This window comes from Dermacentor albipictus, chromosome 2, assembly GCF_038994185.2.
Source record: "Dermacentor albipictus isolate Rhodes 1998 colony chromosome 2, USDA_Dalb.pri_finalv2, whole genome shotgun sequence".
Classification (NCBI taxonomy): domain Eukaryota; kingdom Metazoa; phylum Arthropoda; class Arachnida; order Ixodida; family Ixodidae; genus Dermacentor; species Dermacentor albipictus.
The window spans coordinates 167,109,287-167,397,644 of NC_091822.1; the positions used below are offsets into that span (position 1 = coordinate 167,109,287).

Below are 288,358 nucleotides of genomic sequence, written 5' to 3' on the forward strand. Positions count from 1 at the left end.
AAGTAAAGAAGCGCCTATGGAAATAAAGCCGCTCTATTACGATTCCAGTCCAAGTAAAATAGGCTCACTTGCACTCCTGATGAATAGGACACCATTACAGATTCATTTCGTTCCGTTCTTGTAAACAAACGGAAATGACTCTAGAATCACGTCAATTCGAGAAAGACAACTACTCCGCAACTCCGCTCGCCACACTTTACCGCTTAACGAAGGTCGTAAGTTTACGGAGGTCGTAGGTTTAATACATTTGCGGAAGTCGAAGTCGCGCTGCGTCGACATCACTCGTAATGAAGTAATTGTCGAAGGGCATTCTTCCAGAAGGCATTAAGTCGAAATGACTTTTGTGATACTTCTCAGCGTCCCGGGATGATGAAGGCCGCAAAACAAATATTCCCGACATTAATGTTGAAGGCCAGTTGTCCCACGTGATTTTTTTACTCCTCTAATTTTCATTACTTCTTGTGCTCCCCACTTACATGTATACTCGACGCTAGGTTGAAGCTATAAAGAGCGTTATAGATAAGTGTTATAAATAAGCGTTATAAATAAGCGTTGCCATTTGTATGAGGCTATATATGTTGCCACGCGCTTGCCAAAGCCACTCTACACACATAGTACATCGCGTACTAAAGTTGATAGCACACGTTTTTTTTTTTTTTTAGCTATTCACATTATTTCCTAATGCCGCTAATTATGGAGAACAAACAGGTGGCCGGACCATAATAAAGCAGCCCCTTTATCAGCGTCCTACGATGCGTAACGTTAGATAAAGACTAACGTCTACCTTAAATTTACTGAGATTTTTTAACGGGACTTAAGCATGCCGATTCTTTGCATTTTCGATGCACTATACCAATAAATGCTAAGTCATGGGAACCTCCCTCTGCAGCGCGTATAGCACGCTCAACGCACCATTTAAAGTATGCGAGCGGTTGTGTGTGGCATTCCACACGATTCCGTGATTCCGAAGCTGACGAGACGATGATAAATATAGATATTACCTCAAATAGCTAGGCGCAAAAAATAAAGCCGACCTTATCCTAGGTGGACGACGTAGATAAACCTAAGTAAACACAAGAGTAACACATAAGGTAACGCAGGGAGGGCACCAATGGACTCCTCCTTACGATCACTACGTTTGGGCTCCACTCCTTGAAAGCTCTTTTGAGGGCCTAGGCTTTATTAAAGTGGTAATGATGGCTACGCGTGAAGCATATGTGTGAAACACAGCCACCACTAACACCTTAAAAATGCGTTTCCGGCAAAACAGTAGCAGGTTATACGGGCCCGAGGTTAAACTGAGGAGACGATTGGTCTCGAAGAACACACACAGCGCCAAAGGCGGCAACATTTCACACTGAGGGAACCGAAAGTATAGGATACAGCAGATAAGTTCCACGGACTTTGTGTTCCTGTGTTTCTGAGTTGACTTTCAGCTTTACTGTGGCGTCAAGTTATCTTTTTTTTTTTCGTATCTGTGACCTTTGTTATTTGTGAAAATAATGAGTAGCCGGCGCTAGTTAAAGGTGCCAACAGCTCCTAAGCATTCGATAATAATAATAATAATAATAATAATAATAATAATAATAATAATAATAATAATAATAATAATAATAATAATAATAATAATAATAATAATAATAATAATAATGATGATGATGATGATGATGATGATGATGATGATGATGATGATGATGATGATCCACAGTAATCGGAAAGGTGGGGGAAGATATATATGAAAGAGGATATTCTACTCTCACGAACCGAAATCAGCTGCGAAAACAAACCACGAAATTGGAGCTCGTGGCCACAACAGCCAGCAAAGCTTGTACCCGAAAGCGTTCTATAACAGTACAAATAAAACAACCTCTGTGATACGCCCATTTCGACAAATCAACAAAAATAATTCTCCTTTCGCGGCGTAAACTAGTTTTCCACAAGCAAAAGTGTGCTCTTTCTTCGCGCCAGTCGTTTCCTCTGTGGTCTGTATATACAACACACTTTCGCTGCTTGTCATCATTGAAACTGTGTGTGATAAAAAAGAATGCTTTATTTTGTGAGTGCCAAAACGAGAGTGCCATGTTTTGCATTTTAAGCATGCATTTATATAAGCATCCAAACGATTGTGTCATGTATGCCCTTTGTGAACAGGGTACTTGCCATATATGGTGTGCCATTTAACAGTGCCATGCTTCGTCTACGCTATGCATACGCGTAGTGCGCGGTAATGTTTTCGTGAAGGCGAATAAACAAGCTTACTATCTGTGTCCATGCGTGCCTTGCATCCACCGCGTTCTGATCTGGTGTTGTCGTCTCTACCAATGACACGACGAACGCACGGGGCTGCAGTGCGACGAACATCGTACGCTCAGTTTTGAACCCGGCATCTGCTCTTCCAGAGTAAGTCCAGCATCCTCAGCTGCAGTGTTTCGTGAAACGGACTTGCACGTACAAGCTACACGTATGTAAACAAACAGGCGCAGTATGCAAGCAAAGCAAGCACACGAATAAACGTTGAAACTATATACATATGTCAAATTGTGAGGATGTTACGGACGCCGCACTCCAAACTACTTTTGGCCACCAGTAATTCTAAATCTAAGTGCAAGCGAGTTTTTTCTTAGTTTATACGTATATACAATATTATACCTATATACAATTCGTTGACGCCGCTCTTCACATCCGCAGTTTGCCGCTTCAAATAACAATCTGAGCAGAGATGTGACCTTTAAAGACCAGACCACGTCTGTCAATTTTGTCTGCCGAGAAAATGCGCGCCAGTAATAGAGATTTCCTATATCATTTTTCTGCCCGGGGTGAATGGAACGGCAGCGCAGCGTGACGTCACGCTGCTGGTGACGTCGCGATGACGTCATCAAGCAGCGTGACGTCACAAAGTTGCGACGGTGCTGCCGTCATATTATGTGCGGGTAGAAAGAAAGAAAGAAACAAAGAAAGAAAGAAAGAAGGAAAGAAAGGACATGCTCTACTGGGCGTGAATATTCTAGGAAGGCAAGACGTGGCCAAGTTTTCAAAGGTCACGTGGCCAAGACAATTCAACGCGGAGAACACTGAATAACTGTCTCCGGTCGCCTGTTCTTTTCGCCTGCACTGCGCCCTCTTGTTCACAGACGTCCAGCCTTGTCCACGTAGTGTGTGGGTGGTAACGTTCAGACCCGACCCTGCAGTGTCCTTCACTCAAATACGCGCATGCCACTGTGACAGACCCGCTGGCGAATAGCGTTCCAGGACCATAAACAGCGACTCCGACCTAGCGTGAGCGAAATCGAGAAAACCAAGAAGACTGTAGCGTCATCAGTGCGTGATCGTAAGGCACAGCGCGAGCAGTTAGCGACACATTTCGATGGTGACAGTGTGTGAAGTGATTTTTAAAGAGAAATGGAAGGGATAAGTGCAGTGCCGTAACTGTCTCTCACAGGAGGACACCTCAACAGCACTGCACGGGGAAAGGGGTGTGGGGAGAAAAAGATGGAGATAGTGACCGGAAGTAAAAAGGAAAGAGACACCGGAATAGCAAAAAAGGAAAGACGACAATGTAGCTAAGCGTTTGCGGGGCCTACAGCCGCGCTCTGAGATGTGTTGCTTCACAGCTAGAATTCCATCAATGCCAAAAATGCACGCTTGGTGATGGAACTGACCTCAACGTTTCCAGGAGAGACTATTGGTTTCAAACCAACAGCTCAGACGTGTTTGACGACTGAGGACACGGGACAAAAGGGAGAGAAGACGATGACTTCGTCAATAGAGGAGAGACAAAGGCAAATAGAAAGTCAAAGACCATTCAAAATTTTATCGGTGTCTTCGGCATACTCAATACCTCAAGCTACTACGAGCACTCTGGCTTTGGTTAGGTGTCAATGGCTGCTGTATACGAGTGAAGTGTCAATTGCAGTCTAGTGACATCATCTCTGCCGCCCTCTGTTCATAATCATTCGGTCGAAGCTTTCAAAACGCGTGTCTCAGCTTAAACAGTGCTATGCTATAGCTGGAACGCGGCCATTTGGATAAAGAAACTTTTATGTGTTGGAAAGTTTGCTTACGGAAGTTATCGTCCATAGCTTTCACTAAGCGTTGATGTTTACAAAAAATCACCCACGATGCGCTCGTCAGTGTCCATTTTGCAGCGTTTGACAACTCATACCAGAGAGATGAAAAATAGTGAAAGCGTCTTTATTGGTCCCTTTGATCATTCGCAAATGTCCAGCTAAAGTCTCTAGCTGGAACAATTACACCCCGGTTGTCGTACAAGCTTGAAAAAATATAATAAAAACGAACAAATTAATAGGATATAACTTTGCAACAAAACTTCATAGGCACAAAAGAAAAGAAGAAATCAAACAAAGAAAACGCATGATACAAATAAAATACTTTCATAAGAAACGTTAATGTGCAGGTAACCGTATACACGTACGCCTTCATCAAACAAGCACTTCGTGGAATGTGCCGTGCGTGTAAAGTTCGCGCGATCATACGAGTGATTTTTCAACACGTGCAATACCCAACATAACCCCGCTTATGTCTATGTGGAGTGTATACCCTGTGGGGCAGTACAAGTGCACAAAGTGAAACGAAACTAAAGCTCTGCGAAACGATACAATGAACCACTCTGAACACAAAGGTCTTCTACGTGAATTATGCGACGTGTACTATATAGCCATCGAAACTTATTGTAACAAACATGACTGCACACTAGCAACCCATGGTATACCCGCAACAAGCGAGATGTGGAATGTTTCATCTAAGTTCAGGTAAAAGTACCTGTTGCTAGGCAAGTCGATTGAAATCCAGTGTGAGCATCGTATCGTAAATTGTACAAGCACAAAGTACGGAAGACGAGGCAGCGCCGTGTGCTACTTGGTGCAGAATGGTCTGCAAGATACGCCTTCAAAATAATCATTCGCCAAAGGATGATTGTCAAGCTCTTCACATCACCAGCCCACTTTTTCCCCCATAAGTTACACCATCAACGCATACGTTACACCCTGCTCAGTTCCAATTAGCGGTTACCTTTAACAGTAGGCCGTATACCTTTGTACTTTGTGCTTGTCTAGTCCTATACGATGCCTTCCCCAAAGTTCTTGCGAAAAATATATGCACGGCTAAGTTCCCGTAATTCCTTGAATAATGAACTAACACACAGCAGACTGCGCGTTGGCGGCCGATTTGGCACACGATGGAAAGCGAAAGGGAAACTAACACAAATCGAACGCGGCCAGCATAAGGACACGATCCGAGTTAAACGTGTCTTCTTGACCCTATAGTTTCCTAGAACAAGGCGCTCAAGTTGCGCGTTTGAATATTTCCCAACTTCTCCAATGCTTCGCATATACCTCGCAAGTAGATTCAGGCTAAAGTTACAAACTGTTTTTTTTTCTTCATAATGAACTTCTTTCGATAAAGCCTCAAGTGCGCTTGACCGTGATCCGACTATAAGTGGCGTTCGCCTGATTCACGGCAAATACAATTTTTTTAACGACCGCGGAATGACCTATAGATGGCGCAGATTTGTTGTGATCATGTCGCTCGTGATATAGCTGCGCTCTTTCGTTTCCGTTCTCTGTTTATGTAAAACGTCACAGCGAGACGAACGTTTTGCAGACCTGGTGACGCAATCGCAAACGTCGTGCTCGAGCCACATATTCTTGCACACTGATATGTTCTTGATTATTGGCATGATCAAGCTCTTTGTGCACGGCAGTGTTCAGGGGCGCTCTCCACGAAGCGCGGAACAAAAAACGACAAGCAGCAAAATGGCTCTCGGATTTGCGCTGCCAATGCAAGAAGCGGTCTCAACAATCCGCGCTATCGTTGCCTGTTCAATGCGTCGAGTCGCTACGTTACGAGTATTAACCGACATATACTTGAGACTAGAACAAATGTGATGGTTCTGGCAGGTGAAACACCGAAATGTCATTTTAGCAAACGATATGCGTATACGGCGGGGTATACAAGCGTGTCTGCGCAACATTGAGCTGATAGAGTACGTATTTAGTTTATGTCAGACTGCAGTGGTGTATAGGGGCAAGAAAAATGAACTAAGCACGCCAAGCGATTTTGGAGGAGCACTGCATGGGGGCGCCGGTAGCTTGGTATGTGAACAAGGAATCTTTCTCGCTGTACTGACCTACATAAGAACAACGTTACGGCCAACACGCAAACGGCGAAATTTTGTGGAAAAAAGACTCTGAGTTTTTAAAGATTGCGTTTGCATGGCGCAAGTGACTGCACTGCTTCCGCTCTCGTTATAACACGGTGGAGCCCACGAAGCGAAATTGATATAGACAATATACTGCAGAGCGCGACATCATGGAAAATGTGGCCCTCTAACCCACGAGCAACATCCATGGGCGCGTCGCTTGTGCGCATAGTAAGCGAGACTTAATTGACGAGTTCTCTACAAGGAACAAAGGTAATAATTGCTGGCAGTTCTCAAAATTTCTTGCTGTCAAGGGTTACTGGTCAAAAAGGCTGATAGCGAAGCAGAAAAGACTACGGAGGTCACTGACACGGAGTGCGCGATTTCACGTGCGATCCGTCGCCCGGCTGCTCGTATACAACTATATCTAACTAGCATTTAACTGGTTCTAACAGTCAGAGTAGCCGTCTTTACGGCTCGCCGCTCATCGTATCGGACGTCGTGCTGTAAATGTATACCACGGGTCTCACGCGGAACGCCAGCGTGCGCGTAAAAAGAAAAGAAGAAGAAGGAAAAAAAAGACACGACTCGATATTCGCCTCGTCGTATACGAAGAATCGTATCAACAGCTTTTCAACAACCGGAGCAGCCGTCTTTCCAGCGCGTCTCCGGCAGCTTTGCCTTCAGTCGAACACGAATATAACGAACCCGAACGGAGCGAGCTATTCTTCTTATTGAACGAACCAATTTTAATCGCCGATGCTCATGTCAGATAACTCCCTCGTAGAGAATAGGACGTTGGACATATCGAATTCGGAGCGTACGTTCGCTACCATAGTGCAACGTTTACTATTTTGGTTCTATACTAATGTTGGCCAGGTTACAGGGGCCGCCCTCAGCCGACGCCTCACGACGCACTTTTGCAATGAGCAGATCTACACAACTTCGCGTATCGTGGACGCCATTCTTAATGACGCTGAGTAACACTTTAGAGCGTAGACAAAAATATATTGTCCAATATATGCATAGTTTCGTTTTCAATGTGCTGGTTTCCTTTCTGGCTTCTTCACTGAATACAACAAATCGTCATATAACGAGCGCATCACAAACGTTAGTTTGTTAAAGGTGACTTTGGGTATATCAAATTACCTGATGTATTGATGTATCGAACTAGTTATCTTAAGCGCATAAGCCTTTTCGTTATGACCGAGTTCGACCACCCAACCACGTGCGCTTTTCCGTGCAGACATTTTTCGCTGCACGGACCCCTTCGTTTCCCATTCTTCGAACGTCCTCCGTCCGGTTATAATCAAGGACGCTCCGGGGCAAGATCACAGCCTCGAAGAGGAATCTTCGTCGTCGGTGTCGACGCACCCGCCGTTCAGGGTGTCGAAGCATCCGTCGCCTTTGCCTGCTGCAGCATCAGCATCGTCGACGGCGTCGTCGACGTCGTCCTCGGCGTCCTCCTCCACGGGCACGGCCAGGGTGCCGACCACGGCCACGTCGACGGCGCTCGTGTACCACAGGTCGGCGCTCCGCGTGTCGTACACCAGCGTGCTCTTGTAGACGGTGCGCGGCGGCGCCGGCGGAAAGCAGAAGACCGACTCGCCCTGGCGCACGGCCACCGTGCGCGGCAGCACGATCACGTGCTCGCGGTACGCCGTCGGCTCCATGGAGGGCGCGTCGAGCACCAGCGTGACGCCGTACTCGGCCTCCACGAGCCGGGGTCGGAGCTCGACGCTGGTGCGGTACTGCGGCGGATCGCGGCCGTCGAGCACCAGGCGCGCCTTGACGCTCCGCTCCAGGGACGGTCCGCAGCGGTCGATGGTGCGCACGTCGTCGCGGAAGTTCAGCGCCACCTGCGGGCGGCGGTGAAACGATGCACTTCGGGACCTCGTTTAGCCCCACAAAGCCCGGACGCCCCATTCGACGCCAAAGAGAATTAAAACAACTTGTTCACAGTTATTGGTGGTCATGGAGAGTATATTGGTACTAGAAAGAAAGCAGGGGTCCTACACTCTTAGAAAAATTTACACCCTTTGGGGCGTATCTTGTCCCACAACAATAATCGTCATCCGTGCTGCCCGCGTTTCCTTTCTTTAACGCTGCGAGCCCGGTACTTTCCAGTCACGAACGGCATGCGCCTTATCAGTGTGACGCAGCATTCTCGACAGGAAAGTAGCGAGCGCCGAGTTTTCAGGAAAGGAAACGCAAGCAAGGCAGATGACGATTATTGTTGTGGGACAAATATACACCCCAAAGGGTGCAACCGTTTTAAGAGTGTATAACGTGAAACTATTCCAACATGTTTTTATTGCAATCTCCTGACGTAAGATTTATATTGTCACTTACGACGCAAGCATCATATTGTAATCACCGACGCAAGCATCGGGCGGTAACCCGCAGTGTTGTTTGAAAAGCCCAAACAAACGCGCCCCTCCTTTAGAGGAAATCACTTTGTTGCTTTTAAAACAAGTAACAATGCCTACGTTGAGCAGTTCTATACAGTGAAGCCGTTCATGGCTAGGCCTATAGAATTGGCAGAGTGATGTCGTATATGCGTGCCGAAAGGGCTCGATAATTTTATACTGCCACGCAAGAGAGCTTTACCCGCCGTGTTGCTTGGTGGCCATATGGTACCTGTTGGGCAGCTAAGCACGAGGTCGCGGGATCGAATCCCGGCCGCGGCGGCCGCATTTCGATAGGGGCGAAACGCGAAAACAACCGTGTGCTTAAATTTAGGCGCACGTTAAAGAACCCAGGGTTGTCCGAATTCCCGGAGTCCCCCACTACGGCGTGCATGCATAATCAGGTCGTGGTTTTCGCACGTAAAACCCCATAATTTAATCAATTTTTGTTCCCTCAATATGCAATAAATATGCTCCCCGGCAGCTCCGAGTAGCCATGGTGCCAGAGCGATCGGCGGGTAGCCATCTTCTATTCCTTTCAGGACGGGGCAGTCTTCGGTTATACAGAAAAGAAATACAGTTTTATTGGGCATATTAATGCGACTTTAACGCGTACAGGTCACTTTGACGCGGTGAGTTTTCGCGGTTTTGTGACATCGTGTGGCTGACAGGCCAAGCGAACGCCGCCCGAAAGCGTTTGACCAGTTCGTTCGTTCCTGTTCGTAAGCGTCCAGGTTTCTGCCCCGTATAGGTGAGTACTGGTAAGACACAGCTATTATACACTTTTCTCTTGAGGGATAATGGCCACCTGCTGTTCATGATCTGAGAATGCCTGCCAAACGCAACCCAGCCCGTTCTTATTCTTCTGATTATTTCCGTCTCATGATCCGGATCCGCAGTGACTACCTGCCCTAAGTAGATGTGTTCCCTTACGACTTCCAGTGCCTCCCTGCCTATTGTAAATTGCTGTTCTCTTCCAAGACTGTTAAACATTACTTTAGTTTTCGTTTGACCAGTAGCAGAGGGCTAATGGCGAAAAAGGTGTCGAATCAGAAATAAGTATTTTTGTTTCATTCAGTCTAATCATACATAATCATTGTGCACATATCATATCGCTGTTTGCGTGACGTCGCATGAAAGACAGGATAAGGGGGGGTCCGAAAATTTTGTGGCCAATCGTGGATGGTTGACTGCAGAATTGGAACAGAAAAGTTTGGAATAGCTTTACGTTATAGCGCCCCTGGTACGTGGAACGATAGTTGAGTAAAAAAAAATTAATAATCGTTTTTTTTTCGTACGTGCTCTCCGCGGCGACAAATAAAGGTGAGCAAGCTGTTCTAATTTTCTTTGGTACGCAACGGTGTATGGGCTTTACGTAGTTAACGTTCTAAGACATAATGAAACTGGAAAGGTCGCACAGTGAGCGAAAGGATGGAAGACAAGATAATAATAATAATAATAATAATAATAATAATAATAATAATAATAATAATAATAATAATAATAATAATAATAATAATAATAATAATAATAATAATAATAATAATAATAATAATAATAATAATAATAACTGTCTGCGCATGCTGCGTGGAAGGCAGCATCAATCCGTCAGTAATGGGCGGAAACGCTTGTGCAACCTGGACAGATAACGGCTCGTACGCAACACAATTTTTTTTTTTTTAATGATACGCGATTAAGGCTGTGACTTCGGGATTATTACGCGTGCTACCACAACTGCTGATATGACGCACGCCTCGACCACAAGAAGCGCTTGTTAAATCATGTGCCTGAACGGAATTAACTTAGTTATAAATTCAAAAACTGAAAGTACATCTTTACAATCGCGCGCCAGCCGCTGTGTGCTCAGTCAGTGGCTGTGGCGTTTTGGCTGCTAAAAGTACGATGTCGCGGGTTCGAATTCAGACCATACCGCGGCTGCATTCCGATTAGGGCGGTGTGTCGTAACCCGTGCATTGGGTGCACACTAAGGGACCCCGGGTGGTCAAAATTAATCTGCTGTTCCCCATTACGGTGTGCCTCATACATGGCTTCGGCCCTTAAATACCACAAAATTTATTATTATTATTATTTTAACACCGAGACTATTAGAGACGCAAAGGAGCGCTCTGATATATCTGTCGTCGGCGACTTCTAAAATTTTGGTACACTCGTAAAATAGGTAAATATATGAGCTTGGCTCTTATAATAAGACATCGATTGTAGGATTCATGTATGCTATCCTTAGGGAGATGGAGTACTTGAAGCGCTTCGATGCGCCTCCTATAAGAGACAGAGCAGTCTTTTTTTTTTTTCGTAACCATGGCATGACAGCACATACGTGGTCTCCCATCCCTTCATCGTTTTTACTCCAAAATCTGCCAAATATTCTTCCGAGTATAAAAGAAACATTCGTACGTTCATGTTTTTCCTCTCAGCTGGCTTCACCGCACGCATTAAAGCTATGGGGACAAACAGCCTCGACCGGAAATGCTCGAGACTTGCTCGGAAATGTTCGAGGTTTTGTCGATAATGCTGGCGCAGTAAGCAGGTCATAACGAATGAAAGCGTCATATAAAGAAAAAAATACAGTCCTTGCTCGTTTCTCTCTCTTTCTCTTTAATCGTGGGTGGGTAGAGGTGTGTGTACAAACAACAATAATAATTCTGCGCAATGCTTACTATAGTGCGGGCAGGCGTACCTCGTCATTAATGTGCCGGACAACAAAAGAAATCGGCGCGAATTAAATTAAAGGTACACGACGCATCAAAAACAGTGTGCTTGTTTTTCCATCAGTCTGCTTCCTGCCTTTTTAAAACGTGCAAAGCAGGCGCGCGATTGCAAATATGTGCACGAACATTATGAAGCATCGCTTGAACAACAGCAGTTCGCAGCACAGCTATTCATGCACGCCCACACGAATTTTAAAATATTTCTAGAAGATAAGAAAGCAAAGAAAGAAACCACTGTCCCGTCTATCTCCAGATGTAGTAAAACACACGCTAGGCCAGGCTGCGTGTCCCTGTGTTCATGAACACTAAAACGGCAATATAGTGGCGCCTCCTGTTGTTGGTAAATGGACATACTGCCTCAACACGCAGATAACAGATTACGCGGCGTTTGGTTTTGTTCGTGTTGAAGTTTGTGCGGCCCTCAACATGAACGCCTACCCACTCGATCAGTTTTCCATAATGCAGTTTCGTGTAGTTCCGGATGCCGCTTTCGTATCGCTCAGACACGGGAAAGAGTAATTAATGGTTATGCTTCGATTGAAGTCCTTCATGCACCTGTCACATTTGCTGTAATTGATCGGGGCCTAATTAAACCAGTACCATACCAGACCTCACGGAAATGTTGAACAATTAATGTTGTCGTGAGTCCTTATATTAGACTCCTCGATCGTAACTGGAAAAACGCCTTAAACATAGGTTATAAGTTACTGAGGATGTACACCTCTTCAGTTTTTTACAAGAAACGCGTGTCATGTCGCTCAGTTGACAATGCAGTTCAGATGGCCCACGCACTTTTCGTTAATTCTGTTTCTTGCTGTTTCTTGCCGCTAGCTCAAATAATAGGAATTTTATTTATTTATTGTTTATTCTTGCGTGTCGCGAGCTCTAATTTATGTCCAAAGTCCCGGATTAAACGAAAAGAGATACAGAGAGAAAGATACGCACAAAGTTATATTTGAATTATAGCGCCATGCGCAGTAACATGTCCACACGGTAACAGCTCGCGCATGACGGTGCGGCGCCGGCAAAGAAAAATAACGTAAAAGCGTTGTCACGAGTGCATTCACGTCGCATTGATTAGTATGGTCAAAGTATTAATGTATTAGCGCAAACAATTAGCGGAAGCTCGACTAGTGCCAACACGCAACGCCCATTAGCAAAAACACGAGGCCTTTCGAAATGGGCGCGGCAGTCTCGGCTGAACGTGACCACCTGTTGAATCAGCTTTCTGGGAAAGGAAAACTGCTCAGCGATTCAGCGTAAAAGCGTCCATTCACTCTTACCACACTCATGTGAGTAGCCATGTCTTCGCCCATTCTTGTACAAGCAGAAAAAGTACCCGCAAGCGGTAGTGGCAAAGCTAGATAACCAGCGACAGGCAAGGACGGAAACAGCAGACGGAAATACGTCACGTGATGGTCATTTAAATACAGCGTTGTTAGGCGCCGCTTTGGCATGCTCACTCGCGACAAAACGGAACACCATGTGGCAGAGAGCAAATGGCTTTTCTTAAAAATGGTTGTAAGAAAAATAAAATGTAAAGTTCAGTCGTCGTTTCCAGTGCTCTGCCCTATGCTTTTCAGGAGAGTTTTTGCGTGTACATAATGGATTCACACAATCTATTTGATATCGAAACCAAAAAACTGTCAGATCGTTTACTGCACAAAACTAGCTAACAGCGCTTGACTGTTTACAAAACAAAACACATGGCTTTCTGAATGAGATTAACAATCAACGGAGGGACCATTTTTAGATGAGCGACGAAGACGCAAGTGCACGCGTGTGATGCCACGCGCGCTAAGCACGCACAGCGATGACGCGCACGAGCTTGGCGCGACGCGCTGTTTCAAAGCGGTTGTCACTGCAGAAAATACCGTGCTCACAATTCTCTCCGTTTCATTTTCGCATACGGTGTTTCGCCTTTCCGCCGCGGTGTTTAACATTCACTACATATCGTACGCCGTGGCGCTGTAAATAATCTCGCTTCTTGCAAGCCGACTGCTTCAGGGTTGACTCGCAGCGCTTTTGCGTGGCGTAAATGCGAACAACGGGAAAAATTGGAACTACGAGTTGTGCTGCGGTGCTTTTGAGATGGTTCTTGGAGGTTGGCTGATTCGCGTGTGCGTGTACGGTTCGGTTCCACTCCGCTATGCATGTGTTTCGCTCTTGGGTTTCAGACGCGTCGAAGCGTCTCCTCACAATCATCACAAACAACATACGGGCGCAATGGCGGTGAACTGGTGCAGCCTGCGCCTCGGCGGTTCGTTCCACCGGCGGAAGCGGCCGACCGGGCGGCACCAGCAGGTAGGACTACACGCTCAAGGAGCATGCCGCTAGCAGTATGGCAAGCTCACCAAGCGGCGGCGGTGGCGACGATCGGCCCCACTGGTCGGACTTCTGCGAGAAGCACGCCCGTGTGGCAGCCGCCGAGTTCGCCCACAACTACCAGCTTTTCGTGGCCGATCACCAAGAGCTGTCCCGGTCGGTGGACTTTCCCGCGTTCGGGCGCCGTTTCGCCGATGTGTTCCAGGAGCACTTCGAGGCCGAGGTGCGGAGACGCATCGATGAGGTTGGCGGCGGCGGCGCCAGACCGCTGAGCACGGCGAGCAACGGCGGCGGCTCGCAGGAGCCGCTGGGCGCCGTCGCCGCCGCCGTCGCGGCGCCGAGGACTGTGGCCAAGACGCCGAGCAGCGCGACGTCTTCGCAGGACAACCTGCGTTCGCTCGCCGCCGTCAACCACGAGGACTACAGTGACCTCTCCGAAGGGGAAGCGTCGCCCAAGGCACACCACCGTCTTTTCTTTCGCCGGCTTTCGTTCAAGGGCCTCAAGCGCGGCAAGGGCCTCTTCCACAAACAACACTCGGACGAGCTCGAGTTATCGTCGCACGCGCCGCCCCACCATCATCACGGAGAGCGACGCAGCAAGGGTGACAAACACCACCACCACCACGACAAGGCCAAGCTCAGCAAGATTCTCGTCGAGCACGTCAAGGAAGGACTCGTCAACTACGTGAGCGGCGAAAACATCGACGGCCGTCAGAAGTGGGAGAAGTGCCGGTTGGTGTTGGTCAAAACTATCGGTGGATACCTGCTCGAGTTCTACGCGCCGCCCAAGGTGAGCGGCCTGGAGCGCGTGTGTCATCGAGTCAGTGTTTCTTTGGGTTAACCAAGTGTGGCGAGGCAGGAAAACAAAAGTGCCGTAGAGACGTCGAGATCGCGCCAGACGGTGCCGTGATCGAGCTGTATCGGATGCTTGTCGCGTGAGTGAAACGAAAGTCCCGATGCGCACGTGTGACGTCGCACTGGTTGTTTACAGTTCTCGTTCTCTGTAATTTTATTTCTGGCATTTCGTTCTGTCTGGAGCAATGAGCTTAGACGACACAGTCTTAGATGAGTGCATCAGGGTCGCGTTGTCGGCGTTATCAGGACAGAGTTGTCTGCGTTTTGGGTGCTGGCCGGCGCGAGTGTTGACCGACCCGATGGTGCGATCGTTCCAACGTACGTCGCCGCCGCGCTGGTCCGGGCAGATAAACGAGAACAGCCTGCTGTGACGACTCCATCCAAGGTCGAAGCTGTCAGATCCGGGATGAAGTTGTGCGCCTGAAAGAATCTACGTAGTTGAGCGATTTTGCGCACTCAATTAAATATTTACTCTTCGTGGACGGCCCCCGACGCAGTTCAACTCGCGGGAAGCCGCTAGGAATGATAATGCGGAAAATTGTAAATGCGTTAGATCACGTGGTGAAGTTCCCATAACAGATTAATTTACTGTTCAAAAAAGAAAACGACAAACAGAAATTTAGGCGTGCACACATTTCTGTGTTGTGCCATCGTTCACTGATGAGTCACTGGTATGATATCCATCCCTTGTTATGCGGATGTCGCGCGGCGCACTTTCGATCGCTGTCGTGCCCAAACGTGATCGAATTTCTCAGTCGCGATTGGCTCCTTTTCGCCAGATGAGGGAGAGAGCCAGTCGCGGCGGAGAATTCGATCTGTATCGGACTCGATCGCGATCTAAAGTTGCTGTGTGACACCGGTATTGGTCATCCCAAAGAAGCAGTTGTGAAACTTCAGATAATTTTACGCACACACTCTACAGGTTACTCGCGCTCGTCCGTGTCTCTTCTTGTGTCGTCTGTTAGCCGCTTTAGTACTTCAGTAACATGCACCAACTAGCCCAACAAAAAGTTCTGCTGGAGGTTACTGAATGCTGAAAACTTAAAAAAATATATATTTTTCTTGCTTTGCCACTTCCTAGTCAAATCAAAAACATTACGTCACCTAGTTACTGGCAATGATTTGTGAAAGTATGTGGGATGTTTTGCCTTACCAATGTTGCAGTCCCTAAGGCCACGAAGTGGCGTGTTTTGCTACCTGATCCATGATGCCCGGGAAACTACTGCACTTGAGATGCCTGACCACGAGAACACTTTTGTGCTTAAGGTGCGTCGCAAAGTGATTACTTTTCACACTCTTGCATGTATGGTGTAATTCTAATCATTTAGCTTCCTGAGACCTCTTGTACATTGCTTGCTGGAAATAACTCGGACGCAACTGCGTAAAATATTTATCCCAAATATGAAGTCATACATTGTATGGAAATGGTTTAATCATGTACTTGCCCTCCACTTTTGAGAAAATTGATTCTAATTTGATCTAGACTGCAGTGTCATTGCAGGTGACAAAACAGTGCAGTAATGTGCATTTTGAACACCATGAGATCTCGCGAAAATCTGGGGTGTAACATCAACATACCAAACAACCACACAATATTACAACTTCGTCTTTGTATTTAGGCAAAAACAGCAGTTTTTAGTATAACAGGCATGATGAGACGTTTACTTTCTTTACGTACTTGGAGATTTCGCTTTCAACATCTAACCATGGTATTTACACACGAAAAAAAATTTATCTTACAGGTTCATAGCATACTAGCCAGTAATAAGTACTGGCTTGAAAAGCTATTATGTCACTGGCTTCTCCTTGGGTCTAAAGAGGTTATACTCCAGTAATTCTATGGCTAAAAAACAACAAATCTTTGTGTAGTAGACAAGCAAAACCCAACAGACCCATAAAACAGGCCTGTAACTTCTTAAGGTTATCGTATATGAGAAACATGTCCTCCCAGAATAGCTGCTGGCCTCCTAATATCAAACTTCTTCAGTGCTCTGGAAGACCTCAGGTAATCTTTGCAACTGTAAATCGCTGTCTCACAAGCACTTTTGAGCAAACTTGAGTAAATGCAGATCAAGCAGAGCATCATTAAAGTGCTTAGAAAGCTTAACGCACATCGAGTTCACTGGTGATCAGAAAAGTCTGTGTGACACAGATGTTCTATGTGACCATTTCTGACGAGCACAGAACATACATATGTCCTTCTGCACGATAACGGAAAAGACCTACAGCGCAAGAAGCAGGAAATTATTCCGTCTTTTTCTACTCTTTCCATATTATGAATGCTCACATTATTTTTACTATGAGGTGCAACATATTTGTGGTCAGTAACCAACAGGCCTGAGTTTCTCCTCTTTTTGATGAGTACAAGTTGTCCATTACAGTTAGGCCTCCTTTTGAATGTTTCAGACACGTAGTTCTTGCCACGATGACATACTGACACGATGATCACTGATGGCAGTTTCAGGACTACATATGGAAGTTTTGCAATTGAAATTTTGTGAACGCAATCTTTGAAAGCTGGCTTGCTGTCAATGTGAAATCCACTTGAAAGCATCAAAACTTTACACTGGGAAGGTAGCAAGAAAATTTAATGCTTCTGGGTCTAAGGTGCCGGTCACGAATGTAGCAGTGGGTAATATTCTTATAACCAGTTTCTGCAGTTTCAGGTATCCAGGTTCGAGATGTGAATTACGCACTGCTTGTAACTCGGGAAACAGCGCTAAACAATTGGACAAGAAAGTTCAGCGCTGTTCACAAGTTACCAGCAGTGTAACAACAAGCTCAATTTCCTGTCCTTTTGCACTGCTGTTATCAGACAGGAGTGAAAACATTTCAGGTCATATCAATATGCATGCCTCCATATAAGTAGTGAGCTTGTTAATAAAAAAATAATTAAAGAAGACTTGCACTATGTGTTCAACATTTCAGGCCGAACATCACATTGAATATGTTGTGGAAGCGCACGATGCGGAGAGTATGAAGTCATGGCTCTCCACAATTCGATACTCTATGCGGCATCTTGGTGACGCAGCTGACGAGAACACGTAAGTTTACTCTATGTCTTGCAAGACGGAGAGATGTAGACATGAAGTGATCAATAGACCCCCTACACTGCACATTTGCCCTGCTAATGGCAGTACTGGTTGTTCAAACGAAGACGAAGGGCTAGTTAATTATGCTAGTGCTTGTCTCTTGCTCGTTGTTTCATCACCAGATCCACATGTACATTTCCCATGTGATAATGCTAGCAAACTGTATTTCTGCAAACTGCACTCCTGCACACTGTTTACAAAAATGACTACGCCACCATTAGCTGGGCAACATGCCTTGCAGAAAAGCTAGCTTTACAAGTATAAAAACAGTCTACATATAGTGGTCAAACAAGGAATGTCTCTGGGCGCAGTGCTTTGACAAGGGGACTTGTCTATTAGACATCCTTTGTTAAACCACTCTCGATTATTCTATGCCTTGTTGTTTAAGGCACAGTGGCCTGGTGAAATCAAGCCAACTCGAGGGTAGCTGTCAGGAAACTAGCTGAAATTAGTGGCAACATGCTTGTCAAAAGAAAACGCAAAACAAGTTCAACATTTTATCCATACAATTCCTTTAAGAGGACATTATAAAATAATATTAAGTTTGCTTACGTTGGTTGACCACGCCTCTGCAGTACGAAATGAGTAAATCGTATGTCGAGCAAAGGTGTAGCAGTCCAGAACAGACAGAAAAACAAAGTCAGCTCTCCTGTGACATCATGTTTCTTTTAAGATCAACCATTTGGGTCTGGTTACTTGTTTATTGACAGCACTTCAATTAAAGAATAAGAGTGCATTTGGAAAAGAAAAATAAGTGGCCACTTCAGGAAACTGTGCATAAAAGTGGCCAAAATAAGCTGAAATATCCTAAAAACAGTTGCCATACTGATGCTGTCCGTGCCAGTAGGTACAGGTAAAGATCACATTGCTGTGAACATACTACATCTCTCTGACCATTATTGCATGCCACTAATTTTGCAGGAGACCCAGGTTGACAACGTCGCCGTCTGAGTCATTGGCAAGGCTTCGAGAGCAGCACACAAATACCAAAAGTAAGCAGCACTGCACAGATTGACTTTCTTGCATTGCTGACGAAACCCTGCAGAAATCACTTAAGTTTTTGTTTGTTTGATGGTATAACCTGACATTCAAAGGCTAGTTTTGCATGACTTCCTGCATTTCCAACTGTTCCTGCTGATGATGCTACTCTTAATTTCCTGTCACTTACTCATTTACGGAAAACCTATTCTCACCAACAGTAGCACATGTGTTTTCAATTTATCTTCACTCACTTCTTGGCTTTAGTGTTAGCTGCTTTGCTTTTTAGCTTTTAGGTCATCTTAACTGTTTCCCTTCTTACTGGAATAAAAGCTCTTGCTATTAACAACCATTTTTTAATTTTATGTAAAGTGCTCACGTTATCCTAGAAAGCTGACTTTAAACATCAGTTTCACTCTTCCAAGTTATCTGATCGGGCCCAGGGGTCACACTTTATGAAAAGGAAATGAAAATAAGTACAGCAACCAGAAAACAAGGATCACATGGTGTGTTGTACCTGTATATGATGAGGCAGTCAGTTTCACCATCACTTTTTCACATGTAAGTAACCTGCCCTCTCACTGCGTTTCATTTTGATCCAGGCAAGCTTGTTGCTGGGAAAGCAGGAAGAGGAAGATTGGCAAGTGACAGGTGACAGATGTGAAAGTTTAGCCGAGTTGGTTGCTGTGATCCGCTCTTGAGCACCAAGTCAACCCTCTTAGAACACATAACACCATCTACCTGTCACGTGCAAAGCCACTAGCTGTGAGGAAAAGCCATGAGCTGAACTTATCTTTTACAATTGCACTAGTACATTTAAGTTCAATTTTTTCACCTAGGGCTATTCAACACAAATATTTGCCTGGTGCTACCTGGTGTTTACCTCTGAAGGAATACTTGAATCCCATTGAATGCTCCCTCTAATTGCGTTTATGACATGATTTTGTGTGCGTGTGCTTTTTTTTGTTTTGCTTTCTCACTATTGCGATAGTTCCATTTTGGGCAGCAGTACCTAAAAAAAAAAAAAATTCTATAGAACCGATGTTGGGTTTATACCTTTGTAAGTGTCCCTCAGCATATCACATTATGTATTAACGCAGAAAACAGACACACACACATTGCATGTTTACATATGTACATGTTTATTGTCTTTCACAACAGTTTTCATTCAATCTTCATGTCTTTCTTCCTTCTGTAATTCCCTTCTGGAACATCTTCAATCTAGCCCTGTTGATATTGCATGCAGATCCAATGCACATGTTGGAATCGATGTCAAGCAAAACTTTGTTTATTGGTGATGGCTATTTGATGTTGTATAAAGGCTAGTTTAATTTGGTTTGCCACATACTGAATGCCTAAATCAAAAAAAGTGAAGTAAATCAAAGAATCCATTAAATATTATTCACCATTCCATTAACAGATCGGTGTGTTTTAGAGGTGCTTCTCAGCTGGCATTAGTCCAGGTTATTTTTTGCTACACAGAACAGAGGTGGGCATACTTGGTCAGCATATAAAAGTTATAGTATAAGCCCGTTCGCTAGTAAGTACTTTCATTCGGTGCTTAGTAGCCTAACGACACCCAGTGTCCCAAGTTGGAAGAATGAGAGAAGAGTCAAATAAAGCTGTCACTTTAAACAAAGGAGTGATGCAGAATGTGCAGAAAACAGGACACGTGTCTGCCCCATGCAAGCCTCCGAGAAGTGACAGATGATTAACAAAATGTACCCCACTAGTGACCAACAAGTGCTACTCAACTTGTGGGCAGTCCTTTCCCCTGACTTCTTCATTCAATCAGCAAGTCAAGTGCACGCTGGTCATTGCCGTTACTGATGCTTCTGTAGAAAGTCACCAGAGGTGCAGACGTGAAGCGTTTCCGTATTTTGAGAGCTTCAAACCCACCTTTACTGGTCTTCCTTGCAGAGGCTCCTGCCGAGGCAACCGCTGTCGTCGCTCCAAGCGATCTTCCAGTTGTCCGTGCGGTTGGAAGTGGCAGCGACGGTGGTGCAGCAGCGTTGCCACCATCTGTCACCCCAGTTGTCGCGGTAACTGGAGGAACTGGCAGTGGTGGCGGGGAGGCTGCGGCGGCATCACCCCCTGCCGTCGATGGTGGAGCATCCTCATCCGGTGGAGAAGGTGGCGACCTGTACCAATCGCTGCGCGAGTACCCGTGGTTCCACGGGACACTCTCGAGGAGCGACGCGGCCCAGCTGGTTTTGCGCGAAGGTCCCTTGGGCCATGGCGTGTTCCTTGTGCGGCAGAGCGAGACGCGTAAGGGAGAGTGTGTGCTCACCTTCAACTTCCAGGGCAGGGCCAAGGTGAGCGGTACTTTCAGTGGTAACTTTAGCAGCAATGGCTAATATTGCACACCATTATAAGATTTCTCACTGTTCAACACATTATAGGAAGCATAACCATGACTACTACTATGTTCCTGTGTCATTTAAATGGAAAGAAGCTATAGTGCCACATTGCAGTGACAGTAATGAACGAAACACTGCCAAGAGTCTGAGTTAGTAATACAAGTCTTTATTGTGGAAACTTGGGCCCAAAAAGATGAGCAACACTCGAAACTACAATGGCGGCGAGCACAGTCATTAGTCGCCGAATCTAATCTCATGGGTCAGGTTCATTTGTTGTTTATACATGTATCACCATAAATTCAAGAGTAATTACTTGTGCTGGCGATATTGTATGGCTCTATTTGCATAAAGCATGTACTCCGAGTGTGGTTAGACAGGCCTTGCTCGCTATAGAATTGGTGACAACATGCAAGAAATTTCAAGTACAGTACAGCAGGCGCACTTTGCGCCGAGCTATAACTTGAGAGTAATAAACAGTGAACTTATCCTTGGCTTTGTCTGCTGGTCCACTGCATCTCGATTGTACCAGCTTGTACTGTCACTGTCAGTACTTGTTTTTAATTACTTGCTTAATGTCAAATTACTGTGGCCTGTTGGGCATTGCCTGCACCAGAAACGAAACATGTTTTAAGCACCAACTGGGAGTACTGGTTCAACTAGTCAAAATTTTGCCGCGAGATGTAGGTTGAGAGCATACGACCATTAAGCTGTGACGTATATCACCACTGAGCAGCAGTGACAACCGAACGTTCACAACAGAATTGTTTATCGAGCTTCATTTTCTGCCCTGGATAGACTCTTTCGAACGGTGCGAAGCTAGATTTTCCACAATCCACTTAATGGCAGGAACACTGACAGCGCACACTTTCACACTTCTGCATTCATTTCATTGTTTTGCTTTTGTGGTGCATAGTTTGGCAGAATCTCGTCCGTGTACATGCAGACGTGAACCATATGTCCAACGCTGTAAATGTGGGTTGCTGCCTGAATGTTACATCAGCACGCTAAGGGCAGCTTACCATAGTTGCACGAACCCCACCGTTTCTTTCTGTAACTTACAGGATAAAGGGGCGCTACATGATTTCATCTGTATCAATAGATTACCCTTATGCTAGAACACCGAGAGTGCCATACTTACCGCAGGAAGAGGCTTTGTGAGCCAAAAAAGATAAGTGGCACAGCCGCCACAAAGTTCCCATACCAGCCAGCTATGATGTCATGGATTTTGACAGCATCTGCTTGGGTTTAGCTGATTGTTTGTCCGTAAAAATGGACTACACTGTGCCTAAAAAAGCCAAACATTGAACCACGCGAGTTTCGGGAACGTTTACTGAGCCAATGCTGCCCAAATGCGAAAAAAATACAGTAGAGTCCTGTTAAATGGAACTCACTCCAACAGAACTGCCGCTTAAATGAAACAGCCTTATGTTTGGTTTGTTTTGTATTAAGGGCAACGAAAAAAAAAAGTTCATTAGACTGAACATTCTCTCCAACTCCGGTTAAACATGACTAAATATAGGACCAGAAATGAAATTGAGCACCCAGTCTTGGCGGAATCGCAGCAGGCATCGCTGTTTCTCCTTTCCTGTTCGCGTTTTCTTACGAACTCTCTATGTTATTGCCTTTGCAGGCTTATGTTGGTGGTATGGTTAGTGTGGCTCTACCTTGGTCATGAGTTGCGATGGTTTCTTTGCGTTTTCAGTGTCGGTAAACCAGGAGTCGGCTTGTCATTTACAATGGCAACACAGAAATGCCCACACAATGCACTCACACTTCAGGTGAAGATCGAAGTTATCTATGACTTTGAGAGTGATTGCTCCACTAAATCAGCTATTTTCTTTGACTAAATTACTCTGTTTTTTTTCTGTAATTATAGTCTGCTATAAGCTCCAATCGAAGACTGCATGCAAGTTGAACTTTGTAAGCAAACCTGCTACACCTATCCTCTGCTGTTGGCAATAATGTATTCATCCTTTTCAAAAAAGCATATTGTGTACCCTTGAGTTCAGTCTCTTGGATAATGGAACTCTTGATAAATTGAACTTATTTTCATGGTCCCTTGAGGTTCCACTTAACGAGAGTCCACCGTACTTTGAAATCGATGTTGTCACAGCGGCTTAGGCCGGGGTTTCGGCGTGAAATTCATATTCAACCCATTATTACATAGTTACTGAAAGTGGACTTTCCAAAGACGGCTTCATTAGTATAAATTGATTTAGTGTTTCTCTTTAGTGTCCCTTTTAGGATTGTGGCCTTTTCAATGTGTGTGTGTATAACGAAGGTTTGGAAGAGAGCCGACAATCTCAAGATGACGCTAAACCTTGGGCATACGAGACTGCAAGTGTACTTTGCCAAACTCCTACATTTATTGTGGCACAGAACAGCAGCACTAGCAGGGAGAGTTTTTACCGAGTCCGTTAGGTGCGTTAGATCACCAGCTAGTCCGTTACCGAGTCCATTAGATCACCAGCAAGGACCAGCTTAGGGCTGTGAACACAATTGATGTACACCTTACAGGCACCCCTCTTTTTCGAGTATTTGTTAATGCCACTGCCACACGTGGCATCAGGTGGCACAATGTAACTTGGCAGTAGCTATATTGCATTACTGGTCAGGAGACCATTGCAATTGAAATGCCCTTTCCACAGCACCTGCGCATGACGCTCAACCCGGAGGAGCAGTGTCGGGTGCAGCACTTGTGGTTCGAGACCATCTTCGACATGCTGGAGTACTTCCGGATGCACCCGATCCCGCTCGAGTCCGGTGGATCGTCGGATGTGACGCTGACGGACTTTGTGCTCGCTCCCGGAGCAACTGGCAGTAGCGAGGGGGAGCTACTCACCTATGGCGGCTCGGTGCGCCTTCACTCGTCCTCGCTGGACAACTTGCAAGCCGCCCACTTACCGCACGGTCGTGCCGTCGAAAACACCTATTCCTTCGTCTGAGAAGGCAAATGGTGTGCTGCTGTTGTGCTTCCGAAAGACGCAGCAACCCGTTCTTAGACATGCTTTTACCTGGAACTGTATTTTGTTTCCGGCCATTCTGAAGTGCATCGGGACACATGAATAGGACCTGGCTGTTTTTTTTTTTTATTTTTATTCTGTACAAACCTTTATTCTGAACACATTGTGTGCTGCGTGGTTGCTGCTCGTGAAGTCAAGACATCTTACCAACCACAGCAAGTTGAGCTTGTTTACAGCGCGTCGGGACACTTGTGAAGTGGATGCACTTTTGACTTTTGCTGTTTGTGCGGTGGAGTGTTATGGAAGTGCTCGGCAGTACTCTGGCGACAGCGCAAGCATCTTTTCGACTGCTGTCGAAATTTGGGTGCTTTTAGTTGTGGACAGTTTGCGACTGTAAGTTTGCCGCTACTCAGTTTGACACTGTGTGTTCTGCTACTGAAGCAAATACTCCCTCTTTGTGTTGAAGATGTGAATACTGCTGGACTTCTCCGAGTCTGTACATGTCAATGTTCCGATTCCATCACTACACACAGATTTATGGTAAATGATTGCGGAGTATTGTATGTTTATGCTGCCACAAATTTGACTTCGGGACAGCTTACTGGAATAGTTGATGCAGCAAGCCTGACAGAGTGTCATAGGAACACACGAACTGTTGTGATGCTTGAGTAGATTTCACACTTAAGAAAAAGTATTTGCAAGTTCTCATTGTTTTCATCAACTTGCAGTATTTGCAAGTTCATTTTCCGTGCAACTGCTGTTAATTCAGAAGATGGCATCAGGTAGTGGCCATCTGCTGTTCACAGGCTTCCAGAATAAGCCTGTTGCAAAGTTAGAAAACACGAATCCATCGTTAAGCTATGGCCACAGACACTGGACATCAGTGCAGACTCGTAGAGGTGGTGTTTAGCGAGACAGCAGCCATTTGAATACGAACAAAGTTTCCGTGACACACTGGTGTTTTGCCAAGAGCGCTTTATCGTGGAGGCAGAACGAATGGTTGTACAAAGCTACAACACATCCTGTGTTACTACCTGAGCAGCCTTTATACAAGGGACACCTTATGAAAGGTAATACTTGACCTATACTATTCGAACAACGACTAAAGAATTACGAGACGGAACATCACTCGGCCGATGTGTGCGGGCAGTAATGTTGAAGAAAGCAGGGGATGCTATTAAAGGTGCGAAGCATTGGGTGGTCCCTTTTATATCGGTCTACATAATGGATGTTTCTCGACGTAACTGAAAGCCAGAGCTTACTGAAGTGTGCATGATTACTGTTTTGATAAGGGGCATTGTTGTACACCGAATGATTCACTCTGCAGTTTGTACTTCCAGACCAGACAGAAGTGTGTTGTTTTGAGACAGCTGCATGCTGGCTGATGCGGATTTTTTTTTTTAACAGAGTGAGGTGTTATGATGTATGCTGTTGAAAAGATCCTGTGTCCTCCAATATGCGTAGTTTACCGAGAAGCAGATGCGGGATTAATGTATTTCTAACAAGAAATACACTGTTCTTGTATGAATGCTTCCTATCAGATTAAGGATTAACCTGACCACTCGGTCACAACCATACTGTGATTAAAGCTTCCTCTGAATAGCGTTTGCCATAGAGGCTTTCGTGCTCATGCTTGAAAAAAACAAGATAAGCTTGTAAAGCCTGCATAACAGCTACTGGCTAGGATGGAGTGCGTTATTTACGTGTCCAGTTATCGAACTCGTTCGTCAAGCTTTATGACATGCTTACTGTTTGCATGTTGCTGTGGTCTTGTCAGCTTTGTGATGGTCCTTCCTCATATTGCTGAAGGGAGGCAGTTACTAGACACAAGTTGAGCAATGTTATTACTGAAACTGGAAAAATGTTTTCCATATTACTGTTCAGCCTTGTCAAGAAGCGATTGCAGTGTGTGATAAATTAAAAAATGTACATTTTATGGAAAGATATCAGGTACTGTGCATGTAACTACTGACCACAAAAGTTTGTGAAAATGGGAGTTGTACAAAAACTAACTGAAAAGCGAACTACATAAATTGTTTAAAGGGCCATTGAACTACACCTTCAGAAATCCAAGGCTCTGCTGCCAAGCTGCAATAAAATTTTTGCTTTTCACAGCTCCTATATTGGAAAACTTTTGTGATTAGTTGTAATGTCGTTAACACATTCACGTTTCATGTCGCAAATTAGAAGCAGAGAATAAATGTGTGACCCCAAGGGGATAAAAGACATGATAGCCTGCAGCTGTGCAGGATGAGAGAGGGTACAGAGGAGGACACTCCTTGCTTGCTCAACATGTATGCATTGTTTATAAGTGTTCTTAACAGTCTACCAAGCATTGATGCGCCTGGATGTTCCTGAATGCTAGTTCTTTCAGTCGCATTAAAATTGCTAAAAGTCATCATCTGTCTTCATTTTTAATGAGTGTATGTCACCATGTGCTGTACAAGACAAAGTTCAAATGACAGTGATCAAACGAGGGAAGCTTTGGCCTGGTGCAATAGTTACGGGACACAGGACTGGTTTTCATCAAGGCAATAATTCTTTTAAAGCAGGGAAAGCAGCTGATGAAGACAACCACAATGTTCGCTCGGGGCTGACGCTTCATTTGCTTGCTGTTCATCACATGTACTATACTCGAGGAATGAAACACGATGGTGAAACTTTAATGTTAGGACACCCCTATGTGCGCTAACTTACTAGAGTGTGCCAAGCTGTGTCGTCAAGAACCAAATCACATTACTAGAGATGATGCGGTGTCTAATCTAAGTGTGCGAACCAAAATTACGTCGATGTCACACAAACTGGAAATGGCGGAGGCAATAGTATGCGCAGTTAGTCCTTAATTGACACATTTCATGCGAGTATAGTACTACTGTATCTACTCAGACAAGGCCCGCACCCCCACTTTGAAGTGAAATAATTTGGGGGGACAAAAGTTACACTAAGCATCTCGCATGCCAGTTTTCTGCAAGTCACTACAAGATAGCGCAAAGTTACTGTCCTGGCAATGATGGGATCATTGTCGCCACCAGATCGCATGGCAAAGATCCAGTGTGCTTCAATTGTGTCAGCTGTAGTGTGGTGCGTCGTTTAGCCGATTCGAATCGTGCTTTCAGGCGCTTTCTGCTGGTGATGACAGGAAAGCACCATGCAGCACGTACTGCAACCTTCAAAGTTCAGGCAATTGCACTGTCATCAAGGCTTCAAGGTGATGGGAACCTCGAACAGTATGGTCAAAATGGAGGAAGGTCAGCTGTGGGAGGGTGCCAGTGAGTGAAGCTCATTAAACGGTGAGGGGGCAGAAGCAAAGTGGTTGACCGGATACAAGTGTTCATAGCCGGCCACCACTGCTTGAGTTCTGCGTAGCCGCTTGGCCACGACAATGAGCACAGACATGTTCATAAGATACAGCACTCCAATGAAGACAAGGGATAGATAGGACAAATAAAAAAGCTTTACTGCCACCATTGCAACATAACAGGAGGCACATGAATCTAACGTGGACTCAAAAAGGGGAGGCATCTACATACAAAAATACTCGGTGCACTAGACTCTGTACAATGTGCAACAGCCTGTACCGTTCCAAGCAGGCAGTCCAGGTCACAAAAATAATACTCTGCAGAAATGGCTTTACAAGGCATTTGCACACATGCAAATTATCAGCCAGAGAAAATGACTCGATATGTGTGTCTCATTGTCAAGCGTACATAACGTATGGGCGGTCACGTGAAACGTGGTGGCACTTTATGTGCAGGACTGTTCCCCTCCCTACCCACATTCTGATATGTTCTACAATATACACACCCGCAATGTAATTGAGTATGGTGCGTATCGGCCTACTCTGGTACTATCTGTCAAGATGTACCATCTGTTCTAAGAAAGAAAGACCCCTTTGTGACGCCAATGGGAGGGCTTCGGTGAATCTATTTCTTCTGTCACTGGGTTTATGTGATAGCAGTAGAGTGGCCTCCATTGGACTTTTGAAGTGAGTGCCAGCAACAAAAATACCATCATAACGATGACTTGTGGCTATCATGGTGACAGTCATGCTGGGCTACGCATTTTGGGAACAGATAGTACATCTAGCCTTTCATTATATGAATGACTGTTTTAGATTTCTACAGCCAGGGTAGCCAGACTTGAATGCAAGGCTAACAATTCGGTTTTTTTAAACCATCGCAAAAGTCCTGCAAGGTATGGGAGTTGTACCACTTGATCTGGTGTCCTACGCCCATTGCTGCCATGTGTGACGTACACATTCAAATACTGTATTTACTCAAATATAACCCCTCCCCTCCTCCATTTTTTTTCATGTCTTCATGATCAAGTGGGAAAAAGGGCGCTTAAATTCAAGGTATGTGAAACAGTGGCATGTATTCTTTTCTGACCCTTTTACCCCAAGTCTTGTTGGCATTGGAAAGAAGGGGTACTGTAATTCGTGGGGTGGTTAAACTCGAGAAAATGCAGTACTTCACTATCTTGTGATGGCTGGTGAAGTGTCTTATGTTTATGTTCACAGAAGCAGGCAAGCTCTAACTGCCATTGTGACTAGGCATACGTCAAATATATCCATGTTTTGGAGACTTCAGATGAGCAATTAACACCTAATGAAGCGAAGGTAAAGTTCCTAATTTGAAAACGTTAGGCAAATGTTTCAAAGCCCATGCTGTTTTATGAGCGGTTCAATGCCATGCTGCACAATTAAGAGCTGCACAGTCACAACCACCTGCACACAGTGCGCATATTTAAAAAAGAGCCGCAGAATAACTGCATCGTAATTCCAACCACATTTTATCTAAGCAACCCAAAAGCATTAGCTTGAACCCAACTGCAATTTTTTTCCTGTTCAAATACATGTGAAACACACAACCTCCTTTTACGAAAGCCACCGAACTGACCCGAGTTAAATTTGTTTCATTAAAGAGTGCAAGGTAGATTCTACCGACTGTTGGATGCGGAATTTTGATTTAAAGCCTGAATTTTTATTAGCAACATTGCCAAAAAATTAGTCAAGTTCTGAAAAATGTAACCACGCAATTTGCCAACCACACCACTCCACAACAAGAACAACACAAATCTGTAAGCTCTATTTACAGAAGTTTCCAAATCTGACAAATATGTATTGTGCACTGCATAAACAAGCTTTTCAAAGGTCCTAGTATCAAATTTATAGACTGTTAAATCAAAATTTTAGAACATTTTGAAAATTGTTTTACATAAAGCAGAAATTTCAATGCACATATTTCGTAGTTTCATGCCTATTGCGCATTGCTTTCGCCAAGATGCTGTTTTCCAGTGAACGGTGACTAGTGTGATTGCAAGGTTGTCATTTTCTTTGCATGCTCGTCGAGACATGATGTGACAGCACATGTAGTCTAAAAAAGTGGCCGTGGAACATTTGGGTGTGCTAAAAAAATGCTCTATGTGATCCTGTTGTGCGTGATAAAAAAGGTTTCACCACACCATGAACACTGAAGGCCTCAATTCAAATGCAACACACACAAAAAACTTTTTATAATTTTAGCTCTAGGTACAACTTCATTAAATCAATGTTCTACACCGAATCATAGGGGAAAGAAAGGCTGCAGTTACTTCATTGCTGTAAGCCATGCTGCCAGTCTTACATATAAATATGCAGTATTACTGTCTTTGTAACACGCCATATTGCTCTTGCCATTCAAACATCTGATGATTGTACCATGAATCCGAGCAGGCATTCACTGAAAGCTAGCGCGACAGTTATGATAACTCGAACAGGAAGGTGCAGTTTAGGTTCATCTAGAGTAGATAACGTGGGTTGTGGCATAAATACTTCTGCTATATACCAAGACCCTTGCTTACATATGCAGCAGAAGGAAACAGCAATGTGGTGAAACATCGAGTGCAAATTGTGTTTTTGTGGCACCTAAGATCTACAAAAGGTCAATGAGGTTGTACTCTAAATTGCAAAAGCGAAGCAGAGTGAATGGAATGTAGAGAGAGAGAAGCACTAAAGAAAATTGGTGCACAATTACTAGTTGTTCTTTGCGGTTGTGGCCAAAATACAAGCATCACTGGAGAGTCACTGAAGCAATAGCTTAATGTCTAGCACCTTAAAGAAGAGCAACAGTTTACGTGATGCCAAGAAGAAATGAATCAAGCATTAGAGAGAATGCCAGAAGAACAGCTGTTACAAGACAAATATACAAAACAAAACAAAAATGGGCATTACATAAGCTTAGCGCATAGCAGCAAGTCTCCAGAAACATGTCAGAAACTCTACTGTCCATGCGGACACCATCACCATAAAACACTTAAAATAGGTTCTTGTACAAGACTGTTTTCCCCAGTAATTTAAATGACTAAGTTACAAGGAGTGTAGACAGTAAATAAATAAACAAACTGCGTGTGTTCTAGGAAGGTAAATAACAGCTGGCTACTTCTGGACCCGCAAACCACGACAAGCGTACCATGTAACATGCACATAAATACGTCCTGCGGCTGGTTGCAACAGTAACAAAAGCTCGGAAACATCAATAAGCGAGAGTTGTGATATGACATGATAAATTTGCACTGTTGAAATGTACGACAAGAAGAGAAAGAGTGAAAAGCAAAACAATGTAAACATTCTGAAAACAAGAACTGAAAACAGAATAAAATATAAGAATAACAAAGGTGCCATGGTAAACAAAGTATTACAAAACCAGTGGGTGAAAGCAAAGCATGAAACAACAGAGATCTTTGCTACAGACCGTCGAACAAATCTGCACAAACAGCAAACAGAACATAAAAAAGTGTCATAACAGCACACATACACTTAATAACTTAAAAGCCCCACTCCCCACATCGATAATGAATCCTTTAAAACATTGCATCTGCAAGCCAAGAGCTAGACACAACAAGACTCGTGTATCGACTGCATATTACAAAAAAGAAAAAGAAAAAAGAAGCAATGCATGATGGCAAGTTGATTCTTAATATCAAAACAGAGTGAAGAACTCTTACTGCTTAAAAAAATGGGGGCCGGCTTGCTAATGAGTCAGTCAGCACGGATCATTCACTGGTCACGAGTGCTGCTTTGATAATGCTTGTTCACTCATTTGAAAACAAACTGTAGTCAACAACTAAGATAAACACACATTTTGCACAGAAAATGTGCAAACTAATGTGCCCTCCACTTCTGTGAAAGAGACCAAAACGGCAGCATATAGGAGAACACTCAACAGTGCAATCTATCCTCCCAAACTGTGCGCAGAAAGGTTGAGGCTTGACAGGCCTTGGCATCTGCCAAGAAAGCTGCCTATACCTACTGCAATTTGTGATGTGAGAACAGCAATGCCAGCAAAGTTTGCTAGTCAGACAGGCATTGAAAAGAAATGATGCTGCCTTGCAACACGTCCCAAACCCCAAATCACTCCTTTAGTACTCCGTATCTAATTACAGACGTTCATATCATCGTATCTGATCTACCGTATAGACTCGCGCAAGGGCCGCACTTTTTTTTTCTCACAATTTCAGGCCCTTATACGGGACTGAACCTTACGGTCAAAATGGTGCCGGCGCAGCTTTCACTTGTGCACACCCTGGATCCCTGGATGTAGCATTGCATCAGAGGTACTAGGTACCATCTAGTAGCAGCACACGAAATATGACTGCTTCTCAGTTGATAGTTTTTCCAAAATTTTGGGCTGCCAAGTTGTAGGTGTGGCCCTCGCACAAATCTATACAATACAAAAGATAAGGTACTCATGCAAACCTGTTTCACATTGTGTGAATATCTCGCTAATCCATGGCTAACTGGTTTGTAATTCACGAGTGTATGTGATTTCGCACTGTTAAGCTTATGCTATAGCTCAAATTTTGCTGCTATTCAACATACGCTGCAACTTATGCCATAACTCTACTTATGCTGCAACTTCAATTGCGCGTATACTAATAAACATTCATGGTGCATACAGAAGTGAGTAAAGCTTTGCGTTGCTTTGAAACAGACAAGCCGTCACTTATGTTGAAGTTTACTGCGCACAGTATAGAAATTAGCATGGAAATTAGCACCACATAACAGCAACAGATATCCAAGCTTAGGAATGAAGAGGTTTGTCTCGGTTTAGCATAATCTGCTCACCTAATTTTACTACCCCTGCCCCCCTCCCCTAATGTACAAGGCATCACGTATGGTTAAAGAACATCACTACATGAGGCTACAGGAAACACTACTGTGCCATAGATTATAAGCTATCAGAACAAAAATAAAAATAAAGAGAAATAAGAAGGCAAAAAAGAACAGTAAACAAGCTATGTTATGAAGTGTTTTAAATTTCATTATGTTGTATTGAGTTTGTGCTACCCAACGCAAGATAGTCTAAAAATAATTTCCTCCTCAGGCACGAAAAATGGCACTTGCGAACAGTCACTTGAGAGAGTTTGCACAGTACCATATGAACAGTAAAACATGCGTCAAATTTTCCTTGGGAAAGGCGCACCATGTGAAACAGGCTTTACATCAAGCACATGCTGAAAAAGTAATTCAGAGCTAAACTAACAGACATACTTCACGCTCGAGAATGCAGCTACTTAGTTTATTAAAAAAACGAAACTAACCTCATTCTTGAAGAGCACACTCCTTTAGGATGAAGTGGTGACAATAGATTTCTCATTCTTGATAAAAGTGATCAGTATTCAATAGATAATCAATGAGCCACTTTCTCGTTCTCCCCCAATACAGCGCAGACAGTCTCTGCCTAGGTATATCTAGCTTATAACTGCTAAGTGTCTAGGCATAACAAGCACTCCTGCAGACCCAACAATGAAGTGACCACACAGCAAGACCCAGCCGCCAAAGTAATCTTGTTACTTTCTCACAAAAGACTGTACACTAATGAATGTGCAAAGCAGTGCATCAGGCCAGTTGCTCAGAGGCTGACTTTTAATCAACGAGTGAACCATGCTGAACTGAATTGTTAAAGGGAAACCGAAGGGGAATATAAACCCAAGCTGAGATAAGTAGACTACATTTCTTTAAATACCAAATATAGGTCAGTTTTACACCATGCATAATTTGTGGCTTGATAAGCCAGAAATGACGCAGACATGAAATATTGGTGGAAACAGTGCCTTGGCGTTTCTGAACCAAGAGCTTGCGATGTCATAGATCTTGGCAGCTCGTCAACACGATTCTGGTTAATTTTGCTTTGGACGAGCTGAGCTTGTCAAGCACATTCTCAGCTTTTCTTATACTACACAGACGTCTGCAGAGCCAACATTTAAGATTTGTGGTTATTTCTCTCTCTCTCTTTTTTTTTTGTCTGTGGGTTTTACTACATAGATATCAGCACCAATTCAGTGCTTTGAAGATCGTGTTTATTCAGACTTTGTGTTCTACAACTTAGATGGCAGCCATTTCATCAGCGCTGAAGGGGCACGTTTATTGCAGTCTCTGTTTTCCACTAACAGCACCACTTTGTCAGCACTCAAAGGCCGCTTGTTTGGAATCGCACACTTTTTGTGCCTTTTGGCAAATTTGGAGCGATGGTGTCTGCCACTGACAGCTCATACGCAAGTGTGAAAGAAAGCCCCTGTATAACTGTGACAGTTAAAGTTGAGAGTGAAAGCGATGTACTAGGGTGTTCTTCGAATGAGGAGGACGGTGACAGTCTCCTGGTCACTTCTTCTATCGAAAGTGATAATACAGAAAGCGAAGACAACACTGACTAGGCTCGACAGTGGTGCAGTGTTTTCAAGCTTAATAAACGAAGTATTTGGGTGAAAAAGCTTTAAAAGCGTTTTTGATGGAGTGAAGTTTGAAAATAAGCCACACACAAAAAAAAAATCACTTTCGGTAAAATTGATTCACAATGACTCACTTTAGAAACTTTCTGAAAACATTCCCACATAAAAGTGGCCCAAATTTATCAAGATTAGAGATTAGCATTGCGAAGAGTGGTGACGCAAATTGGGCCTGACATTAAACAAATAAGTAAAAAACTTGGCCTTTGTTTTCCTGATTAATAAATCTACCCTTTTCCACCACAGAACAACAAATAGAATTTTGAAAACATAGCCTACCAGCCTAAGCTAATTTAACTGTCACCCTTCAGCGTCCCTTTAAGCACAAGTCACAAACAAGGTTGTCAATTTGACTCAAAAATAACTCGCCCAATGTCCCCATGCTTGGTGCACCGTAATTTGACGCACGCTGTACTCATCATAGACACCGGCCCTTCTACATGCAATATATTTATAGCTGCCATGTGCCGACTGCAGGTCTTGTATTCTGAAACAATCACTTTTGGTGGCACTTCCATATTATGCTAACTCTGCTGCAATACCCTAACTGCAGTAAAAGGCATCTGCTGATGAAGGATACTGTGTCAGCCAGTTTTCGGTACAACCCGACAGCTTTTCATGTGAGTGGGCTACCTAGTGAGTGATAACCAAGATGATGTGAGAGAATGCTAACACAAGACACGCGCGAAAACTTGCAACTGTGCTTCTGGTTAAAAAATTCACTCAGGCATTCAGGAAGTAGGTGAACACCTCACATTTTTGCATTTCTTTCAACCAGTACCAGAGGGTGCAGGTTCTCTGGAAGTTCTTAGGCATTTAAAGGAGTGCCAATAAACACGCTTTGTTATTGTTCATTGCTGTGTGCTGGTGTGTCCCACGTTCACTTGTCTGGTGCCACGGTTGATGTAGGTGTTGGTCCACTTTAAGTGAGCCAGGAACGGCCAGAATGGGCCCACATTCTTTAGCCAATCTAAGCATCCTTCAAGTGGAAGTTCTCAGGTAAATGATGGTTCCAGAAAACAGCACCAATTCGCAGCAACACAAGTAACACTAATAGAACATGATGAGAAACGCTGCTGCCAACAACAGTGCTGCAGAAGAATGAAATGAATTTGAACTTCAGGTGAAACACAAACGCAGTCCCTCTGCAGACTCTGTAATACCAATTACCAAAAACTCGGTAATCAATATAGGTATTTTTGTTGGTCATAGTAGTGCAACTGTCTGTGTGCATCAGTTAGATTAATGTGACTGAACTACCATCCACACTGACAAGGAAAAGAAGTTTGCCCGAACATCGTTACACATTTAGGATGTGTTCCATCCTCATCACGTGGACATTCCCATTTCATCAAACAGAGGGCTTTCTATGACTGAAATCTGTGTTCAATTGGACAACCCTACAAAAATGTCAGAAAGATAGGCTGCTGTCAACCTACTGTAGATGAAGTAAAGAAAAAAAGAATAGAACAGATTTTCAGCTATATTACTGTCATCTACATCCACATACAAGCAAGCAGTCTTCAACACTAACTAGCGTGGTTGTATTAACATTTATCTCCTGTATTGCTGCCCTCTTACAAGGGTGCTATAGCGAAAGGCTGTGGAAGAGTTGGTCCCTTCACAGTGGTTCACAGTACTTCAGCTATTGCAGAAGTCGCTTCAGCATGGTTCATAATTTTTTGACAACACTACCACATCTGCCAAAGCCAACTTTGTCCAGAGAGAAAGGTGAGGCTAAGTGAGTGCAACAATGTTGCAACATTGATCCACCACAACACGTTAAGCAGCTTGAAATTATCCAGTGTTCCAGAAAGGCAGTTATAGCGCACAGCTAACAAGCGTCTAGTTGTGAACATTGACATGAAAGTTACCATATCTGCGTGCATATAACATAGACCAAAAGCTTGAGAAATTGAAGAAGAAAGTACAGGTCCAAGGTAATACTCAAATGTTGCCTTCACGAGCTATTTCACGTCAATGCTGCGAGCACTGCCGTGAACTTACATTTGAAGGCAAAATTTGCACAAATATGCTCTGCATTGCTGTGAAGCCAAACCGTGCCTTCAACAGAGGGCACAAGTGATGGCTTTTCCTGGTGCCAGCAATGGTATTGAATTGCTCTTATAACAGTTAGAATGATGTTCAAGTCATTACTTGAACGGAATTTTTTAAACCTTTCCTGAGAGCTCTAATGGGCTGTGTAGCTTATATGAGGAGGTGGGTTACATGTGTGAAAGTAGGGTATGTAAGAAACATTGTGCCACAATGCTCCCACCATCATAGGTACCATGGTCCGCTGTTTAAGCCATCAGGTAGCAATGTGGACAATGAGCATATGTATCCTCACGGATATTTCCGACGGACTACAGATTACAACTTGCACCAAGCAGCGGCCTCATGCCTGAAGTCAAGGTTAAGAATGTCAGGCAGACACAGTGGTACAGTTTACAATTTATCCTACTTGGGAACTTCAGCCAAAAAACGATACTGTTTATATGACTTTATAAGACTTTTATGACTAGACTAGCGAGCTGCTGGATTGTCGGTGAGGAGGCCCACCTAGCAATGTTTGTGCCTCGATTATGGTGTTCAACTGATGTCAGTAATCAGTATCAAGCTATGAATTGTTGAATATCTCACGAATGTCATGCATGAAAGTTCACAAATGATCTTAGCGTATGCTAAAGTTTACTACTGACAAGTTCTGAGTCAAAGCCAGGCACAGTTGAAAAAGCTCCTTGGGATTATATTGCCGGAGGCTTCTTAGCGAGAAACTACCCCAGGCAGACTTTGTATGGTGATGTCCTTTACCATAGTTACGGGCTCTTGGTGGCTTCAACACAGAATTTCAGCATACCACTTCCACTCTACTTTAGCACTACTGCTTCGGCTATCTGCCGAAATTGTATATACCTAGCTAAACTACAATAGGTCAAGAGACTTGGGCTTGCTCGAGCATCTTTGCATGTGCAACGTAGCTAAGCCACCTGGTGCACTAAGCACCAGGTGTGGCTAAGCTAGCATGTGCAAAACTGGGAGATCACTAAAACAGTAGTGATGGCACAGAAGCGGTATGCTAAACCTCTCTCATTAGAGTGCACTGCTGTGTGCCACTACAGTACGATCTCCTCACATTGCCTCCAATCGTCATAAAGGCTATAGCCAAACATCCTCTACAGTGTTACATCACCACAAAGTGTCAGCATTTGTTTCTACTATGCAAAAAATTTCTGTATGCTGCCATCCATCACATACAGCTGGGAGACAACCGAGTCTGCATTCTCCGTAGATAATTCTTAGGGATATCCCTATCAGCGCACCCTGATTGACTTAGCCAGTTGACGTGGATGTGACCAAAGGTATGCCATACCTCCAATCTGCATTATTCTCACATTGCGTAGTTTCCAAGTGCATTGACAAGATTCCCAGCACTTCAGTGAGGCATCACGCTGGGTGTTACACCACGTAAAAGTGAAAGCATCCCCGAAAGTGACTGATCGAGGCTGGATACCCCCCCCCAAAAAGACGCCTTGAGTAGAATAGTGCTTTTCACCAGTGAAGGTTAGAACATGACTTAACACTGAAGCAACACCCTTCACGCAATTCCGCTTGTCATGAGGAGCCTAAGACTGCCTTTGGCAACATTGCCATACACTTTTTTTTTTTTAAGCAGGATTATGTTTCTCAGAAGAAGCCTAGCTCTCTCTCTCTCTCTCTAGACAGAGTTGCTGTTGGCTTCTATGTACCAACAGGTAGCTGCTGAGCTAACGGCTGTCCCATACCCCTCTGCTAGGTTTTCACTTTGGAGAGCTGCGCAAGCCGCCGCTTGGCAATCTGTCGCTGGTGCTCCTTCATCATGTCGTGGCTGGTGACATCTAGCTGAACAAACTGAAATTCAAGAAGGACAAAAAAAAAAAAAAACAGTTGCGAGACTGCACATTGTGGGCAAATAAAATGCGAACGAGTTAGGACTAGTGAGAATGCATTCTTATATTTTTTTCATTTATGCTACTGCCCACTTTGTGAGATGGTGGCATGATTTTGGCTTGTCCATGTGGTCTGGACCTACAGCTGCATTCTGAAGCTGCTGCTGAATTCAAGTAAAGCTTCAGGCTTTATTGGCCAATTCAAACTTTCTGGCCTCTCGGAGCAAAGCGACACTTTCAAAAACGCCTAATTGTGGGCCGCTCACAAGGCATCAGTGTTCAATACACTATGCTGTTGTTAGATATTCAAGCTGCCGCATGTGTTGATATGTGCAAATACAAGATGTTACTACAAACCCAATTGCTCTTCTGGAGCTCTGATATACCAGAAGTGCCCTCCAAAAGCAATCTTCCTTCTCTCTTCTGCAAAGCATACATTATCTTTGCAACGAAAACATCACATGGCAGTGTACATGTGCCAATAATGACTGCACTGAGTGGCCAATTGCAGCAGTAATGGCATGTGGTAGCACATGGGAGGCAGTGATGAAAGGTTAAAGGAATGGATGGAGAAAAGAATTATTAAGAAATTGTGCTCATAAATAATGAGTGTATGAGTGGCCTAGAGAGGAGCGAATATGATTACCTTGGTAAGAGCCACAATGACAGCTAAGGAGTTGATAGAGGAGATAAATGAGAGGGAAAAAGAGGAAATTAAGCCTGTGTAAAACCGGCTGGCTAACCTGTACTGGGGTAAGTTTATGGAGACTTAAAGGTGATAGAAGGAGACCAGCAATTAAGTAAAGAAAGAAGGAGAAATATGAAAAGGAGAAAAAGTGCACACAACACTATGCAGCATGTGAACACTAAAAGTGTATCACAAAGTCCATATGTCCTCAGGAAGTGGAGCTAAGGGGTGGAGATGAAGCGTGTAAGTTTCTGCGCTTGCCATGTGAAACCCTCTGATGAAAGAGTTGTTCAAAGACACAAAATAAGGCAATAGAGATTATACCTGTGTGACGAGATAGTCCTCCTGAACAAGTGGCCCGGGCAGAGATCGCAGGGCCTCCAACGTCTCAAACATGGCTGGGTAGCGCTTGCCAACGTCTCCTCCTCCAAGCACACCTCGCAGAAGCACCAGAGCAACCTTGAAAAGCACCTTCACGCCTAAGAGAGCCCAGCCAGGAAGGAATACAGTGGCCAATCAACACCTACTGCAAGGCCAACCACAACAAAACTTAGCACCGAGAAAAGCCTAGTTTTAAGATATCTTCATATCTCCGGCGAATGGCCAAAAGATTCAATGCATTTACCGTCTCTCTCCACAACGAAATGTCACTGAGCTGCGATCACATATCAACTTATTTTGTAGGAATGTTATCCCACATATTACCTACTCACGCAAGTGCAGCAGACTCCAAAAGGTGCGTGGGCGCCATCATTTTTGTTCACAAAAACAACCAAACGCCGGAAGTTACCGCATGTGCCTGAAACATGTAATGGCCGCCATATTGTTTGCTGATCGCCCGTTTCAAATGGCACAGCCGCGTGTCTCTACCAACATGTGATGACCATTTTTGCATACCTACCTCAGCGCATAATCTGCGGCTCAGTGAGAAAAGTGCGGCAAGAACAAAGAAATCCACATCCCACCAACGTGTACTTTGTTTACGGTGCTTGAGATGGTGGCCACAGCGTGGGCTGCCACGCATCCGGCAGCAATTTCGTGATCGTCCGGGAAGTCCAAGAATATGCATCCCTTGCTGCAAGAACGCTGGTTTCAGCATCGCTCTACAGGCATCGCCTGCAGATTTGGTGTCGCCGAACGTATGTTTACACAAACGGGCTGTATTGATTGATTGCGGATGTGCCGGGTGTGGAAGTGCGTAGCGCACTTCCACACCGACACACTAGCGACACCGACATAACTAGCGAGTCCAGTGCCTAGTTACGAGATATCTCGAGAAATTGATCAGATGTCCAAAAGTGATCAAGGTATAATAGAGTATTCAATTTTCCCTAGGACTTGTGAGGAGTGGAACCATCTTCCTGCTGTCACTGCAGATATTACAGACCATCAACTTTCTAAGAATGTTTCAACTAACCGTAACAGTTTCTTATCTCATGTTATTTCATTGTTTCTTCTTGCTTGCTTGTGCTTACCTGTATCATTTTCTTGTGAGTTTACATTGTTTTATAGTTTGATGATTTGTATTGATAATTTGATTTGAGATTAGAATATTGTAGTTGTATTATATTGGTACATTATAAAACTTCATGTATTGGGGTACTTTTTCACAGAAATGTTTTTACCACTCCCCTCTGTAATGCTTCGGCCCTGAGGGTACAATAAATAAATAAATAAGTACCACCCTATGACACTGCTGCTATCGCTGACCTATGCAGTGATGGCAGCTTGGAGAACACTTTGTGCTGTCTGCAATACGGTTCTATAGCCTTGGGCTAGGGTTGCCAAAGTAGGCTGATAGAATTTTGACAGTAAAGTTCTTTTGTTGTGACACATTCCCTATCTGTGCTGCCTCATTTTGCAACAATGAGACTCTCGCAAAAGTGAAATTTTCGCTTACCCTAATGGTTTCGTTATTGCAGGGTTCTGCCCAAAATGTAAAGCAGTGGCAATGATAGTTGGCACAATATGACGCACAGTAAGGTTTTGTCTGTTTTGTACAGTATCAATTACAGAACAAATTGACAGTCACACGTGAACAATTTTCAGCGAACCATAGCTCTGTATGTCCAATGAAGTTGCTTCCATGATGTTATATTTTAGGGGGCTCTGTGAGGCTCGTGGGGCTCTGAAGGAAAGCCCACGAAATATGAAAAACGACGTGCTTGCTCATGTGGTATGCAGTGCTCTCAATTCTGTCTACAAAGAAAGAGGCCCGCATGTAAGTTAAAGAAGTCAACAAGAGCTTTGATCCATTTTGGCGCAGCCCTAGCGCGTATCATTTTAGATCTCGGCAAATTTCTATCTTTGTAATGATGGTGCTTAAGTACTGCTTGGATGCCAGGGCCAATCCCACATTTTTACAAGGAACATGCGGCTGCCATTCTTTGGGAACAATATTCAGAATACTGCATACCAGCAAGGTGCTGTGCAATACAAACATGAACAAGAAGAGCACAAGGACGGGTGCAGTGCTCTTCTCGTCCATGTTTGTATTGCATAGCACCTTGCTTAATGATGTGCGACCGGCTTGTCCAACAACATGCACGGCATACCAGATGTGAAAGTGTGCAGGAACATCATACTTCTCATATTTCTCTGGCTTTCTTCATACCAAGGAAAAAAAGAGCTACATTAAAAATAACATCATGAAAATAACCTCATTGCGTGTTTCTGAGCACGCTCTACAATTTTACAATCAAATACAAGACCTAAAACAAATGTTTAAGAAATTTGCACGATTGAACTTGGCTAACTAGCTAACTAACTGCAGTCCAAAAAGCTCGAGAAACTCGGGTCAACTAGAAGAGCACGCAGTTGGTTTCGTTTGTCTGAGATGTACCACTTATTTTTAAAGCTTAGTTCAAGTTGCATGAAACATCTGGTACACATCATAAAACTTCAGCTGGACGGCACTTTCAAGCTTGATAAAGGATTTGTAAGTTACTTTTAGGTGCAGGGGAACACGATGCACTTGGAAATATTGCCATGTTTAGGGTAAATCAACATGAGGCTTTCACTGTGGTCAAATAGCCCAGTGCTGGGCAACTTCGCAGCGGCTGCTCACCTTCGCAGAGAAAAACGTCCCACACGCGGAGCACCGTAGCCCAAGGCAAGGTGCGGCTGTAGGCGCACATGAACCATTCTGTCATGTACATGATGGGGTCCACACGCTGCTTTTTCTGCACGGAAGAAGGAAAGCAGGCTTTAAAGGTATGGTTAGGGGTTGCTGAAGAGTAGACAAGGATGACAGAGAAGATAACTGTAGAGCGAGCATGTGCCCTATTGCTTCTTTCATTTGTCCTGCTCAGTGGCATAGCCCAAAATCTTTTCCAGAGGCAGGGGTTAAGGGCATTCACTTGACTGGGGAAAGGGTGGGTGCTGGGAAGGCCGCATACTCGCACAGAAATTTCAGGGGTGGGGGCAAGTGCCCGGTGTGCCACCCCCTGGCTACGCCACTGCTGTCTCTTTACACAGCATCTTGCAAGATTGATTCACACTAACTCAACCAACTTTCAATTATGCCAAGTTAAAAGGTAGTGCTGCGCTTCAAAGCACTTCAAAGCTCTACAGAGAAGAACTGCACTTCTCTATCTCTCCACACTCAGTGGCTCTTCATTAGTGCTGCAGAAGCTCTGCTACAGCTGAACCTTGACATGATAAACATAGATATATGAAATTCGGTTGGCCATACATTATTTCAGAGTCTTCTGGTACTGTAATGAAATGAAAACTAAAAAAAAAGATCGAAGACTATATGTGTGTTTTGGCCAGTATGGCAATATGGCCAATATGGTGTTTGACTGCTTGGCTTGACTGGGTGGGCAAAGCACTAATTCCGTGTATAGGGACGGGTCACGTACACTACAACAATGTGCTGACACTGCGTGATCATGCCAATAGCACGGTTGCATATTAATATGTAAGGTGCGCTTGTAATCTAGTGTTGTCCACATGCCATGAATTGGCACAGCAAGCTGCCGAAAGTTCACGAAAATCTACAAGAAACCTTTCACCTGTTGTTCAGAGGCGTCACACCTGTGTCTCTTGGGGATAGCAGATATACAACGTACACATTGTCATTATAACAAGGTTTCATTATATGATACCACAAGGGTCAGATGAAATAAACAGCACACCTTTCACATAAGCAGTGCTTGGATGGTCAACTACAATGAAATTTCACTATGGCTAAATTATTTATAAGTGGGTAGCACAGTAGAACCTTGTTGATACGTACCCGTTGCGTACGTTTCCCCGGCGCCAACGTTCGCAAATGAGAACACAAGGAATGACCCTAGAGTTATGCTCAATTTTTACCAGTTCATACATTTATACGTTCATACGTGCAGTTCCATACGTTCCCGGAAAAACAAGATTTTTCGGCACCAACATTTAATACAACGCCAAACTGTGATTGTATGATACATTTTCCGGCCACTAGAGCCCGTGTAAACAAGAAAATGCGCGAGGCGCACGCGATCGGGAACAGTATATAGCTGCCCGCCGCGGGAGCTTCGCCACAATACTCGGCCGCTCGTCTCACATGAAAAATGCTGGCGCGCGCTCAGTTTCTTATTCCAGTACCAGCAAATCTGTTTTACAGCGCGTGGTGTGTAGTGCCATTGACAGCGTACTGCACGCTTTCAGTAAACGATAATCTAAACACGCCGCTGTTGCCCGCGGCAGGCGGTGCGATGTGGGCACACCGTTTCGCTTCGGCGGCATCCAGCGTCACCCACCAGCTCGATCTCGGTTCGGTTTCCCGTCGCCCTCTTAAAACACAACACAATAGAAAAACAACGAAATGCTTCTCGGGCCGCCGAACCACCACCAACTCGACGTACATCGGCGTCTCGTGCGGCAACAATCCGTGCGATGCTTCGCATTAAGTAGATGTCAACAATAGTTGAGTGTCAAATTTTTTTAGTTACTTTGGGTCGTATGTTTTCCCGGATAGTACGTTTTTTTTTCGTGTTTCTTTTTTTTTTCAAATACGTGTGAACGAGGTTCTACTGTATGTAACTATTGAAGCAATCCTGGCAAAGCTGCAGTTCTGGTAATTGCCTAGTGTTCTTATAAGGAGCTTTTAAATAGCACCTGAGTAGACCAGGTGTGCACCTGGTGGCGAGCACATGTGACGCAAGTCCTAGCACATCACCTTTGAGATTTTTCAGCACGCCGTGGCCAGCCACCTTATCTTGAAGTGACTTTTCCCCTGACATTTTTGCAGTCGAGATTTCGAGATATCCGGAGTATGGCACAAAATCATTTCGAGATAGGAGGTGAAAAATACAAGGAGTTGACACCGAGCTAGGAAAAAAATTTCGGCTTAGCCGACATTTCGAGACATCAGAGCTCGAGTTAACGAGGGTTTACTGCACTACACCTCTAGGTGGCCACTTCAATACTCACTAAATGACGATGTGTGGAGGGCGAAACCTTTTTGAGTAGTGCAAACAATATTTCTCCATCCAGCTGGACGGCATCCTGCAATGATCAAAGAAAAATGACGTGGTAACTTCATAGTTGTATTAAACGAGAAGCATTACAGTTTCAGCCCACACAACACCAGCAAGACAAAGCACTGCTCAATGTCATTGCCAATAACTTCACAACAGCGTATCAGCTTTCAAGTGACAAAAGTTTAATAAAGAAGCCGCTGAGAAATAAAGTAATCTTTCAAGTCAAGATGCAGGAGAAGAGCAGCAAACAGCCAAATTTCCTGCCATGGATATTGCAACAATGCCTAACTAAGCGGCACATCACAATGTGAGCGAGAAATGAGACAGAAAAAGATAATCTGGGTAGCTAATATTCTAACTGGAATTAAGAGATAAAAGTAGAATTAGAAAGGTCATGTAATGTGTAGGACAGGTGACCAGTGATTAATCAGAGTAGTAGAATGGGCGCCAAGGTATGAGAACCACTGTTGGGTTCTCAAAAAATCAGATGGGGTGACGAGCTTAGGAAATATAAACTCTTAACTCCCAAATTCTTTCGAAAAGATATCTGCAAATCTACCAATTGTTCTGTTTGTTCCAGGACATACTGTGGCACCATTTACCACCAGCGTACGAGTGACGTGTAAAGCTAGATCCTGTGCGAAGTGCTTGCTATGCGTCGGCACAGTGCACTATGTTTCGCATTGTACCAGCAAGCAATTTTGGCCATTTGTAGCTATTATTTTTAAGTGAGAGTGATTGGTTTGGGGGTTTGACTGTTTGGTTTGCCATATGAGAAAATCCGGCATATTTTTGCACCATTTCATCAAACTTTGCTGCATGTGCTGCCTTGCATAACAACTAGTTTACGGATAGCTACGGATAGTTTATGGATAAGTGTGATAGCTTCTACGGAGCCTGAGTGATCGCTAAACGTTGTGAATAACTTTTAAAGCAAGCATTTACACCTAAGCACAAAATCAGCAGACTTGGCCTCCAACAGCGAAGCATTTAGATGCGAGAAAGGAGCCACCCAACTATTAGGTGCAGCCAAGCAGTGCTTAAAGTCAGGAGGGCTCGCCGCCTCCCCCCTCCCCTCGGCAGGTCAACTGTAGCACTGCGGCACCCATTTGACAAACAATGGAGGTGACTTTTTTACCAGTAGTACCTTATGCAGGCAATTCCAACTCCATTTTTTCTATTAATTATTTAATTGCGATTCATCAGTTGATGTCATACGATCGAAAACAAGAAAGCAGGTATTGCCGTACTGCTGCATGCATTTCACCGAGGCACTGCACATGGCGGTCCCCAACCTTGTTCGATTAAGATTCTTGACACAGCATACTGTTTAATGAGCCACCTGAACGTGAAGCTACCTGCTCGTAAATTAGTCAAGATTGAGGTTGGTTTCTTTAGGCTACCAGTGAATTTTCAGCCATTTAGCTGTGCTCTATGAATGCTATTTTATACCAAAGTGCAGGAATCTTTGTCCACTTATGTAGGTAAGTAGGTGCGAAGCCATAAAATATGTTGTTGTAGTATGTGAGGTTGTCAATGAAGCAAGGCAAATAATGTCCTGTGTTGCAGCTAGACTTGTTTGCTTTGAGTTCAGATACCTTTAACGCTTTACATCACGATTTATTCCTGAAAGACATGTTTTAAAAATGCCAATTATATCCAAGTGCTTGATCTTTAGTACTTGAAGAACTTTACTACTTTTTGAATTTAAAATAAAATGATCCGAAAGACAGTGGTATAAGCGGTCCCCAAATCATTATTTTTGCTTGTCGTGTGAATTATGTAGGATGCTCCAGATAACACTAGCTAAGCTGCTGAATGTTGGCAACCGAACACCGTAGGCCGTATAGTCAGACCTTGCACCGTGTTTTTAATTTTTGGCCGGTATCACTGTCGGATCATTGAATTCAATGCTTCACTGCTGTGCGTGTGCGTTTGTGTGTGTGTGTGTACACACAACACAACACAATTAAACATAAAATAGTTCAAGAAACGTTGGTCAGGTCTATGTAGAGCACCAAGTTTTGCAAGCCTGAGAGATGACTGTCTTATTAATTTCTCGCTGACACATAGCAGACAGCGGCGTGTAAACGTGTGCTGTCCATTTTTCACAGCACTGATAGACACAGAGGATGGACCTAAATGTATATTCTGTTTTTAGTACAGACAACATCAAGAAAAGAAATTAAATTTTGGTAAAATATTATTGAATTGTGCCACAGAAAACGACTAATTTTATGCAGTGCTGGCACCACAATGCCGCAACCATTGCTTATGAGATTTGTCGTTAGGGAAAAAAAACAAGGAGGCTATACCAATGGTCTTTCTTTTTTTTTTTTGCAATGGAAAACATCTACAACATCTATAGCCTGTGCATGACAAACGGAATTCTTACATATGATGCCATAACTACAGATCTATTGCATAATGAAATGTAGGGCAGGTCTAATTAGTGCAGCACAGCTTTTTCATCCAAGATGCAGTGGCACTAACCAAAATAAATGCCCGTTTTGGGATGCGCAGATCATAGGAGCTCCGATGCAAGCCCCTTGATATGAGCACTAAAATATAGTGTTCCAAGCATTCCAAAGCAACTTTTTCATTGGCAATACAGGAGGCAGTGACTGTTGATTGCAAAGGACAACGTTTCCGGATAAAAAATGATATACGAACTCTTAAACCGCATAATAGGCTGCTCAGTGCAAGCCGGGCGAGCACTGCCGAGACTGCTGAGATAGAGCAGCGTGAAGTGACCAAACTTTTGATGCAAAAACAATGGCAGCACCTGTTTACAGTAATGGCGCTCACACCTAATATCCATATTTTAAAGATACATTACATGTGTTATTTATCTCTTATATTCAACCAATATTAATGGAAGACGTTTAATGAAGGACACCTTCACTCAGCGCACATGTAAGGATCAAGCATAATTATCTGAACATATGATAATGAAAGGAACTGAAAAAATGCACGACATGAACATAACTGAAAAGTATGGCTTGTCTTTGGCAACGTCGGTACAAACAGCCGGGGCGAGTACAGGACGAAGTTAGCTGAGACCACTGAGAGAGGCCTCTATTCTGCTGTAATTATGATTGTCAAGGTCTAGACACTCGGCATAAAGTTCTCCGATACAGTTCCAACTACTATAGACTGCTAACTGGGTAACCATGGTGAAACTATGACACGCAGTAGGCTTGCTCACCAGTCCAGGGCTGTAGTACCCTCGCAGGTACTTGTCACAGATGGCCACAAGACACCAGAAGGCGTGCTCCGCCGGCATGTGCATGAGCAGGACGGCTGCGATAGGTGCTTGGCCCTGGCAGTAGCCTACTGCAGGGTTCAGCACCGAGTAGGCCTTCAGTATTCGGAAGAGGTCTTCCTGCCTGCCGAAAACAGGTGTAGTAGGAAGACAGAATGTAACCAAACCTTTGACGAAACAATAAACTTATCACCGGGCAAACGCAGTACTTTGAGCAACCTACCCATGGCCATGGTCCTTCACAAACATTTCGTGCTGCGGAAATTGTCGATGCAGGTCTTTACGGATGTCATCCACCCATCGTGGGTCACCTGGGTGTTTGTCCAGCTCCTAGAGAAGCAGACACAAACAGAATAGTATAACATACTTTAGCTTTATTTTTTGCGGCTCCCCATCAGCAGAAACACAGCAGGTAGTACAGTAATTCATAATGGACACCCAAATGAATCTCTGTAATAAGTTTCAGTTTCTGCAAAAGAATGCAGCAACACAGAACAAACAAGTGAGACAACTAATCAGCATATTCACAATAGCAATACCTGTCTAATACCAGCAACCCTAATTGTAAGTGAAGTAGAAAAAAAAACATTTTTTTTTAACCTAAGCATAACTAACAGCCTAATCTTGCAAGTGAAAATCAAGTCAAAGTCTTGCTGTGAAGAAAGCAGCAAATCCAGATCTGCCATGTTGAGCCTTAACTGTAAGTAGTAGTGCTTTGTATTTTACCAGCATCAACAATCTCAACCGTGTTGTCGCACCCGCCTAGGTAAATTATTCCTTTTTGCCAGAGGCCATAGGTAACCTATTCATTGAAAAGAGGCGTTATAATCTTTGCAAAGAGTTCTTTAAAGAGTACCAAGTTCCTATCAGTATAATATCCAAAGCCTCACTCTTTGTGCACAATCTTGCACAAGAAAAGGTGCTCCTGAAGTGAAATGAGAGATTAAAAAAGTGCCCACGCCACTCGGCACAGGTAGTGTGTGCAGCACCAAGCTTTCTACACTGCACACTATGCAGATCCACACTTTCTCTGTGCCTGAACATTGCCCAACTGCACCTGGAGTGTTGGACATTGCTCAACCAACTGGAGTGTTGCTTGAAGCATATGGGTGAAAGCTTGGACGGATGCTATGTATGCCTCCTCCAAATTGTTGCGGCAACAAATGTGCAATCCTGTGTATCTAGCATATTAGCGGAAGGGTAAAGTGCACTAGTGGTGACAGCGACCCTATTGCAAAGGCTGCTGGCCAAGCACACCGTGCATTACAGGTAATGCAGGACGTGCAAGGTCAGTGCAAGGCATAACATGTTCTATGTTAACATTTGCAGCTGACATTAGCTAACAAAAACTTAGCCGTAATGACCACACGAATTCAGTGTACCATAGAGTGTCAAACTTTTCCCGTCGTAATGTTGCAATGTAGCATTCGCATGTTGGTACACCAGGCTATTAAAGTGCCTTTACATGATTCCATATGGTTAAGCTCCTAAAATACTATATGTATTTCCTGTAATCGTTCCTAAATGGGTAAATTACACAGACAGAAACGAACGAAGCCTCAGGATATGAAAGACATTAGCGGCCAATCAACAGTTCTGGGGCAGAGTCCATGGCTACTCTGCTGACACAGTTGAAAAGAGAAGCGCACAGTAACACGTTCTTCCTGCAAGCATAGACACAACGTGGACATATTGCACTTTGCAGCAATTAGTCATTTCCAACCTATTTACCGTAAACTTCCCAGGATAGCTCTCCATCAGGAACCGGCCTCCACATAGGTTCTGCCAGGCAACGGAGCGCATTGATGATGGGATGCCTTTGCGACATCTATCTCTCACCTGAAATTCACAGTCACACATGTAAACATGACAAGACTTTATTTAGTTCTTCAATGCAAAAGCACAAAGCCAAGCAAACAAAGGTGTTCACAGACATAGGTATTATCTACGTTAACAAGAAAGCTTGTGCATTGACCCTTTGAGGGTAGAACTTTTCCCGCAAAACTGTGTCCCTGTGGTCATCATTTCTTTTTATTGCTGTTTCCAGTGATAGAAAATTACTGAAACCTCGTGATCCAACAAAAATTTATTGCAAGCGATATTTTGTCTGAAAAACGCTGTACTCACACAACAGTGCACACACAGATATGCTATACACTAAGAGATTGAGAAAAATATCTAGCAAAATTTATGGGTACCAATTTATTGTCCCAAAGACAAGTTTCATCCTAAGAAGAAACGCGTCAGAAGCAATTCATAAGAATAACTGCTTGAGCAGTCGCCGTGAGAAGATGCACCGCACGCGGCCGTATCAAAATCCTGACTTCGTGTGCCCCTGTGCAAAGGAACACAGGAACCCCAACTGAATGTTAAACCACAATTGCAAGAAAAAAAAAAAGCTGATTAGTATCTCTGGCAGCGCTGAACTACTGAAAAAGCAATAGTGGCGGCTGCACAATACGATAGCCTCTCCTCCACACACGCTTTCCTGGTAGCAGACAATGCGCATGACCAAGTGATCCAAGCACTCAGAAGTAAACAAGTCGAATTGTGCCCACCGGTGAGCAGAAACACAACTTCAAATGACTTTGGGAGTGTTCATAGAGATGGCAGCACCTTTCAACAACCAGCGGTGCCACATATGTGTGAAATATCAAACACAAGACCGGCACTGCATATGTACATCAAAAACCATGTGGGACAGATCAGTGCTGCCGCACGTGTACAGCAAGAACCCTCAAAGGGTTAAAATTAATACGAACTTGTCTGTTTTGGTTCAGTGCTCATTTATGGTGTAATGGTGCCATAGAAAAAAAGCGAAAGATGGAAAGTTACGACACAGCGAACACTAACATCAGCAGCTGCGTTAACTGTGTCTAGCTTTCTGCACCTCACGGCAGAAACCAAACCGTACTAACTGGCCGAGTGTTCCGTACTATTGGTTTGGTACAGTCTTCAGCTAACAAAGGAGGCAAATTATAAAATGTGTGTGTATCATCACTACAAATGTAAAATTCATGCATAAAAAATATGATCTGGACTTGTCTGTCTTCATTTAATTCGGTTTCACTAGTACCATGAAACAGGGTTCATGTACACTGTTACATGAATGGCTGTTCTCAAAAGTGTCCGTGTATTCTAAAAGGTGTACCTATTGAAGAGAAGACATGAAGACATGCATGCATGCACGCACACGTGTGCACACACACACACACATGTTAAATCCAATCTAACAGGAGTACCATTGGCACGATGGACAAGTCACCCAACATCCTCTCATTTTCAGAAGCTCATCAATAAGCGTTTCAGTGTCGTTTAAGGAGCATTTACTTTCAGTAGTAATTACACTTGAATGAACAGCCAAGGTCACCATGGTAGCTCACAAACATCTGAACATGAGCAAGTGGCAAGTGCCTCACCTTCTTAAAATGCTTGGTCATGTAACGTTCCCAATTCTCCAGCATGTCTCTCCACTTTAGCTCGCGCTTCCACTGGACTTCGACGGGTACACGACGTGACCTGCACATATGGGCAACATCATGTGAGGGGCTCAGGAGAAACACCAAGCAAGCCAACTTCCCCTCCCACGGAAACCATGGTCCAGCAAAATAATTCAGTAAAAATACTGTTGTACATACAAAACGTAAATTTGTAAATTGCATCTCTTCATTTTCCCAGCCTTTTGTCACTGTATTATGTGCAACAAAACCCCAAACGAACATGGTACATGGCACTTCAGCGATTATTTATGGATTTCTAAGCTGACCCTAAAATGAACAAGGGTTATTTTTAGTTTCATTCAAACACATGAAGGCTCTGTCAATGCTAGTTTCCCTGTTACATTGTTCTCAAATAGCAGTTTGTGAGAGTCAATCTTGCACGTCTCTATGACAGTAGCCTCCGAATTACTGCAAGTGCGTTGAATGCTTCTGGTAGATTCTGCCTGCGTACAGGCTTTCAGCATTGATGTTTAGGGTTGTAAATCACAACCTAATGTATGTACAGAACACCACGCTAGTGCAAAGCTTTCGCTGCTTGGTGAATCAAGGTAGTGATGATAAATGATAAGGTGATAATCAGTGAAATGAAATTCGTTTTATTTGGTAATACCTTACAGGCCTCGAGAAAGGTCATGGGAAACGGAAGCAAATCGGTGAAATTCAAGATGAAATGAAAAGTGCAACACAAAACAAGCAAAGAAAATGTAATGACGCATTTGACGACAATGGCAAAGTCAGAGACAAATCAACACTTTTGCAGTACAAAATGAAGTGGTGATACATAGTGCACAAACATTGCATGATTGGAACTTCAATGAAAGCTGTGTGTGTGTGTGTGTGTGTGTGTGCGCGCGTGTGTGTGCGTGCGTGCGTGTGTGTGTGTGTCGCAATTTCTGATAACATGACAGTTTCATGACAGTGAACATTTTAAGAAATTAGGAGGGAATACACTTCATTGAGACAATTTAGTTGCTTGCTACGTATGAACACCCGACAGAGCGTTGCAATGCATGCACCGAATTAGGGAAAATCGGTGAATGGCATGTCGGTTAGAGGGTCAAACCAGCACCCAGCACCGTGAGAAAAAAAAATAATAAACAGCTACGCAAGGGGAAAACCAGCTAGGAGGCAACCCTATGTAGCTCACACACAAAAAAGAAAAAAAAACAACTAAACAAACAAGAAGAGGAAATAGAAGATGTCTGAGGTCTCGTGTCACTCACAAACAAACAAAAAATGTGCGACAAACAAGATGCCAGGTCAGCTTTCTTTTAGAAAAGCGAGAAGGACACAAAGAGCCTGGTTGCATAGGGACGCACAAGCACACAGATAGTGAGAGAAGAAAGCACTCACAGATTGGGCTGAGTGTACTGCGATCCACCCAGGAAGCCGTACTTGTCAGGGACAGCCTCGGAGGGGGCCTCGGAGCTGAGTGAGCCGTTGCGCGGCCGGCAGCCCACCAGGCTCGTGGCTGTGCTGTCCATGGTGATGTCGCTGCCTGCATCCTCATCCTCCTCTCCTCCCCAGCCACCCCATCGGGTTCCCTCCTCCTCGCCCAAGGGCCCACTGCTGGCCATGAAGTGTCACCACCAATCAGCTCAGCCCTGTACACCTGCTGCCCCTGGGGTGATGTGCCATCTGCAAGGAGCCAGTAGAGTTCCCGCTGGTGTCATACAACAACTTCGTGCTTGCAATTTTGTATTCTGATAAATCATGCCACTCCCTTCCCCCCTAGTAAAATGCCGAAACAGCTCCCAAAAGGCATAGAGGCTTCAACTAAAAATCGTCACCGAAGTCGGTCAAACCCTTCCTTGGAATAGTTCAGCAATATTAAAGCAGCACGAACATCACCTAATGTGCAAAGTAATTTACATAAACAAATAGTGCCCAAAGGGGTTCTGTGTAAAAGTGTCGGCTGAAATACAAGTATTGAAAACACTCTATTGAAAACGCTCTACATGTTCTCGAAAAACATTTACCGCAAGCACCATGCCTTAATTTCTTGACTCTCTCAGTGGCGTTTGTCTCATATTTCCTTAGTGCACCATGATTGGCATTCGGGTGAGTTGGCGAGCAGTGGAAAGAACTGTTGCAGACAAGAAAGGCTTGTGTCACCTCTTCTTGTCCATGTCTGTTTCTTACGGTGCTACATGACGATTGTAATCCAATTCACACTACAAATACTTACAACAAAAATTTGACTGTACAGAAAGCACTTATTATAAAGCAAGGTGCCAAAAATGTCCCTGCAATAAACACTTGTGGTGTTTTCTTTCTTCGTCACTGAAATATCTTTATCTCCTTTCAGCAGATAGGCTTTCTATGTGATTGTAGTTTTCACTGGCAATTGTCCGCAAATGTGAATAGTGAAACGAGCCACCTATGATGTTGGACGTGTTAGTCTAGCGACATGGTGTTGCTTGCTTATCCGAGAAAGTGTGCAATAAAAGCTTTGGAGCTTCTTCGCAGCCCTAAAATATACTCATTATTTTTGACACTGATAAAAACAGCTTTGGTGAAATCCGAATACATTTGAGAAGACAGAATGATTCATTTGACATGGTCTCCAAAGACTGAGCTGTATTTATTTCTAGCTGCCAGTACCAACGTTAACAGCAACGTTTCAACACAATCAAGCAACAGTACATTTTCTCACTTTTTTTTGTAAGCTCACACTACTTAACCACAGAATTCTCTCCTCAACAACCCAGCTTCAAGACATCTTTAATATCACCACATGGCCAAACTGTTTCAAACATTCCCCTTTTACCCTGGCAGCGATGTACACAACCGTGGCAATTTGGCAGGAGTAATCATTCTGAAAATGCTTTCCCACACAGACTTCAGCCTCCCCTTTATAGCCAGCTGGTTCTTTTTTTTTTGGTGCTTCTTTAACAGAACTGTCTTGGCTACACAAGGCATTGCTGATCATACAACTGTCACATACACTTGTTCGTTAGACTTAATCAACTGGTATATATTGCAGTTGCAGAGAATCCCCTGAAGTACCCTTCAAAGTCTACCATCCTTCCTGAATCCTGGCTACCCAGTTTCCTAGCTTTTTAATTTTGCAGGTGCTTCAGCTTTTCTTTTTTCTTGCAAGCTGTCAGTATTTTCACACTGTTAGCATTTAGCTCAACTTTTGTCATGTTTTGGTGCCTATGGTTGCTCTTTTCTCTCCAAAATGATCCTTATCCCGATTCACAGACATGTGGTCTTTGCATGCATGTGTGAGACAGAGGGAAGGAAGGAGTGCAAAAAAAGTGCTGCCTGTTAAGTGCCTCTCTCTCCATGTTACTTTTACCCACTGCTGAACCAGCTTAGGCCTCAGTACTACTGTGTGATGAAGCCTTGGTATGTGCAATATCAATATGCAATATGAATATCATAATGAATTCATATTGCCTTCAAATATGCCACTCATTATGTTGCAAACCATATGGTATCTTAGCTAATGCAGGCATTGCAACCTATTTTCTTTATATGTTACCCTTAGCACTTCAACACTGCATCCGCTATTTTCATTTGGTATTGCGCCTAAAAAAAGTTATCTGCATAAAGGTAATTTCATAGGGTTTCCCTCAAAACACCACTGTGCAAAATAAGAAACGCTTTAGAGAAGAACCACCATATTGAAAATCACAATGCCTTTGTTTTTGCCAAGTCCAATAGGAAACCTTCATACATGCTTCTCTGTATGTTTCCTTTATCAGCAGTGTATCCTTATCTGGAGAGCTCTTTCCCATAAGGTTTTCTCCAACATAGCAAACCACTTTTGGAAGGCAGTGGGAATTAATAAAAATGGAAAATCAACTTGAAAATACAACATAGATGTGCTAGCTAATGCCACAAGGTGAAAAGGTATGCCAAGAAAATTTAATTTGTATAGAAATAGCAACGTGGCCAAGAGGTGACGAGCACGCTACATGCCATTGTTACAATGTTTGCTATCCTCTAGCCTTCACGTGGCAATTGTGATGTCAGCCTCACTGATAACCTTGACTCGCATGCTTTCGTTGCTCTCTTGTACGGCAATCAGGATGAGCAGTAGCTGTGAGTTAACTTTATTGTCTATTTTGTTCATTTCTTCTTGCCTCTCACACCCAAAAGCACAGTGTACACATGTGTGTACCTTTTCAAATTCTTTTCCTGCCACACAGAATATGTCAACAGCTGTACTAACGAAGCACTGCATAGAAATTTAACTGTCACGCTGCCTGTAACAATAATTTGCCAGCTGAGCTCCCAGGATTTCGCCAACCTTGACCACTGCAGAGGTGGGCACTACAGCCAACACTTCTGAAAAGTGATAAAGCTAATCTCTGAGGGCCAAGTTGCGTCATGCAAGCTTTCAGACCATAGAAAAAGATGCGCAGTTAACATATTCTCACAAAGCTGAAATCGCACATGTCGAAGTGAAGATACGCATAAATAGCCGACAACAAAACTTAACTGAGGGCACAGTTAAAGAATGGGCAGAAATAACAGAAAGTAAACAGAATTGTTTACATAACGGTCAAGTGTATTATCAGTGTGGCATCACTAATTGACTCAGTTTGACGCCATACTGCAGGACAGCAGTTCATAACACTTGAGTCAAACACATGATCTGATCAGAGTGGCGTCATGGCACCACCTCGAGCAGCTCTGTCGGCCCACCAACAGTAATTGATATAAAAAGCAATATAATGAAGGCACTGTCCCATAATCAGATTTGATCAGTCATGATGCAATTAGACTGATATCAAGACAGAAGTTTGATGCACGTCTTTTAGAAGCTAATAAACTAAGCACATACTAAAACAGCATGCAAACTATAATGCATAGTCACAACTGCATGCAATGCAGCAATGGCGATGACCCAGTAGCCCAAGAAAACATTGAGAAGTACAGCAACAAGTGAACAGAGCTGCACTGCAGATAAGAAAGTAAGTGAGCAAACCAATCAAACGCTAGCAGCCTGGTGCTCTGACCTAAACTGTGACAAACCTTGACCTATCGATGCTAGCTGAAAGTACACTGTTTTCTCACCAACCCTACAACTACACTGTGTAGCTGATTCTTGATAATGTATTCGTAGCCTTGGCAGCTTCAGTGTTCTGTGTCTGTTTTATGTCCATTAAGCAGTTACATTATGTATACAGTCATTACAGTTTCATGGTGCCCTTTGTATGCTAAATGACTATCAGCATCCATCTGTTTTGTGCAGCACATTCATAAGAATGAGGTAATTATTTACTGCATTCAAGAAGAAAAAAAAAGAAACAGCGTTGCTAAGGGTATGCAGCAAGCCCAGCCCTTGACACTAGTTGCATGCAAGCCACAGAACGAATAAGGAAAACAATTATTGCACAGTACAAGCAGAACAAGAAAGTATGGGCAGCTTTCTGCAGCAATAACTACACTAAATGCTTCATAGACTATCTGCACAAACATGCTGTACTTCCATTTCCTACCTTACAAAAAGCAGCATGACAATAATTCTGAGCAGTTTCTTGGATATATTAAACAACCTGAAGCTATTTCATGTGTATGTCAGACAAGTATGCATCTGGTCACCAAAAAGAGCAGGAACCTTAAAAAAGAAGAGTGGGGGAGGCGCGAACTTGCATGTGCTGGTTGACCAGGCTGACATTTATAAATTTTAAAAAAAAGAAAAACATCGGGGAGTCTAGGTGGCTATTTCAGAAAAATGTGTGTATGGTATTCAGACTGGAGAGGCAGTCCAGGCATGTGCTTATAATAGCTACAACTATTATAGTGTCATGGGCCGTACACTTCCCGTACACCTCTAACTGAGCACAGCTGCTAAAGGAATTTGTGAGAGTTGCCCTGCTACTTTCGTTATATGCAGTTGCATACAAAAATCAATAAATAAAATAAACACACACAAAAAAAGACACTCAAAATAACAATAGCATATATGTACGCCCTGTCTAGTGAACAGAAATATCACCTAACGACAGTCACCTGTTGAATGCTCCAATATCGCAGTACCGTATTTCGTATTTCAAAACGATTACGTAACACTCTCGGTAGGAGTTCTATGACTCCCCAAGTACACCTCGAATACGACGCACCTGGTGATGGCTTACGTTTCTACCTGTGGCGCTTTATCAACCGCGATGACCGTTATCCGTTCTTCCGAGCAATCATTGTGCAAAATGGCAATTCCTTTCGCGTGGCGGGCAGGTTTCGCATAACTGATGCAACGGCGAAGCGGATTTTTGCCGTGGACTAACTAGAGCGGAACGTTATGAGGGAAAGTGTACCGTCCGCCCGTGCAGAACAAATGATATCGTGCGCGAGATTGCCATAAGGTGCTGCAAGAACCAGACTGACGTCATTATTTACCGCTTCCTCTAAACGCACGTTAGACAGGATCAACACATGCCACCGCGCGTTTACGCGAGGAGGATCGACAGCGCCGCGCTCCTTATTTTGCTTTTGACATCGAAAACTGTCGACAGGCCGACACAGGTGCTTGAAGCGGCGCCGTGACGCCTCCCCGATCAGATCGGATGTCCAGCCCAGGTGTCACGAACTGCCGTCCTGTCGGGCGGCGTCGGATTGAGTCAACTAGCGACATAGTTGTGAAGCAAACAACACTCGAACTGCTTGACCAACTTCGGCAAAAGGAAGTCGGCATGTTTAACATTTCGAGCGCGCTGTCGAGCAGATGTTTATACGACCGACGATTTATTCAAGCATCCGCGCACTGCTGATGTCACTGAACTTGATCAGAGCAATCTTAATCAGAAGTCAATGATGGCCCCAAAAAACGTGTCCGGAAGCTAGGTTCACAGTTACTTCCCTACTACACCCTGTACTGCGAACTAACGGTGTTTGTTGTTGAGGGACGGCACTCGGGAGCGGAACACAGATTTTAAGAAGATACTTACATAGTTGGGTAGCCGCTTCTTCTACAAAAGCATATGCCGAGACCTGAAGTCACTAATTTAGCAAAACTAACTTCCGTGAACTACTCCGGACGGACAAATAAGCACGGATGATCCACTTAAGCAGAAAACAAAAAACGACAACAAACCGAAACAGGGCGATGCACTGGCGATTGAGATGTGCACAATTACAAGAGCCTGCAGTGAATCATGGCACAAGAAAGAAATCGCCATAAAAGTGCTTTAATATACTTCACAATTATTTTTTTAACTTTTAAACATCGGCTATTATGTACTGTGTTTTTTTTTGTACTTAGACACTCGTGAATTTAAACGAACAGGTAAACTGGCGCCAAGTTCAAAACTTCACCTTTGGTACCATACCCATGCCATACCTTTGGCATTGGTGAGGCGTAAAAAGCAAAGCTGTTGAGTAGTCATCTGGTGAGCGTAAAGAAACAAGTGTGATTACTTTACCGTTAGATGCGCGCTGACCCTGCCTTGTTCGGGAACTTCTGACTTAGCTGCACGAACTTGGCGAGCTGGCAGTTTCGAGAATTTGAGCTATGTATTATTGCCAGTCAGCGCTTCAGGTTGCGCGTTGCGAAACAGGACCTCCTAGCCATTGCGTAGCCAGAATATTTATTTAGAAAGGGGGTGGGAGGGGGGGGGTGCCCTCTTTGATCAGGGACGGAGTTTGGCGAGGAAGTGGGGATGGGGCCGTCGGGTGCACGACCGGCTTTATGTAATAAAGCCGGTCGTGGTCGGGTGCTTGGCGGGTCACGTGCCTGGTATGTATACACCCCGACTATAGTGAACTAGAACCCCGACTACGCGACTGCTCAGGGCTTAAAAGTCACTCTTCAGAACATTTCTCTACTTACACGCATCAGTCAAGCGTTGAATCACAGGATAGAGCAGTGAAGCAGGTCAAGACAGAGAACAGGAGGAGGCAGGAAAAAATACCAAGATTTGACTGACGTTTCGGCGAGGGCTGGGAACCTCGTTCAAAACGGGAGCATTACGCAATGAAACTGCCTTACGTAAAGGGCAATCAGTGAGAATTTTTCTGAAGACTAAACATGAAGTCAAGAGTGATAGCATCAAAAAAATTCACCGGCGATTACAATAATCCCTAATGCGAAATTTGAGCGCAGCTATATGCGTGCTTTCCTTTCGCGATACATTGGCTCACGCGGACAATCTGTCTCGCGCGGCACGTTGCAAACGGAGCAAAGCGCGACACAATAAAGTGCCTCACTAAACTGGAGATCGCGAGAGACAACGCATGGGTGACGCGATTCATAGCCGCCGCATGACAGACAGACAGACCTCCCAAAGGACGCACGCCACTCTGGCGCCATCTCGTAGCCATCGTCGCCACACTGCGCTTTTCTTTTCACGCTTTCACCATACCTTCCTCCTTCGCTGTGTTCGTTCGCTTTAGAGCTGCGCCCTAAGAGAAGGGAACGCATACGCGCTGTCATGACTGTGGAATGGCATTCCTTGCGATATTGGCTTTGGGTCGTGCACTTTTCGTTCACTTTAATGGAGCTGAAAATGCCAACTTCAAGCAGTATAGTGAAGCCAACTTTCTCTAGAATTGCATGGGTGCATGCAAGTTGCGTGGGTGTTCTGCAAATAATTGTTCCGAGTGCATGCCGGGCATTTTTTAATGCAGCGATTCATACAAGCACTTATGGCATTTTAAAAACGTTTTTTTTTTTAATATATAACGTGGCAGGTAAGGGGTTAAAGATATGCAAACAAACAAGTCCAGCTGCAAGCAGCAACACGGAACACTATAAGTTGCCTTGCTCCATTGACAACCTCAGGCACTACCAGGCACGTACCCAGGGGGGGGGGGGGGGAGGGGCCGGGGGCGCCCGGGCCCCCCTCGAGATCAAGTGGCATACCCCCCCTCCCCCCCCCCCCACCCACGCCACCACTCCTCACACATTCCTAAAGCGCCGCCAGATCAATGTTGAGACTTCGCAGCTGTTCATTGGTCAGCATTATGCTGCCTTTTTCACTCCTTTTAGATGGCGATAGTTATCGGCATCTCTTGTAATGTGAAGGACAGTTTTCTCGTAGATTCCGCACCCGCGCGATTAACTCGAGATGCGTTCAGTTGTCACCTATTAAACCGTCACGCGCATAGCTGTTGCTTTTGTTAGTTCAACCTTCTTTTATTTAGGCTGATCCTGGGACCAGGAGAGGGATGCGGCTGTTACTCAGCTGGTCTGTACTCTCATGGAACGAGTTGCGGCCGGAGAAAACGCCAATTGCGTTTAACTTATCCCTTTGCTTCATTGTTTCCTTGAGTTACGGCTCGCCCCGACGCTGGCAGATGCCCTGAACCATATACACGTGATATCGGTGAGATAAGGTGGGAAATAAAATAATGTGAAAGAGCGTCCATCATGAAACCCTGCAATAACCCTTAAACCCATAAGCAAGATGACTGTCGCCCGTTACCTCGTCTGTTTTTCCCTAACTGTATAGCACCTTTTGTGCAAAATTGGCAACTGGAAACAAAAATTGCAAGGAGTTGAGAAATTAAGCGATCTACTAAGGGAGAGAGTCAAGGCAACAACCAAACTGCAAGCAAAAGCGAATAATAAAAAAGTTAACCGTTGTTTATGAGAATATTTATGGATCAACATCTCTTTATTTAAAAAGGAAGTAGAGAAAAGGCCGCCGGAAGTGGAGAACAATTACTTGTTTTGAATGACGCTTCTACAGTTATTGGTCAAACCGCCTCACGTAGCCACTTCTCTGCTGTGCTTATGTGGGTGTTTTTCTAACCTTTCGCAGTGAACACAGTACGTCTAGAATCACAGAGTCCTGCGCTCTACGCGGTTGTATGGGACTGGCGGCCGCATAGCGTTACGCAATTCGCGGAACTGTCAAAACTGATCAACAAGGCGAAAATAACTGATATTCGAAACTATAACATGAGAAAGACTGAAGAAGCCGTAAAAAATGAACGCAGCCTGAAATCAGTCAAAAAAAAAAAAAACCTGGAATAGGACAAACCATGATGTATGCACTAAAAGATAAGAAGGATAATATCATCAGCAATCTCGATGATATAGTAAAAGCAGCGGAAAAATTCTGAGCTGACCTGTATACAGTACCTAGAGGAGTCACGATAGTTCACTAAGAAACAGTAATGAACAGGATACAGAAACTCTCCTATAACTAGCAATAAGGTCAGAAGGGCCCTGCAAGACATGAAACGATGAAGAGCGGCAGGATAAGGTGGAATAACAGTCAATTTAATCAAAGATGGAGGAGACATAATGCTTGGAAAACTGGCGGCTCTTTATACGAAGTGTCTATCGACTGCAAGAGTCCCAGAAAACTGGAAGAATGCAGACATTATACTAATCCACAAAAATGGGAGACGTTAAAGAATTGAACAATTATGGGACCATTGCCTTGCTCCCAGTACTATATAAAATATTTACCAAAATAATCTCCAATAGAATAAAGTTAACACTGGATTTAGCCAACCAAGGAAACAGGCTGGCTTCAGGAAGAGATACTTTACAATGGATCACATCCATGTCATCAACCAGGTTATCGCGAAATCTGCAGAGTACAATAAGCCTCTCTATGTGGCTTATATAGATTACGAAAAGGCATTTGATTCAGTAGAGATACCAGCAGTCGTAGAGGCACTACGTAATCAAGGAGTACAGAACGCTTACGTAAAAAGCTTGGAAAATATTGCTACATGCGTGAGGTATCTGTTTGTTTGAACGAGGCGCGTAGGTGCCATCACTCCAGTAAAGAGGAGGAAGAACGAACTAGGCTCGCGCTGTGAATCTAACCAGTTAGCGCTGCAACCGTTGTTGTAAATATAATCGGTAAACAGTTTCTTGTCTTACTGACTCGTCTTTCGCGTTCGAATATCTACGAGGTTCTACAGCTACCTTAATTCTACACAAGAAAAGCAGGGAGATACCTATAGAGAAAGGGTTCAGACAGGGACACACAATTTATCCAAAGCAATTTCCTGCGTGCTTAGAAGAATTCAAGCTATTAAACTGGGAAGGCTTAGGAGTAAAGATCGACGGCAAATATCTGAGCAACCTTCGGTTTGCCAATGACATTGTTCTATTCAACAACAATGCAGACGAGTTACAACAAATGATTGGAGACCTTAACAGAGAGAGTGTAAGAGTGGGGTTGAATATTATTATGCAGAAGATGAAGATAATGATAAATAGCCGGGCAAAGGAACAAGAGATCAGGATGGCCAGTTGGCCACTAGAGACTTTGAAGGAGTACGTTTACCTAGGTCAATTAATCAGAGGAACCCTGATCATGAGAAGGAAATTCACAGAAGAATAAAAATAGGTTGGATCGCATACGGCATACATTTCCAGCTCCTGACTGGAAGCTTACCATTATTATTGAAAAGTAAGGTGTGCAATCAGTGCATTTTGCCAGTGCAATATGTCCAGTGCCAATGCATTTGCCAGTGCATTTCCCAGTGCATTTTGCCAGTGCATATGGGGCGAGAGCAAGTTAAGGACCACGCAAAGAGCGATCGAACGAAGATTGCTAGGCATAACGTTAAGAGAGAAAGAGAGTGGTTTGGATCAGAGATCGAACGGCTATAGACTATATTCTAATTGACATCAAGAGGAAAAAATGTAGCTGGGCAAGTCATGTAATGCGCCGGTTAGATAACCGTTGGATCATTAGGGTTACAGAATGGGTACCAAGAGAAGGGAAACGCAATGGAGGACGACAAAACACTAGGTGAAGCGATGGAATTAGGAAATTCGCGGGTGCTAGTTGGAATCGGTTGGCGCAGGACAGGGGTAATTGGAGATCGCAGGGAGAGGCCTTCGTCCTGCAGTGGACATAAAACAGGCTGATGACGACGATGATGATGGAGGTGGTGGGCCGCCCCCCCCCCCCCCCCCCTGAAAAAAAAATCCTGGGTACGTGCCTGGGCACTACAACAATATATTTTATGATTTTGCACCTACTTACCTACAAAAGTGGATAAAATGCCTGCAACTTTGGTATAACACAGTACTTGTAACATAATTTAAAGCTTTGGGGGAAGCATGGGCGGCTGCCCCTTGCCTCTCCCTAAGGCCGCCCCTGTCCAACAACTAGCTACCCAACTTCCTACGCACAGTGTCTGTGAACCTAGAGAAACGAATGAGCAAACACCGACAAGCCTGTTCCAGACTTCAACTAAAAAAAAGTTTATTCGAAATGAGTTTTTTTTTTCCGCGTGGAAGAAAGAGGGATGGGGAGACTATGAGAACAGCCAAAGAGTCGCGTGGGGAGGGCAAAAAGTTATCGAGCGGCAACATCAAAGCACACAAACGACAAAAGTGTAGAGATGGAGGGCAGCGGCACAGGCAGCTCGCCCCACCACTATCCCGCCTCAATCATGAACATGGCAGGGGCTGGGGCGGGCGAGCAGCCAGCTCTTCGGCGGTTTGCGGGAGCGCGGCAGCCAAACCAAAGCATGTCACCAATACCACACTGGGCAGCAACTTCAAACAGTGCACGCACGACGTCGATGCCCCTGACAACTGGCGGCAAATTCACATTTGAGCCTACCACCAGCAGACTTTGCGGCAACCGACTGTGCGCGTGCAACTGTCTAGAAGACGGGCGCATGCCCAGCAAAGCAAGCAGGGCTATCCCCCTCAACCTCCACCAGTATCGCGGTCTGGGAAACCGGGGGCGAGCAGAGACCGCATGATATCTGTCAAAACCTTCGCGCAGCCCCACTCATAACGTAATGACAGTCTGAAAACCTACATCTCTGTGTAAACAAGCATTTGTTAGGGGTGTCACAGCTGCTAACGAGGTAGCAGTAGCAGCAGCAGTAATGTAAATGCTCAAAAAAAGAAGAAAGAACAGCTAGGGCTGCAAAATGGTGAACTTGGACATGTGCTCGGAACTGCAAGCTTTGGATACATAGGGCTATTATGTCAGCCAGATAAATCATTTGGTACAGATAGGTGCCTGCAGATGTTGCAACATGACAATCTACATCAACATCTTCCATTGCAAGGGAAAGCTAGCTAGCTACTCAAACTACTGCTCTTGTGGCGTCTACATGATGTGATTGCCCTAGCCGCTGTCAGTTGCAAGTGGTGTGCAAGCTAAAATTTTCACTGCGGAAGAAAAAAGAAACACGAGACAAAGAAATAGCCAATAATTTTTTTTAAATGGCATAAGGTACTTCCACGCAGTAGCAGAGGCAGCAATTCGGCGTGGTGAATAACATATTTATAGAAAGACAGTTCTGGCCTGACAAGTCTGAGCCTCATTTAAGGTTTTAAGGATCAGGTGATGACTGTGTACCATAGACGTGCAGGTACCCTAACTATCGACGACTGTGAGCGAAAAATCATTCCTCGCCCCATCGAGTTCCCAGACCATGACACTGCAGGGGGTAAAACAGGTGGCATAATGCAGGCAAAAACAAAAGGAGGCACTGGTAGATTAGAGAAGTGCAATGGGAACACGATTCCAGGCAGAAGGGCAACAAAATGAAATTCCTGTTCTCGCTTTAACACACTCTGGCATTCTTTTTTTTCTTCTAAAAATGCTCCTCCACTGCTGTGTAAAGAAAGAACGCAAAAATAAAGGGGGAGGGTCGAGACATAACGAGATTCGATCACACACCGACAAGTACCAACGCACCGGGGTCACAGGTTTTTTTGCACGCACCGTTACATTGAAAAAACTGCTTCTCTTGTCGCACATGGTCACGCACAACAAACTCGGCCATCACAACAACAACAAAAAAAAAACATGGAGCGTTCTCAAAAAAGATATGCAAGTTGGCAGAGAAAGATAGAATGCAATGTCACAGAGAAAGCCGCGCTCAATAAGTTGAGAAGAGAGGCAACCACATTACACAGAGCCTTGAGAGACGGGATTCACACGGTACACAAGTAGCAAGCAAGTAGAAGAACTGGGGCACGGCTAGGCCGCTTGCACGCATCACATAAAAAACCCATCGCCCTCTTTTGAGAATGAGTGACCACGGGAGGAAAAAAAAGAGAGAGAACGCCTCTTTTTTTCATTTTAATCTGCAAAAAACCAAAAAGCGGAAAACGTTCATTCTTCCTTTAGTGTGAACTTCGTTTTCCAGCTTCAATTGGTTGGCTTTTTTTTTTTTTTCATCACAGTCTTCTTCTTGCTTGGTGGCGGGCCATCCGAAAACACCTGCCTGTTTTTTTTTTTTGTTTCTGACAGTAGCATTGCATATTTCCCACACATACAGACACACACACGTACAGACACACACACATACACACACCGTTGGGCCATAGGCGGCAGATGCTGCATTGCTCGATGAAGAGCCGTGTGCCGCAACATGCGCACACTTTCCACTCGTTACATTCAAAGTGTCTTATTTTTCATGCATCCTTCTTGCCACCTATCGTCTGCTACACCAACGTACACTTGGCGCATGACAAAGGTTGCAATATGTTACCTATGCCCCTAACCGACATGCCTAAGGGCACTCTAGTAAAAATACAAGCATCTTTACAAACAACCATATTCTCTCTCTTTTTTTTAACCGGTGGGATTCATTCCACAAGCAAGACGAGCGTTTCAGAAACTCTAAGGGAAAAAGAAGAGCGAGAGAGTAAATTAGGGGCTAAATTTAGGTAAAGAATAATGAGAGAGTTTCTGAAATGGCAGACGCAGGCAAGGCGCGACTTCGTTAAGTTGGTTGAGCATTCCTTGGGGGGGTTTGCACGAGGCGTAGGGAGAAACAAGAATGTAAACACGCACACCACATTGCACTGCAAAATGAAGGCACACATGGTGGGTGTTTTCATGTGCTCATGTCTCCATCTGTTCAGCATTTCAGTCCAAAGAAAAAGTACATAGGCAGCTTGCTAAAGGACTTCAGCATAGCTGAAAAATGGTGTCGGCATCGCTGTGCATGTTTTAGACACTTGGCTTGGGGGCCTGTCGTATGTTGGGCTGACATTGCATGCCAACTTTGCAGCCGCTGCGTCTGCCATTTCTAAAGCTCCCCATCTAACCAGCAGCAGGTGAAAGAATTCACAGGACTACAGCCACTTCTCTGTGGCATTTTTAAACACTAAACCTGCTGAGAGAAAAAAAGAGTGTCTTTAGATAAAGCATAGTTTTGATACAAAATTTAGGGAGTTAAGGGCTAGCTCTAGGCGAGGCCGACCTTATCAGTATTAGCTTGCTGATTTACTTTCTTGGCACATTGGTCGATGTCACGCCGGCTTCTGAGCAAGCTGGTGTTGCTAAAAAAAAAAAAAAAGCTGCAGTGCGAGTTACCACTAAAATAGAAAGAAAGGAATAAAGCAAATGAGAAATTGTTGTCCAAGGCAACGAGCTACTACGGATGCACAGTAAACATTTTTTTTAGCACGTTTGTCACACATTCTATCCACTCTCAGCACAACATGCTCAGACAAGACAAAAATGCATCGGTGTTCACGTTGTCTGCAGACTCGTCCAGTCGGCCACCACAAGTAAATACGAAAACGTAAGAGATCAAAAATGGGCTAGTGACTGCCCAAAGGGGGAAAAAAGAAAGGGTGGTGGTAAAAAAGCAAAAAAAAAGAGAACATACAGGAGACTAAGAAGAGGGCGATCCGCGAGGATCGGTCGGAGAATCAACGCATCGTCGCAAGACTAGATTGCAGTCTCTCCTCCTTCGAGACGCACCTTTCTACCACTTTATACCCTGCATAGTTTCATCCAAAAAGATGCCGGGGAAAAAGAAAAAAACAAACTGCTTATGACCACTTGCAATAATTGACTGAGCAGTGTACAAAAAAAAGGGGGGGGGGGTTCCTCTCTATAGAAAAGAGGAGGAGCTAGGAAGGAAGCAGCAGTTTTGCTGGAATGAATCGCGAGCAGCCCCCATTCGTTCTACAGAACACAATCACTGGCGACCAGCTAGGCACGACACCTCGCTGCTTTTAGGGAATACTATCTTGTACATCACTGACTGAAACGAGAGAAAAAAAAAAAAAAAAGCTCAGCAGGGCTGCTGCGGCTATCACAGAATCTGGCTCGATAGGAACTGCCGAACCAAGAAGAAACAGAGGGCCAACTCTTGTTGCTTTGCTCTTTCTTTTTAACACTTCGAACTTAGGTTAAAAAAAATGTGTCTAATATTACTGCATATCATAAGATGAAAAACAAAAACGAGAAAGCATGTGCCAAAACAAAACATCGAGTTAAAGATACACAAAAAGTCCCCACTATGCAGTAAGGGAGACAGGATCAAAAAGGTGGGCGACAAACTGAGACAATTTTGATTACCAAGTTAAGAGCTCATGTATGATAAAGTATACTGCCAAATAAAAGTTCAGCCATAATTCTATCAAATGCCTCTGGAGAGCCAAACGACTTGAGTATCTATTCATTTCTAAAGGTGATGGTGTCGCATTAAAAAAAAAAATCTCAATGCACCTATTACCACCAGCAACAAGGACTGCATTTCATTATCTGGAAACAGCACAGAACCTGTTTTAGACTAAGCCAGCAGGCGCAACGGTGCCAATCACAGGGATTCTTTTCCCCTCCTCGACATGCAAAGCTTCCTCGAGAAAAACCACAAGGTGAAGAATGAACTGAAATCCAAACTCGGTGGCGACTGTGCACATTATTACTCTGCAGACCACAACGATGACAACTTCTACGAGAACTACTACTGACAGTACACTTTTTCATTTTTTGTTTCATTTTCCTTCTTTGAGAAGACCACCGGGCCGGACAGACGGGCAACATGCGCTGCTAACGCAGCAGTCCCCTACACACACATTTCTTGACGGACGACACACCTTCATAAAGAGAGAAGACAATCACGGTGAGAAGAATTTTAAAGAAAAAAGCGAGAGTGGGAAGGGAAACCAAAGGAGGAAGCCTAGTCTTACTAGGACATCCACCCAACAACCATGTCAACATAAAAAAAAAGGCAGCTGTAATTAGGGGAAAAAAGAAACCACATGTATATATATGAAAGACAGTGAACAAACACTCTTGACACAATGCTTCGTCGTAGCGCGAACTCGCAGTTCACATACATAATCTTGTAGCCCCCTCTTCTTCTTTTTCGTCTTCTCCTTCCACCTCCATGTTTCCCCCGCCCCATATCCGTTTTGCACAATCGCCGGACCGCCGTGTCCCACGTACGTATACAAAGAATCCAGTGCCCTTCTCCCGTGGGGAAGGAGGGCAGCACGTCACCGGCACGAGAGTTCCAGCTCGCGATGACCCCAAATGGTGGCCAACAAGTCCCACATGCCACTATTGCGGCACTCACTTAACACCACTGTCCACTCTTGTTGCTTCTGTCAACGTCGTCTGCAAGGCGATATCTTCCGTCGTACGGAGCAGCAGTGCAGCCCGCAGGAACCGCGTCTGACAAAAACATTGCTGTGTGTGTTGCCCTCTTCACTGGCAAGTGCACACCTATGCACACACCACTGCTTTGATGCATGCATATGATCACGGGCCGCCCGGCACACACATGGGCGGGTATTGCATTTCACCGACTTGCGAGCCCTATCCTGCAATGCGGACACATAAGCTCATTTTTTTTTAATCTTGTGCCTCTCCTTTTCCTCACAGGTTCTTGACTTTGGAAAAGGGTGAAAGGGAGGGAAAACGTGTAAAACAATATGCTGGTTTGTAACTAAAACAGTAAATAATGTCGGCGACAGTGTCGTGCCGCCACCTACCTACTACCTCCCTCGTGACACCTCGACGGCAAAGCATGCCTGGTAAAACCACTGACGTATGGCCCGCCCATCCAACAAAAGCACCCAGCCCATGACGGGCAAAGTTTAATCATTATAGTATCCCTCTTGACAAATGCTGCACAAACACCGGAATGACCCCACAAGCAAAATAATCACAACATCACCTTTCGCTGCTTCACTGGGTCACACAAGAAAAAAACAACTGGAAAAAATGTGCTGCAACAAGTGCAGCGTTTCCAACACTACACGTACACCAACGAGCGATCAAAATGAAAACGAAGATTATAAAAAATGCACCACGGCAAAATTTTCAAAAAGGAAAACGGAAAGGACTGAATGACATCAGAGAACAAGAATGCAGTAAGGACAAACGGCACGAGACACTGAGGAGAGAATTTTCAATGAGTCTGCGATCGTGCGTGTCACCACAAAAATGGCGCTGGGTAATTTGGTGGGCATGCAGAGCCCATGCAGCAAGCATAGAAAACATTCGCACGTCATGTTCAATCGAAGTCGCTGGTGGTAAGTGTTTGAAATGTTGGGTGCCGCCTGTCGGGGAGGACCCATGTATTGATGACAAGTGGGGAGGATGGCTCTGCGAGGCACCAGCCGAACACAGGATGCGCAGACCCATTGAAAGTTCGTCTCTTTACAACTAAAACACGCATTTCAAGAAAAAATAAAGTCCACCTATACCTTGAAAGTTGCTTCCATGCATGCACTAGGCAAGCAACGTGCACATTCCACTCTCCGGGAGCTGACACAGCTATGAGCAGCTGCGAGGCGCAACTGGATCATCCGACAGGCAGCGCAATAGACGACTTCGCTTGAAATTAACCGAGAGGACTCACATCAGTATAAGCTCGTGCGTGTTTTCTACACTTTGCATCCTCAGCTCATGGTGTTCTGTGAGCATTGTTTACATTCTAAAAAATTTTCTCCATCACGGCCCAGCTGGAGAGTTCCACGTGCAAACGTGCTTCCGTAGTGCGGACATGAAGGGGGGATTGCAGAAAGAAAAAAACAACTTTCAGAACAGTGCCAACACTGTTCCCTCAACTTTGTACTGCTTCTCTCACGTAACCTTGGCCCACAATTAGGAATCGTGGAAGAAAACGAGGGGGGAGGGGGAATATGTACGATACACCGGTAACATCGGAAGGAAGGAAGGGAGGTTTTGAAAAGATGACAGCTTTGCTGTGCTAAGCCACCGCGCGCCCGGCGGAGAAGCACAACTAAACCATTTCATCATTATCATCAAAACGCGTCGCCTCCTCCCTTCCGCACCGCGCGACATCACAGGAGGACACACTACACAAATCACAAGTGACGTGACGGGTGTTCACAAATGTGCCGTAATGCTCTCCGAGAAAAGCCCATGCAAGTCAAAGTCAGCTGCTGTTCCATGCTTTTTGGCAGACCTGCCATGAATAACATATATGCGGCATACGGTGCTGAAACTATGGCCCTTTACACATTTGAATGCCTCACCAGTTTCGTTCGGAGGAATTAACTCCTGGATAAATTGCTACAGACTGTTTTCGGCACACAGCGCTGTTACACTTTCTGCTGCATAAATTGTGTCTGGGGAGATGGAGCACCTGATGCGGTGCCGCCAGGCACGAACTGGGCATACTAAAGAAAGGCAACCTTGTACAGCTTATGCCAACACAGATACAGTCTGATGTCAAGTAAATGCATTATATGATAAGTTTCAACTATAACCCATGGCCTTTTTCAAAGCTTTCCTATTTTTAAGATGACATTTAGGGCTGGTAAATTATTTAACTCTTGAACAACCAAGCCTGAGCTGTAGACATTCTAGCATTTTGTACCAATATCGCCAAGGACGAGTTGTACTTGTCCAGGTCACAAGCTTCTTTGGCTTTGCTTGTCGGAGATGAATCATCAAGTCAGTTTGCGTCGGGCATTTGATTCTCGGCACTTGAACATATTCCTTGATGCTTTTGATTCCTTTCATTATATTCTCAGATATTTAGGCTCGAACTTTATATGTGAACCTTACATTACGCTCGAACCATACATGCCGAACCTTACAGTCGCTTAAACAGACTTCTTAATATCTTGAGACAATATAAATGAATGTGCATGTATAATACGTTTATCGAATTCAGACATGATGCACAATAATTTGCTAGAAGGGAACACAGCAAACTCTGTAAACATTTTAATGAAAGAACTTAGGAGTTTAGAGGGGTAAATTTCAGTCATATAGAAATGTCTGTTAAAGAGCTTAATCAATGTTCCCACTAAGTCCACGTTAAAACTGACTTCAGCTTTGTATGACTGAGGCAGTTTGCGCCTTTTAACAAAACAATTACACTTCTATAAATGCAGCAGTAGTATTTGGGAGCATTGTGGTGTCATGCCAACAAGTACATATTGCAGTAAATGCAAACCTAAATGGGCAATGTTTGCCTTAGTTCTAAAGATAGTAAATTTTGCCAACGAGCTAGCATATTTCATAAATCTTTAAAATTTTCTGATACACAAGTTAATGCACAGCGTGTTAGATTTTTGGGGTATCCTTCGTAATGTAAAAAGAAGTGTTTTCGATTAAGGAGAATTATTAATGCACATGCCCCCGTAGGCCTTTCCAGAAATTTGGCTTGAAATACTTTAACAATGAAAAGCAATAAAATCTCACCCCTATTCAAAACCCTACAGATGCGAGTATCAATATAGCTAACAAGTTAATAATTGTGCTATCGTCTAGACAACTGGCCATACTAAACTTTCTTGTGGCTGGATATTCTTCAATTATTGGATACAATATGAGTGGAAACCTCTCCGACAGAGCCCAATTCTGAGGCACATTTATTTTTTGGGAAGTGCAAGTAGCATTGCAAGCTGAGCTCTTAAGAAGCTTTTCAAATGAACAGTTCTTTATGTGCAAATACAGCAGCACTACTGAGACAGCCAATGCAGGCATCAAGGCTAACTTTTAAAACGCAGAAGCAAAAGGACAGAACTTTCTGATATTAAAGTTATATTTCTCTGACTTTTACCTCAAAAGCTTGTGAAAATACTTCGAAGGATGCTGGGTGCTACTGAATGATGTGAAAGCGAATAAAAGTGGAATGCATTTTGTTTGGTTTGCTTCAACATGCCGCGCTGGCTTTCCTTGCACCAATACTTAGATATTGTTTAAGCTAGCTATTTTAAGAAAGATGTTTAAGTTTAGCTAGCTTCAATGCTACATTTCTGCAATACTAAATAGTCAGGTCTCACAGCAAGCAAAGCCTTAGTAAGCACCGTAAATAAACACGGATGGTGACATCACCTTTGAAATACTCGTATAAACTTCTTTCACCCTCGTGGATTCCACAGGCATCTACTCCTGGCTAATTAAATGCTTGTACATAAAGAGGATTACACTGAATACGAAAGTAAGCAATGATTCAACCCGGAATCTTTTGGCAAGTTTTTCCAGCATGTAACCTGCCCGTACGCGTGAAAAGAACTTGAAATGCACGACGCTGCACTGACATTGTTGGCATTACTGTTCAGGCGCCAAATTTAGGATGAGAAATCTTGCCACCGTTCTCCCCCGATTTCGTGTTTCACCATTTAGTGTTCGTTTAACGCAGCAACAGTGCTGGTGCCAGGTGCAAACTTTTACCTCCTGCCTGGTTTCATTAATGCTTCCTCCCCACTAAACAGTGGTCGATCTCCAACAAATCTCAGTACTCTTGCAAGCCAATTTCAATTTTCTATGACAAGCTTGAACCGTGCAAGTCATTCAACTTAAGTCCTCGGCATTCGGGACCACTCTCAGTCCAAAGAAGTGCCGCTGGATCAGTACGGGGGAAGGTAGCACATGATGACAGAATTACGCATTTCCCATATTGCACGGACAGCTGTGGTTACTTGGAACAAGTTTTCGCGTGATGACGGTCAGTAAGCAGGCATGAAGAGAAGCAAATCGAAACCTAATCAGGAAAATAGAATGAAACTGTGAAAGTAAATGCGTACACAAGGCCAAGGAAACTCAAGATGAGTGTCAAATGGAAAAGTAATTGAGAAGACAGAATACAAAGGAGCCTGTAGGAGACAATGCTACAGGGGGTGAGCAATGATGGACATGTTCGCGACCAACGTAGATCAAGAAATGCACTATTCACAGCCAATGACTGCCTCTAGATGATCTTGACCTCACTAAAGAAAAACTGTACGTTAAGACTTGCACTTACTGTGTTCATTAAAACTTTCACATACTATTTCACTTGTTCTGTTTTCATGCCTAGGCTAGATACTCTACCAAAAAAAGAAAAGAAAAGTGCTTGACTGATAAACAAAAAGTGGAAATAGAAGCTTCCAGCAACATTTCTAGCCCCCCCACCGATAACCTAGATGTAGATTGGGCCAAATTTCAATGGCACAGATAAGCCATGCAAGAGATGTGAGACATGAGTATACTAAAGAATAAACAACCATTAGAATGACTAAATCTCCAAGAATTGTCTCCTACAAAGAACAGGGTAGGGATTTTAAAAGCAAACAAAAGAAGTGAAGCACACTGTGACATAGATGAGAAGACTGACAATGGGCCACATAAAACAATGAGATGTAATCTATATGTAAATATATATAATATATATGTATATATCTTACGATACTATTTTTTTTTCTTTTGATCTTCGCCACTTCTTCTCATTTTTTTTTTTCCCAATAAGCACACCGACAGTGACATGTACGGGACATTGAATTCAGCTACGACGGGAGACATGGTCAAAACACGGCAGTAATTTTTTCATCACGCCATGCGAGATTTAAAAAAAATGATGGGTAAAAAAAAAAGCTAATAATAAAAAAATAAAGATAGGGGAAGCAGCGCCGGTGCCACGAAGTGACAACCGTAATGAACGAAACCTGTATGTACATAAGACAAGGAAACAGAAAACGCCACCCCTGTAAAACAGCAGCCAACAAAGAAAGTCAGAGCTGAGCTATAAAGGCGGGGGAAAAAAGTCTGTGCCATGACTTGTGAGATCCAAAAGTATGTATGCAGGACACAACGAGAAATGTGAGAGAGCACCATGTCGAGAGCATCTGGAGACCAGAAAAACTCCTGGGGGCTAAAAAAGACCAAAACAAACAAAATAAGAGGAACAAGGTGGCGCATCATGAGTGTCTGAGAAGAAAACCAAAATGAGAAAACAGCATGTGAGACTCTGAGAACCAAGGTTTAAGTGAACGAAGTGGCAAAGTGAAAAGTGGGGGGCAAAGTTAACAAAAGGCCAAAGTGACTTGACGGATAGTGATGCAGTAAGAGGGAATTCTTACTTGCAAGAATCAAGTGATAAAGGTGACGAAGCAGGTGCAGATAAAGAACGGAAAAAGCGCTGCAGCTCGGAAGTTATTGCGACAGCGCCAGAGCAGACGGCAAAGTGACATGACGACAGTGGCACAGAGTGAACACGTGCTCGAGAACCGAGGCCGACGAATCGAGGTCAAGCCAGTTGTGTGTGGCAAACAGCACCTTCGGCAGTGTTGCAAAGATGCAACGCACTTCCTGATACTAAAATGCTGCAGTTTTATGGTACACAGTAATAACCGTTTCATTTTCCAACTATGGGACAACCTCTGCATATATACACAGCCTTTGCAGCGTCTGCTTGTTTAGTTGCGTGAATAAACTGATTCTACTCTAGAGAGACTGGAATGTGCACTGTTTGTGCACTACGTTTTGTGCCAATGTATGCTGCACCAGTTATAACTCCAAGATGGCTGCGTAGATCAGCAAAGAGCATATTGTGCCATCTATAGATCAGCTCCAGGAAGTCGGCTACTTAAGTTGCTTGGCAAATGAGGCTTTAACAGTTCTCTCCCCTTCGTATGCTCAGAACATAGCAATGGCTCCTCCATGTGCATGTTCTAGTATTTAGAACACACATAGCACATTCTGCGGCATATGTATCCAAGTGACCCAACGCCTAAGAACTTTCCACGTGTGTCCGTCACTGGAACACGCCTACAGGTCATCCACTATCATGTTCTACAAACTAAAAACAAGTAGTGGCTTCATGTGTAACAACCCGGAGGGAACGCATTAGAAACGGGGGGCTCTCCTAGAAGCCGCTTACTGCTAAAGGTTGTGCTGCTCCGCCACACACAAGTTCTGACTGCAACAGATGGTGGGTTATGATAGTAAAATGAAAGACGGGGAGGCTAACAAGGTTGAGTGTACCCTGGCACCTTTTGAAAAATATAGGCAACATGAGTGTAGAAGGGTGGACAATGTTGTGACAGTGAAGAGAAGAGAAAACGATCACAGACACCTTTTTTTTTGTTTGTTTGTTCTGCCCACATACACACAACACCTCGCGGCTCGCGACTCGGTTGTGCTGGACAGAGAGACAAGACGGAGCACCCCTTTTAATGTCACGGTAGGTCGGCGCTTGCACGGCGAAAAAGAGAACGGAGCCTAATTAATTTGGCAAGTGTTTTACAAAATCAACACTAGTAATGAATGATTCAGTGATTGAAAGCCAGGTATCCAACACCCCCAGCCAAAAATTGATTGCCCCGCTGTGTGGTTCTAGAAGTGTTTCGCCCCTAAGCTCCTGTGCAAAAAAGCTCTCTGCCTGTAGTATGAGACCCATAAAAAATTGAGGCAGGCCGGGCATGCTCTCCTCTTTGTTTATCACCAGAGGATATCCTTGAAAGTAATTGAGACCCTCGCACCATATAGTGAGCGTGTTGACGGTTGAGACTCAGGTTAGGTAGGAAAAACGGGACAGGAGCACTAAGTGTGAGCTTGTAGACATCGTAGCAGACAGACTGCTGTGCCCACATGCACATAAGAGAGAAGAACGCAGTGGAGAACCCGAGGGCAAGTCAAACAACTGAGAAAAGAAACAGAGGAATCAAAGAAAGGCAGGTACAAAGAAGTGAGAGGAGGGCACACTGCAGCAGTATGTACAGTTGTGGTGGCGGGCAGGGTGCCAAGCTATGGCTTGCAGCACGAGGGCCAAAGAAGAGAGAAACCCTGGTCCGAAGAAGAGTGCGGGCAGGAGTTGGGGGAGGTGTGGCGATTGTTGTTGAGCAGGGCTGGCCGCGCACGCCCCCCGGGGCGTGAATGGGGTGGGGGGGCGCAGAGGGCGAACGCGGCGCAGGCTTCTTGTGTGTCCTCGTCACGACCCGGCTCCTCACTCGAGCAGCTGCGAGAAGTCCGGGTTGGCCGGCGAGTGGAACGAGTCGCCCCCGCTAGGATTCCCGGTGGAGCCCAGGTGCTGCGGCGCCTTGTCGTCAGGCGACGCGGCGCCGCTGTGCGGCTGGTGCTGCGGTGAGCCGGCGCCGAGAAGGGCAAGCCGCGATGCCAGCGGAGGGTGGTGCAACGACGACGGGTAAGGAGGCGCCTGGAACCCGCCGTCGTAGTGGCGCGGGTGCACCAGCCAGCGTGGCGAGTGCGGCGGCGGAGGCGCCGGCGTCGGCGGCGCCGAGTAGAAAGGCCGCGGCGGGTCAGGCCCGCCGGCTCCACTGGGAGGACCGGGCGATGCGTCTTCGGAAGGCCCGCGGCGCAGGTCGGGGCTGAGCGGTGTCGGGGGACCGCTGCCCCGCGCGGGCGACTTGTCTCCGCCAGGGTGCGGCTTGGGCGACGACGTGCCCTGTTGCTGCTGGGCAGACGTGGAGGCGAGTGAGGCAAAGGCTGCGGCGGCGGCGGCCAAGTGAGGCCGGTGAAGGAGACCCCCGGTGACAGCCTGGGTGGCGCGCGAGCCCCGCGAGCCGTAGCGGCGGGGCGGCAGCTGTCCCGTGTGACGCTGCATGTGCGTCTTGAGGTTCCCCTTCTGGGAGAACGTTTTGCCGCAGAGAGTACACGGAAAACGGTCCTCCTTGTTGTGCGTGCGCATGTGCGTCTGCATGTTGCCCTTCTGCGAGAAGCACTTGCCGCAGACGCCGCACGCGAAGGGCTTCTCCTTCGTGTGCACGCTCCGCACGTGGGTTTTCAGGTTTCCTTTCTGGGTAAAGCGTTTCCCGCACGCCTCGCAGCCAAAGTCCTTCTCGCCCGTATGGATCTTCATGTGCGTGTCCACGTTGCCCTTCTGCGTAAAGCTCTTGCCGCACACCTGGCAGGAGTAGGGCTTCTCGCCCGTGTGGATCATCATGTGCGTCTTCAGGTTGCCCTTCTGGGTGAAGTACTTGTGGCACACCGGGCACAGGAACTGCTTGGTGGGCGGTGGGCGCGGCCGGGGCGCACCCCCGTGGCCCCCCGCAGCGCCCCCGTGGTGCGCACCCCCGTGGTGGTGGTGGTGGTGCCCGTGGCCGTTGGTGCGCTCCAGCAGCGATGCCGGCGTCAGCGCCGCCTGTTGCTGCTGCTGCTGCTGCTGCTGTTGCTGCTGCGGCTGCTGCTGCTGTCCTGGCGGCGGCTGCTGCGCCGAGGCCGAAGAGCCCAGCAACGGTCCCCCGCCCTTGCGCTCGCCCGGGCCGCCCAGGGCCGAGGCGGCCCCGAGGGGAGGCGGCCCGCCCCCCACTCCCGGCGGCCCCACCGGTCCGCCCCCGTGCGACGGCCGCGGCTGCTGCTGGTCGCGCAGCGTGTTGCAGATGGTCAGGTACTTGTGGCACAGGTCGCACGGGTACGGCTTGTCCTTGGCGTCCGGGTGCGGGCACTTGTGGTGGTGTTCGGCGGCGGCGCCCAGCGAGGACATCTTCTCCAGGTAGGAGGACGCGGCGGCCAGCTGCGAGATGCCCGTGCCGAAGTGGAGCGGGTTCTTCTTCAGGAACAGGTTGGTCAGGCTCGCCTGGTAGCCCGGCGGCCAGCTCTTCTGGCTGAGCGCCGCCGGCGGCCCGACCCACGAGTAGGCGCCGTTCTGCATCGGGGCCCCCGGACCACCGCCACCACCACCGCCGCTGCTCGTCGGCGGGGCCCCGTAGCAGTCGCCGCCGCCGCCGACGCCGCCGACGCCCGACGGCGGCTGGCCCCCGCCGCCGCTGCTGCCCAGCGGCATGCGCCGCTCCAGGGGAAGCTCCAGGGTTCAGCCGGGACGGCGCCTGCGCGGGACGAGAGGTCGAGACGTCGGCGCCAATCAATCAATCAATCAATCAATCAATCAATCAATCAATCAATCAATCAATCAATCAATCAATCAATCAATCAATCAATGCTGTTAAAAGCAATGTTCAGCTCGATTGCAACGTGGCATCGTCTCGCCGTTAGTAACAGCCTAATGACTCAGGCTGGTCGCTTATCCATGATGTCAGGGATGGGACAAGCAGCAGCTGCAGAGGAGGCGGGCTGGAGCGCCTAAAAGGTAGGAGGACAGGACCACCAAAGAACGATGACTGTATGATGCACGCACCGAAGATACAGGGCACCGGATGCCAAGTTTTGAAAACAAGGCTCGAAGAAAACTTCGCAAAGAGCAGAGGCGATCCCTCAGGTCGTCGAAGGTTATCACGCTACGGATCTTTCGGAGCCGGCTTTAAAACGGCGCAGAGATATCGTCGCAACCGCGACACCGAGGTCGACATATCGACATTGATGTAGGGTTCGAAACCCCGTACTCATAAGACAGCATTCTCGTATTTTCACATCTCTTTTCGGCTACCGATAAACACCAGTTTGATTACTTCCGCCCCCCCCTCCCCGCCACGTGTATTTTCCGGGGCCACGCGGGTGCGCCTCGCCCGGAGCACCTGTAAATGTCGCTTCTCTGCATTGTCGAGGACAATGCGGCGAAGTTTTTTATGCGCTGAAATATCGACATCCATTTTTATGTGCGACCAAGCGCATCGAAACACGCATAGCGCTAGGTGTACCGGTTAGGCATTATTATGACCAAGCCCAGCACATATAACATGAAATGTGCGTTTTATTTAGGTTGAGTAGGATGGGAAGGAGACCAGTCGGGCTAACGCCAAACGTGAGCACAGCGTCGAAGCTCGCCGACGACGACGACGAGGAAAGCGAGGACGCCACCATAGAGCAAGAAATTACGCCGCCGCCGGCGTAACCGTATGACAAAAGATAATAATAATAATAATAATAATAATAATAATAATAATAATAATAATAATAATAATAATAATAATAATAATAATAATAATAACTTAGCGACTTCTTCGCGCGCAAGCTAGAGGAAAGACGTCACAGCGAAAGCTTCGTATTATAACTAGTTCGTGACGGGGCAAATTAATTATGCCCGAGAAGCGACCGAGCGTCCCCATACAAGTGGTGGCTTGTCGATTTTTGTGGAGGCGGCCGCGAAATCACGATCTGCCACTTTTTCCACTGTCGCTAACTATCACGCGCACCTGACCCAAGCTAGACGCGAAGGCTCCGCGCCGCTGCCGCAAACTGAGCGGTCACAACAAAATTAAAGTTCCGTTCCGAAAAGTCGACGCAACCCGTCGGATTTGGCATGGTGCGCGTCGAGTTCATTCGTGACGTGCAGTTACAGTGCTGCACTGCGCAAACAGTGATGAACCGCATGTATGCTGTCGCACATCGCTGCGGACTGAGGCGCGCGCGCGCGCGCGCGCGCGCACACACACACACACACACACACACACACACACACACACACACACACACACACACACACACACACACACACACACACACACACACACACACACACACCGCGATCTATCTTATTGGAAACGGATGTTTCTTGAATGCCGCACTTTCGCCCGAAAGGCGAGACATCGATTGCGGCAGCAAATTATTAGACAGCTATGCAAAGTAAGGATATAGTAGGTTTACCGGCCGTGTAAACTTGTAACCATCCGTTGAATAACTGAATTAGCAAACACGGTGTCACGCGCGCACAGGTAAACATGAACACACCTCACTCGATGACCGCGGACACTCGCTGTCAGAACGCTGGCGTGAGGAAACGCGGCAGCAGCAGCGAGCGAATTCACTTTCTCGCTGCCCCTCGCTTCAACGCGAACTACGCGGTGAGAACATAACGCACGTGCTCGAGCTCCACTAGCCTTCAGCGTGCCTACAGGCTTACAGTACCCACCGCAGATGGCTATCAAGATAGGGTCCGCGCTCAGTCGCGCCAGCCGCCGCCCGGCATCGCAGCGAGGTACTTTACGTCTGACGATTTGACAGCTGTGACAGATATTAACGAAACCTGCTGACTGGATGAAATTATGGGGCGCAAATGCGGGTGACAGAACAAAGATTCTATGCTGAGCGTAAGGTCAGAACTTCAGGTTACCGTATTTCACTCCGTGTGCTGAATTCGATTTTTTCTTAATTGTAACGAGTGAAACTTGTTATGTGTCATGTTGTACAGTTTTTTTTTCAGTAACTACTGGTAGACAGTTCAACTCGGTTACGCCAATCCTCGGACGTGCGTGTGCAGGGTTGAAAGTACTCGATGGAACACATTGTTAAGCCTCCCCAGTAATGCGCAAGCTCCAGTCTCAACATTAAATTGGCACTTGTTCTTCCCTTTCTCAGCAACAGTACATCAAATGCGTTTACTGCGTAAATATATTGCAAATTCGAACTAGATGACCGCAGAAGATAAGGCAAGGATGAAAGTGTAAAGAGTCGCGCAGTTTCTCCAAGAAAGGCAAATCACTGACTGCGACAGCGAAGTGTTAAGCTATACACGAAGTAAGCCTCGTATATAGTTTTATCGACCGCGCCGTCAACTGCAGTAAACATAAAACACTCGATGACCGCGAACACTGGTTATATAGCAACGCTGGCGTGATGAAAGGCGCCGGCAGCGAGCAAGAATAAGGCTTCGATGTACGGCTGCCTCTCGCTTCACCGGGTTTCCGAAACTTCACTCTAAATAAGTTTACACACAACAATAATCGTCATCTGTCTTGCCTGCATTTCCTTTCTTTACCGCTGCGAGCCTGGTACTTCCAAGTAGCAAACGGCATGCGCGTTATTAGCATGACAGAACATTCTCGACAGGAAAGTATCGAGCGCAGCATTTTCAAGAAAGGAAACGCAAGCAAGACAGATGACGGTTATTGTTGTGTGGCAGATATACACCCCAAAAGGGTGTTTTTAGAGTGTTGGTATTACGTGACCTCCAACACTATATAGGTGCACGGGAGGACAGCGCACTTATGAAGCCACCAGCGAAAGATCTCCGCTCGCCCTAAACCATGTAGTTTCTCACTGTACCACCTAGAGGAAAATCTGGCGCTGCCCCACTGTTATATGCATGGAAATGCCGATATATATGGTGATCGACTTCGAATTGGTATCGTCCTCGGAGAGCCAGGATACCTTGAAGACGCACCTGGCTAGCACCATTCCGTCTGTAACATTAGTCATTTCCTACTAAAACAGTGCGTAAAGAGCTGTTCTAGCTTCATAATTGCAAAAGAACAAACATGCTTTAATGAATTATGAGGACTTGTGATTGGATGTATGAAACGTAAAAGAGTATCAGCAGGTTGCTAACGCTCAAGGACAGACGACAAATATCGTGCTCGCTTTGGAACAGTTTGTCGTCGGTTCTTGCTTTTCTTTGCTCGATTATGCATTGTAGGTGAGTAAACGTCATCGAAAGATGTGATATGGGTGAATGAAAACATTTCATTAATCACTTATTTTAAGAGCGCATTACCTGTGTAGTCACATCCACGTTTTAGACGAAGCCTCGTACGACACCAGACGACACAAGCCTCGTATACAACAACAGCCAACACAAGCCTCGCACACCGATATACCGCCCTTCCCGTGACGTTACAGCGCTCGTTAGAAAACTCCCATAGACGGTGGCGCCAGATTTCCCTCTAGGTAATAGATTGAGAAACTCTATGCCCTAAACCTTAGGACCCACCGCACATCACCGCTACCACCGTTACCGCCACCCACGGCCGGGCTAGAGGAGGAGACGCCCGCTCTCCTCTCCAAGCACGCGTTTGATCACGTGGCTTCCAAGACTGGGAGCGCGGGGAGACAGCGCGCTTCAAGTTATATTCTACGGTTTTGCGAGCCCAAGGCCCCGATCTGATTGAGGCACGCCGTAGTTGGGGGGAAGACCGGATTAATTTCGACCACTTGGAGTGGTGCACCCAATGCCCGGTAGGTGCAGGTGCAAATATATATGTATATATATATGCATTTAGCCGTACCGTCGCAGTGCAGCTGCCGTGACCGGGATTTGATCCCGCGACCTCGTGCTTCGCAGCGCGACGCCATAGCCAGCACGCCATCACGGCGGGTGCGCATCAAGTAACCATTGTTTCTTGGCGCACGCCGGGAAAGAGAGAGGAAGACAGACACACACATAGAGAGAAAGCGAGAGAGAGAGTGTGAGAGAGAGCAGTGCTCACCGGCGAATGGCCGGCGGCTGAAGAGGGCTGCTGTACGAGAAGCGCGCGTCAGCCGCCCGGCTTCCCCCTTTCCCCATGGCTCCCCATCGGCGGTGGACAGCGGCCGCCGCCGGAGAAGACGATGCTCTTCCGCTTCCGCCGCTGCTGCTGCTTCCGGTTCCTCAGGCTGCAACGGCAACAAGAACACATGGCCCGATCAACGTTCGCGCTCAGACAAACGAAGCGGTTCTGAAAACACAGGGACACCCTCACGGGTCTATACAACAGCGGCAATACATTAGAAAAAAAAAAAAAAAACCGCCCAAGCACTTCGTATAGATTGTTAACCAGCGAAGCTGAAACGTACGGCCCCGGTGTTTATCACTGGGTTAATCCCGACGGTGCATTAAAGTCTTTCTCAATTATTGGTTATGTCTTTGTTTTATAATGAGGTTAAATTGCTTCGAAATTAACTCTGTCCGTCACGTAAGACAACGAATGGCTCATACCCCCGTAAACACGGCCTCCCCATTGCGACGACAGAAGAGAAGCGAAATTCTGTTCTGGAATGACGAGCGGCAACGGAGCCAGCTGTGGAAGAAGACGACGACGCTCGAGCCTTTGATCATGATGACAGTTTTCTGTGCGTGGAAAGATAGATTTCCGTTTCGCCTAGCCATATAACGCTTCGCTTTAAGAAGAAGAAAAAAAGGAAAGTTCTGCGGAAGTCTATAATGTGGCGGACAAGCTTGCTGCTGCTTTGTATCTTTATAGTACACTGAGGCCGATGACAATTTTCCCGTTCGCGAGGGACACAAAACAATTTTTAATTGTCGGAATACAAGCTCCAAACTTTATTATCCTTTCTATGGCGAAAAAAAAAACAAAGAAAACTGCCGATTACTAACGGAGACAATGAAGACCAAACTCATCCCCCCCCCCCTGCCCCTATTCCCCGCGGGCTCTCAGGTCAATATAAGAGAGCCGCAGTATGCAGCTGCTCACACACGTACACAAACCTACGAGCGCACAGCAAATATATAGTGGCTTCTTCTGCAAACACGGCGGTGCGGCGGGCCATCGAAACCGCACTCAAACATCGCCGGCCCAATCACGTTCGCGCTGACCCCACCAGACGCGCCGACCGCAGTCTCTGCATGACTGTGTGTGTGTGTGTGTGTGTGTGTGTGTGTGTGTGTGTGTGTGTGTGTGTGTGTGTGTGTGTGTGTGTGTGTGTGTGTGTGTGTGTGTGTGTGTGTGTGTGTGTGTGTGTGTGTGTGTGTGTGTGTGTGTGTGTGTGTGTGTGTGTGTGTGTGTGTGTGTGTGTGTGTGTGTGTGTGTGTGTGTGTGTGTGTGTGTGTGTGTGTGTGTGTGTGTGTGTGTGTGTGTGTGTGTGTGTGTGTGTGTGTGTGTGTGTGTGTGTGTGTGTGTGTGTGTGTGTGTGTGTGTGTGTGTGTGTGTGTGTGTGTGTGTGTGTGTGTGTGTGTGTGTGTGTGTGTGTGTGTGTGTGTGTGTGTGTGTGTGTGTGTGTGTGTGTGTGTGTGTGTGTGTGTGTGTGTGTGTGTGTGTGTGTGTGTGTGTGTGTGTGTGTGTGTGTGTGTGTGTGTGCGCGCGTGTGTGTGCGTGTGTGTGCGTGCGTGCGTGCGTGTGTACACACACACACAAACACTGCGACCGGACTGCAAATCAGTCACGATGCGACTTCGCTGTTTGCAGATTATTCGCAGCACTTGCTCATTCACTGTTCCGTCGTTTCGGTCGAACTTGCAGATCACGCTCTCTCCGTTCACAGTGAATACGGCAACGCGCATTCGACGGCACCAAATGAAAGACGCCGGGCCAAGTAACCCATACTAAAGGCCACACTTACATCTTTCACTATTGACAAGAAGGAGAAGAAGATCAGCAGTTGACCTCACACCGCAGAAGATTTTTGCTCCTTTAGCACGGCTCAAAAGATATATTGCTGGGCGAGCTGGCGATAGACGTCTTGATGGGCGCCAAGTTTTTTAAGCAGTGATCAGAAAAGAAGACAGGTTGATTGATTATTGATTGGTTAGGTTTAACGTCCCAAAGCGACAATTATATAGATATGCTGTGCAGCGTGCGAGTTGAGTAAGTTTACAGATCCTGTCGCCGTGTGCATGTCTGTCCTGCCCTCAATTTTTGCTGACATGCGTCCTTTTAGAGTTGCAGCCGCGTGACAGATAGAAGTATGCGAAGAGAGCTAAAGGACGGGTTCACGTTCGTTCTGGACTTTAGTGTATAGCAAACATCTGACATTTAGATGCTATCGTCGCGGCCGAAGAATTTCGCAGTGAATAGCCATTTATCTCAAGCATGCAACGAACTGAAAGACGTGGCGGTAGAAACTCTTTAACTATTCCTGTTTCGATGTTTCTTGTAGAGCGTACAATGCTTTACAAGAAATATCCGACGCAGAGAAAAAAAAACAACAACGCCGAAACCAATCTCAGAAATCCGAGCGCGAGTAACATTATAACGGCATACAATTTGTCGACTTGGTACAGCAAATAAACACTCTTCTTCCCTGATATTTTCTCAAATGTCCACGCGTCGCATCACGATAAGGTTAGGCTTCTGTGCGGCGGCATCATTGAACGCGTTGCTCATCAAGAACGTGTTGCCTATGGCAACACGTTCCCTTGCCTTGGGTGGCGCAGATCTCTTGCACAATATCTCTTGCCTTCCGTCGCACAAGAAATGGTCTTCCAATAATTTCTGGCCACGGTTCATATCCATCAGGATCATATCCGTCAGTCCGAAGAACAAGAGGCTACCTTCAACGCCTAGAGTTCTTGGCGATTCATGACGAAAGGAGAAAGGCCTTCGACATGTTGCAATAACCGCACCGATATTTTCTTGTTTTATTCCAAGCTCGAAACACAAACTTCTCACTTCAATGATAAAACTCTGACCATAAAAGGTTCAAGGAGGGGAAAACAACCCTCGCCTGTTTCATCATTATTATTATTATTATTATTATTATTATTATTATTATTATTAGTAGTAGTAGTAGTAGTAGTAGTAGTAGTAGTAGTATATCCATCCGAAGATGCCACAGTTCGCGCTTCAAGATAGCCGCCCCGCCTACACAGAGCAGTGGCGCCTCCATACACGATATCTCGTTAAATGCACGAGGCCGACAATAGGTGCCTCTATAGTGGACTGGCGCAAGCTTTGCACTTCTGCTATGCGGCGAGCGCGCGTTCCTGAAATTGTTCCGCCCACTCACCTGCCACGCACACCTTATACTCGCGTCTCGCGTTCATAGCGCCGGAAGGGAACTCATCTCTCTCTCTCGCAAGTCACGAGTAGAGAATTAAAAATTAAATTATGGGGTTTTACGTGCCAAAACCACGTTCTGATTATGAGGCACGCCGTAGTGGAGGACTCCGGAAATTTCGACCACCTGGGGTTCTTTAACGGGCACCTAAATCTAAGTACACGGGTGTTTTCGCATTTCGCCCCCATCGAAATGCGGCCGCCGTGGCCGGACGAATAGAGAATTCAGCCGCTCCAACGTCACTCCATTTGGAATCCGCTCCAACGCCACTACATTCTGAATCCGCTCCGGCGCCACTCCGTTCGGAATCGGCCAAGTCCGGACGGTTTGAACTCCACGCTTACACACATACCGCAAGTATACCGCTTCCACACGCTCAAAGGTGACGTAACGAAGGTATACAAGAAGCGTCACGTCAGCAATCCATCCCGGTTGCATGACGTGGGAAGCGCAGGCCGCGGCTTGACGCATTCATCTCCGAACGCGCGCGACAGACGTCGCACCGCGACCGCAGTTTCGATCATTTACTTGCGGAGTGTGTTTGTGCGTGTGTGTGTGTGTGGGGGGGGGGCGCTTTCGGCGCGCGCTGATTGGGCTGCGCCAACATGACGGGCCATCCGGTCAGCTCAAGCGAGGCGTTGCGATGAGCGTCACGTACGTCAGGCAAAACAGGAAAACGAAAATGGTAGGCGACCCTAACTTTTGACTTCGGCGTCTCTTAGTGGCACTCGCACCTCGGCGTTGGTTTTCTTTGGGACGACTTTAGACGAACGCAACGCACGAACCCGAACTCGGATGCACCTGTTTTTTCCATTATTTAGCAGGTTAAATATCGTGCCACCTTCCTGTAGGTCATTAGCGACGTCATAACTTTCGGGTTTCCAGAAACTTCGCCAAACTCGTGCTCACGTGGCGGGTCTCTAGAGTGTACGATTCTGCGCTTTGGTGTGCATGCGGCAATCGGCGATTTCTAATTAATTCTACTTACTCCAGACGCTTCGGTAACTCAACTTGTAACCAAACTTATGCTCTGATATCATATCTACAATGAAATCCGCCAATTTTGTACTGCACTATATTTTTTTCCTATTTATTTTGAATTTCCTCCACGGTTGTCTCGGGAGGTGAGCCGGAAGTGCTGCTCAAGAAACAAGAGTGTCACTCTATGCTCGTGCCACTAAAAAAATAGAAGAGAGAGAGAGAGAGAAGCGTGACGCCAAAAGTGGCCGATCGAGAGAGAAAATACGGCCACATAGTCATACGCTCCGGCGCGTTTTCTTTTAGTGATAATCTCTTCTCTCTTTTTTTTCCGGAGCTCTGCGAGAAATTATATTGCGATGCTTAGCAGTGCGCGCGCCCTATGCGCTCTCTCCCTCAACAAACAAGTGGGGGGGGGGGGGGGCGCAAGGGAGCCTGCTGTTCAAACAGAGGCGCCGTGTGTAGCTTAAAAAAAAAAGAAAGAACGAAAGTTACACTACATGCGCACCGTGTTGGCCGAGTGCGGTTGAGAGCCAATACGCGTTACTGCTCGTTCTTCGATGAGGAAAGAGCGGGTCCCGAATGAAGAAAGGAAAAGAGGAGCACCCAACCAGCATATACATAGCGCGTGTTCGAGCCATCATTTATAGTTACTGTGACCCTTAATCCACGTCAGTGCATTCTCTTCAGCGTAGATCACTTTGCGCACAAGAGCTTCGGCGCTGACTTCAGACTGATCGGAACTAACACGAAAGTAACGAACTATATCGGAGCTTTTAGCCTCAATCTCTGGTCACGCGTTCAACGGCGTATACCGGTTAGAAACTCTCGATGACCACGCACTGTCGATCACTGACCACGCACACTCGGGTTAAGCCTCGCTAAAACGATTCACAAGAAGAAGAAGAGGAGGAGGAGGAAGAAGAAGAAGAAGAAGAAGAAGAAGAAGAAGTGGCACTTCAAAAAGAATAGGTCAACGTTTCAGCACGCAATTCTTGGCCAATCCCCCAGTGTGGGTATGAGCCATAACATAAGGCCATCATCATCATCATCATCATCATCATCATCATCATCATCACGGCTCCGCACCTATCTTAGCACTAGTATTGATTCTTGGCAGAAGTAGGGACCAAACTGCAAGGGAGTTGTTGGAAGCGTTTTACATTACAAAGAAAGGGTCTGGTTGTGTCAGCGATACATCTATCGTATTATATTCCGCAGAAATGTGCTTCATCCAAAGCATGTTATCATGACCACGTTGTTCTGTCACACCTTGGCTCCCTGCGCATGAGCGGAAGTTGTATTTTCTTCTATACGTTTGTTCAGGCTTCATCTCGATTTTCACGGCAACCCAAACAAAGAAAAAAAAGAAAGCGAAGAAAAAAAGGGAAGCAGCTTGTTTGCATCGAAATGAACTTTCGCGAAACGCGGCTGACACCAAAGAAAGAAAGAAAGAAAGAAAGAGAGAAAGAAAGACAGCGTCTGGCTCCTCCACATGACAATATCGGCGAGTGATTGACTGCTCGAGCTCCGTACAACAGACAGGGCATCGTGCGTTTCGCAATCGACCTTGTTATATAAACGAGCTCGTGCCAAAGGTGAAGCGCATTCCACCGCGGTCGGTCGAACGCGGCAGCCGACCTTTTTTCCCCTCTTCGCAGCACCGAACACGGCGCAGGCACACACGTGCGAGACGCGCCAGAGACAGCAGCTGCGCGGACAAGTTGCGTGCAGCACGCGAGCGCAATTGACTCCACATCGCGTTTCACATGCTTTTTTTTTTCTTTTTTTTGGGGGGGGGGTTACGTGCCAAAACCACTTTCTGATTATGAGGCACGCCGCAGTGGAGGACTCCGGAAATTTCGACCACCTGGGGTTCTTTAACGTGCACCTAAATCTAAGTACACGGGTGTTTTCGCACTTCGCCCCCATCGAAATGCGGCCGCCGTGGCCGGGATTCGATCCCGCGACCCTGTGCTCAGCAGCCTGACACCATAGCCACTGAGCAACCACGGCGGGTGTTTCACATGCTTAGCTGCATGTAGAAAAACGCTGCGGAAGCTATGTATGCACTTCTAAATTAATACTGACACGCATATTTTGGAAGTTGTAGAAACTCTAGTGCATGCTTTTCGAATGCAAAAAAAAAAGGATGACTTATAGCGAAGTGTAAAGTTGGAATCGTAGAGTTTTCGTACAATATTACTTATAGAGAACGAGAAGCAAGGGGCTTAACCGAGGGGCCCGATTTTCGTTACTCATACCATGAGAAGCCAACGAACAAGGACACCAAGGAAAACATAGGGGAAATCACTTGTACTTACTAATTGAATTAAAGAAATGATAAATTAATGGGAATGAAAGTCGATGAAAAAAAGAAAGAAGAACAACTTGCCGAAGGTGGGGAACGATCCCACGTCTTCGAATTACGCGTGCGATGCTCTGTAAAAGTTTATTTTTTTCATCCACTTTCATTGCCATCAATTTGTCATTTCTTTAATTCAATTCGTAAGAATAAGTAATTTCTCCTATGTTTTCCTTGGTGCCGTTGTTTGTTGGCTTCTCAGGATATGATTACCTATAGAAGTATAATATGCAATTACATGCGAGTTTCCAATTGGGCGCTGTGCCATTTGGCGAAAAAGGAAAAAAAAAAAAAGAACGCGGATACGGACACACAGATAAAGCTTCCTGAAAATAAAATCTTAGCAAAACGTTTTACTTCCACCCCGCATTACATATTTCAATAAAGTTTAGTCACCGGCTGTGCATGACCAAGCGATGAAAAGCAAAGGACAGATCGCAAACGGTCGCAAATCGAGCGCTGACCTTGTCGTCTCTTATTACAAACTTAATAGCCCGCTGACAATTAACGTTTCATATAATTGTACATCAAAGCAAAAGTAGTTATTGTAGAATAAATAGATATATTGAGTAATACTGTCAAAAGAAGGAGCACCTCCTTACGGGGTGTTTTAGTAGAAAATAAGAACTGCGACGTATGTTTCCGGGGCACTTCCAAGGTGTCTGAGAAGGATGGCAATCCGAAGCTATTCCCCCTCGTAGGATTCCCATGCACACAACAGCGTCACAGCGCCAGTTTTCCCTCCCGTGGTAATACAGCAGGAAACTGTACATTTTGGTTGATACTAAACTCGGTGTTGAAGTGCGACACCTGCCCGATGAAGAGAGCGAAGGGACATCGCCAACCCAATTAAGGAGAACACGCGTTAGCGAGTAATTAACTGAAAAGCTTATTAGGAAAATTTCGCCAATTAGTCAAACATGCGCGTCCCTTCATGTGCCCGTGTGAAAATGTTTCCGCGCACTATATCGAAGATGTCGCGCCAGCAGGGTAATAAGTCAATGCTTGCCAATCCTCGTCAAACATGCATATTGATTTCCAGTGCATGTCCGCCTCATCGAGCAATCGGCCAGCTCAACAAGTATGCCACAAGCGATTTTATAAAATAAACCACCTGTATTTGGAATAACGAAAACTTGAACTACAGTGTAAGGGAATGCGAACGAGTGCGACGGGTTTGCCTCCTTGAGTAACAGTGTAAAGAGTATACATAGCGTTGACGGCGAACTTCTGTAGTAATAACTCTTTTTTTTTTTTTACGAACATATTACAGGAAAAATAGCAGGCACACCGGAGCCTACATACTGCCAAGTTTATACGGAGCCGAGAGAGAGAGAGAGAGAGAGAGAGAGAGAGAGAGAGAGAGAGAGAGAGAGAGAGAGAAATGCTAGGCTTGCGGGAACCGCGACGGGTTGCCAAATCGCTAACCAGTGCGTTTCGCGAAGCCGTTCTTGGCTGCGGCGGTAAACCGCTTTCAAAAGCAAGCTGGACACGGCAGTGCGGAAAGCAGCAGTGCTGTACACAGAAACTTAAAAGAGAGAGAGAGAGAAAGAACAAAAAGAAGAAAAGAAAGGAGAAGGCATCGTTTACATGGATGTGTCATCGAAAGTTCGCCGCTCCGCGTGACGTTAAAAAAAGAGCCCGAACCTTACTGTTTTTCGTTCGCCCAACAGCTGACTGCGCCGCAAACCAGAACAACGCGCGGCACTGTGAAGGGACCGTACTTTACTATTATTATTTTTTTCCTTGAATGCTTTGTTCCTGATTAATCGGGAAGGCGACCTATTATTACACACACACACGCACCAAAAATATGAGCCTCGACTTCCATCACTTTCACCAGCTGTGCGCGGTTTATAGTCCGTACCTGCATATTATACGATCTCGCACGACACGTCAATACTGCGCTACAGTAGTTCGTGGTCGGGCCTGTCGTCAGCAGCATGCCTCCGTGAGGTTTGAGCTTTACGATAAGTTCGACCATCGCCGCAACGTTTTATATACTTACTATTTTGTTAATGCGATCAGCAATCTTTGGGAACTTCACCTAGCTTGCAGTCTGTCGGTACGTCAGTTTGTGTCTACAACCTCTTTCGCGTCCCTGGGTCACTGGGCTCGCCATAGCCTACAACGGGTAAACAGCACTGCGCCGCCGTGCTGAGGGAGCTTGGTTCGAAACCAACCATCGGAACAACTTAGGTCACCGGGTATGTGTACCACCCAGAATGTGCTGGCTCTTCAGTCAACCCCCTTCATGCCAACTTCAGGGCACTGGGTATGTCGCTATGTGCCAACGCGGGCACACACGGCTCTTCAATTAATCTCACCGGCGCCTACTTAATTGTTCCACGGGGGTACGTGTAACTGGCTATGCGCCGCTCTTTAACGAGCTTCTTTACCGCCAGTTTGGATCGCTGAGTATGCGCGACTGGATATATGCCGCTCTCCGATGATAAGAAAAAAAGTTTTGCGCTTCCGCATATGCTATGGGAGTGTCCAGCACAGCACACACAGACTAACACCACGACTCTCTCGTCGAGGTTGCATGAGGCTCTGCGGAGCTCCGCCCTCGACGACCAAACCTGGGCGACCCAGCACGCCCGAGAGGCGGCGGCGAGGCAAGCCCTCGACGTCCCTTCGTGGGAGGCTTAGGCCCGGCCATCATAAAGTGCTGGTTCTACAATAAAAGTTTATTCCTCCTACTCCTTCTCCGCTGCTGGGTGAAATCAAACATGCGTCATATACATTCAGACAATCGCGTCTTAATTTTAATTAACGCACGCGCCATGCACGGACTTCGCGGCGGCACCGCCAGATGGCGCAGCGCGTCCGGAGAGGAAATGCGAGAGGAGCCCGTCTGCAGCACACGCCTCGTACATGACGCGTTTCCGCGGTGACAATACGGTGTGCCGATACACTGCGTCATCAATGCTAATCGCGTTAACGTGGTCAGCCACCTTGAGAAGGTTTCTGTGACGTTTTTTTTTCATTTTTTTTCAGGACGCAAACCGTAAAACCGGGAAACATTTGTGACACCCTCTTTGTACAAACCAGCTGCCGTCGTAAATTTGATAAAGTAGAAAGACACCCGGAATTTGACGCAGTCGTGATACAATACAGCGATAACGTTCTAAAGGGGTTATGACACGATTACTAAATTATCGGCCTTCTTTACACTTGTTTGAAAAGTCGGAATAATAAGAGAATAAACAGAGGCAAATGAGATAACAAAAAAAAAAGATTACGCGGAACCCACGCACTGCATGAGCGAGTCGGTGGACGCAAATTGCCCGATGTAGATTCTTCTGTTAAATATGTTGAGGTAATGTGATGTTGCGTTAACGCAGACACGTGTTTTAGGTTACGTAGATCCAATATTCAAAATGAAGTGAAACAAAGGGAGCTACGCGCCGACGGTGCCTGCGAACAAGCGTTTCAGCATGCTGTACAACTCTCTAGTACCCGCCGTGGTTGCTCAGTGGCTATGGTGTTGGGCTGCTGAGCACGAGGTCGCGGGATCGAATCCCGGCCACGGCGGCCGCATTTCGATGGGGGCGAAATGCGAAAACACCCGTGTGCTTAGATTTAGGTGCACGTTAAAGAACCCCAGGTGGTCAAAATTTCCGGAGTCCTCCACTACGGCGTGCCTCATAATCAGAAAGTGGTTTTGGCACGTAAAACCCCAAATATTATTATTATTAACTCTCTAGTAGCCCGCAGGCGCCAACTTTCAAACGCCCGTTTAGTTACCAGCTTCCACCACTCTTTTCTCGTGGCAGCTATAGCGCTTTGAGACGACTGAAGCCGGCACTCGCTTAGAACCGCGCGGCCGCGTCTGAGAACACTTCTACAAATCACGGGGACAAATAGAGGGGCTTTAGTCGACAGATGCGTGTAGCGGCACCTGGTGGAAACAAAAACGATCACACAGCGCGATAGATTCGAATTGCTCATGATCATTTCACACCTTTTACACTCTTCTCTCCTCGCGACAGGTCGATAGCCCTTTGAGACGACTGAAACGCTCACTGACGCTAGCAAAGCCATAGCTAACAAGTTTAACGCAAGTGTGGAATCATACAGTGCGTAGCTTACGCCGATATTGACAGTGTGTAGGAGCTGCGTAATTTTTCTTTACGTTATGCGTTGGTGCTAAGTTGTCACGAGCCCGACAGCATCGCTTGTGTTGGAGCCGGAGAAGATACTGAATTAACCCGACTTCTTTAGTCCTTTGAACGAACTGAATGATTGCCACTAGCTAACATTCCGTGATGAACTGCGTTTTACAATCGAAGCGTCGTTCAAAAATGTCTTGTAGAGATGCGCGGAGCCATAAGAACGTCCGCAAGCGCTTCCTCTCCAAAACTCCTCCGTGCACTGTTCATTGTGCCTGCCACGCCTCAGCGGCGTGAAACGAGACTCACGTATATACAGACCGCGCTAAAACCGTTGCGAGGTCACAAATTGCGTCCTGCGTTCAGGATCGGCCCACCAAGCGACCACATTTGATTGCACAGTCTTCGGGATCGGCCTAGTTACGACAACACCACATGGGAATGCCAACTTATATAACAGCAGTCCCCTAATCATAAATCCAAGTGCGGCGAAATGGGAGGCACTGATTGCCAGCGACCGCACCGAGGACCAAATCGGTCTTGTACAGCGAGAGCCGGTCACATCCCTGTGTTGCGGTTGAAAGCCATAGAGCGATTGTGTCGCCGAAAGCTGCGTCGAGTGTCGAATTGATTCGGTTTTCGGCAGCACGATCATGTAATGTCCATGCTTAAACATCAGTGGTGTCCGGCGCCTCACTGTATGTGTCGCGCGTTCATAATTAGTCGCCACAAAAAAGGCAACGCAAGTAAATTACTGCTCGACAGCTCTCCAATATTGAGAGCGAGACAGAAATGTTCTGTCAATATACTCATTTATAGAAAGCTACGGGTCACGTTAGTTCGCTCCGCCGTTCGTAGGTGTTACGTCACGCATTCGTGTGACGTCACGTACGCCATACTGTAAGTGCCTTGTTCACCGCTTTCACTGTGCAGCTGGAGATAAGGAACGAAAATAACGCATGGCTCTTTATCGTACTGGCACTACAAGAATATGGCGGCCTCGATATGACGTCAGAGCATAAGCAGTATACGTGCCCTCGGCTTTCTCGCGTGGCACCCCAAAAGGTTCGGGAGCCTCAAGCTTTCCGGTATCCCCGAAGTGCCGGCACAGCACTCGTTAGGAACCAGCGGTCGCATTTTGTAAGAACTCGTATTGTTTCTCCTATGCTTGTCCATGTCTTATCTATCCCGCCTACGTCCGATCCCGGCGATAGCGCAAGGTGGCAGCTTTGTGCGAGCCACTGACGAACGACAAAGGTAACGAAAAAAAAAAACCACATATCGGTGAAAAATACGGCCTCAGGCCAACACTCTGTTCTTCCTCGGCATTCAATCAAGTAACTATATTCAAACACATAGAATACGAATACAAAAGTATGTGAACCGACGGTTGAGGAAGGCTAGCTGTCGTTTCACTAAAACAAATAAAGTACACGGGGGTTATGTGCGAAATAACAACATATTGGCACGATTGATTTTTCGATCTTGCTTTTAAAAATGCGACAAGACAAAACAAAAGAGGCTTATTCAGTTACAGATACTGGTACTGCATTCGAAGTCCAGCTGGAGAGTTATCAGTACAACAAACATATTTAGTTCGATCAGCCGGAAACAAAGCGAGAGAAAGAGGACGCCGTTTCCAATTTTACGGAAAAAATGGCAACGGTAGCAAGAAGAAAAATCCCGCCTACTCTCTCGTTCCTTCCTACCAAGCCTTCTGGCCCGCGCAACTATCGTGAGTCACCGCGTTCGCAGCGCAATCAGGCCAGGGCGGCCCAGGAGTCACGTTAGGAGGCGCAGGCGCCGCGACAAGCAAGCAGGCAACGCGGCCATTATACCGCGCCTATCTACCACTCGCAATGCAAAGCGAGAGAGCGTCAGCGCGCGCGTGGGAGGGGGGGAAGGCGTAGGCTTCTTTGTTTAACGGCACCCACGCTGCCGCTAGCGCAACGCGGTTACGCGGCGAAAGCAAAGCAAGCAAGCAAGCAAGCAAACAAGCAGGCGGCCAGGCCTACTGCTTCCGTCGCAGCGTGCTCGACGCAACGGTGATGGCGGCGAGCGCCTGGGGCGGACATTCATCAGGGGCGCGCGAATGAAAAATACGCTCGAGGGCGAGGAGGAAAGAATGGAAAAGAAATGTCCGGGGGATATGAAGGAGGCGCTCCTCCACGCGAGGGACGGTGGGGTTGGGCGCGTCTGCAGGGGAAAGGGGGCAGGGGAAGCACGCGGAGAGGGACACGCAGCGCACAACGCGCCGGAGCCCTTGCCGCGCTCCCACCGTTCCTCCCCCCAAGAAATCAATATTGCCCAACGAACCGGTTTCTCGCCCGCAACCCAAAAGAAAACTGCGCCCACCCACCCCGCGTAGCCCACTCCAGCATCCGCCTGCCGGCTCCCGGAGTTTGCCCAGCAGCAGCAGCAGCGTGGTTATACCGTCTATTTCGACGAACAATGGGTCGGCAAATGTCGCCGAGAACGATGCACAAAAACAGGCACGTCTTCGACGGCCCGGAATCGAGAGGCAAATTGGCCGCGAGGTTTATAGAGACGGGGATGGGTAATACTGCAATTCTCGTATACAAAACGAACCATCTCCCTGCGAGAAAATGGGGAAGACACGGCATAGAAAAGTATATAAAGCGCAGGCAGGTTAGTATTTGGTCAATTTAGAAAATTATTGCGGTCTTTTACTGGAGACGATGCAGTGTTTTACTGATACGGTATAGGCCAGGCGGAGGCGTATGGAAGTTTAATTCACGCGAACGGATGCTGCTAAAATAATACGACCTAATGGCGAGTTGGTGCCCGAACGCCAGGACGCCGTGGCCATCTACCTGCCCTTCGTTACTGCGGCTTTTCTGGCTTCCACCGGGCCTTTGACGATAAGGGTGGCCTCTTCGCTATATTGCAGAAGCGTGAGATCTCCAACGCACCTTAATTTAGGAGTGCAACAAAGCGGGCGATACGGAGCACTCATACTGCAGAGCTTCAGTATTTCAAAAAGCAGACTCAATTTGGCAATGCAATAGGGGGCCTACTCTTCCTCATGCTTGTGGGCAACAACTAGAGCTAGTGTTCCCCGAAGGACACGCAGATAGTGGCGCAAGGAGCTCTCGCATCTTCTGCCCGCACTTCCGCGAGGAACATCATCGGGAGCAGATTGCGGAGCTGTAACCTGGCCCGTAGCAGCACCACCGCCTATGCGACGGCGCGGTTGAGGTCTCCTCCACGTTATAGAAGCACTTTTTGATCTGCATTCTTTTTCCAACTAAATCCTTGCCAGGTGTGCCAAAGACGCTCTTCCAACGAAATATTCCTCAAGTCCATTGGCCTGTGAACTTAAGGAGTCACTCTTTCTGTCGTCGACCATGGAAGGAATGTTAAAAAACATACACGTGACACATGCTTAAAGAATATAACATTTGTTTATTTACAGATGGACCACTCACTGCAAACACTAAGCTGCCATAACAAGTAAAATTTTTTGACCAGGTATCTCGGAGAAACATATGACACATAAGAGGCTTCTTACGATAGTCCTTAAGAAAATGGAGCACAAACACTTTGCATAACTTGTTATTGCAAGTTAAACACGTTTGCACGGCTGTGAATTTGAAATAAGTGAAAATAAGCAGACTCGCAGTAACTTTGCGACGCGGCTAAAAAAGAGGTCGCGATAAGAAAGCAAAACCACCCGCTAGAATAGGCAGGTACAGTCTGCTTACGCAGGGCTGAGCTCTATGCCTGAATGCTGTCACACGTGATACGGCAACAGGCTGCAAATGTATTGTATTCAAGATCCTATCACGCAGAAAAAAAAATATGACTTCGGCGATCACGGGCCCATCGACAAGCGTTAGTCTGCAAGCTCCCCCCCTCACATTTTTTTTTTTTCGTCTCGCTGTACTGCCCACAAATTGACGGAACGGGGGAGTTCGATGTTTGTGCCCCACAAATAGACAAAAGAAAATAAGACTTGCTACCTACGTTTCCACACGACGGTCTGTAGACATTAGACAAAACGACAAGCTTATAAAATGCATAACAGCCTGTGAGAAGTCGACAGACTACGTCAAGCCGATTGTCAAAAAGAGCGCACGACGCGAGAAATTTCGGTTTGGAGCGCTACGAGTTTAGCGCGAAGGTGCAGAAAGGCTACACCGCTTCATTTCCTTCGCACCGAAGAACAACACTGAGACTTGAAGCTGGTTTTCTTTTTTAGATCTCTTAACACCAGTCGAACTTCCGCGGTCTCCGTCAGTGCTGGTCCAGCACCAGGACTGAATGGGTGACTACTCAATCTTCCCGGTCCCTTCAAAAATTAAACGAGTCTACAGGCTCTCACGACGACGGTTCCCTTGGGCAGACCCGCCTCTCGGTTCGCCCGTCAGTAAATAACGCTTCAGCGGTTTAAAAAAAAAAAAAAAAAGAACATGCGACTTCCGCTCCCTCACAGCCCCCGAGATCCGGAATCACAATTTCCTTCTCCTCCACCATCAAAGATCCCCACATGCACAACCTTAGTGCTAAGGCTGCCACCAGTTGTTAAGGGGACGGGGTTTCGGCAAACTTCAACAGCGCCTGCTTGGAGTTCAAACCAGGCTGACCATCGGTGAAGGTTCGGCAATGCAAGACGAGGTGACGTAAAAACAATAACAAAAGTTTAATACATCAATTACGGGTGAGCACTGCGCTCCAAGGCATATTATCAGTGGCGTAGCAACAGGGGGGGCCGGGGGGGGGGGTCATATACGTCTGAAGACTCCCAAAAATTGTCGATATCCTCGCCTTCCTCGACTACACCCGGGGGGGGGGGGAGGGGGAGGTGACAGAAGAGCTAAGGGCCCCGGGTGCCGGACGACCTAGCTACGCCACTGCATATTATATATATATATATATGTATATATACATACACACATATATATATACATACACATATATATATATATATATATATATATATATATATATATTTATTTATTCATTACGGACGCAGGGACACGCAGGCATCTCTGTCCCTGCACGCAGGGACAGAGAAGACGTGTCCCCATGTGGCGGCTCGCTGGTTTTCTTATGCCCTCCACCATCCGGGCAACCTCATTCTTTCTTGCTCTCTGGTAAGACACATCGGGTCAGCCCACGCAGAGCAATACAGAGACAAACCACTCCCTGGCGATAGAGGGGGTGAACGTAGGTCACGACGCATCAACCCACACAGAGGAATAGAGAGAGAAACCACTCCCTGGCGTAGAGGATGGTGAACGTAGGACAGAGGGAGAGCAGGATTTGCACTGGTGCATAATCCCCTCGCACATGTACACCCGACGGACGAGTCTTATCCCGTTGACGAGCGTGGCTATTAGGGGTACGTCGTGTCCCAAGGCGTTTGGAATCCGTTCCGTTCATTGCTGCACAAAGTGAACCGTAACACCCACTAGAAAAAAAACCATGCACAATACTCAATTCCATTTCAATAGAAGGTCAACCAACGGAAAGTGAATTGAAACGCAACCGAATTTCCGTTGAAACGTCTAAAAGGGGCAAAACCTGCGCTATACATTTCGACAATTTCGCTCTGCATAGGTTTCATATAGTAAGTGGAACATTTCTGCAAATACGTTCCACTTATAATGGTGGTGGCTATGTGGTATCTAGATTAAGAATGTAGTAGCATTCACGGAATGCGCGGTCACTTTCTCTAGCAAAGACGTCGAGTAAGCGACCACAACGTACCACGCAGGCCGCCCAGGGTTTGCCGTGGTATCGTCTCGTACAGCAGCGCAAACACGACCGAAATACTTCCTAAATTAATTTCAAAATTCATGACGTCACACCGACGATAAGGTTTCGATCTGCGCGAGATTAAAATAAAGGAAGATTGGCTTTCATTATTATTTCTTTTTCTAGTAATACAGTCAAACCATCCCCGCTAAGTGAGTGGAAAAGAGTTCCGAATTAGTTACCAGTCCAAATTGACCAAATGTTGCCTTTGACTATGGCGGATTTGCCAGCAATGCTGGGCACAAAACACGATCGGCATAGAAAGATAGAGAGAAAGATAAGTGAAAGGCAGAGAGGTTAGACTGAACCTGGGTGGCTGCCCTGCACCAGGGGAAGAGTGTTTGAAAGATCAAGGATACAAAGCTTCACTCAAATAACTACCGAAGGGCGCGCATGGGCATGCTCAAAAAAAGAGGAGCTGGAGAAAAAGGATAATATCCCTCATAGGAATTATGCATGTCGTTCAGCAGAACTTCAACAGAAAGCATACGGAACGCGACTGAAATTTAATCAGAACACAATAACACTTATATAACAGTTTTGTTGTTGTTGTTGTTGCTAGGGGTAACAACAGGAGGAGAGCGGCAAACGACGACGATGGAGAATTTGGACGACGACGACAAAAAGTGCTCCCTTTCGCGCCCACCTTCACGCCTTCACTCCGGTCCGAAAAGAATCACCCTGTAGCCAACGCAAGGCACGCGGCCTGTCTGCAGGTCTGTCAAGACTGTCTGCTGTGTCAACGTTCCTCGACGACGAAGAGATGAGGAGCCTAAAAAAAAAAAAAAAAAAAAAACACGGGACGCTGGTTGTAAGCGAGACCGAGGCGGTATATATGCACACGCCGCCGCAATCTCACTATACTCTCGACATTCCCTCACCGCCCGATTCTCGCCTCAATTCTTTCTTCCCGGATTTTTTTCCCCTTTCCACTACACTAGACGCCCATTCTGCATCCTGCATCCCATGCCCCGCGTGCTACCCCCCCCCCCCTCCCTTTTCGGCGGGGCAAGCCAACCCCGCGCGCGCACACGCACAATCTCTCAAGAGATCTGCGCTCGGGGTTGAAACCCTGCCGCCTGCACCGTGTATCGCTCTCGCTTACGCTCAGGCACGCTCGCAGGAGAGAAGAAGGGGGTGAGTGGGTGGGCCGGTGAGTGTGCGCGCTTGTGCTGTTGCCACTTTCGCACGCGCGCGCGCACCCTCGTCATCATCCTCCTCTTCCTCCGCCCCCTTAGCGCTGGTTTGGAAACGAGAATGACTCAGCCTCGAATGAGGAGAAAACGAAACGAAAGAAAGAGTCAGCAGGCAGGGGAGACCTCTCTCTCTCTTTTTTTATGTGTGTGCGTGTGCGCGCGCTGCTTTGGGTGGCGCGGGACGACGCAAGCCCGTACCACTCACGCGCCCCGGCCTGGCACCGGGATCCGCGCGTCCAGAAAGCGCATCGCATCGCCCGATTCGTCAGCGGACGCGCGTGTGCATGGGGTTGAGTGAGCGCGTGCGTGGGGATTGAAATTAAGAAAGGAAAAGAGGAAGAGACGAGAGAAAGAAAGGAGCTAGGGGCTTCTGCGGGATAGCTGGAAAGGGATTGAGCGTATAGTATATGCGAAGCGTCATCGCGGTCGTCTTTGTTCGTGGCGGGCACACAAAGGACGAAAATAAGGGAGACCCCCCGCGCGTCCGGTGCGGCGGCGCAATGTAGGCCCGCCCCCCCCCCCCTCCGTGGTTCTCGAGGGGCTGCACGACGACGACAACGACGACGACGACCGTGGGTCGGTGGGTGCGAGGCTCCAGCCCCTATACACCGCAGTTTGAAGTGCCGCGGTATTTGTGGGATGGGTGGCACTGCCGATGGTGGTCGCCACACACCCGCTTCCGCATACCGCCATCGCGGCGGCGTTCAAGCGGCGAATACCGTCAGTTGAACGCGCGACATTTAAGAATGTCCTAGAACACCTCTTTTATTACTTACTCGTCTGGTCTTGGGTCTCTGTATTGCAGTATACGACACGTCCATCGTTCAAGAGCAATACGAATTACAGCCCAACTTCACGCAGAGTACTTTTATAAACCCAACACCTACCGCTTCGTTATGGCGAAATTTTGCCGAAGGATTGCGAACGCAACGTCAAAGAATTATTTTCTTTTCGTATTCTAGAACTAAAAAGAAAAAAAAGAAAGAAAACTGCGTACAGTGTTGTTAAGTGTGGTTGAGGCCCTGCTGTTTGCCATCTCAGTAACCTATACGTTCGCATGTTACCAGCGCATGGTAAACAACTGATACTGCTTCCTCCTTTACATACGTAGTTTCGTGATAGGGAGGGTCAACTTATCTACTCGTTTTACCCGCCATTTATTCAGAAAAAAAAATGCCTACACGCTCCTTCCTTAATTACGATTCACAGGGCTTAACATTCCAATGCAACTACGCAATCACTACGCAAGGCACGGGATAATAATTTTGACCGCCCCGGGCTCTTCGTGCAAACAACCGAAATCTCGGCGCACGAGAAATCCTTCCGCCCCGCGCCCGTCGGAATGCCGCCGTCGCGGCCTTGGATCGAACATCGCCACCTTGGATCGAACATCGCCACCTCGTTCGTGGCTCGGGAAGCTGAAGTCCGTATACAGCCAGCGAGGGCCATGCACCGCCAGAGAAAGGGTTTGCTCTCTTCCTTCGTTATTCCCGCAACTTCGCTACGAAGAGGTCCGGCCGTAACACGACCCACTCCGCCGCAGCCTTTGAAGGCATCGCGTCGAACAGAAGAACAGCGAGCGCGCGAGCCAGACTCGCAGTGTCGCGAGAGTTTCCTTTCAGGCGCCCGGCCAGCTATACGCACCGCTCGGTCATTGCCAGTTCCGTGCAGCGCAGCTAAGGCCGTGGGGGGCGGGCTCGCGCAATCCAATCGGCGGCCACGAGAGCAAGCTGCGTACGTACCACTGCGCGTCTCGCAGGACGGGTCGGCCATTGCTCGCTACCAAATCCTTCCGCGAAAGCTTTTTTTTTTTTGCATTTTCATCCCTCAGGCGTTACGCGAAGGGCGATCAGAGGCGGGCAACGGGGGCCAACAGCCCATACCCATTCTCCCTTGTTTCTCTTCTCTGATTGGCTTACGCGGCGCCCAGCTTTTGGGTGCACTGCACGGTATTGTCTAACGACGCGCGACGCGGCACAGGAGTCGAGCCTGCGGCGCCCGCCCGCGTCCGGCACTCGCTCGCACGCTTGCGTCCTGCGAAAAAGAAAACAAACAAACAAAAAGAAAGAAAAAAAGAGGGGGGGGGGGGGAGTGCGCTCGAGAGTCCTGACTGGCGAGCTTCCACGGCGCGAAACACTGCTCACCACGGTCGACGGTGAAATATTTCGTTCTACGCCGGCAGTTCAGTGGAAGCTAGGCGAGCAATGAGAGACTCGGGCGGCCGAGAGAGTCGATCATCGCGAATCCCGAAAAGTTAATCGAGGCCGGCAAACACAGGCCCACGCGTGTAAGCGACAGTACGCACTTCTCCCCAGGTTCGCTTGCGCGCTTAATTAAGAGGTCGGCAACGACGCAACGACCACGTCAACGACAACGGCGTATATACAACCCGCGTCGAACTTATTTATTGGGTTAGGACAAACATTAAGAGAAAGAAACACCAACAACGACGACACAATAATCCCGGTTTGTTTTCCCTTTCTTGGAAGGAGAATTAGAACGGGTTCTCGACACTGCACTTTCTTTCGTTGCGTGTGCGAACTGCGATTTTTTAACTAAATTAATAATACGGCAAATGTCGCCATGACAAAGCGAAAAGAACACCCGGGAACCGGCGTATACGCTGGCGCTGCGGCATCGGCTGGATCTTATTCCAACGGAATAAAGAAAAAAAAATAGAAAAAAAGACCCCCCCCCCCTCTTCCAACGAACAGCTCTACACCGCAGTCGCTTCGGCGACAACGCAATACAAAAGCCTGATCAGAACTTCCTGTTGTAAGTGTGCGGGCAATACGCGCATAAGTGAAAACAAAGACGAATCAATTAGAGAGAGAGAGAGAGGTTACCCGCAGGCGCGCCAGCAAGCAGTCCGGCATTGTGCGTGGGTCACGCGCTGAAGAAGGCAAAAAAATAAAGAAATGTCCGAACAATTAATTAGGCCTAGAGGGAGAGAGGACGACTGCAACTGCCATCGCCGCGCACGCGTATTCTTATTCGGGAGGGAGGGGGCAACGCGCGCGCTCGCTCGCTCGGTGAGCAACGGCCAGCTACGCGACTTCACCGCCCGGACGCCGTTTCCATCGCAAAAAGGCTCGGCAGGTGTTCACACAAAGCACTCGCGCACACGAAACACGAGCGCGGCCGACAATTGTTGGAGCAGGGCGAGAGAGAGAACGCGGGCGCAAACGTGCAGCTTCCGAGGAGCGGTGGCGGAAAAAAGAAAAGAGAGAGAGACCGGGGGGGGGGGTAGAGGGGGAGAAGAGAAAAAAAGAAACGTAAGAAAGAGAACTCCCTGGCTTCCCAGTGTCCGAAATACTGCGCCGTTTTCTGAAGGGGATTACGTAGTTGTCCTTCAAGGGCATTTCGTCCAGTTTCTTTTTTTTGTTATTGTTGTTACCGAGGCGTGCGCAGACGCACTCTCTCTGGTCCCCACACTTACAACACTATACACACAAGAAGGTTTGCCTGGTAAACCTGCTTGCATGGCACGTGGCGGCTTCCCGGATGATGCTCACATTCTGTGGGATTGTCCGGGGAGCCGTCCCGCTATTCAGGCTAGCCTTGCCAAACTCTCGCCCACCGGCAGACAAATAGAACAAAGCGGGCGAACCGGGACCGGGGTTCTTGAACAAAGTTTACTCTCTCTCTCCAGTTTTTGTGACTGATGGACGTTCAACGTCCCAAAGCGATAAACCGTTACTTTTGACCACCTATAAGGTTATTTCACGTACGCACAAGACTATACTTATACACAAGCTTACACATTTCCTTCTTTTCTTTTTGCTGCTTCCGGCCTCTTGGGAATGCGGCTGGCGCTACAAATAAGTGCGGCACTACTATTAAACGGGTATTCAGCTTTCGAGGGGCTGGTTGCAGGTTTCGCCATGCTGTTTGTAAATCACTACGAGGTTTCCTTAGCGGAAGAAACGAAAGAAAAAGAAAGAAAAAAAAATACATGTGCCGTAAGACGTATATGTTCACATCTATAAATGTCTTCCGGCAGCTATGCTAATGCATCATCGCGTGCACCGCTCGACGACGTCAGCCTCGTTCGCAGGAAGTCGACGAGAGCAAGCCGAATCCCAACAGAGGCAGACAGGGCGTCACATCTCGGAGCCCACTGCGACGAAAACATAAACGAAAGCGAGGCCTCGTTAAGGCTCAAATTCGCCAAGCGGGTCGAACGAGAAAACCCGCCCGCGGCGGAGCCGAACTTCGCCGCTTCCCGTGTTCGCCGAATTTACGCGGTATACGTTGCAACGGGCGTCTTTCCTTGTTTGAAACGACGCATCCATATCGAAAAGAAACCCGTACGTCCCATACTAAACAATTCCATATGAACATATGGGACATGTTCCGTATAGTTATGTGAACGTATGGGTGTGCCTTACATAAAAACCGGTGCGTTCCCATACAACATATGCAACGTATGATATATTCGGGAGCATACGGGTTTTTCGTCTGGGACGCCTATACGACGTTCACATAACCACGCGGGCAGTGTTTCATTTTATACATGGAGCATGCGGGCTTTTCTCTTATATATATATATATCTTCTTCTTTCTTTCTTTCTTTCTTTCTTTCTTTTTTTTTTGTTCAGTGGGATTGAACCCTCGAGTGACGCCCTCCTTTCCTCTGTCCTTCGTCGTCGCGCTAGGTTTTGCGTCCGTTGGCGTGAAAATAAAGGCACGGCCAGCTCTGCTTCAGCACCCCCCCCCCCCCCAACCCATCGAAGCCAGGAAGAGGCGCCTCTCTCGGGAGGGCGTCGCAAGATGACCAAGGCTCGGCCGCGCTCCGCGCGCACTGTGGAAACAAATGAGCCGAGGCCGGGGAGGACTCGGAGCAACGAGGCGGTAAAGGAAGGGCTCCGCTACACAATCGCGTAGCGAGACGGCGCGAAAAAAAACAAAGAGCGAGAGAGAGAGAGAGAGAGAGCGGACGGCGGTGAGGGGACGACGACAACGCCGGGCGACACTTTGGGCGCGCTCAAGGGAGGCCGCGCCTCCATTCTTCTTCCAGTGCCGGCTCGCTGCCCTGATGCGCCTCGTTGGCTACTGCTCTCGAGGGGTTTTTTTTCTTCTTTTTTAAAGTCGTTGCATGCGTCGTGAATCGCGTTAAACCGGAACGCACCGTAGCGCGAGGCCGTAGTGTGCGACGGGGAGGACCGTTCGCCACCCAGAGTCCAAAAAAGATCGACAGCCCCTGCATCATCGCGACGCTCACGGCGCCAATAACCCACCAGCCCCCCTGACACCAACATTGCGCCCGGTGTACAATATGGGAACATTAGTGTTTAGACCGCCCAGTACGGTTGAGAAAGAACTTAGAGCTGGGCTTAGGTTGTTCCTGACTTTACGAGTGCGGTCAGTCGAATTGGAAACACGGGCAAAGAAGCACGATGGGGAATTCCAGCCTGCCGCATGCGTACTCGTGCAGCACAAGCACATCAGGCGTGCGAACACTCCTTGCCAAAAGAGCACGGGCTACGGTTGCCAGCTGGCTATATACAGGCTGGTTGAGATATTTTCTGTGGAATGCCACTATAGTTACAGCGCCCTGAAGCTCGTCATGCTTCACTCGTCCTGCAGACACTCGTCATGCAGATGTCCGGAGCGCCACGGTTCTTATCCGAACATATACATGGTTAAGGCGCCGAGTATGTAGCCCGTATACTTTTCACAAATACTTTACGAGGATACCAAGACGCGTCCAACACCTTTGGCGAGGTCGGACGCTGCCAGAGAACTTCGCCGACTTGCGCGCAAGAAGTCCCAAGATCTCTGGATTTCAAGTGGCTTCAATTGCAGATTACGTAAACTGGACCCCACGCTACGGCTACAACCGCCATCTAGCCTTTCCCGCGGCGAAGCAACCTTGTTGTGTCGCTTGTGGCTGGGAGTGGCGTTTACGAACGCATATTCCTACCGCATGGGAATGGCCGAGAGCCCGATGTGCGACTCCTGTGGGTGCGACGAGACCATCGAGCACCTATTGTGTACCTGCCCTCGCTACGATGTCCAACGCCTCTCTCTGCGGGCAACTTTACACAGACTGGACTCGAGACCTTTCACCGAGTCAAAGATACTCGGACCGTGGCCACAACCTTCGCTGGCTCGAAAAGCGATTCGTGCACTAGTGCAGTACTTGAAGTGCACGGGCTTAACAGACCGTCTATAGTGTCCTTGTGTTTGGTGTCCCTCCCACACGAACTCAGTGTTTACTCTCTCCCTTTCTTCCGCTTTCTATTCCCCTTTCCCCTCCCCCAGTGTAGGGTAGCAAACCGGATGCTGTTCTGGTTGACCTCCCTGCCTTTCCTACCCTTGTTTTCTCTCTTCTTTACCCGAGTCCGTCTTCTCGTTTACTCTCAAAAAAAGAAAGAAAGAAAGAAAGAAAGAGAGAAAGAAAGAAAGAAAGAAACAAACAAACAAAGAAAAGAGGAGAGAAAGAAAGACGAACAATCACTGTTGTAAATGGCCTTTTAAACAGATCTTGTTCGCATGTCTAGGTCTCGACGGGCAACACCTGACCGATGAGCTAGCTTATCCAGCATGCTTTTAAAAGGAACAAGAGCCTTATAGAACATTGGGCTACAGCAGCTACACCCGCCGCGCTAGCTTAGTGGCTGCTGAGCAGTTGCGCTGCTCAGCTCCAGGGTTCGATTCCGGCGGCGGCGGCTGCATTTGGACATTTATAATAATAATAATAATAATAATAATAATAATAATAATAATAATAATAATAATAATAATAATAATAATAATAATAATAATAATAACGCTCGTGTATTTAGATTTAGGTGTACGTTAAAAACGAAAACAACAAAAATCTCAGGTGGTCAAAAGCCCCACCTACGGCGTGCCTCTTAATCAGATCGTGGTTCTTGACACGTAAAAAAAAAAAACAGTATTTAATTTTGACAGAGGCGCTACGAGAGCCCGCCGCATGGTGAAAGAGGCCCGCATTATACCGTAAACAAAAATTATGGGGTTTTACGCACCAAAGCTACTTTCTGATTATGAGGCACGCCGTAGTAGAAGACTACGGAAATTTCGACCACCTGGGGTTCTTTAACGTGCCCCTAAATCTAAGTTCACGGGTGTTTTCGCATTCAAGGCAGAAAGCTGGGCTAGTTGGTGTGTCATCATTATTCAAAAGACTATAGCGCAAAATAGCAGGGACAAAGACAGAGAAGGCGACAGGACGAGAGCTAATTAGCGCTCGCCCTGTCGCCTTCTCTGTCTTTGTCCCTGCTATTTTGCGCGTCTTTTGAATGAAGTGTTTTCGCATTTCGCCCCCATCGAAATGCGGCCGCCGTGGCCGGGAACATTGTAACGTTGAGATCACACGTCGTCTTTCAACGTTCACCCGACAGAGCGTTTCCCGCCCGGCACTGCCACCGGAAGGCGTACCCGACACGATTTCAGCTTACGCGACCTGAAATGTGGGGCAGAAAAAAGCTCCGCGCAGCGTGAAGGTTGTCGCGCGACGCGATACCCTATATATGTAACCTTGAATGGTTATAACGCCGTTTGCTAAACCGATAGCGACTCAATGCTCGAGAGAAACGCTGGGAATCCCCCGGCCAACCTTAAAGACAAGAAACTAACTCGCCATGCCGCTCCAAAGCGCGGTCAACACCCCCCCCCCCCCGGCGTAAACAACTCGCACGTATACAGTCTATCAGGATAGTAAGAAAGGAAGCTAAAGAAGTAGTAGTAAAAGTGGAAAGGAAAAAAAAAGTAAATTTATTGCAAGGTTGCCTCCTGGAACAACGTTCCTAGGAGTGATGGACAATGACGAATGCCTTGTCCGAGTAAATGAGCCCGAAAATTGCCCCCCCCCCCCACCCCCACCCTCGGCTACAGAAATAAAGGTAGGAGGGGCGTCGCCTCGCCTCGATGCGTCATTATCAGCGGACAGTCCGAACAAGCGCGCACGTTCGCAAAAGAAAGAAAGAACATATGAAGAAACAAAAGAGCGGCAATAAACCAGGAAACGAGCCGACCGAAAAACAACAGCAAAAAGAAAACGGGTCAACTCTTTCGTGTACGTATATCTGGCGGCGAGTCGCCTTCCTACTCCACCGCCCATCGAGCCATCTCCATCATCATCAGGAGCACCGTCTCGATAGCCCGTCCCTGCTCTCGCAAGCTCTCGCTAGCCACCATATACTCTCGCGGAGCCGATGTGGCCGTTTCAAGCTAGGCTCGTCATGCATCACCCCCCCCCCCCGCCCCCTAAGACACCGCGCCCCGTTTGACCGGTTGGGCTCCAGGCCGGGGTGGTCCCGCTCCAACGTTCGAGAACACCCGTGCGAGAAAGGGGGGAGATGGGGGGGGGGGGCAATAAAGCCGCGGTTCAAGAAAGCAACCCACGGAACAGAACAGAAAGAAAGGCGCCTAAAAAAATTAGTAGTGCACAAGTTGCGCAATGTTCCCTTTTTGATTGTATTTTCCCGCTATTCTTCGTTACTGCCTTCGCGAGCATGAGCCGACGACGACGTCCCGTTTACCAGCTTACGTTATAGCGTCCAAACCGTTCGATCTTTAATTACCCAGGGCTGGTTCCGGTAGCATTCCCTCCATGCCATATACGTGTAACGAAACTGAATAACCGCGTATCCACGGCATCGGTACATTGAGATCAGGCTCCGAATCGATTTACACCACCTGGAGTTCTTTAACGCGTACCTAAATCTCAAGCGCACAAGCTTTTTTTTTTCTACATTCCGACCGATCAAAAAAGAATATATTCACAGATTATGGCAGCTAGGGTCGGCAAAAATAAACCAGAACTCGCTCAGACTAGCTCGCAAAACATGTATTTAAACGAGGACTCATTCCGACTCAGATTCCCCGACTTCAGACTCCACCCACCCACCCACTCACTCACTCACTCACTCACTCACTCACTCACTCACTCACTCACTCACTCACTCACTCACTCACCCACTCACCCACTCACCCACCCACCCACTCACTCACTCACTCACTCACCCACTCACCCACCCACCCACTCACTCACTCACTCACTCACCCACCCACTCACTCACTCACTCACTCACTCACTCACTCACCCACTCACCCACTCACCCACTCACTCACTCACTCACTCACTCAGGTTCACAGAATCACCGGCTCAGCCCCGTTTACGGATGCACGGTGTCGGAATCGGTAGGGATCGTGTGGACTTATTAGGCACACATAAACTCTCATCGACTCGCACATAATCTAAATCACAAGCGATTCTGACTCATCACTCAGACTCACACCCAAGCTCCGATTTACCGAGACTCACCCCGACTTAGAGCCGTACCCATAAGTTTGGCTAATCTTGACTTATAGGCTCACGGTCACGAATGGCTGCGAGTCTGAGCGAGCCCCAGTGAGTCGACCCGTGAGCGAGTTGGCCAACGTATGGCTGACGGTGGCAGCCTTGGTGCGCTATATATACCTTTATGAAGACACAGTAATGGGTGACAAAAGGACTGGTCTATCTGGACGTTTTATAGACTACTTTTTCAAACCTTTCTTTTGACTTGAGTAGTATGTAGGCACCAAACGCACCCTTAATAGGACTCTGGCCAGTATATCCCAGTAACGGCTGTCTTTATGTATGTATGTATGTATGTATGTATGTATGTATGTATGTATGTATGTATGTATGTATGTATGTATGTATGTATGTATGTATGTATGTATGTATGTATGTATGTATGTATGTTATCCACTCCTGCTCAGAAGTTCACGGACCACAAGTAATTAGAAAAGAATCCGAGAACACACAAGCAAGTGTTATGAGTTGTGAAAGCGGAAGCATCAATGTCTAATTGAACGGCGATGAGCGGTCCTTCCGAGCTTTGCGCTGCGAAGTAATGCACCATATAGCGGTACGTGCTGCCCGAGCCAGCAAGCAGCAGCAGTATCAGCCTGCACTGCCAACGCCGCATGACGCCGACGTGGCGACGCCCTCTCCCTTCACGCAACACATGGCGCGCTATTGCGGCTGCAGCTGTTCCCTGTCGCATGCTCCGCCAACGGCTCTTAGACAGCACAAGGCCTGTGCACTTCGATCCATGACGTCATAATACCTTGCCCGACTGCCACGTAATCGAACGGGAATGCTCCCGAGTAAGCGGCAGCGATTTTGACGTCATCGCTTCCGTCACGCCGGGGCTTGACAGCGGAAATTGCGGTCTAAAGTAGGGCGACGTCGTAAACCAGAGAGTTTGTGCCTGCTATCGCGGAGGAGTTGGCCCTGCTCCGTCAAGGAGCACTCGTTCCGAGAGTGACGTGGCGTCGAGGCGACACCCTCTCCCCTCACCCTTCTCCGTAGAGGTGCGCTCGTGACGTGGCGTCGCAGCCAATGGCAATGCGAGCTTAGGTGCCGTTTCGCTCAGACGCCGGCTTCTTCGCTAAATTGGCCATTTGACGCTTACGAAAAAAAAAAAAGTTTCGTCATTCCTTAATGCACGGACGACTGTTTACGCGGTGAAGTTTTGGCCGCAGTCATCACTTCTAGCTTGCGTGACTAACCCCCGTATTCAGAAATGCAACTTAAGTCGAAGCCCATGCTTGACTTCACCCGCCGTGGTTGCTCAGTGGCTATGGTGTTGGACTGCTGAGCACGAGGTAGCGGGATCGAATCCCGGCCACAGCGGCCGCATTTCGATGGGGGCGAAATGCGAAAACAGCCGTGTACTTAGATTTAAGTGCACGTTAACGAACCCCAGGTGGTCAAAATTTCCGGAGTCCTCCACTACGGCGTGCCTCATAATCGGAAAGTGGTTTTGGCACGTAAAACCCCATAATTTTAATGCTTGACTTCATTTAGATGACGCCTGGCGTTAACGTGCCCAAAGACGCTCACTGCGTTTCCTTGGGCGGATTCACGATAGCCGTCACTTTGATCAAGTCAAGCATGGGCTTCAACTTAAGTTGCATGTCTGAATACGGGGGTAAGCTTCGGGGAAATTAATCTTTTTCCCGAAGCCGTGACCCGTACAATTTTTTATCACGTCGGTATACGTAACACGTGCGTGCGTGCGTCAACCGACTTCGACTACTACATGGAAATAAGCTGGAGAATATCTTTACTTATAAGGACGACACGCAGTCCAACGACGAGTATTTGCCCTTCACAGTCCAAAGACCGGGCAATTTATAGGCTTTCTACGAGTCGTAAGAATGCATCTTACTTAAAGACATCAGGCGCAGAGTTACAGCGCGGCCAAATGCAGGAAAACGAAAACAGAGAGAAAAGGCAAGGGGGGGGGGGGAGGGGGAGAAAGGAAATAAAGAGGCTAGAGCGAATTTAAAACAACTACAAAAGTGACATCGCCTAGCCCGGGACGCAAGGAATAAACCGCGATCTTGGCTGGCGAGGCCGCGACGTCGCCTTTGCTCGCAAAAAATGAGGGTGCAATGCGAGGCGCCGGCCACCGGCAGCAGAAGCAGCAGCAGTTGGGGACCGGGGGGGGGGGGGAGGGGGGGACGCGGTGGCGGCTCGACACGTCCCGCAGGCCACGTGGCCGGCCAGTAACTAAGAAAAGAGGGTGTGGGGTGGGGAGGGGGGGTAGCAGTACAGCCCAGCAGTGCTCGCCTTAATTATCCGCTCTCAACTAGAAAAACCAGATTACACACACACACACACGAGAGGCTGGTTTGGGCAACGCAGCCTGGCCTGGCCTGGCTGGATGCCTTTCTCGCCGCCGCTTGCAGTGCATCGCAAGAAGCAGTGCATCAAGGAGAGAGAGAGAGACCTCCCCTCGAACTGCAGTATATCGCGGCTATGCCGCGCGGAGGAACAAACTGTGCACAACCAAAGGGGGATGCAGAGCACGCGTTCCACAAATGCACGAGCTCGCACGCACGCGCGCGCGCGCGCCCACTTTGGAGGTCAAGGCGTGCAGTGCAGCACCTTCGGAGTGGAAGGGGAGGTGGAAAAAAAGAAAATAAAGAAAGCACGCGAATATAATAATATGCGGCGCAGCGCGTGCTGCGGCTATACAGTTATCAGGTGCGCGGCGCCCGCGAAGCGTCCAACGGGAGAGATTTCATCGAACGAGATGACCGTCGGGGTGGTATAGTTTAGCCACGCTCAACGTGAAGCCTACAGCTGGAGAGAGAGAGAGAGAGAGAGAGAGAGAGAGAGCGATTGTCTTCGGCGATCGCGCGTGATACCGAAACGGGCTCCCGAGAGAAATATGGGCGCGCGCGCGCGCTGAGAGATAACGGGAAAGCGATGGGCGTATACGATATATATCCTCCACCGCATGCACACACCTAGTTATTCAGATGCACATGCAGTAGAGAGAGAGAGCGAGAGAGAAAAAAAAAAGCAAAAGAATGTCCTCGCGGCAACTCGCGACGAAGTGCGAGCCACGCTCCCACTGCTAGTGCGGAGAGGGTCACGTGTCTGGTACACCCGAGCGGGATCGAACGAGGGACCATTTCGGCAACGGCCCTCCTGTGATCATCGCAATGAGAGCACCACGCCGGTGCTCCTCCGTGTCATTCCCCTCTCCTCCTTTCAACACACACACACACACACACACACACACACACACACACACACACACACACACACACACACACACACACACACACACACACACACACACACACACACACACGTGCCTCAACATTAGTACCACCGTTTTGGGATGGTCACAAATAGGACGAGAGTTCGGAGAGTTAGCAGACCGAAAAATATCTGGCCTGGCTGAGGCGCACGGTATACCGGGGGTTCGATGCATGCATGGTCGGAGGCGCGCATACCAGAGCATAGGTAGAGCCTGTCGGTTTTATAGGTGGACGTCAGAGATAGCACACGTATCCCTCGACTCCCGAGGCAACGCGCGAAAACTAACAAAAAGACGAGCTGATCTGAGGTCGTTAAGCGCCCTGCAAAGTTCATGACAGAGGTGGTCTACTAAGTGCGCAGGACGTGGAGTGTTTTACGGTGGTGTACGGCGTAGCTATCGATAACGACGCACGCCTGCCCCTGAAGAACACGAGGTTCCTGTGCGTTTCACACATGCGCGCGCGCGCGCGCGCACACACACACACACACACACACACACACACACACACACACACACACACACACACACACACACACACACACACACACACACACACACACACACACACACACACACAGAGAGAGAGAGAGAGAGAGAGAGAGAGAGAGAGAGAGAGGCTCGCCTCCTCAATTGCTACAGCGATAAACCTTCCAGAGCACTACTATTGCACCGTTTCCACTTTTCGCTATGCAAAGGAAGCTGATCTGGAGGTTTCTGAAACCGGTACAATTGCTTGAGCTCGAGAGCTGCTCCCAGACAAGCAATAAATGGACGAGTTGGTACGTAACCGAGGAATCTCGTGCCCTCTCGAGCAATGCTAAAGGGAACACACGAAGTGATCCCAAGAGGCCGCGTAGAGGCGGAGCACACATGCCCCGCATAAAAGTGTGCGATGAAACTAAATGTCAAGCGAGAAACCTATTTTTTTTTTATACCAGTTATAACACGCCGGACTGAATCCACGCAGGTCGAGTAATCCTTGCTTATTTCTAGAAACGAATCCAGTGCTTTTTGCACGTACTGCTGATGAGTGTACAGCGCATGTCCACCGTTAAAAGAGAACACACAAGTACATAGAGCACGTGCGAATTTTTTCCCCGCTCTCTGGGAAGTGTTCAGAGAGCCCCGGCTGAGCAAATGGGATGTGGTCGTGTGGCGCACTGGCACATTTCCAGATTCAGTGGCCTCCGAAATCGCGCCGGCACGCGCCGCTGCGATCTCGGAGGCCAAACTAGGCCGTTATGGAATGTATTATATCTCCCGCCGGCATTCGTAGCATGCACGGAGGGAGCTATAGCGAAGCGAGAGCCGCACATCGACAGCGTTTCCAATAATTGTGAACCGCACTGAACCTTTTGAAAATGAAAACTGTTCTTATTTTGATTGTATTCACTTGGATGCAGCGCGAACGTACGGTGAGCGCGATTTCCTGGATTATAGATTCGCCGTTCTCCAGCGGTAGAAGCTTTGTCGTCGCGAGCCCGTTGACAAGTGTTTCATCCTCCTCCTCTTCTTTCTCTGCCCGTTGCCTTAAAGGTGCCGTTATCGATTAACGCTGCGCCGAGGCGCAGCGTCAATAAACGCTCGCCTAAGCCACACTACGTTCACCGATTAACTAGCCGCTTCAAACCACGCAGCCGCAATCGGCGCATTAAACACGACTCTTCGGAAGAGGCTACATTCGCTCGATCACCCAGCTAACCCCTCACACAGCCGCCGCACACAAAGCGCTCCTCTTCGTCCACACACACACACACACACACACACACACACACACACACACACACACACACACACACACACACACACACACACACACACACACACACACACACACACACACACACACACACACACACACACACACACACACACACACACACACACACACACACACACACACACACACACACACACACACACACACACACACACACACACACACACACACACACACACACACACACACACACACACACACACACACACACACACACACACACACACACACACACACACACACACACACACACACACACACACACACACACACACACACACACACACACACACACACACACACACACACACAGAGAGAGAGAGAGAGAGAGAGAGAGAGTCAAACAGACCCGGTTCCGGCGCACTCGGCGTGCTCACAGGCCATTTAAATCAAGACTCCATTCCAAATGACACACTTTTTAAGTCCTCAAGTTCAGTGCACATCGAGTCAAGCTGTACACGCGTAGACGTTGCGCGCGTGCGTGCGTGCGTGCGAGTTCGGAGCGCGTCGCGGCCGCCAGACACGCGAAGCCGAGCCCGCCGCGAGCTGGCATTATAAATTTAGAGGACGCCGAGCGAATGAAATCAGCGCGGCCTTGTCGCGTCCGCCTGCCACACAGACACACACACGGCGGAGAGCGACACGCGGGTTGAAACTCCGATAGCGCGACGACGACGACGAGTGAGGGAAGTGAGAGAGAGAGAGAGAGAGAGAGGAGAGTGAGGTTAAATTTTCTTCCAGGAGGGGCGACGGGGAATAAAGCGGGACACAGCCGGGCAGACGGGCAGGCAGACGAGTAGAGGGCGAGGGCGACGTCACACGCATACACACACACATATATATACGAAGCTGCGACGAGACACTCGCAGCTGCAGCTTTTGTACTTGCACATGGCGCGACAGCCGCTGCCGTCATACGCGCGCACGCGTCTCTAGAACCCGCGTCTACCGCCTGCAGAGACAGCAGCTACGTCGTCGACGGGCAAGGAGCGACGAAAAGACGACCACGAGCGGGCGCTGCTGCGCAAGGGAGCCGCGCAGCAGCGCGGTTGTACTGTACAAAAGCACAGTTCACAATAGGGGATCAGAAAATTTGGGCGTGGTAGTTCATAGTGTTTTTTTTTGTCTTTTTTCATTGTTTAACCTAGGTAAAATATTAGGCAGTATAGTAGCAAGAGCTTGGTGGCGCAACCCACCACCCCGTTCCAAAGGGGACGCTCATAACGTCCATCCATCCATCCGCGCCAGCGCATCGGCGAGCCGTTGTCAAATGCCTGGCCGATGCAAATGCCAGCCCGGTGCAGTATTCTATCGTAATAATAGTCACCGGTAGGCTGCATCGATGCCACCGACAACGGCAGCTGGGCATCGAGGCACCCTAAGCAGCGGCTGGCGTTAAAAATTAATTAAATTAAATTATGGGGTTTTACGTGCCAAAGCCAGGCCTTCGGATTATGAGGCACGCCGTAGTGGAGGACTCTGGAAATTTCGACCACCTGGGGTTCTTTAAACGTGAGCCTAAATCTAAGTACCACGGGTGTTTTCGCATTTCGCCCCCATCGAAATGCGGCCGCCGTGGCCGGGATTCGATCCTGCGACCTCGTGCTCAGCAGCCCAATTACATACACCATAGCCGCTGAGCAACCACGGCGGGTAGCGGCTGGTGTAGCAGTCACCCCGTCGCCATTGGGACGCGCGGATCCAATACGATGCACGTGACGACCGATCACGTAAGCCGGGTGACAACCTAAACGACTCATTCGGGAAACATACGCCACTGCTCAACTCAAAAAAGAAATTGTACAGAGGTGCCAGCCAACCACGCTCGCGCATCTGCATGACGTAACGGCCTATAGACCAGAACACGCTAGTCTCGCACCCAGACTAACCGAACGCATACTCTCGCACCCGGATTGCCCGGTCGACCTGCGCCGTTTTGTTCTGGGCTGCCAAAGTGTGTTCGCCGGCGGCCAGCAGACATGGCTAGCGCTAGCTCTAGGACTCCAAAGTGCGGAAATGTGCCCGCTCACGCGGATCCAAAGTACAAGAAGTCATCTGGGCATCGTTGCATCGTGTTTGGATGCCAAAACAACCAGCGGAAAAGGAGCAGGTCGCTTAGCGCTGTTTGCGAAGAGCACAACACACGTAGGGAATCGTGCCGGTGCGGTGTTTTCAGCCTGCGCCGATTTCCATCCGCAACAAAGAATGCCAAGCTGCGCCACCGGTGGATAGCTGCAGTGAATAGGAAGAACTACCAACCCAGTGAAAATGCACGAGTGAGTATTCGATCTGTGTATATTTTGGTGCCACGTTCAACTTTGCGCCCTACGAACGTAATACGTGTAACACGCAGGTTTGCTCCGAGCACTTTCTGGGCAACAAGCCTACAGAGCAGAATCCCGCGCCGGTGCTTCGCCTTGGTTATAACAAAAAGGCAAGCCTTTTCGTGTTTTCATTCAGGCAGAGCTCCCGACGGTTAAGCGGAACAGTTGAGTTTGCGGTTAGCGATACTTGCAGCTGGTGCACGGAATGACCATTAAGCGTGAACTACAAGTTGTAGGCCTTGCTGGTGAGCGTTATTGCTAGTGAAAGTAAACCGAAGTCTGCGCGTCACGTAGCATGCGTCCACAAAAACGTAAACGACGACTACTCGTCGCCGAAGGTGTTCTTGCAGCGCACCTACCTTTACGAGCTGGTGTTGCAGGTGTCATTCGTAACGAATTCATTTGAGCCTCCTGAGCTCTAAACTGCGTGCGGGCTGTTATGCGGTGCAAAGCGCAAAATATTTTCGTTCATATGGCGAGGAAAATAAGGTGCTTAATTATTCTTGTATTTTGTAACAAAATTTTGATCGTTCTCACTAGTTTTTTTTACTGTTTTCTTTTCTAAAAGAGCGCCAACAATCCGATGGCCTCACACAAGCGAAACAGGTCTGCTACCAGGTAGCTGCAGTTGGTGAGGCTAATTTCTTGGAATGCAGGTGCGGTTGTTGTCTTGTACCAAAGGGGTTCTGATGATGCAGCTTTAAGTAGGGATGGTAATTTTACGTGCCCTGTCATGGTTTGTGCAACTGTACAACACCTGCATCTGTCATGCTCGCCCTGTTATACGGGCTTTGAATGCACATGTAGTTGAACATTATAACTACTGTAGTACCTCATTTTCCAATGAGTGCAGGTTTAGCATCATATGCTGCTTGTTCGAGTGCTGTAGGCTTTTGTTCTGAATGTTGTACTCTTAAGTGGTTGCAGGATACAATTGGCCTGGTGTATTTTCTATTTCATTTTGAGAGGACTTTATATCTTCGCAACAGTGATGGCATGGGAAAGAACTACAGCCCTTCTTACTATAACATCTATTTTGTTTTCAATGTGCAGGTGGTGAAGGGCAGGCGTCAGCTAACCAGGCAGTCAAACGACCTCGCCAGTTGGTTGCCAAACGCGGCCAACCCAGTAGAGACCATGACAAACAAGACCAAACTGAAAGTGCAGATGACAATGTTCTGCGTGCTTTAATAATATATGGCACCAACACAGTGCTGTAAATTCCTTCACACATTACGTGCCAAAAAGCTCACACGTGTTCTAACATATAGCGCGCGGTTTGTACAAACGTAATAGCGTACCTACCCGATGTATTCGCTTCTGCAGTCTGCACATCACTCAGTGTGGCCATTGCAGACTTGCATGAGGTCTTGAAGTTTGATTGAATCGAGACAGCGAAAATGACAGGCTAGAAAAAACGCGAAACACGCCTTCCGCCCAGCTAAAAAGCCCAAGTTTCGCCTTCGCGCCGGGTCGCATCTCCCGGCGTGGCAGCCCAGGCCTGCTACTTCGCGGCGCTTGGGATAGATGGCGCGACCGGCGCTCATCAATATGGCGGCGCCCTTTGAATTCACGGTGTTCTGGTGTATACCGTGGTCAGCAGTGATGGGGCGGGGGTATAAAAATGGCTGTGGCTTAGCTAAGGTTAAGCCCAGGATGCGAAGCATACTAGCCTTTATTTTAGTTGTTGAACCACTGTTTAGCCTGGTGGACCGCTGTTGCTTGGCTATATTTGGTTCGGCTAGACGAAGAAACAACTCATGCAGGAGAGCGCACGAGCTGAGACCCGGCTATGCTACCCGGCCGCAAGCGAGCGCACGACTTGAGCCTCTGCTTTTGCAGCTGTTGTGACGTCATATGGTAGCTACGCGGCCGCGCGCGGCGCAGCAAGGAAGAGCGTGGTTATGCGGCTAGTATGCTTCGCATAATAGAAGCAACTTAATAACAAACATAGCAAACTTAAAAGAGAATAGACCCACATATGAGACGCGCAGCAATGAACAATGGCTCATACCCTCAATGGTAGCTACGCGGCCGTGCGCGGCGCAGCAAGGAAGAGCGGGGTTGTGCGGCTAGTATGCTTCGCATAAAAGGACAAGTAGAGAGAAACTATTTACATATACACAACAGAGCGACCAAGTAAGAACACAGGGCATGTGCTGTACATTATTTTTGTTGTTGTCGTTGTAGGCAGAGCGTGTGCTGAATTCTTAGGTTGTTACTGGGAATTAGTCGTACTAACATCCGACATGTCTGATTTACTTACATCGTCCTAACTCGAGGAACACTGGTGCTGAGAGAGACGTCGCAGTGGAAAGCTACAAGTAAATTTCGTCGGTCCCGCGGGCTTCTTTAACCTGCACCCAATCCAAGTACGCGAGCGTTATTTGCACACTGCCCCCTTCGAAAACCCACGCCCCTGTGCTGAGCAACCAGCACGCCACACCGGCAACTGCATGCTTGACCCATGGCTTGACCCTCCGGCATGCTTATGGCATGTCTAAATTCAGAAAAAAATTCGAAGCTATACACATTACGCGAGTATTCCGGCTATATACGGGTATCGAGAAGGGCAGAACTCTACGCACCTATAAGCTTCGGATTGCCCAGTAACTGATCTCACTCAGGTCCGGCCTCGAAGCTTTTGTCGACAGGCGTAAACAGCACGTAACGTGCTGCACACTACTAAGCGAATCGCAGCCTAACTCGTACATTTAACGTGCACTGCATGCTTATGTTTAACTATACTCCGTTCCACACATAGCAGACAACGCTGTGGAAGCTACGCAAGAAGTTCGGCCAAGAAAAGTTATCACTCCGCGTCCATGATTCGCTGCGCACCAACAGCGTTCGCTCACGCGAGCATGCACGTGGGGCTCCTCGCGACGGGTCGAAAAAAAAAAAAAAGGAAGCCCCGAAAAGTACAAAAATAAACATGATCTAAAACAACACATTACCAGCTGTATACCACAGTGTGTTTGCCTTTAAGATGTAGAACTTGTTCTATTCAATATTGAGCCTACATAAAAAAAGCAGTTGCGCACAATTGCGGTCAAAAAACGTCGAACTATATCGAAGTGCGGACGAAGTTATTGCAAGAAGTTTCTCTAGACTCCACAGCGTTGACTGCTACGTGTGGAACGGAGTATAGCACTTCGCAAGTGTTCTGACGCTTTAAACTATGTTACTATGTTTATTTTTTTCTTTTGCCACGTCAGTCTGGCGTCATTGTCACCCCAAATTAAATTGACAGCGCTCGTCCAACACACGCAGTCTGCGACTTGGCATTTGTCTACTCGCTGTCGTGATGGCCTTTATTTCTTTCGCGTTTTTCACGTCCCGCCGATGAGACGCTGCTTTATAGATACAATTCCTGCTCTGGTGACGCACGCATATACGTACCTGGCAACCTAGGAACATTAAAATTTGCCGAAAAAAAAAAACACTCACGGCCATGACAAGGGGAGAAGGGGTCAGGGCGGCGAGGAAAAAGAACAAGAGCACCACGATTAGTGTGTGTGTGCGCGCGCGCGCGCGTGTGTGCGTGTGCGTGTGTGTGCGTGTGCGTGTGTGTGTGTGTGTGTGTGTGTGTGTGTGTGTGTGTGTGTGTGTGTGTGTGTGTGTGTGTGTGTACCCTGACAGAGAGCGAGAAAGTTGCTATTGAAAGTTGCTCCGGTAGGTCTTTCTCGCACACTTATTGCGTACGCTTACGCACACTCGATACACAAGGAGCAGGAAGCTAGACGGAACCGAGGCTAAGAAGAACACTGAACTTTTTTCAGCAACTTCCCTTTCGCCGACTTGGCTTTCTTCAGGAAGTTGCATCGATAAACTTGCTCGAAGCAAGCAGCTCTCTATTTAGCGCCTCGCGGGGCCACAAAAGCGCGTCACCGCTACCATCGCAACTTATTGTACGCACAGAAGTCACACAATTTGTCTGGCGAGGCCGGGATAACCACACCGGCCCACCCACACCCTCGCGTTCCTCAATACCGGTGTCAAGGCGATATTACGCGTGATAGCCCGCGTAACGTCCGAGAACAGAGGCACGAAGGAAGGGGACACCCTCCGATTGGTCGGAAGCTTGGTGGTGAGAAGAATCAAATACAGCTTGCCCTGCTACCATCTCACGTAGTCCTAGACGAAAGAGGCCGACACGCGCTTGAGGATGGCTTTCAAGACCGCTGTCCACCTGCCGATGAGTACATCGACTGAGAAATTATTGGCGCTGCGATTCCAAAACACCCTCCGCGAACTGACAGAAGCCCTTTACGTCTCGCAACAACTGAGACTTGCGCGGACTCGGACTGGCCGGCAGGTCCTACTAAAGCTGGGCTTCCAAACTACAACAACACGAGCCCAAGAAGCCTGCTCGATACCTCGTCACGTCCAGGACAGGTATCACGTTAGCCCGATACCGCGCAACATACTGACCCTAACCTGCACTCTGGCAGGAGGACAGAGAGGTCCCAGTTCACGGAGGAAACATTCAGGTTCCATGCCACGGCCCGTTTTACGGACGCCGCCACGCACGGGACGAAGAACAAGGGCGCAATGGCAGTGGTCCGCGACCGCCGAGGCCACCTTACCTCCAGTTCATCGACCCGCCCCTGCACGGTAAAGGAAGCCGAAGAGCTGGCCAACGCGTTAGCCATCAGCAAGGGCCAACACGCAAACAAACCACTGACGATCCTCGCGGATTCCCAGCAAGCCCGCTGCACAAGTCCTAGGCCTAATACTCGAGGAGGTCACTGAGGACGTCACTCAAACTATCATCCAAAAAAACATCGCCCAAACCGGACCACGCTGGCATCGCAGGCAACCTGCACGCCGTCAAAGCAGCTCGAGGATTCGCGCATAACCGAGCACCCAATACGCCGGCTGCAAAAGACCCGGACCCTGTCGACCTCGCGTATTCAGCCATCGTGAACAGGGAGGATTAGCTTGCGATATCCACCACCACATCGAAATTTAAAGACAGAGCATGTCGCAACCTGGCGTACAGACTCCAGACAGACACCTACACGAACCTACACGTATTGCATCGTACACACCCCACAGCCTACAGGGACGAATTTCCGCGGGGTGGGGCCGCACCAACCGTATACCACATGACGTGGGAGTGCACGCTACACAACGTGGAAGACCAAGTCACGAACACCACGAGGGAGCAAATGGGAGGCACTGCTGTCCAGCTCGGCCCTCGACGACCAGCTCAAGCTGATCTAGAGAGCTGAGAAGATATGACAAGAGCCAGCGGAGCCCTGGACTAGGGGCCCCGACCGTCAACGATTATTCTGATTATTCTTTAAATAAAGTTTATCTATCCTATCTGCCTCACGGGGGTACGAGCCATTGCTGATGATGATAATTTCTGCTCGCGGACGGACACGAAAGAATGCAGAGAGGCTAACAGCTTCGCTGTAATATCATCATCATGTGGTGAGCAATACGGTCGCCGCAGCAGCGGTTGGTCGTGCTGCTCGTTCGCTGGTGTCAAGCTTTTTCCTTTTTTTTTTTTAGCGCGCGTTCTTTGTCCGCGAAAGCTCTCTTTTTGGTTCTATCTGCGCCTAGGTCTTGGAACTTCTGCGGACGTGACTTTACTACTACTTGGCTTCAATTTCACAATAGCAGCATTAGCCCCAAAGTTAATAATAATAATAATAATAATAATAATAATAATAATAATAATAATAATAATAATAAATTTTAATCAGGGAATCTGCTTAATTTTATGCCCGGAGCATTTCGTCGTGCATGTGTTGTCCGCCTCTCCGGGTAATGCGTTTAAAGCAGGCCGAACTGCTCTACGCGCTCCACGCATGCAATATGTAAAAAATAAAGGGAACGCGGTGCACAGCGATTATCCTCGACTGCAGCGAAGTGCGGGTCACACGCAGTGAACCACGTGACACATTACTAAACGCACGCACACTACGTGCAGAAACATCCCAACAGCAGACGAGATTATACATCTAGGAAAATAAATAAGCGTTGCATATGCAAAGTGGGCAAGAAGATCGCTGTTGACCACTTTGGTAGAAAAAAATTCTCTCTTCTAAACACGCGCTAACTATACACAGCTCTGCAAAACGTGTTCTATTAAGTTAACTAGTGTGCCTGGTCAAGGCCGCTGTCTCGGAGGAAAGCGAAGAGCGCCTACAATTTAGCAGGCGCCCGAAGCGTAATCTATAGAGCTGCTCCGTGTACAGAGTATACATGTCGCGCAACTTCTGGGGGCGGCCCGCCGCTTAAAACGCACTGCACGCAGACATTGCAACGTTAGTGGTGGCGTGCCCTAATGCGTGTCTACTCTCGGCATGCCGGCACAGGTTGACTGCAGTTTCCGCCCGGTTCCCGGCTATATATGCAGCATGCCACCCGGTATCGCTTCTCGTTTTCCCGTCTCTTCGTGCTTCTGGACTACCCCCGTATTGGTCACTCAGCTTCTATAGAACAAACAAACAAACAAACAAACAAACAAACAAACAAACAAACACGGACGGACGGACAGACAGACAGACAGACAGACAGACAGACAGACAGACAGACACAGACAGACAGAGACAGACAGACAGACAGACAGACAGACACAGACAGACAGAGACAGACAGACAGACAGACAGACAGACAGACAGACAGACAGACAGACAGACAGACAGACAGACAGACAGACAGACAGACAGACAGACAGACAGACAGACAGAGCAAGCCTTTCGCAGGCCTTCGTAAAGAAAGCCACACAACCTAAGAACGGCTTCTGATAATAACGAGCCTTTTAAGATCAGGAATTTGGGATTCCCTCCTCAAGTGAAAAAAAGAAAAGAAGCAATTCCTGCAGCGACAATTTCGAAAGCGCGCAGTTTTTCGCAACACCTTGACGACGAATTCTGGTGGCCACGCGATCATTCTCCCTCTTTCTCTCTCTCACTCACACACACACACACACATACACACACACACACACACACACACACACACACACATTCGCAGGCGAGAGAGAGAGGGGGGGCAGCAATGGGCAATCGATCCCGCTCGGAGCAAGACAATTTACCGCGAAACGAAAGAAAGCCGAGGCGGCAGCAGAGCTCATTCACTGCGCCATCTATCTTTGCAAAGCGCACAGCGTTATGTTATTATACGTTCCAGAAGTGCGCCCACGTGCGCAGACCACAGCCGCACGCCACAACTCTCGGAGTCCGCGCCGTGCGCAAGACCCTGCAAAGCCCCGAACGCTGCGCGATATATCTGACCGTGGCCCCCATTTGCAACACATGCCACGTACACTTGCTCATCGTGGCTGCTGCTGCGGTCTTGCACAATAGCACACACCCGGGGGCACCCGTATATAACGAAGCGACTTATACTATGCGCGTACTATCCGATTCACATATGTGTCAATGGCCGGCTCAGTTCTCTAAACAATTACGCAATGAAACAACAAACGGTGCCTAAGTATCTCCAGTGCAGCGTGTCTTCAACGCATAATTCTTTCATTAAGGCAACGAAACTTTCTATACGCAATTCTTTCGCGAGCGCGTCTGCTCGGTCGGCATCTCGCCGAGCACGGAAGTACGGTGCCGGAGGAGATAACAACATACACGGCAGGGGCTGATCCCGAAAGACGGCGCGATGAACAAGTGGGTCGATCCCGGAGACGGTGCCATTCCTCGGTCGCGCCGAATCGCGTGGGTCGCGCGGTGGCGGAGACACCGCGTCCACAGTCGAGCGGGGCCACGTGATCGCCAGATATGGTGCAAAACGCGTTGCAGGAGATGAACAGTTGTATACAGCGTGTTAAGTATGGACTATCTTAGGGAAGCGTTTAGATGCCGCCATCTTGGGCTTATATTAACGCTGCTGTTTTGTGTCTTTAACGACGAAGAGTGCGTCATTGCAGTCGATTCGCAGGCATGAAAATAATTGTATGAACGCGTTCAGCGTTTCGTGTCCATGTTACGTCATTTCTAATAAAACACAGAAATAGTTTGTGTAACAGTCCAAGATGGCGGCGCCCATGAAGCGAATATGAAATCGTCTTAAAAACGCTTCACGAAACCTTCGCTCGTACTACATGGGCTCCAAACTGTGCGTTGGAGAGGCATTGCCCCCCCCCCCCCCCCTAGCCGTCTACGGGTCAAGCATCGCGCGCGGATGACGCTTTGTGGGGGGCCACAGACGACGACAGCGCGTGTATATACCGGAAAGGACCCACTACGGACACTGCAAACCCAGTTTCCGAGCTTTTTTTTCTTTCTAAGCAAAATAATAATAGAACGCGCGGCAAGAAGTGAAAAAAAGAAAGAAGACAGAAAAGGGGAAACGGAGGTGCGTCACGTTCTGGCGCGCGAAGGGGGGGAAGAAAATGGCCGCCGTATAGTACGATATACGAGGAAGCGGCGACAAAAATAGAAACGGCAGCGGAAGCAAGCATCACACCGCGCTCGCCACACAAAGGGGGTTAACTATTAGCGCCGCCGAAAACGCCTGTGTCGTATATACCCAACCCGTCCCAGTGAGTCCCGCTCGCCGAATGACCCTCGGGGAGGCCCGTTGCGCGGCTATTTTTACGAGCGCGTCACAATTGAGACTCGGCTTATAGCAGCGCGGGAGCCGCGCGGCATTTCAGACAAACGGTTGCTTCTTTTATGTTAGGTTTGGTTTATCGGTACCTTTATTATTTTTTCTACTAGCCTTCAGCCAGTTGGTGACATCACTTCTCTTCGTCTCTCTCTCTCTCTCTCTCTCTCTCTCTCTCTCTCTCTCTCTCACACACACACACACACACACACACACACACACACACACACACACACACACACACACACACACACACACACACACACACGCTGCCTTCGCAACCTCGGTTAACATGGCCCGCAGACTTCCTCGATTCCGCTCCGCCAAGAGGTGCTCAATTTGTTACTTCATTGGGACAATTACCGGACATCATCTGTCGCCACGTCGCCCACTATACTGTTCTAAAACAAGCGACGCACTGCCGCCCGTTTTTTTCTTTTTCTTCCGCATTAATTATTCATTAATCCGTCCGCAGGTAGGCGGCAACAAAAAAAGAAATAAAAGAAAGCACCGGGAAAAGCAAAGCGCGGCTGCACTGGAAACCGGCAGCAGTGCCGCACTTCTGCAGTCCACGCCGTCGCGCCGACAGGCATTGACGGGTCCGGTCACGTCCAGCGAAGCGTGGAGGTCGCCCGGCCGGCCGGCAGTGCGGCGGCGGCGCCCAAGGTGTATCGCGCGCGCCCATCGCACGCTTAACTTGCGTGCGCGTTTACGAAACGGCCGCGTCCGCCCACACAAGGGAAGAAAGGAAGACGAGGAGCACGCGCATGGGGCACAGGGACGGACCTCCGATCGATCCTTTACGAGCGTCTCTTCCACCACTCTTTTCTACCCCTTCCCCCCCTGTGCAGCGCGATTGAGGTGTCCTCAACTGAGAGACAGTTACTGCGCTGCACTTTACCCCATGTTTCTTCCTTCCCAAACAAGATTCTCTCTCTCACCTCTGACAGGGTACACGGTTGCAGTCGCCACACAGGTTCGTCATTTCACTGCGAGAACAGCGGTGTAAAATCGAAAAAAAAAAGAAGAAAGGAAGGCTGGCGTTGGTGCGTCCGACCGTCGTTCGCCCTTTCAGTTACGCCGACATTGAGCAACTTGTTCGCGTGATTTATTCGTGCGCCGCGAATGCTTAGAAAGGTTACCACAGAACGAATTATGGCAGTAGTAGATCGTTTGTCACTTACTAGGATACAAGAAAAGGGAACGAAATTGCTGCCCACTGCGAACTTCAACTGTCTACAGCAGTCTGCTGACATTTGAACGGCGGTCAGCAGTGAGGGAGTTGAGGGTATAGGGGAGTAAAATGACAGGGAGAGAGAACAACAGAGATGTCAGAGGAAGCGGGACATTTCGATGACAGGAAAGGCTAAGACGCTGACTTCTGCTGGTGCGCTGCTCTAGTCGTCTGCTTCTCTGCGCTGGTGAAAAGGGAGGAGGAGTGAAAGTGATGAGTCATGGTGATGAAGAGGAGGGATGAAGTGAACGCTACAATAGTAGAGAAGACAGCGGTCCCACACTGAAGCTGTTGATCCAGTTTCGTGTCATGAAAGTAGCCTCAAGAGCGTTTTCGTAGTAAGTCTCGCAGTAGTAGTATCACACCATGGTCCGAGATCGAATAAGATCCGCCGACAGTGGGTGTTCGCCAAAAAGCTAGCTAGGAAATTGCCTAGCGTCTGTCGCTCCAGCACATATCCAAGGCATGCAACAGGCGAGGGTTACCCATAGCTCCCTATATAGCAGCGACTTGCTCGAGAGAGAAACAGAGGGTCACACGACTAACTCAACCCCGCACAACGGAACTGCGATTCGGTTTTGGACACACGTGCTTTACCATAGGGCAGAACACAACTCGAACCACATGGCGCGCGGTTACGTCAACCACATGAAGACGCGTTTCCCACGCGTCAACACAGGCGTCGCGTCATTCCGGCACACGAGGCCGCGCACTCGTTAAGACTGGCCGTAGAAAAGGAACGTAGTTCTTCGAATGTAAGACGAAGGCGACGCGATATCACGCGAGCACGGCCTTAAAGAAGGGTGGCAGATGCGCTGATGTAGAACATACGCAACCATCTTAACTAGCCATCAGCAAAATTTTTCCCGAGTGAAAAACGACAGAAAAACGCCCAGGTCGACTGCAGCGCCGCGCCAACGCGCATATCTCGGCGCCAATCGATCCGTACCCTCTCCTCCCGGGATCACTCGGCAACAACTAGGACGCACACCCTGTATTTGGTCGCTTCACCTCGACAAAGATAAAACAACGTTATGACAAGGCACGAAATAAGACAAGCGTCTGCGTGCCCTTTCTCACAATGCGTCGTGTGTCCCAGCACTTCGTTTTTGTCGACTCTATCAGGAAGAGTAAAGAAAAGGATGACTGGTTAATCGACCAGAAGACGAAAACACCGATGTATAAATTCCTCAGGTCAGAAGCCTCCGGAGAAAATCTCTTCGCAATTTCTCCCCCTTGGCAATTTCTCCCCATTTACACCTACTGATTTAAAGGATCCCGACCGCCCGAGACTTGTGCACGCTCTAGCGCGCCACATCGAAGCTAAAAATAAACGGAACCAGACAAGAACGAGCTCAGTGGCGTGATGTCTGGTTGGTCTCCTCCATCGCCAAACGCGCAAAGAGCAATGGCAAGCAGATACCGAGGACGTTCATTGCGCGCATACACGAACACGCGCAAGACTACGCACGCTCTTCGCGCCGGGCCCGCTGCAACACTGTTTCACATTCGCAGAGCACGTTACTACAATCGCGCGACGGCGGCGGCGCGCGGTCTCGCAGTTCGTTCCGGGTGGCGGCGGCGGCGACAAGGATCGATCATACGGCGTGGAGGGGGGCCAACGTCCGTCCCTCAACCCGCGGGCGGCGAGAAAGATGCCGCTTCCTCTCACGTGTCCCCTCTCTCTCGCGCGGCAAGCGCGACTCCGCACCCAGGAAGCGACCCACGCACAAATGCAAGGTGTACACATCTTACGCGCGCGCCCCCACATAGACACGCACACACACCAAGCGAGCGATAGAGAGACCGAGGGGGCAGAGAGAGGGACACAAACGACCTCGCGAAAAACGCTCGCCCTTTCGCCTCACCGAACAACAAGCCGCCACATGAAGAGGCGCACAAACACCGCCACCACCACTACCGGCGCGCGGCGTAACCCTGGCCAAGGACGCGTCATTACAGCCGCTTCCCTTTCCGCGTCTGCCCGAGAAACGAACAGAGCGCGGCGGCGGCGCAGACAGAAAAAATACCGCTCGCCTGCCCTCCAACCTGCCCAGACGATCAGCCCAAAACAAACAGCGACGCTGCCGCCGCCGCCACAGCGGACGCGGGAAAGTGCGAAGTAAACGAATAAAAAAAAGGGGAGGGGCGGCGAAAAACAAAACGAGACGGTAGTACAAGAAAGGAGTGCGCGCATATCAATCGTCGTTGCTCGCGAGCGATGCAGAAGACGAGGAGGAGGAGGGAGCAGACAGACGGAGCAGAAGAGCGGACGACGACGCGCAGGTGAGGCTAGCGAGAGAGCGCGCACAGTGGCAGCGGGGAAAACAAAAGGCCCCGACGAAGCAGCAGCGCCAGACGTCGGCGCCGCGAGCGGGGAGGTTTTCATTGCGAAACAATGATTAAAGGCCAAGGAAGTGAAGGAAAAAAAAATTGAGAACGGTACGAAGATAGAAAACTCACGCCCGAGACAATCAAACACGAGAGACGGGTGCCGCCGACGTCACCGCATCGAGCGGTTCTGACAGCCGAGCGAGGATGAAAGGGCTCTCCGGTCTTTTCTATTAGAAAGAATCGAGCGAGGAGAAAAAAAAAGGGCAAACAACGGCGCGAACGCGAAGTATGAAAGCGAATCGCTCTCGCGGCGGAGAAACACGGTACAAACCAATAACACGATGTGCGGCGTCCCAGAGGGCTTGCTGTAGAGAAAGAACCGCCGGATAGAAAGAAGAATGGCGTGAGCGAAAAGGAACAAGGAGGAAAGGAGAAGGGAGGTGCAAGGACGAAGGAAGGAGCGACAGACAGATCGACGACGGAAGATGGAGGAGGAAAGAAAAAAAGGAAGACGCACGGGAGAACAGGAAATGCGGAAGCCGCAGCGGCCGCACAGTAGCGGCGGCGCGTAATAAAACCTGCAGCGTCGACGTCACTAACTTACTTTCGGCCCAGCCGTTTCCTTCCTTCCTGCTTGCAACGAAGCCCTGTTACGACTTTTACACGAGCGAGGGAACAAGAGGCGTGACACAAGAGGTTTCGGTTTTACGCGCACGAAGCTGGAGGTCGGGCGGCTCGATCGCTCCGCACTGTATGGCCGACAAGAAAGATAGAAAAAGAAAAAGCACCGTGTAATAGACCACTTGTTCGATTTTACTCCCGCGTTCTTATTCAACTGCTCTAGACATGTCCTCCGAGATCGTCACAGCGCGGGTAGTCCGATATCGAAAGCAATGCTCTAGGGTAAGTTGCTCTGTTGACGGCGACAGGTGGTAGTTCAATCAGGTATGCGCATTAAATCAAGCAGGCTAGGTGACTATTTGTCACCATCCCGTTTTAAAGGGGAGGCCAATAGATCACTATAATCAACGGTGTAACTTGTCTTTTGTTCATTAGCGAGAGGTAGGGTGGGGGGTGGGGGGAAACGGGCGCTTTTCTTCAATTGAGTGCCCTCGCACAACACAACAGAAAAAAACAATGGCTGTTGAAAAGCAAAGAAAGCAAAGGTGATTGATCGGAAACATTGGAGTCAAAGCAGTCTAGCTTTCATGCTGCGGGAAAACGGTGATGAGCTTTTGAAATGTTCAAAACTTGCAACAAAACGCGAAACCGAACCATGCTGCACTATTGATGACTTCACACAAAACGATATAACAAACACACATCATGAAAGAGGAAAAAGAAAGACAAGTCGGCGTTGATCACAAAGTAGGAATAAGTACAACTGCAAGATAAATCACGAAATGACAAAAGGATGACAACGCGTGGCTCACACGCAAGTGCCTTGTAGGTGTGTACACTATCAACGAGCGCATGTTTGAAGAATGTGATCGTTGGGTCGCCTGGACTAATGAGAGTGATGCCCTCTGCACAGGAGGCGCTGCGGAAACGCCGGTCAACAGCGCCTCCTGTGGCGCGCTTACTGGTTTCAGGTAGTACAAAACGCGAGGCCCTGATGGTGAATGCGAGGCGCCACGGTATATCTGCTCATCTGAGCTGCGCTGCGTTGGGAACATGAAACATTCGTGCATGGAAGGCTTTGTAACATGCTTTCCGTCGAGGACGAAGCAAGGTGCTGTGCCGAATACGTATACACTGCGCACAAGAAGTCGCGGCCAGTTTCACATTGCCGCCGCTTTCGAGTATGTATCGCTCAAGTCGCACAAAATGAAGCTGCAACAACCGACTGTTGCAATACTTGTCTAGCAATTCACTTGACGCGCATCAACTCAGAATCGTGGCCCCTGAACAATGATGTAATTAATAAACTACTAATAATAATTAAAAAAACTGCGGATCACACGCGCTGTGGGAATCGGTTTAAGCGAATCTTTCATTAGTGCTTGTGAAGAGCGCTATTTCTGCTTAGCGATTCTCTGCACACAGAGACCACACAACCCAGCCGGGAACGCCTCGCCCAACATGAGGTTCGTTGCGCTCAATCATGCAGACGCCACGCATGACGACAAAGGACACCGATGGAATGGAGACGGCATGACGACACCAGAATCATTACGTCATAGTGATGACTGAAGGACACCGATGCCATGACGACTATGCAAAGAACACAACGGCGTGACAACGCTGGAATGACGATGTGACGACGGTGGCGTTATACGAACATGGGATGACGCTGGCACGACGGCGATGCAAAAAATAACAATGACACGACGTGCAAAGATAACGACGCTGGAGAGAGAGAGAGAGAGAGAGAGAGAGAGAGAGAGAGGACGACGGCGTGACGTACACCGTGACGCAATTTCCGGAATGATGCCGACGGTATGATGACGACAATATGATCCAAGACAATGGGAATCGCGACGACAAAATGATGACAATGTAAACGACCACGACGGTATGACGACCGCACGGCGACAATGCACCGATGACAATGGCATTACTAAGACGGAACGTAGACGACCAAAGTGGGCCGACGACGGTGTGACGTCAACGTGACGCTGATACTGGAATGATGCAGACGGTATGACGAAGGTGACACGACAGTAGGCAACACCGTTGCAGTAGGCCGACGAAAGTGGAAAGACGACGAAGTTGATGACAGTGGAACCACTACGACGAAACGACGATGGAACGATCAGGACGGCGATTGGATGGCGACGATAGCATGACACCGACGGCGCGTTAATGTTCACGTCTGCGCATACATGCATCATCTGCCGCCGGGGGTCGCCTCGGTTCGTCCTCTAGCGCGCGGGTGTTTGCACTACACCCTGTACCGGCGAATCGCCCCAAGACCGCAGCCGGGAGCCAGCAGAGATGGCAATGGTTCCACGACGACGGCGTGATGATGACATTACCGTCAATATGAACCACGCATTCGGCCGGCAAAACTTCAAATTAATTCCGAAGTAATCGCAAGTTATTTTCTTGGTTTCATTTGTGTGTTTTTTTTTTTCGTACCGTGCAGCAGCTTTCTATTCCTGGTGGCGCCATGGATATATGGATGACAATGAGATCTACTTTAGTGCTTTTAAGTTCCCCGAGATGCCTCCCTGTGGCCCGATCGAACGATTTCAGCAAGCCACCCCCTGCGTTGGTGACTACGTTTTCACCTACTTTCAACTTCAGGCGGCATTAATTTACGATTAAGTGAGCTGCCAGCCAGCATTATATGACCAAATTAGAAAAAGTTTCAGATTCGTGACACTTGCCTCGAAGAAAACGTTCGGATTCAAGTTCCACTTCGTTTCTCTTGTCGCCACCTGCCACGTACCGAATTACGACAGTTCGTTCGATACAACTGAACACCGCAAAGAACGCAGGGATTTCCGGCAGTGTTCTACAAGCTGATGACGTTCACTAGTGCAGCTGTAAGCCCGAAGCAGCAACCACATGGAAGAGCACTTCCGCGTAGCGCCACCCTGCTATAACATTAGCTGAAATATGTTCCTCGTACTGCCGATCCAAGCAGACGCGACATGACACGAACTTGGGCTATTACAAGCAGCGTATTTATTGCGCGGCCTTAAATTGGCGCGAGGAATCCGGGCGACGCGCCGCAGTTAAATACACCTCGCAGACGCGTCTGCTCCACGCATACATAGTCAAGGTGGTATTCGTCAAGACGGGCAAGAGAGAAATGGACGACGCCGTATTCGAGTCGGATAATTGGCAATAAATTTCGAGCCGTTGGACACGGAGAGCAATTCGCCAAAGCCGGAGCGCGCTCCACCAACCACTTATGCCAGACTGTTTTTCAAGCGCAACTTTAATCGGGCCAGGAGAAGCGCTTTAAAAAAAAAAAAAAGTTTAGCACGCGGGTTGGCATTAAGTGCGACGAGCGAGCTACACGTCGTAGTGTCAGCCGATCGCAGGTTCAAAGGAGAAAAAAAAAAAAAGAACAACCCAGAGAAATGTCTCGGTCGCGAAAGGCAGCCCCCCTGCACTTGCCGCTCAAGCTATTGCTGCTGCTGTTCCCGCGAAACGGCCCGAAACGGCGCACGCGCTCCAGAAGTCGACACGTCACGACATTTTAAACAGCGCATGGTGAAAAATTGGAGGACGCTTAAGCTTCGCCTTCAAGAGTGGGACGCGACAGCGTTCCCGTCGACCCGCCAAGGGGTATAAGACAATGCGCTACGGCACAGCAATCACTTACGATGCGCCCCGCATCGGACTTAGCGCCCACCTATCACGCGGTGAGCGTCAAGCAACGCAGCGTTCGGCGCGGCGACGAAACGTGCGCCTGAGCGAACGAAACGAACCAAAGAACTCGGTGTCTCGGAGGGGAAACGATCTACGCCGCCAGAGAGATAGATAGTAATCTAAACCGGAAGCACGGCGAAGCGTCGTCAGGGGAGAGGGAGTCCCGCGACGCGCCTGGCAGCGGTCCCAATGCGCGCGCGGCGCTCCTCCTGTCGGGGCAGCGCCGTACATTGAGAGGAGGGGGTCTTCTGTGTTTGCCGCAAGATGGCTCTGCGTGTGCGGAAAGCGCAGAAGAAATGCAGCGGAAACGCACTTCGCAACTCGTGTAATTGTGACTTCTGTACGTTACATGTTCATAATTACCGATATACACCGCAGTATAACTTTCCACGGCTCGTTTCGAAGGCAACACCGCATTCACTAGAGGCGCGTTTGCACCGCTTGGAAGCATCGAACTCGTGGCTGAGTGGTAGCGTCTCCGTCTCACACTCCGGAGACCTGGGTTCGATTCCCACCGGGCCAATCTTGGAAGTTGCTTTTTATTTATGAAGCGCCTGCCGTGATTTATCGCTCACGGTCAACGCCGCCGACGCCGACACCCGACGCCGACGACACCGGCTTTTCTGCGACACGAGCTCCTTAACGCTATCGCGTTAATATGGACAGGAGGAGAACGAGAAGCCTCGCGCAAGATCGTTCCAGCCGTGCAGCCCCCCCCCCCTTCCCCTTGGTTTAAGCGTCGACATCCACTGCACTCCCTCTTAACACAACGTGAGCGATGCACTAAACGTTGCAGGAAGCAAGACGAAAACAACGGCGCTGCGAGAGTCGATTGGTGCGAAAACTAATACTTTTTGTTACACGAGCTACACGGAGCGCACCGCGAAAGAAACCATAAACAAGAAACAAGAATAATAATGATAATAAAGAAAAAATAAAATACTCGCCGGCGAAGACGAGCGCGCGGCGAGTTTCCAGACAGAGCCGGAGAAGGGGGGAGAAGCCGTCGGAGAGTGGAAAAGAGGCGAACGTCGGGAAGAGAGAGGGAGAGAGAGAGAAAGAAAGGCGGATATGGAAAGAAAGAGAAGGACACGCCGTCGAGCGCAAAAAACAAGGAGCAAAATGGCGTGTGTGAGAGAGAGAGCGGCTCGGCATAAGCAGCGGCGCCCCGTTTCAAGCAAATGGCTACAGCGCAACGGCGCGCGGCGAGCCAGACGATGCGACGTCGACGGCTGCGACGTAAACAAGCGAAGCAATAATAATAAATAATAAAAAAAGAGAAGTTTAATGGAAATATATAGAGCGATTGAGATAGTTCAGCACAATGCTTTGGCGGGCTAGTTGGTGCGAATCCATGAATACTTAGTTTAGCGCAAAACGACAGACACAAGAAAGACGACAAGAAAGACGACACAAGAAAGTGAGAGAGCGGCAGACGCGGAATCTTCTGGACGAACGCGCGAAGCCGCCCGCCGCCGTCGCCGTGAACTTGGCGCGCGCGTATGTGTACACAACGTCGAGGGCACGCTATTCGGCTGCAGGTCGGTAAGGACAGACGAACAACGCCGATTATGAGAAGAACGCGTGCCGCCATGAAGTGGAACAATGTGGAGAATCAATGCGAATCGAGGATATCGAGACCGCGTCTAAAAAATTGGAGGACGCTTAAGCTTCGCCTTCAAGAGTGGGACGCGACAGCGTTCCCGTCGACCCGCCAAGGGGTATAAGACAATGCGCTACGGCACAGCGATCACTTACGATGCGCCCCGCATCGGACTTAGCGCCCACCTATCACGCGGTGAGCGTCGAGCAACGCAGCGTTCGCCGCGGCAACGAAACGTGCGCCTGAGCGAAAGAAACGAACCAAAGAACTCGGTGTCTCGGAGGGGAAACGATCTACGCCAGCCAAACGTCGTGATCGGCACCGGCAGAGAGATAGATAGTAATCTAAACCGATAGCACGGCGAAGCGTCGTCAGGGGAGAGGGAGTCCCGCGACGCGCCTGGCAGCGGTCCCAATGCGCGCGCGGCGCGCCTCCTGTCGGGGCAGCGCCGTACATTGAGAGGAGGGGGTCTTCTGTGTTTGCCGCAAGATGGCTCTGCGTGTGCGGAAAGCGCAGAAGAAATGCAGCGGAAACGCACTTCGCAACTCGTGTAATTGTGACTTCTGTACGTTACATGGTCATAATTACCGATATACACCGCAGTATAACTTTCCACGGCTCGTTTCGAAGGCAACACCGCATTCACTAGAGGCGCGTTTGCACCGCTTGGAAGCATCGAACTCGTGGCTGAGTGGTAGCGTCTCCGTCTCACACTCCGGAGACCCGGGTTCGATTCCCACCGGGCCAATCTTGGAAGTTGCTTTTTATTTATGAAGCGCCTGCCGTGATTTATCGCTCACGGTCAACGCCGCCGACGCCGACACCGACGCCGACGACACCGGCTTTTCTGCGACACGAGCTCCTTAACGCTATCGCGTTAAAACAATCGCGCGTACCTCCGCATCGGCGGAAGAGGAGGTGCCAAAAGGGTCAACAACTGCTCTGGCAGGTTCAATGGGCCAAGGACCAGGGGGGAGGCCATGTCCGGCGCGCCAGCACGTAACGGAAGCGTTTGTTTGCTCGTCGGCTGACTCACACCGATCGTTCGGGAACGCGCACGCAACATTTGACGTTACGGGCAGGATTAAGCGCGGGAATACCGCGATGGCCAAGACAATATGGGAGGCAATGATCGACACGTATGTTAAAATGGATGATACCGATCGAAAAACACGGACACGAAGAGATAAAATGTACAATACAAGCGTTTCGTCTTAGTCGAGCCATAGCATCCAGATGTAATACTTCCAACTAGAACAAGTATCAGTACAATATGATAACAGTCATCGAGAAAAAAAAAGAAAGCAATAAGCAAATTGAAGCAATTGCGTCATGCCGCGGGAAACAAGAAATTCGTCATGTGGCGAGGGCACCGTTGCGTAGAACGACAGCTTCGAATCTGCGCCACGCAAGCAGATGCCGGCGAAAGCATCACAAGGATGTGGAAGAAAAAAAAAAATTGCGCGACACACAACGGCTGCATCGTGCCGCCTGTCCCGTCCGCTCGCAGCAGCCCGTGGGGCTACAACGTACTGTTAAAGGGGAAAGAAAAGGGCGGGGGATTAAAAAAGAAATGCCCCAACAAGTCCACCAAAATAGCCGTTGTTTCGCAGCGGGTTTGTGAACATGTCGCACGCGACAAGTGCCACCAATGTTCAGCTACGAGGCAGCAGACGGTCGTCGCGATTTCGCCCTCAACCCTTTCGACGACGTGGGAGGAATAACAAAAAAATAAACGAAAAAATTAGGCTTCACATTTAGGCCTAGCTGTTTTAGGCTTAGTGCACCGCTCAGCGCGAGCAAGAGCCCTCCGATCTGAACACCAGCGCTAGAACCCGTCGTGCATGTTCGATTAGGCCTAATTGCTCTGGCTGCCGGCAGCAGCGTTCCCGCGCCAGCTGAGCGTCATGGCTGTGGCGGCTACCTTTATCGCCGGCCCGGCAAAGCACAGCGCCAGAGAAACCCGACAAGCCAAAGTTGAAGAAGAAAAAAAAAAGGATCCGGCTGCAAACCAAACGGGAAAAGAAAGCGAAACGGGCACTAAACTCTTAACTATCAGAAAGAGTCATCGCATCTCATTTCCAAATCGCACCGAGACCTTCGCGAACTACGAAAAGGCCGCGCTCCTCTTTTAAATATCAAACGTCGCAACGGCGGCGTCGGACGGCGGCGGGCGACGCGGCATTCGCAGCGGCGGCAACGAGAGAGAGAAGAACTGTTTAGGGTTGTTATCTTTGTGCGATTGCTTCCCTTTTCCCCTCTCCGCCGTCTGCGCACTCAATGGCAGCGCGAAAAAGCACACTAAAAAAAGAGCACAGCAAAGCGTGGCGGCGGCATAAACAACAAGAAAGCCAGTCCGCTGGCTGGCTCTCTTTATTTTTTTCGCCGTTCTTTTTTTTTTCTTTTCTTTCGCTCTCGCGCTCGCCGCTGCCGGTCGGCTGTCTGACCTACTTGGTATTATTCTCGCGTCTTGAGGAGCAGACTTCCTACATCGGAAACCCGGTGCGCTCTTGAAGCTCGTCTCTCTCGGGAACCACTCCGAACGCCTCGAACTTGGAGCGAAGAAAATGGCCGAGAATAATAATTAAAAGAACGCCTCGCGTTCCCCCCCCCCCCCCTATTTTTTCTTCTCTCTCTCGCGTCGCTATGCACGCGCTCGTGCCGCTGGGCTCGTGAAATGCAGAGCCTCTCGCCGCCAAAGTCAACGACACGCGCGATTTATCTTTTTTTTTTTTGCCCCCCCTGCAGCTTTTTTATCGCATCGACGATTGGTCCGTTTCCAAGCGGAGACAGACGCTTGTCAGAAATAGTGGGAAAAGAAGGGGGGGTCGCTGATTGACTTGCGTGCGAGGCGCGCTAAACTACGGACACGCAGGCCGGCCTGGGGTCTCGCCGATAACGCGATCAAAAATAGAAAAGGACGGTCGGCTCGTGCCGTGCTACTCACCTGTTCGAAGATCGAGCGCCAATTCGTCGGTGGCAGCCAGCGGCGGGGCTGAGCAGGGCCGGGGTGGATTGAGGCGAGTTTTTAAAAAAAAAAATAAAGCAAGACAACAAGCGTCTCTTGCTGCTCTCCTGCGACGGACGCTCGTGTGGGACGACGCCGCGTTCACCTCTCGTTCCGGCACCGTTTTTTCACCATGGAGACGGTAGGAGACTTCGCACGCTGACAGATGAGTTGGCGAGCTGGGCTCGAAGCGGTAGGCCTAATCACCTCCTCGCTTTTAATCATTCGTAGCGCTTGAAGAGAAACCACTCGCGATGCACAAAAAAAGCGCCATTCCTGGCCAGGTCCGCAGACGGCATTACCACCACCGGGTCTGTCCGTCGGCAGGCGCTTCGGGAGACGCTCCATGTCGGGAGATGCTGTCACATTTTAATTCCACTCGCCGATGTCCCGCACAGGCCCGAAACACGGCTCACGTATATTGAAAACGCGAGGAAAAGCACCGAAAAGGAAAATTTTTTTCATCGATGTAGGGAAGGTAGGGGGGGCCAACCACGTTACAATCTCGACGAAGCGCGCGTCGTCGCCGGGCCCCTCTTGCGGCGCCCGCGGCTCCCTCTAGGCAGGAGCAGCCGCCGCTGCCGCGTCGTATGCCGGCAGGAGATGCCGCCTGTGCCGACACTGGGCGCGAACACGCCACCAGTCTCAACCAGTCTCCACCTTGTTTCGAGAGCTCGCACACTGGCTGATACTGTATTCGTGTCAACAAATTGTAGCACCACCTTTGACAAAAATGAACTAAACGGACATATTAATTATGCCACCATTCAAATTTCACCTGGTAGCGGATGGCGCCCATAGATGGCGCAAAAATCTGTAACTTCCCAATATGAGCTTTAAAAATGATGACCAAAAATGGTCGGACTTGAAGCGGTGTGCAGACACTTAATAGACACCACAATACGGCGCTCCTACGTAAACGCCGACGCTGCTGCTGCTGCTGCTGCCGCCGCCACGGCGACCGAAACGCGCGCGCGCCAGCAGTAGGCCCGGCTTTGGCTCCGGTTGCAAGTGCGAGCAAAAGGAGCCATGACGATAGATTAGGGAGCCGCCGGCTCCTCTTGCTTTTGCCCCTATTTGCGTCAGGGATAAGCTCCTTACGTGCTTGATCCAGCCGACTGCACTCGACGGTATCCCCCCTCCAGAGCTGGGCATGGCTTTCGTTCCCAATCTTCCGCTCGAGTTGGAGTCCCGAAAGGCTTTTTCTTCTTCCAGGGAGCAGACAACACGGCCGATTAGCGAGAAACATTGCCTTTTTATGCTCCCTCTTTCACACACACACGCACAAAATTAAAGAAAAGTCTCGCAGATTAATGGTAGGTGCGCGTGGATTACGGGCATCTTGGAACACTTGCATGCCAAATGGAGAGAGCAAGATGTGAACTTTGTGGTAAAAGCAACATGGCAAACGTACTACCTGGCGACTAAGAGGCTTAAGATTAGGTCTCCCAACGTTCTCTTTCAGACTATTTTCGTCTACGCGCTCGTGTTGTGGTGGTACTAAGCTTGCGCTATATAATCACATGCCACAGTGTGGCTCCTAATGAGCAAGCAACTTAAGTGAACAGCCACTCCGTTTGGGGCTTGCTAGCACATAACATCAAGTTTTTTTTAAAGCCAAACTTCAAGCAGAATTGTTTGATAAGCTGATATTTCATTTAGGGCATGTTCGATGCATGTGCCCTATACACACAAATGTGTGTGTGGGGAGGGGGGGGGGTGCAGCAGCATTGGATTTATACATGGGTAGAGAGAGAGAGAGAGATAGAGAGAAGGAAAGACGGAAAGGCAGGGAGGTTAACTAGACTGAGTCCAGTTTGCTACCCTACGCGTGGGGAGGGGAATGGGGAGTGAAAGAGAAAGAGAGAGAACTTAAGTGTAGGTTGTCTATAGTCGGGCACTCAAGTCCGTTGCCTTCAGGTAGCGAAAAAGCGCTCTAACTGCTTTTTGGGCCAATGAGCTGTGAGGCCAGGCTCCCAAGATCTTCGCTTCCGTGAATGGCCTGTCATCCAGTCTATTTAATGCACACTGGAGAGTCTCACGTTGATTATCGAAGCGAGAACAGTGGCACAGAAGGTGACTGATGGTCTCTTCACACTTGCACTTAGCGCACATTGGTGAATCCGCCATTCCAATGCGGTAGCTGTAGGAGTTGGTGAAAGCTACTCCTACCCACAGCCGACACAGCAGTGTTGCGTCACGTCGTGGAAGGTTCGCTGGTAATGTAAGTTTTAGTGATGGGTCGAGACTGTGTAAACGACACTTAGAGTTCTGTGGTGTATGCCAGCAACCTAACGTGATTGCACAAGCAAGACTGCGAAGCTCTCTTGCAGCGTCGACTCTGGATAAAGGAATAAGGACTGTCGGTGAGCCAGCCTGGGCACGTCGGGCAGCGTCATCGGCGAGGTGATTACCAACGATGCCACAGTGTCCCGGCAGCCACTGAAATATGATGTCATGTCCTCGTTCAGATGCGCAATGGCAGGTTTCGTTGATTTGTGACACCAGCTGTTCATAATTACCACGTCGTAAGCTTCGCAAGCTCTGGAGGGCTGCTTTCGAGTCACAAAATATTGCCCATTTGTTGGGCGGTTCTTTTTCAATGTATTCGACAGCAGCGCGAAGAGCGGCCAGTTCAGAACCTGTAGATGTCGTTACGTGAGAAGTTTTGAACTTGATGACGACCGATTGAGATGGTAGAACAACGGCGCCCGTAGAATTTTCGGACACGGAACCATCCGTGTAAACATGAATTCGGTTAGCATATGAAAAATGTAGAAGTTCCAATGTGGTCTGCTTGAGAGCCGCGGTGGTCAGGCTAGCTTTCTTCACTATTCCTGGAACAGCAAGGTACACAGGAGGCTTCTTCAAGCACCACATAGGGGATGGCGTTCTTGTTGCGGGTGAGTGCCTCAAAGACAAAGAGTGCCGGTTAGCCGCAATCGATCTGGAGAACGCTGCCTTGGGTCTTTTCTCAGGCAAGTGAGCGAGATGGTGGTCAGGGACTCTGGATATATGGCGAACATGCGCCCGTAGTGTGTCGATATCTATATAGGTCCTTATTAGGTTGTCTCTTGCGAGGGCAATTGTTGCCACGGTTGAAGCATTTCGAGGTAGCCCCAGACATGTTCGAAGGGCTTGGCCTTGAATGCTCTGTAGGACATGGATGCTAGTTTTGTTAGCATTGGACAGCACTGGTGTGCTGTATCGCAAGTATCCTAGGAAGAGCGTCCTGTATAGTTGAAGCATAGATGCCACGGATGTGCCCCACGTTTTACCGGCAAGAAACCTTAGTATATGGGAGATAGAAGTAAGCCTCTTCTTCAAGTATGAGATGTGGGGGCTCCATGAAAGGTCTCTGTCTATAATAACGCCTAGGAATCGGCGAGTTTTTGCGTACGAAATTGGTTGGTGGTCAATAGAAATGGGGTACCAGGTCATGGGCTTGTGGGTAAAGGCGACTAAGGCGCACTTCTCGGTCGAAATGCTTAGGCCTTGCGCACGCAGGTACGATGATGTTAGAGTCACTGCTTTTTGGAGCCGTGCACGCACCTGGAGACGTGTAACTGCCGAGGCCCATATGCATACGTCGTCAGCATATATTGAGAGGTTTACTGTATGCGGTAGAACGTCGGCAAGGCCAAGGATTGCAAGGTTGAACAAAGTGGGGCTAAGAACCCCACCCTGAGGGACGCCACATGGGTAACTGCATGGGTAATGGGTAACATTAGTAATAATAATACTAATTAATAGTAATACATTATATATATATATATATATATATATATATATGCCATTTAATTATTTTTGAAACCTATAAGCAGCTTGAAATGCACCTGCCATAAATATGCTTTTACTATGTGCAGTGCAGTTCATTGTTAAAGGGAATATTCAAATGTGTGGCACACACTTTGCTGGCACCCTTGCTGCAAGTGCCTCTGGAATCAATGTCAGTGCACAGCACAGATGTGCCAAAAGGAGTTGGAGCCACCAACCACAAGTTATCTGCTGCAAAGCTAGGCGAATGTGCACTTGTGAGGGAGGAAAATCCGGGCATGCCCTGCACTCGTGTTCCCTTTAGCAGTGAACCGCTCTATACACTCTTGCAGTTTGTACTTCCTGAAGGTGGTGACAGTTACACACAGGGAATGTCAAAGGCCACGCAATGCATGTTAAACAGCTATTTGCTGCGAGATCTAGTTAACACAAGTAAGCCTGCTTGTGTGCAATGTTCAACATATATTCGTGCAGTACTGTGCAAAATTAGCACTGCATCGCACCAAGCAGCTACATTGTGCCGCTGCAGTTCAATATGTCAGAAGAGCAAAACAAGTAAACTAAGCCACTATCAAGAAAGTGCCAGGAGCAGTAATCACAATGAAAAAAAAAAGTTTTCTTAGTTCATAAGTGCACTTTCCCACATAGTGTATTTGCCCAACTAATGATGGCATTAGTCGTGGCGTCTCTCTTGTGCATGGTCTCATCACCTGAGCCACGTCTTCATTCTCCATGTCATAAGTCAAGCTAACCGCTGTAGTAAGCGCAGAGTAAAAAAATAACTATGCCACCATTAGCTTGGCCAAGGTGCCTCACTGGAAAGCTAGCTTTACAATTATCAGAAGGGCCCACTACAGATATCGATTCATCTCGTCAAGGGCGTTGTTGGTAAAGTACCGGGGGTCCTTCAAGTGAAGCATGTAATGAGATGCATTCTATGAAGACTATAACATGCATACATTATATATACACACAACCCTTTCTGGAACGTATGGGCTTCGTGCAACTGACCAAGTAGCAGAAAGCCCTTGACAACACAAATGGAATTTTTGCGATCCTTTTCGCTCCTTTTGTGTGTTTGTGTTTCGTACTCTTGTGACCTGTCCTTTCAAATTGCAAATCCCTACCAATTTGCTTAACTGCCATTCTGTACAATGCAGCCTTTCATTCATCACTAGTCTCTTCACAGGGTGGTCAGTAGATACAGAACACCACACGGTCAATAAAACATGGGCACATCCTTGCATTTATTGAAATAGCGTTCCGCTTTACAATGATCTAGTGAAATTCACAAGTTGCTACCAACCAATGTAAAGAAAAAACAAATCATTACACGCAAAAGGAAACAAAGTAAAAAAAAAAGGGAACAGCTAGGAGTTCATTATCTGTACACTGCAACAAAATATTATATATAGTACTTGTAGGTCCTCAGGCAACAAACAGCCAAACACGGTAAAATACGAGCTTTAACAGCTGCAAAACCTAGAAGAAAAGAGGCAAAAGAATACCTGTAACCCACGCACAAATGTAATTTCAGCTCGCAGCATTGATGATGAAAAGAATGACCCGACCCAGCCAGGAAAGTGGCACAACAATCTCTTTTGTTGTCCTGGTTGGCTCACTTCCAGGCTGCATTCAGCCAAAAAAGGAGGGTCTTCACCCTTTCTATATGGGATAGCATTGATAACTCGGGAAGGAACCGGTATAGAGACAAGCCGATGGCTGTCATCTTGCAATAAGGGGGAGGCCGTGTACTATTTTCCATGCTGATGTCGATGTGAACAAAACGCATTGTCTTCAGTTCAAGAGAAGTCTTTCTCATATGACACAGGTGTACAACATTTGGGTGCAATAATAATAATTAGAAAAAAAAAAAAGGATGCAGGAGGACTTGTCACAGGAAGTAATCCGGCTGTGGTTTCTTGGTCGGGATCCCTCTGCTTTCCTGCGAGGCGAGATGATAAAGAAGAAGGCTTTGAACACGACTACCACACCAAGCAACAACAGCTCATCTGCAAGTCACAAGTGCTGAACTCAAAGTCTTGAAAGAACAGAAGACGGAAAACGAAAAGAAAGAAGAAAGGCAGCAGATCCGACGTTCTGAAATCTGTATACATCCAAGCTTTGTGTGAGTGCATAAAGAATAAAAGTACGAGTTGATGTTTGCTGAATCTTCGCACGAAGTGACGGAAGATTTTATTCAGGCATTGTAGAGGCTAATGCAATGCCGCCGCTGCTGCTGCGGAAGTGCAAAGGCAAGCTTTCTGGTTCTTTCTTTTTCTTTTCCCCGCACAGCCTGCACCGCAGATGCAAGCAGCGTCTGGTGGTGGTGCAAGGAACCCAGCAGCATGCATCCTTCAATCCTGGGCAGGCTCGCAAAGAAAAGCCTCGCTTTTAAAGAGAGTCCTGCAGTTCTGTGTGAATCTGTAATACTGTAACAGGAACTGCCTTAACAGCACCTTACCAGACACTCAGGTGTCTTGAACTATTTATATTTTGTGTGTAACCTGTGATGACTTACGGTAATGAGATGACATTGTCATTAGGTAATCTATAAAACCTCGAACACCACTATATCAGCCCACCAACCTTAGTGACTGATTTTGGTTGTAATCACTGTCCTACCACCATTTTGGGTCAGGGTAGACCCAACTCATTAACAACTACATGCAAGTAAATGGCGGTAAAGTTGCCATAGTTTGTATACAGTAAAACCTCGTTAAGCCGTACCCGATTAAACAGTAGTTCCGTTTTAAAAGTAGTAAAGTGAAATCCCCGACTCAGCGGCCATTGAACATAATGCATTTTGTATCTGCATAAACCGTACCAGCTTGTCGCGTACGTATTGGTTAAAAAGTAGTGTTTTCACTTTTCGTCGCGCGATCACGGCGATACATCGTCCCCGTCGGGCGGCCCGGCAGAACAACAACAAGCCTCAGAGATCCGAACGGCCTCCAAGCGCAAACGCGGAGGGCGCTTGGAAGGGTGAAGCATTCATCCATCTCCCATCCGAGAAGCCACATCAACATCAACATCACTTCGGCGCCGTGCCAGAGAGCGTTTTTTATTTCCTGCGAGAAAGCGTTGTGACGTCGTGCAAGCTAAGACTCGTCATGCCTAAGCTCGGGCAAAAACACCGCGTGCTTAGCATTCAGGAAAAAGTGGACATCGTTCGTGCCATCGAACGTGGCATGAAGAAGTCGGCGCTGGCACGCGAAAGGGATTTACCTCTAACTACCGTGTGTGGCATATGGAATGCAAAGGAAAAGTTGTTCGGCAGGGCTGCTGCGACCGCAAAAAGATGTCGTATACAAGGTTCGACTTTTCCTGACGTGGAGGAGGCGCTGGTGAACTGGTTGAAAGCAGCGCGGTCGAAGAACTTGCCTGTCAGCGGACCCCTACTTGTGGAGAAGGCCCTGGTTTTCGCTTCGCAGCTGAACCACGATGACTTTGTATGCAGCAATGGCTGGCTGGCGAGGTTCAAGGCGAGGCACGGCGTTAACACAAGAGTCGTTTCAGGAGAAGGTGCCGCTGGCGACGTGGAGGGGGCAGAACACTGGCAAAGTGGTCAGCTGAGGCACATCCTGACCGACTACGCGCCCGACGATATCTTCAATCTAGATGAGTCGGCGCTATTCTTCAAGCTGCTGCCAAACAGAACGCTTGCGTTTAAAGGTGAGACGTGCACCGGCGGCAAGCATGCCAAGGACCGGATTTCGGTTGCGTTCGGTGTAAGCATGTCGGCAACCGAAAAACTTCCACTTCTCGTGATTGGGAAGTCGGTCAAGCCGAGATGTTTTAAAGGCGCCCGACTGCCCTCCGGAGTTGTCTACCGCAGCAACACGAAAGCGTGGATGACGTCGAAACTCTTTGAAGAGTACATGCGCCTCATCGACCGCCGTTTCGCGGTGAAAAACAGAAAAGTTGTTGTCATCTTGGATAATGCCTCGGCGCATGTCGCGCTTGATAACCTTGCGGCTGTGAAATTGGTGTTTCTGCCTCCTAACACCACAGCCATTGCACAACCCTTGGATCAAGGTGTCATTCGGGCTGTGAAACAGCTTTACAAGAAGAATTTGCTGCGCAGAATTCTTCTGGCCTTTGAGTGTGGCAAGATTTTTTCAATTGATCTGCTGGGCGCAATTCACCTGCTCGAATACTCGTGGCGCCATGTTGAATCGGCGACTGTGCAGAACTGCTTTAAGCGCGCTGGCTTCACGGTGTGTGCGGGTGACGCCGAGGATGCTAGCGACGCTGTCGACCAGTCTTCTGACGCCGTCGACGAAGCCTGCGAAACACTGCTCGCCGAAGTGCTGGAGCGGCACGGTGTTACCCAGGCCATTTCTTTCACCGACTTCAGGGACATCGATAGCGATGTTCAGACTTCTCCAGGCATGTCCGACGAAGCTATAGTTGCCGCTGTAGCCGAAGTGTCGCGTGACGGCAGCGATGAGGACGACAGCGACAGCACGGGCGATCCAGGCCCGACAGTGGCAGAAGCTGCACGTTATGTCAGCCTCCTGCGGGTGTTTGCCGAGAAGAGGGGGCTGGTGGAAAAGCTGGCTCGCAGCTTAAGTGAATTTGAGGCGGCTGTCGTCGCTGCCAGGCCGCCGCGCCATCAAACAAAAATCACCGACTTTTGTCGCCCGAAATGAATAAATAGTGTACGTTTTTTGCCCTTTCATTGCATTCTCTCCGAGTTCCGTTTTTGACAGGTAAGTGGGCGATCTCACGCTATTTCGGTTAAGCAGTACTACCGTTTAGTACGTACCTTTTCCGAGCTCCGGCCAACTACGGTTTAACGAGGTTTCACTGTAACAGGCTGGCAGTTTCCAAAACCATGTTCATGGGAAGGCTCCGATTTCCTTTGAAGCAGCATGGTTGGGCACTTTTACCAATGACCAAAAGCGGCTGTTTGTCTGAACCGTTCATATTTGCGCACAGGAGCACGGTTATTCTCTTCTTTCTGTGCTTGCCTCCTAGGCAGCGCAGTCCCTTAAAATCCAGTGTCCTGGTGGGCAGCATCTTGTAGAAGAGCCCAGTCTCACCGGCATTAGAAGTATCCTATAGTGCATAGTCTTTCAGGATGCCTGCGAGGCTGGCTGACATCCACGTAGTGGTGCCGTGGATATATATGTGCAACACTTTCCTAAGTAATGTGACCCAAAACGTTTTCTCAGAGCTCGGATGCTCCTCCATAAGAGCGTGTTGCATCGCCATCACCAACACAGCATGCGGCTTTCTGTTTTGTTTACACTGCGTCATGGCTAGAGCAGCTCCAGTTTGTGTGTTTTTTTTTTATGCCATCAAGTTCGATGATTTGTCAAGGCATGACAGAAGTTTTCCGGGTTTCAATGACTACAGGTTAAACAATTTTGTTCACATCTGCCCCGTAAAAACTTCATTGAAGTGAAAAATATGTCCGTGAAGTAGTTCGTTTTGGAGGGAATTTCAATGCATTATGTTCTATGGGACATTGATGGGGAATGAAAAAATGTTCGTTGTGGCGAAAATTTAGTTGAAGCGGACTTCATTGTGCTGGGATTTGACTGTACTGCATTTACTGGTACTGGCACACATCTCGGCCTAGGCTGTGCATGGCTGTAAGCATGGCTGAGTGCATACGCAGCTGCACACCCTGCTTTAGAGGTAATCTGCCACATGTGCAAAGAGCCAGTGTGCCGAGACGGTGTGCCATCATGTAAGCAGTCTTCCCATGCAATTAGTATTGAAGGCTGCGTAATCTTGAGTTTCAATGACCATTGGAGCGAGAAGCAGACGAAGCATTTGCTCCCCGCTACCGGCGTGAATGAATGAATGAATCCTTACCAACTAGCTCAGCTGTCTGTCGTTCCATACTTGGTGTCTCGCCGATGTTGCCAGAAAAGATAATGACGGCAGAGTCAGCTACAGCTACAGCCGCGGATGGAGTTTGGATAACTGAATGTAGAGCTGGCGGCTGCCAGAAATATTAGCTGCCTTTACATATTAAGCCTATGCACTGCATTGGCTGTGCTGCGAAGCTGTCCGATTTATCAGTCGGCGACTGTACACGCACAATGTCGCTCCTTCAGTTCCACTGTCATGGAGACTCCTCGCAGCAGCTTTATATATGGGCACAAGTTCAAGCAAGCTGCTGAGCTAATATCATGAATCACTGCCACAAACTCTAGGTCTTATACACAAGGAGACCAACCTGGGGTGCAGCCTCAAATATAGTGAAGTCCCGTTGTAAATGCTCGTCCAGTTCCAAGATGGCGGCGACGTTTCCGCACCTACAGGAAAGCAAGAACATTTTAGGTGGGAATGCACAGGAGAAGTGTGGAGAAAGAGGCCACAAGGATCCACTGCAACATACCCTTTTTGTCAAAAGTTTCAAAGCTACTAAGTGCACTAGTACTAGAGCTGTAGCCACTTATTCAACGTTTGATTGGGTGTTCACAACACATGTGGGCTCTAAAAGATGTAGTGGAGAGCTCTGGATAAAATTTTTGACCACTCGGGGTCATTTAGTTTGCCCGATGGCTGGTACAGAATCTTGGCTGGTACAGAAATGCTTTTGCATTTCGGTGTTTCCGGAATTCGGCAGCGGAAGCTGGGAATACAACCCTAAGGACCAAGGTCTGACTAAAATCGGCAATACCATTTATGATTTATCAACGTTTTGTAATGATCCAGGAATCAATGCTATTTATAAACTGCGTAAGGGGACACTAAAGATAAAGAATTATTTGAGTTGCATAGGTTAGTATTTATTTTACTAATATACCAGAAAGGATGCTGAAGCACAAGACAGGTGCCACCTTGCAAAGAAAGTTTCCGTACTAGCTCGTCGTGACGTAACGAATTCTGACGGTGTCTGCTTGGCGCCTAGTTAACATATTATCGGCAAAGATGGACTACATTGTGTTCCAAGATAGCCAGACACTGAACTTAGCAAGTTTCAAGAGCTTCGAACTTAGCAAGTTTCAAGAGCTTTTACTGAGCTAAAACAGCCCAAATATGAGAAAATATATTGTAATCCATGACAATGAACTGGCATATTGGCACAAAATTCACAAACGAAACTTGTATCTTAATTTTCTCTTCTAGTAATCAACCTATTACCTCTAAATTAATGATTACAGAGTTCTGAAGGACACTTTGTCAGTTTCGACTGATTATATGTTTCTCATAGAGTCCCTTTAAGTACTGACACAAGAGATAGCCAATTCAATGCAGCTGTAGACACCGAATACAAGTTGTTTTAAAACAATCAGTACTTTATTTAAAACTAATAAATCTTTTGTTCCCTGGTAAGGTCAAAGTAAAAGAAGAATGCCAGAGCACTGTTACTCATGACTGTATTTGTCTGCCATCGGCATTCAAAGTTTGTGAAGTATTTGAGACCATCGAGTGAATCTACATACAGTGAAACCCCAATTATATGACTTTAAGGGGGGCCACGCAAAACTGCCGCATAGTCCAGGTGTCGTATAACAATAAAAAAACTACAACTAAGAATGCAGTTTAAGCTCGATGTAAATAAATTGAAGAAAGTCTGCAATATTTCGTTATAGCATACAGGTTTTTGTTAGATGCAGTTTCACATGAAAATTGGGAAGTGTAATGGAAAAGAAAAACTCCAAAAATGAGAAGCTCTTACACCAGGTGAGCTTACCTCACAACATTTATTTAGGAGAAAAAAACTGCACGATTTTAGCTTGTTTCTTCTGCCTGATTGATGACATTAAGTGGCACTCCAAGAAAGCTAAATTATGCAATGTGGCTTCATCATCCTGCACGCCTACGGAACGACGCAAGAGGTCAAATGCATCCATCACTTCTCTCACGGCGGGCACAGCAAACAGCGGATCTGCCTCTGATGCACCTTCCTTATCACCGCAATCTTGCACGACTTCAACAAGTGCCATATCTGACATTTCTTCAGCACATATGGCGCTGTTGTCAGCATACAAAAATAGACCAAGTTCGATGTCGTCAGCACTCCACCATTTACATGCAGCGCATCCCACACTCGGTGACATTGGGTGGGTTTTCAGGCTCCTCTTCGTCACAGATTCCAGTTTGGAGGACCTTTATTTGAGCCTTGGTGAAGCAATTTGAAACTGTCAGGGTTCCAACTTCTGCCATGATGCAGCAAGCACCTCAATTGCTTGAGATATTGTTACAGTGGATTTGGACAAAATTGTGTGTGCAGAAGGGACAGGAAGAGGAAGTGGTAGACTGTCTACTGGAGCTGTGACCTTTGTATCAGCCTGCAGGTTTACCACTAACCTTTTCCTATGTAAATAGTTACACATACATTTGTGCATTGGGCTTTCTTTTCGTAACAGTCTGTTTATCATGTATATCATGTAACATGTTTATCTTCCTCTGCAAACATTCTTGTAATGATCGGGTAAACTTTTGCATAATTTCCTGGGTCATTGCTCGTTCCAGACTATCACCACCGAAAACGGAGTGTGCCTTAGATGGCTAATCACATTGATCACTTTGTCGACAATTTCTTTCCCGATTTCAGCAGTCTTTATGCAGGTGCAAGCGTAGCTTTTGGCTATCTTTGAGACCGGGAACATTTTTTGAAAGTGTTCTCCAGTGTCATCAGCAGCCGTGAATGGCACGTTGTGTGTGTTTGTGTGGCTTCGCATTTTGGTGCTTTGTGCCACCTCCTGTAGCTTTGTGAGAGCTATGTGGTCTGAAGCAACGTGGCTTGTCTCTTCAATCTCCATGGCGACCTCTGCTGGCGAAGATCGCCAACGTGGTGGCGCTATTGTTGACTGTATATGGAGACATCACCCTTGCGCAAATCCAAGCAAATCTGCTTGCCCCCAGCCACAGTATGAGGCAGGGCATTATTATATATATTTTTTGGCTGAACGAATTTTCCGGACGGTTAAATTTTTCTGACCATTCTTCAGTCCCTGTGAGGGCCAGAAAAATGGATCAGCGATTTATCCAGGATTGACAGTATAGTCGAATCTCGATAATTCAAAGTTGAAGGGGCTCAAAAATTTGTTTGTATTAATGAAGGACTTGCTTTTGAAATATTTGTGCACCATAGCATGATGCACAAACGGTGCAAGTTGTGAAATATTGCGGCGTGCAAGCACGTCGCGAGCAAGGACCACGAAACTGTCCATACTGGCCAACGTTCGCTTCCCGATAACGGTAGAAAATGAAATGGCAGCGCCAAGCCGGCGGGGTTGGAGGCGTGCACGTGTGCACAGGGACTGTCGAAGCTGGGAGAGGAGAGCATAGTTGCGAGGAAGGGCGGAAGGGAAGCGGATCTGCTTTCCCGCCAGCTTGCTGGATGGTGCTAATTACCTCTGCCACCTACTGCCACTGAAGCAGCGGCAGCGGAGTTGCCGAGGCCAGGACTGGGCCTCCGCTGCTGCTTCCCTCTGCGTGCTTGCATATTTTTTCCTTCATCTGCTGACAGATCGATGCTGTGTTTACGTTCTTTGTAATGGGTCCTTAACGCAAGTCATGTCATATCAAGATGATGAAGTCGTTGCTACTGACCATAATCACGTAGGTGTGCTCCCTTCTGCTGTGGCGTCGCCACGTCCAAAAGACAAGGGGAGTGAGTGAATGAGTCCTTCCATTCAGGGTCTGTCTTGCCATACAGAAACAGATATGGTGCACTGTCTCCAACAACCCTTCCATCGAGATGTCTCAGTTTAGATGCATAATTGTAAAGAAAACAAATGCAAACGAGACCAACCAAGCCAACCAAAACAAGTGCAAGCGACAGCCGACGCGAGCAGACGATAGTGTGAAACAAGCAGCCCGGCTGAACCAGACATGAGTACGAATAGGGCAGTCGGGCGGGTCCGCATGATAGCAGTTTCCAGTGCGTATGTCACTGCAGGGGCCATTCTTATTGGTCTCCTCCGCTCACAGCGAGCCAGCCACCACAGGGAGCCACGAAAAATCGGCCCAGGACCGATCCCTCCCACAGCGCGCGTTTTGCCACCAGTGTGGCTGGGGCACCACGGCGCTATGCAGAAATGGCAACCTTGCCTTTTGAGAGAGCATGAAATTTCCGCCACATTTCTTTTCATTATTATAATATATTTTTTTTTTTTCGTGTGTGGCTTTGAGGGGTTTTTCCTAAGCCTTTCTCCTCTATGGCGGGGTCAGAGCAATGCTGGTTGGAGGCGCCTCGGAGTGATTTGGCGCGCTGCTGACAGCATTGTTGGAGCACGGTATGTTCGAATTAACTGCCGAAAATGCTTGTGCGTTCAAATTACCGGGCATATTCGCCCATTGGAATACACATAACTTTGATGGGACCACGGCGTCAGTTCGAATAAACTGGAAGTTCTAATTAACGAGATTCGACTGTATACACGAAAGCTCTTTCAAGGTCTCCCACACTGGCAAAAGGGAGAACAAGTTATATTTGAAAAAGTAGGAGTACATCCGATTGCCTTTTACATAAAAAAAAACTCCAATACAAATGGCTGCATTTGTGTTCAGACCAAGTTAAGAACCAGTAGATTAACTGTGATGTCCAAAGAGGCAGAATGTGATCAGTCACCTGTAGCAGTAGTTTGGTGCTGACCAGACGGTGAGGACGGTCTCGTTGAAGTGCCACTTGTACCCTTCCATGACAAGTTGGTGGGCACGGCAGATCATGTCGATGTGGTTGGTCGCATTGAATTGTGAGACCACGTCGCTGCCGAACAGGTAGCCTGCACCTCGCGGGCTAACCCCCCAGCCCTGCGTGTCTGTGAGCAAAAATAATTAATTCAATCACTCAATCATGAAATCAATGTTGTGCAGACAGTCAATTTATCCTTGTTGTCTATTACAGATACATAACAATACTTATTTGAACAGGCAGCACCTCACAACACTTTCGAGGTTTGTAACAGCTATCCATTTACATGCTTTTCTATGCTATGTCGCGTTTTCGCAGTCCTGACCTAAATCCCATGGTCTTCCATGTACATATTATGTTGCCCTTGATTGTCGCCAGTCTGTAATGTTCGTGCATCTTACATTGCATTTGAATGCTTGTACGTTGCAACAAATGACTGTGGCATCGCAACAAGTGACCAACATGTTGTAGTAAGCGACCAAAGTTGCACAAGCCATGTGCACAGAGCAGTTGATGAAGCACCCTAAATGAAGTGTGCATCAGTTAAAGCCCACCGGGAACCACACATACTGGGCCAGATCTATTGAGTGCAGTGTTACATTTATTTTGGAGTCGGTAGGGGTCTTATATGCGTAACATAACTGCTAGTTCTCTTCAGTCAGCTTCGCCGCAATGGAGCCGTGTTATGCAGTGAAACATAGGCAAAATGTTGCAGTCGCGCATATATGAGTTGAAACGGGCCACTGTCACAAAACATTTTACATGTCCCTTAATTTGACCGATGGTCAAAGCATCAGGCTGTAATGTGGTCCAGTGCACTCAACAGGGGGACCAGTGAGAGACTGCGCAGCTGCGTGACGTAGCCAGTTGCTTAGTGACTATGGATCTCGCTCAAATCCCACTGTGCCGGCTTGTCTGTGCCAGTCTTTCCACTGGCTTGGCCACCGCCGTAACTGTGGCTCACGTGTTCGTGTGATTTACAGCGGTGCAGCAATGCATTGGCAACAGCAGATGTTTTCCTTATTGTAAGCAATGTATTTCGGCTGCGGAATGTTACGAATTCGTATCACCAAAATGTGTAACAGCCGTGATTGCATCACCAGAGTTTTACTGTATTAGGATATAGGACTGTCAAGGCACTGCAAGACAAATTTTTTTTTTCTTTCTTGAGAATGACAAAAGTAGAGTGGAATATGAAGCGAGTGTAAAAGATTTCTTTGCCAGCTTAAGAGTAATCTTTCGCAGTTAAAGAGTTCAAAATGAACAAGCTGCTTTCACAAATGAAATGATATGGATGATGTGATGTTCCTCAACAACCGGCAATCGGAGAGGAACACCATTAGCAGCAAGGACGACACATTTTACCTCAGAATTAGTGTTCCCATAAGCTTAAAGGGGACAATGAAAACAAACACTAATTGCCTTAGACAAATGTAGTATTCTCTCAAAACACAAACATTGCACTTACTTGGTGGAATAAGGTTAAATGCTTGACTGAGGAAAAGAAAGTGTTTCATGGCATGAGACAAGAACACATTAACTTATAGTATTTCTACACAGCTCTCTTTGGTAATCTTGCCAAATCTACAAAAGAGGGTGCCCACATGTGAGGATGGTTGCACAACTGCTATAGTTCAGTCTCCTGTTTTCGGTGATTTGGAAGTGAGATAATGGGGGAAAAAAAAGAAAAAGCTAATAGAGTGAGCATTCTCGCACCCTGTGGGAAAGCTGGATGTGCACGCCCATCTCTGGTAATGTCTAGCCGACAGCACGCATTCTACCTTCAGTTACGCTTTGCGAATGTGCTGCACTTCGCATCCATTTGATGCCGTTAGTACACTGTCAAACAAGAATCTTCTAAATATGCGTTCCACTACTGATGCTATCAATAGAAAGCATTACTGAGTGAGCAGATAATCAGAGTTCACTAAAAGGAACTTGTAACCTTGCAAACTTTATGGCAACTAACAGTGCATACACTGTGTTTTTAGCGATTACTTTTGTACAGAAAGTATACTATAGAATGTTCCTGTAATGTATTTTCACATTCTTGCTGAAAAAAATAGCATTTATGAAGTTGTTGCCTCATCACCTGCTAAAGTCATTCACCGAATTAAACCGATTCTTGTAGTTCCCATCATTTTCTATGCTAGTTAAAGCACCACTGAAGAAAACAGCATGGCCACTACAGAGCCTTAGCATGTCCGAGTCGAGCCCAGATGTAACAATCCCATTTAGAGGAAAATCTTGGCTATTGTAAACATTTTTTCAGCAGCCGAAATGTTTCACAAGGAGTATACGAGAAAGTGGTCCACTCATAATGACCAGGTAACCTGCGCATTTCGGTTACAATGAAAGGAATGAACCACAGCGCGGCAACATATTGATGAGCCGGAGGAGAGCAGTTCCACAGCAAATACCACACGACGCAGCCAACCATAACAGCGCAGCACTTCCCTTGCCAGCTGCAGGCCAACATGGGAAGCTACTGATGCATGCATATTGCATGTTTCTTGTGGACGATGCATGCAGGCACCCCGACGACGACGAACGCTCTTTGGCTCTCGAGCTGTAGGCTGAACTGGCCAGCGCTGCATTAGCCTTTGTAAATATACTTTGTAAATAGTCTCCAGTTGCTAATCCTTCGTTCGCGTAACACTATTGTTAATGCTTATGACACCTTGGAGAGCATATCTGATGATGTATTTGAGAGGTGTGACAACTACCGGATCTGGGTGTTTCCTCTGACGACTAGGGCAGCCAGGAAACCAGTCAGCCTTCAACTACACGCCCTCAGTGGTCTCAACGTCCCCTTCCCAAAGCTTCATAGCTCACTCAAGCATTTTGCATATGCCAGGGGTTTGACTTACAACCACGTTGAGAACTTTATACATTTGGAGTACCACTATCGGGTCACCACTGCTTCAAACAGACCTTATTCCCCGATTTCTGCTAAGAAGGGTAGTGTGCGTCACTGTTGAAATGAACTGTCATTGCTGCACATTGTTCAGTTAATTACCAGTAGTTTCGAGGGCAAGTTCAAACATAAAGAACTTACGATACAGAGCACCGATTTGGTGCAGTGAAGGTGTTCATTGTATACAGGCTCAACTGCACATAAATCAAAATTCTCCAGAACGCTATAGAGGTAAATGGCAGCAGCAATGCTAGTAGCGGCACCTTGTGATGGTGTGTTTTACCACAAAGAGTTAGAAATGCCTTTGTGCTGCAAGTGTGTTCTTGATGAAAAGGAAAGGTAGTGGTGGAATTGGGACAGCCATTTTACATTCATGAAGATTATGTTGCTGCTGCTGGTGATTCAATTATACCAGTAGCTAGGTAGAACACAATCATATGTTGCAGTTCTGTGTGCTCCATGTTCTGGTTCAACTCAGTGCCGCACAGTTTCCCATGAGTGCATATGTCCAAATGTACCGTTTTTACACGATTATAAGTTCACCTATTTTTTAAAATTTGAAAATCTGAAGTGGGGGGTCGACTTATAGTCAAAACCAAAACATGGCACCGCCAAAAAAGCGAGACCAACAAGATATCAGGGAAGCTACAACGTAGTTACAATTTTATGTTTGCTGTATGGCTCTACCTCTAGCTTTTCGCTATTCTGTGCGTTTGTTCGCTTTTCGGAAGGGCTTTTCAACACTTTTGAGAGTTTTACAGTGCACACAACACTCGTGGGGGGGTGTCGATAGTTGATGGAAATGCCGCTGTTCCATTCGCAGCGGCACCCTCAGAACGGCGATTCTTGCGGGGAGCATCAATAGTTCATGGAAGAGCAGACACCATTCAAGTGTTTCTCTTTCCCTGTAGAGTTTGACGCGTTCCACTTGAGTGCCGGCTACGTGCTACTACCATGCTTCCTCAGTTGTCATGAGTGCTCCAGGCCCACTAAACACTTGGCGCTTGTTCACAGCAGCGTTCAAGAGGGCTGCCATCCTTTACACTGAAGAAACAAATCATTGCACAGCAGGCCGCAAGTTCGATATTTCTGAACCCATGGGGCGAGAGTGGCGACTGCAGCAAAGCAAAATTTTCACCTGTGACAGCAAGTGAGGAATTTCCCACGGACCGAAGTCTGGATGCTTTCTGGAGCTGCAGGCCAAGCTTGCGGCGTACGTAGCTGAAATGTGTGATCAGTCCCTGCCAACTAAGTGCGACATGGTCATGGAACAACCCCGGATCTTCGCCTTTTAAGGACCTGCTCTGCCATGAGTAGAAAGCCTGACCGGCGGCAGAAGACCCCCTACTTATGCCAACCTGACCTGTCAAAAGAGCTTCCCTGACGGCTGCGTGTGGTTGGGTGCATTTGGCGTAGGCTGCTGTTCCACAATATGTCGTGGTGCAGTCGTTTGGCAAATGTGTAATTTCGCTGGACGACGATGCGCTGTGGGACCGTAGCAGCGATGACGATGGCAGCACTAGTGAGGATGATGGCACAAGTGAAGACGAGTAGTCCAGTGACAATGTCAGCTAATAATAATAAGCACCAGTGCACGAGCAGAGAAAGTTCCGCCCCCTCGCGCTCCGCAAAACGCTGGCCGGCGGCCGGCATCGTGCGGACGCCGCGAAAGTCCGGAGGGGAAACGCAGCGGCGCCTCTTGCTCGCCGAGGAGGGCGCCGCGTACACACACGGCACGCGTCCGAAGCAGCGCACCAAGGAGGCAGGTGAGAAGAGGCCGATCGATGCGGTTCCTCCGTTCCATGCCGAGCGCAAGTGCGACAAGTCACGCTTGCATACGCGCACAGGCGAGAAGCTGAGCGCAGGCGAGATTTGCGCTCAGCTTCGCGCCTGCGCACAAATCGGCCAGACTATGCAGACGGAAGTTGAAAGCACGGGACGCAGAAACCTGCCCCTAGTGAGATGGTATAAAAAGCAAAATACACACAATACAAACGGCGGCGTTATCGGCGTTTCTTCCCGCGTGTATTTTACTTTGTCCCGTCTTTGTCCCGTCAAATGTGTTCTCGAGTATGCTGTTCATTTTTTCCCTGTCACAGGCGATATAGGGGGTCGACTTACATTCGAGTCGACTTACAATCACGTATATAAGGTACTATGCTCTGTGACAGTGGCTCCGTTCCGCAATTAATATGCTTCACCGTATTACACAGCTGTATTTCGGCGAAGCTAATTAACTTTGGGGGACTGGCAAAAACCACCATCGCGCCTAGACACACTTGTCGGGACTGACAATCTTGTACTCCCAGCATTATGAGGTGGGGCAACAGGTGGGACTCGACAGGCTTAACTGCAAGTAAACATTTATCATTTTCTCAGTAATGTGTGAGAGTGAATTTACCTCTGCACGGCTAAATTTACATGACCACTGCAATAAAATGCAATGTAAATATGGAGTAAAATAGGAGTGAAAGGGCGGTACCATGTAGATGTGATGCAGCAGCCATGAAAACACGCCGAAGAACGAATCAATGGGGTTCCGCAACATACTGAAGTGCACGTGAACATAACTGTTTCCCTGGTCTTATAGTAAACATGGCTTCCATACGAGAGCTGAGATGATAAATTTGGTTGCTGACTGATAATTTAGACTAGGCGGGGACCATCTAAAAGACAGAATAGGATGTCATAAATAACGATTTGCCAGAAAGTAAGTGATTTTGTTCGCCAAGTTGAGAGGAAAAAAAAAACAGGGGGTAAAAGAAGATAGGCAACTGTTTTGATGATCGTCGTGCTGTGCTGTAGCTGAAGAGAGATGAAAGTGCAGTCAAATGTATACACTATATTTCTATGTCTGAAACTTGAAACAGAAGTCAACTGTGGCCTGACTGCTGAATGAGCGTGGGCCCCTTCACAACACTCGTTACTCGCACACAGTGTTTCTGAATGAAGCGCAAACCCAAACATTATTTATTATTTCGTTTCGAAGTGAAACCGAAATAGAGTTGTTCATTTCTCGGTTTAAAGTCAGTAATCCGAAAAAACAAAAAACAAACGAACCGACTTCGGGCAATGTCAAAATTAGCATGCACATCTCAGGCAGGGATAGTGCGAGCCATAGCCAGTCGAGAGTTCCACCGATCTAAGACTCGGTCGGCGCACTAGCAGATCGGCATTGCAGCAAAATCCAGGGATTGCACAGCGAAGAATTTATTGTTTGTTTCAGTTCGTATTATCGGGACATCGGTCTCGCATTTTGGCAAGTATACTCGATGACATGCTGCTTCTGAGATCATGCTCAGTGCCTTGGCTCAACGCATTGAACGTGATCTCGGAATTCATAATTCACTTATTCAGAAAAGTAAATACTATGTTTTTATTGTTACTTGCTTCAAAAACTTTTGCATGTGAATCAAAACCGTTATGAACTGTAACGGATCATCTTCCTTTTGTCATTCCGGAGCAGAACCGGAACGGGACGTTTTTCAGTGGAACCAAACTAAAACCACAATGAAAAACATTTCATTCCAACACTGTGTTGGCACATTTCTTGCCTCATTGACACCTTTGTTGTTAGAAACATCTAGGATGGAGTTAGCACCATTTGAAGCTTCTTATTATTTTGAGCGACAAAAATTTCGGACACCAAAGTTGCCTAAAACTGCATAGCTATTTAGAGGGGGACGCAAGAAATTAAAGTGGCCAAATTAATAATATTTTTTTATTTTCAGATTTTTTTTTTCACTATCCTCGAACCTTCATTTATCTAGAGGTTAAATATAGCAAAACATGCGGTAGAAACAGAGAAGACAGCACTTTCCTAAAGTGCTGTCACCAAAAATTGAAAAAAATCTGGCTTCGAAAGGCGCTGTCACACTGCAAACCGCTCGGCTATCCGTTGACAAAGCGGCTCCTTGGTATCATCGTAAAGTGGAGAGACCAGATAGCCGCAGCGATGTATTTCTCCAATGAAAAACAAAACCAGCAAATTCTAAATTATCAAATGGCGCACTGTGAGGCATCTTGAAATTTCGTTTGTCCTTAAATTACATCTATAAGACAACAAGCGGTGCCATGAAGCTGTGTTAATAAGCATGTCCAAATTAATGGTTGGGGACTGTTCCACTCTTTTTGTTGGCCTTTAGGCAACAGCTATGCTTTGACAAGCTTTACTGGCCACATGCAGAATGTTCCCTTTTCTTTAACATGGTTTTCAGGCCCTGCTGCAGAGTATGAATAACCAGTCAGCAGCTGTAGAGGCTGGTCAAAAGCTCTCTCATACTGCAGCATTTCCCTCTGGGATGCACCAAGCTTGCACTGTGCCAGCTGCTGCCCACAAGGAATGTAAGAGCTCACCTTCAGGGTCTGACCAGAGCAGATCGCACATGGGGCCATCATGAGGCACCTCCTGCTTGCGGTCAATGGTGCGAATCTGGTCCAGGGTTTGAATGGATGGAGACAGGCCCCCATGAACGCAGAAGATCTGCACATGCCAGGAGAGCAGAAGCTGTTGAGAAAACTTGACAAACCTTGTTCAACAAGCAATGTCCAAAACAGAGGCTGCCAGAAGCTAAAGAGGAGCACATAGTATAAGCAGTGCCAAAACAATTCAGGCAGAAACTATCAACGATCGTAGTCAATGTAAGCGAATAGCTGAACACTTTGCAACAGCTATCGTATTTACTCGCATAATGGTCTCACTTTTTTGTTTAAAAAATTTACGCAAACTCAGGGGTGCGATCATTACGGGGTACAATTTCCCGCGCAAAAATTTTTTTTCATCCTGCATTTGCTGTTGGATGACAACAGGTCAAGCAGGCAATATGGTTTCATACAATAATTATTGTAAGAAACTCTATGAAGCAGGCAGCTGCCGCTGTACATTTGCGCTGTAATAGTGTGGGACTGGTGCGGGACACCAAAACAAACATGGCTGCCGGCGGAGCAAGCAGAATGCACCAAACGCGATTTTTTTTTTTTTGTTCTCGCGAGTACATTTTGCGCATTGAGACAGTTTCTTCCATATCAGTAATGAATATCGTTAATATCGGCAAGTTTGCGACAATAACGTAGCCATGTCCACTTTGTGGGGACAGAAAAAGGGATGGGCGCCCTTAGATGCCAGTGACATAGAAACACATGGCAGGAATGCTGCGGAAACTGCGGCATTTGTCTTCACTACTATCCTAATATGGCACATTCTCGCTAAAGGTGGGCGAATATCTTAGCTGTGTTACAAGCGTCGGCGTAAGAATAGGGTACACTTCTAACGTATCAGTGCAAACATGGCCACTATCGTTGCCGCTCGCGATTTGTTGCGTGCCCACGAGTGCAGACGAGAGGATTCGATAGGCGCCTTTGTTGTCGTCGTCGTTGGCCAAAACCATTATGAAGCCTACAAGTAATAAAGCCAAGGCAAGTTTTGTTGTAGCTTTTTTTTTTTCATGGAAGTGCAGAAAGTGATGAGAGGAATGAAATGAGGCATCTACTTAAGAATGTTTGGTGCGTGCCGACCGCTTGGTATGTCTTCAAGAGTCATTCGCGCAGCATTTGACAGCATTGGACAAATGGTAATCGCAATCATCATTAGCTAGACTTGGCACACAACATATTGCTGCGACAAGTTTGGGGTTCGATCATTAAACAGGAAAGAAAAAAAAATCAAATTTGGACGACAAAATTCAGGGGTGTTATCATTATGCGAGTAAATACAGTATTTGCTTTATTAAGGGGAGAGGCTCCTCGAAACAACTTTTTTTTATTATTTGTACCAGAGTTCAAAATTCAGCCAACTGAAGAGTTTTTTATGCAGATTTCAAATATGCAATTAGTTTTTGTGTAGCTGCTATAGTTCTCGAGTTATATTATACTGAAGTGCAAATTATAGGGGTCTTTACGGGCACTTTTTTATGAACTAAACTTTCACAAAAGGTATCGTGCTATAGCTTATTTAGCTCTTCCTAGATCACAGAGTACCGATATCTAGTCAAAAAGCGTGTTCAGTTATAGGAAGTGGGAGAAAAAAATTTTGACACTTCGACCATTGTTTCTTTTAGTTCCCTGAGACATAACTTCGTACTATTGTAATTACTGACGACTGATATTGAAATTTCAAGTAGATATCGGTATTCTACATACCTTCAAGAGTATGTGTGCCAAATTTCATTAGTATGCACCAATTCTAAGTGTACAAAAGGCTTCCCGGAAGACACGAAAATATCAAAAAATTTGAAAATGAGAAAAACAGGTTTGAAAGTTTCAAAACCTTCTATTCTTCAAAATCCAGTTGTTTTTGCATTAATCTTTGTCACACTCAAGAGCAGCTTCACAGAAAGCACACAAAAGTTTCTAGAATGCTCCTGCACTGTAGCTTGGCCCTTCCCGGCTCCTACGGTTGGTCTTCTCGGTGCGAGCCCTTTTCACTGCGCTACGACGGTGCGCCCTTGCTTCTGCGGTTCGCTTCAAGTTCATTTTCTTTACACGCATGTCATCAGAATGGTCGCTATGTGTGACCAACTCTTCTGGGGGAAGTACTCCAATCTCTTGTAGGACTTCTTCAAAGCCCGCATGGCCTTTATTGTACCACAGCACGGCAATAGCCGTGGCTGTCTCCACAGATGTCCGGGAAGCAAATTTTGTTTTTGGACACAGCAGCCATATCTTGCTGTTGAGTGACTCTGCTGCGTTTTGCGTCTTGCCATGAAGGCACCGAGCCAGGAGCTTCTCATCAGTAAGGCGCTTATATATAGGCATAATTGCCAAGCCCTGAGCTTTTGTCAACAAGGGGGTGTGGCGTGGTGTAGGCTCCTCCAGTGCTTCAGCACGCCTATGTTTGCACCAGGAATCTGGTTCAGCAGGGCAAAATTTGTGGCTGCTGGCCCCATCACTGGAGCAACAATGAAAATATGAGGCCCATATAGCAGTGTACATGCTGCGCACACTGCCCTTGTTATTTGTTATGGCTATTTGGTAGTATGTCTGCAGTTTCTGGATGGCTGCGACCGTTAGCTTTTCACCTCGTGGCAGTGGCGTTGTCATTTTTCGCAGAGCAGTGCCTAGGCGTTTTGCAACGTGGTTGGTGCACTCTTCTTTTTCGATGACAGTGTCACCGTACACCACAGCCCCACAGACGGCAGTAAAGGCTTTGCTGTCCCCATCACTCAAGAAGCTTGTGAAGCGCAGTGGGGTCTCGTATGACAAAGTCCTCTGCCATATGCGCACTGCTGCTTCAGGTTCCATTGCATGGGATGAACATTCGGTGTTTTTTTCACATACAGGACGATGAAAGGCTTGCCATACCTCATCATCATCACCCATGTCCTTGTGGATACTGCAAGCAAGACAGTAATTTGAAAGGACTTCAAAGTCCAAGCAAAGACTTGTGTCCAGGGAAACAGCTGTGCCCACTCCGTTGTGGCTTTTATGGCCTCTTTTTTGCCAAGTGCCGTCAAACATGACTGGCACATCGCCGCCGCCAACGGCGTCTTTCGTGACTTTTCGCGCGAGTTCCAAGTTTTGGCTAACAGCTTCCATTGCAGCACCATGGAGCTTCTTAGAAATAGCATGGAATGTCTTGTGATGCAGCGGTTTTGGAAGGCCGATTATGCTGGCCTCGCGGATCGCACTTGACGGGATCAAAGCGTCCGCTGTCCAGCTAGATAACGGGTCGAACGCAGTTGAACATTTAAAACAAACTTTAATTACACTGAGAAGGTCAAAAAAGCAAGTTAAAAATACACAAAACGTTCAGTTTTAGCCCCGTAAAAAAGTGGTCCGGTCTCTAGGGCTGGTGGGGCGAGTCTGCCCGTCCCGCGCTTTTCCAACTGTGGTTTCCATCCCCGTCGCCGCCCCCAGGCACGGGAAACAACAGCCGACCACCCCGAAGCGTCGTCACTGGGTTTCTTTCAGGAACCGAACGGAGGGAGCGGGGTCCTTTCTCTCGCGCACAGCTTGGAGTCCGCGGGGGGCCAGTGAAAGAGAAAGCCATAAAAGTAAGGGAGGCCCGCTTCCCTCTTGAAAGAAAAGTCTGGCCGTGCATTCGCGACGCGCACAGAACACTCCCCGTCTGGTGTCTTCCGTTGTTAAGACGCCACCACTATATCACGGTCACAGCAAACGCACAACTTCTGTTGTTGGCCGGAAGAATGTTTTCACAACCCCGTCTTTGGCTGTTTTCAGCTCGACCTTGCGCACTCTTCCATCTGCGCTGGGCAGGCTTCGTGTAATCACTCCGACGGGCCAGTCGTTGCGGGTTGCTTCTTTATCCCTGAGTAGAACGACGTCGCCTTCTTTGAGGTCGGGTTTTGTTGCTTGCCATTTTCGGCGTTGTTGCAAAGTAGTGACATACGTTGTACGCCAGCGCTTCCAGAACTCGTCAGCCAGGTTTTGCACGAGACGCCAATGCCGTTTGTAGAGGTTGCTTGTATCTAACTGCCCAGTTGTTACAGATGCGCTTCCGTGTTTTTGGGTTAAGAGTGTCGCCGGAGTTAGGATTGTGGGATCTTCGGGGTCAGACGAAATAGGAGTTATGGGCCTGGCATTAATGATGGCCGCAACTTCTGCCAAAAAGGTTGCAAGAATGTCATGCGTGAGTCGTTGATGACGTGACTGCATGAGCATTGAGTCAAGAATGCGACGTGCAATGCCTATCATCCGCTCCCACGCACCGCCCATATGGGACGCGTGCGGTGGATTGAATATCCATTTGCAGCCGTTTCCGCTGAGGAACTTGCCTATTTGTGAGCGATGAATGCCCTCTGCGCTGATTCCAAGTTCTCTGCAAGCTCCGATAAAATTGGTCCCGCAGTCAGAGCGTATTAGCTTGACGGGCCCTCGCACTGCTAGGAACCTTCGGAAGGCATTAATGAAACTCGACGTATCCATTGATTCGATCAGCTCAATGTGCACTGCGCGAATGCTTAAGCAAGTGAACATGACTGCCCAGCGCTTGCTGTTTGCAACACCACCTCTTGTTCGGTGAGAGACAATCGTCCAGGGACCGAAAACATCGATTCCAACATTCGTGAAAGGAGGATCTGTGCTGATTCGATCTGCCGGAAGGTCAGCCATCTTCTGGTCGTGAAAGCGCCCTCGCAGCTTCTTGCATGAAATGCATGCTTGCAGCACGGATGAGATGCACCTTTTACCTCCGACGATCCAATACCCAGCAGCTCGTACGGCTCCTTCTGTGAAGTGTCGGCCCTGGTGTTGCACGCATTCATGGTGGTGGCGCACGAGAAGCGTCGCCACATGGTGCCGACCTGGCAATAAGAGAGGGTGTTTCTCATCGTCTGGAAGGTCGCTTCTGTTCAAGCGGCCGCCGACGCGGATCAAGCCGTTGGCGTCTAAGAATGGGTCAAGCTTTCGAAGCGAGCTTGTCCTGTGAACCTGCTCTCCTCTCTGGATACAGCATATCTCTTCATAAAATGCGTCCTGCTGTACTGCGCGAATGATGACGAGCCTGGCTTTGGAGAGCGCCTCAACGGGAGCTACCTCTCCTTGTGATGCGTTCTTTGCGCGATGGGCAACCTGGATCAGACTTGCTACAGCACGAGTGAGAGATTTCCAGTTCGAGAGTCTATGAAAGCGTTCAGCTCCGAGTCGCTGTCGTTTGTTCACCTCCGTCGCCAGAGTGCAGACTTCAGGGCGTATTTCTTTGTCTTCGTCAGGATTTAAGAGGATGAAGCTCGACGACCGTGCTTCCTCTTCTCGTCGTGAGAGAAAATCAGGTCCGCACAACCAGTTCGTGCTCTTAAGCTGTGCCGCTGGAATCGCTCTAGTGGCGTGGTCTGCTGGATTTTCGTCTGTGTGAACGTATTTCCATTGTTCAGGTTGCGTGCTGCTACGTATCCGCTGCACCCTGTTGGCCACATACACGTAGAACCTTCTTGTTTCGTTGTATATGTAACCCAAGACCACTTTGCTATCCGTGTAGAACGTGACCGAGTTCGGCTGGAAGTCGAATTCTCGCAGTATAGAATCGGTCATCTCTACAGCAAGCACTGCTGCACACAACTCAAGCCTTGGAATGGTGTGTTCTGGTTGTGGAGCAGGCTTGGCCTTTCCCATGACAAATCCGACGTGTTTGTTTCCTTGCTTGTCAGTCACGCGTAGGTATGCCACAGCTGCGACGGCCCTTGTGGACGCGTCTGAAAATACATGAATGTCCCTGCTTTCGGCTTCAAGCGTCGAGACTGGCGCATACGTTCTTCGCACGTGAAGGTGCTGTAGTGCCTGGAGAGAGTTCTTCCACTCGTCCCATCTCTGCTTTTTCTCGTCCGAAAGCGGCGTGTCCCAGTCATAACCCTTCGTCACGAGGTCACGGAGAAGGTACTTGCCTTGAACCGTTATTGGAGCCACAAACCCTAGTGGATCGTAAAGGCTGTTGACGGTCGACAGCACTCCTCGCCGCGTATATGGCCTGTCCTGACGAGGAGCCCTGAAGACGAAGCTGTCGTCGCCTATGTCCCACAGCAGACCGAGACTTCTCTGCGTAAGCGACGCGTCTGTGCCGAAGTCGAGGTTCTTCAGTCCCTGGGCGTGGTCCTCTCGAGGAAATGCATTCAGCACATTCTGCCTATTCGAAGCTATCTTGTGCAGCCTTATGTTAGCCGTTGCAAGCATTTTCTGTGTTCTTTGCAGCAGACTAATGGCATCTTCTTCGCTCGGGAGAGACTTAAGTGCATCATCGACGTAGAAATCTCTTTCAACGAACTTCCTGGCATCTTCGCCAAATCATGGGGCAGCTTGTTGGGCAGTCCGTCGAAGGCCATACGTTGAAACAGCTGACGATGGGCTGTTGCCGAAAACGTGAACCTTCATTCGGCACTCTATGATTTCTCTGGAGATATCGTTGCCCTTAAACCAGAGGAACCTCAGATAGTTCTGATGGTCCTCGCGAACCATGAAACTGTAGAACATTTGCTGGACGTCCGCTGTAACCGCAACTGGTTCTTGCCGGAAGCGTATCAAAATCCCCACGAGGTTATTCGTCAGGTCAGGGCCGGTCAGGAGGACGTTGTTCAGAGATACCCCTTCATACTGAGCGCTGGAGTCAAATACGACTCGGATTTGATCAGGCTTCTGGGGTTGGTGAACGCCGAATATGGGCAGATACCAACATTCTTCGTCCACGTGAAGTGGTGGAGCTTCCTCCGCATGACCCTTGATGAAGAGCTCGTTCATGAAGTTCACGAAACGTTCCCTTGTTTCAGGATTTTTTCGCAGGGTACGCCGTAGCGAGAGCAGACGAGACAGAGCTTGTTCTCTGTTGTTCGGAAGCCGACTTCTCGGTGTGCGAAAGGGGAGAGGGGCGACCCAATTGTTTAATTTGTCTTGGGTGAATTCACTGTTCATTATCTTGAGGAATGTCTTGTCTTCCATGGAGAGAGCACGCTGGTTGTCAAATTCTGTTGTCTCGAAAAGATTCGGGGCCAGGTTGTCATCCAATGTTGCTGCCAATCGTAAATCTTTTGAGACCTTATCCGCAGAGTAGAGAATCGGCGCCTCCCTAACAAAGAAATGTCTTGGGCATGGCTCAAAAAGAGATGGTCGCCCACTGTCCAGCACATGGGTCTTGAACACGTTGACGCTGCCCGTTTTCCGCGTTCGACCAACGCAAACGTCACCGACAATGACCCATCCGAGGTCGAGCTTCTGAGCATACGGCGCGTCGTGGGGTCCGTTGATTGTCTGACGAACCTTGTGAGCTCTTAGGATGTCCCGGCCAAGAAGGAGCAGTATTCCAGCCTCCTCGAGAGGCGGAATGTGATTTGCTACTGACTTCAAGTGCGGGTAGTGCATTGCAGCGTCAGGTGTCGGAATTTCCTCTCTGTTTTCTGGAATTGCCTTGCACTCGAGGAGAGGTGGAAGAGGAAACTTGACTTCGCCTGACATGCTCTGCACGAAAAAACCATGAGCGACTCTTCCAACCACTTCAGTACTGCCAGAGCAAGTGCGCAGCGTGTATTGCGTAGGCGTCCCCTTCACTCCGAAATCGTTGAGGAGTTCTGGCCTAACCAACGAGCGATTACTCTGGTCGTCAAGAATCGCGTACGCTCTAACTGTCTTCTCAGGCTGAGTCTCATGGGTGACCTCTACGAGGCAGATTTTGGCACACGACCTTGTGCTGTTGTCAGCGTTTGCCACTTCAGTACGCCTAGATGTGACTCTTCTTTCTGAGTCATCTGTGGTACTGTCATCAGACCCACTAGCCCTTGACGGCTCTGAGGTTGGCGGTGCTGGGTGAAGCGCTGTGGCGTGGTCGGCGCTGTCGCATATGAGGCATATCACAACTGCCTGACATTGCCACTGCATGTGGTTCTTGGATGAGCAGCATCGTAGGCAGATCCCTTGCTTCTTTATGAAAGATTGCCGCTCTTCCAAAGTTTTCTCACGGAAGGCGCGACACCTTTCCAAAGGGTGAGGTTTCTTGTGATATGGACACCACCTTTTAAAGTCCTTCGATTCCGGTTGCTGTTCGCTAGCAGTGGCATCTCGATTAAATTTTGGCAGAAGCAGGATCCACTTCTGTTTTCCTTGCTGACACAGACGATCTTTGCCGCGTGGTCTTGGTAGCATTGTCTTGCTTCCTCTGATTGAATTCAGACGGCGCATTTTGTGCACGCAAGATGAAACTTGGGTCGTTCCTCATGCTGGCCTGATCTCTAACAAATTTGCAAAAGAAAGAAAAGGGTGGAAATGCAGTGTCATGATCTTTTTTGTATTTCGACCCCGCCGACATCCAATTTTCTTGAAGTCCAGATGGCAACTTCGAGACAATTTTGTTGACCCCTCTTGCGGTATCCAAATAGCCAAGACCGGCAAGATACGGGTCAGTTTTCGCAGCCTCGAGTTCTAGCAGGAGGTCGCCAAGTTCCTGGAGTCTGGTATTTTCCCGGTAAGCTATCTTCGGGAAGTCTTCCAGCCGCTTCAGTAGTGCATCCTCAATTGCCTCAGGGCGCCCGAAGACGTCGTCGAGCCGTTTCCACACAACGTTCAAGCCCGTTGAAAAGTCATCCACGTGCACCGATTTCAACGTCCGAGCCTGATTTGACGATTCAGGGCCAAGCCATTTGATGAGGAGGTCTAGCTCTTCTTGGGCAGAAAGACCTAGATCTCTGACGACACCTTTGAACGATGATTTCCAAGCGCGAAAGTTCTCAGGTCGATCATCAAACTTGATAAGACCGCTTGAAACAAGGTCTTTGCGGCACAGGAATTTGAGGACATCGGCTAGCTCTGAGCTTGAACTGTTGTGTGTCGGGGCGTGCACAAGCGGGTGCGGACCAACTCGTAAGTTCATAAGACGACTCGTAGCTCCAGCATGCTTACAACTTGGGTTGTTAGGGGCGGCATCGTAGTCAGGTGGACGGTCATCAGCTCGCAGACGCATCGAATTATTCGCGGCTGTGTTGGCCCTCGGCGACGTGCGAGCATTGTTTACGTCGTCGCTTGAGTTGGTAACGGCCTCCTCAGTAAACACGAGCGCAGAGTTGCGTAGGGCTTGCTGCTCATCGATATAACTCCTAGTCTGCAGCGTTCGGTCCACAGGAGGGAGCGTGCGCATGCGCTCCCCGCCATCCTGCTCCACGGCTGCCTCGAGCGCATTCGCCTGTGCGTTTGCAGCTGCCGCTTCTTTTTCGTGCTGCAAAATATCCAATTCAGCCTCAATCCTTGCCTTTTCAATACGCATCGCGGCCTCTCTGCGACCAAACTCTGCTCTGGCCCGGACGGCTTCAGCTTGTGCGCGTGCTTGTACGGCGGCTAGGCTGATTGTTGACGAGCCCGATCGTCGTGACCTCGAAGAAACGCTTGAGTGGGCCGATAGAGAGTGCTGCGACGTTACCTCTTGTAAGCGGTCGCGTTCTCGTTCTGAAGCCTCACGTAATTTGTCGCTCACAGTCACATAACGATCTGCGTCGATTGCTTTTTGAAGTTCCAATTCCTCCTGGGTTTCAGATCTGCTCGTTCTGGCGAGGAAGGTAGAGTATCTGGCTGCGACGTGTTCGTAGCGCTCATAGCTTGCGCGAAGCTGCGTTGCGGCGTTGTTAACGTCTTCCTCTTTTGCACATGACACTTTGAAAATAGCTGTCTCCACATTCTTCCAGGCAGCGTCTATTCTCCGGCAGTGCTCTTCGCGGCTCGTTTCATACGTTTCTTTGGCTTTCATGGAAAACGTAGTTGCTCTTTGTGGTCGAATATTTGCCGTGGAAGCTTCATGCTCAGCTGTCATAATTTGAGACGTTTCAGGCGTCAGCTTGTCCTGATCCATTTTGGCGTGCGTGCTTCACGACGTATCTCACTCAAAGCGGACGTATGCCGTGAAGCCTGCTAAGCTGCGCGATGAAATTTGAAACGAGCCCACCTTGTCGTTGCCCTGTGTGCCGTCAGCTGCTCAACTTGTAGGCGATGCCGTGTCCTTGCAGTAGGCGGATGTCATGGTCCAACCGGAGGTCTTGCCGTGCGACGTATTCCACTGCAGCGGATGTTGAGTTGGCGGCTGATGGCAGTCGACTTCACTTTTTTACTATGCTGGCCTCGCGGATCGCACTTGACGGGATCAAAGCGTCCGCTGTCCAGCTAGATAACGGGTCGAACGCAGTTGAACATTTAAAACAAACTTTAATTACACTGAGAAGGTCAAAAAAGCAAGTTAAAAATACACAAAACGTTCAGTTTTAGCCCCGTAAAAAAGTGGTCCGGTCTCTAGGGCTGGTGGGGCGAGTCTGCCCGTCCCGCGCTTTTCCAACTGTGGTTTCCATCCCCGTCGCCGCCCCCAGGCACGGGAAACAACAGCCGACCACCCCGAAGCGTCGTCACTGGGTTTCTTTCAGGAACCGAACGGAGGGAGCGGGGTCCTTTCTCTCGCGCACAGCTTGGAGTCCGCGGGGGGCCAGTGAAAGAGAAAGCCATAAAAGTAAGGGAGGCCCGCTTCCCTCTTGAAAGAAAAGTCTGGCCGTGCATTCGCGACGCGCACAGAACACCGATGATCGCACAAAATCGCGAAAGCTGGTCATATCCAACTCCTATAGCACGCGCTGCCAAAACAGCCTTCACGTTTACGGCAAAGCCGTCGCGCGAGCTCCCGCTGTCGTAGCGAGTGTTCACCCCAGGGTCACCGCACGCGCCGGCCGAGACGATCCGCTTCGACGTGTGCGTGAATGAAAGCACAGATTCAGGGCAGTCGGTATTTTCGCAGCGTAGCTCCAGGTGCGACGAAAGTCCTTTGCGCTTCTCAGCTGCTTCTCGGACGGCGAGTTTCCGTTCACAGCAAGTCGGGCATACCGAACCTGTCACCAGTGCCGTCAATGCGCCGATCTCGCACAACACCGTGCTAGCAGCAGGGGCGCCGACCGACCTTGATTCGCTTTTGAAGAATTCCATCTTTTTCTGCGATGCACTCACATATCCACAGCAGCGTCGATTTCACCACTGTCGCGGTGACCGGTGTCGGCGGTAGGCCTAACCGACGTCTGAGCGTTGCGGGCGTCGCTTCCGGCTGTCGTTTTTTTAACAGTCTTACGCCGTTTCCCTCGGTACTTGTGCCGAGTTCCATACTTGCGGACGTCGGAACTGCACTTTTTCGGGCTTGTCATCTCAAGAAAACTCGGAGAGGACACGGGAAACTGTGCGGCTAGCGAGAACGCGCTGTGGCGGTGGTTCGGCTTTGCTGCACAAAGGGAGCACCGCCGTCCAATGGCGGGGCCGCGCTGCATGGCGCGCAATTCAAAATGCGCGACAGTCTCGTCTTCTTTCTCGTTTTTCTTTTATTCTCCGTGAACATACGAGACTGACAGCCATTGAACTTTGGAGGAAAGGGTTGACGCTCCACGCCCCAATGATTGCAAATGGCCGCCGGTGAAGCTCGATTGCGTGCGAACGATGCAAATGGCGCGGATTTTCTAAACTTTCGGTGGACTATAGAGTCACCGCCGCTCACTTAGGCGCATTTTTTGGTGACTTCTCGTGCGAATTTCGGCTTGATATTTACAAAAATAAAAGTTTATACATCAAAGATGACAATGCAGCTTAAAACAAAAAAGTGATTTTTTTTTTGAAAACCGCGATTTTTCGACCCGCGTCTCCCCTTAACGGAACAGTGTACTTGAAGGCACATATTTATTGCAGCCAGGATATTTGGGTAGCATTAGTTTTTTCACTGCATAATTCCGCAGAGAACACAGCTGCTAGCAAGCCCATCTAATGCGGTTTTTACAGGCGGAAAGCCCGTGTGAAAGCATGCATGTCTTAAAGAGCTATAATGGCTGTTTGGCAACAAACTTGCCCTGCAGCACAATTGTGTGAGAGCACACATACTTTGCAAATCCAACCATAACCACCAACCTCCGACCACGAAAACAGGTGAAAGATCTAAACAAAGTCATTTGCTTTAAAAATCATGCAGATACGATCGAGGATGATAGATACGATCGAGGATGATTGTCAATGCATGAGAATAGCCAACTCATTCTATAAAGTTGCTATTCAGTTTATTGAATAGAATGACGTGCCTGAAGGTGTTTACCCACAGCGGTGACAGATGATGCCAGTTCTGTAGGAGCAAAATCTACATTTTTGAAGTGGTGCCAACGCAGATGAAGTGCACTTTAGCTATAATGAGAACAAAACGGGCAAGTATTGCCTGCAAATGTGGCATACTGCGAAACATACTGCGAAATGCTTCCTTGCTGTCAAATCTGAGCTAAAATCAGCCAGCAGCTGAAAGAGCCATATATACCCCGCGCTCCTAGTCATGCAACGCTCACGCGTAAAGCATGCAAGGCTGGCGGACATAGGGTTTTTTTGTGCAAGCCACTGAGAAGTATGTGGCGAGATGATTGTGGCGATCTCGCCTCAGTGTTTCTTCTAGATTTCTCAAGCTGAGATACACAACTGCAAAGGCTGGTGAGCTGATTAGACAAGAACAGAGGATAAGCATCGATGAACTGGCAGAGCGTGTGAACATTAGTCATGGTTTGGTTTACACTATAATTCATGACCATCTTGATTATCAGCTCTTGTGTGAACAATGGATGCCCAAGATTTTGAACCACCGCCAGAAGATTGAGAGCTTCAGCGCTGCCTTGACTTATGTGATAAAGTATCACAATGAGGGCGACAACTTTTTGGCTGCAATTGTGACCGGGGATGACATGGGGCCACTACTACGAGCCTGAAACAGGACAGCAAAGCTTACGGTGGGAACATTCGAATTCATCCCCCCCCCCCCCCAAAGAAAGCAAAGGCCATCATTTCCGCCAGAAAGGTGCTGCTGGCTTTTTTTTTTTTTGATCATCACGGGCCCTTAGCTATTGAATTTGTTAAATCTGGAGAGACTAGCAATAAATTCTAATATTGTGAAATACTGGATAGACTGCGTGTCGCAATAAAGAACGAATGACGTGGAAAATTGACGAGTGGGGTCATCTTGCTCCACGACAATGCCCATGCCCACGTCGCTGATGTGGTTAACACAAACTGGCAAAGTTCAAATGGGAAAGACTGTAACATCCACCATACAACCCAAATCTGTTGCCTTGAGACTTCCACATTTTTGGACAATTGAAAAAAACAGCTTAAGGGAACCAGATTCGTGCTGGATGATGACGTCAAAGAGTCTGTTACAGAATATTTGAAGCAGCAACCCAAGGAGTTTTACAAGACAGAAATGCAACTTGTTAATCAGTGGGACAAATGTCTAAATGCTCATTTTTATTTATTTATTGGAAAATACTTTTAAATAAAGTACTTTGTTTGTCATATATTCGTATTGTCTCACTTTCATTTGACTCACCCTTGCAATACATTTTAACACAGGCTAAAGCTCTCGATTTTGCGATCCCTATTAAATTTGATATCTCCAGGTAGGAATAAGTACTGCAATATTGCAGAGCTCAGTTCTTGGCCTGAGTACCGATATCACGCCAGCTTGCCGATTTTCCTATGTGGGCTACTCTCTACCGGTATTCTGGCTTCATTCTGCTGCAATGTACCTTGCCATCGATGACAGCAGACAGGGAAAGGTAGTCGAAGATCTCCGTGCAGTAGCGCCAGACGGTGATAGAGCCATACTTGCGCAGGCACTCGTCATAGAAGCCGTACACCTGTGTGATTTGTCGACTCTCGTGGTTGCCCCGGATCAATGTGATGCGGTCAGGATAGCGCACCTGCACACAGCAGCACAGGCTCACAAAGGCTGCAACGCACTCGTAGGTGGTCCATCGTTAGACAGCAGAAACAACAGGACATTCTGTAGCACACGTGTAACCTTGTATGTGGCCCTCTGTAGTACTTAGCAAATGCCATGACTTGTAACAAATTTTTTTGCGACACAAGCTTTTCCTTGGCTGTGAGTAAGGGCAATCACACGCATTTCAATATAGAGCGCTCAAGTTTTGTAACCAGACACTTTCAGAGCCTACTTAAAACACTGGAGTGGACTAAAGAATCTAGAATAACTGAAGTAGAACCATTTGTCATTAACATCCGTGACCAGGGAGGAATAAGTGCACTATTCATTGATGGCCGAGATCACATCCCAATGAGTGCCACGCTGAATGTGCACTATTCATTGTACTTGCCGACTGGTGAGCACATCAGTCCAATGCAGTGTCTGCAAGGCACACCGTCACTTCCTCACTGAAATTGGGGTGTGTTAAAGGGACACTAAGGCAAACGTTAAATCAAGCAAAACTGATAAGTTAATGCTAAAAGATGTCTGTGATGTCAATATTACTGAGAAAGAGATTTAGTGAGCAAAAAATAGAGGTAAGTGCAGGGCCCAATTTATTACTTCCCTAAGGCATTAAAATACAGCCAGCTGACATTGTATTGCCTCATTATAACTTTGTTACAAATGGTACTGCATCACAGATAGTAAAAATATAATTACATTGCATTATAACAGAATGAAAGTGCTACTTTTCCACTTCTATTCAATTCACAGAAAAAGCTAATTGATGCTACCCTTGACGATGACGCAGATGGTTAAGAAGTTTCATTTTTGCTCAATCCAGCACCGCCCGTGCTAACTGCAAGCTGCAGAAAATGCCGCGTGCCTGTGATTGTCTTGGGATGCCCTAATGGCCTACATACCTGTCTTCCCTCGGTCTCTCGCCATGGACACGATTATGTTTTGTGCAAAAAATATAGTGCCAACCCTTGCATGGTAAAACAGGGCAATGACTTGCGCTGTGTCATACTGCTTCGCCTGTCGTGGACAATCTGAATTGTGCTAGAGGAATGCGGCCACTGCAGTCGTGATTTTTCTCTGCACCCAAGTAATTTCTTGGCCCAAAACAAGCGCTACAAAGTTTCTGAAAGGGTACTTTGACAGTCTATGTTATCTTAATGTTCACCTTTAACTTTAAAGTCCCTTTAAGCATTTGATAGGATAACAGTATGGGGTGTGGGGGTAAAAAGGCTGTGCTAAGTTCTGAGAAGTGACAATATGGGATCAGGCTTATCCAGTGTCGAAAACAAAGAAAGGCATACTGAGGAATAAGAGCGGTCAACATGGTGGAGCACGCTGACAACAGGGGCAACATTTGCAGCTGGAGCTTCTCTGCAGATTCCCTAGACAGTGCTGCTGGCACTGTTTAAAGGGAAAAGTTGGAGAGGGGGAGATGATGCTACTCTGGTTCGTCCTTGAACTTTACAGTGAATAGGTGTTTCTTCAGCAACTTTGCATCATAAATGTTGCTGAGAATCTTTACAAACACACCTCAGCTGATTGGCAACATTGCCCTGTGATTGGTATGCTTGAGGAGAAGCTTTGAGTCATGGCAGATATCTCAATGTGAAGGTAAGATCTCAAAAGAGCATTTTATGAAGCACTTGCCTTGAGTGCAAGAAGTAAAAGGAAGGTCTCGACGCTGTAGAAGCCGCGGTCGACAAAGTCTCCCATGAAGAGGTAGTTAGTGTCGGGCACATCTCCACCCACCTTGAACAGCTCTTTTAGGTCATAGAACTGGCCGTGGATATCACCACATACCTGAAAATAATAGGCAACATGTTGCAGAAAGGAACTTGCTTAGTGACGCATCTTTCTGTATGCCCAAATTAAACAAGAGCTCCAGAGGTGTCATAGTAGAGGGGCCCAAAGCAATGTTTGTGGCACAAAGTCAGCGGAACAATGAAGAAACAGGCAGAAAAAGCTCATATGATTTGTGCCATGCGAGCTTCAATGAGTACTCCCTCAGAAAAGGTATAGCACCTTAGAAATTCTTGCGCTGTTTCAATTTGGTGCAGCACGGCCATCTTTCGATCATGTGAAGCGCATCTGCAAAATGATCAAGCTCGAGCTTCTTTAGAAGCCAGAATGGCTATACATTTCCCTTGAGTCACGTTTCCCACAGTAGATGGTTGACCCCCAATTGTGAACCTTTTGCCGCATAGCAACGGAGACAACAGTGTTTTGATGCTGTGTCTGTTTGTTTATTTCCTCCGCTAACCTTTTGCAACAAAAACGTTGACAGCTATGGATTAACTAGTACAATATCGCACTTTGTCAGGTGACAAATGAATTTTGACCACCTGCAATTCTACAAAGAGGCACTGAAACACTTATTGAATATGGTAAGAAAATGTTTACAATGTGCTGATGACGCTGTCATGAACCAAAAATTATTGCACTGCGTGCCACAGAAAACCTTTAATCTTGCATAATAGATCGCTTGCTCTCTCCAGCAGCTTTCAAAGCCACGCATCCCCCCCCCCCATGCTACGCAGTGCCAAACATTACATGAAAAGTGATGGGCCATAGACGTCAGCCATGGACACACACATGCACGCACACCGTTCCAGATTTTCTAGGAAATGAGAAATTGCTGGTTGTCAAGCATAGCACCCCACCCATCCTGTCACCGCTCCTTTGCCACTCTGATGCATCTTTGTCACATGCCAGCCTCAAAGTGTTACAAACAAAAAAGAAGCGATAGGTAGGGCTTTTCTATTGGCATTATATCGGCTGGGAGGAACCAATGAACAAGAGGGGATGGTGAAAAGTAAACATTTAGCAATACGGGAAAGCAGGATAGTTGTCTGACATTCATCTTCAGAACTTATTAAAGCGTAATGAAAAGACCAAGACAGAGCAGCGACAGGCACTTACTCAGGTGGGAGTACCTAAGTGCCTTGTCCTGTCGTTCCTCTTTCGTCTTCTCATTGTACTTTAAAAGAGTTCTAAAGAAGGAAGTAAACACTGCACTCATTATATCACCTTCATATCAAGTCCTTTTCAAAAAAAGTTGTCTGGGAGCTTATTTCCTGTGCTGAGTGCACCGCCACATTCATTATTCTGACCATTCTCTATACCAATCTCTATACCTGAAAGAAATCGCACCCATACGAGCATGCTGCTTAGTTTCGAGAAAGAGATGTTTCGGAACCCTTTTAACAGGCAAGAATGTTTCAATAAGCAAAAACACTTGCTTTCTGCCTCCACCAGAATGGTGCCATGGCATCTAGATGTCGGAACAGTGAGTTTGTACTTCACAGCAGTTTGCCATCGCCAACTGTAACCCAGACACTATGACTATGGCAAGACACCTTAGCCGAACTTGAAAAACACTTACGAAAGTTTACTGAACACACTTTCTGAAAGTTTTTTCAGAAAGTGTTACCGTGGCACACAAAATGAAAGAAAAGAAGAGTCAATTATGTTTAGGAGCCAAGCAATTTTAAGTTTCACTGCACAAAAAGAGAACAGTCTTGCGTGGAATTGGTGTGCAGTAATGCATGAAGCATCAAGAGTACATTTTCTCTTTAGCAATCATAACATGGTTTTATGACAGAGGTGAAAGCAGCGATATCACAGGAGTGTTGGCGTGGTGGCAAAGTGAAGGCATAGTCTTATAGTATTGCATTCTGCATGTATATAAACAGCCTGTATGTATGTATAACTGAAACATATTTTTAAGGAACTGCTTGTGGGTGGTAGTCAAATTTTATGCATGCATATCACTTAGTAGTTGAAACTTGTGCTTTAAGGTCTGAACCGTGCTGCATATAGCACGTGCCCGAAAACGCCTTACTACCAATTTTATGTATTGCAGCTGATTAGATTGATTTTCAAAGATATTGTCACGTCGAAGCAGCAATCTACTTCACTTGTGACCAATGTGCTCAAATGAAAATGGTATTGCGAGCTACTATACTGTCAGTCGATCGTGGCACATGAACGCAATATGGGGAGTAGCAACCAACCTCCGAGCACCACTGGCCGTTTACTCGCAAGGTATATGCGCTTCACTGTTCAGACCACTATAGCAGCAGAAGAGGCAGAAACACCTTTTCTTGTAGGAAGTTATGGTCTCTGTTTACACAATGCGCCATCCAGCAACGCGACATTCTGTAAACGATGGAGGCGACAAGTTTACGGCAGAGCTTAGCTCTCCGTGAAAGGGCAGCAGCTCAGTAATAACTGTGTAACTTGTGGGCGTGTAGTTATGTCATGAGAGCGTCAAGAAAGAAATCACACCTTATTCTTTCTCCTTTTATGCGAAAGCATTATATGCTCGATTTTGCAAACATACAGTGGCAGTGTGACCTGAATACTCGCAACTTACTCTAATATAGTGCTTAAGTGTTTCCGCTTATGTAGTAGCGTACCAAAACCTGCCAGCGGTGCAAAGAGTAAGAACATGTCAAGAAATGTTTGGACTGACATCAAATTTTTCAGTGCCTTATACAACCTGACATCGTGTCTTCCCTACATGCAAAATTTCACGCAACACTTTTTATGGTGTCTGGGTAATCATCATCATCATTTTCTACCACGCGCCAACGATCCCTCAATATGAAATGTCGGCGTGCCCATTTCTTGGACAATCCCCCGTAGTGGGTAGGAGCCACATACGTGACAAGAAACAACAAGTACAACAACACTCGATGCCAAATCATGAGTGTAAAAAACGAGGTGTACCACCACCATCATCATGTCTCAAAAAATACGCCATGCAAATTTACACCGTGCACTACGACATGTGGATGAGTACTTAAGTGAAAACATCCCTCCCAGTGGAGTGCCCGCCTGCCGACCTTCTCTCGCTACCTCCCACAGAGGAACAACGGGAGGCTCTTCTCTCCAGCACTGACCGAGGCAGCCAGACATGGGCCCTGGCATACGCTGAAGACAATCAAGAAGCACAGCCTGGCAGCCTACGTAGCTTAGCCTCCCTTACCCCTCACCCCTTTAATTCATAAAGTTGTTACTCACTCATTCACACACCAAAGCTACTACAATGCTTTTGCATTCCTACATGTAGGCAGTATTAGTTGCCCCTGCTTAAAATTTGTTGTTGTTCTTTCGCATTCCCACAGCGCCAACTTGGCAAATGGGCAAGCCTGCTCGCTCGCTCAATGTACAGGCGCCGACAAAAGTGGCATACCCCACGCAGCGGGAGCTGGAGCAATGGCAAACTGCATCGCAATGCCATCTACAGACAGCATCTGGGATCGAGACAGCCTATGGGTGCCTTTTATTATCTGCAAGCATGTCGCTTGACTCGTGTCAATGTTTCGTGCTTCAGCTCGCCAAAATGCCGAGCGACGCCACTGCAGTAGCAATCTGCGTGGAGTATACCACTTTTGTTGACGCCTGTACATTCTTTCCCCATAGTGCACCGTGCCCCCAAGCGACAATGTGGGATTGCTTGAAAAAGGTGCATTGGTTAACCAGTTCCATACGATGAAAAGTGCGAACATCGGAAAGTGCGCTAATTATCAAGTGACCTTCATTTGTAGTTGTACAGTATGTAACAGAAATAAGAGACAAAAATAAAGATGCACACTACATGTCTATCTCTCATGTGTACTATGACTCCTAACAAACATCAGTGCCACTGTCTTGTTTGTAAATTACTGCCCCATAATCCATGCTGCTCACCATACCAGATGTGATTCGTTGATCAAGTAACATCCACCTCTCCAAATAGTACTAATCCATTTGCAGTGGTGGAATGATTGTGTTATCTGCCACAGACCTCTGAACAATTACAACTACCCGCCGTGGTTGTTTAGTGGCTAAGGCATTGTGCTGCTAAGAACGTCATGGCATCTAATCCCGGCCACGGCAGCCACATTTTTACATGTGTGAAACGCAAAAATGCCTACGCACTGTATGCACGTTAAAGGGACACTAAAGCAAAACAATAAATCCATTTAGACTAATGAAGCACTGTTTGAGAACCCTGCAGGCACTCATTTCAAAAAGATAGTTTGATTATTAGATGAGAAAATGAAGGTCCAAGTATCAGTATTTGAATTTCGCACCGAAACCCCCGCGCCGGTACGTCAGCGTGATGTCAGGGATTCCAAAGTATGTTTTTGCATTTGGGCCGTGTTGGCTGAATAAAGGTTCCCGATACTTGCCATGTTTAATATTTGGTTCCTTTAGAACACAATGTAGTCAATCTGTACCGCTATATACAATTAGTAGGCCCTAGAAGATGCCATGGAAATCCAAGATGTCACAGCCCCCAGGTGCGGAAACTTAAGTAGGCGTCGCCACCCATATTTCATTCTTGCGCTTTTCTGGCTTACCAAACATCTTATCGTTGTAATAGTGGTGTTTTTGGTGTTGTAGAATAATATTTTACTGATGTAGAAGAAATCATTTTTCACTTTAGTGCACCTTTAAAGAACCGCAGGTGGTCAGAATTGCCACTATAGCATGCCTGATAATCAGATTGTGTTTTTGGCAGGCAGAATCTCAGCATTTCATTTTTTTTAAACAATCATAACATATTTTTTGGAGCTTTTGAGTGTAGTGTGCGCTATTTATTCCCACCAAACACTGTCTCCTGGTAAGTGGCAGAGTTCATTCACACTTGAGCAACACAACACGTTAACAGCTTGTCTGAGTACAGGAGGATGAATGGCACAAAGAACTAAAAAAAAATTCTATTACTAGTGTTAACATTACCACTGTGCAAGCTGTCACAGCAAGGAGCTCCATGTTGAAGGCACACTAAAGAAAAACAGTAAGTTTGGTTAGACTCGTGAAGTATTTTTTAATAACTCTAGTTATGTTGATTTTGTGATAATAAGCTACTTGAAAAGAAAATGAACGTCAAAGTTCTTTTTCTGATAAGTTTCATCAAAACGTCAGCACCGATAATATTGTGACATTATGGATTTCAAAGCATCTTTTCGAATTTGGGCAGTTGTGGATCCTTAAGGGTTCCTAAAACTTCTTAAGTTCAGTCTGTGGCCCTCTTAGAATACAATTGGGTCCGTTTTTTTTTGTTATGAAGAATTAACTAAGCTCGAGCAGACGCCTTCAAACTTCATGACGAGCTGGCGCAGGAACTTTATGATGGTGGTGCCACCTGCCTTTCGTTCTTGCGTCTTATCTGGCTTACCGAGCATCTCACCGTAAGGGTGGCCTTTTTGGTATTGTGGATGGATGACTTACTAATAGAGATTTAAAAAATTTTCTCTTCAGTGTTCTTTTAAGTTTGACACAAGAGTGTCTTTGCCCTCTGCCACTGGTGAAATGCAGTCCTCACAACAAAACTCTCACTGGTCAAGACATTTCCTTTGTAATGAGTAACATGCTCAATACAGATACATTGCAGAAGGATATGCTACGGAGTCCCTGGCCACTGGACAGTAGCGCATAACTTCTGCAAGGTATCCATTCAGAGATATAGACTCGCGTAGAACACGCAGAATTCGTTGGCCAAATACACTTGCAATGTGTGAAGATTGTATACAAACATACTCATTTTTTTGCATTTATAATCTTAGTATCTGCATATTCAAAGCTCACTGCTGAGGCACAAAAAACGTTGCTTCACAAGAATGTACAACATGTTGGACGTAAACTAAGAATGCTCTTACATTCTTTTTACGAAACACTGACAGCTACTTAAACTCATAAATTTACATCCCCGGTGTAATCCCTATGAGAAAAATACACTACTACATAAGCGGAAACACTTAAGCACTATATTAGAGTAAGTCGCGAGTATTCAGGTGATGATTTAACTCACTGCCCGACCCGATGTAGAACATACTAAGCTCGTTCCCATACAGTGAAACGGGAGGTCACGCTCCCTTAAACCAAAGCGTATTTACCTACTCGGCGCGTGAATTACTCTCTGGAGTATACACGGGTCACCGCGTGTATAATCCTGAAGGCAGATAACTCAATTTCTCGATGCTGCAAGAAGACACTGTGCAAACGAGGATAGCACCGAAGGAAATAAAAACCGCCACATGTATCCCACTTTACACAGCGACACAGTAATCAAGATATTCGAAGTGACTCATATGCACAAAAGATACTGACGCAGTGTAAGAGGTCAGTGGCTGTATCAAAAACAACTCATGTGAAACTCACGGTGACCGGAGAGTCCACCCTCTGGACGTTGCTCTCTTCGACGAGGATTTCCCGGGCTTTTGCGCAGAGTGACTTGACTTCCGACTCCTTGATGATTTCGCATCTTCGCAGCTGCTCGATCTGGCGATCGAGATCGCTGCAATCGCCCATGCCTCCATCCTGAGATAAGGCGGGGATACGAAACACAATTACAGCTACCGAACGGTTCCGCGGTAAGAAGCCATCGCCGACTTCCCGGCGTAATGGATATGCGAGTCATCGGATTTGCGCCAGCAGGAAGAACACATACTACACCACTGACTTTCAGTACTGGATAATGACAAACGTGATATGCTCTAGTACATAAGAAACGGCGTAACCTAGTGAACCAAAGTCTAGACACGCGAGTAAACCAGCGCGAAAGGGCTCCCGTAACGCTACACCAACTTCGCTGCACGGTTGACAGGCACTGGCTACTGTGCTGGCATCGCTGCCACATTCCAGCAAGGCGCTACAAACACAAACTGCTAACTGTAGACAAAACAGGCGCATAAAGGACAGGAAGAGACTTGCCATTTCGTCCACAGCTTGCTTAAATTCAGCTTGCCGGGTGAAAAGAGAAAAAAAATCACAAATATCGATTCTGGACCATCGTCGCACCGCCTCGGCGCCTGGAGGGCCTGGACGCACCACGAAACAAGGGACGGAAGAATAACGACACGTGACCGGATTTGGCCGATTCTAGTAAGCGCGCAGTTTCGGAGTTGTGTAAAAAACAGAACTTCATAGCCCGCTAGTTGACTACTCACAAAATAAAGCGGTCATTTGCGACATAAAACAAATTAAGAGTAGCCTTAAGCTATTCTAAAGCACGCTCAAATGTGCAATGGCGCTTGCCTAACAACCGTTGCTAACGTACACCGGCCCGCACGCACGTAAGCCAGCGCACCTCTCGCCCGCGCTCTCTCGCCGGAGTGGGAGTTGTCCTGGCGCTTGCGACCACCGCTATCATCTTCGGGAAATACCTGCAGGAACGCCCATTAGCACACCTTCGCCGCATCGGACACGCAAACGAACGAGTGCCTAATCGACTGACGGCGCATTTCGACGCCGGATTACTCCATGGTGGGTTTCGGCAAAGCGCGTTTCCACTGGCTCCACTGAGTGGCGGCGACGGCGTCTTTTGTCCCTTCTCTGCAATACGATCCCTGCTGCACGCGGCGTGCGACTAGTTCGAAGGATAAACTGATCAATCATGGGCAACATACAGACTGTTGGCCCCAACGAGGCCCTCATAGTGTCCGGTGAGTGCGCTTATGATTACTTATTTTCCTTGCACCGGTTCGGCCCGCGGTGCTGCCCGCTCGTTCTCCGCGCTTCCGATGCTACGGGGAACCGCATAGCCGCATCCACACACGCACACGAAAACAGCCGCTCCGCCTAGGCCTACTCGTGAAATAAACAGCACGTTTCGATTGCGCTCTTGCTCTTGCTTCATTTTGTCGCTTCTTTTTTCCCTCGTCGAGACGTAGCGGTGACGAAAGCGCGGTACGTCAGAGCAGGCGCTGACCGAGCTTGACCGAGACCGGCGCCAACAAGGGGCGCCGAGTCGCGCGCCCGGCAAATAGCACGGGGACACTAAACTCGCGAACAGCACGCGCTGATAATCTTGCGCCCCTGGCTGTTTTGCTACCTACGTGCTTGTTTCGCGCGCGTCGCACAACTACGTTGCTCGCCGTATGCTCTCCGTAGCGCCAAACGGCTGTGCAAGCGGATGACAGTAGGTTGTTTGCGTGATTGATAAACTGTTGTGCGACCAAATCGAAGACGGCGCTGCGGGAAAATAAATATGCGCTTTCACGCTTCCAAAAATGAAACTTGGCAAAACGCTGTTTGATTCCCGGACAGACCGACCGAGGCTATGGTTTCGAAGTTTCTCAACTATAACCTACCGACTAAACGTTACCTTTTAATAGCGTGCCAGAGGGTGCGCATTCACCTGGATCGACTATGGTCACGCCCCGCTCGCAGCTTTCGCGATTAGCTGTTGCGTTTCCTTGTTTGTTTTGTTTTGTTTTGTTTTGCCTGTAAAATGTGACTGCGCAAAAGCAAAGAAAAATGTCGGTGAAGGACGTGCGCGCAAGCGAAAACATGCCGGAGGGCAGTGGCTATCAAGGCGGAGCCTCGACACGTGGACGTATTTTTGTTGCGCCTTTCCTGTCCGACTCGCTTTAGCGCACGCCGATGGCCAGAGGGTTTGTTGAAACGAACGCGCATGGCGAACCTGGAACACCGCTTAAAACAAAACAAAAAACAGAACAAAAGAACTAACGCCAGGAAATATTTACCGCGTTGTATTTATTTGATGAATTGCACAGGGCGAAGATAGACGCAGCGGACTTTGAGCACGAATTGAAATTTTTTTCGAAGGTCCTCAATGGCAGACTGACCGTTCATCACACGGCTCCATATGCACACTATCGCAGTTGGAAGTTCTGTTATCTAATCAAGTGTCTGGAACTTTAAATAGATGACATGTCAAAGAAGCTTTGTGGCATGAATTCATCATTTGGTTAGTTTCATCTGACAAGTGATGTAAACAACTGTTCCACATATTATTCTACTACAGCATGTCATTTCTCTACAGCAGTACTATGGCTGCACAACTCTCAAGACAGGTTATTTAGGCACAGCAGTGCTGAGATGCGTGGATAACTGCACAAGAACTGTGCCCTTGAAATAAAGCATGTTGTTTAAATTGTGTGTGTGTAGTAATATGCCTATCATAGTTTTGTGCATGCACTTGTTTGCAGGAGCAAGATTTACCTTAGTTTGTCTTTTTAATTACTATGTGTGTAGAGGGCTTCAGTGAAAACTCGGCCGATGTAAGCAAAATAAATGTACTTGGGCCTACATCTCGAGCAAGGAAAAAATGTAGGTTGACTCAGCTTCACACACTATGTGCTGCTCCTTTGATTGCTTCGGTCCTTGCTGTAGTGTTGTGGTGTTAAGCAACACTTTTCCCTGCGACGGCCCCAGATGTCGAAGGCACCTTTCTTGGCATTCTGCTCGAGTGAGGCCACACAGACAATGGCTACATTCATTTAGTTGTCAGACCTGCCTTCTTCAAAGCGACATGGAAGGAACCAATTAGTGAAGAGCGCTAAAATTTCAAACGTTATTTATTATTATTTTTTTGTATAGGTTTTTGGAATAGAACAGTGGCAGCTTCTTACAAACTGGCCATTAATTTGAAGAAGTCTGAAACATATCTCATGTGCTGCAGCATAGATGGCCCTTTTGAGAAGCTACCTGAAAACTTAAGTGAGCACTTGAAACATTCTGTTTTTCCAAATCTAAGTCTGCTGTTAGAAATTATACTGTTACAGCGGTGAGTCAATTGATGCAACCAGTGGAAAATGCAAATGGATCCGTGGAAAACGCTGTGATGAAGGAAAAAGATCTGCATAGAGTAGTTTATCAGCCTCTATAGGTGATTCCATGTAAAACCCCAGAATTTGAAACCATGGTGCACATGTTATGTTTAGGTTTAGTGGTATCTAACTAGCTTACTATTATCATGATTCAGCACAGAAAAAAAAAACAAAAAAACTAGCATGTTGACGTATGCTTAAAACGAAAAACAAGAATGCGTTTACTGTCCTGTAAGAATTTCTCGGCACGCACAAGTATGCAGGTGAGTAGGCATAAGGGGACAAGTTCTCGATCTTGTTCCTTCCTTGTTTTTTTTTTTTCAGAGTTCTTAATGTTGAAGTTAAACATGTTAAACAAAGTTGAAGTTGAACAGCTAAACAAAGAAGTGTCACTAGTGCTCCTCTTGTCATTTATTTGCTCTTCTTTGAACAGTATATGTAGAACTAGAGCATGTGCTTGTTCTACAGCTTTGTTGGTTTGTGACAGGTGGATGCTGTGGGAATGCTGGCAAAAAGATGGTCGTTGGTGGTTGGGCTTGGGCATGGTGGCTGGTCACAGATGTACAAAGGTGAGTGCTTTAATCTGCAAAGATCTGTCCTTGCCGTAGGTTGGCAGGATAAACCGATACTGACACGCCAATCTTTTCGCATGTTATGTGCTCACTCGTACTTGTCTGCACTCTCTTGCATTCCTACCGATGCCTATTCATATTTGTCAACACCCCCTTGTGTTCTTAGTTGCTTCCATTCATGCGAGTACAAACGAAAGTCACTGACAGATATTGAGTAGACAAGAGTATGAGTAGCTGCCAGTAAGGCAGCCACTCATACTCATTCAAAAAGGCAAGTTTGCCCTTCATTTTATGGACTACTAATCAATATATTTGCTTCATGGGAATGAAAGAAATATAGCTTTGGCAGAATACTTTGCCTTTATATATGGGTTTAGTGTTTCTCTTTAGTATTCCTTTGGCACATTCACTGCAGTGGCACTTTTTGAAGTCCCGATTAATGTGCGTGGTGACCCACCAGTGGGTCACACATATTTCTCTGGTGTGTGCAGTGATGCACCGGTGAACCACCAGGGAGTCGTTCCTTTGAAACTTCCTAAAGAGATGGCGCCACAACATGTCTATTCAGAAGCAACTTTTCCTGTCTGTTGATTCCTAGCAAAGGCATTACTTGTGCACTGCAGGAAAGCCCTGCACAGTCGCACAGTGGGAATAACTGCCATGACCCACATCGCAGTGGACATGTTAATAAGACTTCTTCTTGGAAGGTGCCGTCTAGTACTTCCCTAAATGCACTTGATTCGAGAGTGACTTATTGAGTGTGCGAGAACTAAAGCCAGTGATTTCTCTTTGCCTTTTGTGTTTGAGGAGGCTGTTGCTTGGCATCTTCTTTTCCAGGTTGTCGCTAGAAGTGATGACACTGACGCCCCGTTGTGAGCATGTGGAGACGTCGCAAGGTGTGCCATTGACTGTGACCGGAGTGGCACAGTGTAAGGTGATGACGGAGAAGGAGTTCCTGTCAACAGCGGCCGAGCAGTTTCTAGGCAAGGACGTTGACCACATCAAGGGAGTTATCCTGCAGACCCTCGAAGGACATCTGCGTGCAATCTTGGGTGCGTGTCTTTGTTATTGCTGTTGTAACAGAGAATGAAAGATGGGAAACAGCAAGACCTGGTGTTATCCTGGGCTGTGAAAATGTGATGATCATTTTCAGATTAGCAACATCTGCTGTTGGATTCAGATTCTCTTTCTCTGTGTGTCTGCTGTTAGGTTGATTTTTTTCTTTGTGCCCTTTGTCAGTGGGTCAATTGGTAGTCTCTTTATGTTGTCAATCAATCTATCTTTCTTATAATAATAGTGACACATAGGATATGCAGGTGGTGCCATATTTAGAAGCTGCAGGTAGGACCTTCTGCATTAATACAACTAAAAAAGTAACTTGGCAAACAAAAACTGAAAACTAAAATCGAGGTTTTAACAGCTACAAAAACAGCTTAGCAAATTTCAATGGCTGGCACGAAAAGCACCAGGATTGGCCGATTGGTATTATTGTCACGATTGGCTTGAGTGGTGAATAAGAAAGAAATACAATCAAGTGAAAAAAATTCCTATATTATACCGGTCCTATTTCCGCATGCTTGTTCTAGTTACGAAGATGAATGAGCATCAGCAATTTTTTAGAGTGCAGCTCTTGTGTGCCAGTTCCTGCACTAAGCTTCGGCTTTGTCGGCGTAACTGGGTGAACGAGCACAACGAATGATGAAAGAGCAAATGCGGAGCACAGCGGGGGATGAAAGATGGCGAGAGGGCAAGGAGAAAAGCAGAGGAGTGTATGGTGAAAGGGTGAGGAAGAAAGTGTAGTGCTGCACGAGAAATGCTTCACAGTGGCGACCAGGCATGTGGCAAGTGCGTGACCCGTTACCATGGAAACGAAGGGCTGGTGTTGGCTTCAGACTCGCTGCGCATGCACTAATTTGCCTGCGCTACCGCCGCTAAAGTGTGCGCTCCGCGTGCGCCACATGTTCCTGTGTTCATGCCTTCTCTCGGTGCAGTGATCGCTGCAACTGGTGGAAATGCTTCATCTGCCGTTGCTGTTAAACAAGCTACCCTAGCAGAGGCTCAGTGCTGCCGCCTAGAGGACCCTGTCATTCAGAATCAAACTCTTTGCCACAATATATTGTGAAGTCGTAACACATGAGTAGCTGCACTCAAGATTCGCATTAGGGAGTACTATGATAATCTTAAATTAATTTTTTGTTCTTCGTTAGATGCAGGCACCAGTTGTGTTCCTTTGGCAGTTAGCCCCTTACTGCACTGAAAATAACTGATTTTCAGGTGTATTTAGTTGTATTTGCCCACCCAAAATACTAGGCACACTTGCATAGCTTCCACTTATTGTTCCGCTTTCCTTCACATTTGTGAGACAGCTTTTGTGGTGAATAACTGCTGGGCACCAGCTTATCTTTGAAAACAATCTACTCTAGCAGGGCACCTTGAGCTACACAGGACATTTGTACTGCTTATTTAATAAAATGCAATAAGGAACCTTGTTCACAGAGGCTCCACACGTGAGTGATGCAAGGTGCGCAGACTTGGGACAGTCTCACGGGACTGGGCGTCTCTGTCAACCCTCATAGTATTCTGAATAATGAAATTTGGCCCAGTGTACTACAGTAATGATATAAATGTGCCATTTAAATTTTATTCAGGTGTGACCATTGCTTCAAAATTTAATCATGAATTACTGTCGTGTCCCTCCTTAACATTGAAATGCGCCTTTGCTATTCACATCAACAAACATTTACATTAAGTACACCCTTATTTTTATTCATGTCTGGCTTGCTGTTATTTTTTTCTTTGTCTGGGATAGTCATCTTTGGAGGTCAACAAAGAAGCTTGAGAAGTTTAGGGCTGCACAACGAGCAATAGAGAAAAATTATAGGCATTATGCAAACTTGGTTAGGTGATAATATAGTTGGCATTAAGAGGAAGAAATGAAGTTGGGTGCAACATCATGTGAAGCTAAAAATTGGTGGTCCATTAGAGTTTCAGAATGGATGCCAAGAGAAGCATAGTTGAGGATGGCAGAGAACTAGGTGGTGTGATGGTATTGGGAAGTTTTTAAGTATAAGATGAGGGCAGGTGGTGAAAGCCTGGTGCATAGTTGGCAATTGATGTGAGAGGCCCTTGTCCTGCAGTGTACATAAGTACGCTGTTGCTGTTGAAGACTATTTTACATCGCTCCCACCCTACTCATAGAAAGACCCTGTATTAAGGCTTCAGTTGAGCAAACTTCCACTTGTGTGAATATTTTTGTTTCTTCAAGTTGGTTCAAGTGTTAGCTCGAGTTCAGTCAGTGTTGGTCACGCCCTTCTCTATGATATGCAGGTACACTCACAGTGGAAGAGGTGTACCGGGACAGAGACCAATTCGCCTCACTTGTTCGGGAGGTTGCTGCGCCAGACATTGGCCGCATGGGCATCGAGATTCTCAGCTTCACCATCAAGGATGTCTTTGACCGGGTCGAGTACCTCACCTCGCTGGGACGTGCCCGCACTGCAGCCGTCAAGCGAGACGCCGACATTGGTGTGGCCCAGGCTGAGCGGGACGCTGGCATTAGGGTGCGTTCTTGTGTTGTCTTGCATTCCTTGGCTTTGTGCTGGCACCTCGATCTGATGCTCGTAAACTAGGGCTATGAAAAATGTGTTCTTGAAAAACACGATTTTTCTGTACCAACTTTCAGTATGTCGGCAAATTGCAATCAAATCATACTATTTACGGTGGCTTGATCCCTTGTGTATAGTAGCTGCCCACCGCTGCAGCTTCCTCGCAGTGCTCGCCCACTCTCGTCACGTGAAAGTGCCAGCACGCACCCACTTTTCTATTCTGGTACCAGCAAATCTCCTCGCTGGCCATTGCACGTTGTATTCACAGCTATTGCCACCAGCCCTATCGCAGTAATCATCTTCATTTATCTGTTTGACAGCATGTGCTTGTGTTTGGCATAGTGCTGTTGGAAGCATACTGCATGCTTTTAATAGGCGATAACCCAAACGCACTACCATTCCATGCTTCAGGCGACGCGAAATGAACGTGTTTTGCTCTGGCAGCATCATATTCCGACGTCGCTCACCAGCTCGATTTCGTTTTGGTTTCTGCCACCTTAAAACAATATGCAATCGGAAAACAACATAGCATGTCTCTGGTAGCTCGAGTCCTACCTGCTTGACACACGTTTCGGTCTAGTGCCACAGCGATTCTTGCTGAATAGGCATGTCAAAACTTCTCACTGGATTGCCCCTGCTCAAAGAAGCTGCTGACCCAGGCCGAACTAGAGGAGCACATATGTAAGCCAGCCGAAGCTGCCAAAATGACAATATGCATCTATGATTGTTCAGTACTCACCAACTGTGTGCCCGTCATTGTCTTGTGCTGCAACTATTCGTGCAACACTTCTGATTACATGGATGTCAACTACAGTTGAGTCTGCCACATTTTTTAGTGACTTCAGATCGTATGTTTTCCTGTTCAGTACTTTTGTTTCTCGCGCTTTCTTCCATAACAAAGAATGAGTTTTTACTGTAAATGTTTTAAGCTGGTTTGATAGGCTAACCACTTATTGAAATTGACTGGTATTCCATTCTCCTTAATTTTTTCTTTTGCAGGAGGCAGAATGTGAAAAGTCGGCCATGGATGTCAAGTATGGGGCCAACACCAAAATTGAGGACTCAAACCGGATGTACTCATTGCAGAAGGCCAATTTTGACGGTGAAGTCAATGCACGGGTAAGAAGGAGCTAAGTGTTTTATTTGACGCCTCTCTGTCGTACAGTCAGTTCATAATTTTAGATTTTCTGTTTCTTACTTGCGCATCTTTTGTGGCTTCGCTTGTTTGTCTAACGTTGATAGATTTAGTGTCAACATCATGGATTCCAGCATGACTTTATTGAAGAAAAACAGCTATACATGTTCATATGAAATGCACCACTCAGTTTATTCTGCAGGCCAACCAATAAATAATATATATATATATATATATGTATATGTATATATATATATAATCTCAAATGTGAGAGAATCACTTCTGGCACCTGTGCCTAATGCTGTCACTCAATGACATCTGTCCTGGTTTTTGTTGATTTTCAAGAATGTTGTACACACTTAAATTCTTGAATGAATAAGCACGCTAGGTGGGATGATTGAGAACTTAGCTTGTATGGTTAAACATGTTCAGTACAGAATAGAGTAGTCAGCATTCGTTTCTGCAGCCTACGTTCACAAATTGTTGAGTAGGTGTGGCATTTTTCTTGCTATACAAGGCCTCGTTAAACTTCATAAGAAAGCCGGGCTATTTTTCAGCTTTTTCTTAATTCTGATAGAAGGCTGGAGAAAGCCATATTTACAATCTCTTCATCTCTTTATACCAAAGTGCCCAAGAACGCAGCTCTCAACCAATGAGTGTTGCTGTATGCAGCATCTCAGGCACTCCTGGGCTGTCCAGTACGACAAATCGAAGAGACTCCTTGTCACTTTTTAAAAATTTTGTGCAACATTTTGCTCGACTGCTGTGTTTAACAATGCCAGTTTATTGCATGGTTTGTTTTAAATGGTTGTGTGTGCCTTCTTTTCTGTCTTGTTTTTGCAGAAAGCGGAGGCACAGTTAGCATACGAGCTCCAGGCAGCCAAGATGAAGCAGAGGATTCGTAACGAAGAAATTGAGATCGACGTTGTGGAGCGGCGCAAGCAGATCACTGTGGAGGAGAAAGAGATATTGCGTCGAGAAAAGGAGCTCACTGCCACTGTCCGGTTGCCTGCCGAGGCTGAAGCCTATCGTGTGGAAATGATAGCCCAAGGAAAGAGGTGTAGTACCTGCTATCACTGTGCTCACATCACAGGGCCTTTAGCAGACAACTCGGGTGACCTTGAAAGTCCCGTGGCATTCTTGTAGGCTTTGCAGTAGGGAAGTTCGTCTTGTTGCACCTTAAGGGGTGTGGATTTTAACAAAATTGGTAGTAGTAGCAGTAGTAGTAGTAAACTTTATTAAAGGGAGTGGGGAAAGGGGTCAAAAATTGATGGGTGGCCCCCCTAGTCCAGGGCTCCACTGGTCTTGGCTGCCCACTGGAATGTTCTGTGCATGGTCCACGCTGGCAAGCTGAACCTCCCACTGCTCGGTCAATGATTGTTGTTGGTTTGTGTTAGGCTGAATAGCTAACTCTGGCAGCATTCTTCCACATGTCCACGAAATGTAGCACAAGTACTTCCGGGAACTTTGGTCATGTGCATCAAACGGCGTGACAGAGTTACATAGACTTTCTGTGAATTGGTAATCTTGGAAGATCAGTACGCTTATGTAAACATGCAAGCAGACGCGATTGAACAATCTGAAAGGCTTTCCGCGTGTCAATCCCACAAAATGCTCAAGTCCCGCAAGTGCTGGCAGAGCATTCAACTGCTCACTTGTGCTTGTCATGCGTTTCCCTCATCGGAACCATCAATCGGCTACACTTCATCGCTGTTCAGTAGATTCCTATTCAGCCATAGTTGTGACTCAGTGGCTACGTTTTTCTGCTGTTGCGCACAAGGCTGCGGGTTTGGTTCTAGGGAACCACGGACACACTCTGATGTGGGTGGAATGCAAAAACGGTCGTGTACAATACAATTTGTGTATGCGTAAAGAACCCATCTGTTCGACACATTCTTGTTATAGACGTTTTAAATGCTCTTGCATTTTATGACTGCAGAACGCAGACAGTGGATGTGGCCCGTGCCGAGGCAGAACGGATCAAGATGATTGGTGCCGCGGAAGGGTACGCCATTGAAGCCGTGGGAAAGGCTGATGCCGAGCGGATGCGTACGAAGGCTGTTGCGTACAAGCAGTTCGGAGATGCTGCCATCCTCAGTCTTGTGCTGGACACCTTACCAAAGGTGAGCTGCCGTCCAGATGTCTGAACTGGAGGTGCCCAGCTGTAATGGTCGTTATAGTGGTGCATTGCTGCATTTTTGCGTGTATTATGCCCGTTGGAAATTGAGATCCCCAAGTACAAAGTAGGTAATGTGCCAATTTTTCCCTGCTATGCGGCTTCACTACAGTGCACTACGCACTGCCGTGATGCCACAGCAGTGAATGTGCTGCTGAAAATTGTTACTGATATTTTTTTCTGCTAAGGATTGTTCGAGGTTTGTTTTAGATATCAGCTTTATCAAGAATGTTTATCTGGGTATGATTTACATGTGGAATTTTTGTTCAAGGGGCGAATGAAAGGGTCGTTGTTTGAACCCATGATTTTTTTTCATGTTACCTTGTTGGTGCCATAACCATAATTTCCCAGGCCTTTTGAATTTTTCATGCATTATCAGAATTCTCGTTCTGGCTTGAAGTTTAAGAATATAATTTGTTTGTGCTTGCCCCTTTGATATGTTTATCAAAGGACGGAGAGACAATGAAAGACAGCCTTCTATCATGGTTATGTGCAAAGGCAGTAGAAATGAAGCAAGCTTTTCCTTCAAACGGGACTTCTGTTGCCCTGTAGTAGAACCTGATAGGTAATAGCAGTAGTCGTGTGCCGGGTGTTGTTCGGGAAATTTTCCTTTTTGTCTTGCCTGTATTGCTTTTGTTGTTCTGCCTGTCATCGGCCATGTTTCTCTTTGCACATGCAGATTGCAGCAGAAGTGTCAGCACCACTGGCGAAGACTGAAGAGATCGTGATGACCAGTGGAGAAGACCGCACCACTGCCGAGGTGACCAAGCTGGTCAGCCAGATACCTCCCACCGTCCAAGCCCTGACGGGCGTAGACCTCACCAAGGTGAGCAGTTTGGTGGTGTTGCTGCTTAGCTGTAGCAATGCTCTTGCGGAACGAGATGTTAAATTAGGGGCACAAAGGAGGAAGACTAAGTCAGCTGCAGCGAAGATTATTTCAAAGCTCTATTTACTTATGTGGTAGGAAAAGGTTGACTATGAGTGGGAAATGTGGTTCCCCTTTTAGAATTCATACTGATGACACGTTCCTGTGACATCTCGCGTATATGATATTTTCGCATATTCATTTGTTTTACTTCATAGGAGAAATGTTCTCACATAAATACTCTCACAAACTGCAAGTAGCAGACAATTCAACTTTGATATTGTCGCAACCTATTAGGAGACGGGGAAGCCGGCGTAGAGGACGTGTAAAAGCACTTTTATGAGAGCAGTCAACGCGACGTCGTCGTCGTCTCTGTTTTTCCACTCGCGCGCCACTTCAGCGTCGTTCTCATCGCCTGGCACATACCCGCGGCGACCATATAGGATGTGGCATTTGCCCCCCCTTTGAAAAAAAAAGGCATCGTCCCGATGCACTAACCGCCGAAGGCTGTGCACAGACGGTGCAAAGTGGAGGTCACGAGGAAATGTAGGGCTTCATACGAAGCACGTGCACAACCTCGGGCAGATGCCGCCGGCGTTTGGAGCAGTTATGGCTGTCGGGGACAACTTCATAATTCACATCGCTGATGCGGCGCAGAACTGTGTACGGGCCGAAGTATCTTCGCAGGAGCTTCTCAGACAGCCCCCGCCGACGAATCGGAGTCCAGATCCACACCTGGTCACCGACGTTGTATGTGACGGGTCTGTGCCGAAGATTGTAGTGTCGGGCATCGTAGTCCTGTCGTTCTTGGATTCGCAAACGCGCAAGCTGCCTGGCTTCCTCTGCGCGTTGCGTAAACTCGTCGGCACCAGTCTCGTCGTCACCGCACTCGTGTGGCAGCATTGCGTCCAACATTGTTGTCACTTCGCGACCGTAAACGAGGTTGAAAGGCGTCACGCGTGTGCTCTCTTGGCGAGCCGTGTTATACGCAAATGTAACGTATGGTAAAATCTCGTCCCAGTTCTTGTGGTCGACGTCGATGTACATACTCATCATGTCTGCCAGTGTCTTATTCAGACGTTCTGTCAGCCCATTGGTTTGGGGATGATAAGCCGTGGTCTTTCGGTGAGTGGTACCACTTAGTCGCAACACGGTATCCAGAAGCGCAGCCGTGAACGCAGATCCTCTATCTGTTATGACCACTGCGGGAGCGCCATGCCTTAGGACGACGGCCTCGACGAAAAATCGCGCTGCTTCGGCTGCTGTTCCACGTTGGATAGCACCTGTTTCGGCGTATCGAGTAAGATAATCAGTGACGACGATTATCCATCTATTGCCGGCAGTAGACAGTGGAAATGGACCTAAAAGGTCCATGCCAATTTGTTCGAATGGCGCTTGCGGTATCTGAACAGGATGCAGCAGTCCAGCTGGCTTGCCGGGTAGGGCTTTGCGGCGCTGGCAATCTAGGCATGTCTGTGTGTAACGTTTCACGATCGACGCAAGTCTTGGCCAATAGTACTTTAGCCTTATTCTTGCCAATGTGCGGGTGTATCCCAAGTGACCAGCGGTCGGCTCGTTGTGACAGGCATGTAGGACTTCGTCGCGAAGAGATGCGGGAATGACGAGTAGGTAGCTGCTGCCATTAGGTGAAAAGTTCTTTTTATAGAGAACGTCGTGGCGTAAGCAAAACGAAGGCAGCCCTCTCGCGAATAACCTCGGCACGCTGCTTGTTTTTCCCTCTAAGTAATTGAAAAGAGGAACCAGTTCTGCGTCCTCGCGTTGGTGGCGGGAAACGTCGACAGTATCTAGCACGCCTAGAAAACCCGCGTCATCATCGTCGTGGACTGCAGTCTCAACAGGGGACCGAGAGAGGCAGTCGGCGTCGGTGTGTCGTTTCCCCGATTTGTACACAACCGTGAAGTCGAACTCTTGGAGCCGAAGACTCCAGCGCGCAAGCCGACCAGTTGGATCTTTTAAATTAGTCAGCCAGCAAAGTGCATGATGATCACTGACAACGGTGAAACTCCGACCATACAAATATGGCCGAAATTTCAGGACGGCCCACACCAGAGCGAGACATTCTTTTTCTGTAGTGGAGTAGTTAGCCTCCGTCCTGGATAGCGTCCTGCTGGCGTAAGCAATCACTCTTTCGGTGCCGTCCTGCCGCTGTACAAGCACTGCGCCGAGGCCGACATTACTAGCGTCGGTATGAAGAATCGTAGGAACGTCTTCATCAAAGTGTGCGAGGACGGGAGGCGCCTGCAGCCGTTGCCGTAGGTCATCAAAAGCCCGTTGCTGGTCTTCGCCCCAGACAAAGGGGACATCTTCTCTGGTAAGATGGGTCAATGGCCATGCGATGCGCGAAAATTCCGCAATAAACCGTCGGTAGTAGGCGCAAAGGCCGAGAAAACGTCGCACGGCCTTTTTATCTGATGGCGTTGGGAAATTAGCAACGGCAGATATTTTATCAGGGTCAGGTCGGACACCTTCACGACTAACAACGTGACCGAGAAATTGAAGTTCTTCAAAGCCAAAATGGCACTTTTCAGGTTTTAAAGTTAGACCAGCTGAGCGTATCGCTTCGAAGACCATCTTTAGTCTTCGTAAGTGTTCCTCGAACGTTACGGAGAAAACAATCACGTCGTCGAGGTAGACCAGACAGGTTTGCCATTTGAGGCCTGAGAGTACAGTGTCCATGAGTCGTTGAAACGTTGCCGGCGCAGAACACAAACCGAAGGGGAGCACCTGAAATTCATAAAGTCCGTCGGGCGTAACAAAAGCGGTCTTCTCACGGTCTCTCTCATCAACTTCTATTTGCCAGTAGCCGCTTTTCAAATCCATCGACGAAAAGTAACGTGCGTTTCGTAGCCTGTCCAGTGAATCGTCGATACGCGGTAGCGGATAAACGTCTTTCTTTGTGATCAGGTTGAGTTTTCGGTAGTCGACGCAGAAGCGCAGGCTACCATCCTTCTTTTTCACCAATACGACAGGCGATGCCCAAGGACTCTTAGATGGCCGAATAACGCCGTCGTCAAGCATCGTCTTCACTTGTGTCTGGATTGCCTCGCGCTCTTTTGGTGCTACACGATAAGGGTTCTGCCGAATTGGTCTGGCGTCGGCTTCGGTGACAATACGGTGCTTAGTGAGCGGCGTCTGGCTAACTCGTGACGTGGATGAGAAGCAGCTCTTAAACTCATCGATGAGCTCAAGAAGGCTGCTGCGTTCGACGGGCGATAAGGTGGGACTGATATCGACCACAGGGGCAGGCATAGCCCCAGTGAACGGCGCGTGCTCCACTGAGAGGCAGTCCTGTATTGATGTAAATTCGTCGAAGTAAGCAACAGCCGTGCCTTTAACAATGTGTCGACGTTCCCCGGTAAAATTCGTCAGCAGGAGTTCAGCACGTCCGTCACGTACGTTAATTACGGCCCTGGCGATGGAAACGCCTTGACGCAGTAACAGTGCGTCGATGTGTTCAGCGACGCCAGTGCCAGTGTTGAAGTTGTCGCAGGTGACAGGCACGAGGGAACAGCTTCTCGGCGGAAGCGTGACGTCGTCGTCGGCGGTACGTAAGCGGGGTCGCTGGTGCTCCGCGGGGTCGACGTCATCTGAACTCGTAGAAAATGTGACAACGAGGTCACGGACATTGATCACTGCACCATACTCTCTCAAAAAATCCATCCCCAATATAAGTTCTTTACAACACTCAAAGAGAATGACGAGGGTGGCGACGAAGGTTGCACCGGCGATTACTATTCTGGCTGTGCATTTGCCAATCGGCGTCATCAACTGGCCACCGGCAGTTCTGATGTTGGGTCCGGTCCACGGCGTCTTCACTTTTCGCAGCCTGTCGGCCAGCTTTTGACTGATTATTGAAAAATGCGAACCAGTATCGACGAGAGCGGCCACTTGGTGGCCGTCAATGCAAACGACAAGATCGGCGCTGACGGCGTCGGTTACAGGAGGTGTGGTTGGAGTCGTCGGAGTTGTAGAGTCGTCGATCGTCGGAGATGGGGGCTCTTGGGTAGCTAGCCGGTTTGCAACCTCACCCCCGGAGGTCGCTGCGTCTAGTTTCCCCGGCGCGGGCTAGGGGACCTGCCCCTAGAGGCGTCAGAAAAATCGCGACGGGTCGATGGGGTGTAACGAGCAGGAGAGGGGGAACGCGATCGAGGCGTCGTTGAACCTTCTGGCCGAAAGTTTGTAGAATTTCCGTCGCGGCTACGTGCAGCATCAGACACAGGGTAACTGCAGCTGGTAAATTTTGGATACCCAGCCGCGCGGTAGTGGCACGCGCGGTAAACATGTCCTGCTTCGCCGCAATGAAAGCATAGCGGCCGGCGGTCAGGGGTGCGCCACAAATCAGTCTTTCGAAGCGGGTAGCCGGCAGAGGATTCACTGTAGAAACGAGGCGGAGCGATCGACTGGCGGCGATACGGCATAGTTGGCGGCGGCTGTGACTGTCGAAAATAGGGCGTCGGGGATGGCGGTGATGGCTGCGTCGTAGTGGGCGACGGTGTCAGCAACATCGAAGTGGCAGGAGGTGGACGGCAGACAGCTTCCGCGTAGGTCAATCGTCGCGGCACCGCCTGCCAGTCGGGCGACGAAAAGGCCTCTCGAACTTCCTCCCGAACGATATCAGCGACAGAAGCCACCGCTGGTGCCATGGGAGAGATTCCGAGCTGCCGGATCTCCTCTCGCACAATCTGTCTGATGACTTCACGTAGAGACGTGCTGCAGCTCTCAGGTAGAATGGAAGCATTCACCGGCGAGCTCTTGCGATCATATTGGTGGTACCGTTGCTGTAGTGCCCGTTCTATAGCGGTAGCCTCCTTGGTAAATTCGGCCACTGTCGTCGGTGGGTTCCTCACGAGCCCGGCAAACAGTTCCTCCTTCACTCCGCGCAAGAGATAGCGCAACTTCTTTTCTTCGGCCATCTCAGGGTCTGCTCTGCGGAAAAGGCGGGCCATATCTTCTGCAAACATGGCAACGCTCTCGTTTGGTTTTTGAATACGAGATTCAAGTAGGCGCTGTGCGTTGTCTCTTCTGTCGCTACTAGTGAACGTGTCTAGCAGCTGGGTGCGGAAGGCATCCCACGTGGTCAAATTTCTCTCCCGGTTCACAAACCACGTCCGCGCACTGTCTTGAAGCGCAAAATAGACATTAGACAGCTTTTGCTGGGAGCCCCAGTCATTATAAGTGGCGACACGCTCAAATTGGTCAAGCCAATCTTGGACATCCTCAAAAGCGTCGCCGTGGAAACTTTCTGGTATCTTAGGATTCTGCAGCGTCACCTGCGATGGAGTTGCAGTAGCCATGGCGGAAGTAGGTTGACGCGTTCCAGCAGGGTCCTGCAAAGGGTTGAACTCGGGCGTCAGGCCTAGCAGGCGGCGACTGTACCGGTGAACAGGAGTTTCGATGAACGAAGGTGATTCCGCGTTCGAGGTATGGCTCCGCGAAGGGGTGCCGAGCATGAGACAATCCTACCCCGCACCTCCACCAGTGTCGCAACCTATTAGGAGACGGGGAAGCCGGCGTAGAGGACGTGTAAAAGCACTTTTATGAGAGCAGTCAACGCGACGTCGTCGTCGTCTCTGTTTTTCCACTCGCGCGCCACTTCAGCGTCGTTCTCATCGCCTGGCACATACCCGCGGCGACCATATAGGATGTGGCAATATGATGTTGCGGGATGCCCGAACGGCCTACGCCACTTGACCAAAAAGCAGCTGCAACGGCGAATCCACCGCACTGTCTTGGCTCAGTAGAGCCATCTGTCGGGCGGGGTTTTACTTACCGACGGTAGCAAAGGGTAGTGATGGCGTATGCAACGTCACCACTTCCCCAGTTGGGTGGTGGGAGATTTGAATTTTGAAAAGGGCATTCAGACCCTTCAGATGCAATTTTCTTGTAGTCTTCGCGCGAAACAAGCATTGCGAGGTTTCTGGAATGGCAGGTAAACAGTCCACGGCAACTTAGTATTTGCCTTTAGTGTCCCTTTAAGGTGGCACTGCCACCTGCATTTTTCTTTTGCTTTTGCTTGCCAAGGCTTTAGTTACGGCAAGATAAGATAGGCTTGTTTACAGTTTGGTAAGTATGCTCTGCAGGTAAAGCTTAGCCAAATACCAGATGTTGTGTAAACGAATTGGTGCCTCGAGGCTGAAGCTGTACGGCGTAAATGAGCGGTCACACTCCGAGATTCTGCTTTCCAACCAGCTTTTCTTAGAAGCAACATGTTGGCCTACTCAGTTTTTTTATTTCTGGCAGTGTATTCGTAACATGTGTAATAAAGACGAGTGCCTGTGTATAATCAGCGGTATTAAGAATGCATGGCACGCAGCTTGATATCATAATGTGCACCAAATGCTACTCCTCTGCTGGTAAGCTGTCCGCCTCTCGTTATTTTGATGCGAAAGCATTCTTTGGCAAGTTTGTGAGCAAGATCTGCCTGCCACATGAAAAGTCTAATTACTTGTATTTGCACAAAAATGTGTAAGTTTGCAAAGTTAACACATTTAATCATTATAATAGTGTAAATGTAGATGATTGGTAGCTTCATAAGTTATAAGGAACAATTGAAAAAATTTCATCAGGGAGAAAACCCATATATGTAATCAGATTTATGCGTACCTATGGAGATACATAGTGCTCCATAGAAAATGCATGGGGAAGCCTATAGTAGGGATGGACCAACTTGAAATATGGGGAATGCGTACGCATACTTAGGCAACTCCAGTGCAGTTTCTGCGTACTTTCTGTATCAAACAAAACTTACGAGTTGCCACATGTAAAACTATCCATGTATTGCTGCTGCCTGGCGTCGTATTCAGTAAATTCAAGCTTTCAGGCTCCAGAGGGCAAAATAATGGTTGTGAACTTGTCGATCAGTAGGTAGTGCATATTGCGAAGGCAAGCACAATATTCCAAGCGTAATTGGTTTGAAAACTGCATGAAACCCACCCTTGCAAGCTTCCACCGAAATGCCTGCCGACACTCGAGCTCCTTCTCTTGGTGAAATTATCTTTTGCATCACATTTCTTGGCTTTGAGATGTGTCCTTGAAGACCAAGAATAATTAAGTTGTGGAATCGCGCCGTGAACCAGCATCCATATTTCCCACAAGGAATCAATATACGTTTGTTCTCAAAAATGAAAAGTAAATCGGCATCCTCGACATGACGTTCACACATGTCGGACTTATCTGCGAGGCATTCTTTCCTCCAGCGCATCATCTGTTTCCATATATAAAACCCTCCAGTCGTTGCACCGCATTGCATCTGGCCGCTGGAGCAGCTGTGGGCAATGCAGAACCACAAAGGAAGCTTCTTTTTGTTATTTGATGCCGAAACACTTCTGCGCGAAACTTTTCACCGGAAAAAAACGCTGCACATCACATAACGCCAACATGACCACAGTGGCGACAGACAGAGCAGCACCACCAGAATGAATAAGCAGAGATGAAACCAGAAGCGGCAGAAGTGATGAAAGACGCGACTGCTGGGCCACTAGTTCGCGTGACCACCACTTCAGCCACCTCCTGAGCGGAGCTGTGAAACTGAAGTTCGTTTAAGAACATTGGTGCATATGAGGCGGCCATGTTGAAATACCGATGGCAATATGGTAAGCCAGACTTAGGGTCGAACTCAATTGTAACGCCCACATGATTTTTAGACTCGTTTTATCTGAAAAAAAAAAAGTGCACGTTAGATTCAAGTAAATACAGTTTGTGGCGAAAAAAAAAAAAAAAAACTTTACGTTCATTTGACATAGCCTTGTAGAAACAGATTGGCAAATTCCTGCTTTTTATAATCTCAGGGGAACTGTCTGATGCTTGCCGAGTTTTCAGTTGAGCTTCAGATAGGCACATTTATATTTAGAATTAGTTATCAATATACTATTACCTATATTGTGATGCCTTTCGAATTTGATATGTCCAGGATTGACTGTGTTATCATATGAATCTCACTGCATCAAGACATGTTGCAGGGCATATGCAGAAACTATTGCAACAGCCATATGTCACAGGAAGTAACATTGTTGGTGTGAGAGTGTTGCAAAAAAGTGAATGTTGAACTCCTATTCGTTTGTCGTCTGTTTCTGATCCTTGGCCTTTCATCCCTACGCAGATGATGTCGAAGATACCTGGAATGGCGAAATAACCTCTCGGGGTGCAAGAAGAGGCAAGAAAGGAACAAAGGGTGCCGGAACACAACGGAAGTTTGGGGGTTCCCTACTGTAGCATCATCTGTCGCAGTGCATCTGTGTGTGTGCATGTGTGTATGTGTGTGTGTGCACACGTGTGCTTGCAGTGTTGCTTCATTAGCTTTGCCCCCTCTTTGAGGGTGACCCAGCTAGTCAGGCTCCCCCCCCCCCCCTACCACGGTCAGATGACGCTTACTATAAATCAGAGGGAGCCAAGGCAGGGGGAAGGCTAGGTACGCATAATATACACTTCTATTTTGGACAGTAAAAATGGAGAGTGCAAAGAAAGAAAAATGACATGCTGCACTCCCTGCAGGCAATTTGCCTGAAGCTGCAGCAAACCAGAGAAAAAAAACCGTCTAGTGCCTCCGAACTTTTTGATTGGAAGAAATCTTTGCCCAATCTTGTGCGTGGCTGCAGCATGTGCACATAATGTGTCCAAGCAGATGCGGAATGTAATTGAAGTCAGTGTTTCGTTTTGTTCTCTATTTTGAAGCTTTTCATTATCACGTTTTTTTTTTTTTCACTTCTGTCATTTCCTTTCGAAAATGGCATTCTCGGCTCTTTGTTTCAGGATGTTCTCAGCTTTTAATCTTCGTTGTAGTAACTCTACTGTGCGGTTGTACATGTTTATTGGAGAACAGCCACAAGCTGTCTATGCAAGCCTGCGCAATATTCTTTTCAATAAGTTGTGCGTTGAAGAAAGGGTCACGTTTATGTTTTAGCACTTCGTGTGGCACTGTTGATGTCTGACGTGCAGTGTTCATGCAACATAGCCACGGTTTAGTCATTGAGAAGTGTTGCATCTTCCGATGTTCAGTCAGGCCAATAATTTGCTTTGGTATGTGCTCGTGTGTAAAACGAAGCGGCAAATTGACTCTGTGCCATGTACTGCAGCGACGTACATCCTTGTAGCGCTAGACTTTTCTTTCGTAGCTGTGTCGTCTACGAACTGTATGCAATCATCAGAACGCAGATTTTCCTTTCAAGGTAATGATGCAAGGTTGTTGTGGCAACTTTGACGCTAATGTTAGTCGAGACAGACAATGAGCATGTTCATCGAAAGCATACAGCCATTATTCCAATACAGGCAGTTGAGATACCACACCAGCCAATCTAAACTTACGAAGGTCACGTTGCTTGGACTCGTTAGCGACAAGCTGTATTTTTTAAGGTAAGTGTTGGTAATTCGTCTATGTAAAACGATTGCCCGCTCCGAACCTTTTACTTGAGTGCAGGAAGTGTGTGCGGGTAACATGTGAGCAATTTTAGTTAGTTCTTTCTTTATTGCAAAGTTGCCTAGCAACTAAAATGCAGTACTCTCGAGAGCAGCACCATGTCAAGGGTCATTTGTTATTGCTAACGAGAGCATTGTCCCTGCTTTTATTGGCAATGGCAACTCTTTTTAAGCCATGAAGACAGTTGTCACAACAAAGTCAAAGCTTTTAATCCTAGCTTTGCATCATTCTTTTGAAATCAGTATATATGTAGATATGATCTGTGTTCTTATTTGTATCTCAAAATGTGTGCTCTCGTTTTAGAAATCTCTCATCACTATTGCTTTTGGAAAGCAGTTCAGTGATCAACTTTTGCAAGTTTGTGTTCTTCATTACTGAAGTTGTGGGCATCTTTTCGTGACATTTAAAGCACTGTATAGATAGCTAGCTAGCTGTGCTGTTTTTTTGCACATTCTTTACATGTTTTACAGTAAGCAGTGCTTTTGTTTCATTTTGTACAACGACTCTAGAAGCATCTTTCTTGTGTTCAGCTGTGAACAGTATTGTTTTCTATTAATGCTGTCACACTTCCGTGTTTTTGCTTTGGTATGTTGACCTTGTTCCTGGTGACATCATTTAGGAGAAATGTCCTATTTACACAACTTATTTTTGTTGCTTTTCTTTTTTACCTCAGCAGTTCAAAGTGTTCGTACTTGTACTCGTTTGTTTTTGCATTCTTTCTGAGCATTTTATTCATTGCCAGGGACAGCAGGAAACGTAATAAAAGTTCTATGAACACAAAATATTTGCGATGAACATTTTCTGAAAGCTTGAGACATGCTGAGCAGGGATGTAAAACATTGGTGCCATGGGATTCACTTGGAACTATGGTGGACAGTGTCTTTTATGTCTGTGCTCTGAATGCGTTTCTGTTCTCGGCATCATCTTTAAGGTATTGAAGAAACACTAAGGAAATATGTTGTAAACAGTTAGATTTGTAGATTGCGCTTCTAAAGCTAAATATTGGTCAGTATGACATTAAGTGGTGGTTTGGCAAACTTTAAAAAAATGCACCAACGAATGTCGGGGCACTGTTGTGACAAAATTAGGCCGACGCCCCTCCCCAAAACAAACAACATTCTGCAGTAGCTTTCCGTAATGTCGGATTTTGTCAGTTGATTGCTGCTAGTCGTTTATCAGTAAAAATAGGCATTGCACTGTATGCAGAAGAGCAATCTAACTACTTGTGCATACTCGTCCTGCTTGAATGAGCCGCGCAAGCGAAAATATACTATTACATTATATTATCGAACATTATATTTTTATTACTCGTGTTCGATTTGAAAACTAGCTACGTGAAAATTTTCGAATATTAGACTAGCCGTGAATATTCGAAACAAATCGATTATATTACTGATTGTGGTTCTTGGCGTTTTTACTATCTATTCTAAGAAAGTGTGTGATATTGTGCTAAATTTTGAGATTATGCTGCTGGTGAAATTTTGCCTTTAAAACACGCTTAGCCACAAGACGCCGAATCTGTGTAGGAAAGCCAGCCTTTCAGTAGCAAGGGGCACGGGTTTGCGAATAGCGAGGGTGCAAAAGAGTACGCATTTAGGCTGGTTGGTCCCTTCACTCGTCCTGTCGTTTAGCGCTGTTTTTATTGCTCCTAAGCGAGGGTGCACTCTTTTGAAGGTTCCACCCCCAATTCTGAGGTCAATCTTTACAGCAAATGCGATGAGTGGCGACTGGTACAGGGTCATATGGCTCTAAGCTTACCCGAAATTTATGCGGTATAAGGCATAGGCTGGCAAAAACAGACAGCTAGCAGAAATTGTTCAATTTTGCAATGTTAACATGACCGAAACACAACCTTTTAGTATAATGGCTTACTAATTTATGTTTTACCAATGGCAATGTAATTGCTATGTTCAAACATGTTAAAATAAACCAACTTGCTAATAAATGCATGTGCATATCATTATTCGATATTCAATGCTAAGTATTCAGATTCGATTCGTATTTGAAAATTTTAATATTCACACACCCTTACATAATATGCATTGCAGAGACATCATAGATGCCGTAGTATAGCTTAAAAATTTGAAGAAAGAGTAGGCCTTTATACCTCCTCATAAAGATTAACATATTACACTGCCAAAGAAGTGAAAGTTTAAAGGTATACATACAAAGATGAGAGCATGTTTCCTTAGCGCCTCTTTATATGTGAAGACGAAAGCTGCTGTGGCCACTTTTGAGTGTCTGTGCTATTGCAGTATCGTTAAAGGGGCCCTGAACCACTTTTTATTGAAGTGGAGAAATACTTTGCTGCAAAATGTACTTTAATGCATTCGGCAGAAGCGGAGTTATTGGCAACCAATCGCAGCCTCCGCTGTGCTCCTGTCCCTTCTTCAATGCCTTGCACTGCGAAGGCTATGGCGGAGTGGTGCGTGCCCACAACACTCTGCCTTCTAAGTGTCACCGTGGTGCACAGTTCAAATTTCATTTTGGATGTTAGCGTAGACGCCACAACTTCTGATCTTGGTCCCTATGACACGCTAAATGCAAGCCAAACGTGGTTGTCCTCAGCGAGCCACAATGTGCTTAGCCAGTGGACTCGTGGCAGCACCCTGCGGCAGCCGCGGTATCTGCACCGCGGCTACCAGTAGCAGCCACTTCTTTATCTGCTTCATTACGAAATAAAGCATAAAGAAGAGAATGAGGGGCAGGCTTCTGTTGAACATAGAGCATTTGAGAAAAAGGTGACTTCGTGCTCTGCTTGCGAGCTCCATGCACTGTGTACGACAGCAAAACTTGGCTGAGATGTTCACAGCAACGTATGCTAACCGCAGACTGTTATTTCACCAAGCCTGAGGGGTGGTTCAGGGCCCCTCTAGTGGTTAAATTTCTCTGCCAAGCAGTATGTGGATGAATTTCTATTATGTGACGTGAGCTTTCACAAAATTTTGGGAAAAACACTTCCTGTAGTGCACAAAAGTGACTTCACGCACCTAAACCACCAGATCCTGGACTGCTGTGTAGAAATATAGAAAAGCAAGCTAGTTCTGTCAGGCTTGCTCAACTTGTCTATGAACTGTGCAGCAAGTCAGCAGCATTACAGGTACTGTTCTGTATGAAGAATTAACTAAAATATCGGAGCTCAAAGCAATCGGGTTTGAGCATACTTGTGCTGCCTGCAACGACAAGGCAAGTAGCGAACATTACAGCCGAGGTCAACCATTCAAGTCGCAGACATTCAAGAAACTGTCTCGCTCCTTCACTGCCAGTCATTAGTTCGATTCAGTCATTAGTCAGTGTCCCAGTCATGAATGAGTCTTGTGCCAAGTAAAAGGGGAGAAATTTCTGCTAGTCTGTTTTTGTGGGTTTTGTTATTGAGCGGTGCTCTGGTAACTGCAGTTTAATGTCTTTTTCACTAGCATTGCCACTGCCACATAGATGCGGAGGACTTCGGCACTGTTTTACAGTCGGTCTGCAAACTTGGCAAGTGTTATCACAATTCTCGCTGATCAGATCAAATTGTCAAAAGTTGTGCAGCCAGTGCTGCTGATTTGGAACATGGAATACAGCATGTATTTTGTAAATTTTGTTTAGAAAAATGCAATTTGTAGTAATCTTGTAGCTGAGAGCTCTTTATTGTAATAGTGGAGAAGGCACCTTCTGCTGTGGTGGCTTGTTTTGGGCTGAAAGCTTCCTTTGTGGGGTGGTCCTTGAGCAGGCAGTCATCTTTGTAGCTTGTCCTTTCTCATATGAAGCTTAGCCGCTGTTCTGTGAAAAAAAAAAAAATGCATTTAAGGAGCCGTGCAAAAAGTTTGCACATTTAAACTGCATAATTGCAAAGAGATGTTGGAGTATTTGACCCATTAGGCAGGCTAAAATGTTTCATCTGTTGTTTGGGGACTGCTTTTGACGTCAGAATAGTTCACAATCCTTAAGCATGCTTTACCATGATACTGTATACAAAATATGGTACAGATTCTTGCTCTCGAGTTGTCTTCAATCCCTACTGAATTTTACTTGGGGGGAAAGCGAAGCCACTCCAAGCGACTTTGTAACAATGGCATATGTATGAAATTTGCCATAATTGCACAAAATAAGTAAAAATGAAATTACCAGCTTCTTATAGCACCTTATGTTATGTTTGTTGTTATTAGAATCATGTAAACATATATAAATACCACATAGAAAGAGAAGCAGGCTAGCAATAGTCTTGTGAAAGGGACACCATGCCTACCCACTTGAACAGGAGAGAGAAAAGAGAAATGGAAGAGGAAGACTGTGGATTGCTTTGAAGTGCAAGGAATTTGTACTCCACCTTTCTTACTTCAAAGTTCAGCAAACTCTGTAGTCGTGCAACTAAGCTTCGAAAATCAACCTGTCGATGCCAGTAAACGCGGAAATGCGATTTGTCAGGGTGAAACCGAAAAGGCATGCTGACATCGGCTTAGGTGTGTTCAAATACAATACGAGGGTATCTTGAGGCTTTAATTCCAGTGGGCCAATCCACCACGGCAATGTACAGCTTTGCAATGCAAATGCAGATTCCCGGAGGACACATCTGGCCCTTTCGTGTATTGCATGAAGCCTACATACACATATGGCTGCATTATGCACTGTTAGTTTGCATTAAAATACTAATACCATTTCTTTCGTCAAGTTTTCAGTTGCCTAAAGGCTTCCTGCATTATATTTATCAAAGCGTGGCACTTATTGCGACTACCTTTAGTGAGGGTCGTGCTTTGCCCAGTTGCTGGATTAGTCTTCTGCCAATGTGGTGATCGCCACTTGATTTGAATGTTTCGCATGGCAATCTGTGAGAAGCATTTGTGATAAATTAGTGCGCTATCATGTGAAGAAAGTGCTCAGGTTTGCTTATTTCTCCTACAGTCGTGGTGCCTTTGTGCCATAGGCAAAAAAGAAAAAAAAAAAGATGCGCCTTCTCAGTTTTGCTAGATCAGGCATTGCTGCCCACTGCGATGGAGTTTGTGAAGGACTTGTGTGCTTGTGTGACTTATGGACACCTGGAAATGCCTTGAATTAGTGCGACATTTGAGCTTTTCGAACTGGTAGTAGAGTACTATAGAGGAAATGGCTTGATTGACTTTTATGCATGAAATCGTAAACCCCAAGTATTCGTGTACTTGGCATCATGTCGGTGAGTGATGGTGCCTGGTATTACTAGCTCTTCCAGCTAAGTTATGAGCTTTTTCATGCTCATATTTTGCACAGAAGTTGCATTTCAAGGTTGGCTTTGTATAATGCAATACTCGGATTTATTAGGTACAGTACTCGGGTTTGTTTGCTCGGGTGCAGTACTTGATTGCATCAGGATTAGATTAGAAGTACGTCTGCTAGATGGGATGGCGGCACCGTCTGGCCTAGAAGGGCAAAACACTAGCCACCAAGACAAGTGGATACGCATAGCTAATGCTTTCAGGCCGCAGCTTGCAGGTTTTCTCAGTGGAAAGAACAGGGACATTTTTCAAGATCTGGTGTTGCCACTGATGTGTGCTTCTGGTTCATTCAGGATAAAACACGTGAGCACTGCGTCCAAGCATGACGATACTGAACAAAACGCAGTGCAATATAAGACCGTTCTACGAAATTCGAGTGCGAGCTAGCCACGAATTGAGCCAGAAGAGCCATTAATACTGGGCTGCCTTGTCGACAGGGCATTGCATACCAAGATTTTCCCAAAGCGGCGCATGTATTGCATGGAATTTGGTTTCAAGTGTTCGAGAGGCACTCGAGGGGTGCACTGGCTGACCATCATGTGTGAAATAATTTAGTGTAAGTAAATTTAGGCGTGTGGTCGGGTACCTTATTGAATGTTTGTACCGTAACGGAAAGTGGGCATATTTGTGTGTCTTAGTGCCTAAATGAGCAAGACACTGCACTCTTGATTCTCTCGAACAGCGTCAGCCGTAGAGAACCTTGTTAGATGGTGTAGCATGATGAACATGCTCTCATTACATCAACGCACAGTAATTACATAACGTTTCAGAGGCAAAGTTCTGCAGTGTGGACATCATTGCGTGGTTTGTAAAGAGTTGTTCAAGGTTGGCCAGTAGTTTTGCCTAAGAAGGTACATGAATAGAAGCTTTCTGAGGAAATTTTTGGATGTTGTAAAATTATCCTTCAGCATTTGTGTGCTTGCGATTATGATGTCGCGAGTAGTGTGCTGTCATATTTCTAACGAAAGACGATGTCATACAGCTGACTTGCCGAGTGGACTGTGCCGTCATGTACATGTGTGCATGGTTTTGGCATTCAAAGAGTGCGAGGCAATAAGTAAACTGCAGGCATGTTCATATTGCCACAAAATGTCATGGGCTGCAGCATATACCTTGTTCCTTTTACACCACAGGAACTTAAAAAAAAGTTGCCAAAGTTATGGCAGCAGTGCCAAAACGTAGATGATACAAACTTGGGGGGAAAAATCGACCTAATTCTATAGCTGAAGCAGATTTTGCTGTCTACGTAAAAATAAGTCCTGGTCAACCTTGAACGACTTTCGTGCTTGTACATCTGTGGAGACATTTACTGCCACCTTTAACATTATTCAGTGGAGTTCTTTGTAAAACAAATCGTACTGGAAAAATCCAAGGCATGCGGCTCTAGATCTGAACTTTTCTTCAAGAAGCATGCTTTTTCTTTTTCTTGTTTTGTCAAGTGGCTACATGTGGGTGTTCAGTGCAGCTAGTGGGCATATTTGTTTCAATGTACTTTCAATGAATTGCGCAGCTCTTCCTAATTTTGTGTATTGATAACAATGCCACGAATTATCTGTGCTGGGTATGTGCAAATATTTGGAGTACTTCAGTGCAAAACCTGATAGTCATACTGAATACAGCCATCGAATAAAAAATGTCCCTTGACTGCTGCAACATTTATATTAGAATGTCATCCAGGTATTGATTGGTAAGCTATTCTTGTGCGACTATGCCACAGTTTACTGCCAGACAGTTCTAATCATCCAAAGCATGCTTTCACCCTGAAATGTGTAAAATTAAGGCAGAGCAAGCAATGGTTCAGATACCAAAGATCTCCAATTGCTCTTTCTTTATAGTGTCTGCACCACATTTTTGAAATAAAAGTTCAGTGGGCAAGAGCTAATTGCTTGACTCAGAAATTGAAGTGCTGTAACCAGATTTCCTTGCAATGTTCTACTCCTCTGATTTTCTAGATGTAATGACGAAGCCTGTGACATTTCCACAGTATCTGCACACACCTTTGTCACATGCCTCCTTTGAAGGCTCCTGCACAGCAGTGTTCACTGTGCTCGCATCAAAGTGTTGCTTTGAGAGTTAGGATGGGGGGAAAAAAATGTACATGAGCTCTGCTGCATTGCAACTATCGCCAGTGTGAACGGACAATAAACTACATTTTTGCAGCTTTCTCTACCGTTTCCCTCATTTGTATGTTTACTTTTCTGGAGTGCAAGTAATCCAAGGAAACGTGCGTCTTGTTAGTACTTACACAAACATTTATTGCAAAGTTTATTGTCGTGCTTCGTTTTCAAAGTAGCCTTGTGAAAAAACAAATCGCAGAAAGTTTTCTCTCCCCTTGTACATAGAAAGTGGTTGTTTTTCCTTTTTAGGAATGGAAAACATTGCTGTTGGCCACACTGTCTAGCTTTGTCTGGCGACACCTGAATGGTGGCCAGCAGAGGAGAGTGGGTGAGAGTTTAAAAAAAAATTGCTAGAGGGGACTGTTGTGCTGCCATTAAGCATGGTGCTTCAGCTAGCTTGGGACGATGGTTTAATACATGGATGTGCCTAAACTTCGTCCTTCTGGCTTCAAGCAGGTTTGCGACTTTGCAGACTGATGATTTCCAACGAAATATTTGGCTACAAGTGACAAAAATTATAGATTACAGACACATGTACAGTCATGATGCCTTGTGTGTTTAGAAAATGGGATTAAGATTTGGCCCAATTAAGGCAGATAAAGCATAGTAAACAAAGCTTCAAGCACAATTATTGGGCAAGTCTATGTACTAACCCTCATTGACATGGTAACTGAATGATTGCAGTGCCTAAGTTCCCTCCCGTAATTTTAGTGGCAACTCTACGGATGGGAGCAAATTTAATTTATATGGAGAGAATGCAACAGAAGAGGCAGGAGCTGGTAACGGACACCGTATAAAGGACTCTAGTGAAGTGAAAGATGCTGGCCACAGAAAATGGCTACACATGAAGGCTGGATTTGTTGAACAGGCAAAACAATGCTCGCATGCAAGGCCTCCTTACCTTCTCAACCAGGTCATGTTACTGTTACTTTTGAACAAATTCATCTCTGCTCCGAAGCTGAGAATTTAGATTCTATATTTCTTAAAAATTTCGGTAGAACCCATCTCGTGGTGACTGTCGATAACATGCTAGCATAGAATCAATATAGAGAACATGTTGCCACCATCGAAACAAGTTACGTATGAGGTGTTCACTGCAGCGGGGCTCCTCTTTTGAGATTCCCCAAGAACACTCGGCACCATCTAGGATAGAGAAATGCATTAGTGCAAAAACTGGGCTTCTCTGTCACGTTTCTGGACATGCTGCGCTATCTAGTGGCACTGCTGAGGAGTCCGCATGTGGCCTCTGAGACAAACGTGGCGCGCCGATGCCTTTGAAGGCTGGGAATTGTTCTCTCACTTGCGGCACAGTCAATAGCACATACTCGGTGACCCAAGTTGGCGAGAGGTTTATTGAAGTGCGTCGCATACCTAGTGCATCGTGGCGCAGCTCGCTAAAGCGTTGCCGTGCACGACGTTCGTTCAAAAGGGGCACATACCTGATACATTTGTGGTACAGCGTGCCAAAGTTGGTGTAAAAGAGGTGCTTAGGAGACCAGCACAGACTGACTGGCAGATACCCAGTACTCCAAGTTGGCATCAAAGCGTTTCTTTGAACAGTGGTACCTACCCAGTCCCAGGTATACTGTATACTAGAAATTATAATTTAATGGAATTGAAAGTGGATAACAAAACAATTCGCGTTCACAAAAAAACGATCCCACGTCACCGCGTAATGTGAAGATGTGGGATCATTCCCCACCTACGGCAAGTTGTTTTTTCATTTACTCTCAATTCCATCAATTTATAATTTCTTTATTTCAATTAGTAAGTACAAGTGATTTCCCCTGTGTTGTCCTTGGTGTCTTTGTTTGTTGGCTTCTTAATATGAATAATAAAAATTGGGCGCCTCGGTTAACTCCCTTTCTTCTCGTTCATTACATAAAGAGGGTCTCGAATCTGGCAACACTGATGCCTTCAGGTAGCACACGTGGGTTTATTGGCCAGTTGCCTTCACCCAAAAAGATCACATACTCGTGACGCCTGCGGCAGAAAGGATGTTCCACATCCGCCACCAAGGTTAGTTCTAGTAGTAACACATAAATACCCCAGAAAGTGGATGGGAGGACGGCACCGCGGTAGCTCAATTGGTAGGGCATCAGATGCGTAATGCGAAGACGTGGGATCGTTTCCCACCTGCGGCATGTTTTTTCATCCACTTTCAGTTCCATTAATTTATGATTTCTTTATTTCAATTAGTAAGTAACTTACCCTGTGTTGTCCTTGGTGTCTTTGTTTGTCGGCTTCTTAATGACATACTGTCTCAATTATCGGCCCTCTTTATACGACACTCACTTTCCAGGATTGGCCACGACCAAGCCAATGATAGAATGATGAAGGCAGCATGATGGTGACAGCCTGATGACAAAGGGTTGCCGATTCTCAAATGATGACAACGGTATAGCGACACAAGGACAATGAGACCTTGACATGGCATGACGGACCATGACATGGTCCGTCATGCCATGTCTGTCAGCGACTGTGCATATGATGGCATGACGAAGCTGGAGTGATGATGCAACAATCATTATGGTATTACGATGAGCACATACCTGGGGTGCGATTGGAGGTCACTGTTCGAAATGTGCGTTCAGTTTGTGTTCAGTTTCCAGGGTGTCTACCAAGTTGACATTTACAAATTCCCCGAGTTTTCCAGGTTTTCCCTGAGTGCCATTGCAAGTTTCCCTGAGTGATGCAGAACTGTTTCATGTCAAGACGGGCTGAAACCATATCGCCTGATGCTGTCACTCTCTACTAAGCACATGAAAAAAATTTAAAAAGCGACTTAATCCAATTTGAATACTAAGGGGTAGTGTTTATGTTATTCAAGAAGAGAATAGAATAGAAAAAATAAAGTGTCTTTGAAAAAATTTGCAAATGGAGTCGGACATTCTCAAATACGAATAAAAAGGATATGCACATAGAAGCAAATATTTTCGATTATGAGCTGTTTCTATCAACTGATAGCAAGCTCAGTGGTGCGAGGCCCAAACTCTGTCACAATTGAGATTCTCTCTCAACAGCTCGTAAGTCAACCTCAACTGTCTTCACATACTCTCAGCCCACGAACGACGCCTGAGTGTTGTTTCACTGCTTTAAAGAGTTTATTTTGGTTTGGATGAGGGACACCTGCATCTTGGCATCAGCCAAAACTTTAATTTTTTGGGCTCAAGCTCCTTCAAAACGTCAGCAGCAAGCTTCCTTTCCCGTTTATTCCTCAATGCGTAGGTCATTTCTGTTCTTGTCCTCCTTCCGCTACTAGTTTGCCCCCAAGGACCATTTGAAGCATCTTGGTCAATTGCACATTTCACGACCGATTTTTCAAGCCCCCCAGGGGCTGCGAAAACGTCCGAAAAAATCGGCCAGTTGGACAAAAATAAATGCGTGCCATTTACTGCCCTTAGGGGCTCAAACCGCCACAGGCACGTTCGAAGACGCTCTGAAGGCTTGTCGGTACACATATTAGGCATATCGGTGCTCGTACTGTGACAGGAAATACCGGGTGCACGCGTGTATAATTAAGGAATACATACCGTGTTCTACGCTTGTTATGCTTCACTGCAATACTTTTGCGTACACTTCACCAAGTAACATCACCAACATTTCTGTACAGAGGCGAAGCTGACTTTCAGGAACCGGCATTATGCAACGCACTGTGTTTTTCAAGTTTCTAAGCCAATCGCGAGGACCACAAAAGCGAAGTCCGTGCCATTGCTGACAGCAGCTAATTCTTTCAATAAAAAACTTAGCACCCAACGAAGAAGCTTCACAGCGAACGTCGAAGCAGCAGGCCTAGCGTTGCCGCAGTGGTGGCAACGGCTGCCGGCGGATCTGCGTGCGAGAGCGCCAGTTCGAGGCGGCAAGGTGATCAAAACGGCAGCGGTAGTGCCTTTGATTATTGCCGTTTTGGACCTGCGGTCACGGCAAAACATCCGGAAAATCGGACGGCGAAGAGTTCTTGCGTCGGAAATTTCACACGTTCTGATACGTTGACTCTACGGGGCACGTGGCGGTGCCGTGAAGCCGTCAAATTATCGGGAATCCGGAAAGTCGGTCGTTGACTGTACACTGGCAACTCCTCCAGCCGACGACAGGGCATCAAAGACAATTCATTACGATTCCCGTCTGTTACTCGAGCCAGCATTACCACAACTTTCGACCTTTTCAATGAAATTGCCGCTAATTTTTCCCGATAGAGGCCCAAATTCCCTGAGTTTTCCCCGACTTTTTCCAGACTACTCAAAATCCCTGAAAATTCCCGGTTTTCCCGGTTGGTAGACACCCTGGTTTCGCCTTATGCAATTGGCCTAGGCCGCGCTGAGTCGCCCCTAGTGACCGCGCCCCTAGTGACCCAAGCTCGTAGACAACTTGGGCTACTTGGTTGGTGTAAGAGGTGCGATGACTGCATAAGTCTGATGACAATGATGGAATGTCCCTATTGCAACAACCATGACGGTATCATGACCACATACCTAGTGGCCCAATTTATTAGAGAACTTGGGCCACTGGTTTGGTGTAAGAGGCTAGATAGATATACTCAATGTGCCTGAAGTAGGCAAAGAATGTTAATCACTTGAACAAAGCATCAGAGCCAGTAAAAGCTGTTGCAACTTTTGGCCTACCTTGGGTACGGTGGATATAACACGACGACACTTCACAGTCCTCGTACGTACTGCAGCCCTTCATAAATATTACAGTAATAAATTACTTAAAAAAGCACTACAATGCAAGTGTTTCGTTTTTATTTCTTCAATCAACAGTGCTTCGAAAAGAACAAAGATGACTGGCACTCTAACACATTCAATAAATTAAGGTTCACTTTTCACAGCAGTTCAGTAAAAGCAGTAGTCCATTTCAAAGCCCTCATCAATGCAACATGTAGATCAGCTGCCTTTCCTAGTTGAACACAAGTTGTTCCACTTGCAAAAGGGCAATTGCATTTTGGCTCTGAAGAAATACCACAACAATCTTACACGCCCAGTACATACAGAAAGGAATTTTTAGCAGCCACATGGTTGTGCCATTACGATAGCCTTCTGCAAATGCGCCATTCTTCTTATTCCAGCTCTACTCTCTTTTTACACTGATTCAAGGAATGGCAAACAAGTAAGCACGAGAAAGCACCTATCCCTGAGGTGGTGCTCTTGAATGATCACGTGTGGTGACACTCACTGGAAGCATCAGCATACACCGGTAATAGCATCCTAGGCTCTGTGCTGAGAATACTGTCACTCACAGGTGCCAACGTGTTTGGCGCTAGTTGTGAAAAATCTCGCATAGGTGAATGTATAGTCCCAAAAGTGACCATTTAAGAAAGCAGCCCCTGGTGTCTTTCGGTCTACCCTTTCCACAATACAAATGATGTGTACAACAGAGTCTTTATGCAAAAGATGTCCCTTACTAGAAAGTCAACTGCACTGAAAGTTCCCTTTGGTTAAACTGATTATAAGTGCTCAGATACACCATTGAATCAATTTCGGCAATGCTGCAAGGCTGGTAGCTGTCTAATTGTCTCATGTAAACAGGTGATAAGTACATAGGTAGGTTAGCAGATTTTCAGCATGTTGTCGGTGCTGCAATCTTCAAGGCCATGCCCAAAAGCCACAGAAGTTCTCCATGGTCAAGGTTCTGCATAATTTCCAGCAAACCTTAAGACAGTTTTGATATGAATACTTAAAAAAAAAAAAGATAAGAAAAAGAATTAAATTTCTCTTTCTGTGATGCATCCACTTCGGCTTCAGTCAACAAATTGGTAGTGGAAGTAGCACTATATAATAGACTATTTGAAACTAAACTTAGTACACAGTCTGACATTTCATTGCAGTTGGTCTTAAAAAGAATTTCCTGATTGGATGGTGTTGGAGTTTCCTGCCACTCAGGATTACGACTGATGTGGTTACAAGCACTGCGTCGATGACCAGTCGCAAAAGGCATTTACAGAACAAAACTTGTGTAGATATGGACCCAGAAGAGCTAAAATTAAAGACACCGCAAAGAACCAACAAAAGCATCATGCAGAACTGCCATGGCAGGTGTATCCCACAGAAACCAAGAATGAATTTAATTACTGCAATCAGCCAGTGTCCAGAGAAACGTGCATAAGGCCTGCTTTATATGTCATAAGCTGCAGAAAATGCCTTCAGTTAGCAGCTATAGTGGATGCAGTGAAGATTAAACTTAACTGAAAATTTGATCCAACTATCTTTTGATCAATGACTAAAAATCTGAAGTTATTAGAAGTCTAAATGGCATCACTGCCTGTCCTCCACAGTCTTTGGCATGGCAAATGTGGTTTGACACACCGTAAATTGTACAGGCAGACAACTTTTAAAGGAGGAAGGAAGCGGTTTTCCTGAAACACAACACTTCTCAGACAATGAGTGTGTGCAGCTTGTTTGTGTTCAATGTGCCTATGCAGTTTCAAAAGTTGTTTGTACATCTGCCAACATTCAACCCATAATTCTTCAATTAGTGACCAGTGTCTCTCCTTTTGCAGACAGTGTCACCACTATGCTCAAAAGCACACACAACTTCTGATCTTTCTTTAAGGCTGTCACCCGGTGAAAGAAGTGTTCTATCTTTCAGCGTACTTAAAGTTTAAGGCAGGTACTTCCACTCATGCCAAAAAGTGAAATGCACATCCGTTTCTGCCTGGCCCATGCCTTTCTAAGCAGGTTTGCATTGCGCTGTCCCAGCCACTTACAGTGCTCACAGAATGAAATACATCAATTTAGTGCAAACTAATATGCATACTTTTGTTACCAGTGTCTGCAGTTCTTGCAACGTCGGCATAATTTCAAACCGTACACTAGGATCAGAGTTCGTGTCACCTTTAGCAATTCATTGTGACAGAACGTGGTGCTATTAAAAAATTAAATTAAGGGATTTTACGTGCCAAAACCACAATCTGATTATGAGGCACACCATAGTGGTGGATTCCGGAATAATTTGTACCACCTGGTTTCATTAATGTGCACCTAAATCTAAGCACCACGGGTGTTTCTGCATTTCGCCCCCATGGCTGGAATTCGATCCCGCAACCTCGCGCTTAGCAGCACCAGAGCCACTAAGCAACCACAGCAGGTGGACATGGTACTATCGAGTGATTGCATGTATAAAGAGTTCTACGCAGTTTCCCTGTCACATTTCATTTTGTGAGCACAGTATAAGCAATATCCTGGCCCAGTCACCATGAAATACTACTTTCGACAGCCGGAATAGACGCAAGCTTGAGACATTCATTGCTTGTATTAAAACTAGTGTGTATTAATCCAATAGAAAAGCAGGCATCACATATAGACAGAACTTATAAACGTGACCTGGCAGCACTGTGGAGAAGATGACACCAGAAATTTCAAAAGCAGGCTTCTTCACTCAGCTATAAAGGTACAACTATGATCATAGTTCTCATGCTGAACTTTCTTGTTCTATATCTCACAAAATACAAAGAAACATTAAGGTATCTGTACAGTACAAAAAGCAGACAGAAGTGGTTCAGTTTCTTATTCCTTTGCATAAAATCCATAATAAAAGAATTAACCAACAATTATAATACTCCCTAATGTGAAATTTGAATGCAACCAACGATTATAATACCCCTAATGTGAGATTTGAATGCAGCTGCAAACGTGTTTTCATTTCGCTATATATTGGCTGGCGTGGGACAATGTGTCTCGTGCGGCACGTTGCAAACGGAACGAAGTGTGGTGCGACTGCCTCGCTAATCGGGAGATCGCAAGAGGCAGCGCGTGGGCACGATTCACAGCAGCTGCGGCAGACAGACTTCCGTTCACGCAGCGCTTTGTTTCCATACATGGTATCGGTGGACGCACTTGTCGCATGCCTTATCAACGGCATCACCCGTAAACAGATGACGCGCGCTACTCTGGTGCCACCTCGTAGCGGTCGTCGCCGCAGAACACATCTTGCGTGTGACTATGCTTTTCTTCTCACACTTTTGCCATACCCTTCTCCGCGTTTCGTCTCACGGTTATGTTGCACTCTCCTTTTCAGCCTTCCTCCTTGGGCTCTCTTTGCTATCGCTGTCTTTCATCCCCCATTAAGCTCCGCATTTGCTCCTTCATCCTTTGCTGTGTTCGTTTGCTCGGTTATGCCGAGGCTCAATGCAGCAAAAAGCGCCTAAGAGCTGTTCTCTAAAATTAAATAGAAAAATAATGTGCCAGTGAACCTGGTTTACAGCGCTCCTGAATGCTACATGTAAGTACAGTAGAACACCGTTTAGATTCTTAGGGGGACTATGAGAAAAGTGATCCAGGAAAACATAACATCTGGTAATGCTGTGGCAGCACTACAGATGAGGCAAACAGCTATCACCACACACAACTTTATTTGAAGCCAGCAAACAATTGAAAGCCTACTATATAAATCTCACTATCGCTGCCTAGCAGTTAGATTGAATGTTAAAGACTTTCTATGAGCATTCGTAGCCATGAATCACACAAAATGAAGCTTGCAATTTTTATGTTGCATTTGTGTCAAATGCTCAATAATAACGGCCACTTTTTCAGTTTCAACGTAGCCGTGCGTGTCTCAGTAATTGTACAAGGTATCAAAAGCCACAACAGTGGCAGTTAACATAAGCCCTGCCGATGATGTCAGTGGTGGGCCATTGTAGTTTTTGGACGCAACAACCGGGAAGGGAAACATAAAATGCAAATACACACCATGCTAAAAAACTAATACACACCATGCTGTGTGAACTAAACAGGACCTGCACTTCAGGGCGTAAAAGCTGGGCAAACACAACAAACAGGAAACTGTCAACAAGGTTCTCCTGTACATTGAAAGGCAGCATACTATGGCTTTCGCTGCAAAGATGTTTGTTTTTGGAACTGCAGACAGCCAAGCACTGCCATGTAACTTTCAGCATTCCGTGCAGTAGCGTAGCCACCATTTCTGGGGATGCCTGCAGCCTGCACCAACCTGATTTCTTTTTGTTTGGTGTTATAGGGACTATGAAAATTCCAGGAAATGTTCTAGCACTGAAGCAACTCTCCACTTCACCCTGCCCACCTTCCTGACCTCTGCTACACACCCTGACATCATGGCTATACACCAAAAGCATAAGTCACCCCAAACATCCAATCCTCTCTTTCCTCTCCCTGTCGGCGCAAGAATCCCGAATCTCATGCCACGGACAACACAACCATGTTCTTTTGACCTCAGGCATTGTGATCTTTTTTCAGTATACATGTAGCATTATGATGAGCGAGCAAAATGTTTTGAGGGGTGCTAAAAGAAAATATTAAGTCGAGCTAGATAAAAAAAATTAGGCTTCTGTAGTAATGAACTGATCACTCATAGCAAGAACAGTGCTTTTGTAAATGAGAAAATGGAAAGTTAGAGTGGCGCCATCTATTTTGGACCACAATACCTCATGTGAAATCGGCACTGGCTCATTTAGAGAGAGCAGCAGAGAAGGCGGTCATGTGGAGATTATGTCAACTCATCTGGTTTGGCACAGGCGATTCAGATGGACCTCTTTAGAAATGCGTGCGCACTGTCAGCAGCAGCCACAAGGCAGTAGGGGAAGTCAGAGCGGTGGCCACCATGCCCACTGATGACTGGCGCGTTCGGTTTGCTTGCAGTGTCCTAGCCACGTGTGGCCCTGTGCCCCCTTTTCCAACAATGCCTTGTGCCTAACTATCAGCAGTGCGGCCGGCACTAATGGTACTTGTGCACTTCTGTAAAGGTTCATTGAGGAGCAACAGTGGGACCTTTGGTAGCGATTTCAAACACACCAAGGTCACGTATTGGCACAAAAAAAGACTGTGATCGACTTCTAGACGAACAATCTGTTGGTGTAACTCCACTTAATATTTTCCTTTAGTGTCCCTTTAAAAATCCAAATTTTTAACATGGTTTGGGCAAGGAATGTCCATGGAGAAGCACCCTTGTTGCAGCTCCAGCGACAGCCCTTGTTTGACCACTGTTATCACTTTAATAAGATTTGAGCTTTCAGTGAACCTCTGTTTTGCTTGCTATCACTTTTAATAGCCAGATGCCCACAGGGCACCAGGAACGTCACACCAGTCCATTTCTGGAACAGCGGCAGTAGAGCCCCGCCCCCCGCCCCTTTCCCCAAAAATGCGTGATCGACTTCACTCGGACCGCTGCTCGACAACGATTCCCGGGCAGGCGAGGTCTGTCTTGGAAGGGTACACAACACGCAGGTTTCCGTCCTTGTCCACTACTTTGACCTTCTCCAACTGAAGCCTATGTGTAGTGGCGCCACTGTCACCAGTACTTCCCGCCTCTGAGAGAGTCTCCTCGTTGCCTAGGCCGAGCTGAAGGCTTTCGGCTAACAGGGCATCCATCACCTTCTTGCAGAACGGAAGGTTGTTGCCGGTCACTTCCGCAAACACATCCCGCGTCTGCTCACAGATCTGGTTGGGAGAAAACACCATACGTCAGCTAAGGCACGACAGTCATTACATTAACTGTATCATGGAGGGAAATTACAGACCAACTACAACAAAATTTCACTTTGGCTAAATGGGTCATATAATTGAGTGATATGTATTGTGACTGCTGTGAGTGCAAGTCATCTTCCTCATCTGTGCATACTCATCACCTCATGAGGCTGAAGCAACCTTTGAACTAACTGCTGTGTCACAATACCACCGGAAAAACTTTGGCAAAGCTGCAGGATGCAGTACAATGGATAGGTGGGCTAGTTGGTATTACTTATTTTATACTTATATTTATACTTATACTTTATACTTATTTTACTTATATTTATGCTACAAGACTAGAGTGACAAAACCATTAAATAATAGACTACAGGCGAAACTGTAGGTTTTCATGTAGGCTTCCATCATGAAACCTAAAGCAAAACTCGCATTATCCAGTTTGTTTCTGCATTTCTTCGAGAACTTTCGAGGTTGTTTCACTTCTGATACTTTGTGATACTTTGCTTCGCAGATAGAGAAGAGTAAGAGGAGTTTAATGGCCGGTTGTTGCTAAACAATTTGGTTAGTTATGAGTACTCAAAAATACCAAACAGTTGCTTTTCAAATAAGTGTATCATATTCAATTTGTATTTGAAATTTCCGATATTCACCCACCCATAGTAATAATTTATTAGCAGTCTTTAGATGGCACCTAATAAGACTACGTGTGCACCTAGTACATCCACACGATGCATCACATCAAATTTGAATTGTACAAATCTGCAGGATGACTGCTCTATATTTAGGACGGCTGAAAGTTGGGCATTTTGGGTTATTATTAATTTTTTTAGCACAAAGAAACACATGACACGAGAGAAAGCACTAAGGACAAAGTGCGTTTTTTCTCGTGGTGTGCGTTTCTTTGCACTAAAAACTATTAATGTGCAATACCAACTAGCCCACCAGTTTGCTTTGTTGCACTTTGGTTTATGTTCATTGTTAAAAAGCAGTGCGACTTTGAACATGGACAGACAGAAGACAGCTTTGTACAGCGCTCGTCTTTGCATTTATTCTGTCAGCGAGTGTCTGAAGTTCTGTTTGAAGATGCGAAAAGCAATTTCCTGCATGACTGGGAGCTGTTTGGAAGAAGTGTGTTCGATGTAAAAAAAAAAAGATAGATAAATTATAGGGACTACTGAGAGGAATTACTTTTTTTAACATATGCCATCAATCCTTGTTGTACAAAAAATTGCAAAAATCTGAGAACTTCCAGAAAAACTGAAGCAGCAAGTCTGCAATTCTACCTGTGCACTAAAAGCAGCAGCTATCCCAATTTCATAAACATCCTGTGTAAGAGCATCTAAGGTATACATCAACGTCCGATTTCTCCAACTCCATGAGACTGTGAAAACGTATGAAAAATCGGGCAGTACCAAAAAATGAATGCATGCCTTTAAATGTCTGCAAGGGCTCAAATCGCCACAGCGATTTCTGAAATAGCTTTTGTGGCCTAACAGTACCATTATTAGGGGTCTCGGTGCTCGTCCTGCGACAGAAGACTGCAGGAGCGCCCGTAATTAAGGAACACATTTTATGTTCCATGACAATGCTTCTTCGCTCTCTTAGTATGCTTCACTGCAATACTTTGTATATGCAAGACCGCATAACACCACTGTATTGTGGCGATGCTTACTTTTGAGAACCAGCATTATGCAATGTTTTAGACCTTTGCCATGCTTTCCGTGATTCGATGCCATCGACGAGGATTCCGAAGGCGAAGTCGGTGCCATTGCAGACAGCGGCGAATCCTTTAAATAAAAGATATGGCATCGAACAGCAGAAAGCTTGACAGCCAACGTCCAAACAGCTAGGCCTAACTTGCACGGCTGCCTGCGGATCAGTGTGCAAGAGTTCGAAGCTGCGAGATCCTAAAAATGGCAGTGATGGTGGCGTCAAGGAGGTTTTTTAAAAAAAATTGCTGGAGTGGCAGCCCTGGCAGTTTCTTACCAGCACAGGTGAAGCTAGAGTTTGCCTATACTACTTTGAAAGAGGGCTGTGACAGCTGAAATCTGCTTACAGCTCACGTCATTTTGGCGAGCTATTGCAAATGCTAGACTAACTTGAAAATAAAAGCTGGAAGTTTTTGCGTAATATGTTGCATGATCCACCATAAGATGTGAAAAGACATTTAGGCTTCCTTTTAAAACCAGTGACAGAAAGAAAGACGTCGAATTATATCTGCATGGCTAAATTAACCATCCTAAATAGCATGGAGTGGGAGGAAAATGCTTCGTATATTCCCCACTATTTGCCGACATTTTTTTCGTGCCTATGGTAAGACAGCAACGGTCCGGCTTCACTTTTAAGAGCAGCTCTACTCCAGCAATTTTTTTAAAACCTCCTTGGGTGGCTTCAGTTAATGCCGTTTTTGACATGCAGTCATGGCAAAAAGTCGGAAAGATCGGACGGCAAAGGGTTTCAGCATCTGAAATTTCAGACGTCCTTTATACATTGGCTCTATGGAGTACATGGCAGTGCCACGAAGATGTCCGAATTATCAGGCATGTCCAAAAAATTGGGCATCTAAAAAACCAGTCCCTGACTGTAGATACCGCTACTGTATATTGTGAGTAAGAGTTTTGTAGGAATTGTATAAAGAAGGCAAGCAGTATTTTATTTAAACTATAAATTAACATTGCAAATTTGTTCACTTTAATGCTTTTTAGATGAAGATCACACAACTCCTAGATCTGTGTCCACTGTGGAGCTAAACATGTGTCTTCAGCATCCCCCCCCCCCCCTTCCAATTTTGATTTTGGTAGATTTTCGTAAATATGGAGTCGGGAAAAGAAAAATATGCACCTAGCACTCATTAAGATTTCACATATTATCTTGTATGTAACAAACTTCAACCAGTCAAGCAGTAGCCCAGGCATAGCGTTTTCAGATTTCACAGCTACTAGAACAGGAAGGGCAAAGGCTATATCTTCTTTCTAAGGTAAGCAAGGCAAGGTAAGCTATGGAAAACAAGTCAGTGAGGTAAACACGTCGACATACCCTCGTTCCGTCGCTGTTTGTCATTGGTGGGAAGGAGATGACCAACTTCGATTCATCTCTCAGGAAAGGGTACAGGGCCTTGTCCTTGAGCAGGTACAAGTACCTGGAAACAACATTAACTTTGTTTAGCATGAACCATCTCCAACTTGTCCAACAGTAAAAAATAAGCAAGGAGTGTAAGCATAACTAATATGACACCACATACCAGTGCCTCCACAAACAACCCAAACATGCTTTTATGAGTGCCCTATTATAACACACTTTGCCTACATTATCCATTTTAAAGCCCAGGGCTAAATAGAAATGGTTAAGATAATGGCCTAAACAGCTCTTAAAGGGACACTAACAACCAACAATAAATCAGTTGAGCTTGTTCAAGCGGTCTTTCCAAACCCTATTTAGAATAATATTTTGGGGAAAGGTTGGTTGATTACGTTACAAAATGGAGGCCAAACTTTTCTTTTTTTTTTATTTTGCATGAAGACCTCAGCTCTGGTACATCAGTGTGACATCACTAATTTAAAAGCATTTTTTTGCGTTTTGGATGTCTTGGTACAGGAAAATATTCTTGAAAAGTGCTAGGTCAAGTCTTTGATCCCTTTATAATTCAATGCAGTCCTTCACTGATGTACAATTACCTAGACTTAACACTGTCAAAGCCTGTGATGCAACGATGAGCTGGTGCATAAATGTCTGGGTCTTGTTGTTACACTTCATTCTTGCAGCTTTTCCAGTTTATCATGCCTTATGCCACGAGTAAGCATTTCACTACTGAAGAAGTGTAGTTTTCTAATGCAAACTTAAAACTCAGTGTTCTTCTTCAGAAGTGCCATACATAATAATTGCTTGTCTTGGAATTATCACTATATGCAATGCTTGATCACAGTTACACCAATTCCAGACGAGTTCAAATAAGTGACCTGCATACGATTCTAATTGCTTATGAGTCCATGATACATAATATGCTATGCCAAATTCACATGACTCCGGGCGAGTCTGATTCTGTGTATCCAAAATCAGCCTGAGAGGGTGAACACATGCTTCCATGAGCCTGAATAATTCAGTGATTTCTTGAGTGCGAGTGAGCCTAAGTATGTGTGCATGAGCTCCGAATCGGAATAAGCATGCACCACTCCAATATACATGGGTTCGAGCACAAATGGGCTCGGCAAGGTTAGATTTGTGATGAGTGCAAGTACGAGTGAGCCACCAAGCTGGGTGCGATTCTGGCATGTCTCAGTGAGCTCGTAACTAAAGGTACATATTTTGTGTGGGTGCGAGTTTCCTTTCATATTGCTGACATAATCCCGTGATTCACACTCTACCTTAAAGGGGCCCTGAACCACGTTTTATCGAAGTGGTGAAAGGCACTTGAAGTGAAACTGGGCTATTTCAGAAATACTTTGCCGCAAAAAGTACTTCAATGCGTTCAGCAGAAGCGGAGTTATTGGCAATCAAACATGACCTCTGCTGTGCTCCCGTTCCTTCTTCAATGCCTTACACTGCGAAGGCTACGGCGCGGTGGGGTGTGCACACGACACTCGGCCTTCTGAATGTCACCGTGGTGCGCAGTTCGAATTTCACTTTGGATGTTAACATAGAGTCCATGACTTCCACCTTTGTACCTACAACTCGCTAAACATAAGCCAGACACATTTGTCCTCAGTGAACTGCAGTGTGCTCGGTCAGCTGAGTCGTGGCGGCACCCAACGCCGGGCACGGTATCTATGCCATGTAGCCGTCCGCACCTTGATGTCAGCTATCGGCCAATAGCAGCTGTTTAAGGGAATTTTTTATTTATTTTATTTAGTTACAGTATACCGCGGTCACGAAGGACCAAGCAGGCAGAATATTTTTTTTAATACAATTGCACAGTTTTGTGGCACGAACGAAGCCGCACGGCACACAAAGTGGATAATACAAAGCAAACATATTAGTGCAACTAGAACCATTAAAAGACACTGGTGGAACCTGCCCATGCAAAATAATACAGTTCATAGGAGGATGCAAAATAATACAGCTGAGTTGAATACAATACATATAACAATGATGAAATAGAGCGTCCGATGACGAAATAAAGCGACCAGAAGAGAGTGAGGACAGGGCCTTCTGTTGATAAGAGAGCGTTTGAGAGAAAGGTGCCTTCGCAATTCGCTTGCAAGTTCCACGCACCGCATACTACAGCAAAACTTGGCTGAGATGTTCACAATAGCGTATGCTACCGGCAGGCTGTTGTTTTACCAAGCTTGAGGGGTGGTTCAGGGCCCGTTCAAAGGGTTAAGATGCAGGTAAAGATTCACCACTATGTGCACTCACTTGTATATTCCCGGATAGGTGCTTCGCTTCTTCTCCTTGCGCAGGGCATCTGCTTCCTCTGTCATTTGCCGATACAGCTCTTTGCCGCTCACCTCCTGCTTTCTTCCCAGTGGTATAAGCTGTCACAACACACAATGAGTGACACATTACTGAACATCTGTAACTCCGCATTTGCATGCCGTCTCATTTGTAACAAGACATGAAAAATCTGAAGTTGCAGAGGCATACACTTTGCATAGTAAGACTGTAGATTTTGAACCACTTGCAGCCAGCGCATTAGAGTAAGACAGAACAAGATGAAGGTCAGTTTGATATAGTGTTTGAGTGAGTGGAGATACTATTACAGAATTATAGTTCCACTTGGCTTCTTGCAAATAGAAATCGTCACCCATATATTTTCAACATTCAATTGCTCACTGTCAAAACAAAATTTCATTCTGTCCTGTTCAGTTCGATAGCAAAGTGGATACTGAATTGTTACTACTGCAGTGTTCTCTTACCCCAAGCACAAAATTGTAAGACCAGTATAGCATACATTAAAACCTATCACTGACCAAAAATGCAACGCATGAAGTTACAGTGCTGCAACCATGGTCACAATGGTACGAGACACACTAAAAAGCAATGCACGAAAACAAGCTTTAGCACTCCAATTTTTGGCAGGCCATTTCAAAAACTTCATTGCCAGGAGCACAGGCTTCAAACAGCTGTCTATCAACGTTTGCCAAGGATAGATACTGTTGGAATACTATGCTGAAGTAATATGTAATTATGTGCAAGAGTGTTTTCAAACCAGAAGCTCAAAAAAGTAAAGTGTAATGCTGCAATGGAGAACAAATAATGCAAAGCTACTAACATTCAGGATGGCTCACCTTTAGCTTGTCTGGCTCAATGGCATCGTAGTAGACATTCCCAGTTATTTTCGTAAGGTCGTGAGTAGCTATCGTAGCCTCGGATCGCTTCACACAAATGGTGTCGTGTAATTTGTTCTGGAAAGTTGGAAAACACAAAAAAAAATAAAGATAAGCCTAAGGGCATTGAACTTGCACCTTACCTTCTCTCAACATGTAATTGACCGCATGTATTTTCGATATTTCACTCCTTTATGCAAAAACAATAAAATACATGACATCTGGCTTGTCGACCCATGCAAATCTCACGAACACTGGTATTTAATTAGACGCACTCCTCAAAATCTCAACCAAACCTGAACCACATATGGAACCTTGGCTTCGATGTCAAAGAATTCAAAAGAATCACCCAAAAGTACCCAGTAATAATTTATAGGACCAAAACTTGCACAACGACTGAGAAAGTTGATATTCAGCACTGCACAATGAGTGATGGTCAAGGGAATTATGGGGGTCATGCTTAAGAGGGTGTTGAAACACCTTTTCTAGAAACTGAGCAAGACACCGTAATGAATGCGATGCCACAAACGTGTTCCCAAAGAAATTTCTTAGAAGGACCAAATATCAACAGAGATTTACGGGATGCAATGTTCACTTGCTCCGGTTATCCTTCAACTTATTGGTTCCTCTCAGCTGGGTTGGCGCTGATAGCACTGCTCTGCATATCACTTCATTTGTCCCTTTTCTTTCTGCGGTGCACTTATGCTAATATTTGGAGGCTGACATTTGACTAAGGCACTCAAGGCAACAAAGGAACAACAACAGGGCAAGTGGGATGCGTTAACTACTGTTGCTTCACTGTTTCCTGGAAAATTTGGAAGTGCGTACTCAATGACTGGCATCTACGGCTTGTCGCACTTCATGCAACTCATCGCTGACATTGCCTAAGGTGGAAGAAAAGCAAGGACTTATAAAGCCACAGGAAAGAGTAAGCAGTTATTGTAAGCTGCAGAATAATATACTGACTCACGTGCCTACGGATCAGAAACACTTTCTTATCATGTTAAGTGATTCAGTGTCCCTTTAATAGACAGGAATTGATCAGAGAGGAAATGCAGGTAACTGATAGCTTAGGAAGGGGAGTTGGGAATGTCGTGTAATAGAGCAAATAACCAGCGAATTACAACAACAACAAAATGAGTGCAGAGGGTAAGCAAACATGGAACAGAGTGGCAGATTACATGATGCAGCAAGATAAGAAAATTTGCAGGTATGCAGTAGCATCGGCTGATGCAAGGCAGGGTTGATTGGCAATCACTGGGAGGACAACCATCACTGATGACAATAACAGAAAAATTACTCCTAGTCGCAGTGGATGCAAAAATATAGATTAATAACAGAACAATGTTACAGAAAGCTCACTTGATTCATCTGTAAATGTGAGTCTTACATTACATTTGCCTGGTAGCATTCAAGTGCTCTAGAGGACTCTTGTGGGTCGGTTTACGTTCAGGTGGTCGAAATTAAGTGCTCAGAACTCATTTACCTGGTTCATTCAGAGCACCACACTCATTTCGTCATGCTCAGAGGTGCTCCTACCTTCGAGCTGGTAGCGCGACTTGGATATGACAGAATATTCCAATTGTGCGACTCCTCCGATTACTCTGGGAGTAGCTTAAGATTTGCATCAGGCATGATTACTCCGGATCCAATGCGGAGAGGCTTCGATATAAGTGCAGAAACATGTCTTAGTGAGGTAGGAACAAGTTAAATGTACCAATAAATGGGAGCTTGCTAAAGAAGTATATTACCTGGAGAGCAAGAAACTTGCGAAGTCGGTTGTCTCGGTCAAGATAGACGTTCCGGATGATGCAGCAGACGATGTAAGGCCTCACTTCCTGCACAGCGTCGGTTACTATCACCGTGGGGCTCTGGGAACTCAGTTGGAGAACTTCGAAGGCATTCTGGACCTGAAAGCACCAGCAGACCAAACAGCAAGTGAAACAGAAGAAAGTCATTGTCGTTCAGCATAGCTAGTGTGCAACATTTAAAGACAAGGAAAGGAATACAGACACTGTCTTGCACTGAATCATGCATTACTAACTCTCAGCCCTGCTAAACTGCTGCGCTATTGTGGTAGCACACAACGGCAACAAAGCAACTTTTAAAAATAAATGGCTAACTTTTCTTTCAATATTACTTCCACTTCCTGACTACAAGGATGGTGCAGTAAAGGGCCTCTGATTAGATAACTTTTTGCAGCCACTTTCAGTGACCCTAAATGAGGCCATTTGCTGCATGTTATTAGACTGGAAAAGATTAGGAGTGAGGATCAACGGCAAATATCTCGACAACTTTCGGTTTGCAGATGACACAGTCCTGTGTAGCAAGGTGAGGGACGAATTTCAACAAATGATTGAAGTCCTTAGCAAAGAAAGTGTAAGAGTATGGATGAAGATTAATATGCAGTAGACAAAGGTAATGTTCGATAGCCTGCCAAAAGAACATTAATTCATGATCAGCAGTCAGCCTCTAGAATTTGTGCATGGGAGGTATCCTGTGTCTACCTAGTGGGCATGTCCATTTCGTCTGCTACTGGAGTACTGATTGGCTGGGTGCACCTGCCTGCTCACACGTACCCCAGCCCAGCCAGTTGGAACTTCAGCAGTAGACGAAATGGACATGTCCACTAGGTGGACATGTACAGAACACCTCCCCAGAAGTTCATTTGTCTAGGTCAACCACTCACAGAGGACTGTGATCAGAAGGAAATTTACAGAATAAGTTGGAGTGCACAGGCAGACATTAGAAATCATGATCAGGAGGACACCATCGTTGTTGAAAAATTTGTACAATCGTTGCATTCGACCGGTACTAACATGTGGCACAGAAACTTGCCGAGATCAACAAAGAAGCTTGGGAACAAGTTAATGACCACACAAAGAGCGATGGATCAAAAAAAGAATGTTAGGTGTAACGTTAAGAGACGAAGCCATGAATTGTGTGGATCAGAGAGCAAATGGGATAGCCAATATTGTAGTTGATGTTAACTCATTCGCTGCCAATGCCTGTGACTTGAAAAAACTTCGCAGAGTAAAGTGTGAATATTTCTCAAATATCAATGAATGTATTTTGATAAGTGTCCAGCAAATATTTCACTTAGGCGTTCATGACGCACAGAAAGGTGAACGTGTGGCACGTGCGCTCGCTTTCGGTAAAAAAAAAAAAATGTGCAGTACAGAGCGCACACGCGCGGTGGGCGGCAGCGAATGGGTTAAGAGAAAAAAATGGAGCTGAGCAGGTCACGGGATGTGCAAGGCAGATGACCGGTGGACCATTAGGGTAACGTAATGGGTGCCAAGGGGAGTGCAGTCGAGAATGGCTGAAAACTAGGTGGGGTGATGAAATTAGGAAATCTGCATGTGCAACTTTTAATTCAGTTAGTGCAAGACAGTGGTAATTGGAGAATGCTCAGAGAGGCTTTTGTCCTGCAGTGGACATAAAAATGAGCTGATGATGATCTCTTAATGCATGCCATGCACACAGTACAAGTTGGTCACTGTTAACAATTATTAATGTTAGTATTTCAATACCCGTAAGTTCTGCATGCCAAGCCTGTAAGCCTAATCGAGTTACAAACATGCTTGAGCGCATCTGTGGCAATAAAATAAAAACAAACAAACAAGCAATACGCCGCAAAATTAGGAGGTGTGTTGCAGGTTCTGGATAGCTTAGCACACTCCTTCCGCAATCAGCTACTATATTTTGTGTAAAGCCAGGTATCAAATTTCAAGACATCCAGTCAATGGTCACAAGTACCCACTGTTGCCAAACCAGAAGTATGCAGCAAGACTTTACCTACTAGCACCGTAATTCAGAACTGAAATGTACTAGCGCTGCAGCACACGAACTTTCGAAGCAGCCGAAGCAACACGCGTTTGCACAAGAGCGTCACTGCTATCAAGAATAACATGACACTGAACGCACCTCCTGGACGTCGACGGGCGCACTGGTTCCTTTCTTCTTTCCTTTCTTGGACGCACCGGACTTGTCCTGTCCCGTGCCTTTCGACTCTCGCGGACAGTGGCTTTTGACGTATTCTAGGACTTGCTTGTAGTGACACTGTTCGACCAACTTCTTCAGGCGCTTGTCACTCAGCGGATTATCTTTCAGGAGGAGCTCCTTAAGCTTGCCTATGTCTCCAATTTCACCTGGAACCTGCTTCACAGAGTTGCTAGCGAGATCGAACAATTTGAGCGACGGCAGGGTGTTGGATAGCTTGCCCGGCAGCGTTTCTATGCGGTTGCTGTTGGCTATAAGCTCGGACAGTTGTTCGAACCGGGTCTCCCCAGAAAGAAATGAGGGAAATTCCTCAAGCTGATTCCTGGAAAAGTTTAACACGATGAGGCGCGTCAGCTTGGCAAACTCGTCGGGGAACGTCGTGAGCCGGTTGTTGCTCACATTGAAGCTTTGCAGTTCTCCGAGGTTGGACAGCTCGACAGGTAGTTCCTCGAGAAAGTTGCTTGAGACGTCGAGGAACTTCAGCTTGCGGAGTTTGCCCAAATCGGGAGGTAACTTCGAAAGCTGGTTCGCATTCAGCGCAAGTCGGGTGAGGTTGACAAGACGAGCGATGCCATCGGGCATCGCCGTCAGACACGTATGGCTAACCTCTAAAAAATTGAGGTGAAAAAGAGTGTACACGGAGACGTCGAAAGAGTCCTCTTCGATCTTTTTCGATATTTCCGCGCCGCTTAGCACAAGCTCGCATCGTTTTTCTATTCGAGCGTGGTCAACTTCTTGCCACGCGGGCGCCATTTTTGGGGTGATGTGCGGTGACAACCGGCGAGAAGTGAGCTTTTAATGGCGTCAGTTTCGCATTCCGCGACTACTGCGACGCCTGGCGCATGGATTCGGGGATCATGGGGATCAAGCATTGGGTGCGTTAAGTTAGCGCGCTCCGAACTCTAAAGGAGCACGGTCGAGTGCGCTCGAGTGCGACGCCTTCGGAGCTTAACTTGACGGCCATTTTCGCAGACTGATTTCGGGTGCACCATAGAGTTTCTAAAAATACTAATATGAAACTCTATGGGGTGCACGAACGGGGTCTGGCGAATGTTATGTTGCTTCCGCATCCGCTATTGCACTTCGCGCGCTTTTCGAAAATGGCCCCGCCGACCGTACTCATGCAGTTCTTGTTAGACGATGAAGAGGTAGAAGAACTTGACGCGCGGCGTGCCTTCTTTTTCCTGTTCTGAAGTTTCATAAAGCACGTAAGGCTACAGCGCTAAGCTAACACACTTAACAAACCAAGGTCCAAACGCTCAAAACATGTTCTTTCAACGTTTACGATGCCGTCGCTTTCTCTTCGGGGCTTCGACACCACACCGCGACACAAACATCGTCCCAGTCGCTGGCCCAGCGCGCTATCGCCACTTCGAGCAACATAACAAAGGCAGATAGCTTTGCGTTGCACTGTCCCACTGCAGAATTGCGCTTTGAGCGAAACCAAAACTGGGAGTGCGATTGTTCTCTGCGCCCAGCTCAAGCTGCAGCTGACGGCTGCCACCTTAAAGCTAAAGGCCCTATACACTTTCTTCTTTTTTTTTATGCCGCGTGACCACGATACCGCATACGTAGAGGATCGTTGCGGCGTCTCATCTGCTAGACTCGGAATTATCCGTGCGCGACCCATTCTCTATATTTGCCCATGCTATCTCGCACTGCTGGGTTTATTCGCAGTAGATAAAGCGGCTTCGGTAGGCTTTCTCCTATAATAACTGCCATAATCGAATCTTGGATTTTTTGTTTCTTTTTACTGGAACGTAGAGCGCTTGACGCCGTGTAAACCGTGTGCATTCATGCTCTACCCATAGAGAAATAAATTCAACGTTGAAATTTCTGTATGCTCTACCGCCGGCGGCTCGCTATTTGCAGACTGCTTGGCCGGTGTCGTGAGCTTGCTGGCGGGCAGTTCTGACGCCAGCATGTTCCATGCGACAGTTTCACAGAAGGGGCCTTGCTAGGGTGGCGACCATGTTAAATGGAATTATCTCTGTTGCTGGCGCATGGTATTAAAATCTGTTCGTTCAAGATTCGGCGATAGCAGTGCGTATCAGAGAAAGCCTGCCGAAGCCGCCTTCGCCGTGGTCCATTTTAGTCTGTCCGCGACTGTAAAACTAGCATTGACTATGGCAGAACAGTCAAGAAAGAAATTTCCAATATTTTTTTGTTTTATTTCTTTTTTTGTATACAACACTGAAACGCCATGAAACATTTTTACAAGCGCATCCACATCTCAGAGGTGTGCGACGACCTTAAGTTTGAAATCTCGCTTTCCCAAGAAAACAAGCCGTGGGAACCGCGTAATATATCGTTAATCGCATGTCGCCTCGGATAAGCGCAGCGATAATCTGGACCGCAGCCGAAACGATGTGGAAGAGATCGTCTGCTCTGTATATAACGTATTCTTCGGCGGTTCACGTTTCACGCAGGTGGGGCAATCAGCTGTTTAGCGAAGCTAAGCTCCTGGGAGAGTAATTTAGATGATAGAGTGATCACTCCCGAGGTCGTGTTGGGTGTTGCGCCAATGGGCGTTGTCTGAGTTTTTGGTGTGTCTAGTTCAGTAGAAGTGCCGAGGCGAGTGGTGAAAGCTGGGTCAGTGATGAGTGTAAGCCCGATATCATGGGAGTCTTGCCATAAGTTACGACCTGCAGCAGAGCTGTCTCTGTAACCCCATCCTGTGTGCGGGAGATTGAAGTCGCCTCCGATGATAAGGGGGCTGCTGCCTGCGATGTTAAGGGCCTTTTTGAAGAGGGTTAGAAATCGGCTGTGGCGTTAAGAGGGAGTATTGTAGATATTGAGGATAAATATTCCTTCCTTACGTTTTCTGTACGGGATGAGCTCAATGAATAGGTGTTCGATGCGCCGATCGTGGAGATCGTGTTCGATTGCAGCAATTCTTTTTCGAACGGGTGTGGAGACTTCGTGTGGAGCGTTGTTCGCTGTGAAAGGTTAATATCCGAGACTAAGATTACGTCGTGTTGACATGAAGCAGTACGGAGGTGTTTATTTATTTATACATACTGCAGCGCAATTCGCGCTATAGCAGGAGTGGGTTGAGAAAAAGAACAGAAAATGCATCGGAGTATACATTCGAGTTGACGGAGAACGGGTTGTTTATGGAGGTAGCCTCGGCAGTTTCACTGCCAGAACGCTGTGTCAGTGTTAGTGTGGGCCATGATGAAGGATAGGGGATGCCACAGGTGGCAGGGTGGCGGCGACGGTTCCTGTTGTGTCCATGGCTACGGCTTGATCGGTGGAAGCGGTTTGTGTGAAAAGGGTTTGAATATTAGCTCCCATGGCTGTGACTCTGTGCATAAGGGCGATTAGAGAATTGTGTAATGTTTCTACCTTGCTTTGGAGCGTTACGAGCATGTCCTTGACTTCGGAGCGTACTTGGCCCTGAGCTCCTTCTTGGAGGGCTCGTTTTTTGGGGGCTAGTCTTGAGAGTTCTTCGGGTCGGCAGTTGGTAGCGGGTTCTGGGTTGTTGGGTTGTGTGTGGGTTGGGTTTTGGGTTGTTTGAGTCTGTGAACCTCATGGGTAAGCTTTTGGATTAAATCACGCATAACTGCGTGTTCTTAAGGTGTTCGATATCTGTGTTGTCTGTGTTGGGTTTAGGCAGTGGGGGGGGGGGGGGGGGATTTTACGTGACCCTCTCGCGAGACGCCCGTCAGGGCGTCTGCGAAGCTCACCCTTTCCGAGGTATATCTGGCTCCTGGAGTCAACGTGGAGCTTGATCTGGAACGGCCCGCTCTCGGTCGGGAGAGGGACCGGGACCGGTGCTTGGTCTCCATGGGCGGGAAATCTTCTGATTGAAGGGCTGATAGCTGTGCTGCTCGGCGTTCTCCGAGGCGTCTTCGTATAACGTACGGCGTTTTGTATCTGGCAGTACAAGCTTTGTCCGCTGTGGTGTGGGGTCCACCACACAACGTCCACTTGGGCGTACACTGATCTTGATCTGGGTTGCGAGCTCCGCAGCTCCGGCAGATCTTATTAGGGAACTGGCAAACGTCCATGCGGTGCCCGAGACGGCCGCAGTGGTAACAGATATCGATCTACTTGCGGTACAGGGAGCATGGTATTAGTGTTGCGCCATAGCGAACCATGTATGGTACGTCAGGTCCGTCGAAGGCAATGACGATGGTCGTGGTAGAATCGATTCGCTTGGCGGGTAGGGCTAGACCATTACGATCATTCATGTTGTTAGCGTCGGCTTGTCTGGCGTTATCGGTGAGAGGGATGCCTCTGATGATTCCTTTGGTAGTATTATCTGGGGCACCTTCGTACGTGCTGACTTCGTGGGTTACCCCGTTGACTTGGATGGACTTTATTCTTACGTACCAGTCCGCATTTTGCTGGCTGGGCGTGCTGATCACCATGAGGTTTTGCTGGTTGTTCGAGCAGATTGTGTCGTTTTGACTGTTTTCTGAGTTAAGTTGCGTTGCTTGAAGAATAGCTGCAGTCATTGTAGGGCTGCCGACCTTGGAAATATTGAGTGCTCCTTTGGGTCTAAGATGATGTTGATCTCATTTGCTGCTAGTGGCAGCACGCGCCCGGCCTTGAGAACCTTAGTCCTAACTTGCTGCCTGGGTTTATAGCGAGAGCGAGAGTCTTGCGACCTAGGTTGTTGTTCTTGGGATAGTTTTCGGCACCGTTTCTCGTCGGGACGACGGGCGGTACACCGGCGGGAACGGGCGGTACACCAGCCCATCTCGGTGATTAACTTCAATGCTTCGCGGATTTGGCCAGGGGCTTGTTCGTCGTAGCAGAGCTCGCACGGACACGCGCGGGAACGGGTCGGTAGCCTGGTAGGCCGAGCACCTGGGAGCCCGAGCACCCGGCGCACGCGCTTAGTCTTAGAGCGGCGACGGCGTGGTCATAACATAAAAGTGGTCGCAGTACCAGGAAAATGAATGTCCCACCTGAGGACTTCGTATCTACAGTCCTGGTGGTCTCACGTACGGTTCGAATGGTATAAAATTCGGGCTGGTATTCACAGAAAATCGCGGCGAAAACACTTCAAGACAGAGCCGATGTGAACATAAGCTATGAACGTTGCACTTCTTTGTCTTCATCCAATAAACTTAAAGAGAGCTGTTTTTTTACATTAGGTACCTCTCTCGAAAGCAAATCTTTTCAGCCGTGTTTTGCGCGTCCTTCATTCTAACAACCAAATTAGCCCAGATTTGGTATCCTAGCCCTGGTTTCCGACTTGTGGCGTACTGCTTAGAAGGGGGTCACTGGTTATTATTTGCTTTGGAAACATATATACACATCGCCGGAAAGGGAAAGCGAGGAGACGGCTGGCAACTGCTACCGGAAGGGTCACTTGTAACGCCTGCCTGCTCTACATGAAAGGAGGCAGAAGCATAGAAATAGTTACAATGGAAAGTAATAATTTTTTTGTCGATGAACACTTTCGTAGTTAGACGCGAGAGACACACACACACACACAGAGAGAGAGAGAGAGAGAGGAAGAAGGAAGTGCAGGGAGTTTAACCAGACCGAGTCCGGGTTGCTACCCTACACGTGTGGAGGGGAATGGGGAGTGAAAAAGAGGAAACGTGAGTCTATAACGCACTTTCACATGAACTTAGACACATCACCTAACTTAGACACAAGAAATAAAAAATGCCAAATCCATTAGCCTAGACGTTTGCTCTGGTGTTCCACAGGGATCAGTATTAGGACCTACACTTTTTTTAATCTACATAAATGACATTTTTTCCTGTGTCACTCCAGATGTTGTACTGAGATTATTTGCAGACGACTGTGTTGTGTACACTACGGTTCGTTCACAAGATGACCAAAATAATCTGCACTTAACCCTAACTAACATTGATTCTTGGTGTAAAACTTGGGATATGAAAATAAATGTAAGCAAAACGTCCTCTGTCACCATAACAAGGAAAAAAACTCCCATCTATTTTACTTACCTTTTATCAGGATCTGCTGTGACGCGTAATAATGAAGTAAAGTACTTGGGGGTAACGTTTACTGAAAAATTGAGTTGGGAATCCCACGTAGATAACATATGTACAAAAGCATACCGACAACTTGGATTCATCCGACAAAAATTGTCAGCTGCACCTGCGCATGTAAAACTAAACGCCTATATGACTCTAGTAAGGCCCATCCTGGAGTACAGCGCCATAGTTTGGAACCCCCATCAGTCTTACCTGAAAACGAAACTTGAAAGAATTCAAAGCCTAGCACTCCGTTTTATTTACTCCCGATACTCCCGCTACGATAGCGTGGCACTTCTCCGTAAAAGGGCTAGCATCTCGACGTTAGAATGCCGACGACTAACTGCATGTATGAAATTTCTTTTCCTGTTATATCATGATTGCATCAACATAACTAAAGACGTGTACCTAAAGCCACCTCACCACCGCTCCAAAAGAATCAATCGCGACTTGTGCATACGGCCATTTGCTGCTAGATGTAATTTATTCAAATTTCCTTTTTTTCCTCGTTCCATAGAACTATGGAATAGCCTGCCCCGCCATATTGTGAATGATGTGTCAATTGATGTTTTTGTTGCGAACGTTGAATCTTTCTTTGAAAATGCTTTTGTAAATGTGTTGTAGTCACAGCCTTCCTGATTATGAGTCATGAATTGTATGATTCTACAGCTCTGCACACTTTGTGATTCCTTTATTTATATAAGTTATGTATCTTTTCATTCATGTTCCGGAACACCAAACCTGTTGTACCACCTATTGTACATTCCACTCCTGTCAGAGCCTGAGAAAGGCTCACAGTATTATGAAATAAATAAATAAATAAATAAATAAATAAATAAATAAATAAATAAATAAATAAATAAATAAGAAACATACTGACCTTTCAAGTAGCACGGAAGTGTCGTTGACAATGGTGGTGGTGGTGGTAAACTTTATTGAAAGGGGGAAGGGTAAATGCGGGACGTGGCTGGGGGATCGGGCTCTAGTAAGGCCCTGGGCCTGCTTGGCCTTCTCCGCCCAGTCCACCAGTTGAAGCTGTCGGTCGACGTCCCCGGAACTGAGCCAGGCTGTCCAGTCAGTCTCGCTGCTGACGTGGGGATGAGAACGTATCCCAAATAATTACTCCTCTCTAAATTCCCCTGTAGACCACGAAGTGGCACTTCGAGTGACATGCCCGTCACCGTTCGTATATTTCGCCAGCCGCATTATCTCCCAAGTTGTATGAAATTCAACTCGGAGCAGAGCATCTCCCACCTGCATGCCCACACGGCTGCGCTCGCAAAGTCCGTTGTCACAACAGCAATCGACTGGAAGCACTTACCCGCCGACTCCGTGCACCACTCCAGTCCCGATGATTTCAAGAAATACATTGAAGAAATCATCCATTGTTTCTAAAAGCCCACCCGTCAGGTAACACCCAAATACAGGGGCATTTGTGGTAGAATGAAGAAAGAAAGAAAGAAAGAAAGAAAGAAAGAAAGAAAGAAAGGAAGAAGGAAAGAAAAAAAGAAAGAGAGAAAGAAGGAAAGAAAGAAAGGAAGAGAGAAAGAAAGGAAGAGAGAAAGAAAGGAAGAGAGAAAGAAAGGAAGAGAGAAAGAAAGAAATACACGAAGAGTTAGCTAGAGTAGCTCAGCTCATTGTGTACGGCTACAGCAGTTTCTGAGGACTCTATTGATGCGAACAAATAATTTTAAAATATCGTACCGGGGCGGCCTGAACATTAACTCCTTCGCGATTGTCTTAATCTCGCCTACTCTACGGTGGCATCTCAATTTCATTCACCGCAGCACGCGTGAACAAGCCCACGCGCCCAGTAGCTCGCGCTGTGGCTCGCATTGATGAAGCGGACGTTTCGGCTCTCTTGCCATTTGCTCTCCTTCGCGGGTGTCGTGGGCAAGCGAATAAGAAGCGGCTGCGAGGCTGCGTTGCTGAAATATCCGTCCCGGGTCACCTCGCGCGTATCGCGATCGTGATATGCAAAATAGTGGGCGGACAGCCTGTGGGAAGACGCCTGACGGACGACGCTATAACATAGCCTGCGTCGTCTGCGTAGGCGTGGCGACGCGTCGGGAGAAGTTATTCACTTGCTTAGAAATACTAGTGGGTGTCTCGAAAGGAGCTCGGTGATTGTGCACTGTAGGCTCCAGACGTCAAACGCACAATGACGTCAAACGCACATGACGTCAAACGCACAAGAAATGACTTTGCATGCGCAAATCCACGGCACGTTGACAGTGAAAAATACTTGGGGGGTAAATAGGCACGCCAGGAGACTGCGCATCGCCGCGTGTTTGCAAGGCGTCATACAGTTCTTGGTGTTAAGAGGAAGCTTTAGCTCGGGCCCAACTCCGACGCGGCCTATTCAAATACATGTAAAAACGCAAAACCGTTTTTCTGGGATAACCTTTGCATCGATTTTAATTAAATGTGTTGCATTTGAGAGAGAAAGTTAAGTTCTAGTGACTGTAAGGAAGCGGAATTTCGATTTAGGGCTTGAATTTGGAAAGAGGTTTTCTAAAATTCAGAAGTTTGAAAAAATAGAAGCACGAAGTTTACAAACTAATAGCTCAGCATCAATAACATATATCGCGGTTCTGGAAAAGGCATCCAGTAGATCGTTCAAAGCGGACGAATTTCATGTCATTTTACATCTTACGTGAATCTGTTACGTTGTTTACGAGGGTTACGAAGTTGTAATTACAGATGAACAAATTTTTTGACATTCATGTGCAAGATGTCAAATTTGTCCGCGTTAGATGCGCTATCAGATACAATTCACAGAATTGAAATATTTTTTGTTGCCGAGTTACGGAGTTGTAAACTTCATAGTTTCGTTTTCTGAAAATTTGCGAATTTTTAATAAAGGATTGACAACCTAACCCGAAAATTCGCAACAAGCAGTCACTAGATTTTAAGTCTTTTAAATGCAACAAATCCCGTCAAATTTGAGGCAGTGGTTGCCGCGAAAAACGAATTCTCCTTTTACATGTATTTAGAGATGTTTACAAACATGTGACAGACATTACCTGTGCAAGCTGCGTATTAGAAAGTCACAGTGGTAATATTAGAGAGGCTGTTACTAGAGCGGCGACATTAGATAGGCTGTTTTATGACACATAATATAGCGAGGAAATGGAACTAATTTTGAGACACAGGGCATCACGAATTCTTGAAGTTACGGTCTTATGGCGGAAACGTTCTCTTGTAGATCATGTTCTTATCACCCCAACCTGAGTAAGTGCGAAGATACTGTATACTCTTAAAATTTTGACAACATTTTGATTGCAATAGGGGTGTTTCGGTTTTTTCCACTTTGTAAACACCCAGGAAACTCCCTTTTCTTCCAGAAAAGCGTGTTTCACAAAGGAACACCTTTGGAACACCCCAGTCCTATTTTACACCCTAATTTTATGGGTGTAAATTGACAAGGCTTTGGTGTGATGAATGTTTGCAGGTTACGCATTTATATTGGCTATACGTGAAACGCACGCTACCTGGCTGCTCCTGGGCCATAAACTGTACAGCGCCAATTACCAGCTGCATTTCCTTTTATATATGCATGCTGCTCCAATCGTATTAGATCTACTAGTACAGTATGACTTACTGCAGTTCCCGGGCATGTAAAAAAACCTACACAAAGCGATCAGAAAGCCTTAGTTTCAGCAGGTCTCTGTGAGCTGCATCTGAAATTAAGTACACGAGCGTTTTCCGTTATCGACATGCTACCGCCGCGGCCGAATCCTTGACCTAGAGCTGAGCAGCAGAAGCCCACAGCCGCTACTGCGACGGGTTAACTGATTTGGACTGCAATAGTGACCGGGTTTTGACGTCCATTAAAGGCATACGCATTACCAATGTTTCGATCTCTGTATCACTTGCGCCACATTACATTTTTTTTTAAATTCTGGGTGTTAATGCCCTGGAACGCCAGCACCCTGTCTTTGGTAGCAACGCAACTGAAAGGTGGAGAACGAAGAGTTCCTAGAAAGCCAATCTTCCTATACTCTGAATGGCTCCCAGTGATGTTCCTATTCAGTCGGTGTTGCTCGACCAGTTGCAGACGGCGTATGTGCCATTACAGTTGGCGGGCACAGCACAGTCGTTGCACTACATGGAGTCAGTGAGACGGGCAACACGAATAAAGTTTTATTTGGACAGATGATTTGCAAGGTGCAGTTTAATGCAATGCATGCGGAGTACAACCAGCGCAAAACAAGACTTAAGTAAACCGAAATAAAAGCGATTCAATGCTACATAACTGGACTTAACCCCAGATTTTTCAAACAGGAGCATATGTACAGTGCATTAACATACATTTATGCATTTGTACAGGAATACAAGTCATACATATTTCAATTTACATAGCCCAGATAATTTCTCAGCTTCACGATACTTCGACGTATGAAAATGTGACACGGACGACAGTTTTCTTAGATCAATAAACCGAAAATAACCGCACAAGTCAAGGCGCAGAAACAGACTTCTTTGCAGTTAAAGCTCAAATAGCTTCAAGCTGTAAAACGATGAAATGGGTAAGCTTTGTAGAGAGCCTTCGCTGGGAGATGTAAAAAAAAAAACGCTTCCGGTATTTTTTTTTCAGTAAACAGTAAAGCGCGTAAGTATGCGAACTTTCCCAGTTAGATGGGACAGAAGGGACTACAACACATTTCTAGACGACGATCTATATATACCACGTCACATTCTCCAATATCATGACCTCAATGTGCAGCTATTTCGTGCTCGCTGTCGTATTGTCAACAATTGAGTGCTGTGTGGGTGTGTCTTTTCTCTTCGTCCACATAACAGTTGCATTATACAAAAACAGTAAGTAAAAGCCTCCAAGATGACACATTAACGAAAATTGTTTTACGTGTGAAAACCACGATCTGTTGATGCACGCCACAGTGGGAGACTCGGGAAATTTGGACCACCTGGGGTTCTTTAATGTACACCTAAATCGCAGTACACGGGTGTATTCGCATTCTGGCCCCATCGAAATGCGGCCGCCGTGCCCGGGATTCGATAGCACGACCTCGTGCTTAGCAGCCCAACACCATAGCCACTAAGCAACCACTGTGGATGCATATTGTTACGTAGGAAGACGCAGACGAAAAGCTATGTACAAGTATATTTACAAGAAAATACGCTGCGCTTGGCCAAGAGGCAACAGCCCGCGCTAGCTTGTAATCGTCTTAGTGCTCGGCTCTTCGTCATTGGAAATACTATCCCGTAGCACAACCCCGGCACCAAAAGCGCCGTCCCTCAGCGACTAAAGGCCGATGTCTGAAGCAGTGTAGTAGGTCTTGAGCCTACTGACGTGCACGACATCACTAGATGCCAGAGTAGATGAGGTTGAGCTCACAGGAGCAATTTCGTACGTCACAGGCGTCACCTGGCGCAGCATGCGGTAGGGCCCTGTGTATCGCGAAAGGAGCTTTTCTGAAAGTCCGACGTGACGAGAGGGCGACCACAGGAGCACGAGTGTACCAGGCGGAAACTACATCACGGCGGCGGGCTTTGTACTGACGCTGCTGCGCGGTTTGTGAGTCCGTCAGTCGAGCACGGACAAGCTGGCGTGCATGGTCGGCGAGGGCGATGGCGTCGCGCGCATACTCGGTTGTTGAGATCGCAGCAGGAGGAGGAGGAAGTACCGTGTCAAGGGGCAAGGTCGGTTGGCGACCGTAGAGTAGATAAAAATGGAGAAAATCCGGTGGTGTCGTGCCGGGAACAATTATAAGCAAATGTGACGTAAGGAAGGGTAACGTCCCAGTCGTGGTGGTCCTTCGAAACGTACTTGGACAGCATGTCGGTAAGAGTACGGTTTAACCGCACTGTCAGGCCATTGGTTTGAGGATGGTATGAGGTAGTCAGCTTGTGTTGAATAGAGCAGGAACGCACAATGTCGGCGATAACCTTCGAGAGGAAGTTACGACCACGGTCAGTAAGCAGCTGTCGCGGGGCGCCATGCACTAAGATAATGTCACGCAAGAGAAAGTCCGCCACGTCAGTGGCGCAAGTGGTAGGGAGAGCCCGCGTGATAGCGTATCGGGTGGTGTTATCAGTTGCGACGGCTACCCATTTGTTCCCAGAGGATGACGTGGGAAAGGGACCGAGGAGGTCTAATCCAACACGAAAGAACGGTTCCACAGGGATGGTGATCGGCTGGAGATGAGCGGAAGGTAGCACCTGAGGTGTTTTCCGACGCTGGCAGGGATCACAGGCAGCAACATAGCGTCGGACGGAGCGAGCGAGACTAGGCCAATAGAAGCGGCGGTGGACGCGGTCGTACGTGCGGGTTACCTAAAGATGTCCTGCAGTGGGTGCGTCATGCATCTCAAAGAGCACAGTCTGTCGTAGATGTTTTGGCACGACAAGAAGAAGATCAGGGCCATCAGGGAGGAAGTTCCTTCGGTACAGAATGCCGCCCTGGAGGACATATCGGCGAACGGATGCGTCGGTAGGTGTAGAGCGCTGACGCTCGATGAGTACTCGCAGCGATAGGTCTCGGTACTGCTCATCGGCGATGTTAGCGAAGGCAGACACAGAAAATGCCGTCGGCGGTACTACTGTCGGCGTCGTCAGGCTCGTCTACCGGGTAGCGAGACAGGCAGTCAGCGTCCTTGTGCAGTCGGCCAGATTTGTAGGTGACAGAACGAATATTCTTGGAGCCGTAAGGCCCAGCGACCAAGTCTTCCTGTAGGCTCTTCCAATGAGTATAACCAGCAAAGCGCGTGATGGTCTGTGACAAAGGAAAAGGGTCGGCCATATAAGTATGGGCGGAACTTCGCAATGGCCCAAACTAGGGCCAGACACTCAAGCTCAGTGATGGAATAGTTGCGCTCCGCGGGCGAGAGGAGCCTGCTGGCGTAAGCGATAACACGGTCGTGGCCACGCTCGCGTTGTGCCAGTACTGCGCCAATTCCATGACCGCTGGCATCAGTACGGACTTCGGTAGGCGCAGAAGGATCGAAATGGGCCAGAACGGTAGGCGTTGTGAGAAGGTCAATTAGAAGCGAGAATGCAGAGGACTCGTTATCGCCCCACTGGAAAGGGGCGTCTTTTTTCAAAAGCTCGGTTAGTGGTCGCGCTATGGCCGCGAAATTTTTCACGAAACGGCGGAAGTACGAGCAAAGGCCGATGAAGCTGCGCACATCCTGGACACACTTTGGAACAGGGAAGTGCGTAACAGCATGAATCTTGCCTGGATCCGGTTGCACTCCGTTCGCGTCAACGAGATGTCCAAGGACGGTAATCTGGCGACGGCCGAATTGGCACTTCGATGCATCGAGTTGCAGACCGGCTCGCTGAGAAACGTCCAGGACTGTTGAGAGGCGCTCGAGGTGCGTAGCGAATGTTGGGAGAATACTATAACGTGGTCTAAGTAGCACAGGCACGTGGACCATTTGAAACCGTGAAGAAGGGAGTCCATCATGCGTTCAAAAGTGGCAGGAGCGTTACATAGACCGAACGGCATCACTTTGAATTGATAAAGACCGTCGGGTGTTACAAAGGCAGTCTTCTCGCGGCCGACATCGTCCACGGCAATCTGCCAATAGCCGGGGCGAAGGTCAATAGAGGAGAAACAGCGAGCATCGTGGAGGCAGTCAAGGGCGTCATCAATCCGAGGTAGGGGATACACGTCCTTTTTGGTAACCCTGTTAAGGTGCCGATAATCCACGCAAAAGTGCCATGAGCCATCCTTTTTTTACCAGCACGACAGGTGACGCCCATGGACCACATGACGGTTCAATAATGTTCTTGGCAAGTATTTTGCGAACTTCGGCGTGAATAACTTGACGCTCAGCCGGTGATACTCGATACGGGCGGCGATGAATTGGAGGGGCATCGCCGGTATTAATGCGATGTTTGACAGCTGTTGTTTGGGCCAAAGGACGATCGTTAAAGTAAAAAATATCTTGGTAGGAAATCGGAACGCGGTAGAGCGCACGAGCGTGCTCGGAAGGCATGTCGGGTGCAATCATTTTTTGTAAGTTGGCGATGGTACAAGTTGCCGACTGCGACGGTAGAGGAGGATCGGCTGAATTGTCTACTGAAATCGATGCTACAGAGTGATCCTCGAATGAGCAAAGTTGGGCCAGAGACATCCCGCGTGGCAGCACTTGTGTCGTCAAGCCAAAATTGACCACTGGCAGGCAGACGCAATTCGCCGTAATAGATAAAACTGTGTGAGGTACTGTGATCCTGTGTGTAAGGAGGACGTCTTGCATAGGAGCCGCGATGTAGTGACCGTCGGGGAATGGTGGGGATGACACGAAGTCAGCGTAAGTCAGTGCCGAAGGTGGCACGCGAACGAAGTCGACGGAACTGAGGCGAGTAGGGTGTTCAGCGGGATCCAGAACAGGCAGGTCGAGGCGGAGAGTACTGGGGAGCAATCGATGAGAGCAGAATGTGCGGAGAGGAAGTCTAAGCCGAGGATGATGTCGTGGGGACAGTGAGCGATGACTGCATAGCACGAGTGTTGAACGATTGGCGAAGGAGACGCGGGCGGTACACATACCAATTACGGGGGCTCCGCCATCGGCGACACGGACAACAGGCGTCGTGGCGGGCGTGATAATTTTCTTGAGCCGGTAACGAAGGTCAGCGCTCATTACGGACAAATGCGCCCCAGTGTCTGGGTGCAGACACAGAAACACCGTCGACTTGCACGTCAAGAAGGTTCAGATGAGTGGGCAACGTCAGTAGAGGATTTGGCGGCGTAGGGAGCAATGCAGCGTCACCTCGAGGTGCTGCATCGTCTAGTTTTCCGGCTGGGAGCGGCGTCCGAAGGGAGTCGGCGAATAGGAGCGACGGGGCTGGGGAGAGCGAGATTGTCGTCGTTGGGGCGAAGGCGAACGAGAATAGGAGCGGTTCGATGCAGGAGAATCAGCGGCGGCGTTATCGGAGCGTGCGGCATAGGGACGAGAAGGGCCACATGGGGGGCGAGAGTAGGCAGTATAAGTAGACCGGGTCGGGGAACTCCAGCGACTGCGACAGTGCCGAGAAATGTGCCCGATTCGATGACAGTGGAAACAAATGGGCTTGTCAGCAGTGCGCCATTCAGATGGGTTGCGGAAACGTGGTGGGTAAGATGCGGGACGGGGCGGAATCGAAGAAGCCGGGCGGGTATGCGGACGATGGGCCGAGCAGACGGCGTGAATGTTTTCGAACTCTTGGCGGACAACTGCCTGGATCAGTGAGACCGTGACTGCAGATGTGTTGGTTGGACTGGAGTCGAAGGCAGCCGGATAGGCGGCCTCGATCTCACGCCGGACGATCCTGGTAACATCGGCAGTGTTGTTGGGACGAGCAGTGTCGGCACAGGAAGATGTCGCTGGGGTGTTGGGCAGACGGGCAAAATGCTGGTCAATACATCGGCTTTTAGCGAGTTCCAGGCGGCGGCACTCTTATAACAGCATCCACCGTCGCTACGTTGTTGCAAACGAGCAAGTTAAAGGCGTCATCGGCAATGCCTTTGAGGATGTGGGCAACCTTGTCAGACTCAGTCATGTGGGTGTCAACTTTGCGGCACAGAGCCAAGACGTCCTGAATGTACGTGACATAGGGCTCTGTTGACGCCTGCACACGGCCGGAAAGCGCCTTCTGCGCGGCAAGTTGGTGGCCGTAGGGGTTGCCGAACAAGTCTCGAAGCTGTGTCTTAAGTGAATCCCAAGGGTGGCGATGGCGTAGGCAACGTCACCACTCCTGGGGTTCGGTGGCGGGAGTCTCCAATTTCTGGGCACGAAACAAGCGTTGGGAGGTTTATATAATGATGTAAACAGTCCACGTCGACTTACCTGCCTTTAGTGTCCCTTTAAGAAAAATTCATTCGAATGAGCACAATCGCGCATGCGTGGTTGCCCGTCTTTTTTTTATCACAGCGGATGAAAGCAGCGAAAAAAATAGGCAGAGTAATGCGGCACACGTAACCATTTGCCAAGGACAGTGCTCTTTTTGTGATGAAGCAATGCAGAAGTAAGGTCATTACAGGTTGAGAACAATGAAAGTAATTCGTAATAAATCAAATGTGGTTCCTTATATCGAGGTTATGACAATAGCTGTAGCATGTGCAAATTGAAACACTATTCAATGCAAACTCATTGAAGTGCATTCGAAGAGCAATGGAGACTAACAGCGTACAGAAAAGAATTACGTGGCGATACTCTGATAAACTTAATTCACTTCAACACTAAAATTACAAGCGGACATTTTATGAAGATTTCTTTGAGCGTGCTCGTGCACGTCAGTTACCTGCACGTGTTCACACACGACTTGGCTTAAGGGGAGTACATGTAGCCCCTTTGAAGCAGCTGTTTGACAATGGCTCACGCGGTGCAATTTCGGGATTAAAGTACACAAGTGTGCGTAATCTGAACTACTGTCAGCAGGAAACGACGGCACAGCCACCTGAAGGGTGTCACGGCACTTCAGTATTCCTACCGATCTTGCAGAGTACGCGATAGTTGTGGACACATAAAATATCAAATTACGGCGCAGTATATAGGGTGAACAAGCGGTGACAGCGGGTAGCACTGTCCGGTGAACAAACGACAGGTAATACACAAGTTGGACCATGTAGATCCATAACAGCATTTGACGAGTCAAGGACAAAAAAAAAGAACTAGAAACAGCGAGCCCGGTGACATTTACCACCAATCAGTCTTAAAGATGGACGTCATTATCATGAACAAATCAGGAAATTTTTGTTGGCGAGAGTAACCACCCTCCCCTTTCCCATTCATTGACATTGCGTCCTTTTGCAGTGGCATGTTGACCTTTTCGAGTCGGTGATGAGTGACGTGGAGGAACCGAGTATGTGTGAAGACCTCGTTTCTGGCACGAGAAAGACGCCAGAACAAATCCGCTGAATGCTGAAACGAGCACAGAGGTCCACCCAAGGACCAAAGCCAAAGAAACCAGCGGTTCGACCAATCCAAAAGCGGATGTCCATAGACGACAGTAAACCATCAAACCAGGAACCTTTCAACAGGAATGAGCCGGGAAAAGTGGAGCAACTGTGACGCTGGAAATGCTACCACCAAAAACATGAAAAATGCGAAATGCGCCAGGTAGCACTGGAGCTCATGTCATACGTTCTCGACCGAAACAGAAAAATGGAGCACAGAGTAGGTCACACACACACACACACACACACACACACACACACACACACACACACACACACACACACACACACACACACACACACACACACACACACACACACACACACACACACACACACACACACACACACACACACACACACACACACACACACACACACACACACACACACACACACACACACACACACACACACACACACACACACACACACACACACACACACACACACACACACACACACACACACACACACACACACACACACACACACACACACACACACACACACACACACACACACACACACACACACACACACACACACACACACACACACACACACACACACACACACACACACACACACACACACACACACACACACACACACACACACACACACACACACACCAACGTGCTACTACAATAGTGCACAGTGTCAATGAATGTCCATTACTCTCGCCACCAAAAATTTTCAGATCGGCTCATGAAAACATTGAAAGTCCTTATTAAGGACCGAGTGGTGTCCACGTAACCAGACCTTTATGTTATGCTTCGTATTAACCCGATTCCTAGAATCGGCATCCATTCGCCGAGCAACGTACCACTCTTCCAAAGCAGAAAAGCTTGCTACAATGACCTTATTAAATATGCTTGTGGAAAAAGGCAACAGCGAACTGCAGGAGCACATCCGATGGACGGTCGCGGGATGGTGATGACACGAAGTCCTTCGGAGAATGAACACGCCGTCAACACAGTGCAAGACACCGCCAAGACAGAGGCGTGCGACGAGTTCACGAGTTCATTAGGAAACTTGTTGTATAGAGCACGCGGCAGGACGATCGGGCTGAAGATGGTTGCTCGGGAGGCAAGGCCAGGAATATTCTTGTAAATGAGCGTGCTGGAATAATTTTCTTGCGTCACAAGCGACAGCAGAAACTGGGAACCTGAAATGAACAAGCCCTGTTTGTTGGTCATTCGTAAAACACACAGGCGCAGTACAGTGTGTGTACGCGATACTTACCGCAATTAGGTGCAAGGGCGCCAGGCTAAGTCCAGTCTGCCAGTAGGACGCCGTCGGCGAGAGAACGTAGAAGGAATAGCAGTCGCTCATGGAACGGGTGACGCTGGTGCCCGAAATAATCTCTTTTGGAGCGCCGGAATGAGTCGATGTGCAGGAGCGTGCTAGGCACCCACCGGAGTCGAAAACATGAGTGCAGAACCTGTAATGACGGTGCTTATTTGTTAACCACTGGAGGACACAGCCGTAATACGAGTCCCGTGTAAACGATATTTACCAGTAGTAGTGCAGGGCGAGGAGGCAAGTCCAGTCTGCCAGCAGGACGCCAATGGCGAGGGAGTGCAGAAGCAGTAGTAGTCGCTCCCGGAACAGGTGATGCTCGTGGCCGAAGTAATCTTTTGGAGCGTAGACCGTAGAGTCGTGCAAGAGCACGCAGGCTACGCTTGTGGACCGCAGTTGAAAACAGGAGTGCTGAACCTGTAACAACACAATGCTTATTTGTTAACCACTGGAGGCCACAGCCGTAATACGAGTCCCATGTAAACGACATTTACCAGTAGTAGTGCAGGGCGAGGAGGCAAGTCCAGTCTACCAGCAGGACGCCACTGGCGAGGGAATGTAGAAGCAGTAGTAGTCGCTCCCGGAACAGGTGATGCTCGTGGCCGAACTAATCTTCTGGAGCGCCGACCATAGAGTCGTGCAAAGGCACGCTGGGTACGCTTGTGGACCGCAGTTGAAAACAGGAGTGCTGAACCTGTAACGCCACAATGCTTATTTGTTAACCACTGGAGGCCACAGCCGTAATACGAGTCCCATGTAAACGACATTTACCAGTAGTAGTGCAGGGCGAGGAGGCAAGTCCACTCTAACAGCAGGACGCCACTGGCGAGGGAATGTAGAAGCAGTAGTAGTCGCTCCCGGAACAGGTGATGCTCGTGGCCGAACTAATCTTCTGGAGCGCCGACCATAGAGTCGTGCAAAGGCACGCTGGGTACGCTTGTGGACCGCAGTTGAAAACAGGAGTGCTGAACCTGTAACGACACAATGCTTATTTGTTAACCACTGGAGGCCACAGCCGTAATACGAGTCCCATGTAAACGACATTTACCAGTAGTAGTGCAGGGCGAGGAGGCAAGTCCAGTCTACCAGCAGGACGCCACTGGCGAGGGAATGTAGAAGCAGTAGTAGTCGCTCCCGGAACAGGTGATGCTCGTGGCCGAACTAATCTTCTGGAGCGCAGACCATAGAGTCGTGCAAAGGCACGCTGGGTACGCTTGTGGACCGCAGTTGAAAACAGGAGTGCTGAACCTGTAACGACACAATGCTTATTTGTTAACCACTGGAGGCCACAGCCGTAATACGAGTCCCATGTAAACGACATTTACCAGTAGTAGTGCAGGGCGAGGAGGCAAGTCCAGTCTACCAGCAGGACGCCACTGGCGAGGGAATGTAGAAGCAGTAGTAGTCGCTCCCGGAACAGGTGATGCTCGTGGCCGAACTAATCTTCTGGAGCGCAGACCATAGAGTCGTGCAAAGGCACGCTGGGTACGCTTGTGGACCGCAGTTGAAAACAGGAGTGCTGAACCTGTAACGACACAATGCTTATTTGTTAACCACTGGAGGCCACAGCCGTAATACGAGTCCCATGTAAACGACATTTACCAGTAGTAGTGCAGGGCGAGGAGGCAAGTCCAGTCTACCAGCAGGACGCCACTGGCGAGGGAATGTAGAAGCAGTAGTAGTCGCTCCCGGAACAGGTGATGCTCGTGGCCGAACTAATCTTCTGGAGCGCCGACCATAGAGTCGTGCAAAGGCACGCTGGGTACGCTTGTGGACCGCAGTTGAAAACAGGAGTGCTGAACCTGTAACGCCACAATGCTTATTTGTTAACCACTGGAGGCCACAGCCGTAATACGAGTCCCATGTAAACGACATTTACCAGTAGTAGTGCAGGGCGAGGAGGCAAGTCCACTCTAACAGCAGGACGCCACTGGCGAGGGAATGTAGAAGCAGTAGTAGTCGCTCCCGGAACAGGTGATGCTCGTGGCCGAACTAATCTTCTGGAGCGCCGACCATAGAGTCGTGCAAAGGCACGCTGGGTACGCTTGTGGACCGCAGTTGAAAACAGGAGTGCTGAACCTGTAACGACACAATGCTTATTTGTTAACCACTGGAGGCCACAGCCGTAATACGAGTCCCATGTAAACGACATTTACCAGTAGTAGTGCAGGGCGAGGAGGCAAGTCCAGTCTACCAGCAGGACGCCACTGGCGAGGGAATGTAGAAGCAGTAGTAGTCGCTCCCGGAACAGGTGATGCTCGTGGCCGAACTAATCTTCTGGAGCGCAGACCATAGAGTCGTGCAAAGGCACGCTGGGTACGCTTGTGGACCGCAGTTGAAAACAGGAGTGCTGAACCTGTAACGACACAATGCTTATTTGTTAACCACTGGAGGCCACAGCCGTAATACGAGTCCCATGTAAACGACATTTACCAGTAGTAGTGCAGGGCGAGGAGGCAAGTCCAGTCTACCAGCAGGACGCCACTGGCGAGGGAATGTAGAAGCAGTAGTAGTCGCTCCCGGAACAGGTGATGCTCGTGGCCGAACTAATCTTCTGGAGCGCAGACCATAGAGTCGTGCAAAGGCACGCTGGGTACGCTTGTGGACCGCAGTTGAAAACAGGAGTGCTGAACCTGTAACGACACAATGCTTATTTGTTAACCACTGGAGGCCACAGCCGTAATACGAGTCCCATGTAAACGACATTTACCAGTAGTAGTGCAGGGCGAGGAGGCAAGTCCAGTCTACCAGCAGGACGCCACTGGCGAGGGAATGTAGAAGCAGTAGTAGTCGCTCCCGGAACGGGTGATGCTCGTGGCCGAAGTAATCTTTTGGAGCGCCGACCATAGAGTCGTGCAAAGGCACGCTGGGTACGCTTGTGGACCGCAGTTGAAAACAGGAGTGCTGAACCTGTAACGACACAATGCTTATTTGTTAACCACTGGAGGAAACAGCCGTAATACGAGTCCCGTGTAAAGGACACTTACCAGTAGTAGTGGAGGTGAGGAGGAAAGCCCAGTGAAAAGACCAAACGAAGATACAATGGAAGATAGAAAATTTCCGACTGGATTGTGCCTGGCCCATGTGCTGTAGGAGAGAACTGCGAAACGCGAAACTTGCCATGGTTCTTGACGCCGCAGAAACTGACGAAACTTGCATTTTGAACTTTTTAATGGTGGAGAATACTGGCTTAACTCTTCAGAAAGAAACAATGCATAAAGTGGACTATGTAGTCACAAGGACTGTTCAGAAGGATGGAGAGAGCAAGTTAACGTGGAAATCAACGAAGTAGCAATCGGAAGACGATCTCGAAGGCACTAGACAAATTCAGTACCGAGATAAAAATACAACTGTTCAATGCGAGATGTTTCACACTTGGAATGGCAAAATGAGCGTGCTCGGAAGAATCTGAATAGCTACCATATCGTGCCATCAAGAAATTCGAGAATATCGACTAGCAAGAAAATTAAACGTATTTGACGCCTCGTGGTTAAGATCAGGACTGTTCTGAATGATGATCCCCAGACAGGAAGAAATTTGAATGCAGATGTACGTACACTGTGAATGAATTTTGGAAGTTGTGCGGCGACGAACACCCGACCGGAGACCGAACGTGCAAGGCGAATTACAAGATCCCCTACGTAGTGCATAAGCGACAATGGGAGCGCCGACAGGCCTAACGCCAGCTGCTGTCGGAGAGCGATTTCCCCCACTCGACAAGCCGCCAGATGCGCGAAAGTCAAGGACACCATCGGAAAACCGCGCTCCCAAATCCAGAGACAGCAGCTGCTGCAAGAGAAGCCTCAGCAGAAAAACGTCACCATCACGTGAGCGAGTGAACTGGGTCGACGGAGCGAAAGGAAACAATGTAAGGAACGCGCAGAAAATCACCGAAGCCACGAAGAAAGCAGATATGAACAAGGTGCAGGAGGCAAATGAGATCCCAAGACGAGAAAACGCGGCGTTGCGAGTGACCATCAACAACCTCACGAAAGAGATCGCCGAGATCGGTCAGTTGCTGCAATGCAACAACGAGCCTCTGCAGAGACGCACGCCAAGCACAAGCAAGGCCGAGGAAACGACAACCAACATCCAGGAGAAAGCCACAGAGGAAACGGCACACAAGAAGCGAGCCATCAAGCCACGCGCACGCAAACAGAAAACGATCGCATCGACAGCCTCGAAGCGAAATTCGAAGCGACATTCACCAAACTCGAACAGCTAATCACGACAAACATGGCAGCAGTGACAGCATTTAAACAATGGAGACCTCCTACCAAGCTGAGAACACGAACAGACTCGACCCGACACATCCGACAATTGGTAACTCCGTGTCCCAGGACACCACTCCGGACCTCACGTTCGTCAAGAACGAGATCCGGGGCGCGATCACCTGGAGAAACACGGGGACCGACCTAGGTAGCGACCACACCATCGTGGAAATCGGCATACCGGAACACAACGACACCAGCGTCAAAACACACAGATGGATAGACTGGGATGCTTTTCGAGACGCCAGAAGCCGGAAGAGCGACGATGACGACGAGATCGAAGACATCGACTCGTTGACGGCCGAAATCGCCAAAAGCGTATGCGACGCGATCAAAGAAATTGAAACGAGCGCGGAGATCGACAAAGTAGACAGTCGGCTCGCGCATCTGATCGAGGCCAAACAGTCGATACTCAATCGCTGGAAGAAACAACGGCTTAACCGCAGACTGAGAAAGAAGGTGACGTAGCTGAACCGAGCGATCGATGATCACTGCCGCGCTCTTTGCACGCAACAGTGGAACGAGATCTGCAACGCGGCAGACGGGCAGATGCACAGCGGGAAGACGTGGAACCTGCTGCGGCACCTGCTCGACGAAACCAAGACCAAGTCGCACCAAAGGGACAGACTCGCCAGGCTGATACACCGGGCGGTCTCAGCACACGGCGTCGACGAAGTCACCAGGCGCATTAACGACAAATACCTGCCGACTACACCCACCGAACACGCGCCGTACAGCGGCCTGACGAACGCGAAGCTCGATCGTGACATCGACGTCGCGGAGGTACGCGCGGCCCTGCACGACCTCAACAGCCGGTCGGCAGCCGGCCCGGACCTCGTCACGAACAAGGCGCTCAAGAACCTCGATGATGGCTCGATGGGAAACCTCGCAAAATACTTCAACAAGTGCTGGAGAGCGGGCGCGCTGCCAAAGCTGTGGAAGACAGCCAAGTCCATCCTGATCCCCAAGCCGGGGAAGCCGCCGGACACGGATAACCTCCGGCTCATCTCGCTCACGTCCTGCGTGGGCAACGTGCTGGAGCACGTCCTGCTCAACAGGAGGCAAGACTACCTGGAATGAGAAGGGCTGTACCCAGCCACTTTGATCGGCTTCAGACAGCACCTCACCACGCAGGACGCGATACTGCAGCTCAAATACCAAATCATCGATGATGGCGGCAGCACCCGCGACAACAAAGCAATCCTAGGGCTCGACTTGCAGAGCGCCTTCGATAAGGTGAAACACTCGGCGATTCTGTCCCAAGTCTCCAAGCTCAACATGGGCGAAAGATCCTACAACTACATCAAGGACTTCCTCACGGACAGGGCCGTCGAGCTACGAGCAGGCGACCTACAGACGCAAGAGAAGAAGCTCGGGAGCACTCGCACACTGCAGGGATCGGTCATTTCGCCGATGCTGTTCAACCTGGTAATGATCGGAGTGGCCGAAAAGCTCGGGCACATCGAAGACGTCAGGCACACCATCTACGCGGACGATATCACGCTATGGGTGACCGGTGGCAGCGACGCCCACATCGAGGGCGCGCTGCAAGCCGCCGTCGACGCAATAGAAGACCAGCTGGAAGGCACCGGACTGACATGTTCGCCGAGCAAATCGGAGCTTCTCATACTCCCACCTACCAAAAACAGCAGAGGCAAGACCAGACAACGCGAAAACGAAAAAATCAGAATGGTTACCAAATCAGGCAACGTAATCCCCGAGGTCGGCAAAATTAGGATCCTAGGCATGGTCATCGAAAAGCAGGGAAGAAACGGCGGAACCATCACCCGTATCAAGGCAAAAGCAGCCAACGCGATTCGACTCCTCAAACGAGTCACTTCCCTGAAGGCTGGCATGAGAGAGGAGAGCCTAATTAGGCACGTCCAATCCTTCGTCATCAGCCACTTCGCGCACGTTGCAGCCTACCACAGATGGCTGCAACACGAACGAAACAAAATCAACGTGCTCATCAGAAGAGCGTACAAGACGGCGTTGGGCCTGTTCGAGTCCACGAGCACGACCCGCTTGTTACAACTCGGGGTACACAATACGCTCGAAGAAATAGCCGATGCGCAACGGACCTCTCAACTGGAGCGGCTGTCCATGACGAAAGCCGGGAGGAAGATACTGGACGATCTGGGAATTAGACGCTCGAACGAGGTGGAGATGAAGCTCCCCGTACCCGAAGAGGTCCGACGCCAGACCAGAATCGACCCCATACCGAAGAACCGAAGAACATGAATACCGAGTTCAACAAGGGAAGAAGAGCGGCGAAGGCCAAGGCTCTCATCGACCAGCATGCCAACGACGAACACGCACGGTAGGTGAACGCGGCCGAATACCAACGGAACGCCTTCGCAGCGGTCGTCATAAAGGCGTAAACCGGCGCCACGGGGACGGCAGCGAGCGTGACAAGCGTCGGAGCTGAACAAGCGGAGGAGGTAGCCATCGCCCTGGCCATCGCCGACGCAGACTGCCACACGGTGCTGAGTGACTCAAGACAGGCGGTGCGAAACTTCGCCAAAGGACAAATCTGCAGGGAGGCTGAGCGCGTACTGCGAGCGGTCAAACTAGAACGAAAAGTACGATTCAAGTGGTTCCCGGCCCACGCGGGTGACGCGTCGGAAAGCAATGAGAACCATAATGAGACGGCACACGCAGCGGCGCGAGCGCAAACCAACCGCGCCCCGGCGACAGACCGTCCGACGTGGTTCGGAACCAAGGATCGCATGACGGATTACAATGAAACCACGAAGGCCTACCGCCTGGCTTGTAGGACTCTCCCAGTTCCGCACCCCAGACTGAGTCGAGCGGAGGCGGCAGTACTGAGACAGCTCCAGACCGGATCGCTACCGAGCCCGAGACTGATGAATCGCATGTACCCCGAGACATATCCGACAGATATGTGCAGAGTCTGCCGGAGGGAGATTGCAGACTACACGCACATCTCGTGGGACTGCGTTTAATATCCAGAGGAAGCAAAATCAAGAACGCTCCTACCGCGGCTCGAGGCAGCCGCGAAGAGCTACGACCGAGACGATCAGCCCTGGGCCGTCCAGCAGGTCTCGAGGCGCTCGAAAGGCACGGACCCAGCGAGCCGGCAACGGCGAGCGGAGACCCGCGCCGAGTAACGGCGACTTCGAGGATGACGTGGGCCCTCGTCGGGGCGCGTGAGCGCCCAACTGCAGGCATAAATAAAGTTGGCTCCAATCCAATCCAATTGCAATGACAGCAAACGTAGTTAAGTTTGCGTTGATGAAGTTATGCTTGGAACATCATAAGCCAGGCAAAAGGCGTGTACGCAGAAGCAAAAAAAAATTTCGACGAGCTGCAATGCATCTTTCAAAAGGGACATCAAACAGTGAAGAAATTAGAACTGAAATGCGCATCGAGGTGCCGTTTTTACGTGATCAAGCCAGACCAGCATTCTAGGAATGAACTGGGACACGGCGGATGGTATTCTGCTATCATAGCGATATGAATACTCGAGTGAAATGCTCACGAAGCAATGAGTACTTCAAGCCAGGGCAAAAATATTCGGTCGGCTGGAATTTAACGTCCTGCACTGTTACAGCCAATATCGGTATTCAATGACGGGAAAAAACCGAAATCTTAGGACAACCCTCTCCCAGAAAAAGATAAATGATCTATAGAAAAATATACCGAAGAAGATAAAGGACTCAAGAGCGCATCGAAAACAAGAAACGGAACCTAAGCACTGACACTTCTCGGATGCAAGCCCGGTGGTGTATTCAAGTGCAGCATTCATGGTAATGTTATATCAGAGCGGAGACACTGCTGGTCCTAGCAAAGAACAGAGTTGCTCTAATGAACACCGTCGTCAGTCTCGCAAATTAGAACTTGCGAGCAACAGTAAAGTATCAGACCACTTGTACAGTCGTGCTGCATTGGAGAAAGTGCACGAAGCACCCGTTGAACACAGACTAACGAAAAAAATTGCTCAGTAGGAGAACATGGGGATACGTCAATAGTAGTGAAAAGTTGGAGATATAACCAGGAATCACCGCAGAAAAGATGTAGTGAACAATTTAGTGGAAGGGATCCCAGTTGCTACAGACCAAATAGCTGTTGCAAAATGCCGGATAAAAATGAAAGGAGATGATTCTCGTGTCAGATATACGTCGAAAATGATCTCAAGAAGAGGCATTGAAGTTGACAAGTTCGGCGGTTACTTGAATATTTGGAGAGTAACAACGTGAATGTTTCGTTCCGTGAATAATATTGGAGGACAAGTTCTACGGTCCACAAAAAGCAAAAGAAATAAATACCGCCAACATCTGCCTCATTTGGCTAGAACAAAGTGTATATATTGAAAAATCGCAGAAATTCAGGAAGCAAGCGAATGTGCAGACAATAGGTGAATACCAGATATATCACAATAAAGACCCAATGAGACTTCAAAGCCGCTTTCGGTAGGGCCCGTATCACAAGACGAGCGGCACCCGATCACATGTAAATGGAATAAATCCGTTGACTATTAGTGCGACACGTATATGGACCAACTTCACGGTGGACTACGCGGTACACTGGCGCTTATACGTGTAAGAAATACGACAGTGCGTTGTGTGGCGAAGATACAATTCCATATCCTTGTAAGAAGTACCTCCTCTTGAGGATAGAGTAACGAAGACCAAATTGTCTGAAATAACTCGTCTACGTTTCAACGGTGCGCTGGGATCAACTACAAAAAAAACCTGTTACAGTGCAGGACGACCTCTTGCTGGGACGACCACAGCACCGGACGAACATTGGATGTTTGTGGAACCATGAGTAAATATGTGCACTGTCTGCGTACCTCTCGTGCAGAAGCAGAGAGTTGTTTCAGCAGAGGCGACGACAGCTCAGACTTTTTCCCGATTCCTGGTACGCTGAGATGGACTGTGGGGCTGACAAGACACTAAGGGGTATCGATAGTTTAGATGCAGCGGTGAAGCCCGAGGGAAGTTTGTCGTACTTGACGTTAGCTTTAGAGAATGATGATTGGTGCCTGTCTGAAGGTAGTGTTGCAAGGTGGCGATAGGGGGCACGTGCAAAATGTCTGATGTGCGTTCTCAGGCTTCCACCGTGATGCGAGTTTGCATTGGATGGTCCCGAGCAATCGCAATAGTAGCCTCTGTTGACGTGCATCTGGGCAAACCAAGGCAAACTGAGTGCTTGAGCTTGTGCTGCCTGCAGAGCACGAATATGTCTTGCAGGTGTTGTTCACTACAGGTATAGACTATCTTATAAAACCGAGAAAGAGAGCTCTGTAGAGTTTCATCATTGCGTCAACTGACATCCCCCACCTCTCTCCTGTCAAGTAGTTCAACAACTGGGAGGTTTCTTTCAGGCGCCGTTTCATGTAGGCCACGTGCGGGCTCCAACAGAGGTCTCGGTCGATAATTACGCAAAGAAATCTGTGGGCTCTGACATAGGAAATGGTCCGCCCATTGATTGAGATGACAGAAGGCGTCATTGGTTTGCGAGTAAATGCAACTAGGGCGCATTTTTCTGGTGATATGCTGAGACCTTGTTCACACAAGTAGCTCGCTGTCAAAGAAGCCGCTCTTTGAAGCCGTGCACGTATCTGAGGACGTGTGACTGCCGAAGCCCAGACACAGATGTCTGCGTATATTGAAATTTTGGTGGTAGTTGGCAAGTATTCAGCAAGCCCAATAAGAGCGAGGTTGAATAGCGTCGGGCTGTGAGCACCGCCTTAAGGAACGCCCCTGATGGTATAGCATCGCGCCGTTGGGCCATCGTCAGTTAACACATAATGATCTTGCAGATAACTTGCAATCCACAAAAATACTCGACCACCTAGGCCAACCGTCACAAGAGCGTCGAGAATGGCCTCATGTAATACGCTATCATATGCCCCTTTCACATCTAAGAATAAAGCTGCAGATAATTTACCGGACCTTTCGTGCTGGACATATGAAACGAGATTAACTACATTGTCGATGGAAGAGCGGTCACGTCGGAAATCAGCCATGGAATTCGGATAAATCTTGTAATGTTCAAGGTACCATTCCAGGCGGTGAAGGATCATCCGTTCCATTATCTTTCCTACACAGCTGGCCAACGCTATCGGGCGGTAAGAGGTGAGCTCTAGCGGGGATATGCCCTGCTTAAAGATTGGCACCAGGCGGCTCACTTTCCATTAGTCAGGAACATTTCCCTCCTGCCATGAGGTGTTGTAGAGACTCAACAATGCTATCCGTGCGGGTTCTTCGAAATAGCACAAGGCTCGGTATGATATTCAAATTCAAATTCAAATTCAAGTTTATTTACCAGACAATATGCTGGAAGGTCCGCTGGGCTAAAAGCCGTAAAAACGGCTTGACGGGGCCCATATACCATCTGGACCCGGAGATGAGCGCCTGCAGAGAGCTAGTGCCACCTCGAGCTCCTTCATTGTAAAAGGAAGGTCCATGCGGCAATCACGGGAATGGGGGGCGTCATCTTGGGCTGGAGGATCTGGACGTGCCGCTTGGTCTGCCATCGGCGCACAAAAGTCTTCTGCGACATCGATGTCTTGCCGTTCTTGGAAAAGCGCGATCGCCTTGAGTGGAAAACGCTGTTCCGCAAGGCAACGCAGACCTTGCACCGTTTTCCAAATGTGAGAGTGGCTTGCGGGGGTCGAGTGTCTGGCAAAACGTTGCCCAAAGTTCCGACGCTAATCTATCCATTCGACGCTGAATCTTGAATCCTCCTGGCTGCCCTAAGGTCATGGATTGATTTTGTACGTCGATATCGACGTTCTGTTCGGCGACCAAGTGCTCGAAGTCGCTCTAATTCCATGTCGAAGTCGTTTCGCGTGTAAGAGATCGTCAGCACGCGAGTGGCGTTTTGCATCGTATTTTTAATTGTTTGCTCTAACCCACAGGGTAGGCCCTCGCGGCAGGCATCTTCCATATCAGATTTGAGGTTGGCCCTTTGAATCGTCCAAACGATTTTCCGTGGGCCAGATCTAGACGACAAGCCTTTGATGTTCAGATAGGCAGGAATGTGATCACCCCCATGTGTCAATATCTGGAAACCACTTCACATATCTGGCGAGAGAGTTGGAGACGAAAGCAAGGTCGAGGCAGCTACCGTATTTCACGCCTCGAAGAAAGGCGAGGCTACCATCGTTCAAGAGAGTAAGGCCATAGATGTCGGCGATGCTTGCTAATCTTCGTCCTCTTGCATTTGTCTTTGTATTTCCCCATGCTGGATGGTGTGCATTGAAATCTCCTATGATGACCCATGGGGCGGGACAAACACTCAAGATATCCGCTAATCGGTTAGTATCGAAATTGCTGGAAGGCGATATATACACGCCTATGAGAGTAAACAAGAGTGTTCTTTTTAACTGTGATGCATATGTATTGATTGTCGTCGTGGGGCGCAATTGGTTGCAAAACTTAGGCGAGTTCACGACGAAAAAAAAAACTGATTTTGCTGCATGCACCATTTATTGATGACATGATACATTCGTATCCTGACAGTCTGATTGGTTTCGACAAGTTGGACTCACAAATGATGAGTAGAAAGACATTGGTGTACCCATACTGACGGAAATCTGAAATTCGTGATTTTAGCCCTCTGGCGTTCCACTGGATGACGGACGCTGCCTTGACTTCTTTTCGGAAGGATGGGGTATGGGTAGCCATCTTTCTAGTTGAGGGATTCAAGCACTGGGCTTAAGGCGTCCAGCACTTTAAGAGCGCTTCGAGCAGACGGTGTCCCCATGTCCACTAAAATCGTTCGGATGGTCTCCATGAGGGAACGTAGCACCGAGATGACTTGACGATCTGTCTTAGGTGAATCATCAATGGCCGGAGAGGGCTCTGATGGGGCCGCGACCTTCTGAGGTTCCTTAGCAAGGGAGCGGCTCGGCAGCGTGGGCCATTCCTCTAAAGAAAGTCTTATCTGATTCCCACGTGGAAGTGTTGAGCCCTTTCGCGGCGCGACAAAGTGGTACCGTAGTGGTGCGGGTACTATCGCTTCGCGCATGCGCCTTCTTTGAAGACGTATGATGGTGTCGACGTCGACGCCGGACTACTTCGGCTGCCTCCCTGTGGGCCGTATTGTCTCTGGCCATTTGCTTCAGAACCGCGCGCTCCCTCTTGATGCGGGGACAGTCTTTAATGCAGAAGCGTTAAGACGGTCGGTGACGGCAGGAGTGGTGATCAAGGTCATCATCTGCGACGCAAGGAGCAAAGTAAACAACCGGAAAAGAACAGCTGGAACCACAAAGAAATGGCCCACTCACCGTAGGTGCTGCACGGTCGGGCTCCGCTCCAGACCGTAGGCGACGTAAGGTCGCCGCAATAGCTAAAAGCTGGCGAGGCAATTTCAGAATGGCGTTTGCTTCCGTGATTCCACATTTCGCTCGATAGCACTGACGCGCCCGGGCTACCTTGTCACGAAATAGTGGGGTCGGGTCGCAAGGCCATTCGGAAGGGTCCATGTCCCTGACGCACTCGTAGAGGACAGCTATCAGCTGTAGCCTGCGCAGTGTGAGCTAAGCCTTATGTCAGCTAAAACCTGAAGCTATACGCCGCCACCCGCAACACGTGGCCCGTCCTCTTCGATTCCGGCACGGAGAAGACCCGTGTGGCCGCAAGCCATGCCCACGAAACATCGGGCTTACAGCTAAGCAATTTTGTAATGTAGCTATACATTACAAAACTACAAAACAGTTAACTTCCCTAAGGCGTGCGCCACCCTCGCCAGCTAGACCATCTGGAATATGCACAAAGACCACCTGATGAGCGTTTAGGACGCTCGATGCGAAGCTCGCAGAGACGACGCTCGCCGTGACGAGGCGTTGCTGCGCAGGTCCTGGGGTTGTAGCCACACTCGAACTTGGATGTCCAGTTGCCGGCTGATGTGCAAACGGCCAAAGCCGTGGAAGGATTGTTGCTCAGAATCATCTGATCTGGAAAGTAGGCAAGAAAATACTTGGAATTTTGAGCCAAATTGTCACGTGCGATTTTGCCACATATGTGGGCGAAAATTTTCCACACGCCAGGACCAAATTTATTCAGAAAAGCATCCATACGCTGTGAGGAAGTGGCTTGCTGAGAACCTGTGGCCAAATTCACTGCAGCTGACTGAACTAAACCCCATTCGACAAGGAAACGCTAAACAAGCGCGATGGAGTCCAAGATATGTGCGTCTGAGTGGCCGGCAGTTAAAAAGGGGAAAGTTTCGAAACCAGGTACAGCGCCTTCATAAAATCCCTTTCACGCCTCGGACATCGACTTCTAGTGGCAGCTATTCACGCGTCCAAGTAATATACGATATAAATCAAGAAAGCTATCTAAATAAGAAGCTGCACTTCCCGTTCCTCATCGGCATGTTTCAAGCGTCATACTTGGCTTAGAAAATAATTACACGATGTTCAGTTTGTTATACATGGCCACGTTTTGCCTAAACACATGACCCAAAACGTATGAAACTAGTGGTCATAACCCCGTAGTGGAGCGATTCAGCGCCTTAACGAAAGATCTAACCCGCTTTGCTGAAACCGCTTCCAACGTTTAGTCTTACTCGCACTGGAGACTCAAAAAGTGGCCGAGCTCACGCTTACGTGAGCCTTTGGTAATGCGTGTCATTGCAACTTGCAGTCAGCTGGAGAAAGCGCAAACGAAGCTGGCCAACCATAATATGACATTCAGAAATGTCGCAAAATAGAGTCCGTGCAGTAATTCAGGCATGTCGCATTGACTTCACTTGTCTGCGAAGATAAAGAACTATTGCCCATATTTGTTCACTGCATTTTTCAGGCTTGCAGCGCAGCTCAGTAAGAGCAAAAAGGGAGGTGAAAGGGGAAATGAAAGGGAACGGAGAACAGAGTGAACGTTCCCTTTGATTACCCCTTCCCCCTTCCTTTTTGCCCTTTCTGAGCTGCGCTATACTAGTCGAGAGAAGTCGGGACATATCAGCTCGGCCAAACTGCCACGCTATTGTAAACTGCAGCACATTAAAGCGAAAAAGCACTTCTGACGTCAAATTTAACTCGTTTTTCATTGCCAGAATAATTTCCACCGAGATCTCGGACATATCCAGAATATGTAAAATTGCCCACCTTTTGGCAAAACTGCCTAGGACGTTCTCCGCGCTCACCGCCATCCAAAACGGTCATCTGCAAAACGAGAACAGCAGCGGGTTCATTGTTGACCACTCGAGGACAGCCAAAAGTACGAGACGTCAGTACGCGATACTCACCAGCACTGGCGGGCGAGGAGCAAGGTTCTGACTGCCAGCAGGACGCCATGGTTGAGGGAAGGTAATTTAACAAACACGATGGGACCATAGTACGAGTGGTGCTTTAGGCCATCTCCCGAGGGGGACGTTGGGAGGATGACAAACGGGGAGCAGCCCACTGGATAACTTATGGGCTTCAATCGAACGCAGACGTCGGGATCCTGAAAAGACAGTTTCCGTACTGAGCATTTCCACTAGAACATACCAAAGCGTTTTGCACACACAAAAAAGATTGCTCGGTTTCTTGAAAAAGCATGAAAGTGGTCTCGCGACACCAGTGGAGCTTTCAACGGGACAAGTTAATTGAGGTATATATATACACTGTTGCAAACAAAGGAAGCAAGAAAATATTGAACAGTAGCTGGAATGCAGTATGAATATTTCTGGACCTAAGACGGGCCTTTGATGAAGTCAAATACTAAGCACTTCTTACGGAGTTTTCTTACAGAATTCGCGGGTGGGGGCTTAAATTAATCAGAAACTATCTCCAAAATTGTGGCAATGGGTTTCACGGGTGCATCTACCTCCAAGCTAACGTCAATGGCTAAACGTGTATCACGAGGGTATTTTAGGGCAGCTTTTATTTTTTGCTTTATAAGTAAGTAAGTAAGTAAGTAAGTAAGCTACCATTCCACCAATAGGAAAAAAAAGTTTTTGTACGCGGATGACATGAATTGTTTTGCTAGTGCTGACTTAACAGATAAAGTCAAACCGGTGGTTAAGAGAGTTGTCAAAGTTGCCAGATGTGAACGAGCTGCAATTGCAGCACATAAAGCAAAGCAACATGGCCATTTTTTTTGTAAGTTTTCGAAGCATGGGAGTAAACCCTTAAGGTCTAGCGGCATTGATCATATAGAGCGGACAAACAGTATAATATTGGATGTTTTTCATGACTACCTTGGAATGACGACGTTGGAAATTGAAACGTGAAGCTATCTAGTAGAATGGGTGCGTTAGGAAGGACGAGACCAAATGCCACTTAAATGCAGGTCAAGCCCATCTTCGATACGATCACAGATGCAGTGTGTATTGTAATGTGGGGCAAAACTTCAAGTACTAAAATTAAAAGGCAAACGATGAAATAAAGAATTTTCTTTCGCTTTCAACTTGCCGAAGAAGAGGCTACTAGGGATTCCCGAGATAATTACAAATTGCTATTCGCAATCCAACCACACGTGCATACTGGCGACATATTAATACTGAGGTTAAGAGATCTACAAATAATTTATAAACAACCAAAGACAAATTACGGCAGACAGCTTTGACTTCTTGAACTCCGCTGTCTGGAATGGTTGCAATATTGAAACTGAAATTCAGCAAGCAAAGTCCTAGAGACATTTCAGCAAGCTACCAATCTTTGTTTATTTCCCTAGGCTTAGGTAGTACACAATGTATCTTTTTTTGCTTTTCAGATGACACGTTTTCCGGGGCTATCCAAGTTCACGCAACAAACGGTTAGTAGGGTTTTCCTCGCCTAAAAAAGTTTTGTATTACTTTATAACTGTTAGAGACTTGTTTCATGTTTACTCGATAACGATGCATACTATCTTCGTACTCCTTTTTGCTAATTCCCTGTATCCTCCCCTCACGCAATACTCCTTCGGGAGCCTGTGAGGTAACTGAATCAATTGCTGACAGAATGTTAAGCGTTGTTTAGTGATGTGATGAATTATAATTATTACATAGTAAATGCATTTCATGCTTGCTTATGAAATGGTAGTCCAGATAAGTGAATTTTGATGAAGTGCATAAAAATTTACATTTCTTTCTATTTTAGTGAGAATGATATGTTAGCGCTTTCACTGGAATGCAAGATATTGAGGACAGGAACTTAGCTACCGACAAGCACTTGTATTCCCTCGTTTTCCTCATTCTGTTTCCTTTTTCGTATGCTAGTCTAAGCGATCGAACAACTTTATGTAACGAAAGGGAAGGTGAATCTGAAACCAACTGAAGAAATAAGGCTCATTTTTCGACCACTCTAGGACAAAGCCGTAGTACGAGTGGTCTGTGCGTGGTACTTGCCCGTAGCTAAGAAGGGCGATGAGCGATCTCGTCTGCCGGCGAGACCGAACCGGCGAAGGGGAACGGTCGGTCAGGGTACGAGCGGTGCTCTAGGCCATCTCGTGAGGGGGACGTTGGGAGGATGGCAAACGTGGAGCAGCGCACTGGATATCCATCTTACACGTGGGCTGCAATTGAAAGCACAGGTCAAGATTCTGGAACAATCAGGCATGGATGCAGTAAAGCAAAGTGCTGGGGGAGTTGGTGCATATCGAACAAGGAATTAAACCAGTTAAACAGGCGCATACACACCAAGAAGCATAGGACGGTGCTCTTTTTTTACTATCAAGCGACTCAACCAGCATCGTCCTGTGCACTTATTTGCACTGCGTATGCATCTTGATGGCTGGTTTAGCTGCTTGTTCAGTAATACATGGACATGGCATTGCTACCAACACTCGCCTCGTAATTGACCAGTTTTACGTTCTGCAGCCAGTGTTCGCGCCGGATCTGCCGGCGCGCGTGGAACAAGCAGTGCGGTTCGATGCGACTTTGCTGCGCTGGAGCACATCGCCAGATGCTGCTCCCTGCTACACGTTTTGTCGGATTAAGTGGCGAGACTGAACGGCTACACGTGTGGACCGCTCCGTACTTATCGACATAGCGCAACCATATCTCAGAATGTGAAAACTTCGCACCGTCAACGCCGTGGTGACTGGGCATGGCAGAGCTACCTGCACTCGGGTCTCAAATTAACCCCCTCGCCTACATTGTGCAGGTGGGTAAACGTTGTGGTACGTGGGTACGTGGGTTTTTTAGTAGCGCTGGCCTTCCCACGACCATTCTTTGTGATCGACACGGCTCCGTACTGGAGCTTACTTATGCGAGGGTACATCGAAACCAACCCAGGCTTAGACCTTAAGCAGATCGCTAAGCAACTCGAGGAAACAGCTGTCGATATTCAGGACATTAAGCAAAAGAGACCGGCTGAACAAAAAAACTAGTTAACGCTGCAAAAAAAATAGATGCTTGCGAAATCTAGGTTATTAGTATGAATGAAATGATTGAAACAATAAGACAATCTAGAAAATGTCAGTAGGTTTATGGCATACGTTATATAATTATATCTCTTATGGCATATACGGCGTCTATAGCAAACGAGTACGCAAGTAGAAGATACCATTTCTACGGGGTTTATTGACAGCGGGAAGCTAAGTTACGCGTAATCGTGCGCTGAGCAGCCGAGCCATTCCCGACAGACGGAAGCGTGTGTTGCAGCGCCGAACCTTCCATCATCTCAGCAGTAATGAGGCAAGAGTGACACACGAGCTCTCTTCGGCTTACACAGTCGGGACATGCTCGGTCCGGAAGCGGTCACTAGTGTACGTATCCACGGTTAATGCAAGGTAAGACGAAAGGCAAAACAAACCGTGTTGTATGTAAGCTCCCGCATTCTCGACGAAGGATACTTCAATGAGGTTACAGATTGAAAAATACGGATATGGTTTATCGAGGAAGACGGCAGGAAAAGCACGAAAACGCAAGCTTGGGACGGAACTAAGGAATCTGCATGAGATACGAGAAAGAGCCGCTCGCGTTCGAGAAGCTATGCAACAACAATCGGCTATACCTGTGTGCTGCGACCGTAAAAACAGTGCAATTGCAGACAAATGTGGGTTCATCGAACATGTTGGAATTTCTGTGAAACGAAGCTTTAAAATTAAATTGTGGGCTTTACGTGCCAAAACCACTTTCTGATTTCTCCGGAAATTTCGACCACCTGGGGATCTTTAACGTGCACCTAAATCTAAGTACACGGGTGTTTTCGCATTTCGCCCCTATCGAAATGCGGCCGCCGCGGCCGGGATTCGATCCCGCGACCTCGTGCTCAGCAGCCTAACACCATAGCCACTGAGCAACCACGGCGGGTGTGAAACGAAGCTTTCTTGAAGCTGTTCATACCGGCGTGCTTGACGGAAAGAAAACAGGCGAGTGCACATTCTCTCGTGTAATTAACCGCTCTACACAATGCGACATCTTAAGCAGGCTTGTATTTGTTCGTGTCTTATTTTAATTGCACCGGCCGCTTCCTCGGCAAATTACCCGTTCTGTGCATGTGCCATTGCACCACCCACTTCTTGGCCGATCCCTCGCTGAGGCTATGTGCCACAGTATAAAAATCTATCGTAAAATATCATCGAAGCACTCGAAGACTGAGCAAGAGAGCCGCTTCGTGTAGCGAGCACGTACTACTATAATAAACCGCTCATATTCAAAGCAGTCATCGGTCTACCATTTTCATCAACGGTGCTGTGAACCAGCCTACTACCTATCCGCCCTTAAGGAAGGTCAACCTGCTAAGAAGCAGAAAAGGAAACGGTGGTGGAGCAGCGGATCGGGAAACGCGACCGAAGAGAAGACCATATATAAGCATCGGACCAGCTCACTGAGAAGCAAGACGCCATTGTTACACGACTAGAAATGAGCGAAGCATATATTTACGAAAAAAAGCAAAGCGATTCGCCCTAGATCCCGAAGCTGATCAACGCAATTACCAGACAAAAGTTGCACACAACGCAAGAGAATGAGCGAAAGCCTCAACAACGCCAAAGAACAAATGGAGGAATTTGTAAGAGAAAATGCTGCCGAAGCAGTATTTGAATGATAGAGTACGACATGAAAATAACGACGACCTTGCCTACAGTAGAGTCCAGAATTCAAGAGGCCATACAGTTGGATTTGAACAGTGGAACGCAGGTGGCATCACAGTTCAGAAGACGCAAGGGTAATACACGTGCTACGAAATCTGCAAATGACAAAGTTTGGCGGAAGAGCCCTGGAGTGGAATCGCTTCTGGACTCAATACAAGTGAGCAGTTCACGTCAGACCTAACATTCGCAAGGGACAAGTTCATTAGCACCTCTAACCGGAAAGACAGCGTATGCTATAGAAGGGCTTCATTGCTTTATCTGGATATGAAAGTTGCGATGAAGCGCTAATGTTCGGAAATCGTGAACGATCAGTGGAGCTTCGCATGAGTGCGCTCTAGAGTCTAGAGAAAGTGAGGTTGGCGCAAGAAACTGACTAGGGGAGGGAGGGAAAGAGATAAGAAGGCAGGGAGGTTAACCAGAATCACGTCCGGTTGGCTACCCTACACAGGGGGAACGGGAAAGGGGGAAACAAAGATAACAGGGAGAGAGGAGGGAAGGAAATTGCAGTGAGTTCGATGACGTGTGTGGCCTTACAGAAATTGCATTGATAGTCACAAATGGTCGCACAAGCCAGTCGTCCTTAAGAAGCACAAAAGTGCCTTCACCGCTTTATGGGCCGACGGACGATGGGGGCGGTGTTCCAGCAGCACCTGCACAGAAAGCGGCCGATTGTTCAGTTTTTGAAAAGCTTTGGCAAGTTCTTGTCTCTCAGGGGTGTATCGTGGACAGTGACACAGCAGGTGGTCGATGTTTTCTTCCGTGCCACAGACCTCGCATGCTCCACTGTCAGTCACTCCAATTAATGTAGAGTATGCCTTTGTGAAGGCAACTCCTAACCAAAGGCGACAGAGAAGCGTAGTTTAACGTCGAGGAAGTCCGAATGGAGGCCGTAGTTGCAGGGAGGGGTTGAGTCGATGCAGTCGTGTAAGTCGTAAATTTGGCGTGTTCCAATCGGTCAGTGTGAGGTTGCGTGCCAGGTGTCGAAGCTGCCTAGCGGCGTCTGTCCTCGAAAGCGGAATTGGAACGCTCTGCTCTTCATGATGTGCTGTACGAGCAGCGTTATCGGCGGAATCATTGCCACTGATTCCACAATGACCAGGTACCCATTGAAAAACGACCTCGTGACCTTTTTGTTGGACATGATGGTAAAGTTTCGCGATTTCGTATGTCAGTTGGTCATGGCATCCGTGTCGGAGAACTGACTGCGTGCACTGTAATGCCGGTTTTGAATCACAGAACACAGCCCATTTTCTAGCTCTTTCAGATTCAATGAATTCCAGTGCTCGACGCAGGGCCGTTAGTTCTGCCGCCGTTGAGGTCGTGACATGCGATGTCTTGAAGCGCAGTGTCATTCCTCGCGTTGGTACCACCACGGCACCACCGGAACTGCACGACGTAGTTGATCCATCGGTATAGATGTGCACGTGGTTGCTGTACTTTTCATGCAAAAGAAGTAAGGTCAACTGTTTTAGAGCAGAGGCCGGTAGATCTGTCTTCTTCTGTAGTCCTGGAATCATTAGATGTAAGAAACTGACTAACTACGCAAGATAGGACACGGAGAGCAGTTGAACAGATTGTCGGTCTGCACCTTCAGTGACTCGAGAGCCAGTTTCGCGTTGATGTTGACAGCGTTGAAGAGATCAATTCCACCGGAGTTATCAGTGCAGTTCCAAGTCACAAGGAGCAATGAAAAACAGCTCAGCCATGAAAGCTAGCGCGCGAAGCAACAGGAAAGCAATGCAAGAAAAAAGCTGGACAGGCTTAAGGTATTCCAGCGATAGCAAATATCTTCCGAGGAAGACGGTGTTAACAAAGGAATAATAGCCAAGGAATAGCTTACAGGTTTGAAATTACAGCATTTATAGCTCAGAAACAGAAGCTGCCTGTTCTGCAAGCAGAACAACCACGTAACTGAGGACTGTCATCGGAACATTCCAATGAGGAAAAAAACATTCTCACTGAGAATAGAGTGTTTCAGATGCAACCGACCAGAAAACTGCACCTATTTGTAGAGGAAGAGGGAAATACAAGCAGTGCAAAGGACAACATGCTAGATAAGTAGGCATAACGGTGCGGCAAGAAAAGGTGGAGCAGGTCAGAACAGAGCAAGCGGAAGCAACGACGGCTACTCTACAGGCAAGTGAAAATGTAAAACAATTTTGCGCTTTCGGAGACGGCTGTAGCTTGGATAGGGAAAGAATAAGGCGGCAGACAAAGCCGATTAATATTAGACAGCGAACGCCAGCGGATATTTATTGCAGCTGGATTAGTAAAAGAAATAGGAGCGAAGATATTACAGGAAAGGTTGACGACTGGTTCATTCGAAGGAGACCAAGAATTCAAATTAACGTTGTCCAATTAACTGTAGCAACGCGAGGAAAGAAATCAGCCGTGGTAATAGAAGATCTACAAGCCGATGTCGCATCTGTTGTCTACCTGCTACAAATCAGAATTCCAAGGAGAAAAATGGAAAGCTACAAGTGGCGGATGACAGAACCGAGACGACTGCAACAGAAGCCATAGGACTGCTGAAGGGCTCAATTATTGGGAGTTCTTCGCTGGTAGAATGTAAAATGTCGAAAGCAGATTGATCGCAGTCGAGACAATACGGGGTTGGGTACTGTAAGGCCCTCAAAAAGGACCCCAAAACAATTTCACCAAGCATGAAATCAAACAGTCATAGTTCTGAAGGTTGAAGCTGCGGAAACAATTCAGCAAGAGCTATAGAAAGGTTTTGGAGAATTGAATCAATGGATACCTCGCTCTGGAAAAGTGCCGCACGTATTGTTGGTTTGGCACGTGAAGCCCCATAACTTATTTAAAGCTTACCGCTTCTGGCCACTCGCCGTGTGAGGCAATGATAGTGCCGACCTTTCTCCCCGGCTATCAACAATGGTGCACAAGCAAATCCCGCATAGCTGTGTGTCCTGTGTATACTACACAGAAAAACGAAGTCGTGTACACACAAGGCAACATACCACACTAACTCTGCGCTAGAATGCATCCAACATGAAAAAAAAAGAAAAAACAATCGTCGCCAATGGCCGTCAATTAAAGCAAACAGTAAAGAAACCGTCGCTTACATCGATGTGAACAGCGCGCGAGCCGCGTAATTTATTTTTTGTGCGCTATATGGCGTTCATTATCACCTACGACATGCGAGCACCTGGCAACGCGGCCACACGTTGCAGCGCCTACCAAGGGCGTGTGTGCCTGAAGTAGTTACACCTACTGTGCTCCGAGTAAAGAGCGGCGGTATGGGAATAGCAGTAACAACAATACTAATAACTATGAATAATATCAGTAACAATGAACAACAAGGAATAATAATAATAATAATAATAATAATAATAATAATAATAATAATAATAATAATAATAATAATAATAATAATAATAATAATAATAATAAGACACAGCGATAGTACGAGTCGTGTTCAAGCGATATTTACCAGTAGTAGCAAACGAAGCGCGCCGTAGCAGAAGGACGACGTGGACGTGGAAATGCAAGGGAGCCGACGCGGTCAGCCACGGTAAGAGGTGCTCAAGGCCACCTCCGGACGTTGGGAGGATGGCAGACGTGGAGCAGCACACTGGATATCCTTCCGACTCGTGGTCCGCAATCTCGAAAGCGGACCTCGGGATCCTGAAACGCCAACAAGGCTTTTATTTTATAAGCACTCGAGAACACAGATGTAGTACTATTATTAATCTGCACGTGGTACTTACCCGGTGCAGGGCCACAAGGCCACTCCGACGAGGGAACACGGTAGACCGGGCGCGGTGCGAGTGATGCTCTGGAAAATAGCGAGGACAGTAAGCCCACAACGAAAAAACGAACAGCAACAACGGCAACGAAACGGGCCGCTTACTGTAGCTGCTGCCCGGCCCAGCTCCGACGAGAACAGCAGGCGACGACGTCCGGCGTCGAGGTGCTGCGTAGAGCGGGTTAGTGCCTAATAGCTGGCGAGGTAATGTCCGAATGCCGTTTGCTTCCGTCATCCCACATTTCGCTCGATAGCACGCGCTCTGACGCGCGCGGGCTATCTCCGACACGAAATAGTGGGGTCGGGTCGCAAGGCAATTCGGATGGGTCCATGTCCCTGACGCAGTCGTAAGAGGACGGCTATCAGCTGTTGCCTGCGCAGTGTGAGCTAACCCTGTGTGTCAGCTAAAACCTGAAGCTATACGCCGCCACCCCGCAACACGTGGCCCGTCCTCTTCGATTCCGGCACGGAGAAGACCCGTGTGGCCGCAAGCCATGCCCACGAAACCTCGGGCTTACGAAGATAAGCAACAGCACTAACCTTACGCAATTTTGTATTTCAGCTATACAACCCTAGTGGGCGCTAGCTAGTGCAACTGAACAGTTAACTTCTCTAAGGCATGCGCCACCCTCGCCAGCTAGACCATCTAGGAAAAAATGCACAGAGTGCACACACAGGCCTTTTGAGCGTTTAGGACGCTCGATGCGAAGCTCGTAGAGACGACGCTCGCCGCGACGAGGGGTTGTCGCGAAGGTCCTGGGGTTAGTGGCCACGCTCAGAGTTCATCCACAGTTCAATAGTCCCGGCGCCGTCGGGGGGTGGAAACGCGCACAAACAAAAGGACGAGTACTCGGCAGGAACGACTTGCGGCTTATATACGCTGCGCCGGCTCGACCGGAGTGTCGTCGGCGTATAGCAACGTAGTTATGCCGGCTGGCGGTCACTTACACTCCGGGAGCTCGAAAGCGGGGCCAGGAATTGCCGAGACGGCAGGCGGTTCGGGCAACAAGTCTCTCGAGGAGTGCCTCACGTTTTTCAGGTCCCGGTGCATGAAGCCAGTGCTTCCAGAGTCGGCCGAAGGCGGGAACATGCGCAGCGTGTAACTTCGACAAGCGCTGACACTGTTAGCGCGTAATTAAGACCAGCAGGAGCTCGAGGTAGGGTGCGACGCAAAAGGCAGCAGACACGGCGCACGCCGAAGCAGACGGAAAATGAAAAATGGCGGCCCAAGCCCCCGGATGCTCGCTATAATCCCACGACGACCAGGATGCCAAGCTCTTCGGAGCATGCGTTGATACGCCCGGACCATTTCTTTTCTTCTCTCATTGGTCTAATGTCGAACTACGTCACCGGCTCGCTAGCCGCCGTGCCGCTGTTATCACCGCCACTGGCGCGAGGGCGATGGTCAAACCAAAGGAATAAAAAAAAAAGAAAAGTTGCAGCCTGCGTACTGCGTAGTTGCCGAGCTCGGAATGTTCTAGAAGCTTCCACATGCTTCCACTGTGTTCTTAGACATGCAATGGCGTTAGCGCTGTCGCCGTAGTTTTATGGATATTATAACCCGCGGACGGAATCTTCGCGGTTCCGTCATACAGATTCCGTGGCCGCCTTCGCATTCGCGTTGGGCTCCAGCAGCGAGCATGACTTGCAATTCGTGAGCGCGCGCCGCGACATGTGTCGAGTTGTCTGTTCGCGCAGTCGTCTGCTCCTGCCGCATCGTTTTTCTTGGAACAAAAAAATTTAAATTCTATTGCTTCAGTTGCGTGCCCGAACGACGCGATCTTATTTTGAGACATGGCGTAACAGGGGCACTAACGGGCCGATTTCGACCACCTGGGGTTCTTTCACGCGCATCTAAGACCAAGCACACGAGCGTTTTTTTGCATTTCGGCCGTTATCGAAGTGCGACTGCCGCGGCTGCGATCGAACTCTCGACCTGGAGCTGAGCAGCGGAACCCCACAGCCACTCCACTTGCGCCACTTGTGCTTTTTCCGGATGTAGGTGTCCCAAAACGCTAGCATTCGGTCTTTGTTGGCAACGTAATATAGAGGCGGAGAACGAAGAGCTCAGTTAATAGAAGGCCGTTCTTCATCTACTCTGAATGACTCGGCGCAAAAGACATCGCGAAAGATTTGGGACGAGAAGATCACACGCATGACGTTTTCATAAACCCAAGAAATATCATGACAAAATTATTCTATGAAGCACCTAACCACAAATAACACTTTTCAATATATTTGGATTCCTTGTTGAAAACTTCATTTACCAAAGATTACTGCATCTGATCCCACCACCTGCTTCCTTCGCGTTGTTATGGTCGGCAGTATTTAGAGTTAATTTTCTTTACTTCCTAATTTTTTTTCGTAACTTTATTTGAATATTGTTTTGCCTTTGCCTTGCGCCGCGAGCCCTCAACAGCGGCCTCATTGAACAGTGGCCTTCTCGTGCTGAGCACGAGTTGTCGCCGGTTCGATGCCTTTGGCCAAGGAAGGCAGCTGCTTAGCATGGGCGCCAGTTTAGCACAGGGTAAAACAACCTTTCATTTTGGGTTCAGAATTGTACGCAAATTATGTAGGGAATGAAGTAACTGCGTGTCTAATAAACAAAACGTTTAGAGCCATGACAACTTCAATGAATACTGCACGATTCACCGCAATAGAGAGAGAGAAAGAGAGAAAGAAACTTTACTGCTAGACCAGGCTTCTTGAGCCCAAAGGTGGGGGGCCTCCTCAGTCCAGGGAGCCATAGCTGCTGCGGCCGTCCTAGCCCTGTTCACCAACCGTAGCTGGTTGTCAGGGTCCTGCAAAAAAAAAAAAGTAATGATAATTGTCAACGCGGGTACGTTTTCTGTTCTTTTTCATAGGGCTCCGAAATGCCAAGAGACACTTTACAACGTAATAAAAATAATTATAGGCGTGTACAGTCGCGGACAGATTAAAATGGACCACGGCGAAGGCGGCCGGAGCGGCCGCGGGGCCGGCGCTGCTATCGCGCTTCGCGCGCTCGCGACCAGAGTACCCCGAGTGACGTCAGACTTCTCCGTACCCTCGCTCTCGCGCTGGTGCTTGTCATGCTTGATAAATTTCTAGTGCCACGTTCGGCTGCTCTGCTGCTGACGGTCGGGACCATAGAGTTTCTAAATAAGTACCCTAGAGGGAAATGTGGCGCTAGTGTCTACGGGGCTCTAATGAGCGTTGCCTCAACCAACATGGGAATGATGGGAAGTACAGGCTTCGGATTGACTTCGATCTTTAGAGTAGTGGCGTCTGCTTGCGGCGCAGTAAACGAAGCTATACTCAAATATTATCGCGTAGAATCTAATTTTATTTCTGCATTATGTTACATAATCTACAACACGCTACATAAACTTTGCATGACTTTGGGATGGAAGCATGGTTTACTATGGTTTATCACCAGGACACACCAGGGTATGCGTTCTTGTGCGATTCTGTCCCCGATTCAACGCCAGAGAATAATTATTTATTTATTTTTGCAACAGCAATAACAACCGTACATGTACTTATATAAAAATACTCATTAAGTATTTATGGAAATAAATTTTTTTTATTGTGAGAAATTGTTGCGCCCTTGAGCGAAAGCTACAAAAGTCGTCTGCTACGACGTCTGGTCGCTGCAAACGCCTAACTTTTCTCGCAGACGACAGGCACTTCAAACTCTCTCGCCCCTTCGAAAGGCTGCGTCGGCTATCACGATTGCTGAACGTCTTCAAGTATTTTAAGCACATCTGCTGCAGTGCTAGCTAGGACGCTAGTGGCCTTATACGAGTATGCTTCATCATATTTTATTTTGACGTACCGCTTCCGAAGCGTTATGGCGTGGCTTTGCACTTACCCATTTTGCGACACTAAACTACAGCCAGGAAGCAGCAACCTTTCCTACCACAAGTAAGTTTGTGTTCTCAAAGTCCCAAAACACACATTTCAATGAGCACATAAACTAGCAATGCATATTGAAGCCCTCAATCAAATTTTATTGTCAAGCCACTAGAAGTACAACTGTATATGTCTTGTATCAGTAGTGCCATCTTTTTCCTATCCTGAAGTTTCATAAAGCACGTAACGCTATAGCGCCAACCTAACACACTTAACAAACCAAGGTCCAAACGCTCAAAACACGTTCTTTCAACGTTTACAACGCCGTCGCTTTCTCGTCAGCACTTCAACACCACACCGCGACACAAGCACCGTCTCGGTCGCTGGCCCAGCGCGCTATTGCCACTTCGAGCAACATAACAAAGGCATAGAGCTTTGTGTTGCACTGTCCCACTGCAGGTTATAGCAATTAAGCTTGAAGCGAAACCAAAATTGAAAAAAAAATACTTGCAGACTGGTTCGCCAGTCAACAGAACGCCAATCCAAAGCCCGTACTTCTCATCATTCCCATGATGGTTGAACGATCACAGCGCCAGCTTTCCCTCTAGGTATACTAATGTGAAACTCTATGGTCGGGGCCGTAGAGTTTCTAAATAAGTACCCTAGAGGGAAATGTGGCGCTAGTGTCTACGGGGCTCTCCTGAGCGTTGCCTCAACCAACATGGGAGTGACGGGAAGTACAGACTTCGGATTGACATCGATCTTTAGAGTAGTGGCGTTTGCTTGCGGCGCAGTAAACGAAGCTATACTCAAATATTATCGCGTAGAATCTAATTTTATTTCTGCGTTATGTTACATAATCTGCAACACACTACATAAACTTTGCATGACTTTGGGATGGAAGCATGGTTTACTATGGTTTATCACCAGGACACACCAGGTTATGCATTCTTGTGCGATTCTGTTCCCGATTTAACGACAGAGAATAATTATTTATTTATTTTTGTAACAGCAATAACAACCGTGTATGTACTTATATAAAAATAATCATGAAGTATTTATGGAAATAAATTTTTTTATTGTGAGAAAGCGTTGTGCCCTTGAGCGAATGCTACAAGCATCGTCTGCTACGACGTCTGGTCGCTGCAAACGCCCGACTTTTCTCGCAGACGACAGGCACTTCAGGCTCTCTCGCCTTTTCGAAAGGCTGCGTGGGCTATCACGATTGCTTACCGTCTTCAAGTATTTTAAGCACATCTGCTGCAGTGCTAGCTAGGACGCTAGTGGCCTTATACGAGTATGTTTCATCATATTGTATATTGACGTAGCGCTTCCGAAGCGTTATGGCGTGGCCTTGCAATTACCCATTTTGCGACCCTAGACTACAGCCAGGAAGCAGCTACCTGTCCTACCACAAGTAAGCTTGTGTTTTAAAAGTCCTAAAACGCGCATTTCAATGAGCACACAAACGAGCAATGCATGATGAAGCCCTCAATAAATTTGATCGTCAAGCCACTAGAAGTACAACTGTATATGTCTTGTATCAGTGGTGCCTTCTTTTCCCTATTATGAAGTTTCATAAAGCACGTAACGCTACAGCGCCAACCTAACACACTTAACAAACCAAGGACCAAACACTCAAAACATGTTCTTTCAACGTTTACAATGCCGTCGCTTTCTCGTCAGGACTTCAACACCACACTGCGACACAAACATCGTCTCAGTCGCTGGCCCGAGCGCGCTATCGCCACTTCGAGCAACATAACAAAGGCAGAGAGCTTTGTGTTGCACTGTCCCACTGCAGGTTATAGCAATTAAGCTTGAAGCGAAACCAAAACTGGAAAAAAAAATCACTTGTAGACTGGTTCGCCAGTCAAGAGAACGCCAATCCAAAGCCCGTACTTCCCATTATTTACATGATGGTTGAACGATCACCGCGCCAGCTTTCCCTCTAGGTATACTAATATGAAACTCCATTGAGTTTCTCACTACGTTATAGTTATAGTTATGTTATAGTGAGAAACTCTATGTGAAACTCTATGGTCGGGGCCGTAGAGTTTCTAAATACGTACCCTAGAGGGAAATGTGGCGCTAGTGTCTACGGGACTCTCCTGAGCGTTGTCTCAACCAACATGGGAGTGATGGGAAGTACAGACTTCGGATTGACATCGATCTTTAGAGTAGTGGCGTGTGCTTGCGGCGCAGTAAACGAAGCTATACTCAAATATTATCGCGTAGAATCTAATTTTATTTCTGCGTTATGTTACATAATCTGCAACACACTACATAAACTTTGTATGACTTTGAGATGGAAGCATGGTTTACTATGGTTTATCACCAGGACACACCAGGTTATGCATTCTTGTGCGATTCTGTTCCCGATTTAACGCCAGAGAATAATTATTTATTTATTTTGCAACAGCAACAACAACCATGTATGTACTTATATAAAAATACTCATGAAGTATTTATGGAAATACATTTTTTTATTGTGAGAAAGTGTTGCGCCCTTGAGCGAATGCTACAAGTGTCGTCTGCTACGACGTCTGGTCGCTGCAAACGCCTGACTTTTCTCGCAGACGACAGGCACTTCAAACTCTCTCTCCGTAGTCATGAAGCAACTCGCTAAAGGGTTGGTGCGAAAGACTTTCATTGAAACGTGGTGCACACCTAGTGCATCTGCTGCGCAGCCTGCTGAACTGTCGGGTCCCTGTCCTTGAAGAACCAGTGCGGCGGTTTGATTCCGCTCAGCATCGAATAAATTTAGAGGATTGTTTTATTTATTTCTTCGCACACCTACTCGCACATATCCAGTGGCCCAAGTTGTATCAAAAAGGCAACTTGGTCAAGTAACCAGTGCTCCAAGTCTGCGTCAAAGAGTTTAAAACAACAACAACAACAACAACAACAACAACAACAACAACAACAACAACAACAACAACAACAACAACAACAACAACAACAACAACAACAACAACAACAACAACAACAACAACAACAACAACAACAACAACAACAACAACAACAACAACAACAACAACAACAACAACAACAACAACAACAACAATAATAATAATAATAATAATAATAATAATAATAATAATAATAATAATAATAATAATAATAATCTTCGTTTGCATTGAACGGGAAGAGAAAAAAGAAAGGAGAGGGCTGGTAGAGGATTAAAGAGGGGGATAGCCCTCGGTGGGGCGTACTAGGCGCGGCAGATAGGTGCGAACCCGTACGCGGAGTGCCTGCCAGCGTGACCGATCCAGTTACCGCATGTAGGGTGACCCATGTCAGCGTGAAATGGACTCGTTGAAGAGCGGCACAAATTTTTAAATTTTAGCACTTCGCCCTGTTCGAAACGCGGCCGCCGCGGCCGGGATTCGATCCCGCGTGACCTCGTGCTTAGCAGCGCAACGCCCGCATTAAAGGAATTTGCACCTTTTGGGGCTTATCTTGTCCTATCAACAATAATCGCAACTACCTCGCGCGCCTTTGCCTTCTTTAACGCTGCTTGCCCGGTACTTCCAGGTCCCGAACGGCACATGGGCGTTATCAGAGTGACAAAGCATTCTCGACAGGAAGGTAGCGAGCGCAGAGTTCTCAAGAAAGGAAACGCAGTCAAGGCAGAGGACGATTATTATTGTGAGACAAGATAATTAAGCCCCAAACGGTGCAAAATGTTTAAGGGTGTGTGCACTGAATGATAGGAAAAACACGCAAACAAAATTTACGCGGTATCGTGATACAAAAGAACTCGAATATCAGCTGCACTGATCGCCAAGTCTGTGCGCGAACTGCGATTGTTTGACAAAGCAGAGAAACGGGGTTTGGTAGGTTCTTTTAATTAGCTTTCTCAAAGATGACAGCTCAGCATAATTGCCATTACTACCCCTCCCTTTCTTCTTCTTTTTTTTTGTGAGGACTTATAAGGGCTTCTCACTAACAAAATTGCAAGTAACCGCGCTGAGTGGTTATCCACAAATACGGACAATTCGGACAATAGGTGGATACTTACAGAATAACCTCCCCCCCCCCCCCTCCCCGTCCCGCCCTTCTGTATAGCGGTAGTTTCGCAGCTACATTATAACATAAAACGATTTGCTATGTGTGTGTTGTCTCAAATGGCGCAAGTGCCAGTATGGAAGGCTAAAGCCCCTCCGTACACGTTTCCACCAAAGCGGCGGTGGCACGTGGATGGAGGGGCTTTATGGAAGGCGACTCCGCTCATTCTCGTCCACCGCGAGTCTCCTCCGACAACCGCCAGACAACGCAAACTAGAAAGGGAACTTGCCAATTAGAGAGGAAAATCTGTGCGATAACACAAAGGGCAGTGCCTTGCTATTTGTGGCCCGAGCTGGTTGCCAAAGAACGAAAGCCGCAGTTTCACCGGGAAGGCGGAGAATCGATTGCGATAGTAAATGAGTAAACAGCTCTACGAAGTAAGGATATCAGTTTTATCGGCCGTATAAACTTGCAAGCATTCGCTAACTAAATTAGCAAGCACGGTGTCACGCGCGTACAAATAAACATGAACGCATTTCGCTCGATGACCGCGGAAGCTCGATGTCGAAACGCTGGAGTGAGGAAATGCGGCAGCAGTAGCGAGCGAATTAATGTGGCATTTTCGGCACGCCTGAAGTCGTGCTTATGCGTGCGTACGTACATCCCAGCTGGCAAAAAGGCGGCCGTCAAAGGTGGCTTTTTCGCACATAGATATTTTGTGCGGAAAAGCTTGCTTTACGTGCGTGTTCCCTTTGGGAAGGCAAATCAGTGCTGCGTAAGCACGCACGGTGAATGCTCACAAAGAAAAAAAAAAGAAATGTCGACGAAAAGGAAATTGTCTGAAACGTTTCCTGATAAAACTGTATTGGTTTTCTTAGTAGCCTCGTGCTACGGTAGAGTGTATGACAATATTTTCTTTCATATTTCCTTCGGCCGGCAGGAAATAAGCCCTTCGCACAGAAATATTTTATGTGCGTGCTTAACCTGAGAACGTTACTGGTTCAACACTCTTAGACAAAGGTGCGCCCTTTGGGATGTATATCTGCCACACAACAATAATGGTCATCTGCCTTGCTTGCGTTTCCTTTCTTGAAAACGCTGCGCCCGCTACTTTCCTGCCGGGAATGCTATGTCATGCTGATAAGGCGCATGCCGTTCGTTACTGGGAAGTACCGGACTCGCAGCGGTAAAGAAAGGAAATGCGGACAAGACAGATGACGTTTATCATTGTGTGGCAAGATACAACCAAAAGGGTGTAATTTTGTTTTAGAGTGAACGTATTAAACGTCGTTATAAGTAAATAAGCAATAAACAAGTAAGTGAATCAATAATAAATAGGTAGCTAAGAAAATTTTGGCGAGTTAGGATGTACGAGCGCATGAGCAGATTTGTAGGCGTGCTGAAAAGGGTGCATGGGGCTTTATCATCTGTCAATGGTCTCCGAGATCGAAAGCGTACGTGCCCGATCTCGGGGGCTATGATGTGTCTCGTTTGTTTTGTCGCTATGCCGCTAGAGGACGCTGCACGCTGCACCACGAGGCGCTTGACTGCGTCAGCGCGAGTAATTTACTTAATTTCGTTACACGTGTAGAAGCAGGGACAAAAAGGGACTATCTACAGTGTATTCCCAAGAGCAGGCTCGCCAGAGACCAAGGTATAAAAATAGCTCGCGCCAAGACCTCGCCGAGACACCTCGACGTCTTCCTTGAGACGGCGATACGCTTAGCTGACACAGGTGCGTTACCGCAGTGTTGCCAATTTTTTTTTTTGGTTGTTCTCGAGCGGGCCGCTAAACAAAGACAACGAAGTTGCTAAATATTCCCAGAATTCTGCTGGAGAGTTACTAAAATTGTACCTGTTGAGTCACTTTTACAAAACGCAGGCGACTTGAAACATCTTAAAATAATTGAGCTAACACGTGCCTAACGCATCTACCAATGTTTTCAGTTCCTCCGGTGTCGATGCGCACTTTAAAACGATTTTTACCCTTAGGGGTGCTCTCTTTCTATAACTCACACCCTTAGATACATAAAGGGTGCAAAGGTGCGAGTTGTAGGCCGATTTGCACTCTTAAGGACCCCTGAGGTCGTAACTCGTTCTACAGTGCAAGCGAGTATGAAACAGTAGATTTAGCAGCAGGGTGCAAACAGCTTTAACTTTCCTAAAATGCCCACAAAGTAATGAAGGATCGCAGGTGAAATTTTTCATTTACTTCTATACGGCTAGATTACAAATCCAGCACATTTCAAAATTGCACGATTAACCTGATTTTCTTAGCGCGTACTGCGACGTGGTCCGGGTTGTGCTCGAACATTTTCTGGTGTTCGGCGCTCGCGAACCGACGTGGTTGCTCAGTGGCTATGGTGTTGGGCTGCTGAGCACAAGGTCACGGGATCGAATCCCGGCCACGGCGGCCGCATTTCGATGGGGGCGAAATGCGACAACACCCGTTTACTTAGAGTTAGGTGCACGGTAAAGAACCCCAGGTGGTCAAAATTTCCGGAGTCCCCCACTACGGCGTGCCTCATAACCAGAAAGTGGTTTTGGCACGTAAAACCACATAATTTTTCGGCGCTCACGAGGAGAACTAAATTTTGTGGCACGCGCTTGTTCGTGTTGTTACCGCAGCGACGATGATTACTTGACTTTTACACACGTCAAACGCTGCACTGCCGCGCATTGTTCTTCTTGAAAAGCTCAGTGCAGTGTTCTTTTGCCTCTCCGAAAACTGCGAGGCATGGGGCCCGCGCGTTCAGACTCACGTAAGCTTCGCGGGAAAGTCCCGAGCCGCCACGACATCTTATGCAGCGCACCGGATTTTTTTCTTTTTTTTTTAGTAATATCGCGAGAGCGTCAACCGCACGGCATGTTAGCGCCTCATAACAACGAGAACTGGCGATTTCGGAGATAGTTAGCGCATGCGCGCAAAGCGTAGTCCAGCGTGAACCTATTGTGTCGCACTGTTGACTTCAGGGAGACAAACGCCCGGCGTGTCAGCATTGCCTGCGCGGTCCTGTTTACGAGAAAAATCGGTATGAAGCTGAACCCACGCACGGATAAGATTACGTCATCTCCGATGTGCTTAAATTTTTTAAATTTGTATTATTCGTTGCGCGCACGAGACGTGTACTTAAGGTAAAAAAAAAATACGAGAAATAGGTAATTTATTACCTCGTACGATGTATTGCTTATGAACGACAGGGTGCCTAGGTTAACAGATACCAGGCTTAAGAGGAAGCTTTAGCTCGGGTGCTCCTATCTAAATACATGTAAAAGGAGAATTCGTTTTTCTCGGTAACCACTGCACCAAATTTGACGAGGTATGTTGCAGTTAAAAGAAAAACTTAAAATCTAGTGAATGTTGGTTATGAAATTTCGAGTTAGGCTGTGAATATTTTATAAAAACTTGGCAAAAATCGCAAATTTTCAGAAAACGAAACTATCAAGTTTACAACTCCGTAACTCAGCAAAAAAACGATATCGCAATTCTGTAAATTGTACCTGATAGCACGTCTAAAGCGGACAAAATTGGTGTGTTACACATGAATCTCAAAAAATGGAGTAATGTATAATTACAACTTTTGCAGAACCCTTGTAAACAACGCAACAAATTCAGGTAAGATGTAAACTGACATATCAAATTTGTCCGCTTTCAATGATCTAATGGATGCCGTTTACAGAATCGCGATATCTGTTCTTGATGCAGAGCTATTAGTTTGTAAACTTTGTGCTTCTATTTTTTTCATATGTCTCAATTGTTGAAGATCCTTTTAACAAAATTCAAGCCCTAAATCAAAATTCCGTTTCCAACAGTCACTAGAATTTAACTTTCTCTCTCAAATGCAACAAATTTCACTAAAATCGGTTCAGGGGTTATCTCAGAAAAGCGTTTTTGCGTTTTTACATGTATTTGAATAGGCCGCGTCGGAGTTGGGCCCGAGCAAAAGCTTCCTCTTAACTCCCGAAGTGATCATCTTAGCAGTCGACGCTCGTACGGTAGTGTGCTGTGCCCTTGCGCGTACTGTTGCAGGTATCGCTACTCTTCGCCGTTGCAAGGCGCTGACATTCCGCGCTGTCGACTCTCGCGCCGGAGTATTAAAAGTCTGGGAGGCTGTACTGTTGTTTTTCTGTGATTAATCTGTCGTATTATTCACCTGCGGCGTTCTATGCCTCACCGTAAAGTTTGTTGCAAATGCTAAATTAATTTACTGCTACGCTCGCTAGTGTCCACAAATCAAAGGTATTATTGAAACTACAGCAACCTCAGCATTAACACCCTTTCAAACTGGTTTCACGATAAACAGTAAAAAAAGAAAGGGGAAGAAAACAGAAAAAAGAAAGAAAGAGGAAAAGATAAGAAAAAAAAGCCTAAGAAACAATGAAAAATAAAGAAAACATATGCTATGGAAGCTCAATAAGAAGGAAGCCTGTTTCTTCAGAGACAAATGGCCCCGGCGCGTCGCCTCCTTCAGTAAAGAGCGTGATAGTTCCAGCCTAATTACAATTATTACGTGCCGTACAGCCAGGTTTGGCCACCTAATACGAGGTCTTGAATAATGTAGTGTATGATCTGTAAGCGGCTGTTACCGAAGCAACTTCCTTAACTTCAAAGCCGATAAAATGTCATTAAAACGTCACTAAACGCTCCACTCTGTTGCTTTAAGATAATGTCGCTGGTCGCTAAAGAAAAAAATGTCGCTAAAAAGATAATAAGTCGCTTAAATCTAGCGACAGAATCTCTAAATTAACAGCACTGCTGACACTCACTTGCTTATTAATTATGTATAACAATATTACCGCTGCTACGGTAGTGTTATTCGGTTTATACTCACACATTTGCGTAAGGGAATGCGTAAACGAGAACATTACCTCAGAAACAGTGAGCGTCGTTAAAATCAACAGAAAAATGCGGACAGGAAGTTGGCTTCTCCTTACAAAGACATTTATTGGGGTGAAGCATGCTTAAACGAAGTCCTTTTAAGAAGTCACGCGAGCACACAGAGATAGCTTTTGTGCGCCTTTTGTACCTTACATGTGAGCTCTCGTTCAAAGTTCACGTTAATCTCGACCAGGCCAGTGCTCTTTAAACCTTTGGACCGGTGTTTATCAGACTGTACATCCAGAACAAATGGTAACAACTAAGCCTCTCATTCCGTGCTGCGTGTGTTCCTGAAACTGATGAATACCCTGAAAATACTGCCTGCTTGTTTGTTTTGCATGGAGGGACGACTTAGACGCTGAAAAAAAAACGCATTTTTTTTATTACTGCAAAGTTAGCTTTCCTGCGAGGTAGCTTGGCCGACTAACGGCGGCGTCCTCATTTTATCAAACTGCGCGTACAAGCACAGCGTTCTTGTACTGAAGCATGGGAAAATATAGACGTGCATCTCGTGATGGGGGGGGGGGGGGGGCTGCAAGGGCGTGCAAGAGGCAAGTTCCAGCATGTTCCACTGCGGATGAACGCAATTCATTGGGGAACGAGCAGGCAAGCGAAATTTACTTGAGTCGTCTTCAAGCTGTCCCCTGTCGCAGTAAATAAATTCTGCTTCCTTTTCTAGCTTCACTTTTGCTGGCATAATAAGGGGCACCATTCTCCGGCGCAACCTGTTATCAGGCCTTCCGGATCGATACTCGGCAGTGAAAGATGAAAAAAAAAAGAACATGGACTTACGCGGGGTGAAACCATTTGCGACGTGGTCGTTTTTTGCCTGCATACCTTTGTCGTAGGTCAAGCATTATCTCGCTAACAATTCCTGGCAACTTGACTCCACCACTAAAACTGAGGCGTTAACGAACCTAACTCTCCAACAAAAGGTTAAGGAGTTAGCTTTATCAAAAAAGTCACTGTCGTTAAAAAGACCTTTACCAGTTTAACGCTGATAACTTCTCGGATCATCAGAAGTTCAGAATGTGTAGAATACCGTGTTGTTTATAATTATCGTGGCAGAAGTGGTCGCTTATAGGTAGATACTGAAAGAGCCGAACTGAGTAAACGTTAAAACACGTAATAAATTGACACCGTCAAGTTTATTCGGTAATTGGCCAATTTGCAGGTTTTGTAGTCTCGCTTAAAATCAACATTTAGGGCTCCAGGAATATCAGCCCATTCCATTCCAACTCCATTCCGGAACCTCGGGCTCCCATTCCATCTGCTAAATTGGTGCTATTATTCTATTCCGACTACATTCCGGGTGTTTGAAAGAATTGATTGATTCCGGAATCATTCCAACTCCGGGACTGGCACTCTGCAATTCTGGGAGTAACAGCGGGAACTCTCTGGCTGCTTTGACCAAAATCGACAACGATGTAATTACAGCGCCCACAGAGAGTTCGGCACTGTGAGTATTATACGTGGACATAACACCGAGAGCTGGTTGCGTATTTTTACAATGCTGGTTTATCCTACGTTTGCATCATGTTCTCGCTTACAAAAAAAAAAAAAAATGTGTTCTAGGTAACCATGACACTTTATGAAGGACATTTAATGACATTTTCAATGATAGTTAAGTACACTAAAGATATCACTTTATCTTGACAGAGTCTGCATATAGCGTCTCTTTCAAGTAATCTTGTATGCCACATTTTATTAGTAAAATCAGTGTAAGAAAGCCACGGATCTCGTATTATTACCAGGTTAGCAGGGAATAGCATACTTGTAGGATTGCACCTCTGAAATTTGCTGATCTTCACCACAGTATCGGGAAAAGGTAGGCAAGAGGCACATTTCCTATAACATCGAGAATTGCCCCAGGCAAAGCACATCAACAACAACAACAACAAAAAAGAAGATCGGCGGCAACATTACTGGCGGGACCGTGAAGTGCTTAAGACGAAGTCATTAACGTGTTCACCAATCTAAACAAGGCACCTCCTGTACGCGACCAGCATGCCACTTTAGGCACATTGTTTGCGGAACTTCCCAAAGCCATGAAGCTGTTCACCGGCTCGTAGCTCGTAGGGAAAGGATTTCGTTTGTTGGCCTGGGGGCTTGGGATTAGCCCATCAAGCTGACGCAGAGGCACTCAATCGCCGCCGCTGCTTTCGTCGCACTAACAATGGCACATTCACTGAACAAGCGCTCGTTCCAATGCGGCAGAAAAGGCCGCGCATAACTAAACATCATCCTTCTGCAGTTTCAGTCGGCCCTGCAGAAAGAAAGAAAGAAAGAAAGGAAGGAAGGAAGGAAGGAAGGAAGGAAGAAAGAAAGAAAGAAAGAAAGAAAGAAAGGAAGAAAGAAAGAAAGAAAGAAATTAAGAAAGAAAGAAAGAAAGAAAGAAAGAAAGAAAGAAAGAAAGAAAGAAAGAAAGAAAGAAAGAAAGAAAGAAAAGGAAATAAAAAGTCATGTTCTGCTCCCACGGACGCTGCAGCAAATGTTTACTCGACGGATTAGGCGTGAGGACAAATAAACAATGGATGGAGCGCAGCTGCGTAGGAAGAGGTCTTCAGGATTCTCTGTTCTTGCCGCTGAACATTGCGAACAGGAGAGAAGCCAGTGGATCTCACTTACTAGAAAGACAAGAACGAAGAATTAAAAAAACGAAAAGAAAGGAACCTCATTTGCCACTGCCTGTACGACGAAAACGAACAGCGGCGTTCCTTTCCCGAAAGAATCGGGAACAACACTTCGCGTTGCACGCGGACTGGGTTCTTTATGCCTATTCATTTTTTGTCATTTATTTCCCTGCTCTAGAAGCAACGTCGTGGCGCGGACCGTGCACTTGCAGTGAAGAAAAACGTCTGAATTACTTTTGCGCTGCTTGTCCGGAAGTGGCATTTCATAACTCGACAATGCTCGCGTTATTTCGGAGAATGGGTCTCTACCGTGCGCAATATAAATCAAAGCCCCGTCGAGTCAAGTGCGATGTTATCCTCATCCGAACTCAAACACACGCACGCGCACGCACACACACACACGCACACACACACACATAGAGAGAGAGAGAGAGAGAGAGAGAGAAACATGCAATTTTACGTTGTTACTGCCTCACACAAGGCTAATAAAATAATACAAAAGAAGATCTTGCAAAACAAAAATATAAATAAATAAGACACAGCACGAAAGCGGTAGCAGCTAGACAGAAAAAGTTAAGTGCGCACGTTCTCGCTTGATTTATGGCGGTCATTTTAAAAGTGGCAAACAAAACTGACAAAACTGAGGGACCGCTTGGAAACAAATTAGGTTCTTTTTATATATGTATACGTATATACGTCTGGCGCAGTGCTGCTGGTCACCCTTTATATCATCTGATATTAGTAGAGCGTGGTACGGCACTATGTTTAACCAGTCGCAAGCAAACTGCGGAACCGAACGAAATTGCAGTGCCCTGCTCCGCAAGCCGCGCGTGCTGTGTGGAGTAGCGGAGCGCAGTTCATAACGGCCAGCGGGCCGGCCATAATTGAAGTTGGGCTTCTTTGCGATGCTAAACTACTTGCGACGAAGCCACCTTTACAGCCTTGAAGACACGGGGAACGGTCTCGCTGCACTTTCAAGAGGGGCAGTTGAGAAAGAACGAAGATAGAGAAGGTAAAAACGCCCGTATACTGTACATTGGGTGCACGTTAAAGAACCCCAGGCTGTGGAAAATAATCCGTAGTGCCCTCGTAATCCTCGTAATATCGCGGTAATCATATCGTGATTTTGACACGTGAAACCCCAAGACCTAATTTAAATCGAACTCCGATGCGTTATAGTGTGGCAAGTAAAGCGAGAACGAACAGGTAACCAGATCATCAGCGCGCTCAAACTCCCTCTCTTGATTTCCTGTTGCCAATTTCGCTTCGACAGATCGATACTATGCTCTGACTTTCTTTTTGTTTTTGGTATGAGAAGACAGGCTTTTCCTTTCATCTAGCTGACCGGCGACGTCACACAAGTTCACTAGACTGACAGCTTTTCTCGCAAACCTCCCCCAAAACTCACGCGTACTCGAGAAAGCGTGTTCAGCACTTCTAGCAGAGCGAGACAGATGTTCTGGCTTCGAAGGAACTCCGTCAGGAACGTGTAAAAAGAAAGACGAGGAGAATGTTCGAACTACTTTCCATATTCCTTCTAAGAACGTCGTGAGCATCCGCCTCCTTGTCGATCGAACGGAAAATTGGGCAGAACAGCGGAATGCTCAAAATACGCTAGCTCGAATTGGAAAAGCTCAGTTCTCGGAGTCTTCCTTTCCTTCAGCTCCATAGTAAAGGGAGATCTAGCACAGGGCAGGCGTACCGGAGTAGTAGTGTACGTTGTAACATCGGGAGGGCGTATCACGGATCTGGAGCGCTGGTGGCGACGCTTTGTGGCGCTGTTGTCAACCATAACGCGTTAGAAATGTCGTTGTGTTGCGCGCCTCTTTTACGTGCGAGAAATGAATGACACAAAAAGCACGCCCGATTCAATTTGCCCGCTGTCGACAAAATTTTTTTTACGCCTGCGGCCGAGTGAAATAGCCGGGCCGTCGTCCCTGCAACGAACTGCAACAAACGTCTAGCGCGGGCCCCGCCTTAGTTCAACCGCGCTACGCGAGATG

At 47.2% G+C, this 288,358-nt stretch overlaps 9 protein-coding genes, 1 long non-coding RNA gene and 1 pseudogene across 12 annotated transcripts in view; 3 read left to right on the forward strand and 8 right to left on the reverse strand.

Moving 5' to 3' along the window:
* Window positions 1-2,261, forward strand: part of LOC139056280 (soluble scavenger receptor cysteine-rich domain-containing protein SSC5D-like) — a 12,044-nt gene extending 9,783 nt beyond the window's left edge. Inside the window, exon 2 of the mRNA XM_070534381.1 lies at window positions 1-2,261. This exon is cut by the window's left edge and continues 2,896 nt beyond it. The gene's annotated coding sequence lies outside the window, so the exon portion shown is untranslated.
* A 1,909-nt stretch (window positions 2,262-4,170) lies between these two features.
* Window positions 4,171-12,735, reverse strand: LOC135910679 (uncharacterized). Its single transcript, XM_065442718.1, has 2 exons — window positions 12,578-12,735; window positions 4,171-8,016 (listed from the first exon to the last, which is right to left on the reverse strand). The coding sequence occupies exons 1-2, from the start codon at window positions 12,608-12,610 to the stop codon at window positions 7,489-7,491; spliced, it is 561 nt and encodes a 186-aa protein (XP_065298790.1). The 5' UTR covers window positions 12,611-12,735; the 3' UTR covers window positions 4,171-7,488.
* A 381-nt stretch (window positions 12,736-13,116) lies between these two features.
* Window positions 13,117-26,265, forward strand: LOC135910675 (SH2B adapter protein 1-like). Its single transcript, XM_065442715.2, has 6 exons — window positions 13,117-14,409; window positions 15,639-15,740; window positions 17,403-17,518; window positions 18,488-18,558; window positions 20,465-20,859; window positions 23,553-26,265. Exons 1-6 carry the CDS (start codon window positions 13,636-13,638, stop codon window positions 23,847-23,849), a joined length of 1,755 nt encoding a protein of 584 aa, XP_065298787.1. The 5' UTR covers window positions 13,117-13,635; the 3' UTR covers window positions 23,850-26,265.
* A 1,036-nt stretch (window positions 26,266-27,301) lies between these two features.
* On the reverse strand, window positions 27,302-57,524 carry LOC139056281 (TBC1 domain family member 10B-like). 2 transcript variants are annotated; one of them, XM_070534382.1, is made up of 10 exons: window positions 57,382-57,524; window positions 51,833-52,117; window positions 50,399-50,498; window positions 48,711-48,818; window positions 47,203-47,309; window positions 46,923-47,103; window positions 43,665-43,739; window positions 41,317-41,431; window positions 38,574-38,728; window positions 27,302-37,523 (listed from the first exon to the last, which is right to left on the reverse strand). In XM_070534382.1, exons 2-10 carry the CDS (start codon window positions 52,054-52,056, stop codon window positions 37,425-37,427), a joined length of 1,164 nt encoding a protein of 387 aa, XP_070390483.1. In that variant the 5' UTR covers window positions 52,057-52,117; window positions 57,382-57,524; the 3' UTR covers window positions 27,302-37,424. The 2 variants fall into 2 exon arrangements, with proteins under 2 accessions (XP_070390483.1, XP_070390484.1); XM_070534383.1 differs by lacking the exon at window positions 57,382-57,524 and adding an exon at window positions 56,560-56,778.
* Window positions 57,525-62,588: 5,064 nt separating this feature from the next.
* Window positions 62,589-137,548, reverse strand: LOC135910674 (zinc finger protein 316-like). 2 transcript variants are annotated; one of them, XM_065442713.2, is made up of 3 exons: window positions 136,858-137,548; window positions 81,423-81,588; window positions 62,589-77,150 (listed from the first exon to the last, which is right to left on the reverse strand). In XM_065442713.2, exon 3 carries the CDS (start codon window positions 77,105-77,107, stop codon window positions 75,311-75,313), a length of 1,797 nt encoding a protein of 598 aa, XP_065298785.1. In that variant the 5' UTR covers window positions 77,108-77,150; window positions 81,423-81,588; window positions 136,858-137,548; the 3' UTR covers window positions 62,589-75,310. The 2 variants fall into 2 exon arrangements, with proteins under 2 accessions (XP_065298785.1, XP_065298786.1); XM_065442714.2 differs by lacking the exon at window positions 136,858-137,548 and adding an exon at window positions 136,362-136,478.
* Window positions 137,549-141,917: 4,369 nt separating this feature from the next.
* Window positions 141,918-181,277, reverse strand: LOC135910673 (protein phosphatase 19C). The gene is made up of 8 exons (XM_065442712.1): window positions 181,120-181,277; window positions 180,568-180,726; window positions 174,061-174,213; window positions 172,214-172,387; window positions 158,577-158,703; window positions 151,241-151,430; window positions 146,891-146,969; window positions 141,918-142,639 (listed from the first exon to the last, which is right to left on the reverse strand). Exons 1-8 carry the CDS (start codon window positions 181,120-181,122, stop codon window positions 142,589-142,591), a joined length of 936 nt encoding a protein of 311 aa, XP_065298784.1. The 5' UTR covers window positions 181,123-181,277; the 3' UTR covers window positions 141,918-142,588.
* Window positions 159,999-161,773, reverse strand: LOC135910672 (uncharacterized). The gene has a single exon (XM_065442711.2). The coding sequence runs from the start codon at window positions 161,751-161,753 to the stop codon at window positions 160,569-160,571; it is 1,185 nt and encodes a 394-aa protein (XP_065298783.2). The 5' UTR covers window positions 161,754-161,773; the 3' UTR covers window positions 159,999-160,568.
* LOC139056460 (uncharacterized) lies at window positions 168,747-169,816 on the reverse strand (annotated as a pseudogene).
* A 209-nt stretch (window positions 181,278-181,486) lies between the features above and the next one.
* LOC135910671 (flotillin-2-like) lies at window positions 181,487-208,900 on the forward strand. Its single transcript, XM_065442710.2, has 9 exons — window positions 181,487-181,850; window positions 184,468-184,549; window positions 185,390-185,604; window positions 187,880-188,112; window positions 189,157-189,276; window positions 190,136-190,350; window positions 191,232-191,415; window positions 192,148-192,294; window positions 200,453-208,900. Exons 1-9 carry the CDS (start codon window positions 181,802-181,804, stop codon window positions 200,483-200,485), a joined length of 1,278 nt encoding a protein of 425 aa, XP_065298782.1. The 5' UTR covers window positions 181,487-181,801; the 3' UTR covers window positions 200,486-208,900.
* A 4,934-nt stretch (window positions 208,901-213,834) lies between these two features.
* LOC135910670 (leucine-rich repeat-containing protein 47-like) lies at window positions 213,835-230,619 on the reverse strand. Its single transcript, XM_065442709.2, has 6 exons — window positions 229,738-230,619; window positions 227,562-227,720; window positions 225,772-225,888; window positions 224,900-225,018; window positions 222,584-222,686; window positions 213,835-219,520 (listed from the first exon to the last, which is right to left on the reverse strand). Exons 1-6 carry the CDS (start codon window positions 230,563-230,565, stop codon window positions 219,236-219,238), a joined length of 1,611 nt encoding a protein of 536 aa, XP_065298781.1. The 5' UTR covers window positions 230,566-230,619; the 3' UTR covers window positions 213,835-219,235.
* A 30,045-nt stretch (window positions 230,620-260,664) lies between these two features.
* On the reverse strand, window positions 260,665-272,687 carry LOC135910669 (uncharacterized). Its single transcript, XR_010567111.2, has 7 exons — window positions 271,104-272,687; window positions 270,961-271,028; window positions 270,684-270,877; window positions 264,543-264,709; window positions 262,479-262,678; window positions 262,339-262,395; window positions 260,665-261,186 (listed from the first exon to the last, which is right to left on the reverse strand). It is a non-coding gene; the product is annotated as an uncharacterized lncRNA (long non-coding RNA).
* Window positions 272,688-288,358: the final 15,671 nt, after the last annotated feature.

Coding starts and splice junctions, on each gene's coding strand:
- LOC135910679 (XM_065442718.1), bottom strand. CDS start 12,610: ATGGGCGAAGACATGGCTACTCACATGAGTGTG. Junction 8,017..12,577: donor TGGCTACTCACATGAGTGTG/GTAAGAGTGAAT, acceptor CGCCGCCCGCAG/GTGGCGCTGAACTTCCGCGA.
- LOC135910675 (XM_065442715.2), top strand. CDS start 13,636: ATGGCAAGCTCACCAAGCGGCGGCGGTGGCGACGATCGGCCCCACTGG. Junction 17,519..18,487: donor GACGCAGCTGACGAGAACAC/GTAAGTTTACTC, acceptor CTAATTTTGCAG/GAGACCCAGGTTGACAACGT. Junction 20,860..23,552: donor ACTTCCAGGGCAGGGCCAAG/GTGAGCGGTACT, acceptor CCCTTTCCACAG/CACCTGCGCATGACGCTCAA.
- LOC139056281 (XM_070534382.1), bottom strand. CDS start 52,056: ATGGCCAGCAGTGGGCCCTTGGGCGAGGAGGAGGGAACCCGATGGGGT. Junction 47,104..47,202: donor GTGAAGGACCATGGCCATGG/GTAGGTTGCTCA, acceptor TGTTTTCGGCAG/GCAGGAAGACCTCTTCCGAA. Junction 41,432..43,664: donor CCTCCACACATCGTCATTTA/GTGAGTATTGAA, acceptor TCTTCCGTGCAG/AAAAAGCAGCGTGTGGACCC.
- LOC135910674 (XM_065442713.2), bottom strand. CDS start 77,107: ATGCCGCTGGGCAGCAGCGGCGGCGGGGGCCAGCCGCCGTCGGGCGTC.
- LOC135910672 (XM_065442711.2), bottom strand. CDS start 161,753: ATGGAAGCTGTTAGCCAAAACTTGGAACTCGCGCGAAAAGTCACGAAA.
- LOC135910673 (XM_065442712.1), bottom strand. Junction 174,214..180,567: donor GGGTGGACTCTCCGGTCACC/GTGAGTTTCACA, acceptor TATTATTTTCAG/GTATGTGGTGATATCCACGG. Junction 151,431..158,576: donor GCTCTGGTCAGACCCTGAAG/GTGAGCTCTTAC, acceptor TTTTGCTCACAG/ACACGCAGGGCTGGGGGGTT.
- LOC135910671 (XM_065442710.2), top strand. CDS start 181,802: ATGGGCAACATACAGACTGTTGGCCCCAACGAGGCCCTCATAGTGTCC. Junction 191,416..192,147: donor TGCTGGACACCTTACCAAAG/GTGAGCTGCCGT, acceptor TTGCACATGCAG/ATTGCAGCAGAAGTGTCAGC. Junction 192,295..200,452: donor CGGGCGTAGACCTCACCAAG/GTGAGCAGTTTG, acceptor ATCCCTACGCAG/ATGATGTCGAAGATACCTGG.
- LOC135910670 (XM_065442709.2), bottom strand. CDS start 230,565: ATGGCGCCCGCGTGGCAAGAAGTTGACCACGCTCGAATAGAAAAACGA. Junction 225,889..227,561: donor GCAAGTTTCTTGCTCTCCAG/GTAATATACTTC, acceptor CCAACTTTCCAG/AACAAATTACACGACACCAT. Junction 222,687..224,899: donor ACCTATCCGGGAATATACAA/GTGAGTGCACAT, acceptor TGTTGTTTCCAG/GTACTTGTACCTGCTCAAGG.